Source organism: Hemitrygon akajei, chromosome 17 (genome assembly GCF_048418815.1).
Source record: "Hemitrygon akajei chromosome 17, sHemAka1.3, whole genome shotgun sequence".
In the NCBI taxonomy this organism is placed as follows: domain Eukaryota; kingdom Metazoa; phylum Chordata; class Chondrichthyes; order Myliobatiformes; family Dasyatidae; genus Hemitrygon; species Hemitrygon akajei.
The window spans coordinates 68,820,300-69,108,657 of NC_133140.1; the positions used below are offsets into that span (position 1 = coordinate 68,820,300).

Genomic DNA, 288,358 nt, shown 5'->3' on the forward strand with positions numbered 1-288,358 from the left:
TTTCCAATAGCATTGGAGAGAGACAGGAACAGATAAGATAGAAAACCTTTAATTGGAGCAAGGGGAATTATGAGGCTATCAGGCAGGAAATTGGAAGCTTAAATTGGAAACAGATGTTCTCAGGGAAAAGTATGGAAAAAATATGGCAAATATTCAGGGGATATTTGTGCAAAGTTCTGCATAGGTATGTTCCAATGAGACAGGGAAGTTATGGTAGGGTACAGGAATGGTGGTGTACAAAGGCTGTAATAAGTCTAGTCAAGAAGAAAAGAAAAGCTTACAAACGGTTCAAAGAGCTAGGTAATGTTAGAGATCTAGAAGATTATAAGGCTAATAGGAAGGAGCTTAAGAAGGAAATTAGGAGAACCAGAAGGGACCATGAGAAGGCCTTGGTGGGCAGGATTAAGGAAAACCCCAAAGCATTCTACAAGTATGTGAAGAGCAAGAGAATAAGATGTGAAAGAATAGAACCTATCAAGTGTGACAGTGAAAAAGTGATAATGCAACCAGAGGAAATAGCAGAGGTACTTAATGAATACTTCAGTATTCACTATGGAAAAGGATCTTGGTGACTTGCAGCAGACTGAAAAGCTTGAGCATGTAGATATTAAGAAAGAGGATGTGCTGGAGCTTTTGGAAAGCATCAAGTTGGATAAGTCACTGGGACCGGATGAGATGCACCCCAGGCTACTGTGGGAGGCGAGGGAGGAGATTGCTGAGCCTCTGGCGATGATCTTTGCATCATCAATGAGGGCAGGAGAGGTTCCGGAGGATTGGAGGGTTGCAGATGTTTTTCCTTTATTCAAAAAATGGAGTAGGGATAGCCCAGCAAATTATAGACCAATGAGTCTTCCCTCAGTGGTTGGTAAGTTGATGGAGAAGATCCTGAGAGGCAGGATTTATGAACACTTGGAGAGGAAAAATATGATTAGGAGTAGTCAGCATGGCTTTGTCAAGGGCAGGTTGTGCCTTATGAGCCTGATCAAACTTTTTGAGGATGTGACTAAACACATTGATGAAGGAAGAGCAGTAGATGTAGTGTATATGGATTTCAGCAAGGCATTTGGTAAGGTACCCCATGCAAGGCTTATTGAGAAAGTAAGAAGGCATGGGATCCAAGGGGACATTGCTTTGTGAATCCAGAACTGGCTTGCCCACAGAAGACAAAGAGTGGTTGTAGATGGGTCATATTCTGCATGAAGGTCGGTCACCAATGGTGTGCCTCAGGGTTCTGTTCTGGGACCCTTATTCTTTGTGATTTTTATAAATGACCTGGACGAGGAAGTGGAGGGATGGGTTAGTAAGTTTGCTGATGACACAAAGGTTGGAGGTGTTGTGGATAGTGTGGAGGGCTGTCAAAGGTTACAGCGGGACATTGACAGGATGCAAAACTGGGCTGAGAAGTGGCAGATGGAGTTCAACTCAGATAAGTGTGAGGTGGTTCATTTTGGTAGGTCAAATATGATGGCAGAATATAGTATTAACGTTAAGACTCTTGGCAGTGTGGAGGATCACAGGGATCTTGGGGTCCGAGTCCATTGGACGCTCAAAGCAGCTGCACAGGTTGACTCTGTGGTTAAGAAGGCGTACATTGTATTGGCCTTCATCAATCGTGGGATTGAGTTTAGGAGCCAAGAAGTAATGTTGCAGCTATATAGGACCCTGGTCAGACCCCACTTGGTGTACTGTGCTCAGTTCTGGTTGCCTCACTAGAGGAAGGATGTGGAAGCCATAGAAAGGGTGCAGAGGAGATTTACAAGGATGTTACCTGGATTGGGGAGCATGCCTTATGAGAATAGGTCGAGTGAACTTGGCCTTTTCTCCTTGGAGCGACGAAGGATGAGAGGTGCCCTGTTAGAGGTGTATAAAATGATGAGAAGCATTGATCGTGTGAACAGTCAGATGCTTTTTCCCAGGGCTGAAATGGTTGCCACGAGAGGACACAGGTTTAAGGTGCTGAGGAGTAGGTACAGAGGAGATGTCAGGGATAAGTTTTTTACGCAGAGAGTGGTGAGTGTGTGGAATGGGCTGCCGGAAACGGTGGTGGAGGCGGATATGATAGGGTCTTTTAAGAGACGTTTGGGTAGGTACGTGGAGCTTAGAAAAGTAGAGGGCTATAGGTAAGCCTAGTAATTTCTAATGTAGGGACATGTTCGGCACAACTTTGTGGGTTGAAGGACTAGTATTGTGCTGTAGGTTTTCTATGTTTCTATGCTTCTACCCCAAGGATGGGGCCTGGAAGTTGGGGCTCTGCAGCACTGTGATTGAGCTGATCTCATGCTGGTGTCTCCGAATGAGGCATCATGGGAGAAAATAGAAGATCGCACACAGCGAATCAGCTGTCGGAGTTCTCCATACACGGATTGCTTGCGCTCTCTCTCAATGATGGGGGAGAGTTTGCTGCTGATTCTTGAATCGGAGAACTCAGGGGGGGAAAGGCAATGCGGCAGATTTTAACATTGCCATCAGCAAGTCGCTTTGTTTTTGTTTCATTAGTCGTCCTCGGTGTGTGACACCTCTTTGCTCCTTTTTTATGGCGAGAGAGAGTCTGTGTCGCGTCGAATTTGTCAGGGTGAACGATTAGTTTTTATTGTACTGCAGATCATTTGGTTTTTCCTTTTTCTAGCCATATTTTGGCTTTTTTTCTTTTTCTTGTGGGGGTGGGGGATGGTCTGTTTTCTAATTTTATTTTTCTTTTACCAGTTTGTTTTAGTTTTTGTATTTGGGCTGTTTCTGAACTACAAAAATGTCTACGATGTCGTCACTTCCGGGTCCGCTCTTTATTTTTGTTCCTCTTCCGGGTGCATGAGTTTATAATTTGGTTAGCCTTTTCTATACCAAAGGGTTGACTTTAGAAGCATGGCTCAGACCATTAATTTTGTGTCTTGGAATACTAATGGTTTAAACCATCCGATTAAACGAAAGAAGATTTTCAAAGTATTCCAAAGACTTAATGCTCATATCATTTTTGTGCAAGAAACTCATGTGAGGAAGGAGGACAAATATCGCTTTTTTAGGTCTTGGCGAGGTCAACAGTATCATTCAAATTCGAATGCCAAAGTTAAGGGAGTTTCAATTTTTATTGACTCCTCTATTGCATTTGTTCAACACGATATCCTTTCGGATCCGAATGGTAGATTTTTGTTAATTATGGGTTTACTTTGTAATAAAAAGGTTGCTATGGTTAATGTTTATGCTCCAAATGTGGATTGTCCTGATTTTTTAAAGTCCTTATTTACTTCTTTACCTAATCTAAATGAATATAAGTTAATAATGGGTGGTGACTTTAATTGTTGTTTAAATCCTTTGATTGACAAATCTATATCTATTCAGACCTTACCCAATAAGTCAGCCACTTGTATTAACTCCTTTTTGACTGATAATGGAATTTTTGATATTTGGAGATTTCGGCATCCTAACGACAAAGAGTTTTCTTTTTTCTCACATGTTTATCATTCGTATTCGAGAATTGATTATTTTTTTATTGACTCTTGTTTTATTCCTTCGGTAATTGGTTGTAATTATGATATTATAGCTATCTCTGACCATGCTCCATTAAAACTTTCTATTAAATTTATGGATACAGCTTCTAATGTTAGACAATGGCGATTTGACTCTACCTTATTGCAAGATCCGGACTTTATCAAATTTATGAAGGAGCAAATCGATTTCTTCTTTTCAACTAATTCCACGGATGATATTTCTTGCGGAACACTTTGGGACACTTTTAAAGCGTATAAACGTGGACAGATTATCTCTTACTCTGTTGGTCTGAGAAAACGCATTAAGAAGGAAACTCTTTTATTGGTTGATAAAATTAAAGAGATTGACAAGAAATATTCGATCACTCCTAGTAAGGAGCTTTACAAACAAAGGGTTGAATTTCAAATGGAACATAGTTTATTACTTACATCTCCGATTGAAAATCAATTAATGAAAACCAGATCTGATTTTTATATACATAGTGATAAATCGGGTAAACTGTTAGCTAGTCAGTTGAAGAATGTTTTGGTTAAACGTCAAATCACTAAGATTCGTCAGCAGAATGGGGATTTGACAGTTAACCATGATGAGATAAATAAGTCATTTCAAGACTTTTATACCTCCCTGTATCAATCGAAATTCCCTCAGGATCATAATACCATGTGTGATTTCCTTGGGAAATTGAATTTTCCAAAATTATCATCCGATGATCTTTCAATATTAGATACTTCGATTACGGATGCAGAAATTAAAGGGGTTATTTCCTCAATGAATTCTGGGAAAGCACCAGGTCCAGATGGGTATACAGTAGAATTTTTAAAATGTTTTTCCGCTACTCTTTCTCCTTGGTTATGCAGGGTTTTTGAAGAAGCAATTAGATTGGGGAATTTGCCACAATCTTTTTATAGAGCTTCCATTTCTTTAATACTGAAGAAAGATAAAGACCCTACTGATTGTGCATCCTATAGACCAATATCTTTATTGAATGTGGATTCCAAGATCTTTTCCAAGTTACTGGCTTCCAGGCTGGAGAAGGTATTACCCCAAATTATTTCGGAAGATCAAACCGGTTTTATTAAAAATCGCTATTCTTTTTTCAATGTTAGGAGATTATTGAATATTGTTTATACTCCTTTACATAGCACTTCAGAATGTGTTACTTCATTAGATGCGGAGAAAGCATTTGATAGAGTTGAATGGCCTTACTTATTTTATGTGTTGGAGAAGTTTAATTTTAGTCCGACATTCATTTCTTGGATTAAACTGATTTATCACACTCCAGTAGCCTCGGTGTTTACTAATAATCAAAGATCTCCCTTTTTTCGTTTATTTTGGGGCACTAAACAAGGTTGTCCTCTTAGCCCTTTACTATTTAATATTGCTTTAGAACCTTTGGCAATTGCTATCAGAGAATCACAGGATATTTTGGGTATTAATCATGGGACAGATATTCATAAGGTATCTTTGTATGCAGATGATTTATTATTATTCATTTCTAACCCTGAGCAATCTATTCCAGCAGTTCTATCATTGTTGGCTCAATTTAGTGAGTTCTCTGGGTATAAGTTAAATCTTAATAAGAGTGAATTGTTTCCTTTGAATAGACAGGTCCCAAGTTATGGAAATTTACCTTTTAAATTAGTTAATGACTCTTTTACTTACTTAGGGATTAAAATCACAAAAAACCATAAAGAATTATTTAGGTTTAATTTTTTACCCTTAATTGATCAGATTAAAGGCTTGTTTACTAAGTGGTCACCATTATCTTTATCTCTGATAGGTAGGATTAATGCTATTAAGATGGTTATTTTACCTAAGTTTTTATATATTTTTCAAGCGGTACCAATTTTTATTCCGAAATCTTTTTTTTACTAATGCTGATTCAAAAATTTCCTCATATATATGGCAGAATAAAAATCCCAGGTTAGGTAAAATATACTTACAGAAGACAAAGAAGAAAGGTGGGTTGGCATTACCTAATTTCAGATTTTATTATTGGGCAGTTAATATTAGATATTTGTTATGTTGGTTGAAAGACTGGGATGGTTCTTTTGGCCCTCATTGGGTGAGTTTGGAAATTAAATCAGTACCAGGTTATGCTCTGGGTTCTATTTGAGGGACTTCTCTCCCTTTTGCTCTTTCTAAATTGCCGAAATGAATTGACAACCCGATAGTTAAATATTCCTTACGTATATGGTTTCAATTTCGGAAATTTTTCGGGTTGACTCAATTCGTTTTAAATATTCCTATTGTATCTAATTGTTTTTTCCACCCTTCAATTATAGATCAAGCTTTTTTGGCTTGGAAAACTAAGGGTTTACAAAGATTTTCTGATTTATTTTCGGATAATTGTTTTATGTCTTTTGAGCAATTATCTAATAAATACAATTTGCCTAGATTTCATTTTTTTAGATATTTACAGGTTAGGCATTTTTTAAGTACGGTACTTCTTATGTTTCCAAATTTTGTCTCTTCAGATATTTTGGAGAGTTTGTTTGAATTAAACCCTTTTCAAAAAGGACTTATATCAAAACTTTATAATATAATTATGAAGATACATTCAGAGCCCCTTTATAAAACAAAAAATGATTGGGAAAGAGAGCTTAATCTTATTATTCCTATTGAGAATTGGGATAGAATTCTTCAATTAGTTAATACATCATCTATATATGCCAAACATTCATTAATACAATTTAAGGTCGTACATAGGGCCCATATGTCCAAGGATAAATTAGCTCATTTTTATTCTTATATAAACCCTATTTGTGATAGATGTCAAATTGAAATCGCGTCTTTAACTCATATGTTTTGGTCATGTCTGCTTTTGAAAAATTATTGGAAAGATATTTTTGATATTACCTCTGCGGTATTGAATATCGATTTACAACCCCATCCTATTACCGCAATTTTTGGTTTATCAATGATGGACTCACTTCATTTATCTTCTTCCGCCTGTCGAATGATTGCATTTCTCACTTTGATGGCTAGAAGATCTATTTTGTTGAATTGGAAGGAAATTAATCCTCCCACTGTATTTCATTGGCTTTCGCAAACTATGTTATGTTTAAATTTAGAAAAAATTAGAAGTGGTGTATTCGATACCTCTATTAAATTTGAAGAGATATGGAGACCATTTATTCAATATTTTCATATGATGTAATATGACCCTGTTCCAAGCTTATTGGATTTTCCAGCTTTAATCTTATTTATGTTGAGAGGATCGGAGTTGACGACACTGATGATTATGTATTCTTGTGAGATATTATAAACAGCCCTTTTTTTTCCTTTTTAGTTTTTCTTTTTTTCTTTTTTTTGCTTCTTTTTTCTTCTTTATTAGTTATTAGATTAGTAGTTTAGTCAATTTTGCAATTTTTTTTTTCTTTTTTCTTTTTTTTATATCATATATTATGAAATACCTAGATTTACCTTGTTCATACATATACTGTATGGTCTATGTTTTGGGAAAACTCATTTATACTGTAATCATTGCTTATGTATTCTTTCATGTGTAATGGGAATTTGTATGTTTGTAATCCCTTTGTTAATATATGTATTTTGTTCATAATATTATTAATAATAATAAAGAGATTGAAAAAGAAAGATCATTTGGGGGCTTTGCTATTGCTTGCTTGGTGGGTGGAGGGTGCTGCTGCTTTTTGCTGAGGTAGAGGGGGAGGGTTGATGCTTTGCTGTTGCTCAGGTGTGTGGGGGGGAGAAGCGGGCTTTGAGATTCTAATGTTTTTACTGTCGTTCATTCTTTGGGGTACTCTTCTGCTTTTTGTAGATATCTGTGAATAGACAGAATTTAAGGTTGTATAACGTATACATTCTCCGTTATTAACTGGAACCATTTGAACATTATAGGAAGTAATGGCATGTGAACCTTGCTACAGCTGTCGTGCATCACAACTTTTTGTTCTCTAGATGGCCATCCAGAAGTTGTATCTCGAGTTCGTGTAGGATTATGAATTGGTGGGTTCATGTAATGAATCATGGATACTTCTGCTATGGTCAAAAGCAGCTGCCAGTAAATTAAAAGTGAAAAACAAAGTGTTTGATTAAAATTTAAAGCCTCAGGAGTTAAACTAAGCAGTTTGACTAATAAAAAGGAGCCACTATAAGCCTCCTTTTCAAAACAAAGACAAAATTAAGAAGAGAAACAAGAACTGCTTGCTTAGGCAGCAATCACATCAAAAATGGGAATGAAAAAGCTAGACACAAACAAGAGAAAATCTGCAGCTGCTGGAAATCCAAAGCAACACACACAAAATGATGGAGAAACTTAGCAGGCCAGGCAGTATGTATGGAAAAGAATACAGTCGATGTTTCGGGCCATGACCCTTTGGCAGGACTGGCCTTCCTGTCAACTTGAACCCATCTCACCATTCTCCTCTAACCACGCTCTTGACAAGGTGGTTTTACCCACAGAATTGCTGCTCACTGGATTGTTTTAATGTTCGCATCATTCTCTTTTAACTGTAGAGACTGTTGTATGTGTGTGTGTAAGTCCCAGGAGATCAGTAGTTTCTGAAATACTCAAATCATCCCATCTTGCACCAGCAATTATTCCACAGTCAATGTCACTGAGTTCACATTTCTTCTCCATTCTGATATTTGGCCTGAACGACAACTGAACCTCTTGACCATGTCTGCATGCTTTTATGCACTGAATTGCTGCCACGTCATTGGCTGATCAGATATTTGCATTAATGAGCAGGTGTACCTAATAAAGTGGCTTCTGAGTGTGTTTGTTGCTGTTTTTGTCTGTGAAGATGGATCTAAGCTTGCCTCCTGCCATCTGTTGTGGGCAAGTGGTACAATGCCTCTGGCGGGATGATGGTGCCAGTACCTGCAACAGCCAAACCGTGGACCACACCCATCCCAGTCATTGACAGATACAGTAGCAGATGAGGATCCCAAACTTCTTAGAATTATTCATTGAGCACTGCAGTTTGCCACCTTAACGCACAAGGACAAAAATCTGATGTAAACACGAGATTCTGAAGATGCTGGAAATCTAGAGTAACACACAAAATACTGGAGAAACTCAGCAGGTCAGGCATCATCTATGGAGAAGAATAAACAGGGAAAATCTGAACTGTGACCCATCTGCATGACTGTTTATTCCTCTCCATAGATGCTGCCTGACCTTCTGAGTTCCTTCAGCATTTTGTGTATGTTACTCAAGAATATGGTGTGCTGTCATAGTGAATCCTCAATGGCGAACTCATTGCAATCTGTGGGTGGCACTGTTTCACCAGTTCTCCAAATTCCAACCATAAGCCATTGGCAGGAGTGAACATAGTAGTCTCAAGAGGGAATGTGTGTGGCACAGTAGCATATTATAGTACCAGCGATCAGAAAATCAGAGTTTACTTCCCACCACTGTCTGTAAGGAGTTCTTCCATGACGGTATCGGTTTCCTGCAGGTGCTCCAATCCCAAAAAGACGTACACGTCAGGGTTGGTAAGCTGTAAGCATGCTGTGTTGGTGCTGGATCAATGGTGATGCTCGCTGGCTGCCCCCAGCACATGGCAGACAGTGACATCTCTCTTGAGTGAAGACTGATTCATAAAACAACTGCCACCCAGCATCATCTGTTACTGGGATATTCCGCACCCTGTCTGGAATGTAGCACCAGGATAATCTTCTGGAATTGGTGATCTTGCCCGCCTTTGTTGGATCAGTCTGTGCAAAGACTTCACTTTGTGAGTGATCTGCAGATGGGATGGGGTGGCTGTTCTGCCACGAACAACAGAGGTTAACATTTGTGACTCTCTTTCAGCTTCTTATCAGGAGCAGCAATGTGTAGCAGGTCCATAACATGCCTGCTTTGTTCAGAAGGAGCATCTTTCTGTTAACGCCCAAACAAGAAGGACACGTTTTTCTTTTGTTTAAACAACTTTACTTTCAACGTCTCCTTTCAATGCCTGAGGGTTGCCATCTTTACATCCCGTAATTCCTCTCCCTCCACATGCGGACGCACGTAACAGGGAGAATGTGCAAGCTTACTAAATACTTGCATAGTCCAAATGAACAGAACTCAACAATCTCCCATTCTTTTTATGCATATATTAAAAATTTTAATTTGAGAAAAATTCAAAGACAACTCAAATATCCAAACAATTCAAATGTCCATTAGGATCTGGAAATTAATTTTAACCCTTGAAGTTAATACAATTCTTAAGGTACTAAATGCCTTCACTAAGTGCCTTTAACAACACAAGAGCTGGAGACCCTTCTTTGTGAGACAGTCGGGTAATTGTTCCTTTGTAGTTGACCATAACACATGATGAATTTTTTGTGTTTGGACAAATTATTTAATGCTGCTTATCTTAGGCTGCAGAAGGACTTAGACAGATTAGCAGAATGCGCAAGAGAGTGGCAAATGAAATACAATGTTGGAAAATGCATGGCCGTGCACTTTGGTAGTAGAAATAAATATGCAGACTCTATTCTAAACAGGGAGAAAATCCAAAATTCTGAGGTGCAAAGGGACTTGGAAGTCCTTGAGCAGAACACCTTAAATGTTGACTTGCAGTTTGAGTCAGTGGTGAAGAAGGCAAATGCAATGTTAACATTCATTTCAAGAGGTTTTGAATATAACAGCAGGGATGTGATGCTGTGGTTTAAAAAGGCACTGGTAAGGCTTCCACCTTGAGTATTGTGAACAGATTTTGTCTCCTCATCTAACAAAAAACGTGCTGACATTGGAGGGGGTTCAGAGGAGGTACACAAGGATGATTCTGGAAACGAAAGGGTTATCATGTGAGGAATGTTTGATAGCTCTGGGTCTGTACTCACTGGAATTTAGAAGGATGAGGATGGAATCTCACTGAAACCTTTTGAATGTTGAAAGGCCTAGACAGAGTATATGTGGAAAAGATGGTGGTATCTCCATATTGTTGTCCATTCTTCCTCAGATATAATTATCCATCCTTCCTTCTCCCATTTTGTTTTAATGTATGAAGTTGAATGTGTTTTAAGATTTGACAACCCCTTATATGTGCTTGAAATGATTCTACTACCATTATCTGAATTATATGCTTTTCTAAAGAGCTCTATCAAGCATGTATTTGCCTTGGTTACATTTTTAAGCGCCTTATTAACATATTGTCACATCTGTAAATACCGATAAAAATCTTGTTTTTCTAATAAGTGTTTCTCTTTAAGCATTTCAAAAATGAACAGTGTTCCTTCTTTCATTATGTTGCAAAGAACTGTTATTCTTTTAGCTGTCCAGTCCTTAAATCTAGCATCCAATTTATTTGGTATAAAATCTGAGTCATATGCACACCATTTAAGAATTGCAATATCTCCCTCTAGATTATATTCTTTTATAGTAGTTTTCCATATTTTAAGAGTCAATTTCACCCATGGGTTATCAATAGTATTTATGTACCTTTGCAGGTTGTTATCAGCCAAAATTGCCTGTATGGGGATGGGAAGTACCCGCTCCTCAATGTTTTTCCATTGAGCGTCATATGATGGGTTGCACCAACATATCACAGCTCTCAACTGTGCTGCAAAATAATAATCTCTAAGAGAAGGTAGGCCCCATCCCCCCTTTTCCTTTGCTAATTGCAAAGTTTTGAGATGAACTCTAGGCCTTTTACCCTGCCAAATATACCTTGATAGCATCTTGTTCCATTCATTGAATTGATTTTGATTAATCACTATTGGTAGGGTCTGAAAGAGATATAACAGTCTGGGCAGTATGTTCATTTTAATAGACTCAATCCTTGAACTGAGACTGAAAAAAGGAATCAGGTTCCATCTTGCCACATCTTCCTTAATTTTTTTATATAAAGGCTGATAATTACATTCTGATAATTTTGCCAAATCTTTTGGCATAATGATGCCCAAATATTTGAAAGACTCTGTGCCATGCCCAGGGATATCAACTTTCAATTTCTCTTGGTGGGCTATAGTAATATGAAAGTAATTGGGTTTTATCTATGTTGATCTTGTATCCTGATAATTGACCATATCGTTCAAAGGATTGCATCAAATTAGGCAAAGAATATGTTGGTTGCCCTGTATAGATCAAAATGTCATCCGCATAACAAGCCAATTTATGCTCTGTCCCTTTAATAGTAATTCCCCTGATATCTTCATTTTGTCTGATGTATTGAGCTAATGGTTCCAGATATAATACAAAGAGTAGTGGTGGCCATGCACAACCCTGTCTCGTGCCCCTTTCTAGGGTAAGAATATTTGATAAATATCCATTGATTTTAATCCTAGCAGTAGAATTGCCATATAGTGTCTGTATAGTTTTAATAATTGTGTCTTGGAAACCAAATCTATGTAAAACTCTGTAAAGAAAATTCCAATTAACCGAATCAAATGCTTTTTCAGCATCCACGCTTATCACTATTGATTCGATTTTTTTTTTGTATATGATCCATAATGTGAAGTGTCCTTCGTATATTGTCTTGTGTCTGGCGTTGTCGTATAAAACCTGTCTGATCGTTACGTATCAGTATGGGTAGAAACTCCTCTAATCGTTTGGCCATGATGGAGGTAAATAACCTATAATCTACATTAAGAACGAATATTGGTCTAAATGACCCGTATTCCATTTTATCCTTGCCTTCTTTCGGTATAGCTGAGATTATCGCTTCCTTCCAACTGGGTGGCATTTGTGCCTTTTTTAGAGCCCAGTTCAGTGTGGGGAGTAAAACAGGAATTAATTCATTTTTAAATACATTGTACCACTCTGCCGTATACCCATCTGATCCTGGTGGCTTGCTTAATTTAAGCCTGCTAATTGCAGCTTTTAATTCAACTTCAGTTATGTCAGCAGTCATTGTTCTATTTTGTTCTTCGCTTAATGTGGGTAACTCTAGAGAATTCAAGAAGGTGTCAATTTGGGTTATGCTTCCCCCTGGAACTTTGGAATATAGAGTTTTGTAAAACACTTCAAAAGCTTCTTGAATTTCACTTAGCTTATTTTTATCATTTTCGTTCTTGGGTCCCTAATTCTATGAATTGTATTTTCTGCGATCTGTTTTTTTCAGTTTCCATGCCAGTATTTTCATAGATTTCCATCCACTTTCATAATGTCTCTGTTTCAGAAACATTAAGTTTTTCCTGATTTCTTGCGTAGCCAAATTATTTATTTCATTCCTAATTCTTTTAATTTCCCCTAATGTATCCTGTGCCAAATTCAATTTGTGTTTTTCTCTAGTTCCTTCAGCCTATTTTGTAATTCCTCTAATGTTTTATTCCTTATTTTTTCTTATATGAAGATATCGCTATAATTTTCCCTCTTAAGACTGCCTTCAGAGTATCCCATAAAATGGGAGGTGAAACCTCTCCATTATCATTAAATTCTAAGTAGAGACCAATTTCTATTTTAATTTGTTCCTTAAAGTACGGATCATTGAGTAGACTTGAATTTAGTTTCCAAATAGTATTCTTTGGTTGTAGGTCAAAATCAACAGATAATTAGAGAGGTCACTTACATCTATTGTCCCAAATCCACAGGTGTTTATTTTGTCTTTGTCTTTTCCAAATGTTATGAAATAGTCTATTCTTGTATATACAGAATGGGGAGCAGAATAATGAGTGTAATCCCTTCTGTCAGGGAAAGGGTCCCTCCATATATCAATTAAACCAACATCCTCAAAAAGTGTATTAACTTTCTTATGTAAAGATTTTGTTTCATAGGTTTTTCTATTGGAAGAGTCTAAGTTTGGTTGTAATTGTAAATTTAAGTCTCCCCCACATATCAGGAGACCTTCTGTTTCTGTTACCATAATATCAGTAATTTTCTGAAAGAAACCAATATCACTTCCCGGGGGGTGCGTATATATTCAATAGTGTAACTGAATTGCCGTCTATATTCCCCCTTACCAGAATATATCTGCCCTCTTTATCTCCCATTTTGAATACATTTTCAAAATTTAGCTTACTTGAGATAAGAATAGCAACTCCTCTCCTATGTCCTGATTTATATGAAGGAAATTTATATTTCCTTTACCTAGTACTGGTCGCCCTTTGTGCTCCTGCTGATCTTCATTTAGCAACTGTCTCCCATGTGCTCACTTCCCTCCCCACACATTGTCCCACATTTTTCCTTTTTACCCCTTTTCTTTTTGCCTGCCTTCAACTATTATTTACTTTCCAACTCATACTCCACCCTTGCTCACCTCCCTTACATGATATTACCTGCCTGTCATCACATGCATTTCCTCAGTCCACAAATCTCTTTCAAATCCTTTCTCATCACTCCCATTCCCCGCTTTATAGTGGCCATCTCACCTCTCCACTCGCTGTCCTGATGTAGTCTCAACCTGAAACATTGACAGCTCCTCTCCTCACACAGACATGAATTAACCCATTGAGTTCCAGTTGCAGATTCCTTGTTGCAGCTGATCCAGCAGCTGTACAGTATTTTCTTGTGTCCTTAGCTTATTGACTTGTATGTGGGGAAAAACAAAAGATTAGAAGTATTGGCCTGGGATCAGGACAGGAGTAGGGGGCAGGTAGGTTTTTAAATATGTGTGTGGAGGGGGACTGGACTATTGCTTTGTACTGCAGCAGGATGGGAAAGTGAGCAAGCAGAAGTTCACTTTGCTGAACTCTTGTTCTTTTCCCAATCCCCATTCAAACAGCTGGTACTCTTTGTCAGTGGTGTAGTGAGTGAATAGTTGTGAACAGGGTGCTTATCAAGTGTCATGGTGTCAAGTTTCGTGTGTGTTGTTGAAGCTGAGTATTCATAGTCCTGACTTGAGCCTTGAGATGGTGGACAGGCTTTGCAGAATTGGGAGGTGAGATACTCATTGCGAGATACTCACATCCAAGGAAATGGCTACTCCACATATTAGATATCTTGGCCTAGGCATTTGTGTTTCATGAAAGTTATTAGTCACCTATCAGACCAAGTCTCCATATTGTCCAGATCTTGTCCATTCTGCCGAGTCTGTCCATGGCTCCTGTACTGCCACAATATAGCCACTGTCAGGCTTGAGGAACAACAACTCGTATTCTTTCTTGGGGTGACACCCTCCACTGAATGTAGCCTTGATCTCAAGGGCCCTCACTTACTCTCACTTCAGCTCTCAGTTTAGCAAGGCAGGCAGCATCTACAAAGAGGAATAAACAGTTGACACTTGGGCTGAGACCCTTCATCAGAGTTGGAACAAACTAGAGTTGAAGTATCTAGCCATGAGTTCAATGGGGCAAGATCAGGCATAAACAATGAGCCTCTCTGGACAGTTTTGTTTGTGTATATTGGGTAAGACTAAGAAACAAGCAGTGTGGGGTACATGAACTATGAGGATGGTCGCAGCAAATGGGGGACCTCCAGAGGTGATGAGGTTGGTATTGGTGCAAGACAATGGCCTGATGCTTTAATGTTGGTGGTCTCATTTAAGCGGTAAGTAAGAGAAGGTGTCTAAGAGTTCCTGCCTGGCCTTAGCAATGTAAAGATCAGTCTGCCAGACAGCAACAGCACTATCTTTGTCTGTGGATTTGATGGTGAGGTTAGGATTAGTATAGAGAAAGGAGAAGGTAGGGTGCTTTCAGACGTAATGAGGTTTGAGTAGGTGAGTGGAGTGGTAAAGTCAAGATATCTCAATTTTGTGTGTGTTGCTCAAGATTTCCAGCATCTGGAGAATCCAGGAAAGAAATTGCTGTAAGAAAATTTTCTTTATCCCTGTTACGTACCAGCAGCAATAGATCACAAATTGAGTCAGGTTTTGATGTTAAAACCACTATCTTTATTAGTATCTACTCAAAATATAGAAAATTAAATGAAATAAACAGAAGTTAACAGTGTTATGAGTGTATATGTGTGTGTGGCTCCCAAACAGTCAAGTTTAGGAACAGTTCTTAAAACCTTAAGATTCAGATGGCAAGGTAGAAAGGTTCAGTAGTGCCGTGCTCCCTTTTGCTGCTAATAAAAACCTATCGTTCACCTCCCGTCTCCGAGAGTTATTGATGGTGCATCAATTTTATTAGCAGCAATTTTAAAACATGGAGAGCATTTTACGACCCAGCAGATTGGATCTGGACCCTCAATCCCAGGAAGCCGGCGACGCTTTCGAACTCTGGCTAGCATGCTTCGAATCGTACCTGGAGGAGATTCATGTGACTGATCCTGCCACGATGCGCAGGGTTCTCCACTCCAGAGACAGTGCAAGGGTCTGCTCCATGATCAGAGACCAAACGGACTACCAGGGTGCAATGGATGCCCTCAAAAGACAATACTGGCGGCCGGTGAACACCGTCTATGCAAGACATCGCTTAGTGACACAGCCACAGTGGGCCGGAGAGTCGAGCGCTGAGTTTGTCCGGGCTCTACAGACTCTCGTGCGGGCCTGTGACTGCAGGGGACCGACGGCGGAACAGCATGCAGAGCTGCTAGTAAGAGACGCCTTTGTTACGGGGATCAGGTCAGTGTACATGCGCCAGTGGCTGCTGGAACACGCCGATCTTACCTTACAGTCAGCGATCGAGCTGGCCAACACGCTGGAGGCCGCTCTGCACAACGCTGACGCTGTCCAGGCACGCGATCTCCCACCGGCCTCATGGACGCTGCAGACCCCGCAACCCGCCGGTGAATCGACCTCGGCTGCTGCCAGTTGTGAGTCCATGAAGTCCCCGCAACCCGCTGGCGAATTGACCTCGGCTGCTGCCAGTTGTGAGTCCATGAAGTCCCCGCAACCCGCCGGCGAATTGACCTCGGCTGCTGCCAGTTGCGCGTCCGTGAAGTCCCCGCAACCCAACAGCAAGTCGACCACAGCTGCTGCTAGTCACAATTCCGCGCAGTGTTACTTCTGTGGACTCAAAAAGCAACCCCGGAAACGCTGCCCAGCCCGAGAAGCTACCTGTTCCAGCTGCGGAAAGAAGGGCCACTTCGCCAAGGCTTGTAAGTCCAAACCACGAGCGGGGTCGAGCAGCGCCACGTGCGAGGCATGGGGGTCGCCATCTTGCCTCCCCGCTGTGTGCGAGGCATGGGGGTCGCCATCTTGGTCGCCGCCATCTTGCCTGCCCACCACATGCGAGGCATGGGGGCGGCCATCTTTGTTGGCACCAACTCGCCCCGTCTCCGACCCATGGGTGCTTACCGGGCACCAAGATGGCGATGCAACTCTGGCCTCCGTAACCCTTGACCAAAGCGCTCCACACCAGCTCGCAACGTCAGTGATGGACATCCTGGTGGAGGGGCACAGGACTGGCTGCCTGTTTGACACGGGCAGCACTGAGAGTTTTATTCACCCGGACACAGTGCCACACTGTGGACTCGTGACACAGCCGGTAAGCCAGAGGGTCACCATGGCTTCTGGATCGCATTCCACAGACATCTGGGGGGGTTGTGTAGCAACACTGGTGGTGCAGGGCACAGAACATCAGGACTTTGCGTTACTGGTCATGCCTCAACTGTGTGCCCCTGTGCTATTGGGGTTCGACTTCCAGAGCCACCTGAAAAGTGTGATAATGGAGTATGATGGGCCCCACCCACGAATCACTATCAGAAATCCTCATTTCTGTGGGACTTCATCATATACCCCGCTACTGACCACACACACACACCGACCCGCACATCCCACCCAACACCATGCCAACAGCCGCGCTACTGACACCACTTGCAGCCACTCCACCCTCAAGATCCCTCCCCCACCGCTGTTCGCCAACCTGACTCCCGACTGTAAACCTGTGGCAACTAAAAGCAGGAAGTACAGCGCAGGTGACAGGGCCTTCAGTCAGTCGGAGGTGCAGCGGCTGTTCAGGGAGGGGATCATTGAGCCAAGCACAAGTCCTTGGAGGGCCCAGGTAGTCATTGTTCAGACCGAGCAGAAAAATAGGATGGTGGTGGACTATAGCCAGACCATCAATAGGTTCACACTGCTTGACGCGTACCCACTACCCCGCATCGCGGATATGGTCAACCAGATAGCTCAGTACAAGGTGTACTCGACCATAGACCTGAAATCCGCTTACCATCAGCTCCCCATCCGCCCGGAGGACCGCTCCTACACTGCCTTCGAGACGGGCAGCAGGCTCTATCACTTCCTGCCCGTCCCCTTCGGTGTCATGAATGGTGTCTCTATCTTCCAGAGGGAAATGGACCAGATGGTGGACCAGTGCCAACTGAAGGCCACGTTCCCATATCTGAATAACATCGCCATCTGTGGTCACAACTGGAAGGATCACGACACCAACCTCCAATGATTTTTCCAAGCGGCCAAAGCTCGTATCCTTACCTATAACAGGGAAAAGTGTGTGTTCGGAACCACCCGACTTGCTATCCTTGGGTATGTCATGGAGAACGGGGTCGTTGGCCCTGACCCCGACCGTATGTGCCCCCTGTTGGAACTCCCTCTTCCCACCACCCTCAGAGCCCTCAAACGGTGCCTGGGCTTCTTTTCCTATTACGCCCAATGGGTACCTCACTATGCAGACAAGGCCCTCCCCCTGGTCAAGTCCACCGCATTTCCCCTCTCAGCTTTTCGGTGGAAGACTTGAACAAAGATGACGGTATGAATACACTAATAAATAAACTTGACTCTGTTTTTTTAAAAGGAGGAAAAGGATTGGATTTATGAGGCATCTTCAGACTTGACAATATTTATTGAGACAATTCTAAAAATATGGCTGATTATATTATCGATTTTGAACAAAAATGCACTCTTGTGTAAATACAAAATGGAACTTCCTGATGCTGTATTAGCTTTTAAATTGTTGGCTACTGCATATCTAGACATAAAGGACAGGCAGCTAACATTAACAGCATGCACAGAACTTATATTTGCATCTAGGAAATCAGCACTGAAGAGGATTTTTCAGAAAAGGCCACTAAGACAATAGTCGGAATTAGTTTAAGTCAGGAAACTGCATAGTTCACAAGAGTATAGCAAGCATAGATCCCAGAAGGACCAGACAAGGGTCCCAGTACCTGGCACAAATCCAATAAACAAATACGGAAGGAGATCGAAATGTGAAGCTTGTCAAAGTATTCATCACTGGACAGGAAACTGTCTGCACCGAACCAAACAAGTTTGACTAACTGAAGAAAATAACAAATCTGAAGATATAGAAGAATGCCACCATATTACATTGTTTGCGACGGAATCATTTACTAATACAGAGACGTCTGAGGCAGAGATTTTGATGATAGAGAAAAATGGCTTGAAAGCTATGCAAGTGAACTAAACCAGAATGAAATGCAGAAACTGGTGAGCACAGATACATCAAGTAACAAAGCATTCAAATTTGGAGATGAAAAAAATTGTATATTCCACCAAGAGAGTGAAAATTCCTGCAAAAATAAGGCAGACAAAATGTTACATTGAAACAGAGGTGATGCCAGTGAACATTCCATTACTTGATTAAGTCTTCCCTAAAGAAAGCAAGAGCATAACTAGATATGGAGAATGACTAAGCAATAATGTTGCAACAGCCAGTGTCTCTTGAGCTCACCAGCTCTGGAAGTTACTGTGTGAACATTCTAGATAAAGAGATTACTGAGAAGCAATGTGAGAATGGAGTGCTAACTGTTACACAAAACATACAATAGATGAGAAATGCGAAGGGGGGTTTCCAGTGATGTCATTGTCGAGAATGGCAGCTTAAGTTACTAGCTCCTCCGGAAAAACATGTATTAAGCCCCATTAACCCATCAAATATAATATTTTTCTTTCTTTTTTCTTTTTAAATTTTTTTATTAATTTTAAGAAAAACATTAGTGAAATATGAATACAAAACGTTTGAGAGTACATAATTAATAGTTTAAATAAACAATCAGATATGTAATAATCAATATATAGGCCTCCCAAACTCATAGTATTAATGTAAAAGAATCGAAAAAGAGAAAAAAAACCCCCAACAAAAACTAAAAGAAAACTTAAAAAAAAACTAACCAACATGGGCAATTGCATAATGTTAAATACCGTAGATGTCGGATTATAAGCCGCTACTTTTTTCCCACATTTTGAACAGCTTTGAACACTGCGGCCTTTACTACGGTGCGGCTAATGCATGATTTTTTTTCATGCCGCCAAAAACATTTTGCCTCGTAACAGTAGACCAATAAAATTGATGAGTAGTTCACAGAGGTCCAATGAAATTGTACGATAAATCAAGCGCACTTTCACAATTAAATTATTGTAAATCAGTCATTTGTACTCACCCTCATCAACATGGAAAACACTTGAAGAAAAGCATTGTGCTGCCTTTATGGCAGTTATTTAGTTTATAATATTTTCGCTTAGTAATTCATTTGTTAGTTAAAGTTAGAAGTGTTTTAACTATATTTGTTTTCTGTACTACATCCCGGGATGCTATGACGTCACACCCAGTTTCGCCGCGTCTTGTGGGAAGTACCGGTTTGCGATAAACGGGAAGGCGGGGGGCGAGCGGCGGAGCGGCGGAGCCAAAACGCTGCTTTTAAGTTAAAGGCGATCAATAACTTTTCCTGGTAGGCTGCAGTATATATATTTTTTACCAGTCGTTAGGAGATATTGGAATGTTGTTCAGTAAAAAAGTATACGCAACGTATATTTAAAAGTAGCCGCGTTACAGGCACGGTTCGAAAAAAAGCATTTGCAATATGTATTTGTTTATGTTACCATATGGATTTAATTAAAAGTTAAAAAATCCTCACGTGTAATATCTTTCTGTGTAAATATCTCATATTACAACGTGGGACACCTGCGGCCGAAAATCCGGTGCGGCCGAAAATCCGGTACGGCCTAAAATCCAGTGCGGCCTAAAATCCGGTGCGGCTTGTACAAGTACAAAATTGATTTTATTTCTAAAATTAGAGCCAGCGGCTTTTAATCAGGTGCGCTCTGTAGTGCGAAATCTACGGTACATACAGTAGTGCCGATAACTCCGAACCTCCATCCAAATAATTAAGGATAATAACAGTAAGGTTTAGGATCAGACCATTTAACTCATATGAAAATGTTGAATAAATGGTCTCCAAGTTTCCTCAAATTTAATTGAAGAATCAAAAACCACACTTCTAATTTTTTCTAAACTCAGACAAGAAATAGTTTGAGAAAACCACTGAAATACAGTTGGAGGGTTAATTTCTTTCCAATTCAGTAAAATAGATCTTCTAGCCATTAATGTAACAAATGCAATCATTCGTTGAGATGAAGCGAATAGACGATTATTATCTATCATTGGTAAACCAAAAATTGCAGTAAAAGGATGCGGTTGGAGATCAAACTCTTGAGATAATATTAAAAATATCTTTCCAATAATTTTGTAAACAAGGACAAGACCAAAACATATGAGTCAGTGAAGCAACATCAGAATGACATCTGTCACAGGTTGAATTAACATAAGAATAAAATCGAGCAAGTTTATCTTTAGACATGTGAGCTCTATGTACAACCTTAAATTGTATTAGGGCATGTTTAGCACAAATAGAGGACGAATTTACCAATGATAAAATTTTTTCCCATTCCTCAGTAGATATAGGACAATGCAATTCTTCTTGCCATTCCTTCTTAATTTTTCCTGATACATCTGACTGTACACTCATAATCATATTATAAATGATAGCTACTAAACCCTTTTGACAAGGATTGAGGGCTAAAATTCTTTCTGTAATGTCCAATGGACATTCTTTCGAAAAAGACTTTAATTCATTATACAGAAAATTTCTAACTTGCAAATATCTAAAAAAAGGGTTTTAGGTAAATTATATTTATTAGATAGCTGTTCAAAGGACATAATGTTATCATCCAAAAACAGATCACGAAAACATGTTATACCTTTGGTTTTCCATAAAAGAAAAGCTTGATCTATGGATGAAGGCCGAAAAAAGTAGTTAGATATTATAGGACATGACAGCATAAACTTATTCAAGCCAAAAAATTTACGAAATTGAAACCAAAATATTTTTCAAAAAATATTTGAACTGAAAAGAGGGGCAAGACTGGGGAAAAGGAATGGAAATTTTAAAAAAGCGACACTGTGGAGCCTGCGTCCGAGAGGAGTGCAGCGAGCGGCTCTCCTACCCGATCACGTGCTAGCGAGGCAGCCGCTGGGCCTCATTCAGGTGAAGTGGCGAATATCTTCGAAATCCTGAAAGAAATAATGGAGGTCCAGAAAGATATAAAGCAACAGCTCTGTGATATTAAGTCAGAGCTCGCCAGCGTCAATCAAAAAATAGTGGTGGCAGAGACTCGAATTGAGAAGGTGGAAGATCACGTTCAAAACGTGGAACGGATACTGAGTAAGACAATAAAAATATTAAATCACCAGGAAGGTAAACTGCTGGAGGGAAAATCACAATGGAAAAATATCAGAATCTACAACATTCCCGAAGGAGCGGAGAGCTCTTCTATGATGGAGTTTGTCGGAAAGTTACTGCGGGACGGACGCGCTGGCTCTTCTCCCGGCTATGGAGCTGGAAATCGAAAGAGCCCACCGCGTGCTCATCCCCAGACCTACCCAGGATAGAAAGCCACACTCAATAATAATAAAATTCCTTCGGTACAGCACCAAGGCAGAGATTCTATAAAGGGCCTGGGATAAGAAGAGAGTGTTTTTAGCAGATAAATTAATATATTTCAACCAAGATTACCCCCCCACACGTCCTCCAGAAATGCAAAGAATACTCTGAAGTAAAGCGAGTACTAAAGCAAAATAAGATTAGATTTCAAACTCCGTACCCTGCTAAACTTTGAGTTTTTATGACAACAGGATGCAGTTGTACCAGACAGTGGAAGAGGTGACTACAGACATGAAGGCCAGAGGTTTGCCCATCAGCATGACCAAAACGAGGGAAAGCCTGGCTGAGGAATTGTCCCGCTCCACTTGGGAAACAGTGCGAGAATCAAGAAGGCGGGAGACGGGAGGAGGCCGAGAGAAATATATCAGGAAGAGTCCAGGAGTTTCCCAAAGATAGTCCTCACCCCCTTTAGAAGAGCCATAAGGTTTGGCTAACTTTAAAAATGTTGAGAAGCTAAACAGAAGCAAAAGTACACGGTGATATAACTATCTCAAGAAATACTTATTATAATGTGGATTTTATATTACTTAGTTGTTATTCTTTATTCGCACACTTAGTCCTTTTCCCCCACCAAAATGAGAATATATATATGTGTGCATATATGTGTATGTATGTAATGTGTGTGTGTATACATAGTGTGTGTGTGTATAGATATAGGAGGAGTACACAAGGAAATCTTTTCTGTGTAATGGATTTGTTCACTGACTTTTATGAATACTGCAATGGGGGCCCTCAACTCACAAGTAGGAGGGGTTATCTCCCACAGCTAGACATTTCCTCTAGCTCAACGCAGGGTCATCTACTACAGACCTCGGCCTTGGAATCACACGTTCATTGCCATTTTTGTTATTATTTGCGTTTCTTGGTTCTTATTTGTTCAGGGAGTAGATCGATTAAGTTTTGTTCTAATTTCAATGATACATTGACAGATAAATACAGATGGCTAAGGACAAGGTAAAATTCATTTCTTTTAATGTCAATGGGCTATTAAATCCAATCAAATGTAAGAGAATTTTATCCAAAATGCAAAAAAGAACAAGCCCATGTAGTATATTTACAGGAAACTCTTTTAATTGATAATGAGCATAAAAAACTAAAGAGAATGGGCTTCACTAATCTGTTTTACTCCTCATATAAATCAGGACATAGGAGAGGAATTGCTATTCTTATCTCAAGTAAGCTAAATTTTGAAAAAGTATTCGAAATGGGAGATAAAGAGAGCAGATATATTCTGGTAAGGGGGAATATAGACAGCAATTCAGTAACTCTATTGAATATATATGCACCCCCGGGAAGTGATATTGGTTTCTTTCAGAAAATTACTGATATTATGGTCTCCTGATATGTGGGGGAGACTTAAATTTACAATTACAACCAAACTTAGACTCTTCCAATAGAAAAACCTATGAAACAAAATCTTTACATAAGAAAGTTAATACACTTTTTGAGGATGTTGGTTTAATTGATATATGGAGGGACCTTTCCCCTGACAGAAGGGATTACACTCATTATTCTGCTCCCCATTCTGTATATACAAGAATAGACTATTTCATAACATTTGGAAAATACAAAGACAAAATAAACACCTGTGGATTTGGGACAATAGATGTAAGTGACCATGCACCTATATATTTATCTGTTGATTTTGACCTACAACCAAAGAATACTATTTGGAAACTAAATTCAAGTCTACTCAATGATCTGTACTTTAAGGAACAAATTAAGAAAGAAATTGGTCTCTACTTAGAATTTAATGATAATGGAGAGGTTTCACCTCCCATTTTATGGGATACTCTGAAGGCAGTCTTAAGAGGGAAAATTATAGCGATATCTTCATATAAGAAAAAAAATAAGGAATAAAACATTAGAGGATTTACAAAATAGGCTGAAGGAACTAGAGAAAAAACACAAATTGAATTTGGCACAGGATACATTAGGGGAAATAAAAAGAATTAGGAATGAAATAAATAATTTGGCTACGCAAGAAATCAGGAAAAACTTAATGTTTCTGAAACAGAGACATTATGAAAGTGGATGGAAATCTATGAAAATACTGGCGTGGAAACTGAAAAAACAGATAGCAGAAAATACAATTCATAGAATTAGGGACCCAAGAACGAAAATGATAAAAATAAGCTAAGTGAAATTCAAGAAGCTTTTGAAGTGTTTTACAAAACTCTATATTCCAAAGTTCCAGGAGGAAGCATAACCCAAATTGACACCTTCTTGAATTCTCTAGAGTTACCCACATTAAGCGAAGAACAAAATAGAACAATGACTGCTGACATAACTGAAGTTGAATTAAAAGCTGCAATTAACAGGCTTAAATTAAGCAAGTCACCAGGATCAGATGGGTATACGGCAGAGTGGTACAAAGAATTTATTTCTTTGGGAATCACCACCGGCACTGGTGCAATCACCACCGGTGCTACGTAGATCGCAGCGACAGACTCGACCGCCTGATAGACTTAACCTGTAAACATACTTGTAAGAAATTTTGCCCTGTGGGGACTCTCTTTTAAAACAAAGGGTGGGGTGAATGTGGTAAACTATGTATACCTCTGCTGACTGCTCCTGTGGCTCCTCCCACAGACCCCGGTATAATGGCGATTGGAGGCACTGCTCCTCCCTCAGTCTCCAAGATGCCGTGCCCCCTTTTGCTGCTAATAAAAGCCTATCGTTCACCTTCCATCTTTGAGAGTTATTGATGGTGCATCACTGTTAATGTGAGTTATCATGAAATCATACTCCTGCAAAATCAGACTCCAATTCAGCGACCTTCTATTTTTGTTTTTCACTTCACTCAAGAACACCAATGGATTTTGATCTGTGGTTCCTGAGCTGGGCAAACATAAAAATCAAAATGCTGCAAAGCCAAAATAAGTGATAATAATTCCTTCTCGATGGTGGAATAATTTCTTTGGTGTTCATTGAATTTCTTTGAAATGTAAGCCACAGGATGGTCAACGTCATCATAATCATCCCTTTGTGGTAACACTGCTCCTGCAGCTTCATCACTGGCATCCACAGCTATGGAAAATGACTTTGCAAAGACAGGTGACCTGAGCACAGGTTAGTGACATAAGATGACTTTCAATTTATCAAATGCCTCCTGACAAGGCTCTGTGCAAACAAACTTGTCACCCTTTTTCAGAAGGTTAGTCAATGGGACCGCAACATCAGCAAAGTTCTTACAGAACTTGCGATGATATCCGACCATTCCCAGGAATCTTCTAAGAGCCTTTTTACCGGTTGGAATGGAAACCTCAGAAATTGCCTGAATTTTTGCCTAAACAGGAGCCAACCTGCCCTGACCTACAACATAACCAAGATAGGTCACAGTGGCATGGCCAAATTCACTCTTAGTTAAACTAACTGTAAGATATGCTTTTGAGAGCCTGTTAAACAGCTTTTCCACCGCAGAGACATGGGCTTCCCATGTGTCATTTCCTGTGACCAAATCATCAATATAGGCATCTGTGTGTTTTAACCCTTGAATTACATAATTAATCATTCTCTGGAATGTTCCTGGAGCATTTTTCATTCCAAATGGCAGATCATTGTACTCATACAACCCAGATGGCATTACGAATGCAGAAATTTCTCTACCTCGATCCGTTAATGGAACACACCAATACCCTTTTAACAGAGCGAACTTTGTAAGAAACTTAGCCTTTACAACCTTATCTACACAGTCATCCACTCTGGGGATGGGATAAGCATCTGTTTCTTGTTATAGCATTCACCTTTCTGTAATCAGTGCAAAACTTGATACTACCATCTGGTAACACCAGGTGAGCTCCAATCTGAAGTAGAATGCTTAATAATACCATTTTCTAACATTTACTCAATTTCTTGTTCAGCAAGTCTACATTTTCCAATATTCAGGTGATATGGATGTTGTTTTATCGGTTTGGCATTACCGACATCTACATCATCTGAGGCTACCGTGGTTCTTTTTGGAACATCAGGGAATAAATCCCTAAATTTCATGATTAACTGCGTCATCTGTTGTTGCTGCTGTGGCTGTAAATGAGCCAATTTCACATCAAGATTTTCCAAAGTAGTCAAATTTGTCGATCTGGCTAAAATAATGTTTGATTTAAAATAGGCCTCAGATGGATCAGATAGTACATTCCCAGAGAGGTCAGACTCGTTGTTATTGACAAGAATGGTCACAGCTGCTGTTTGTTTCTCATGGTACAATTTAAGCATGTTTACATGACAAAGCTGCGTTGGCTTTCGTCTATCTGGTATTTTGACTACATAATCCACATCATTGACTCTAGACACAACCTCATAAGGACCATGGAACCGAGCTTGCAAAGGGTTTGTCTGGACAGGGAACAAAACAAGCACTTTGTCTCCCACCTGGAATGACCTCATACTGGCTTGTTTATCATACCAAGTTTTCACTCTTTCCTGGGCTGATTTTAAATTTTCCCTTGCTAAATTGCAAGCCCTTTGCAATCTGTCCTTGAATTTCAAAACATAGTCTAGCAAATTAATATGCAGGTCATTGTTAATGAACAGGATTTGATAAGCGATCTTGAAGTAAAGGAGCCATTAGGAGGTAGTGACCATAATATGATAAATTTTTATCTGCAATTTGAGAAGGATAAGGGCAGATCGGAGGTGTCAGTGTTGCAGTTGAACAAAGGAGACTATGGAGCCATAAGGAAGGAGCTGGCCAAAGTTAAATGGACGGATATCCTAGCAGAAAAGACAGTGGAACAGCAATGGCAGGTATTCTTGGGAATAATGCACAAGGTGCAAAATCAGTTCATCCCCCGGAGAAGGAAGGATTCAAAGGGGGGAAAGGGGCCACAGTGGTTGACAAAGGAAGTCAGAGATTGCTTAGCAATAAAAAAAAAAGAAGTATGACAGAGCTAAGGTGAGTGGGAAGACAGATAATTGGGAATTTTTTAAGGAACAACAGAACTTAACTAAAAAGGCAATACGGGGAGAAAAAATGAGGTACGAACGCAAGCTAGCCAGAAATATAAAGGAGGATAGCAAAAGCTTTTTTAGGTATGTGAAGAGAAAGAAGATAGTTAAGAACAATGTTGGGCTGTTGAAGAATGAATTGGGTGAAATTGTTTTGGGAAACAGAGAAATGGCAGAAGAATTTAATAAGTACTTTAGAACTGTCTTCACTAGGGAAGACACAAGCAATCTCCCAGATGTATAGATGGGCCAAGGACATAGGGTAACAGAGGAAATGAAACAGATTGACATTAGGAAGGAAACGGTGATGAGTAGACTGATGGGACTGAAGGCTGACAAATCTCCAGGTCCAGATGGTCTGCATCCTAGGGTACTAAAGGAGGTGGCCCTGGAAATTGCGGATGCATTGGTAATCATTTTCCAATGTTCCTTAGATTCAGGATCAGTTCCTGAGGATTGGAAAATGGCTAATGTTATCCCACTTTTTAAGAAAGGAGGGAGGGAGAAAACAGAGAACTATTGTCCTGTCAGCCTAACATCAGTAGTGGGGAAGATGCTAGAGTCCATTATTAAAGATGAAATAGTGGCATATCTAGATAGCAGTGATAGGATTGGGCCGAGCCAGCATGGATTTACCAAGGGCAAATCATGCTTGACTAATCTATTGGAGTTTTTCGAGGATGTAATCAGGAAGTTAGACAAGGGAGATCCAGTGGATGTAGTGTACCTTGATTTTCAGAAGGCATTTGATAAGGTCCCACATAGGAGATTGGTGGGTAAAATCAGAGCTCATGGCATTGGGGGGAAGATATTGACATGGATAGAAAACTGGTTGGCAGATAGAAAGCAAAGGGTAATGGTGAATGGGTGTTTCTTGGAATGGCAGGTGGTGACTAGTGGGGTGCCACAGGGCTCGGTATTGGGACCACAGCTGTTTACGATTTACATCAACGATTTGGATGAAGGCATTGAGAATAACATCAGCAAGTTTCCTGATGGTGCTAAACTGGGTGGCAGTGTGACATGTGATGAGAATGTTAGGAGAATTCAGGGTGACTTGGATAGGCTGGGTGAGTGGGCAGATATTTGGCAGATGACGTTTAATGTGAATAAGTGTGAGGTTATCCACTTTGGGAGTAAGAACAGGAAGGCAGATTATTATCTGAATGGTGTAGAGTTAGGTATGGGAGTAATACAAAGAGATCTAGGAGTCCTTGTTCATCAGTCACTGAAGGTGAATGAGCAAGTGCAGCAGGCAGTGAAGAAGGCTAATGGAATGTTGGCCTTTATTACAAAGGGAATTGAGTACAAGAGCAAGGAAATCCTTTTGCATTTGTACAGGGCCCTGGTGAGACCACACCTGGAGTATTGTGTACAGTTTTGGTCCCCAGGGTTAAGGAAGGACATCCTGGCTGTAGAGGAAGTGCAGCGTAGATTCACAAGGTTAATTCCTGGGATGTCCGGACTGTCTTACGCAGAGAGGTTAGAGAGACTGGGCTTGTACACACTGGAATTAAGGAGATTGAGAGGGGATCTGACTGCAACATATAAGATTATTAAGGGATTGGACAAAATAGAGGCAGGAAATATGTTCCAGATGCTGGGAGAGTCCAGTACCAGAGGGCATGGTTTGAGAATAAGGGGTAGGTCATTTAGGACAGTGTTGAGGAAAAACTTCTTCTCCCAGAGAGTTGTGGGGGTCTGGAATGCACTGCCTCAGAAGGCAGTGGAGGCCAATTCTCTGGATGCTTTCAAGAAGGAGCTAGATAGGTATCTTATGGATAGGGGAATCAAGGGATATGGGGACAAGGCAGGAACCGGGTATTGATAGTAGATGATCAGCCATGATCTCAGAATGGCAGTGCAGGCTCGAAGGGCCGAATGGTCTACTTCTGCACCTATTGTCTATTGTCTATAACCCACTGTTCCTTTAATAATGCCAGAGGTTCTCATACTTGGTGTCCAAACATGAGTTCAAAAGGGCTAAAGCCTAGGGACTCTTGCACTAACTCCCTTACTGCAAATAAAAGCAAGTGAACTCCCTCATCCCAATCCTTCTCATTTTCAATACAGAATGTCTTAATCATGGTTTTGAGGGTAGAATGAAATCTTTCTAAGGCCCCTTGTGATTCTGGATGGTATGCAGATGACGTTTAGCTCCCAGTTCTTAAACTACCTGCTGGAATAATGCTGACATAAAATTACTCCCTTGATCAGACCTGATCTCTATAGGCAAACCAAATAGAGTGAAGAACTTTGTGAGAGCCTTCGACACAGTTTTAACTTTCATATTCCTGAGAGGTATTGCTTCTGGAGATTTAGATGCTGTACACATCATGGTTAGCAAATACTGATGGCCAGCTTTAGTCTTGGGCAATGGGCCAACACAATCCACAATAACTTTAGAAAAGGGTTCACCAAATGAAGGAATAGGCTGCAGTGGGGACATTGAGGTGACCTGATTAGGTTTACCCACAACTTGACAAGTATGACAAGTTTGGTAAAATGTTGCAAAATCTTTCCTCAAACCAGGCCAGAAGAATTGTTTCAAAACTTTGTTCACAGTTTTATTCACACCTAGATGGCCACCAAAGGGCCTACTATGGGCCAAAGTTTAAAATCTCATTCCTATATATTTTAGGAACTACAACCTAGTGAACAATTGCCCATTCCTCACTCTCAGGAATATCAGGTGCTCTCCACTTTCTCATTAACACTCAATTCTTGACATAATAACCTACTGGCACTTTCTGAATCTCATCATCTGGGAGAGCTTTTTCCCTCAAGGCAGCAATCTCAGGGTCTCTGGTCAGTTCTGCTATAAACTCTTTCCTGGACAGAGTCAAATCTTTATTGTCAGTCCTAACACAAGGGTCCTGGTCAAACAATGAAGGAAGGAAAGTCACTGACAAGTCATCAAAATCTGAATCCCAATTTAGGCTATCATGGGTAGCAGAACCATTCTGCACAGAACCATCCACATTGGCAAGTTTCTTGGCCATAGCTCGAGTGACTGCACAGAATGGAGACATGTTAGAATCCGTCTTTAGATCATCAGTGATTGGCTTAGTCATCAACTGCGCTGCAGGAACAACTTTGCCACCTGCTAGGTCATTCCCCAACAACAAAGAAACACTTTGCATCAGTAAACTGGGTCATAGTCCTATCTTAACAGGTCCCGAAACTAACTCTGACTTCAAAATCACCTTATGCAGAGGCACAGAAACAATGTCCCCTCCAATGCCTTTAATAAGGTTTACCTCAACAGTGGCAGTCTCATTATTAAACTTTAGAACACTGTCTAACAAGAGTGACTGAGAAGCCCCAGTATCTCAAAGAATTGTCACTGGTACCAGAGGTGACCCCTCATTCACTGACACAAACCCTTCTGACATAAAAGGAATGTATTCTTTTCTAACTAGGTTAGACATCTTAGCCTTTGACAGAGCTTCATCAGACTGTCCGGAACCTTGTGGGTTCACAGGTGTTTCAAAGCGCTGAACACAAGCATCTGGAACTGCCTCCTTTTCCTTCTTCTTCTTCAGGAGGAAACAACCATAACATGACCGGGTTTCTTACAATAGTGACAAGTAGAACCAAAATGTTTCTCCTTTAACTGCTTCCCTTCATCCTTACTTTGTCACTACTCCCAGGTTTAACTTCTGGTTTACCCTGACTATCCACACTACTGTGTAAGAAGGACTTACTTGGGGTAAACTTAAACTTGTGGGTTAGAGCAAACTCATCTGCTAACTTAGCAGATTCTTGCAAAGTTGCAGCATCCTTTTCATCTAAATATGCATTTATATCATTATTGTTGCACCTTTTAAACTCTTCAATCAAAATGAACTCTTTCAGTTTGTTGAAATTATCATCCACATTTTTCGATGTGCACCATCGTTCAAAACACACAAACTTCTCATAAGCAAATTCCACGAGTCTGGTTCACAGATTTCCTCAAATTCCTAAACCTTTGCCTATAGGCTTCTGGAGCCAGTTCATAAGCACAGCCTGTTTCATGGCCTCATAATTAGCTGCCTCATTAACTGTTAAGGCGGAATAAGCCTGCTGAGCCTTACCCTTATATACACTCTGTAACAGGAGAGACCAGTCAACTTTTGGCCACCATTGGCTCTGAGCAACTTTCTCAAAATGTTGGAAGTATTTATCAACCTCAACCTCATCAAATGGAGGGACCAATTTAACTCCCCGACTGGCAACAAACTTATTCCTAGGGCCAGAAATTTCTCTCTCGAGCCTTAACTTCTCTATCTCAAACTACATTTGTCTTTCCTTGTCCTCTAATTTAAGTTTCTTTAACTGTAATTGTTCCCTCTTCAACTGAAGCTCAGGGTTATCTAGTTTACTCTCAGGAAACATTTCCAACACCCCCTCTTCAAACACCCTCGTAGATACATAGTGCTCAGCTATTCTCCTCTGAATCTCTGCCTTTCCCATAGACAACTTTACCGCAGTAAGTTCCAGCTTTTCAGCAATGAGCAACAGGTCTTTCTTTTTGGCTACCCCTAATGTCGCAGAGGTTGGTAAGGCCAGAAATGCACCAATATCCATTGCTGCTGGTTTCTGCACACAGGTCAATCAAATAGGAAGCAACCAATGAGATCGATAATCGATAATCAATCAATAAGCTCCAATTTGGTTCATGTCGCGGATGAGCCCCAAATTTTGTTATGTACCAGCAGCAATAGATCACAAATTGAGTCAGATTTTGATGTCAAAACCACTATCTTTATTAGTATGTACTCAAAATATAGAAAATTAAATTAAATAACAGAAGTTAACAGTGTTATGAGTGTATATGTGTGTGTGGCTCCCAAACAGTCAAGTTTAGGAACAGTTCTTAAAGTCTTAAGATTCAGATGCCAAAGTAGAAAGGTTCAGTAGTCCACGGAATAAATGACTGAGGGGAGAGATTTGCAAATCCTAGTTAAAATGTAGAGAGAAGGTGATTACGAAGAAACTCCACAGGTTCCACACGGGGTAAACAAAGTAATAGTCGTTGAAGATCTTATCCGTCGAATTGTTCCAAAATCCATGTAGAAATATCACCAGATGACAGCCACGGAATATCCTTTTTTCCAAGTGGTTCCCACATAACATCCCCGAATCCAGGTGAAAGTTAACAGAAGTGGTTCCACAGGATACTCCAACAAAAATCCATGTATGGATTATACGAAGTGACAGTCCCACATCCAATGCACGGTGTTCTGTTGAGCAAACCAATCTTTTGGGCATGGGAAAGTATCAGACTTTACACATTGTATAGCAAACTCCTGCTTGTAGTCCAAAGTCCTTCCACTCTCTTTCTCTTCTTCTTCTGAAGGTCCCAGCGGTCCGTCGCAGCTTGTTACACTGATGTCATAGTCTCGCTTCATCCAAGTGTTTTTAAAGTGACACACACAGTACGAAACAGTGGTCACATTGCTTAAGATTTCCAATCTCTGGAGAATCCAGGAAAGAAATTGCTAGGTGACTGGAAGAAAACTTTCTTTATCCCTTTGCCACAGGTGAGGTACTAGAAATCTGGAGGATGGCTAATGTGTCATTATTTAAGAAGAGCTACAAGGACAGACTAGGCTAGTGATTCTCACGTTAGCGGTGCAAAGATTACTGGAGAGGATTCTCAGAGGCAGCATTTGGAAAGACAAGGACTGATTGAGAATAGTCAACAGGACTTTTTGCATGGGCAATTATATCTCATGATTTTAACATATTTGGAAAGGTGGCCAGGAGGATTAACAAAGCCAGGCAGTAGACTTTGTCTCCATGGATTTTAGCAGGGCTTATGAAAGGGTTCAGCATGGTAAACTGGTCTGGGAGGTGAGATCACATGTGGTCCAGAGAGAACTAGCCAACTGGGTCCAACATTTGCTTGAAAGAATCAGGGGATAGTAGTGGAGAGTTGCTTTTGTTTTCCAGATTGGAGACCCAAGTCCAGTGATGTGCCACAATGATTTGCATTGGGTCCACTGTTTGTCATATCTATTAATAATATATATCTATATTAATAGTTTGGATGAGAAAGTAGGTGGCATGACTTGTAAGTTTGCAGATGACACTAAGATTAGCGGTATGGTGGACAGTGAAGGGTACAGCAGGATTTAGATCAACTGGTAAATTGGGCAAGGGAATCACAGCTGAAGTTAGATCATAAGACTGTAAGACATAGATTTAGCCCATTTGTCCCATTGAGTCTGCTCTATGATTTCATCATGGTTGATTTATTATCACTTTCATCCTCACCCTCCTGCTTTCTCCCCATAACCTTCGGTGACCTTACTAGTTAAGTACCTATCAACCTCCACTTTAAATATACCCAATGACTTGGCCTTGACAGACAAACAGATTCACCACCTTCTAGTTAAGGAAAATTCTCTTAATCTCTGTTCTAAAGGAACATCCTTCTATTCTGATGCCATGTCCTCTGGTCCTAGACTCCCCCACTATAGGGAACATCCTCTCCACATCCACTCGATCAAGACCTTTCAATATTCAATAGGTTTCACTGAGATCCCGCCACCTCCACCCCAATTCTTCTAAAATTTAACAGACAAGTATGGAGCGATGTATTTTGGGAAGTTTAACCATGACAGGGCCTTGAGGAGTGTAATAGAACTGACAAAGTTCTAATGCACTCTGAGGAGGGAATATAGGGAGTTAGGTAGAAAGCTGAAAAGTAGAACATCCAGGGCAGTAAGCTATTGATTGCTGCCTGTGCCACACATCAGTGAGGGTGAGAAGAGGATGATTTGGCAGATGAAGGTGTGGCTGAAGAATTGGTGTAGTGGTTAGAGGTTCAGATTTTTGAATGATTGGGTTCTCTCTGTGGATGGTATGACCTGTACAAAAAGCATGGGACACACCTGAACTGGGGGGAGGGGGGGGGGGCGACCAATATCTAGGGTTGCTCGAGCTTTTGGGGAGGGTCTAAACTAATTTGACGAGGGGATGGGAACCAGAGTGAAAGTGGAGCAGTTGGTGTACAACTAGATGAAATGTGTAATGAGACTGTGAGGAAGGAAGGGCAGATAATAGGGAAACAGTTCAGTCAGTGGGATGAGTTAAAGTGTAATGGGGGCCAAAACTGAAAAGGGTGATGAATACAGGACTGTAGGTCTTATATTTGAACGCATGCAGTGTACGGAATAAGGTAGATGATCTTGTAGCAGTTAAAGATCGGCAGGTATGATGTTGTGGCCATCTTTGAGTCATGGATGAAAGAAGATCATAGGCGGGAGCTTAAAACCTAAGGATACACAATGTATCAAAAGGATAAGCAGGTAGGCAGAGGGGTTGGTGTGGATCTGTTGGTAAAAATAAATCAAATCTTTAGAAAAAGGTGACATAAGATTGGAGGTTGTAGAATCCTTCTGGGTAGAGTTAAAAAACTGCAAGGATACAAAGACCCTAATGGGAGTTATATACAGGCCTCCAAATAGTAATTGGAATATATGGTCTACAAGTTACAATGGGAGATAGAAAAAGCATGTAAAAAGGGCAATTTTGTGATAGTAATAGGGGATTTCAATATGCGGGTAGATTGGGAAAATCAGATTGGTGCTGGATCCCAAGAGGGAGAATTTCTAGAACACCTACAAGATGGCTGTTTAGCGCAGCTTGAGGTTGATCCCACTAAGAGAATGACAATTCTGGATTGAATGTTAAGTAATGACCTGGATTTGATTAGGGAGCTTAAGGTAAAGGAATCATTAGCAGGCAGTGATCATAATATAATTGAATTAACCATGTAGCTCATGAATAGGAAAGAGTCAGAGGGATAAGTGCCAAATGCAGGCAAATGGACTAGCTCAGAAAGGTACCTTGGTCAGCATGATGAGTTGAGGTAAAGGGTATCTTACGTCGCATAATTCTATGATTCTTGCTATATCCACAGCCTTGAGCAATTTCTTGATATCACATGGAGTGATTTGAACTGGCTGAAGCCTGACATCCATCATGCTGGGGACCATTGGAGGAGACCAAGTTGGAACAACTATTCAGTATTTCCTGCTGAGGAATCAGCTTTCTCTTTCGCACTGATGTACTGGGCTCTCCAATTAATAAGAATGGGGATATCAATGGAGCCTGCTCCTCTAGCGAGTTGGTTAATCGCCGGCATTCATGGTTGGATATGGCAGGACGTCAGAGCACAGACGAAGCAGGCAGGAAAAATCATTGCAGACACTACCCACCCTGCAAACTGCTCCTTTCTGGAAAACACTATAGGGCTATTAAAACAAAACTTAATGCCATCTTAAAGCTTTCTTCCCCCAGAAAGTTAATCTAATCACCTGTTCTCATTAGTAACCACCCCTTACCATAGTCACTGTTCTGCACTGTAAACACTTTATCCACATTTAATAATGTTGTTTATATTGTAAATGCATGCTGATATTCACACACATTTTATTCCATATAAGTGCTTCTAACTTTATTTGTATATAATTTGTTACTCTTTATAACTGTTGAGTGTTTTTGGTGCATGTCACGCAAATATACCACAGCAAATTCATAATACATGTAAATGTACTTGATGAATAAAGTTTATCCTTGAAGATTTGATCTACTGGTTATGAAATTGCTTACATCTGTCCAGTGCAGGCTGTTTATGTGACAGCAAATGAGATGTTGGAGGAAAGTGGCCAGTTAATGTTTTGGCCAGAGACCCTCCATCTTCCTGCTGTTTCTGTTGTTTGGCATGCTAATAGTCCTGTTTTGTAGTTACACCAGCTTGATCCCTCACACTGAGGTATGCCCGATAATGCACCTGCACTCCTCTTTGAACCAGGATCTAATTTTATTATACTGGTAGAACAGTAGATGCACAGGACCACAAGTTGCAGGTTGCAATTGTGTACAAATCTACTGCTGACATCCTACAACACCTGTTCTGCCCATTCAGTATAGTGGTAGTGACACACAAGATGTAAAGAGTATATTTACCGTGATGACAGGATATTCCCTCCATAAGAACTCTACTGGTTACTCCTATCAAAATGGATGAAGTTGTATAAGACATTGGTGAGGCCTAATTTGGAGTATTGTGTACAGTTTGACCACAAGACCTTGAGATATAGGAGCAGAATTTGGCCGTATGGCCCATAGAGTCTGCTCCACCATTTCATTATGGCTGATCCAATTTTCCTCTTAGCCCCAAACTATCTTCCTGAACTCCCAATGTAGAACCTCATCACTCATCCTACCTATGTTAACCACAACTTCTGGCTACTCACCCTCCCATTTAAGAATGCTGAAGATCTGAGATGTCCCAGACTCTGGCACCTGGGAGGTAACATACCTTTTGGGAATCTCATTCTTGCCAACAAAACCTCCTGTCTGTTCCCTTGACTAGCTAATCCACTAATACTAAAGCATGCCTCTTCTCCCCACTTCCCTGAGTCACAGAGGCAGACTCAGTGCCAGAGATCTGACCACTGTGATTTTCCTCTGTTAGATCATTCCCGCCACAGTATACAAAGTATATGTCATGTCTAGCACACTTCCAGCCTCATGAATGATCCGAAGTTCATCCAGTTCCAGCTCCAATTCCTTAAGCTGCATCTGGATGCTCTTCTCACAGCCATAGTCATCGGGAACACTGGAAATCTCCCTGCCTTCCTGCATCCCGCAAGAGGTGTATTGAACTATCCTGCTTGCCACCCCTACTGTCCTAGCTGAGAAGATATAAAGATGAGAAAAAAAAAACTTGAGTTGATTTTTTTTCCCTTCCTTTGCTTTCTCTGAGTGAAGCCTCGCAGAGCTAATGCCTTAAGATCACCCACTCTGACCATGTCCGCTTAGAGGACGGCCGTTGTGCTTGCACTTGCCTTCCTTTCATTTGCTCTTCCTAATCAATCCCAAACGCCAACTGGCCGCTGGTCAAAAGTCTATTTCGCTGCCATGGCCCACTCCTGCCTTTCATCCTCGGACAGAGGACCTGATTGAAGTCCCCTCCTCGCCAAACTTCTGATGTCCGGGTTGGCTGCCGGACAAGGCTCGCCTTTTGGTTCGCTACCCATAGGACGGATGTAAACAAGGTTGAAAGAATACAGCGAAAATTTACAAAGATGATGCCGGGGCCGGATGCTGTAAGGATAGATTGAATAGGTTAGGACTTTATTCCTTGGAACATAGAAGATTGAGGGGAGATTTTGATAGAGGTATACAAAACTAAGATCGGTTTAGATAGGGTATATGCAAGCAGCCTTTTTCCACTGAGGTTGAGTGGGACAACAACTAGAGGTCACGGGTTAAAAGTGAAAAAATTAAGGACAACATAAGAGAGAACTTCTTCATTCACAGTGTCGTGAGAATATGCCATGAGTTGGTAGTGCAGGTGGAACAAGCGAACTCGATTACAACGTTTAAGAGAAGTTTGGATAGGTATATGGATTGTAGGGGTACGGAGGTTTATAATCCCGGAGGGACAGGTTAAATGGGCCGGCACGGACTAAATGGCCGAAGTGCCTGTTTCTGTGTTTGTTATTTTTCTAGGACTCAATGGTCACGAACCGATGCATCTGCGACAGGATTTTATCTCGCGTTGGTTATCGCACCATCTGCCGGAGACCCAGTTTAACAGCAGTGTCCTGATCAGCAGTGGTGCTGCCGAGCCCTTCTTGGGGTGGGCGTGGAAGTCCCCCACCTAGATGAGAGCTGTGCCCCTTTACCCCTCTCAGTCCTGCCTTCGGGGGTAAAGTTCAACACTGATTCATCAGCCCGGGGATTCCTTTAAGTATATTAAATCTCTAGAATGAGCGTAAGCAATTTCTAGAGAGCAATTCCCTCAAGGGTTGTATCCGCCTGGACCGCCCCCTCCGCTGGTCTCTCCCGCAGTGTGGATATGGAGGGGTTTTTTTAAAGCGTAATATACAAATATTGTACGTAACATTCAACAAATACAATACAAAAACATGCCCAAGAAAGCATGATACGTTGCTGTCGTTTCTACTCTCTCAGAAGGGGAGTGACTAGTTAATGATGCTAAACGAAACTCAGTGCACCTGGAGCAGTTGACAGCGAGGCGCTGGGTGTGCTTGTACTCAAAGAGAGCCCGGCAGCTTCGAAAGCTCTGAGGGAAACTCTCCGAAATGATCTATCTGCTCTCCATCGCCATCGCTTTCCTTTGCATCTGCATAGTGAAGCTAGTGCTTCAAACGGAGCAGGAGACATCGAATGGACGGTATGCCATCTCGAGTCGCTTCTACACGCCGAAAAAAGTGCTGATACTCTGCCTTTACTATTACCGCCGGTTCCGGGAAAGGAAGCATGAGGACTCTGAACGGCAGAGGATGGGTCTGACTAGTTGCCAAAAGGACAGAGTCGGTAATGTTGATGTACTTGGCAAATGTTCTTGGTCGTGTGTGGAAGAAACGGAGTGCATACAAGAATTCGAAAACGATTCCAATGTAAGTAGCCATCTGGCTCGTATACCCTAAATCTCAAACGGCGTCCGGACAAAATCATGTGGATCACTTTACACTTCTCCTGTGGCTATCAGATGTGTGATCGTTTCTTACAGATAGGCAGTCCGGGTTTCGGATCACGTTATTTCTTATTTAACTCTGCCTGTCGCTTTAACGAGCAGGATTGTATTTTTTATCTTTCGCTCCATGGGGTTTGCAAAGTGATGTGTGTTGCATAATGTACGCGCCTTTACATTATGCAAAGGCATTATGGTATGGTTCGAGTGAGGCAGCAGGATCACACGGAGTTAGAATGACTGCCACACCGAACCTCCAGTCACCTTTAAATTCTCCGCAGGGCTCTCGCACTGATCTCCTCGTTTTCCACTTTCAGCGATGCTCACCTTAAGAGTCACCGAGACTGGGGCTCGTTTTCTGTCCGCCTCTCATTTTCTTTCCTCCCTCTTGTTCTGCCTCCAAGCATTAATCACCCGCTACTGTCTCTCAACTCCATGTCCTCACCTCCGTTACCTGGCCCAATCTGCCATCGTCATTCGACCCCTGCCTTGGATTCTTGTCTCACCACCTCCCCTCACCTCCTTATGCTGGCCGTCTTCTCAATCCACTCTCTGCCTCAATTCAGGGTTTCGATCCAAAGCATCGACAATTCGTTATTCCCCCGCAGATGCTGCCCGACGCGTTGGTTTCTATGTTTCTAAAATACTGCGTTGTCCCACATTCCAGCTTCTGCACTCACTCTACTGTGTCTTTCATTTATTACACTAAAACTTGTCCATATTGCTTTTTTTTAAACAGTCGGGTTTAAAAACTTTGAACGGCGCTCGGTAGAGAGGCTTCTTTGTACTCGCCGCTCACCCGTCTGCAGTTAAAATCAATTTGTCTTCTCGGTTTTCCAATTTTGATAAGACAATCTAAAGATATGAAATCAGTTTCTCTCTCCACTGACGCTGTCTGCCCTGCGGAGAGCTTCCACTCTTCTGTTTCTGTTAAGAGGCTTGAGAGTTCCCGGAGTGTCAAAGGGAGTCAAACAGTAATTCGGAATCAGGTTTAATATCATAACATGATATCACTGGTTTATGTCATGAAAGTTTTTTTGTGGCAGCAGTAAATTTAAAAAAAAACAACTTATAAATAATAAATATTTAAAAAATAAATCAGTAGTGCATAAAGAGAGCAAAATAGTGAGGTAGTGTTCACAAATTGGTTCAGTGACCATTTAGAAATCTGATGGGATTAAAGCTGTTCCTAAAAAGTTGAGTGTGTGTCCTCAGGCTCCTGTGTCTTCTCTCTGGTAGTAGTAAGAAGGGAGTGTTTCCTGGGCAATTGGGTGTGGGGTGGGGGGGGGGGTGCGTAATGACGGTTGCCACCTTTTGGAGAAATTTATAACGCTTGTAAATTTTAGAAGGAATTTGAATAATTTCTAAGCTCATTTATTTATTACTCATTTATATAGGGCTCTGTATAGTGCAGTCATAACTGTACAACAGAGTCTCCAATAGAAATTTTGCTGATTAGGATCAGCTGATTTTTGTTTTGATGTTTAAAGTGTTTATTTTTATCTTACTGCAGAGTAACCAGCCATTCCAGCCCAACTTTCCCACAACATTCATTTACACCCATGTTACTGAATAATGTTTCCATAACATACCCTAAAAAAAACTCTTCCTCTGTTGAATTCAGTCTGTGATATTTTAATTGTTTGCAAGTAGGAGTTCTTAGGAAGAACTTTAGCATTAAAAATAATCATTTTATTTGTATTTCCCTCACAGGACGACCTACCCACCCCACCCCCCACCCCGCCAATACAGGCCTTTCCCGCCCAACAAGCTGTGACACCCAGCAACCCACTTTTTTAACACTAGCCTAATCACAGGATAATTTACAAAGACCAAATCACCTATTAACCCATGTGTGTTTGGAATGTGCAAGGATACCAGAGCACTCAGAAGAAACCCACATGGTCACAGGGAAAACATACAAACTCCTTACAGACAACGGCAGGAATTGAACTGAGGTATCTGATGCTGTAGTAGTCTGCTGCCCCATATTTTGGAAACAAAAGAGTCTGGATGTTAGAATCAGGAACACCAATCTCCTAGCAAATCAATTAGTTATGTAACATCGGTGGGGCGGGGGGGGGGGGGGGTGCTTGTTGGGAGGAAAGGAATTGGCTACATTTCGGATCAAAACCTGACATTGGGTCTAGATGCATTACAGGCTCAGGACATCAACTAATCCTTTCCTCTCACAGATGTTGATCAGATGAGTTCTTTCTGTGGTTTATTTGGCTTCTTGGTAAAAGGACGCAGAGGAATGAAGATTACTGCAATTTTATCTGTAAAGACTGAAGTCTCAGGGACTTTATTGGATTAACCTCAAATGTGGTCTGCAACTGGGCATGTTGAATCAAATAATTCATTTCCTCATGCCGCAAAGATGCACTGTCATTTAAAACATAGTAGCATGAAGCACAGAAACAGCCCCTTTAGCCCACAATGTTGTGGCAATTTAAGCTAATGATGCCCAATTATGCTAATCCCTTCTGTTTGCACATGATTCATATCAATCCATTTTCTGCATATTTGTGTGCCACTTTACGAGCCTTTTAACTGCCTCCAGTGCATCTCCATCTTCCACACCAGCACTGGTAGTGCAGTCCATACACTGACCACTTGCTGTGTTTTTTTAAAAAAAAATCCTTGCCCTATGTATCTCCATTGAACTTTCTCCCTCTCACCTTAAATGCATCCACTCCAGTATTGGACTTTTTGACCCTGGGGTAAAGATACTGGTTGTCTGCTTTATCTATGCCTCTCATAATTCTATAAACATAGAAACATAGAAAATAGGTGCAGGAGTAGGCCATTCGGCCCTTCGAGCCTGCACCGCCATTCAGTATGATCATGGCTGATCATCCAACTCAGAACCCTGTACCTGCTTTCTCTCCATACCCCCTGATCCCTTTAGCCACAAGGGCCATATCTAACTTCCTCTTAAATATAGCCAATGAACCAGCCTCAACTGTTTCCTGTGGCAGAGAATTCCACTGATTCACCACTCTCTGTGTGAAGAAGTTTTTCCTCATCTCGGTCCTACAAGGCTTCCCCTTTATCTTTAAACTGTGACCCCTCATTCTGGACTTCCCCAACATTGGAAACAATCTTCCTGCATCTAGCCTGTCCAATCACTTTAGAATTTTATACATTTCAATAAGATCCCCCCTCAATCTTCTAAATTCCAGTGAGTATAAGCCTAGTCGATCCAGTCTTTCTTCATATGAAAGTCCTGCCATCCCAGGAATCAATCTGGTGAACCTTCTCTGTACTCCCTCTATGGCAAGAATGTCTTTCCTCAGATTAGGGGACCAAAACTGCACACAATATTCTAGGTGTGGTCTCACCAAGGCCTTGTACAACTGCAGTAGAACCTCCCTGCTCCTGTACTCAAATCCTTTTGTTATGAATGCCAACATACTATTTGCCTTTTTTGCATACCATTTGCCTTTTTCAGGTCTCCCCTCAGCCTCTGCCTGTCCAAAGAAAATGACCTTACTTTTCCCAACCTCTCCTTATAGTACATAGCCTCTAATCAAGGCAGTATTCTGGTGATTTTTTTTCTGCACTGTTTGAAGTCTCAGCGTGCTTCATGAGGGGACCAGAATTGTCTCTAATACTCGAGCTGTGACCTAACCAGAGTTGTAGAAAGCTGCAACATAACGTGAACTCTTGAACTCAATGCCTCAACTAATAAAGGCAAGTGAGCTGTATGTCCTCTTTACCACCCTATCAACTCGGGTTTGAGAGGTACAAGTCAGCACTGTAATAAAACTCAGATTAAACAACTGAAGAGGAGCAGGAGTAGGGAGCACAGGGAATCCCGTCGGTTACACATTCTCCTCCAAGACACACACCATCCTGATCTTAATATGCATTACTGTTCCTTTATTTGGGTGCTGGAGTGGAGATATGTCTCTACCAAAAGAGGCACAAAGCACTCCTTTCCTCTGCTGGCCTGCAGGTTCACCATTGGGCAAGGTGTAACACCTGCTTATCCTCCCCCAGTCTGGGTCACGTGAAGCCAGGCGAAAAGGTGGTGGATGGTTGTTTGAGCAGCTGCTGCATATCACAAGTTGTGGTTATGTGAGTACTGATGCCAGGCAGACGATCTCTGGATTATTGATAATGCCTAGGGTCACCCAGAAGAAGGCAAACCACTTCTGTGGAAAAATTTGCCAAGAGCGATTATGGACAAGGACCATGATTGCCCACGTCATAAGACACGGCACATGATGATGATCTTCTATTGTTGCTGGGTCTAATTTCTATAAGTCCAGAAGTAGTAACATGGTGGGAAATCTTTGTTGCTGCAGCAGGTCGAGATGGTGGCCTACCATTATGTTTTCAAAGAAGTTTAAGAATGTTAAATTAGTGCTTGCTTGCAAGCAATGGCAATGTACCAGTAACGAAGAAACAAACTAACTGCCTTTATTTGTAGTCCAGGAGTAGGGAGGAATGTGGATGAAAATCAATATGATGTTTCTGTTCCAAATGGGAATATCTGCAGATACTGGAAATTCAAGCAACACACACAGCAGACCAGGCAGGAAGGACTGAAACTTTGACTGTACTCTTTTCCACAAATGCTGCTTAACCTGCTGAACTCGTCCAGCATTTTGTATTTGTTGATGTTTGTTGCACCATTTTTTTCCCTTTTATTAGTTCAAATGACATCCCAGTTTTGTTGTTTAGATAACTGAATATCTAAAAAGGGTGTAACATGATTATGCATTGCAAGAAATATTCAAGCTATTAGATGAAGTTACAGTACTGAAAGAAGCAGTATGAAACAAATGAGCCATGAGGTTATCCATAATTAATTAACACACCAATAATGTTTTCCCTCTTGCCCCTTCTCTTCTCACTTCCTCCTTTCCTTTCTCGCAGGATCCACTCTTCTGTCCCATCAGATTCCCTTTTCTCTTCAGCACTTACCTTTCCACCTATCATGTCCCAGCTTCTCACTTCACTCCCCACTTCCCCCTCACCTGGCTTCACCTATCACCCTCCAGCTTGTGTTCCTTCCCCTCCTCCACTTTCTTATTCTGGTTTATGTGTCCCCTTTCCAGACCCGATGAAGGATTTCAGCCTGAAACAGCAACTGTTTATTCCTATCCATGGATGCTGCCCGAGCTGCTGAATTCCTCCAGCATTTTGTGTATGTTGCTCTGGATTCCTAGAATTGGTAGAATCACCTGTGTTTCCAATCCTTTAATGGTCTGGCACTTGTTTAAGAGAATATTGAATTCCTGAAGCTGCTGGCAACAGTTCACTACTGATTAGCAGGCTGTATTCCAGTACTGATTAGTCCCAGTTTTCATAATGGCAGCAGTAATTCTTGTAATAAAAATTTTGTGCATGAAACAATACTTTGTACATTGAGCCATCAGAAGGGTAAGCTATCTCTACCTCGGTCGCCCAGGCGGACAGTGCTTGGCTGTTTGGCATCACCATTGTTCCCAATTCTGAATTTCTGTGCAACCATTATGCAGTTTTACACTTGTTCATCACACCTATTTACTGATGCAGCCGTTCAGTGTTAGACTTTTATCAGCGACGATCTAGGCAAAGTCATCAATGAATTTCTCGGCTGCTTCATGATTAGCAGATGCTTTATCTTTAAAAAAATAATAATGCTGTGCCTTTTCTTAAATTTTTGTAACCAGGCTGCTGAATATTTACAATTACCTTCAATTTTCAGCTCACCATGACAGATTTTTGCTTGTTTCATGATTACCATACTGTTAATTGGCATTTGCTTCTGACGCTGAAGTATCCATTTTTTCAGTACACGATTGAGATAGTATTTTTTCACTTTATGCAGCATTTTTCTATTTTTCATTAACTTCTGTTCATTACATATGTGAGATCACTTCTCAGATCTGTGGTGCACAGAGACCTTCCCTTTGCCTGGTAGAAATTTCTGTTTGTGACATCACGTTAGTGCTAAAAAAAAATTTGATTTCAGAAGTTTATGGATTTTGGAATTTTAATAAGGAGTGCTCAACATTTTCTTCCCATGACTCTTAGAACTTTTGCTAAATATGTTTTAATTATAAAAAGTCTTATTAAGCAGGCTGTTGATATAAAGATACACCTATTAATCCTCCAAATTCTTTTATGAAACCTCTAATAGATTATCCTTTTTGTGTTGTTCTATAGATTACTTGCAGTTTCAGTATTTATTTTCCATTCATACACAGGCAAACTGGAACAGTGTAAGCAAGCTCTGGGCCTGCCTTGGTGGAGTTTAGGAAAATGAGGGTGGATCTAACTGAAGCTTATCAAATATTGAAAGGCCTAGGTAGAGTGGACATGGAGAGGATGTTTCCAATAGTGTGGGAGTCTAGGACCAGGGAGCCCAGTTTCAGAATATATGGACAAATGGGCTATTTTTATCCTATACCTTAAGATCTTGTGGTCTTATCATGGTCAGTATAGACAAGATGGGATGAAAAGGCCTGTTTTTTGCACTCTGTCTTTTTGTGATTCTAAATGTCCCTTAAGAAGATAGTAACTCTTGACAATAGACAATAGGTGCAGAAGTAGACCATTCGGCCCTTCGAGCCTGCACCGCCATTTTGAGATCATGGCTGATCATCTACTATCAATACCCGGTTCCTGCCTTGTCCCCATATCCCTTGATTCCCCTATCCATAAGATACCTATCTAGCTCCTTCTTGAAAGCATCCAGAGAAATGGCCTCCACTGCCTTCTGAGGCAGTGCATTCCAGACCCCCACAACTCTCCGGGAGAAGAAGTTTTTCCTTAACTCTGTCCTAAATGACCTACCCCTTATTCTCAAACCATGCCCTCTGGTACTGGACTCTCCCAGCATCTGGAACATATTTCCTGCCTCTATCTTGTCCAATCCCTTAATAATCTTATATGTTGCAATCAGATCACCTCTCAATCTCCTTAATTCCAGTGTGTACAAGCCCAGTCTCTCTAACCTCTCTGCGTAAGACAGTCCGGACATCCCAGGAATTAACCTTGAACCCTTGCAGTTAGTCTGGTAAACATACACCTACAGTGCTGCCAAGACTTTTAAGAATGCAAGGGGAGAAGTCACAAAGTTTTATAACAAACTCTTCTACTTGTTGTGTTCTTTCATTGAACAATTTAGATGGAGCTATGAAACAACAAGGTATAGAAATAGTTAGTCAACATATCATAAATCAAGGAAATTGAAGAAGCATGTAACCAGGTGGTATAATAACCCAGCGTGTGGATTAAAGTCAAAGTCCAAGTGATGATGTGGAAGCTAAATAAATGGCATGTATTGAAGGTGGTTCTTAAATCAGTATGTGGAGGAATTAATGAGAGAACAGGCAATTTTGGATGTATAGTGAGACAATGTTAATTGACCTTTACGGACCAATGATCATACAAGTCCACAATCCCTTATCCAAAATCCTTGGGGCCAGTTGCATTTCAGAATTCAGAATTTTTCAGAATTCGGAATCCCTCCTTATTGGTTCCAGGAGCCCCAGTGGATACCAAAAAACACGTATGCTCAAGTCCCTTATTTAACCTGTCTCAGTGCTGGTTGACTTCAGGACCCGGCGGAGCTCCCAACCTACGCACATCCTCCCGTATACTTTAAATCATCTCTAGATTACTTATAATACCTAATGCAATGTAAATAGTTATTATACTGTATTGTTTAGGGAATAATGACAAGAAAACAAATTTATTTCCATCAAAAACATTCAATAAAACATAAAAATATACAGCTTCAAACAAACCGAATCAAGCACATGGTAAATGACTTATTGGAATAAATGTAGAACGTCACTGTCACTATAAAACTTCAGTAACTTGTCTTTCTGTTTCTTTAAATCATATACAGTGGTAGTTCCGACACCATATTCTTCAGTAAGACACCTCACAGACTCACCACTATCAAGCTTCTGCAATAACTCCACTTTTTGTGTTGTTGATAATGATAGATGCTTCCTTCTCTTTTTCTCATTGTTACCCATAGGGGTATCTGCAGGTTTTTTTGACATTTTCACAGTGAAATTAAACACAAAGTCAACAGTGAACACAAAAATATCAGCGAACAGCAAATGCACGTGTAACCAGTACGAGTGCTGAGCCACAACTGATGTCTGGCGGCCTCTGCTAGTGCTGCCATGTAACACCTGAGTGACGTCAGCTGCTGGCGAAAAACTCGGTTTTCAGAGATTTTTGGATTTCAGAATTTCGGATAAGGGATTGTCAAAGAAGATTGCAAATTATTTCAACCTGAAACTAATAGTATGCTAGTAAGGAAATGATGCCTAAAATTTAAATAGTTATGTCATATACCTTGGGGAATGAGGAGCTGCCAATGTAATTTTTTTAATGCTGCACACAAGCAAACATGCAAAGGTGATTTAGTGGAAGAATTCCTTGGGGCAAGGCTGCCTAAGTTTAAAATATATTGGAGTTCTGTATCTGCAATAAAAATGATAAAAGTAGGCAAATAAATACAGTTTGAAGAGTTATATTAATATTGTCTACTTCAATATTTTGGGTGTAAGCAAATGCTTTTATTCAATTACCGGTATATATTTGCAATGGTGAGCACATGTCAACTCGGAATTACCAAAGTAATTCTCATGAGTAGTCAAAAAGCTTCTTGGAACAGAAACCACAACACGCAAAATTAATCACAAACAAGAGGAAATCTTCAGATGCTGGAAATCCAAGCAATACTCACAAAACACTGGAGGAACTCAGCAGGCCAGGCAGTATCTATGGAAAAGAGTACAGTTGATGTTTTGGGCCAAAACTCTTCAGCATTTTCCCTCAAGTTTATTCCCGAAGCCTCCCCTATGAGTGGGTATAGCTACAAGGCAGCGGAGGTTTAAGATCAGAGTTTTCCTTCTCCTAGATGAATTGCCAACCGCAGCTGATGAGCCCCATCTGCCCAAAACCACTGTTGTGATGTGTTGTTATTTGAGTTTCTGTCACCTTCTTGTCTGCTCGAACTAGTCTGACCACTCTCCTCTGAGCTCACTCATTAACAAGATGTTTTCACCCCTAGAACAGGTGCTCATTGGATTTTTAAAAATGTTTGCACAATTCTCTGTAAACTCTAGTGACTGTTAATGAAAATCCCAAAAGATCATCAGTTACAACCCCAAGATACATTTTCTTGTTGGCATACGCAATAAATTTATAGAATAATAACCATAACAGAGTGAAAGAAAGGGCACCCAACTAGGGCTTTTAACCAGTGTGCAAGAGACGACAAATTAAGAAGATATAATAATAAATAAGCAAGAAATAACTGTTGAGAACATGAGATGAAGAGTTCTTGAATGTGAGTCCATTGGTGTTTCTACACCAGCTAGTCAAAATATTCTCCACCACGCATCTATAGAAGTTTGTCAATATTTTTGATGTCATGCCAAACCTCCGCAAACTCCTAAGGAAGTTGAAGTGCTGCTGTGCTTCCTCCATAATTGCACTTGTGTACTGGCCCCAGGGCATGTCATAGGAAATAATAACACCTAAGAATTTAAAGTTGCTAACTCTCTCCAACTCTGGCCCTCCAATGAGGACTGGCTCATGGACTTCTGGTTTTCTTCTCCTCATGTCTATAATTAGCTTCTCGGTCTTGCTGACATTGACTCAGCCAGATTTTCAATCTCCCTCCTGTATGCTGATTTGTCACCACCTTTGATTCAGCCTTCAATAGCGGCGACATCAATAAACTTGAATATTGCACTGGAGCTGTGCTTAGCCACACAGTCATAGGTGTAAAGTGAGTCGAGCAGGAGAGGGCTAAGCATATAGCCTTGTGGTGCACCTATGCTGATGGAGATTGTGGAGGAGATATTGTTGCCGATCTGAATTGATTGGGGCCTACAAGTGAGGAAATCCAAGATCCAATTGTACAAGGTAGTGTTGAAACCAAGGTCTTGGAGCATATTGATGAGTTTTGATGGGATGACAGTATTGAATGTTGAGTTGTAGTCAATAAAAAGCATCCTGATATAGGCATCTCTGCTGCCCAGATGTTCTAGGACTGAGTGGAGAGCTGATGGTATTTGCTGTGGAGCTGTTGCTCCGATAGGCACTGGAGCAGATCTAAGTTGTTTCTCAGGCAAGGGTCAGTATGTTTCATCACCAGCCTCTCAAAACACTTCTTCACTGTGGATGTAAGTGCTATTGGGGGATAGTAATTGAGACAGGTCACCACACTCTTCTTGGGCACTGGTATAATTGAAGCCTGCTTGAAGCACATGGCCAAAACAAATGTTAAAGATCTCAGTGAACACATTAGCCAGGTCTTTGGTACTTGGCCAGGTATCTTATCGGGGCCAGATGCTTTCTGAGGGTTCACCCTCCTGAAGGCTGCTTGCACGTTGGCCTCAGAGACTGAAATCATAGGATCATCAGGGTTGTGGGAGTTTGTGATGGTTCTTCCATGTTTAAAGCAAGCATAGACGGCATTGAGGTCATGTGCAAGTGAAGCCCTGCTGTCTCCTATTTAACTTTATAAGAGGTGATAATATTTAAGCCCCACCACAACTGTCCTTCGTTATTTCAAGTTTGGTCTGGAATTGTTACCTGGCCCGTGAGATGGCTTTCTCGTGATTGTACCTGGACCTCTTGCAACTTTCTTGGTCAGCAGACTTGAACGCCTCTGATTTAATTCCCAGCAGATTTTGTATCTCGTGGTTCATCCATGGGTTCTGACTGGGGAAGACACTGAACGATTCTGTGGGGACACACTTGGTACAGCTGTTTTAATAATGTGTACAGGTACTTAGTAAAGTGGTCACTGAGTATATCTATTTCCCTTGACCTGCTCTCACCCTGTCGCCTTTTGGATGGGAAAGAAGATGGATTACTGCTAGTTCTCTTCATTCGTAAGCCCCACATTCAGTGGAGTATGCCTTGCAATGTCTAGCACCTTTAGTGAAATTCCAACATCATACTAATTTTTCTGCATTTCAAAGAGAACATTCCTTTTTAACTCATGATTTTACACACCTGTCTTCACTTATCCCCTACAGCACTTATCTCACGCACCTTCATTTGATGCAATACCTGATCACTCGCCTCTTTTACGGGCTCCAAGTCTTCGAGGTGAAGCACTGATTCACATTCAGTTTCAGTCTAGACCAAATCATTCAATGTGGCTTTCACTATAGTTAAAACAGAACATACTCAGCAGGGCTAGAAAGGGAAATGGGTCAGGAGTTGTTTATCAGATCCGTACAGATGAATCCTGGCCTGCTGAGTGTTTCCATTTTTGTTTTTATTTTCAATTTCCAGTGTTTGCAGTTCTTTTGTTTTACTTTCACTAATACAGCAGAAACAAAATATTTTGCGGGGGATTTGCATTCAGTTCTATGGGGTTACCCTAAGGTTTGTAGTGACTGTCACTTGAATTCTCCATCCCACTCCTACTCTGATCTAAATCTCTGGTCTTCTGCTTTGCTATGTTGCAGCCTGATGTAACCTTGAGGAACATCTCATGTTGCATCTACACTGGTTGCAGACTTCCAGAATCAGTATTGAATCTGAGGATGTGCAGGTAGTTCATGTTCTCTATCTCTACAGAATTGGGCCTGCTCATTCTGTGATAATGGCTCTGATTTGTTTTCAGCAATAGCAGAGCCTGTTTTGTTGGGTAAATTCCACAGCCCTTTATTTTGCAGATCTCCACCTGTGTTCTTGTTCAAATTACCAACATTTCAGGGCTTTTACCACAAAGGACTATGTTTTCTTTTTCTCTGAATCCATTAACCAGATGACATCATTAAAACCTAGCTTGCCCTATCAGAGCTATCCCCTTTGTCCTAACCATCTCCCCTGGTCTCCCGGCAGTTTAATGCTGATTTTCTGTCCTTCCCAGCTCTAATGTAGAATCTTTTATTTATTTATTTGTAAATGTAGTCGTAAATGCAGTAGCCAAAATTAGATAGATAGATACTTTATTCATCCCCATGGGGAAATTCAACTTTTTTTTCCCAATGTCCCATACACTTGTTGTAGCAAAACTAATTACATACAATATTTAACTCAGTAGAAAATATGATATGCATCTAAATCACTATCTCAAAAAGCATTAATAATAGCTTTTAAAAAGCTATTTTAATTAGCACAGCAATTTCCCATGATAGAGTAATGGCCAGGTAATTATGCCTTACGATGATTTTGAGGGATGAACCTGACAGGATAGAGGGCTATGGGTAACCCGAAGTAATTTCTAATGTAAGAACGTGTTTGGCACAGAGCTGTGGGCTGAAGGGCCTGTATTGTGCTGTAGGTTTTCTATGTTTCTATGTGGGATATTCTGATGATCCAATCAGCAGCAGGATTAGGCCACAGCAACGAGGTTTCTTGCCGGTTGGCGATGCTTGTTTAAAAGTACAGAAGGGCCAAGCAGGGCGGCCATTGTTGGGAGTAGGCCAGTGACGCAAGTAGGAGCGTCTGGCTTTGGCTCAAAGGAGACGTTGATTCGGGGTAAGCTTTGGTTAAGGTTCTCCCTTTCTCTCCCTCTTACTGTATTCTACTGTAGTAAATGCTGCTGTTTGTTCTTCATGCTGGATGTTGGAGCCCTGGGAGCCCAGAGTCTTCCAGGGAACTACATCTGCCTGAAGTGCATCTGGCTGCATTACCTTGAAGACCGTGTTGGGGTTGTGGAGCAGCAGGTGGATGATCTTAGGCTTGTGTGAGATTGAGGAGATAAACAGAGTTACAGGGAAGTAGACACCTTGAAGTTGCAAGAGGCAGGTAGCTGGGCGATTGTCAGGAAAAATGGGAAGTGAACAGGCAGTTAGCACAGGGCACCCCATGGCCATTTCTTCAATAATAAGTGTATTGCTTTGGATATTGTTGTGGGGATGACATCCCAGGGGAATGCCAAGGAGACTGGGCTACTGACACTGAGCATAGGTACATGGTGCAGAAGGAAAAGAGGGAGAAGAGTGGAGCAGTAAAGTCAATATTCAGGGGAAGAGACTGAAGATTCTGTGGATGTGAATGGGACATCTGGATCGTATGTTGCCTCCCAAGTGACAGAGATGGGGACATTTTGGATGGTGTCCACACCATATTGGAGAGAGAAAGAGAGAGGGATAGCAATCAGATGTCTTAGTACATATTGGTACCAAAGATGAAGGAAGGAAAAGCAAAGAGGTCCTGAAAAGTGAATTTAGGGAGCTAGGTGGAAAGATGAGAAACAGGATCTCCAGGGTAGTAAGTTCTGGATTCCTGCCTGTGAGGGTAGAAATAGGGTGATTTGACAGATAACTGCGTGGCTAAGAAACTGGTGCAGGGGGCAAGGCTTCAGGTTCTTGGATCTTTGGGATCTCTTCTGGGGAAGATATGACATGTTCAAAAGTGACGGGTTGCTCCTGAACCCGAGGGGGTCCAGCATTCTGGTGGGCATGTTCATTAGAGCTGTTGGATAGGCTTTAAACTAAGTTGGTAGGGTGGTGGGAACCAGTGTGGAGGGACTCAGAAAAGGATGGATGGTAAGAGTGCAAGATGCCATGCAGTCAGACTGTCCAGAAGGGCAGGCAGATGATAGGACATAATTACAGCCAGCAGAGTGAGTATTAGTGCATTAGGGATGCAGAATCAAATAGGGTAGCAAATACAGCACTCAAAGTGTTATATCTCAATGCATGGAGGATAAGAAATAAGGTGGATGATCTTGTTGCACTATTACAGATCGTCAGGTATGATGTGGCCATCACTGAATTGCGGCTGAAGGATGGCTGTAGTTGGGAGCTAAATGTCCAGGGTTACACATTGTATTGGAGGGATAGGAAGGAAGGCAGAGGGGGTGGTATGGCTCTGCTGGTAAAGAATGGCATCAAATCAGAGGAATGATGTGACATAGGATTGGAAAATGTTGAACCCTTGTGGGTTGAGTTAAGAAACTGCCAGTGTAAATAGATCCTGATGGCTGTTATATACAGGCCTCCCAACAGTAGCTGGGATGTGGACCACAGATTACTACAGGAAATAGAAAAGACATGTCAAAAGGGAAATGTTATGATAATCATGGGAGATTTCAACATGGAGGTCAATTGGGGAAAATCAGGTTGGAAGTTGATCTCAAGAGAGATAATTTGTTGAATGCCTACAAGATGGCTTTTTAGAGCAGTTTGTTGTTGAGCATACTAGGAGATCAGCTATACTGGATTGTGTGTTATGTAATGAACCGGAGGTGATTAGTGAGCTTAAGGTAATAGAATCCTTAACAGAATTTGATAGGGAGAAAATAAAGTCTGCTGTGGCAGTTTTTGAGTGGAGTAAAGAAAATTACAGTGGTATGAGAGAAGTTGGCCAAAGTAAGTTGGAAGGAGATGCTGGCAGGGATGACAGCAGAGCAGCAATGGCAAAAGTTTCTGAGAAAACTGAAAAAGGTCCAGAATAGATATATTCTAAAAATGAAGAAATACTCAAATTGCAAAATAGTACAACTGTGGCTGACAAGGGAAGTCAAAGTTAATGTAAAAGCAAAAGAGAGCACACGACAAAGCTAAAATTAGTTGGAAGACAAAGAATTGGGAAGCTTTTAAAAACCTACAGAGAGCAACTAAAAGAACCATTAGGAGGGAAAGATGAAATATGAAAGCATGCTAGCAAACTATCAAAGTGGATAGGAAAAGATTTTCCAAAAAGTTTTAAAAAATAAATAAATAAGCGATGAAAATGGATATAGGACCACCAGAAAATGAAGCTGGAGAAATAATAACCGTGGCCAAGGAGATGCCAGATGAATTAAATGAGAATGTTGCGTCAGTCTTCAGTATGGAAGACACTAGCAGTGTTCTAAATGTTGAAGGATGTGGGGGAAATTAAGTAGGTGAAGTTACGATTACAAGGGAGAAAGTGTTCAAAAAGCTGAAAGACCTAAGGGTACATAAGTCACCTGGACCAGATGAACTGCACCCTATGGTTCTGAAAGAGGTAACAGTAGAGACTGTGGGGGCATTAGTAATGATCTTTCAAAAATCATTAGATGATACCAGAGGAATAGAAAATTGCAAATGCTACTCCACTCTTTAAGAAAGGAGAAAGGCAGCAGAAAGGAAATTATAGACCAGTTAGCCTGACCTCAGTGTTTGGGAAGATGTTGGAGTCAATTGTTAAGGATGAGGTTCTGAAGTACTTGGTAACAGAGGACAAGATGGGACAAAATCAGCATGGTTCCCTTACGGCATAGTTAGAACATTGGTTGATTGGTAGGAGGCAGTGAGTGGGAATAAAAGGATCCTTTTCTGATTGGCTGCCAGTGACAAGTAGGGTTCCACAGGGGTTGGTATTGGAACTGCTTTTTTGTGCTGTGTATCAGTGACTTAGATAATGGAATAGATGGATTTGTTGCCAAGTTTGCAGCTGATACAGAGATTGATGGAGGGGCAGGTAGTCTTGAGAAAACAGGTAGGCTACAGAAGGTGTTGGGCAGAGTAGGAGAATGGGCAAGAGAGTCACAAATTGAAATACAATGTTGAAATATACTGACTGTTTTCTAAACAGGAGGAAAATCTGAGATGCAAAGGGACTTGGGAGTCTTTATGCAGAATACCTTCCTTGCAGGTAGAGTCGGTGGCAAATAAAATATTAGTGTTAATTTCAAGAGATCCAGAACAGAGGAATACAGATGTGATGCTGAGGCTTTATAAGGCACTGTTGAGGCCTCACTTTGAGTATTATAAATTGTTTTGGGCTCCTCATCTAAAAAAAGTGTGCTGGCATTGGAGAGGGTTCAGAAGAGGTTCACAAGGGTGACATCAGGAATGAAAGTGTTATCATATGAGGAATGCTTAATAGCTCTGGATCAGTACTCACTGGAATTTATATGGATGAGGGAGGAACTCCTTGAATCCTTTCGAATGTTGAAAGGCATAGACAGAGTAGATGTGAAGAAGATATTTCCCATGGTGGAGAAGTCTAGAAGAGTGCACAGACTCAGGATAGAGGGGCATCTATTCAAAACAGAGATGCAGAAACATTTCTTTAGCCAGAGCTTGGTGAATTTGTGGAATTTATTATTACAGGCAGCTGTGGAGGCTAGGTCATTGGGTGTATTTAAGGCAGCACTTGATAGGTTCTTGATTGGACACGGCATCAAAGGTTATGGGGAGAAGGCCAGGGAATGGAGCTGAGGAGTGAGAAAAAGGATCAGCCATGACTGAATGGCGGAGCAGACTTGATGAGCTAAATGGCTCGATTCTGCTCCTATGTCCAATGGTCTCGTGATATTGAGGGTGGCAATCGTATTCATTACTTAAATCTGCCTGAGAGAATCTAGAATTAATATCCCTCATCCAAGACCTCAACAGTCCCAGCATCACTACACAAAGGCAATGCGTTAATGTGATGATCACATTGGTTGGCATAGTAGCATAGTGGTTAGCACGATGCTTTACAATATAGATGATCTGGGTTCAATTCCTGCTGCAAACTGTAAGGAGTTTGTACTTTCTCCCCATGACTATGTGGGTTTCCTCCCACAGTCCAATGATGTACCCATTAGTAGGTTAATTGGTCATGGTAAATTGTCCTGTGATTATGCTCCTAAATCCGGGGACTGCTGGGCGATATACTGTAGCTCAAAGGGCTAGGAGGACCTATTCCACACTGTATCTCGATACAATAAATCTTTGACTTGAAACATTTAATTCTGTTGAATGGCAATATTTATTTAATACACTGCCGAATTTTAATTTTAGCCCGAAATTTATATCATGGATTAAATTAATATATTATAAACATTTGGCTTTGGTTCTTACCAATAATCAAAGATCTTTTTTTTTTGTTGTCCCGTGGTACGAGGCAGGGCTGCCCTTTAAGTTCTCTATTATTTGACATTGCTTTAGAACCTTTAGCCATTGCCATTCGTGACTCACCTAATATTTTTGGTTTTACCCGTAGGGAAAGGACTTATAAGTTATCATTATATGCTGATGATTTGTTACTATACATATCTGACCCTGAGAGATCTATTCCTGTTATTTTATCCTTGCTTGCTCAGTTTAGTAGCTTTTCTGGCTACAAACTAAATTTTGATAAGAGTGAATTATTTCCATTAAATATGCAAATTTCAGTCTATAAACATTTACCATTTAAAGTTATTACAGATAATTTTACTTATTTGGGTATTAAAATTACTAAGCAACATAAGGATTTATTTAAAGTTAACTTTTTACCTTTAATCGACCAAGTCAAGCAACTTATTACCAAATGGTCCCCATTATCTTTGTCATTGGTTGGTCGAATTAATGCTATTAAGATGATAGTTTTACCCAAATTTTTATATATATTTCAAGCATTACCAATTTTTAATTCCTAAATCTCTTTTTGACTTTATTGACTCCAAGATATCCTCATATGTGTGGCAAAACAAAAATCCTAGATTAAGTAAAAAATATTTACAGAAGCCTAAGAAGGAAGATTTTACTACTGGGCAGTTAACATTTAATATTTTGGACACACGAATCGGTCATAGTACCTTGCCCACAGTGGGTAAATTTGGATTGTAAATATGTACAAGACTTTCATTGTTTTCTATTTTGGGATCTTTGCTTCTTTTTGCTTTATCTAAACTGAATAAACAAATAATTAATCCTATAGTTAAGCATACATTACAAATATGGTTTCAATTTCATAAATTCTTTGTCTTGAATAAGCTTATCTTATCAAGCCCTATTATATCTAACTTTTTTTCCCAGCCTTTTATGGACCAAGCCTTTGTGTTATGGAAAACAAAAGATATAACATGTTTCCGTGACCTATTTTTATATAACAGCTTTATGTCCTTTGAACAGCTGTCCAACAAATATAATTTGACTAAAACTCATTTTTTTAGATACTTGCAAGTTAGAAATTTTTTGAATAATATGTTTGGCTTTTCCAAAATTATGTCCAATGGCTACTACGCAAAAAATTCTAGCTCTGAATCCTTGCCAGAAGGGTTGAGTAGCCATCATTTATAATATGATCATGAAAATACAGCCAGAGGTATTCAGAAAAAATTAAGAAGGAATGGGAAAAGGGAAGGAATGTTTTGCTCTTGCCCCTGTTTGCAAAATTATTGGAAAGATATTTTTGGTATTGTTTCAACAGTTCTGAACATCAAATTGCAACCGCATCCTATTACTGCAATTTTCCGTTTACCGATGGTGGATTATAGTTGTTTATCCCCCTCAGCCCGGCAGATGATTGCATTTGTCACATTCATGGCCAGAAGATCTATTCTATTGAACTGGAAAGAAATTAATCCTCCAACTACATTTCAGTGGTTTTCTCAAACTTATTTCTTGTTTGAGTTTAGAAAAAATTAGAAGTGTTGTCTTCGACCCTTCAGTTAAATTTGAAGAAACTTGGAGACCATTTATTCAACATTTTCATATGAGCTGAACTGACTTTTCCTAAACCTTATTCTTATCATCTTTAATTATTTGGATAGAGGTGCAGAGTTATTGATGCTACTGTGTATATTTGATATAATGCAAATATAACCACGTTGGTTAGGTTAGTTTTTTCTTTTTTTTGGGGGGGGGGGTTCTTATTTTTTCCATTTTCTTTAACCACTATGAGTTTGGAAGGTTATTATATATGGATTATTAACTATTTGTATTTATACCTTAACCTATTAATAATGTACTCTTAAGATATTTGTACACAATGTTTCATTTATGTTTGTTTAAAATCAATAAAAAAAATTAAAAAAAGAAACATTTAATTCTGTTTCTCCATCCACAAATGCTGTCCGATGTACTGAGTGTTTCCAGCATTTTTGATTTGTATTTCTGATTTCCAAATCTGCGAGTATTCAGTTTACCCTTTCCATTATTGGATAAAATGCCATATGAAGTTGGCCATGCATAGTTGTCGAAGAGATGCCAGCAGATCACTGCAGAGTAATGAAGAGAGAAGACTGGAGATCTGTTAAATCCAGAAGTGTCAGGGGAATTTGTCTCTGAGCACGTTAATGAAACTCAAAGCCAGAAAAATGACAAAGAATGAAATATCCCTTCTGAGTTGCAAATTCAGAACAGTTGTAAATTAATTAGCCAGCTTACAGCATAAACAAGTAATTAGGAACAATTGAATTGGATCAGTTCATCCTTGTACACCAGGATGGAAAAATCTGCAAATGCTGGAAATCCATGCAACACAGACAAAATGTTGGAGGACCTCTGCAGGCTAAGTAGCATCTATGGAAAAGTCTAAACAGTCGCCGCTTCTGGCCAAGACCGTTCATCAGGACTCTGGCAGTGGGTTTGGTTGAGCACATGGTTGAGAAGTCAGAGGGCAGCAGAGATCACAGAGGGGGAGAAGTGAGAGGGGGTTTTATTGAGCTCTACTTGTAGGAAAGACTTAAACTTCTTCAGAATATGCATCTCTGGAAGGGACTTTGCAAAGTGGTGGTAGCACAGACATGAGAAGAGCTGCAGATGCTGGCAATTCAGTTAACACATAAAATGCTGGAGGAATTTTGGAAAAAGTCATCGTATACATCAGGATACAATCAACACACACAAAATGTTGGAGGAACTCAGCAGGCCAGGCAGCATCTTTGGAAAAGACTAAGCAGTCGATGCTTTGGGCTGAAACCCTTCACCAGGACTGATGAAGGGTCTCAACCCAAAGCGTGGACTGCTTACTCTTTTCCAAAGATGCTGTCTGGCCTGCTGAGTTCCTCAAGCATTTTGTGTGTGTTGATTGTATCCTGATGTATACAATGAGATTCTTTGCTCATGTGAAGCTCACTGTAAACATATACATGTTAATTAAAAAAAAAACAACAAATACACCAGCAATGACCATGAAATGTCATCATGGTGCAAGACATAGTAATGTGTGCAAACTGTAATGCAAAAACAAGTACCATGGAGCACTGTGGAACATATTGTGTAGAGCCTTCTACCTTTGTTGCATTACCATTTGGTACAGAGGGGCCACTGCACAGGATCAGTAAAAGCTGTGAAAGGTTGAAAACACAGCGAGCTCCATCATGGGCACTAGCCTCCCCTTCATCAAAGGCATGTTAGAAAGTTGATGCTTCAATAAGGTGGTGTCCATCATTAAGGACCCCCCTCCCCTGTAAGGACATGCTCTCTTCTCATCAGAGGGGAGATACTGCAGCTTGACCCCCAACACACACACAACATTTTAGGAACAGCTTCAGGAAGCTCCATCAGATTTCAGAATGGACCAATGAGCCTATGAACGCTACATCACTATTTTAACTTTTTTTTTTGCACTATTTATGTGTTGCTCAGTACTGCTGCCACAAAACTGCAAATTTCACATAAACCTGGTTCTGTATCTGATATTAAAATGCTAAAGTGACAAAAAGGGCAGGGGTAGAAGTAAGGATTTGAGCACATGCCTCTTGAGTCTGAGCAATGACTAATGTCCGAAAAAAACCGAGGAATGTGGCATGTAAAAGCACCAGTGCTTGTATCAAATTCAACTAAGTCAAAAGTTTAATTATTATGCAAACATATATGGATACAACCAAACAAGATGGCGTTCCTCTGGGGCAAAGGTACAAAATGGCACATTCAAATATAGTGAGCAAACATTCAAAATAGCAAAGAAATATTCACTCAAAAAATATATAGTCCAAGATCTTGAGTGACAACAATTGATGGTGCAGTCTCTTGGTAGTGTGCATACCTCAGCAATCAGCCTGTCATTCCATTGCTCAAACCTGGGAAGGGAGAGACCAGTCCCCAGCCGAGCATGGACGCCATGCTGCAATACTCTCGCGGCTCGAGGTCTACTCCTCACAACAGCCGAGGCTGCACAGCTACCGTATCGTCTGTTGTGCCACCAGGCAAGGATAACGGGCCTCCTGCAACTTGCATTATCACTGTCCAACAAGAATCGTGCAACAGCAAATGAAACTACCGAGACCATCTCCCATGGTTGTACTGCACGCTGCCTTCACACAGCAACTCCGGTGCCTTCAAGTAGCAGGTAGCAACACAGTCTGCAGCCAGGTCAGCTCCTCCTGACCCAAAATGTCTCCTCTGACGTCCCGGCTGGCTCTGCTGCCGACATCAGTTCAGCGAGTCCGATCAACGAGCAGCTCACTGATGGAGTAGCCCTGCAGCACCCAATGTTCTTGGCGTAGAATTGTCTTTCGATTGTTTAAAAAAACACATTTTACAAAGAGAAGCGCACCTTTGGTTGGCCTCCCAGAGACCGCTATGTTTGAGCACGCTGCTGTCTTACTGGAAGCTTGAAGTAGATCAAGGTCACAACAGCTGGGTCTTGCAATGTAAAGTAAAGGATACTAGCAACAAGCAGTGAGAGTTATAGTTATGAGCGGTGAGTCTATACAAGGTAGCTTTCAACTCCAAGCTTGAGTTGAGTCTCACAGGCCTGAATTTCAGTGCTGAATGTTGAGGTACTAGTGGCTGAATGCTGTGGAATAACTGGAAAAGGAAGAACATGGGGTGTTGTTGAAAAGACCTTCAGTAAGGAGCTCCTCATCCCAGGAACAATCTCGTAGCTTTCCTACTCAGCCTAGTGGGATCTTGTTACGAATTCACCCTGTAATGTTCTCCAATTCAGTTAATGTCCTTAAACTGTACCTTCATATAGCAACAATCAAAAGATCACCTCCTACTTGTGTTATCTTTTGCACAATTATTCTGAATCATTTGCTTCTGCCTTTTAACCCATCAAACCTTCTCCTGCGCCTATGACAATCAAAGCCAGGAATGTACCAGCTAAGTACTGAAGAAGCTCAATTATCAGTCAGACAGAATGATCTGATACACCGATTGTGTAATGTATCTAGTAGGCTAGTTTAGGGATCTATTCCCTACAGTCTAAATCATCCAACTCCACATCGCCCAGTAGCGCTCAGTGATGAAATGTTTTGAGAGGGTGGTCATGACTAGAATGAATTCCTCCCTCAGCAAGGACCTGGATCCATTGCAATTTGCCTATTGCCACAATAGGTCAATGGCAGACACAATCCCAATGGCTCTCCACACTGCTTTAGACCACCTGGACAACACAAACACCTATGTCAGGATGCTGTACATCGACTATGGCTCAGCATTTAATACCATCATTCTCACAATTGTGATTGAGATATTGCAGAACCTGGGCGTCTGTACCTCCCTCTGCAATTAGATTCTCGACTTCCTAACTGGAAAACCACAACTATGCAGATTGATGATAACATATCTTCCTCACTGATGATCAACACTGACACACCTCAGGGGTGTATGCTTAGCACTCTGCTGTACTCTGAATATACACATAACTGTGTGGCTAGGCATAGCTCAAATAATATATATAAATTTGCTGATGATACAACATTTTTGGTAGAATCTCAGGTGGCGACGAAAGGGCATATAGGAGTGGGATATGTCAACTAGTGGAGTGGTGTTGCAGCAACAACCTGGCGGTTAACGTCAGTAAGACAAAAGAGCTGATTGTGGACTTCAGGTAGGGTAAGATGAAGGAACACATACCAATCCTCATAGAGAGATCAGAAGTGGAGAGAGTGAGCAGCTTCAAGTTCTTGGGTGTCAAGATCTCTGAGGACCTAATCTGGCCCCAACATATTGATGCAGTTATAAAGAAGGCAGGACAGCAACTATACTTTATTAGGAATTTGAAGAGATTTGGCATGTCAACAAATGCACTCAAAAACTTCTATAGTTGTACCATGGAGAGCATTCTGACAGGCTGGATCTGGTATGGAGGGGCTATTGCACAGGACCGAAAGAAGCTGCAGGTTATAAATCTAGTCAGCTCCATCTTGGGTACTAGCCTACAAAGTAGCCAGGACATCTTCAGGGAGCAGTGTCTCAGAAAGGCAGCGTCCATTATTAAGGACCCCCAGCACCCAGGGCATGCCCTTTTCTCACTGTTACCATCAGGGAGGAGGTACAGGAGCCTGAAGGCACACACTCAGTGATTCAGGAACAGCTTCTTCCCCTCTGCCATCCGATTCCTACCTCACTACCTCACTTTTTTTTAAACATACAGTATTTCTGTTTTTTTGCATGTTTTTGATCTATTTAATATGTGTATACTGTAATTGATTTAATATTTTAATTTTTCTCTTCTCTATTATGTATTACATTGAACTGCTGCTGCTAAGTTAACAAATTTCACGTCACATGCCGGTGATAATAAACCTGATTCTGATTCATCAAAGTTAATTAGACTGCATGTTCAAGACTAATGTCGCTGCCACTTTAAAGAAAAAGTTAACATAACATGGAATGCCAAGGGCTCCAAATGCTACAATGTAAACTCATAAGTTAAAAGGCAGAATTCATCATTGTATAATTGTAAATCAAATCCTAAGCTTAATGTGATCATATAAAAATGTTTATTAAACAGCTTGCTACAGTTCGGAAAAAGAGAATGTTTATATAAAGGAAAGGGGTCAAACAAGTTCATGGCTGGAAAACAGAGGAGTAATTTGCTCTTTGACACCTATTTGAGTGTGTCCTGTCTCGGTGCTGTATTTGACAAAGTATTTCATGTATTATTTAAAAGGAAATGTGATTGACATTGTAAATAGAGTGTATGTAAGGACAGTAATTGTAGAGAGATGTATTGATGACCTTTCCTGTGTCTTTTGCTATGAATAAGTTATTAAGAAATGGCCTGTTAATAGTGTACAGGCTCTATGCAAAAAAAATCAAGCCTGCTGAGTCTCAATTGATCCTACCCCACCACCACGACTGCTTTACGACAGCCCTGAAGATTCATTCCTTTTAGACACTTAACCAGCTGCATTTGAATGCTACAAATTAAATGTTTCCTGTTTTAAAAAAAATAGTGTGAGTCATTGGGGACGTGCCAAATTTCCTAGGCCTCCTGAAGAAGTAGAGCTGTTGGTGTGCTTTCTTGGCTATAGTGTTACTTAGCTGGACTAGGGCAAATTGTTGGTGATATGTATAACCAGGAACTTGAAGCTCTCAACCAACTCAACCTCATCACTATTGATGCAGACATTGCATCATTATTTGCTACATGGTTAATTCATTAAACCTTAACAGTATCTTCAAATACCACTTCAGGCCTTTTCAGTGCAGGTCCAGAATGAAGGCTGTGATTTGTCCTCTTGCAAACAGATTGCTAAAGTTCAATAGTTTCAGTTCACGTTTGTTGACAAAATTCCAGTGAAGTCTTATCACAATGACAACTTCATTACTTCAGTAATGTTTAAAAAGCACTCAAGCAATGCTTGCTGTTTAATTCCTCTCATTATCTTCCTCAACCAACAGCGTGGTCATGCTTCAGATTATTCATGTGTGCTGGAAATGTTCTAATAAGCAATATTAGTAGGTGTGGCTCTATCTGGCTGAATGTTTTTAGAAATAAACAATCTTCAGTCCAAAGCTGTTAATTAGTTTTTTAATTAAAGAGGTATTTTTGTACAGATACATTTCCCATTCTCCAACGTCCTAAAATAGAAAAGATCTACAAGGCAGAAACATTTGCAATTAGTATATGTAAATAACCCCCCACCCTATGGAACATAAATGGTGAAAGGTTGCCATTATCGAGTTCTTGCTGAATCTTAAATTCCTCCCAAGCCACGTAATAATAATTGAGGTTCCCACACTAATTTGCAAAGGGATAATCCTACTTGGGTATGTTTGCAGATTTGTAATTTTACTTAATCTTCAAGTAGCTGTATTTATGATATTACTTTTGAGAGATGCAGTTTACTTTGCTGAGTTGCTCAAAGCCAGACTGAAAGCACACGTGTTAAAACAACTATGGTCTAACGAACTTCGCTGATTTTACATCTAATTGTTACAGATTAAATGTTCCTCAGGTAATGTGGGATTGCATTATCACTCTGCTCGGATTCATTTAGAGATCAGCAACTGCATTATCTAAGTGTAACTGGAAAACATTTTCAAACTTATCACACTTGGAATGCTAAACCTTGTTACAATGACCTAAACCTAATACAGCATAATTTGTAAAAGGCAAACACTTGAAAATTACAAGTGTAAGAAAGTAGTCAACAATGATAACTTGGGCTTTGCTGATTTCCTCCCTCTGAAAATTTACTGACAAGTTTCATCCATTTTTTTTAATCTCCTCTAACATATTATTTCATACTGTTTATCATCACTTTTTTTATGTGAGGGAGTGAGTTGAGAGTTAAGGGTTTTTGATGTTCCAGCTGCTGTTTTCCATGTTGGTGAGCTGTTAGATTTTTGTGCAAGGAAGTGGGTGGAGGTTTCGGGGTTTGCAAGTTTTGTTTCTTTTTTTGGGGGGGGGGGCAGTCGGGGAAGGTGATTTCTTTCAACAATGCCCATGTTTTTTCTGTATTTTATGGCCAGCTGGACAAGATGAATGTCAGAGTTCTATTGTGCATGCATATCTTGACAATAAAATAAACCTTTGAAAATGCTCTATTTCATAACACAAAAAAAAACAGCAGGATGCCATAATCTGAGGTAAAGTTTCATTTATTGTAATTTGTTTATAATTGCCCCTGAAATACAGAGACAACCTTCGTTTGGCATGCAATCTATACAGATAATTTCAGAACACAAGTACTGTCTTGGATCATGACATCAAAGAAAAAGGACCTTAAGTGCATTTAGTCCATGCAACTGTTATTCTGCTTAATCACATTGATCCTGGATCGAAGGTATGGCTTTCCAAGCCCCTCGTATCCATGTACTTACCTAAACTTCTCTTAAATGTTGAAATCAAAACTGCATTCACCGCTTCCTCAGGCAACTCACAGCATCCTCAGAGTGCAGAAGTTCTCCCTCAGGTTCTGCTTAAATATTTCACCTTACATCCTTTACCTATGTTCCCTAGATCTTGTTTCACCCAACCTCAGTGGAAAGGGCTTGCTTGCATTAAACCTGTCTATATCTCTCATAATTTCTACCCAATCTCCTCTCCTTCTCCTACATTCCAGGGATTAAAGTCCTAACTGATTCAACTTTTCCCTATAACTCGGCAATATTGTTAAGAATTTTTCTGTACACTTTCAATCTTACTGATGTCTTTCCTGTATTTTGCACCTTGAGGTAGTACAAAGGAAAAACAATAACCACATAATATAGTTGTATATAGTTTCACTTAGAAAGTACAGTGCAGGTAATCAATAAGATGCAAAAGGTGATGACAAGGTAGAACGTGAGATTAGTAAACTGAAATACAATGACAACCATTTTACATGCAATCTATACAGATAATTTTGGAACATAAATAGAGTCTTAGACTCTGGATGTGAAATGTGTACATTATTGGGCATGAACTTTAAATTCTGTATGCAGCTATATTCCAATCACAAGAAATATGTAGCCATGAGAATGCAATATTGTTTCAGTAACTGCATATGCATATGAAGTATAAGCTAAAAAGTTTGAGAACATTGTTAATCAAGAGCTTTGAATAAATCCAAATGGAATACTTTGCAGGAGGCCCTGTGAGAAGAACAATTTTTCTGAATGTTCTATCGTTCAGTAATATTCAACTTGTACAGTTGACACCAAAGTGTCATCTTTGTAATCAACGGCATGAGATTAGAAAACCGTGAATGCAATGGACAATTGGCCCCAAGTTCCACTGCCATCTTATTTGGAAAAAAACAGAGCAAACATAAATCACATCAATGATCAATACAATGTTTTGATGTGCATCTCTCCTGATAACGAGAAAAGCAATCTGATCCAGATGGAAAATTATCACAGGGATAAAGATACAAAGAAGGAAAAGCACACTGTTGTCAGCTCTTTATAAGGCTTGGAAGCAGTTCTATACTGTGTGGGGGAAAATGTCTAGGCTTAAGGAGCTTACCTGTCTGCAACATTTTATTGTGTGAAGTATAAATTTATGCAAGTAATTGCATGTTTTAAGTGATTGCATATTAGCAGGGAAAACCGCTATACAGCATCGATGAGTTTTGAAATCGTTATTTTACCATGGTAACAGGTCTTTGCCTCTTTCTATATCTTTGTAGGCTATCGACTCTGTTTATTTCATGGGATTCACACAGACAGATAAAACCTATGTTGTTGTTCGTATTTGCCGGAAACCAAATGGCTTGTGTGAAATGTGGTTACTGCTTCGAGTTGATGGAATCGGATGCTTCCAGGTAGGTTGTGTTGGCTCTGGGGCTTCCACAGCAGCTGATGGAAACTATTTGCATTTTATTTTTAATAAAATCAATGGCACCTGCTTCATTTAAACCAGATAATCAGTGAAGTACAGGGCTGCGGAAACTACCATGTGGCACTGAGGAAAGCTGCGAAATAGGTTGGTGCAATGTACGATACAGCGCTTTTATGTTCATGTAGATCTGATAAGCAAACCAGTGGAATGCTAACAAGCCTGCAATGGGTTTGCTTCATTTTCGTCCCCGACTCCCCCGATCAGTATTGCAAATTCTTTGGCATTTCGGAAGCACTGTAAAGACTAACCTTAGGCTTTTTCAGTATACTGTAAAGTAGAACCCTGAATGAGATTTGGGTAGCACAGTGGTGCAGCACCTAGTCCTACCGCCTCCGCTGACGGGTTTGATGTAGATCTCGGGCTCCCTCTGTTGCACATTCCAATTATATACGTTAAGATAAGAACAACGATCATTTCTCAATAGATAGTTACACAAGGATATCAATAATTACAGCATTCCTCTAACCTCAATACCCTGTGGCCTTTAGAGTTGATTATGTGAAGTTAATGCAGTTAAAAGAAGGGTTGCTATTACCATCTGTAAGGTAATTCAAAAGAAGCTATATTTAAAATGAATAATACATTAATAGGTTTCATGATTTTCAATATCAACTTTTACTATATGTGGGCTGCCAACATTCAGGCTGGTAAGTGAAATCATTTCTCCATGTACTTGTGGTAAACTTCTGTATTTCTGTCAAAATGTATCTTTCAGCATCCCAACCTTCCAGACTCTATCTGTCCTTTGGACAGTAAGGACGCCTGGAGTGCAGGTGGACTAAAACTGGAGTGTTTGGAGCCACATCGGAAATGGCGAATTTTCTTTAATGGACTTCTGAGGTTAGTATTGTGTCTAATGAAGATGTGACATTTCCTACCATTCAGTATCATACCTTTAGTTAATGGCAGGAAGCAGCATTCTTTGGAGTTCAATTCATTTCAATATCTAAACAAATCTTATTGTGTATGAGAAATGTACATATTCTAAATAGTCTTGAAAACTCAGAGGCCAGTAAGAGTCATGAGAAACTTAAATGGCTAATTAATGAGTGTTGTGAAAGCAGAGATGCATTTTAACTGTGAATTATGCTTGAGACTTTTTTCTTTTCTTTCTTTCTTTTTAAATCTTTTTATTAATTTTAAGAAAAACATTAGTGAAATATGAATACAAAACGTTTGAGAGTACATAATTAATAGTTTAAACAGACAATCAGATACGTAATAATCAATATATAAGGCCTCCCAAACTCATAGTATTAATGTAAAAGAATCGAAAAAGAGAAAAAAAAAACCCCAACAAAAACTAAAAGAAAACTTAAAAAAAAAACTAACCAACATGGGCAATTGCATAATGTTAAATACATACAGTAGTGTCGATAACTCCGAACCTCCATCCAAATAATTAAGGATAATAACAGTAAGGTTTAGGATCAGACCATTTAACTCATGAAAATGTTGAATAAATGTTCTCCAAGTTTCCTCAAATTTAACTGAAGAGTCAAAAACCACACTTCTAATTTTTTTTAAACTCAGACAAGAAATAGTTTGAGAAAACCACTGAAATACAGTTGGAGGGTTAATTTCTTTCCAATTCAGTAAAATAGATCTTCTAGCCATTAATGTAACAAATGCAATCATTCGTTGAGATGAAGCGGATAGACGATTATTATCTATCATTGGTAAACCAAAAATTGCAGTAAAAGGATGCGGTTGGAGATTGATATTTAAAACTCTTGAAATAATATTAAAAATATCTTTCCAATAATTTTGTAAACAAGGACAAGACCAAAACATATGAGTCAATGAAGCAACATCAGAATGACATCTGTCACAGGTTGAATTAACATAAGAATAAAATCGAGCAAGTTTATCTTTAGACATGTGAGCTCTATGTACAACCTTAAATTGTATTAGGGCATGTTTAGCACAAATAGAGGACGAATTTACCAATGATAAAAATTTTTCCCATTCCTCAGTAGATATAGGACAATGCAATTCTTCTTGCCATTCCTTCTTAATTTTTCCTGATACATCTGGCTGTACACTCATAATCATATTATAAATGATAGCTACTAAACCCTTTTGACAAGGATTGAGGGCTAAAATTCTTTCTGTAATGTCCAATGGACATTCTTTCGAAAAAGACTTTAATTCATTATACAGAAAATTTCTGACTTGCAAATATCTAAAAAAAAGGGTTTTAGGTAAATTATATTTATTAGATAGCTGTTCAAAGGACATAATGTTATCATCCAAAAACAGATCACAAAAACATGTTATACCTTTTGTTTTCCATAAAAGAAAAGCTTGATCTATAGATGAAGGCCGAAAAAAGTAGTTAGATATTATAGGACATGACAGCATAAACTTATTCAAGCCAAAAAATTTACGAAATTGAAACCAAATTCGTAATGTATACTTGACTATAGGATTAGTTATCTGTTTATTCATTTTGAATAATGAAAAAGGAAGTGAAGATCCTAAGATTGAGATCAGTGAAAAATCTTGCACAGATTTACATTCCAAATTTACCCATTGTGGGCAAGCAGCTGTAGTCAATTCTTGTGTCCAGAATATTAAATACCGTATATTAACTGCCCAATAGTAGAGACTTTTTTTATGTTTAAGTGTACAAATGAGAAATGTCTAGCCTATCCAGCCACTCCTTATAACCCAAGACCTCTACTCCCAGTACCTCCTCGTTTGTCTTTGATGCATCCTCTCCTGATCAATGACATCCTTCCTTTAGCAGGGTGACTAGAAGTGTATGCCCTCACTAATTCCTTGTGTAGCTGAAACATGACGTCCCAACTCCTGCATTCTGATCAATGAAGACAAGACTGCCGAACATCATCTTCTTAAGATTAGATTAAGCTGAGATGAGCTTTATTTGACCTATGTATGTTTAAACATATAGTGAAATATGTTGTTTTGTGTCAGTGGGTTACTCCAAGGTTCGGATTTGAGAACTCATTTTTGGTTTGGAATGTTTTTGTTCGTGTCAGTTGTTAGCATGATTTGTTTTGTTTTCCTTCTCTTGCACATCGAGTGTGGTCTTTTATTTTTACTCTTTTGTTCTTTAATTGGGTTCTTTTGGGTTTCTTGCTTTGTGGTTACCTGTGAGCAAGCAAACCTCAAGGTTGTATAATTTATCCTTTCTTTGATAATAAATAAAGGAGTCTTGAACCTTGACCTGGACAACACAATCAAAGATGTGCTGGGGGCAGCATGCAGGTGTCACCATGTTTCTGGCACATCTTCGGGGTGTGTTATCATTGATGTAAACAATGCATTTCACTGTATGTCTTGATATTTTGATGTATACATGACAAACAAAGCTAATCTTAAAATGTTAGTCTTCATTATGGAGATTCAGTTTATTATGTTATGCGTGGAGAATAGCCTGATTTTATGTCCATAATTTTTTATACAACCAATCAACCCGTTTCTTCTCGTTGCCAGACAACCAGTGTATTGCCTTATCCTTTTAATATTTTCCAGTTGTCTAGTTGCTGGAGATGTCTTTGCCACTCCTATTTTGGTCACTTAGGCAAATACGATTTATTTATAGCTGGGACTTGTGCTGCCTAGATTCTTGTCTCAGGAGTTCTTTGCCTTTTCCAAATCCTTTCCTTAAAACCAGTCCCTTTGTTACAGGTGTCCTAATATCTTACGTGCCTAAATTCCAAAATATTCCTTTTTAGCGACATGGGACTTTGCAGAAGTATAACAACATTTGTTCCAATAACATTTCACAATATGTGCTTGGAGAAATATGACTGTACTTTGCTTTAGGCCATTCCTGTAATGGGGTAATGTATTTGGAAAACCTTCAAAGAAATGGGAAATTCCTCTGATTGCTTCACTTTCTGTTTCTGAACATTCCAAAGTGAGTAAAGTGTCTGGTGCAAATGCAGCACTAATCTGTTAATGCAGATCATATAATGCACTGACTTTCACTGTGCATATTTTTCCAATGAAGGCACACTGATTTCTTATTGCCTGTCTATCTAATTGTATCATAGATCAATCAGAATGCACCTCACTTTACAGCATGCATATGAGAGTAGGTGACAACACGCTTGGCTGTTTTACAAGAGTATCCCTGACATTTTCCTCCTTTTTGATTGCCATTAGTCTCTCATTGAAAACATACTACTTCATACTTATGAAGTAATTAAAAAAAACCCACTAGCATTCTGTGATGTTATTTTTACAAATCTGCTTGTCTGTTTTTTCTTTTATATGTAGAAAAGGACCATACAGGGACACATGTATGGAAGAAGAAGGCGAGCTTGTGCATGTGAAGATGTCTTTTGTGTAAGTTTTTAGTAAATTGGAAGAAAAGGCAAAGTGAAGAATATGTTTTTGAAACAATTCAGAAATATGTAGTGCCTTCTGCACACAGACTGAATCCAATGAAAATGTGTCAAACACCTGCAAATTTTATGCACTGTTTTGACCAGTTAATTATCTCTTAGAATCTTGGCATCAGTATTTTTGAACTGAGGGTTTGGTTTGTTTATTTCATGGTCTACTGCATGACTAGCTGGCTGGTGGTGTAGTGGCATCAGTGCTGGACTTCAGAGCAAAGGCTCCTGAGTTCGAATCCAGCCGGCTCCCTTGCACGCTTTCCATCTGTGCTGGGTTGAGCGTTGAGCTAGCTACTCGACCTCGTGAAAATAAGAAAGCCTGCTAAAAAAAAAAACACCATCACAACAGCATCCCGATGACTCCACTTGGAGTTAGAGGCTTGCTTTCTTCTTCTACTGCACAACCGGGTCAGGAGTTAGTAAACCAGGCCAAAAAGAATAGCAGTGAATGTTTCAGACTTTTACAGTATTTCAGTTGGTTTGTGATCACTTAATGATAAGTTTCAAAATAAAAGCTTGAAGTTATTAATTGAATTTACATTTGCCATGGATTTATTGTCTGGATTGCTAATTTGTTAATGTAACCCATGTGCCAAGGTTGTAACCTATAGATACTCCTGATCCACAAAGTACTGGATTTCATTTTTGATCATTGGCATATGCTGTGTTAACTCAACATGAATGAAGAGAATGCTGTCAGTGGAAATGCACCACCTGCTAGAAGGAAAGAGGCCATTTTCTGCTCCAAATTGTTTGCCAGTAAATGGAATAATTGCACCTGGTCTTTCAGGAAAGGAAATGTTGAGAGTTTACATTTCGAGAGCACATTTTGCAGCCCTGTCAGGAGCTCCTGAACAATTTCCCAGTCTATGCAGTTTTGGAGTGTTTGGCTGCCAAAACAAGTCAGACTTACAATAGGTATTAGCAAACCCATTAATAGCAGCCTCAGTTGAAATACCTAACCATTGGATAAAAAATGTTGCTCCCTACTTCCAGAAGTCATTTCTATTGAAGTTGGTGTAAAATAGCCTGGAAATGGCAGGTTTGGTGAAGGAGAGAGAATGTAGTTTCCCCCTCTTCCCCCCCTCTTCCCCCCCTTCCCCCCCTCTCTTCCATAACATTTGACCAAGCAGTCCAGAGTGCCTTGTGTGCACATCACATTTGCTATACTGTACTGAGAATTAAACAAGTACACTGAATGGCCACTTTATTAGGTACACCGGTACACCTGCTTGTTAATGCAAATATATAATCAACCAATCATGTCGCACCAACTCAATGCATGAAAACAAGAGGATCAGTTGTTGTTTAGACCAAACATCAGAATGAGGGAGAAATGTGATCTAAGTGACTTTGACTGTGGCATGGTTGGTTGTGCAAGGTTTGAGTGTCTCCAAAACTGGGAATCTCCTGGGATTTTTATACACAACAGTCTCCATTAATTTCACAAAGAATGGTGTGAAAACAAGTGGTCAGAGGACAATAGTCAGAATATTTCAGATGGACAGTATCTCAGATAGCCATGTGTTACAACAGTGGTGTCTAGGAGAGCATCTCTGAACTTATAACATCTTGAACCTTGAAGTGGATGGGCTACAGGAGCATGAAACCACAAACATGCATTCAGTGGCCACTTTATTAGGTACAGGGGTACCCAATAAAGTGGTCATTGTGTGGGTTTCTTTATACAGTATATGTACATATTGGGAAATGACTGTCTGTATAGGTACCATAGTTAATTCCTAGGGCCACTTGAATCAAGTGATTTCCTCTGAGAAACAATGTACCTGAAGTTCCAATAGAGAGCAGGGCTTATTTGCATTGTTGCATGCTGTAAATTTCAAGATGGTTACTGCTTCTAAGTTTCAATAGTATGTTTTTGTAGTAAAGTACAGACGTGACGATTCTTATATCAGTGGTTCCTAAAATAACCAGATATTCTGCCTCTGTCTCTCCCCTACCCAGACAGAATATGTCCTCTTCCTTCAAAGAAAATGGGTTCCCTTCCTCCACCATCAATGCTGCCCTCACCCATGTCTTTTCCATTTTGCACACATCTGTCCTCACCCCATCTTACCTCCACCACACTAGGGATGGGGCTTCTCTTGTCCTCACTTATAATTCTCATAATTTCCATCTCTGACAGGATCCCTCCACCAAGCACAACTTCCCCTCTCCCTCCCCGCCACTTTCTGCTATCTGCATGCATTGCACCTGACACAACTTCCTTGTCCAGTCATCTTTCCCCACTTATCCTTGCAAGCAGAACAGGTGCCACACCTGCCCCTACACCTTGTCCCTGACTAGCATTCAGAGCCTCAAACAGTGCTTCCAGGTGAGGCAACGCTTCTCTTGGGAGTCTTTGGGATCATCTACTGTATTCTATGTACGCAGTGTGGTCTCATGCATTTTGACACGACATAGATTGGGAGATCACTTCACCGAGCACCTTCACTCTGTCTGTCACAAAAAGCGGGATCACCTGATGGCCACTCATTTCAATTTTACTTCTCTTTCCCTTTCTGACATGTCAGTCCATGGCTTTCTCTGCTGCCACAATGAGGCCACACTCTGGTTGGAGGAGTAGCACAGGGTAGCCTCCAAGCTAATGGCATGAACATCAATTTATCAAACTTTTGGTAATTGTCCCTCCCCCTTCACCATTCCCCATTCCTATTTCCCCCTTTCACCTTATCTCCTTACCTGCCCATCACCTCCCTCTGGTGTTCCTGAACCTTCCTTTTCTTCCACGGCCTTTTGTCCTCTCCTATCAGATTCCCCCTTCTCCAGACCTTTATCTCTTTCACCAATCAACTTCCCAGCTCTTTACTTCACCCTCTTCCCCCTCTGTTTCACCTGCCACCTAACACCTTGCACTACTTTCTCCCCTCCACCCACCTTCTTACTCTGACCTCTCCTCTTCCTTTCCAATTCTGACAAAGATTATTGGCCTGATACGTCAACTGTTTATTTTTTAAGATAAAAAATTAAGATAAATTATTGAAGGGTTTGTATACAACCATTTGTAGATACAGGTAGTATTGTTGATGCCTGAAAGGAAATATTTAGATTATTCTTGTGCACTAACTCTTTTCCCTTTTTTTTTACGGATAGCTGGACATCCTTTTCCACTGTCTTTAATTTCGACACCGATATTCATCCAAGTGCCTTTGCTCAGAGCATTGCTAAAGAGAAGTGGAGTTTAAAGTTCATGAAAAATCTACAAAAGTGAGTTTTGGGACTTTTCCAGTAATAAACACATTTTTAAAACATTATGCTCTTGTCATAAAGTGAATATTGGCACATTAGCCTTGAGTATTAGAATACATGCCAATGGTTGAGTGAAAAGTGAAAATCTCAGAAAATATTTCATAATTCATTAGATGTTTGTGAAAAGGAGCTCGTTTTTTTTTTAAAAAATGTCTACCACTTATAAGTTTTCCTGCATTCAAAATTCAGTTTGTTCTAACTTAAGGGGCTGTTTGAGACTGCAAAAAAAATCAATCTGTTACAGGTAGACTATAAACATTATATATTTATAAGATTCTTTACACCCGGTATAAAGATAATAGAGTCTATTCTTCCAGACTCTGGTTGTGACTATGGTGTAGACCATAATACATAGGAATCAGGCCATTTGGCTCATGAAGTCAGCTCTGCCATTCAGTCATGGCTGAGTATTTTCCTTTTTTACCTCAATCTCCTGCCTCTTTCACATACCCCCTGACACCTTTACTGATCAAGAAATATCAACCTCCGCATTAAACACCCCTTTTGTGCAGTCTCTTTTCCACCAACTACGTGTGATCTGCTGACTGACGTTTTTAACATCCTGGTTGTGCTTTTTTTTCCCCTCCTCTGGGTTTGTTTTTATTTTTTGCTCTGAACTGTCCCATCCTTTGGCATTTCACATCAATTACCAATCAACCCTGTTTCCTCTCACACTTACACATGTCCTGAGCTATCTCTTATCCGTTATCTTTTTCCTAATTATAGATAATAGACAGTAGGTGCAGGAGTAGGCCATTCAGCCCTTCTAGCCAGCACCGCCATTCACTGTGATCATGGCTGATCATACACAATCAGTACCCCGTTCCTGCCCTCTCCCCATATCCCTTGACTCCGCTATCTATAAGAGCTCTATCTATCTTGAATGCATTCAGAGACTTGGCCTCCACTGCCTTCTGGGGCAGAGCATTCCACATATCCACCACTCTCTGGGTGAAAAAGTTTTTCCGCATCTCTGTTCTAAATGGCCTACCCCTTATTCTTAAACTGTGGCCTCTAGTTCTGGACTCACCCATCAGCAGGAACATGCTTCCTGCCTCCAGTGTGTCCAATCCCTTAATAATCTTATATGTTTCAATCAGATCCCCTCTCATCCTTCTAAATTCTAGTGTATACAAGCCCAGTCGCTCCAATCTTTCAACATATGACAGTCCCGCCATTCCAGGAATTAACCTTGTGAACTCACTCAATAGCAAGAATGTCCTTCCTCAAATTTGGAGACCAAAACTGCACACAATACTCCAGGTGGGGTCTCACCAGGGCCCTGTACAGCTGCAGAAGGACCTCTTTACTCCTATACTCAATTCCTCTTGTTATAAAAGCCAGCATGCCATTAGCTTTCTTCACTGCCTGCTGTACCTGCATGCTTGCTTTCATTGACAGATGTACAAGAACACCTAGATCTTGTTGTACTTCCCCTTTTCTTAACGACTCCATTTAGATAGTATTCTGCCATCCTGTTCTTGCCACCAAAGTGGATAACCTCATATCTATCCACATTAAACTGCATCTGCCATACATTTGCCCATTCTCCCAACCTGTCCAAGTCACCCTGCATTCTCATAACATCCTCCTGACATTTCACACTGCCACCCAGCTTTGTGTCATCGGCAAATTTGCTAACGTTACTTTTAATCCCTTCATCTAAATCATTAATGTATATTGTAAACAGCTGCGGTCCCAGCACCGAACCTTGCGGTACCCCACTGGTCACAGCCTGCCATTCCGAAAGGGACCCGTTAATCGCTACTCTTTGTTTCCTGTCAGCCAGCCAATTTTCAATCCATGTCAGTACTCTGCCCCAGTACCATGTGCCTTAATTTTGCCCACTAATCTCCTATGTGGGACTTTATCAAAAGCTTTCTGGAAGTCCAGGTACACTACATCCACTGGCTCTCCCTTGTCCATTTTCATAGTTACATCCTCAAAAAACTCCAGAAGATTAGTCAAGCATGATTTTCCCTTCATAAATCCATGCTGACTCAGACTGATCGTTCTACTGCTATCCAAATGTGTTGTAATTTCCTCTTTTATAATTGACTCCAGCATCTTTCCCACCACTGACGTCAGGCTAACCGGTCTATAATTCCCTGTTTTCTCTCTCCCTCCTTTCTTGAAAAGTGGGACAACATTAGCCACCCTCCAATCAGCAGGAACTGTTCCTGAATCTATAGAACATTGGAAAATGATTACCAATGCATCCACGATTTCTAGAGCCACCTCTTTAAGTACCCTGGGATGCAGACCATCAGGTCCCGGGGACTTATCAGCCTTCAGACTCAACAGTCTATCCAACACTGTTTCTTGCCTAATATAAATTTCCTTCAGTTCATCCTTTACCCTAGTTCCTTTGGCCACTATTACATCTGGGAGATTGTGTCTTCCCTAGTGAAGACAGATCCAAAGTACCTGTTCAACTCATCTGCCATTTCCTTGTTCCCCATAATAAATTCACCCGTTTCTGTCTTCAATGGCCCAATTTTGGTCTTAACTTTTTTTTTTGCTATTCACATACCTAAAGAAGGTTTTACTATCCTCCTTTATATTCTTGGCTAGTTTACCTTCGTACCTCATTTTTTCTTGGTGTATGCCTTTTTTGTTATCTTCTGTTGCTCTTTAAAAGCTTCCCAGTCCTCCGGTTTCCCGCTCATCTTTGCTATGATATACTTCTCTTTTATTTATTTATTTATTTATTTATTTATTTATTTATTTTTAATTGAGTTTTCAAATGATTACAGAAGAAAAAAAAATTATCTACCCTTCCCCCTCCCCTTAATCCCTCCCCCCTAACATCCCTATAGAAGAAAAGAAAAAGAAAAAAGAAAAAAGAAAGAAAGAAAGAATGCCTGGATATCGGAAGATCCTGACATGCTCCACGAAGTTCATAATAACTTTAGTATATATATTTATTTATTTCCCCAAATAACCAATTATTTTATCTTCGGAGCACCTATATATTTAATCCTGTCTTTTGTAAATAAGAGCGCCAAATTTTCAAAAATGTTTCATATTTATCTCTTAAATTATAAGTAATTTTTTCAAGTGGAATACAGCTGGAAATTTCATTCTTCCAATGATCTATACTTAAGTATGAATCTCTCTTTTATTTTTATACTGCCCTTTACTTTCCTCGTCAGCCACAGCCACCCCTTACTCCCCTTAGGATCTTTCTTCCTCTTTGGAATGAACCAATCCTGCACCTTCTGCATTATTCCCAGAAATACCTGCCATTTTTGTTCCACTGTCTTCCCTGCTAGGGTATTGTTCCATTGAACTTTGGCCAGCTCCTCCCTCATAGCTCCATAGTTCCCTTTGTTCAACTGTAATACTGAAACATCCGATTTTCCCTTCTCCTTCTCAAATTGTAGGCTAAAACATATCATATTATGGTCACTACCTCCTAATGGTTGCTTTACCTCCAGGTCCCTGATCAAATCTGGTTCATTGCACAACACTAAATCTTGAATTGCCTTCTCCCTGGTAGGCTCCAGTACAAGCTGCTCTAAGAATCCATCTCGGAGGCACTCCACAAACTCCCTTTCTTGAGGTCCAGTACCATTCTGATTCTCCCAGTCTACCTGCATGTTGAAATCCCCCATGACAACTGTATCATTACCTTTGCAACATGCCAATTTTAACTCTTCATTCAACTTACACCCTACATCCAGACTGCTGTTTGGGGGCCTGTAGATAACTCCCATTAGGGTCTTTCTACCCTTAGAATTTCTCAGTTCTATCCATACTGACTCTACATCCCCAGATTCTATGTCCCCCCTTGCAAGGGACTGAATATCATTCCTCACCAACAGAGCCACCCCACCCCCTCTGCCAGTCAGTCTGTCCTTTTGATAAGATGTATATCCTTGAATATTCATTTCCCAGGCCCTGTCCGCTTGAAGCCATGTCTCAGTTATTCCCACAACATCGTAATTGCTCTCAAAACTCAATGTTCTATTAAATTCAGTGCCATTTGAAATCTTTCACTGATCCTACTGTTCTCAGTTATTCTGAGCAATCCCTTGTTAGGACAGTTCTTGTTGATTTAATATTCTGTTTTGAGAATCCAGCTGTATTAATGTCTTCCCTGCAGATTTAATTAAATTTTTGTCCTGGATCGTATATGTAATGTTTCACCCATCCTGTCTTTGATTTATAAACTTCCCCTTTGTATATTTCCTGCTGGAGCACATCGTTTGGGATTGTTTTTGTTTCAGTTGCCAATCCTGCATCTCATCTCAAACACATTACCAGAGCGATACTATGATAGAAAATTTCAGGAACACTAACAGGTGTTCTAATGGTCCGGTACCATTCACATTATATGTTAGTAATCTGGTTGTTGGAATTGATGGCTTTGTGGACAAGTTTGTGGATGATACAAAGGTAGGTGGAGGGACAGGTAGTACTTAGGAAGCTGGAAGTCTAAAGAAGGACTTGAACAAATTAGGATAATAGGCAATGAAGTTTCAGATGGAAAGCAGCGTAGGGGAGTGTATGGTAATGTACTTTGATTGAAGGAATAAACACATAGGTTATTTTCCAATCAGGGAGTGTATTCTAACATTGGAGGTGCAAAGGGAGTTGGGAGTCCTGGTGCAAAATTCCCTGCAAGTTAACTTGCAGGTTGAGGAAGGCAAATGGGAGTGTTGGCACTCAGTTCTAGAGAACTAGAATATAAAAGAAGGATGTAACGTTGACACTTTGTAAGGTATTGGGCAAGGTATTGTGAGCAGCTTTAGGCCCCATATCTAAGAAAGAATGTGCTGGCATTGGAGAGGGTCCAGAGCAGGTTTATAAGAATGGTCCTGGGAATGAATCTGTTAATGTATGAGGAGTGTTTGATGGCTGTGGGCCTGTACTCGCTGGAGGGGGGATCTCATTGAAACTTATTGAATATTGAAAAGCCTATATAGAGTGGATGTGGAGGGAATTTTTCCAATAGTGAGTCTAAGACCAGAAGGCACAGCCTCAAAATAGATGAGTATCTTTTTAGAATAAAGATGAATTTTTTTTTAGCTGGGGGTGGGGTTGGGATTGTGGATCTGTGGAATTCATTTCCACAGACAACCGTGCAGTACAAGTTGTTGGGTTTATTTAAAGTGGAAGTTGAAAAGTTATTGATTAGTATGGGCATCAAAGGTTACAGAGAGAAGGCAGAAGAGTGGGGCTGAGAGGGAAAGTAAATCAGATATAATTGAATAGCGGAGCTGACTCAGTGTTGAATGGCCTAATTCAGGTCCTATGTCTTGTAGTCTAAATACACCAGATATCAATGAAAACACTCAGTTGATATTTCAGTCCAATCACTTCATCAGAAGTGGAACAAAGGGAATTCAAATGAATATTAAGTGTGGGTGGAATGGTTAGGATAATGGGCAATATCTCTGATTGGATGGGTGGAGGCGCCCAAATGATCCGAATATTTATCAAAGCCGAACAGAGAGAACACAGATAAAGAGACATGCTAGCCTGTAAAATGTAGGTCAACCAGTTGCTTAAACCAGATACTGAAAGTGAAACCAACTGACAGGCTGTTGAAAGCTCAAGGTGGAATGTTTAAATGTTTTAGAATACTAAGCTATTTGATTAGTGTAAGATACTATGAATAATTTAAGAGTAGGTGACATTACTATGATATTTAGCTTCAATCCAATAGAGAGGAAGGAAAGAGATTATATGGGATGTTACTTGGAAAAAACAGAAGAACCCATTCAACAAATATATACATTTAGTTCCATTAATGTAGTAAACTTGAGCAGTTTCACAGTGTAAGTCAAAATATGACACCAAGTCATGTGGGGAATGAAAATCTTTGTCAATAAGAGGTTTTATCAGGGATATTAAAGGAGGATGGAGGAACTGAAGTATAGAGAGATAAATCTAGGGAATTCTTGAGCATGACAAGCAATAGCAGAATGGTTTAATTCAGGGGGTAGTGGGTGCAGAAGAATTGGAAGTTGGAGGAGGTGACACAGAAGGTCAGGGAAGAGGTAAAGAGGTGAGATCAGGAGCCAATGTTTTCAGTGAAAGCAGGGGACATCTACAGAGGAATAGAAATGCTACAGAGCTCTACTGTCCGCATTAAATTCAGCAAGATGGTGGTGATCAAAGAGGAAGGTAATGGGGAAAGATTTGGTTACTTTTCACACAAGAAGAAATTTTCTTGAGCATTTTATTAAAATGATTGAAGAAATTTCTCATGGAGGTAGGGTGAATTTGCAGTGGCAAGGTAAGAGGAGTCAAATTCTTGGATGGGTGCTCTTATGTGTCCCTTTGGAACACACAATGGAATAGTATACACTGAACCTCATTTCACACTTGTGTATTCTCAGGACTGAATGCATCCATGCAGATGGCGCTAGAAGCATCTGTTATAGAATTATATATAGAAAGAGATTTATTATGGACAGTGCTGTTGTGCTGCAACAATGCATTGCACATGGCTCAGTGTGGAGAAATGCCCTCAAGAACTGGTTTTGAGCAGAGCGAGTTGAACATGAGGGAAATCATCTTTCTTTCTTGTTTACCTGCCCTCCCCAGGGCCGGAGGTTTCTTCTTGGTCGTGATGCTCACAGTGGTCTCCTCCTAATGAACTTGTTACCCACTGAGAAATCCCTGGAGGAGCAGATGGCAGCTTGTGTCATGCCCAATAAGAAGTGATGAGGGAGACGGAGTGGGAGAGGGAGAGAAAGAGGGAGGAAAAAAAAAGAGAAAACAAGATCTGGATGGTCTGTTGAATCTAGATTCACCATGTCACAAACTGAGGATAGCCCCCAGCTATGACACACAGGGACTTTAAGCCACACAGTCTCATGCCATCCCCCAAAGTCTGTTGAAATATACAGCCACAGAGGCATACTTACAAAATCAAGTGCAGCCAATTCATGTTGCAGGAGTGCCAGCAGGGGACAGGGATTTATGTCGCACACCCACACAGCATCACAGAACCTGAATGGGTACAATTATTTGAAACTAAGGAAGAAAAATTGAAGAGTGCAATAGTTCAAATTTATTATCTTAGGCACACAAACCCAGGGTATACTGTAGTTACTATGAAAGTTAGCTTTCTGCAGCAGCTGCATAGGACATTTGAAACATGATACACTTAAATACACACAAACATAATCTAACTTAAATTATACATGCAGCCCCCAGTACTCGGGTCATGCTCTCTTCTCACTGCTGTCATCAGGAAAAGCACTCTATTTTTCTGAGCTCCATGTACCTATCCACGAGTCTCTTAAAAGACCCTATTGTATCCTCCTCCACCACTGTCACCAGCAGCCCATTCCACGTCGTCACCACTCTCTGCGTAATAAAATAAACTTATCCCTGACATCTCCTCTGTACCTACTTCCAAGCACCTTAAAACTGTGCCCTCTCGTGCTAGCCTTTCCAGCCCTGGGAAAAAGCCTCTGACTATCCACACGATCAATGCCTCTCATCATCTTGTACACCTCCATCAGGTCACCTCTCCTCCCCCATCGATCCAAGGGGAAAGTAAGACCGAGTTCACTGAACCTATTCTTATAAAGCATGCTCCCCAATCCAGACAACATCCTTGTAGATAAATTGAGTAACTGGCAAAAAAATTACTCTCAGGGTTGTATATGGTGACCTATGTACTTTGATAATGAATTTTCTTTGAACAATAAAATTAACAGAAATAAAGTTAACAGTATTAGTGCAATTTGAGGGAATATGGGCTGAGTCAGAATTTGGATTTTTTTAAAAATGTTGGATCAAGAAACAGATGGCAATGGGGGAGAAGCTGTTGTTGAACAATGATTAGCATTCTGCTGGTCTGCAGTAAGCAGGATGTCCACATGTTTGGTTATAGCCCACATTTTTGTCTGATCCTGTTTTCTCAGGGTGTGTTACAAAGACAATTCTGCTTGCCATGTATTTAATACTAAAGCATGTACTAATAGGTTGAAAGAACATTGTTTCATATGAATACTATTATGGGTTATAATGCCCCCAAATAATGTTTGTTACAGTCTGTTCTTGGCTGTGATACAGGGAAGCTATTGTGCTTGAATTCTTGTGCAGATTACTTAATTTCTGAGAAAGTTAACCACTTTGTGCTGTCTTAGTGCTTCAGTTGAATGATGAGTTTAACGTTTCAATCGTAATTTTTTTTCTTCATGAAATGTTAATTATTTTTGCAGATAATGCAAAGCAAAAGTTCTAGCTGCAATGCATAAACAAATACAGTTGTATTTGTGTATTCAAGAAACTAATTTTTCTGAAAAAAATGAAACAAAGACAATGTTCTCTTACACATAGTCTGCAATGGAAGTTTGGATGGAAGGAATGAGTGAACAACAGGCCTTTTGTTTAAGTCACACCTCAGCTGAGTGTGTTAGTAGTGGGCAATACCTGGACCTCCTTGTTAAGATGTAGGACCAGCAAGGTTTTCAAATTCAAGTACCCTTTTCATCAATTTGATGCTCTACCTTGGCCAGGAGTTGAACATGGAGTGCTGTATTGTGAAGTTCTGTAGGAATAAAATGGTTAGATCCTCCATACCACTTGCATTCCATGCACAAGTATCAACCCAACTGGAACCTTGGAGTCATCATGCAGTGGTACTGAGAAACTGAGCATTTTGCAAGAACCCATAATCTCCTCATTATATCTGAGGAGATAAACAGCATTATCATTCATTCCTCATGACAATGCTGATTATCTCCCCTGCTGTGGGTCAGTTCCAGCAATTACACTGTCTAATTTGGGGACTGCTTAGTTACATCCAATCTTTCTTCTTTGCTCAGGTTTACAATTCTGACCCACTATATTTTTTGAGCTCAGTAGTGGAAAGAGTTGACCTAAAAAGGAGCCATCCATTATTAAGGACCAGTCCCACCCACCCAGCCCGGACATGCCCTCATTACTACAATCAGAGGACATACTGGAGCCTGAAGACTCATACTCACTATTTTAAGACCAGCTCCTCCCCCTCCACCGTCGGTTTTCTGAATGGATAATCAACACTTGAACATTATTTCACTACTTTTTGCCTCTCTTTTTGAACTACTTATTTACTTCTAAATATATATTGCTCATTGAAGCATATTGTATATTTTGGGTATTGCACTGTACTATTGCTGCAAAGCAGCACATTTTAAACCTATGCAAGTGATGACAAACTTGATTCTGATTCAGGAACACCTCCATTTTGCATAATGAAGTGGGTAAATTCCTGCTGGGATGTCCTCTATGGTCTCGGGCAGTATCCTCAGGGTGGGTGTTGGATGGAGCACTTGGTGTCTGTGTGCTGGAGCTCCATGTGCAGCCATACCGAGCAACCCACAGAGGTTCTGTTCAGAGTGATTGCATTTGTGGCAATGCTCTTCCCCACTTTGTCTGGAATGGTGCACAGAATGTCATTGTGAGCCTATTCTACCTTCACCTTCCTAACACTGAAGCCTGTGTTTTTTTTTAATTGGGAGGACTGAACTTTACAAGGGCACATAGTGCAACATCGTGCATACCTCAGCCCATATTGCAAAATTCCAGCCCTTTCTGGTAATGTAATGTCCCAGTCATTCAACCAGCTTCTGTAGGACCTTGGCAGTCTGCTCTTCCACTGCCCCAAACCAGCTCTTTCAGGTTGTTGGTCACCTATGGGAAAAAAAGTTTTTCTCCTTTTTACTAAGGAATATGACCTGCATTCTGTTCTGATGTGTCATGGCTCCCTGAGTCAATTCAAAACAATCCCAAATGTCTGTGAGCACGCAGTACGAGTTCTAGAGTGAAAAACAGAGACATCATCTATGTACTGGAAGATTATAACTAGAGTGCCTCAATTATTGGATCTTTAGTCTGGCGGACATATCGTTTTTGATGGAAAAGGACTCAACGTGGTAACAGAATAAGAATGGGATGGGAGGGCAGTTCCGCATGACTCCAGATCTAGTGGAATTCCAGCTCTACGTTGACAAGGCTTATAGAGCAAGTCCAATACATTTTTTTTGGATTATCTCCCCAAACCCAAAGGGAAATCTAGCCTTATGTGTGAGATATTCTGTGGAGGGATTCACCTTTTCAAGATGAGTGAAACTAGTGCTCACAGACTGGCTGGCCCGTAGGGATTGTTTTCTTGGAGAGCAGCTGTTGGAGAGATGGGTTACCAGCTGTGAACTTGTAGCAATGACGTAGGAAAGAATATAGTCTTCAAAGTTTAGAATTGGAATGGCTTAAAGTTTAGATTTGCCTATCTATGATCACAGTTAGTACTGGTGATACATTTTTTTCCATTGGCTTTGCCATGCTGCCTGCTGGGAGTGTATTTCTAAGTAATTTTAGAAGATCCAGACATTTTGGGCTGAGACCTTCCACCAACACCTTTCATCCACCAATTTGTGCGTTACTCAAATAATCAATAAATCACCAGGGAACAATTGCTCTGTTTTTGTTTGCATACACATGCACGGAGACGTATGTTGTTCAAATCTGCGCTCACTTTGAATGTGCTTATCATTTCCTTGTATTTTATGTTGGGATTTCCAGTTGCTAGCATTACATTGGCCCTGAAGTCATTTGTGTGAAGCTTAACTTTTTCTTTTATTAAAAGAGTTTGGCTCACATTGAAGTCTGAGCCTTGCAATTAAGACAAATAAAACCTTCTAAATATTCAGCACTGTTGTTGCTGAATGCTTTGCAATCCTGAGTAATTTGTTTTTCTTTCAGATTGGATCGAAAGCAAATCCACTATGAGCAATGGGGTCAGTACATTGGAGAGATTGAAATTGAAGGATATGAAAGAAAGGAACTCCTCCTCCGTGGAGTTAGAGACCATTCTTATGGTAATGAAAATTTCATCTTTTAACACTGTTGATGAACAGAGTTTGGCCAGTTTTGTCAACTGTCCACTTTTGTTTAGAATCGGGTTTATTATCACCAGCATGTGTCGTGAAACTTTTTAACTTAGCAGCAGCAGTTCAATGCAATGCATAATATCGAAAAAGAGGAAAAAATATAAAATAATAATAATAAAATAAATAAGTAAATCAATTTCAGTACATGCATATTGAATAGATTAAAAGTTGTGCATAAAAACAGAAATAAGATGTATTTAGAAAGTGAGGTAGTGTTCACTGGTTCAATGTCCATTTAGGAATCAGATGGCAGAGGGGAAGAAACTGCTCCTGGATCGCTGAGTGTGTGCCTTCAGACTTCTGTACCTCCTACCTGATGGTAGCTGTGAGAAAAGGGCATGCCCTGGGTGCTGGGGGTCCTTAATAATGGATGCTGCCTTTCTGAAACACCGTCCTTTGAGGATGTCCTGGGTACTTTGTAAGCTAGTATCCAAGATGGAGCTGACTAAATTTACAACTGTCTGCTGCTTCTTTTGGTCCTGTGCAGTAGCTCCCCCCCCCCAACCCCCCCATACCAAAGTGTGATGCAGCCTGTCATTATGCTCTCCACGGCACATCTATAGAATTTTTTGAGTATATTTGTTGACATGCCAAATCTCTTCAAACTGTTAATGAAGCATAGTTGCTGTCCTGTCTTCTTTATAACTGCATCAATATATTGGGGCCAGGTTAGGTCCTCAGAGATCTTGACATCCAGGAACTTGAAACAGCTCACTCTGTCCACTTCTGATCCTTCTATGAGGATTGGTATGAGTTCCTTCATCTTATCCTTCCTGAAGTCCACAATCAGCTCTTTTGTCTTACTGACATTGAGTGCAAGGTTGTTGCTGCGACACCACTCCACTAGCTGACATATCTCGCTCCTGTACTTGTGAACTTACAATGAATTTACCATAGCATTATGACAAACTGGTTTAAATCATTCGAGTATCTCCATGCTTATATTAAAATAGAAAATATTGGAAACACTTAACAGTGTTTGCGGAGGAAAAAAAATGAGTTGATCATATTTCACCAGAAATAGGAAAGGAAGGAAAAGGGATGGAGAGAAGAAATGACTGAGATCAGGAGACTGAATGATGCAAGTGCAACTACAAGTTCTGGCACAAGAAAGAGGTGCCCATCATCTGGGATTCCCAGCATCCAGACTATGCTCTCTTCTCACTGCTGCCATTGGCTAGTCCCACATCACCAGGTTCAGGAACATTTATACCCTTCAACCATCAGGCTCCTGAACAGGTGTGGATAACTTCACAAATATGAGAAAATCTGCAGATGCTGGCAATGCAGATTCAGTCCTGATGAAGGGTCTCAGCCTGAAACATCAACTCTTTTCTCTTTTCCATTGGCGCTGCCTGGACTGTTGAGTTCCTCCAGCATTTTTTTTTGTGGATAACTTCACTCACCTCAACTCTGAACTGATTCCACAACCTATGGACTCATTTTCAAAGACTCTACAACTCGTCCTCAGATTGAATGTTAGTTCTTTTTTAGTTCTATTTTTACAGATTAGTTGTTTGTCATGTTGTGTGTAGTTTATCAGTGACTATTGTATTTCTTAGTTACTCTGAATGAATGACTGAGAAAATGAATCTCAGGGTAGTATCTGGTGACACATATGTAGTTTGATAATAAATTTACTTTGACATTTGAACATTAATCTTAGACAGGGTGGTTGAAAGCCTGTTAATCATAAATCTTCCATCATGTGATTCAAAAAGCTTTCACAGATAGTTCCTTTCTTTTTTTTATTTCTCTTCCGTACAGCACAATTTTTGCCTGTTTTCTCATATTTCTAGGTCCTGAGGCATTAATTCTGTTGTCAGCCTTCTACAGATGTTGCCCGACCTACTGTGCTTGTCCGACACTTTATGTTTAGATTTCAGATTTACAAAGTCTATGTTTTTTTTAGCTTTCAAGCTGTTTAACACTGGTTGCCGAAATAAAGTTGTCCTCCATGCGGAGTCTGTTCACGTTGGAAAGCTATCAGGTGGTTTTTCAGGTGCATAATGTAGGTCCACCAGGGTAGAAGGGTAGTCAGGGCAGTAGTGATGTCATTTAATGTGCAATACAAAATCAGTGTCACTGTAAAATTCTGCCATGCAAGGGCAATTTGAATCGATGCTAGTTTCAAATACTGGTCTGGATTCCCCAGGCTTTCTTAAAATGTTTCCCTTTGCCTAGTCAGAAGTCCCTGTCTGGAGCAGCAAACCTCAGAATCACAAACTTGTATGGCACAGATACTTTTTTTTTTGACCCCATCCTTTTCCCCAGGATGGGGGAAAAAAAAGATTGCAGCTAACAGGTCCACTTCTCTGCCAATATCAGAGAACTTCTGTTGTAGGTGAGTGGCGGAAAGTTTAAGGGAGATGTTGGTTAGGTTGTTTTATACAGGAAATGATGGGTGCTTGGAATGCAGTGCCTCGGGTAGGCGTATAGGTGGATACAATATGGCCATTTAAAAGAACCTTAGGTAGGCACATGGATGTAAGAACATTGGAGGGTTATGAGCTGAGTAGGGGTAAGGATTAAATTGATTGTGGAGTAGGTTTGTCTTAGGCACGTATATATAACTGGGGTGCCTAAGATTTTTGCACAGCACTGTAGTAATTTTGTGTATTGCCTTGTAGTGCTAAAAAAAAACAAATTTCACGACATTTGTGAGTGTTGTAATCTCTACTGTGGACTGGAAAAGGATGGCAAGGGGAATCATGGTTGGAAAAGGGGGGAAGGGAGAGGGGAAGGAGCAGGAAGCAGCAGAGAGAAAAGGTATTACTCGGACATGAAGGGAGATCGCTTTTGAAAGTCTTTATTATAACATGATACGCATCATGGAGAGCTCAACATCTTAAAGCAGAGTTCTTGAGACTCTCCCCGAGTACACAGACTTTTCTCATTATATAGACAAAGTGTATCTTATCAAAAGCTCCCAAGCATGTTTGTGGAATACAGCATGCAAGCAGATAATTCCTTTGCTCAATAATCATGTCATGGCACAGTAAAAAAAATATAATCAGGTTACTGTTACCCTTATCTATTCAAAGCTACTTCTGCATACAACCTTGAAACCAGGACAATTACACAGTTCATCTATTAAAAAAAACAGAACATCAGGTGATTATGCTTCGATTACTCCCTCTCAAGCTAGTTAGCCCTTTACAGCAGTCCTGCTGAAGCAGTTTAAGGGTGCTGTGGGAAAAAAAACTCTTTAACCCCTTAGTATCTAGCTAGTAACAAAATTTCTTCCACAGTAATGATTAATAAACCAATTGTTTGAAACCAAATGAACTTATCTATTGTCTCAGGGCTGCGTGTATCTGTAACTGCAGCATGCCCTGACCCTGGAGTTCCTTCTCTGCCACCTGTCCCACACCCCTCCCACGGTGCTGCACCCTCACCATTCTCAACATACTTTGCTCCTCAAACACAAGAGAATCTGCAGCTGATGGAAATGCAAGGCAACACACACAAAATGCTGAAGGAACTCAGCAGGCCAGGCAATGTCTAGAGAAAAGAGTCAACAGTTGACGTTTCAGACCAAGATGAAGGGTTTTGGCCCAAAACTTCGATTGTTTACCCTTTTCCATAGATGCTACTTGAACTGCTGAGTTCCTCCAGCATTTGTGTGTGACACTTTGCTCCAGCCAGAATTACAAAGTTGCTATCTACTCCACGTTGACGAATGTAGTATTGTGTAAAAAAAAACTTAGGCACCCTAGCTATATTACAATATATACCTAAGACCTTTGCACAGTACTGTAGGTGCTTTGTTTTCCTCCCATTTCCCAAAGTTGTTTAATAGGGAGCTTAATTGACCACTATAAATTGCCCCTAGTGTGTAGGTGAGTGGAAGGTGAAGAGCCACACTGTGCTGTACTGTTCTATGAATCTCTTCTGCATTCTTTCTAAAATTGACAATTCTTTCCTGCAGTGACCAGAAATCTTTCCCTCAGTGGCATTATTATTTTTAATCTAATACAAATCTTCAAACAGCTGTGGACAGGGAATTAATCTTTAGTCCTGCCAATTGTGTTATATAGTTGTGAATTCTTATGCTTTAGTAATAACTGCATTGTTATCTCTTTGGAGAGGGAATAAACTAGATCACAAACCTAACTGTTGATGATGCTCTGGGTAGAGTAATCATGTGTATAAGTTACAAAATTATACAATAGATTCTAATTATTTTAATAATTTCATTTCATTGCAGGCATCAGAAATTGGGCTGATCTGTATCGATATATTATAATTTTTGCACATTTTGAGGTAATTCATCTAATTTTTTTCAGTAAATCTTGGAAATATTTAAAGAGTCATGTGATCTATTGAGAATGGAAATCATTCATAGGCTAATTGATGGATTTATTGATATGCGATAATCAGTTTGCAACTCATCACAGCAGCTGAGGATTTTAAATTCAGGTAATGAATTGCATTTGAAACGTTACAAAAATTGACTGCCAGTAGTGGTGACTAGGAAACAAGAGATTCTGCAGATGCTGGAAGTCCAGAGCAACACACACAAAATGCTTGAGGAACTCAGTGACAAAAATTCCACACCTGCTCATTAAGTGACAGAAATGCTGCACCTGCCCATTCACCTCCTCCCTTACCTCCACTCATGGACCCAAACAGTCCTTCAGGTGAGGCAACAACAACTTCACCTGCAGATCTGTTGGGAGTCATCTATTATATCCAGTGCTCCCGATGTGGCATCCTCTGGATTGGTGATCCCTGATGCAAACTGTCGAGTACTTCCACTCCATCTGCCAAAAGCAGAATTTCCAGGCGGCCCACCATTTTATTTCATATACCCCATCCTATTCCAAAATGTCAGTCCATGGCATCATCTTTTGCCACTGTTACGAACCCCGTAACTGGGTCACTTACCAGCAAAAATGGAGAGGTCCATTGAAGTCTGATGATACGATTTTTAACAGTATTTATTAGTAAAAATACACAAAAATAATATCAATGCAAATATACAGATAATATACGTCGTCAATACTAAATTCAAAAGTGCGGGTATAATAATAATCAATAAGAAATAAGCTCTATCATTGTCTAGGGGATAATGTATTGTCCGATGGAAATATGAAGTTCACTCAGTTCATGCAGGCTGCAGCTGTTGGGGACCGCTGAGTTGCAATGGTTGGAGAGAGAGAGGGATTTTTGGAAGAAAAACTTGCCGATTTTCCTTTTATGATTTCGATCCGTCAGGAGTCCCGTTGGTGTGGCCGTTCACTTGTGGCCTCTCCTTTAGCTAAGCCGTTCTTCCGCGGTGAGCCCGCCAACCCTGGCAAGGGAAGGACGCACACGAGCCCCCACCGACTTCGGCTATCAAACGCTGTCACTGGATTTCTAGCGTTTCTCCTGGTGCGTCAAAAGGAGTTGTTCCCCAGACCCTTTTTTATCCTTACTCACGGGGTCTCAGATGTCAAACATGTTGGGATGATGCAATCCCTCAACCAGCCCACTCTGGTCGTCCCCTGAGGGGCTTCAATGAATAGTACAGTACTCAATACACAATTCCGTCTCCAAGAGACAATAGCCATTATCAGGGGTTTTGTTTCGCTGAGGCCAGGACACATTCCAAACCTTGTGGATTCTGCGTGTCTCTCTCTCATTTCCTGGGTCCCAGACACAAATTAATAGTGATCTTGTGATTCTCAAAAAGGAGGGGGCGACTTTGTACCCTTCGGCCCCTCAGAGTTGCTGCACATTCATAACACCACACTGAAACCACTCTTGGGGTGGAGGAGCAACACCTCATATTCCTTGTAGGTAGCCTTCAACTTCATGGCATGAATATCTACTTCTCCTTCTAGAAACTATTCTTCCACCCCCAATCCATCTTCTTCTATTTCCCCCACTCTGGCCTCTTATCTCTTCTCCTCGTCTGCCTATCACCTCCTGGTGCCCCCCCTTCTTCCCTTTCTCCAAAGGTCCACTCTCCTCTCCTATCAGATTCCCTTTTTTCCAACCCTTTAACTTTACCATCCACCTGGCTTCATCTATCACCTTTTAACTGTACCCCTTTCCCTTCCCCAGCCTTTTCTATTCTCCCCCCTTCCTTTTCAGTACTGAAGAAGGTGCTCGTCTGAAACCTTGACTGTTTATTCATTTCCATAGAGGCTGACTGACCTGCTGAGTTCCTTCACTATTTTGTGTGAGTTGTTGATAATCTTAGTTTGTATTGGCAATGTGTTAGGGATGTCGCTGTAGATAATTCTTTCATGGGTTATACATGATAAATTGATAGTGTTTCATATTGTAAGTTAATGCCAAGTGTTATGATCCGGCAACAATGAATATAGAATTGAGACAGGTTTTTTTTATAAATAAAGAAACATTTATTTAAACTCAGCTCAACAACAAATGAAAAGTAAACAAACAACTAATTTAACCGGAAGTTAACTGCTATACAACAACTCGAACAGTTCCTAAAGCGATAAATGTGAACACAGTTTTTAAAGCGATAAATGCGAACACAGTTCTTAAAAGTGGTAAATGCAAAAGTCCAAATGATTTACACAATCAATTAAGAGAGACTTTCCTGAAGTAATGAATTCCTAGCCCTTTCTGCTTTCACAATGCAGGAGCTATCTCGGATGCTATCTCTGATTGAGGATTCAATAAGGTCAATCCTGTATTACTGCTGACGACACCAACTTTATTCAATCCTTTGGGTTCCCGCACTTCGATAAATCTTCACTCTCTGACTGGACCAAAACTGGCAGTGTTGTGGTGAAACTGTCGGCAATACCCTTTTAGACTTACAATAGAAATTAAAACTCCACTTTAAAACAAAAACTGCATCGTGAGATGAATATGCAGCATAGCAGAGTAACTGATGAATTAAACAATGAACTGACCTGCATCACAACAGGGCTTCCTGTTTCATACTTGTGGGAACAGGCCATCACATGACCTCCCGCTGGCAGAAAAATTACATCATATGACCTCACACTGGAGGGAAATTACATCACCCCACCATCACAAGACTATTACATCATGCTCACCAGATGCTCAATTACATCATGGTCATAAGACAGTCACAAGCTACCCATGGGGTATGTAACACAAGCAGTTAAGAATTTAATCAGTAAAGGCATTTCTAAAATATTATTATTTTTGTTATTTCATTAAATCATAAGAAGAAACGTAAATCCATAATGAAAACTATCTTCATGATATCATGGATATCATATCTCTATGACAGCTGAATAAACTATCTCCAGTAAATTTTGCAACACAGAATTAGTTGCATTCAACTAATTGCAACTTAGTTGAATCATTGTGTTGCAAAATTGCAGAAGATTGAGATATCTGTTACCCGAATGATATATCATTTCATCAATTAACTTTGAGTTGCATAGTAAATATTTGGTAATCGCATTTGCTTTCATTTCTAGTTATTTTTGTTGGTAGGCTCCTCCAAATGCTCATTTCTTAGTTCATAGCTGCAGTGAATACATTGGATATTTCTGGGGAAATGGGTTTTGCTGTCAGGTTCACAGTTTATTTTCCATCCCTTGTTGTCCTTGAGAAACAATAGGGACTTGGAACTTTATTCTGAAGCATATATTAGTGTTAATAATGATGGTTGATATAATAGGTTAAGCATCCATTTACTGGCTGGCTGACACCCAAAAAGTAGAGAACATTTATTCTTGCTCAAATAACACATCTGCCATCTACAATGTGTTTATCTCTTGCAGAATGGATTATCGGTGACCTTAATGGCAGTGTCCATTCCTGTAAGCACCACAAAGTAAGTTGGCACTTTCCTGTCAGAGTTGTATCTTCTTCCCTTTGAAAATTTCTTCTTACTCAGAATATATCTGTCTTGCACTTCACTCATTTTTCACAAAAACTCCAGCCATTGCTGCTCTGCTGTCCTTCCTGCAAATGTCCCTTTCCAGTCAACTTCGGCCAGTTCCCCTCTCATGCTATTGTAATTTCCTTTATTCCACTGAAATACTGACTCATCAGAGTTTATTCTTTTTCTCTCAAATTTCAATGTGAACTTGGTCATATTGTGATCACTGTTCCCTAAGGGTTCCTTAACCTAAAGCTCTCTTATCACCTCCAGATCATTGCACAACACCCAATCCACCACAGTCGATCCCCTAGCATCTCAACAACAAGCTGTTCTAAAAAGCCATCCTTTAGACATTCTACAATTCTCTCTCTTTGAGGTCCAGTACTGACCTGGTTTTTCCAATCCACATTCATGTTAAAATCCCCAATGATTATCATGTCATTGCCCTTCTGACATGCCTTTTCTATGCTGTTTGGAGGCCTGTATACAACTGCCTTTAGGATCCTTTTACCCTTGCCATTTCTTAACTCAACCCATAGAGACTCTACATCTTTCAATCCTATGTCATCTCTTTCTAATGATTTAATATTATTTATTATACACAGTGCCACACCACCCCCTCTGTCTACTAACCTATTTTTCCGATACACCATATATCCTTCAGCTCCCAATGGCAGTCATCCTTCAGCCAACTTTTAGAGATGGCCAAAATGTCATACTTGCCAATCTATAGCTGAATTTCAAGATCATCCATTTTATTCCTCATGCTGCATGCTTTCAAATATAGCACTTTCAGTCCAGTATTTGTTGCTTTCTGTTTTAACTGCACCATGCCTCTATTGCCCTGTGACTCATGCCATTGGCTATGATTAAGCCCCATCTCCTTCCTGTTCTTTCTATAATCTCTGTTGCACGATATCTTTGATTTATTTCTGTTTTCCCCTTCCTCAACCCAATCACTCTGGTGCCCATCCCCCTGCCAACTTAGTTTAAACCTCTCTAACAGCTCTACTAAATGTGCCCGCTAGGATACTGGACCCCTTTGGGTTCAGGTGTAACTCATCCTTCTTGTACAGGTCATACCTCCCCCAGAAAAGGCCTCAAAAATCCAGGAACCTGAAGCCCTGCCTCCTACACCAGTCTCTCAACCACACATTAATACACCTGATCATGCTATTCTTGCACTCACTAGTATGTGGAACAGGCAGCAATCCTGAGATTACTACCCCAGGGGTCCTGTGAGAGTGAATTGTGTCAATTCCCCTTACTGTTTGTTGTTGTTCAGTTATTAAGTGGAGTCCAACTCTTCGTGACCTCATGGACTCCTGCACACTTGGCCGTCTTGTTGGAAGCTGCCTCTCTAAGATCCCCAATGTAATATGCATTGTCTGAGTAATGTTATCTATCCATCGTAGCCTATGTTGTCCTCTCCTTTTACCTTCTGTTTTACCGAACATGAGAGTCTTCTCCAAGGAATCCTGTCTTCTCATGATGTGGCCAAAATATTTAAGCTTTTGTTTCATAATCAACTCTCCTAGTGAGTAGTCTGGCTGTATTTCTTCAGATATTGACTTACAGGATCTTCTTGCTGTGCAACGAACTCTTAACACTTTCCTCTAGCATCCAAGTTCAAAGGCATTGATTCTTTCGTATTGAGCCTTACTAATAGTCCAGTTCTCGCAGCCATACATCACAAATAGAAATATCATTGACTTCGCTATATGGATCTTCGTAGACAATGTTATGTCTCTGCTCTTCAGTATTTTATCTAAATTTGCCATTGCTGCCCTCCCCAGAAGTAAGTGCTGTTTAATTTTGTGGCTGCAGTTACCATCTGTAGAAACCTTTGAACAGAGGAAGACAAAATCCGACACTGCCTCCAGTTCCTTTCCATTTATTACCACAGAGTTAATAGGGCTGGTCAATGTAATCTTGATTTTCTTAACATTGAGCAACAATCCAGGGTTTGTGCTTTTTTTTTTCTTTCACTTTGATTAGAAACTTCCTTAGATCCTCCTCACATTAGAGTAGTATTGTCTGCATTCTGAGGTTGTTAATATTTCGTCCGGCAATTTTGTTACCAATATTTGAGTCCTCTAGATCCCCTACTGTACTATCCTCAAATTACAACTACCTATCTCTTCTCTCTCCACCCCTCTTGAACGATAGTGCCACAGTTTGGTTACTCATCATTCCTGTAGCTCCCAGTCTCATCCTCACAGAGAGCAACAACCTCAGGCCTGTTGGGCAAGATCAAGGACTGAGGGTTCTCGCAAGGATCCCCTACCTGTCTCACTCACAGTCACACCCTCTTAGCCCAGGCCATAGACAATTGAAATCAATCCTGACAATGTCCAAAGTAAATTTATTATCAAAGAACACGTATGTCACCATTTACTATGCTGAAATTCAGTTTCTGCAGGCATTCACAGCAAAACTAAGAAATATAATAGAATCAATGAAAAAGTACGCACAAAGGCTGTCACGAAACCAACATGCATTGATGATAATAATTGCATCTCATGTTTTCACGATGTGTTTCTTAGCAAGCCACTACTGCAATGAAGCTTGTCCAAGCCTGCTTGGACAGCAACTCATGAATTAATAGCTCATACTCCAGAAACAATGGTGACTTGTCTGATGGTCCCACTATCTAATCTAGTAAATGGTTAAATGATTGTGAATGAAAAGCAAGACCAATGTTATTGGATAAAATGAACGAACGGGAGAAAATGTGATGTATATGGTATGTGCTATATTGACAATTCAAGTCTGTACCGAGAGATTGTTCCCATGACTAAATAAACCCAGCTAGACATTTCAACTATTCTCATTTTAATTCATTATATTAAAAAGCTATGTGTCCAGTCCTGAAGCATGGATGAATAATCGTTGCAACAAATAAAAAGAGATTTGGACTGCAAGTTGATATGCTCCATTGAAATACTTTGCTACAATGAGTAAAGGCTGAATTTGCAAGTTTTAATGAAGATTACACTGGGCAACAAAGATTTTGCTTCCTGAATACTTTTGGGTATATCTTGTGGATTTTGGGGTGCTGATCATGAAAATTGCCATGTAATTTCGCCATGAAACACCAATATCCAATGCAATATTAAGGAAGACATTTTTATTGGTCCGTAAGTCAAGCAGGGCATCCATGACTGGCAATTCAAAGAACTGCTAGTCAGCTGGAGAAAATTGCATAGAAGACATTCAAGGAATTTGTTGATTTTTTCTTGTCAAATACAGAGCACCAAACTACATGCAGCTGGTTGACAACATGCTTCAAACATACAAAGCCATTGAAATACAACATATCATTAAAGATTGATTTTTCTGCATTTCCATTTGGACTTCTTCCCGGTAAATCTTGGCGCTGTCACTGACAAGCACGGTGAAGAGTTTCACCAGGACATGTGGTCATGGAGAAATGGTGTCAGGGCAATTGGAATCCATCAATGCTGATGATTGTTGAACACTTAAGTGAGAAACCTCAGACAAAGTGTAAATGAATCTATATCAACAAAGCATTTTTAACTTGGTTAAACTATTGCAAAGCATCAGCATTGTTATGCAAATAAGCACATTATATTCAATAAAAGTTCATGTCTTGTTTCTCCAAATTCCTACATGATGCAAGTAGTCTGAAATCATATTTGTGTTCAGCTTCAAGTGGTCTGTTGAAGCCGAAAAATTCTGAAGAAGCAACACTTTCGGAAAAAGCTTGGTGTGCAGTGTTATTAGAATTGTATTGTTGCATATAAACTGTCTGCCTCTACAGTTTGTTTCCTTTTTAACTAAAGCAGAAATCAGTAAAATTTATTTATGTACTGCTTTACACATTGAATAGCTGCCGTAGGGGGTTTAAACTGTGCCCATCAGAAAAAAAATCTTTCTTCTTCCAGTCTGAAAATCGGCTTTGTGATGTTTCCAGATGGGAGGAAGGCAGGGATTGACTGGTCAGATATCTCTTTGGCAGACATGGCTGATGACGGGGTCATTGGTGACCTGTACAGATTCAGTTTTACAGCAGGTGAGAAAAAAACTACCTATCCACTACAGGATTCATGTTAAAATGGGGGCATATATAGTTAACTGTCATTGATTCACTTTAAAGTGATGTACGTTAATTCTATTTCTAATGGAAAAGAATAGGAAGTGTCATATTTCCGATGTACAGGCATCTATCTGCCATGTCTATTAACTATATATGATCCTAGTTATTCTAAGTTAATATAGCTAATTTGTTGCCCAAGAATACAGTTGTCTTACTCACAAGGGAGACAATTAAACAGGACATCCATTATTTTATTATTTGTAGGAAGATTACAGAGTACAAACATAATTTAATGAAGCAGTGATACATCTTGATCTGAAAATCACTTTCATTTTGGTTTTAGGCTGATTGAACCATTATAGTGGAAATTAAGATTACAGATTATGATTTATATGGAATTAGCTTCATATTGTAATCACTAACTAATGGATTCTCATTAGATTTTTAAATTTTTTGGGCTCTTAACAGAACTTTCAATTTCCAGATATATTTACATTTCTTCCCCTCACAGATATCAGCTATCAGAACACTTCCATCAAAATATAGACATCATCACAACATCCTATACAAAAGCCCTTATTAGTATAGCAGACAGGTTTACATCAATATACTTCAGAAAAGGTTGCCATGTTTTATGAAAACTATTTGTTTTTGAGTGTACCATACATGTTAAAAAGTCCAAAGGAATGTATTCCATGATTAAATTACACCAACCAAAAAGTCCAGGGCCTTGCACAAAAAGTCAAGATGTTAAAAAGTTTTTTCTGATGTGCATTAATAATATGACTGCTGGGTACGCCTAAGAGAAAAGACACTGGGTACGCCTAAGAGAAAAGACACTGGGTCCAGTTCAAGCTCCATCTTCAGAATCTTTTCCGTTTCACCCAAAATATCACTCCAGTATGCCTGAAGTTTGGGACAAGTCCAAAAACAGTGGGTGAAAGCTCCAGTATTTACATTTAGAACACATCGGAGAAACCCTGTCTTAAGTTTTGAGAGACAATCTGGAGTTAGATGGGCTCTATGCAGAATTTTGAGTTGCAATGCTTTAGTTCTATTACAAACTGAAATCTTCAGATTCTCAATAGATTTTAAGGTATGCCTATTTTCTTTCATTCATTTTTTCAAATGATAGATGGCCAACTTTTTAACCTACAACTGTCCATTGATAAGAGTGTCATTCCAGTAACCTATGGAGGACTAATGTGGGAAAGTCGAATCAATGAGTGTGCGGCCAACTTTCGCTTGAATTTAACTGTTCGTGGTTGGGGCATAGCTGAATTTCATTACAGGTAGGTCTCCTGTGAAAAGGTAATCAGTACCATTACTCAGCAATATTTAAAACTGAGGTAATTATGTTTGTTCCCTTATTAGAAATGAAAGTGGGCGACAGGCCAGAGACTCAGTGTCATCCAAAAGTTTCCAGGAACCCGTGGTGCCAGCATGCTCCAAGCTGGTACAGTCATTCTCCAGTGAGACGTGCCAATGCACTGAAATAGTGGGTGGTAAAGGAGCTCAGCTGGCACAGTTGACGGAAATGCAGAAATGCTTTGGATTGCAGGTGAGTAAAACAGCAAGGCAGTATGATACAATCAGAATATTGCCAGGAGGGCTCGCTGGTAGAATGACTTCAGACCTGTTGCCTTGACGTCGCACGTGATGAAGACCATGGAGCGGCTGATAATACAGAATCTGAGGCCACAAACCAGGCACGCCCGGGATCCTCTTCAGTTTGCGTATAAGGAGAAGGTGGGAGTGGAGGATGCTATCATGTATTTGCTGCACAAATCCCTCTGTCACCTAGATGGGGTCAGTGGTGCTGTGAGGATTACATTTCTGGACTTCTCTAGTGCCTTTAACACCATCCAGCCCAAGATCTTAAGGCACAAACTAACGGAGATGGGAGTAGACTCTCACATGGTGGATTGGATAGTGGACTACTTGACAGATAGACCTCAGTATGTGCGGTTGGGAGACTGTAGGTCTGACACGGTGGTCAGCAGCACAGGAACGCCGCAGGGGACCGTGCTCTCTCCGGTCCTGTTCACCCTGTACACATCAGACTTCCAATATAACTCAGAGTCCTGCCATGTGCAGAAGTTCGCTGACGACACGGCCATAGTGGGGTGTGTCAGGAATGAACAGGAGGAGGAGTATAGGAAACTGATACAGGACTTTGTGATATGGTGCAACTCAAATTACCTGCGTCTCAATATCACCAAGACCAAGGAGATGGTGGTGGACTTTAGGAGATCTAGGCCTCATATGGAGCCAGTGATCATTAATGGAGAATGTGTGGAGCAGGTCAAGACCTACAAGTATCTGGGAGTACAGTTAGACGAGAAGCTAGACTGGACTGCCAACACAGATGCCTTGTGCAGGAAGGCACAGAGTCGACAGTACTTCCTTAGAAGGTTGGCGTCATTCAATGTCTGTAGTGAGATGCTGAAGATGTTCTATAGGTCAGTTGTGGAGAGCGCCCTCTTCTTTGTGGTGGCGTGTTGGGGAGGCAGCATTAAGAAGAGGGACGCCTCACGTCTTAATAAGCTGGTAAGGAAGGCGGGCTCTGTCGTGGGCAAAGTACTGGAGAGTATAACATCGGTAGCTGAGCGAAGGGCGCTGAGTAGGCTACGGTCAATTATGGAAAACCCTGAACATCCTCTACATAGCACCATCCAGAGACAGAGAAGCAGTTTCAGTGACAGGTTGCTATCGATGCAATGCTCCTCAGACAGGATGAAGAGGTCAATACTCCCCAATGCCATTAGGCTTTACAATTCAACCGCCAGGAGTATGATATGTTAAAGTGCCGGGGTTGATTGTATTTAATGTATTTAAGTAAACTACTTAAGAACTTTTTAAAAGCTATTATTAATGCTTTTTGAGAGAGTGATTTAGATGCATATCATATTTTTACTGAGTTAAGTATTGTATGTAATTAGTTTTGCTACAACAAGTGTATGGGACATTGGAAAAAATGTTGAATTTCCCCATGTGGATGAATAAAGTATCTATCTATCTATCTATCTATCTATCTAGGTGTGAAGACAGGGTAATAGGTTTTGTAACTTTAAAATATTAAGCTAATTCAAAGGAAGACACAGGAGTCCAAAATGCAGGTCAACTTTGAGTTTACATTAAGTGAGGCATGCCCTTATCACGTGGCAATGTATGCAATTAATGTATTTTTGCATAACTCTTAATTATTTAAATGAGTAAGGATGCTTAATAACATGTATATAAATACAAGACTACTCAAATATTCCTTAAATATTAAATACACAACACTCCACCCTGCTTAGCTATAAACTCAACAAAGAATGCATCTCAACTATATACATGGTATACTATAAAACACAACTGCTATCAACAGACATCCACAGATGAGTAAATTTAAATTGAACCATTCAGGCCTTTCCTGACATGGGAATCACTCTGCTTTGTAGGTGAGACATGTTGCTGTGAAAGCAATCTCAGTTTCTGGGGCTTCCTCCGCGGTGGTTGTAGGAGTTGACATGGTGAGACTGCAGGATGTGGTCTTGACGGTTCTGGTCACCTTTCTTCTTCCTTTTTCTTCTTCGGGTTTGTGTACCTTGATATTGGGAAGATGCATTTAGTTCACTGGAGCATTTTCTCATTAATCCTTATCCTGCTTCCTTTGTTCTCTGTTGGGCAATGGTTCATGATGTTCAGCATAGAGACAGTTGTGGGTACATGAGTCATAGAAAAATGGAGGGCTATGTAGGAGGGAAGGGTGTTTGGTCTTAGAGTAAGTTACAAAGTTGGCACTCAAATGGGATTAAAAGCCTGTACTATGCTGTACTGTTCTATCTTCTCTATTCTAGTACAACTTTCAGGGCTTAAATTTGTCCTGTGTAATGGATAGCAAAGGGACAGCAAGAATGAATTTTCAGTAATCTGTGAAAGCTAGTGGGTAGGTAGAAATCTTCAAATAGCACAGAGTTTGACTCTTAAATACGTTACCTGCCCTTGTCCTGTTCCTTTGCTCTGCTCCAGTTGGCTAATGCTCCATCTCAATGTCTTGCTGCTGGCCATACTTGTCCCAATATGGAGTAAACTAGTCACTTGAGTGGTAGCCTGAAAACATTGTCCTGATATCAGTTATGGCTTTATCTTTATGTTGAACTCTAAAACTGGTATTGGTTCTTCAAATGTAACCCCCTCGCATAGCATAGAACTTACTTTCTATATCACTTTTCTGTCACAACCCTCTTTTAAAAAAAGTAAGAAAGAGAAAACACTGGGATTTAACTGATGTTGTCCTAATGCCTTTCATATTTACTCTCATTCAAGTGTAGTTATATATTTTAGGTATTTGGCGTGTTTAATAAAAATGACTCAGCAATGCAGCAATTTATGATGTTTCACAGCGTTGGGGCTAAGGTTTGACTATGAGCTTCAATATTGGGTTCAGGATAGGGAATTAACATTTTTTAAAATTCTGTCGCTGTGTGAGTTTCCTCCTCCATCACATCAGAGGGCAAGTTAATTACAAACACAAGAGATTCTGCAGATGTTAGAAATCCAGAGTAACATATACAAAGTGCAGCAGGAACTCAGTAGGTCTGGCAGCATCTACAGAAGGAATAAAGAGTTAACATTTTGGGCTGAGACCATCTTGGTTCAAAAGGTCGATTCTTCATTCATCTCCATAGATGCTGCCTGACTTGCTGAGGTCTACCTGCACTTTGTTAAGTTAGTTGCCTACTTTAATTACCCATCTGTATAAGTTAATGGCAGTTCCACTGAAATGAGTTGAGCTTGAAATGTTCTCTTTCATTTGATACAAAAATAGATGTATTCTAATATCTTTGAGTGAATGGTTCCAAATTATTTATTTGAAAATATTAGTTAATTCTAACATTGCATAAAGTGATAGATAATGCCATTTCACTCAAAGTAAAGAAATAATTTTTTTTTCTCTGTCTGCCAGTTTAATGTACCTAGGGGTTTCTGTGTCACGAGAGCAGCTCTCGAGCAGCAGATGAAAATGAACAGCAGTCTCCAGCAAGCTGTGGCAGAAATCAGTGATGAACCCTGGTATGTCCTTCCTCAATTAAAATAAAATTTGTTAAATAATTAGATCTTAGATTTTTAAAGCTCTTTCAAGTTTCACTTCAGAAATAAAGTTCAGGGACTGTATTAGCATTCTTGATATGTACCACTCCAATCACTTTCTGATTTTAACTAATTTTTTTTTTTCTGTTTCAGTGGCATTCACAGAAATGGAAACCTTCGTGAACTGTGTGAAAGGTAAAAACAATCACAAAAAAAGTCCTTTTGAAGGCAACTTTTTTTGACATCACCATATTTCTAATGTTTTAATGAGTTAAGACATTCTATATACTGCTGTGTCAACAATTTTTGGAAGGACAATTAACTTATAAACACGGAAACATCTTTAAGTTCAAACAATGAGTAGGAGGAGGACAAGATTCATAGGATCAGAAGTTACAAATATTTAAAGAGACTACAAAGGACGTTAAAACAAGCATGAAAATTTCAGAATGGAGATTGAAGGCCAAATCAAAAACATGATGGATAAGTAAGAAATGTGGAAAAGGGCACAGGCAGCAGGGATTTACATAAGGTGATACCAATTGAGATGAACATTAGGTGACCAATCTTCAGAAAAGTTGTGCCTGCAAGATCATGAATTATTCTGCATGATTTGTTTTGGTAAAAAAAAATCTGGCACTAATTAAACAGCTGAGCAAAGAGTTACAATTAGCTTTGTTTTCTGGAACATCAACTGCCTTTCACTGTTCTCCAGATGCGTTGAGTTGGTCAAAAACACCAAACTGGCTCCAGAGCTAGAAAAAGCCATTCGCGATCAATTGGCTGAGCTGAGGCTGTTGGGAACTGAGGAGCGATTGGCTGTCAGGTCCAGTGCAATTGGGGAGGACACTGAGGATTCATCTGCAGCCGGGCAGCTCAGCACTGAACTGGGATTGAAAGGCTTTGAACAGGTGAGAAAGATACAGAGTGGGTCTATCCCAGTATGATGGGGAAAATAGAGTTAGTGAAAAATTTTGTAATTTATTAAATTTATCTCCATTTAAAAGATCAGAATTTCTAATAATTTGAGTTAAATAATTTATTCAAAGTCTCAATATGGCAATTGAAATCTGTAATCAGCTTTGTGGTCATTCTTGAACTATGTATAGGTAAAATTTATTCTTGACTTGAATATAGTTTTGAATAGATTCACTCTAATGGAAACTCACCTGTGTTCGTCTAAGCACATAGTTGTGAGACTGCTTGACTCCACCACAACTATGGGCTGTGTGTTCCAGATTTTAAGCACCCACTGAGTGAAAATCGCCCTTAATCATATTGTTACCAGTTATGGAGAAAGAGTTTATTTGTTATTTATCACCATCTCTGCTCCTCATAATTCTGTCTACGTAATCAAGAATGCAGCTGTCCCCAATCCAACAAACCTTTTTGAGTTTGTTTTTTATATGTTCATTAGTGTAATTTGTTCATGCATCATGTTTTTAAAGGTCTTAATTATAAATATACTTGGCACTGTAACTGTTTGACACACAAGTTAATCAGATAACATTGCTAATATTATGCAGACGTGGTTCCACTTTGAGGAGAATCTTATTGAGAGGTTGTCTTCTAACATTACATTGAGAAAAATAATTGATGCTTTAGAAATTCAAAACAAGTAAATACTAGTGGATAAGTAAATCGACAATTCTAATTGTGCTTCACGGTAGCGAAGTGGTCAGCGCGATGCTCGGAGTTCAGAGTTGAATTCTGGTATCCTCTGGAACAAGCTTGTATGTCCTACCTGTGAGCGTGTGAGTTTCCTCCAGGTGCTCTGGTTTCCTCCCACATTCCAAACATAACTGGATTGTAGATTAATTGGCCATTGTAAATTGTCCTGTAATTGGGATTAAACGTGTGGGTTGCTGGGCAGAGTGGATCGTTGGGCTGGAAAAGCCTGTTCCATGCAATATCTCTAAATAAATAAATACAATTATTCTAATCCATTATGATTCATGAGAGTATTACTAATAAGGGACTAAAGAAAAGAAATTGCTGCAAGTTCTCAGTAGGTCAGGCAGCATCTGTGAGGATCTGCAAGGACTAACTTTGTCTATGTCAGCCCTGATGCTTATCTACATTAGTCATATCTGCCTGCATTAGGCCTGTACCTTTCAAGGTCTTTTCTTTCTTAAGTACCTGCCCAAGTGCCTTTTAAACAGCATGTATGTATTTGCCTCTACCATCTCCTCTGATGGCTTGTTTAGATAATCACTACCCTCAGTTTTCCTTTAAAGTTTTTCTCCCTCACCTTAAAACTTTGCCTTTTAGTTGTAGACTCTTATTTCCCGACATAAAATGATTCTGCCTGTTTATGCCCCTCATATGTTTAGAAACCACTAAGGTCATCCCTTATTTTCCTATGTTTTATTAATAATAAACCAAGTCTATCCAATCACCTTTTATAAATCAAACCCTTCATTTCAGGCAACATCTCTGTAAAGCTCTTCTACACTCTTTCTATTTCTACCACATCCTGTCCTTAGCATGGTGACCCAATTAATATATAATGCTCTAAAAATGGTCTGAGTGCTTTGGTTCAAGGTCCTTTCGTTGAGGAGAGGAAAACTTCCCTAAGGTGGGCATTTGCTGGTGGAGAAGTGGTCGTGAGTTTAACAGTAGACTAAAGGTAAAATATTGCAGATACTGGAAATGTGAAATAGAGTAAAAATTGCTGGGATTTCTCAGAAATTCAGGCAGTCATTATCTGTGATGGGAAGGAAATAGTTGATACTTCAGATCAAATGTTCTTTTATACTTCTGGTTGTGTTTGGTTGGAACCCTGATCTTAACATAGTGTGGGTGTGTATCTAAGAGTCTGTTTGTTATCCAGGTTTTGTGCATATCTTAGTGTCTTTGCCCTAAACTAGAATGTACAGTAAATACCTGCTTCATTTAGCTAATGCAAATCCATCTGCTTTGAAGTATTATCAACTTTAAAAAAAGGCTTTACAGGTTTCAATGGTCCATTTAATGTCAGAGAAATGTATACAGTATACATCCTGAAATTCTTTCTCTTTGCAACCATCCACGAAAACAGAGGAGTGCCCCAAAAAATGAATAATGATTAAATGTTAGAACCCCAAAGCCCCCCCAGCTCCCCCCACCCATGCATAAGCAGCAGCAAAGCAACGATCCGCCCTCCCCCACCAGCAAAAAAAGCATCGGTGCCCCCCCCACTGAGCATTCAAGTGTGCAGCAAAGCATCTATAAAGATACAGACTTGCAGTACCCCAAAGACTATTCGTTCACCCGGTAATTCAACATACTACAGGTTCTCACGCTCCCTAATAAGGGAAAAAGGTGCATCTCCATTTCTCAGCGAGAGGGGAGACATAACAAACAACTCGCTGATTTACGATGTTAAAAGTCCGTGCGTCGCTTTTTCCGAGCTCTGTGTCCAAAGATCTCGGGTCACATCATGACACACCGATTTCCTGGAGAGGCACCGACCTCGAGTCCCTCCGCCTCCAGAGCCATGAAATCCCGAAACTCCGAAGGAGAGCTAATCTTTCAGGCCACATCCAGTAAGCATTCTGCAGGCACCTTGTTAGTGTTAGCCCTCTGATGGCTTGGGTAAAACTGGTTTCAAAGTCATTGCAATTCTCCACATCTGACATCCAATACTGCAATGAAAACACACCTGCCAACAGCTCTCTGTTAAGTTCAACCTGCCTAACGCTCACTTTTTCAGATATCTCCAAATCCGACACTTTACTGCTCCTTTAATTCCTAACTTTCCTGAAATGCCTGCGAAAAATGCTATGGACCTATTTCTCTCCATTAATCCACTAGGTAAAGGTTTAATTTCAATTATCCAAGATAAACTAGCAGCCTTACGACGGGCCCCTGTGGATAAAATTTAAATGGCCTGGGAGCAGGATTTAAATATCTCCTTATCCGAGGAGAGCTGGGACTCAGTTCTCAAATCGGTTAACTCAACCTCTCTTTGTGCTCGCCATTGTCTCTTACAGTTTAAGATTGTTCATAGAGCCCATATGTCTAAATCTAAACTATCTCAATTCTACCCTGGCATTAGTCCGCTCTGTGATAAATGCAAGAGGGGCGTGGCCTCTCTCATCCATATGTACTGGCTCTGTCCTAGCTTGGAGAAATTCTGGAAAGATGTCTTCACTACACTATCGGGTATTCTGAATCAGCACCTAGAACCTAACCCCTTAATTGCTCTGTTCGGTTTTTGGGGCGAGACAGATTTATGTCTGGGTCCGACCAAATGCCGAATACTATCCTTTGCCTCTCTCCTGGCGAGACGCTTGATCCTCCTTAGATGGAGAGATGTTGCCCCGCCCACTCATGCGCAATGGCTTAACGACATTATGGCCTGCTTGGACCTCGAAAAAATTCATTATTCAGTTCTCAATTCGGATTTAAAGTTCCATAAGATCTGGGGGCCTTTTATCGACTACTTTCATAACCTTCCTCTTGACTAGGGTTTTTTTTTCTTTTCAGTCCCTTGCTTTCAGCTCCCTTTTTTTTTCTGGTAGTAGGCATTATTATCCTCTGTTGCTAAGTGTATTTACAGTCTGGGAGTTTGACTGTCCGGACTTATACTCTCTATATTGTGTGGTGGTTGGTCTGGAATTGTTTTTTTTTTCTTGTGTTGTGGGGTTTGGGGAGGACACTAAGCTCACTTGTCTTTAATTTAGGTGCTTTTTTGTTAAATTCTCTTCCTGTGTAGCATATTGTTATTGTATGCTTAACCTTGCTCTGTATCAATGCTCCTCATTGGGATTTGGGGTTTTTAATTTTGTAAAATGTTTTGAAAAACTAATAAAAAAAATATTTTAAAAAAAAGAAGAAAAAAAAAACACCTCTGCCCACTTGTACCTTGGATTATAGCCGGGTTATTCAGCTGGCTGAATATCAAGCCATGCAATAACATGCTTACTTGCCAGTTCTCAATTCTTGTCATCAGGTGCCAGTTTTTTGATCAGTTAATATTGCTGCGCAATGCTGTTTGAAAGGTTGGAGGGGTCTATTCCCTGCTATATCTCAATAAAAAACAAAATAAATTTATCTGATTATTTATTTGCTATTTCACGTGGGAGCCTGCTTGATGTTTGAAAGGCAGACTTATGAGAGAATTTATACCATTCAAAGTTGGAAGCCATTTATTTTCTAAATGTTTATTGTAATCTATTTCTTCCAATTGTTAACATGATCCAGTCATTGGAAAGCTTATATCTGAAAGCTGTTGATAAAAATCCTACCAAACACTCAAAAACGTAAACCAAACTGAGTATCTGGTACAGGTCTGTAGTACTACCTTCACAGCTCCCTCATACAACAGGGATTTTAAATGGATCTCTGTCAGGTCATGCAACATTGTTTGAGAAAAGACTGACAAAATGGCACAGTGGTGCAGGTAGAAGAGCCACAGCCCCAGTGAATTGTGTTCAATTCTGACCTCGGGTGCTGTTGATGTGAAGTTTGCTCATTTCCCTTATGATTGCGTGAGCTCCCCTACAGTTCCGTGCAGAACTCTTGGGCATATATCTATACCTAGAGTGCTAGGACTTTGCATAGTACTGTGGTAATTTTATGTGCTGTACTATACTGCTGCCATTTATAAAAAAAAACTAATTTCGTAACATGTATGTGCTGCTAAGCGTGATTCTGCTGTGAGTCTCTATTGTCAACTGATAGTGGGAAGGGGGCAGGGACAGGGATATTATGGTTGGAAAGAGGGGAAGGAGTGAAAAGCATCAGAGAGACATTCTGTAATGTTTAATAAACCAGTTGTTTGGAATCAAGTGGCCTTGCCTGGGCTGGGTATGTCTGCACCCGCACCTCTGGCACTTGTCTTCCACCTGTCCCACACCCCTCCTGTGGAGCTCCGCCCTCACCATCCTATATTCCTGCCAGATTTATAAACTCTCTCTCTACTTCACATTGACAAATGTAGTACTGTGCAAAAGTATTTAGCACGGTAGCTATACAAACGTTCCCAAGACTTTTGCATAGTACTGAAGATGCTTTGGTTTCCTTCCACTTCCCAAAGTTGTTCAGGACGGAGCATAGTTGGGGGCTATAAATTGCCCCCAGGGTGTAGGTGAGTGGTGATGGTAGAATGTGTGTGTGTGTGTGTGTGTGTGTGTGTATGTATGTGTGTTGGGGGGGGGTGGGGGGAAGGGAGAAGGTTTGTTAATGAAATGTAGGGACAGTAGATTGGGATTAATAATAATGTGACTGGCATGGGCTTGGTTATCCACAGGGCCTGTTTCTATGCTGTACCTCTCTTTTTATTTGCTTAGTGTTGATAAAGAATATAGAATCATTGCACCTTCCTTGCATTTCCTTAATTTTATAAGGCATCATTCTAGCTGTCTGTCATGCATCTCAAAACTATGGTGAACACGGCTTGGCATTGCTTACAGTTTCATTGTTGACACGACGATTCTTCATTGCCCCAGGTGTGTGATGGTGTGCAGAAATGCTGGGCCTCACTCTACTCTTTCCAGGCTGTGGAATATCGCAGACAGAGGGGACAACCAGTACGCTCAAGCATGGGTGTGATTGTCCAGCAGATGATAACAGCCGAGACTGCAGGTGAGGATCGCTGTTTTGAATTTGAAGCATTCAGCCGAGCAAGGGCTAGTGATCATTGAGTTTGTACCTCTATGGAATGAAGTGGTCTTGGGCTTGAAATCAGAGCTCTAAATTATTGATCTGAAAGTTGGAGCTTAGAATTCCACAGTGATAAGCTGCAATATATAAATTAGTATTCAATAAATCTGTAATAAAATGTTAATTTAAGTATGTTGTTCATTTGCATAAATCTTCTGACCATAACTTTTCTGCAGTATATGTGTATAACTACTCATCTTCCAATAGGGGTTGTTGTCATTCAGGTGATAACTGTGTAATGTGTGGTGGCTTTGCCAGCAATGCTGAACTCCTGCCAATACAGTAAATGTAAAAAACTGCTATAGAGATAAAAAAGAGAAACAAAGTCTACTTATTAACTTTTATGACCTCATTGTATCTCAAGACATAGTTTCAGTGATAACTTCAGAATAATGCTATTGTTGCAGTATTGGGAAACACCAGCTAATTTATGCATTAAAGGACTTGATAAAGTGTAATTAAATATTTGAACAGGATTTCTTTTACCACGTGTAAGCTACTATTGGTTCAGAGATAGGATTTGGAGCGGCACGGTAGCATAGTGATTAGCACAATGCTTTACAGTACAGGCCATTTGGGTTCAATCCCTGTACTGTCTGTAAGGAGTTTGCACATTCTTCCTGTGACCAGATGGGTTTCCTCTGGGTGCTCTGGCTTCCTCCCACAGTCCAAAGGCCTACCGGTTGGTAGATTAATTGGCCATTGTAAATTGTCCCGTGATTAGGTCAACGTTAAATCCATGGAGGACTGGGCGGCGTGGCCAGAAGGGCCAAAAATATTTATTCCGTGCTGTATCTCAATAAATTAAAAAAACTAAGGCAGGACATTGGCAAATCTTCAATTTCTTTCTGTAAATCATGTACTGTATATAGTTTTATCTTACAAAACTGGAACGTTTAGTATCAAATCTAATGGAAGGCACTTGTGTCAATGCCATTCCAGCGCTGTTAACCTTGGAAGTCTCTCAAAGTAAATCTCCTGAACATGTCTATTGGCAATCCAAAAGAATAATCATTGCCTTAACCACCATCAGCTGCTGAATTGGTGACTTTCCTTCCTTTATAAATCAAATTAAAATGATTTGCTGATGATTACGTAATGTTCTGTTCCATACACAAATCCCCAGCAAGTGAAGCAGCCTATGCCTATATTCAGCAAGCCCGGACAAACTGCAGAAAATATAAAGCAATAAATAACATATCATTCACGCCACATTGTGTTTGTAACCTGCAACAATAACTTCAAGCTTCAATGGCATATCTATCGCTGGATGCATTACTATCAACATTTTTGATAATTGACCAGAAATGCAGCTATATCAACCACATAAATATTATGTCCACAAGGACAGATCAGAGGCCAGCTCACTTGTAGTGAATAGCTCACATCCTGACATTGTCAAGCATTTCCGCCACCAACAAAACAAGCCAGGAGAGGGAGGGAATCCTCTAAAGTTTCATAAGCACAAGAAGATTCTGAGAATGCTGGAAATCCAGATCAAGAAACACACAAAATGCTGGAGGAACTCAGCAGGTCAGGCAGCATCTATGGAGAGGAATAAAGAGTCGATGTCTCAGGCCAAGGCCCTCATTGTGACTATCAAGACAGCATGGATGAGGAGAGCTCAAATAGAACTCAAGAGCAAAAAAAGTCAGCTTTCTGTAAACAGCAATTTCCCCGAATGGCAGTACACTGCCAGGTTGCACTGCACCTAGGCAACTCCACAAAAACTCCTAACTTCATGACCTTACCAAAAGAAGGCAAAGTGCAGCAACTGCAGTGGAACCCTCGCACCTGCAGGGCCCACTCCATTTAGATTTTTCATCATCACTGGGTTTGAATCCTGGAACACACAACAGCATTCAGAGTTGTAATTGTACTTTGCAGTCGGTGAGCATATTTAAAAAGAAATAAAATTTCTTGAAGCATATTATAATCATAGAATGTATAGATTTACTCAATATAAATTGCAAAGGAAAAGATTATTCAAGCCAGGCAATCCTTATCATTTCTGCTCATACTCATTCAGACTCCCTCTACAATAACTTTTTCATTAAGCTTATCAAGCCTCTGCAATTATCCATGAACCTTTGTCCTCATCCAATGCACGTAGATGCCTGTTCCTCACTGGGTCTGGAAATTTTTCTTGCAGCTCCTTTGTGACAGACATGTGTTGATTGTCTGAACCGAGGGATCAACACATTGCAGTTACAATGGGCTTACCAGAGAAATCTCTGACGAGCAAAAATTGTCTTTGGGCACAAGCACTAAACCCATGCAACAATATTGATTATTATTAACTCCCACCAAAAATAAACAAATTGTTATCTCTAAGAAATAACAAGCAGGATAGTCAAAGCAGAGTTGGTTGATGTGGGCAGTTGGATTTTCAGAAGGCTTCTGCCAAGGTGCCACACATGAGGCTGTATAACGAGCTACAAGCCCTTGGTATAATAGAAATGATTCTAGCAGTGGCTGATTGACAGGAGGCAAAGAGTGGGGATAAAGTGAGCCTTTTCTGGTTGGCTGCCAGTGACTTGTGATTTTCCACGGGGGTCTATGTTGGGACCAGTTATTTTTAATCAGTGATTTGGATGATGGAATTGATGGCTTTGTTGCAGAGTTTGCAGATGGTATGAAAGTAGGTAGAGGGGCAGGTATTTTTGAGGAAGTAGAGAGACTACAGAAGGACTTGGATTAGGAGAATGAGCAAAGAAATGGCAGATGGAATACAGTGTCGGGAAGTGTATGGTCATGCGCTTTGGCATAAGAAATGAAAAGGCTGACTGTTCTAAATAGTGAGAAAATACAAAAGCTAAGGCACAAAGGGACTTGGGAGTCCTTGTGCAGGATTCCTTAAAGGTTAATTTGCAGGTTGATTCAGTGGTGAGGAAGGCTATAGCGATGTTAACATTCAATTCAAGAGGATTAGAATATAAAATCAAGGATGTAATGTTGAGACTTTATAAAGCACTGGTGAGGCCTTACTTGGAGTGTTGTGAACAGTTATGGGTCACTTGGCTTAGAAAAGATGTGCTGAAACTAGAGTGGGTCCAAAGGACATTCACAAAAGTGATTCCAGGTTTGAATGGCTTGTCTTATGAAGATCGTTTGATGGCTTTGGGCCCTCATTCACTAGAATACAGAAGAATGAGGGGTGACTTCATTGAAACCTATTGAATGGTGAAAGGCCTTGATAGAGTGGATGTGGAGAGGATGTTTCCTATGGTTGGAGAGTCTATGACAAGAGGACACAGCCTCAAAATAGAGGGGTGTCCTTTTAGAATGGAGATGAGGAGGAATTTCTTTAGCCAGAGAGTTGGGGATTTGTGGAATTCTTTGCCACAGACAGCTGTGTAGGCCAAGTCTTTATGTACATTTAAGGCAGATAGATTCTTGATTGGTCAGGGCATGAAACTACATGGGAAGAATGCAAGGGGTTGCAGCTGAGAGGAAAATAGGATCAGGCACGAATGAATGATGGAGCAGACTAGATGGGTCAAATGGCCTAATTCTGCTCCTATATCTTATGATCTTATTTGGATAAATTGGCAACAATGGAGTTAAATGTACAGAGGTTAAAGGTTAATACAACTGTTGCCTGTTTTATGTTGTCTGTATTTACTGTCAGTTGACAAAGGAAAATTATTTCAGTCCATAATAAGCAAGAGTTCCATACTTTTGAAAGTCTTTATGGGAAGTCCCTACAGTGTCTGTTTTATGAGAAAAGAGAGCAAGTCTGTTCATGTCTTGGGTAGATCCTTGCTTTTCTGGTGTTACTGTCAATCTCGTCAGTCCAGACAAAGGGTCTCTGCCTGAAACTTCAACTATTTATTCATTTCCATTGGTTCTACCAGACCTGTTGAGTTCCTGCAACATTTTGTATGCGTTGTTATTGTCAATCTTTCTGTTTTGCTCCTTCTTCAGTGCCTCCATGACCACCATCATTCATGCATGTTGCGTCAAGGTTCAGTACAAGTGTAATGTAACTTCTCTATTTTCTAAGTGCAAACAAAAAAAAATTGTGAAGAAACTATTAGTTCAGGGACAATCTGAGCGAGAAACAATTCAACAAACTTCAGAGAGGAAAAAAATCACCATTTTGAAACTTGAGGGAATGGGAAAGAGAGTGATTACTTACGATAAATTACATTCCATGAAATACAGATTTAAAATTAGTAAGTAAAGCAACAATGAAGAGCAGAACAGAAAGGAATGAGAATCATACTTGCATCTAATGTCGTATCTATTAATAATGTTACAGGTGTGCTGTTTACGTGCCATCCTGTCACAGGACATCCAGGCAGAATGATTATCAATGCAAACTATGGTCTAGGAGAGGTGAGAGTCTGCAACTTTGTTCCTAAAATTTGCACCTTACCTACATTTTGTGGTTTATCTTGTACTCCGCTGACAGTGAAGTGTTTTCCACAAAACAGTTTAGGCATAAATATGTTTAGTTGTACTTATGCACAGCATTACTGAGCAACCTTGGGCAGAAAGTATGCACTAACCTATTTATATTCTGCTCTGCATGCACCCAAGCAAAATGTTAATGTCTTTGTGAGATTACTTGTACATTAATCTTAAATTGTGACAGCAGAACATATCCTTTATTGGTTAGAATTAGCTTGCAGTTTAGGGTTTGAATATGTGTGGTAACTTGCCCTGAGCTATTACTAGGCCAGCAGGGGATCCAGATCATCTAGGCGGTGAGTGAGCAAGGCGAAGGTCAGGGGATGTAAAAAACTACAGCTGCTGGAATCCAGAGAAACAAACAATCTGCTGGAGGAACTCAGTGGTTTCAGGCACCATGCCTCTTAGTGAAACTCAGTGCCAATACCAAGCTAAATACATAACGTATGTGATGAGGAATCTTCAAGTCATCGAATTGTTATGACACAACAGGCTGCCACCTAGCTTTGTTACTCAGTCAGATTAAATAGAGGAAATTAAGTGAATGAGAAATGATTTATTATACAAACATGAGGTAGAAGGAGAATATTTAATAAAATGTATTTCCTTTGTTGAATCTTCAACGGATACTGTAAGGAAAAGGAGCAGAATTAGGTCATCTGACTCATCAAGTATGCTCCACTATTTGATCATGGCTGAATAATTTTCCCTCTCAACCACATTAACAAAGAAAAGAGTATTTGTAAATTTAATTAATGCTTAATGCTAGTGAGGCGTTGGCTAATAATTAGACTTGAACTTAAATTCACTAGAGAACGTTAAGTCCATCTTATAACACACACACAAGATGCTGGAGGAACTCAACAGGCCAGGCAGTATCTAGTCCATGGATGCTGCCTGGCCTGATGAGTTCCTCCAGAATTCTGTGTGTGTTATCTTGATTTCCAGCATCTGCAGTGTTTTTTTTTCCTGTTTGTGAAGTCTCTCTTTTAACCATCTTTCAAATGCAGCAGAGGCTGGCCAGTGCTGTACCAGTGATGACATGGTATTACTTAGGGTATAAACTATTAAAGATTGTCTTTAACTGGTGATTCTGTCTACACTGAAAGCTGCTGCATCTTTTGTGGGTAGGTATTTGTAAATTCTATGAGCATGGTAATTACCTTGATGACAAATAATAGGTGATGATTTTTTCATTGAATCACGAGCCAGGCACATCAAAGACCCACCATCCAGGCCATACTCTCTTCTGGCTGCTACCATCCGACAGGAGGTACAGAAGCCATAGGTCCCACACCAGCAAGTTCAAGAACAGTTATTAACCTACAACCATCAGGGTCCTGAACTAGCGTGCATAACTTCAATCACCACTTCCTTGAAATGATTCTACGACCTACGGACTCACTTTCAAGCACTCTGTACAACTCATAATCTTAGAATTATTTTTTATTTGTACATTTTGTCATCTTTTGCGCATTGGTTATTTGTCAGTCTTTGTCAGTTTATAGTTTTACAAAAATAACCACATAACCATATAACAATTACAACACGGAAACAGGCCATCTCGGCCCTTCTAGAACGTGCTGAATGCTTACTCTCACCTAGTCCCACCGACCTGCACTCAGCCCATAACCCTCCCTTCCTTTCCTGTCCAGATACCTATCCAATTTATTTTTAAATGGCAATATCAAACCTGCCTCTACCACTTCTACCAGAAGCTCATTCCACACAGCTACCACTCTTTGAGTAAAGAAGTTCCCCCTCATGTTACCCCTAAACTTTTGCCCCCTTACTCTCAACTCATGTCCTCTTGTTTGAATCTCCCCTACTCTCAATGGAAAAAGCCTATCCATGTCAACACTATCTATCCCCCTCATAATTTTAAATACCTCTATCAAGTCCCCCCTCAACCTTCTACGCTCCAAAGAATAAAGACCTAACTTGTTCAGCCTTTCTCTATAACTTAGGTGCTGAAACCCAGGTAACACTAGGAAATGATATTGTATTTCCTTTCATTCCTGTAAGTGCCTACAAGAAACTGAATCTCAAGGTAGTATATGATAACATACACTCATTGTGCTGACAAAGACATTTTGAACTCCCACTGTGCCTGGTTGTTCCTCATCCATTTTGATCACATGAAGTAATTAAGTGAGTTGCATTCTTTCATGGAAGCTTTGAGAACATGCCCTCTTCTTTCTCTGCCTCTCTGGTAATCTCTTATCATGACAGAGTTCAGAGCAGAGTTCCATTTTCAGGGGTCTCGTGAGGCATGGGCAGCTTTGGGAGCTGGTTACGTGAGCTTAAAACTTCAAGGCTAGGGATGTTGACCTGGGAAAGGAGGCTAATATTCATTTGCTTATCCTGCCAGTGGATCTGCATGGTTTTTTTTTTTGGGAACAGCGTTAATGGTAAAGGTACTGTTGAGCAAGAAGTTGCAGGAATTAGACTAAGAGAAATGACAATATAATTCCAAGGGGGGATGATATATGATTGTGGAAGAGAGCCTTCAGGTCATGTTGGTTCCATGCATCTCATGCCTTTGTCTTAGTAGAAGTTGTAGAACTGGGAGGTGCTGTCAAAGTGGCTTTGCTGATTAATTGGCATGCATTTAATAGATGCTGCAGTCTGTATTCACATTGTACCAGTAGCAAAAGGAATGAAAGTTCAATTTGAGGAATAAGATGCGAGTTGGATGGTTTGCTGTGACCAAGATGGTATCAAGTACTTGTGTGTTGTGCAAGCTGCACTCACTCAGGTTCGTGAGTTATTCTATCACACTCCTGACTGCCTTGTAGATAATGGGAAGGCATTGGGATGTTAGGAGACTCCAAAATGCCCATCCTCTCACCTGCTCTTGTAACCAAGTACATGTGTAGCTGATTCAGATGTGCTTCTGCAAGATGGTGTCTCTGAGATGCTGATGGTGGGGAATTTGCTGATGGCAGCTCCATCGAATGCCAGGAGTAGGTGGATGCAGACACGATGCTTCCCTTTGTCGTGAATGTCTAGATCTTAAATGTTGTGGTTGTACGATAAAGGATTGGAACTGACATGAGGAGGCAATTGTTTACTTAGAGATCATAAGACATATGAGCATAATAAGGCCATTTGGTCCCTATTCCAGCATTCAAGCAGTTTATTATCTCGTTCAACCTCAATCTTCTGCCTTCTCTCCGTGACCTTTGAAGCCCCAACTAATCAAGAATCTATCAACCTTTGCTTTAAATTTATCCAATGTCTTGGTCTCCTCAGCTATCTGTGGGAATAAATTCTACAGATTCACCAACCTCTGGCTAAAGAAATTCCTCCTCATCTCTGTTCTGAAGGGACGTCCTTTAATTCTGAGGCTGTGCCTTCTAGTCCCAGATTCTTCCAATATTGGAGACATACTCTCCAAGTTCACTCTATCTGGGCCTTTCAGTGGTAAATCAATGGAATTTTCCACCAAGTCTCTGAATATATTTAGGATGGAGAATCTTTTCTAAACAGCAAAGACAGAAGTATGTGTGAGAGAGGGAAAGCATATGGAATCAAGATGTAAGATTAGCAATGATTATGCAGAATAGTGGAGCAGAATGACCCGTTCCATTCCTACTTTACTTTGGTTTTAAGTATCACCAGCCTTTTCTGCTTTTTTTTCCATATTTCTAGCATCTCTGGTGTTTTGATGTTTGTTTATTAAAATAATACATAAGCAGAAACCAGCATTCCCTTCCTGATTTTTACTCTGCGGTTCCCATTCTGCTGCCAAAACTAACTTAAACTCTCTCCAACAAAATTAACAAAACCACCAAGGTAAGGAGGTGATGAAAAACTTTATAAAAATATTAACTATCTCACAATTGTGCACATTTCTGGTTGCCACACAGGAGCAAGGATGTGTATTGCAATGGTACAGGAGGCTCACCGGGGACTCTGCCTGGAATGTGGTGTTTTAATTATGAGGAGAGAGGCTGAGGGGAATCTGATGAACATAAATAAAATTGAGGATCATTGAAAGAGTAGGGAGTGGGAAACCTCCCTCCTTAGCAGATGACTCCAAGACTTGAGGGCATAGTTTAGGTTAAGGATTAAGAGGTTTAAAAGGGACGATGATGCTGTGTTAAATGCTGAATCACTAAAGCAGCCAGCCCAAGTCAGGCCTCGAGCCAACAATTAAATTTAAAATAGAGACACTTGCAAACAGATTTATGCTGTATCTTTCATATTTTCCTCTAGTCTGTGATGAAAGGTCTTGCAGAACCTGACACCATCACCCTCTCGTGCAGTCCAAAAGGACAATGTCACATCCTCAAGAAGGAAGCTGGAGCAAAGCAGAAACAGTTCCGACAAGCAAGTAAGTGGTGGAGGCAAACCAGTGCCTGCTGGCTTTTAGAAGCCCTGAGGAATAAAACTAGTCCCTACAAACAGCTGAGTTCTTGTTGAGGCAGGATTTAAAATGTTAAACATGTCAAACCTCAACCCAAACCCACTTCGAAACTGCACAATTGCACTTTTCCAATTTAATAAAGACATACTGACATGTCATATAAAACAATATAACTTCTTGTACAACACACAAGCTCGATCTGTAAATTTTACCCCGTCCATCTGTATAATCTCTGACAATAAGAAACTGATAAGCATTCAGCATGCCCTGATGGCAATCAGGCAACATTTTTGCAATGAGCTCCTGTGGTGAACTAGATATACCTGTCTGACTGCTCCTGTGGCTCCTCCCACAGACCCTGCTGACTGCTCCTGTGGCTCCTCCCACAGACCCCTGTATAAAGGCGACTGTGGGCTGCTGCTCTCCCTCATTTTCCCCAGGATGTAGTGCTGTTTATTCTTCCAGTCAATAAAAGCCGATATCTCGTTTCCTAAGTCTCAGCGTGAGTTATTGATGGTGCATCAGCTCCCAAACTGTTAGTCTCCCACGACTTCTCCAACTTTCAAAATGAGGTCTCCTTTGTGATCCCATGCAAAACTCTCACTGCATCTTGTCCCTGAGGCACACTAAACCTTCTCTCCCTAATTAGCCACAGAACCTCTCCACAATCAGTCCTTCTCTCTCCCTCCCTAGCCCCAGTTCCCCCACAAGATCACTCCAACCACCTTCCCCTTCCACAATTACTCCCAATTTTAGCCCTTCACCCCAAATTATTAAATAAAGGAAACCAGAGTCTGAATCCAAATTGATTAGAGGAAATGAGGCCTATTCTCCACACTTATCAGAGCCTTTTAACCATTTCAGGTGAAGGCGGAGTTATGGTTGAAAACACTTCAGTTTCAGATGCTTCAGAATGCTGCATGACAGAGGATATGATTCTGAGATTAGGACTAGTGGCCTTTCAGGTTTGTATTATTTCTTGCAGAATATTTAGAATTGGTGAATATAGAAACAGTGCAGCATTGGAACAGGCTGGCGACCTAACTAATCCCATCTGCCTGCATACAATCTGTTTCTCTCCATTCCCTACCTGTTTGTGCATCTGTCTAAATGACTCTTACATTACTGTCATATCTATTTCTGCCACTTCCCCTTCTAGGTACCTGCCACTCTCAGTTATATAAAAAAAACATCCTTTTAGCTATCCCCCTCTAACCTTGAATCTGTGACCTCTTGTATTTCATATTTCCACCTGGGAAGAAAATCGTTGGGTATCTACCCTACTTGCCTTTCATTAATTCTATATAATTAATATTTATCAACTTTGTCTATTTATAAACCGTAATGTTATGTGTATAGACAACCAGTTAATGATGCAATGATGTCCTGTTCATAATTCTATATTGAGTGTGCTTGGGAAAGGATTTGGGAATAACAGGTGCAAGGTAAATACAGAACAAGGCAGTATGGTGAAGCAGAATTTAATGCTGACGCCTCATGGCTCCTGGAATCCAGTTTTATTTTTGACTTTGGGTGTTGTCTGAGTAGAGTTTGCACATCCTTGCTGTGTATTTCCTCCCATACCCCAAACTAGTTGGTTAATCGGTTATAGGACCATATCCCTTAATTTCAGTTGATGGCAGAAAGAAACAAAGGGGATGTGTGAGAGGGCTGTATATGGTTTTATATATATATACTTTGATAAGAAATTTACTTTGAAGAGGGGTACAGTGTAGGAATCAAGGAGAAGGGAATGGAACTGATAGCTTTGCATTCCTAATGATCAGTGTAGACATCTGTATGTAGCTTCCTGATGCACCATCAATAACTCTTGGAGACGTGAGATGAGATATAGGCTTTTATTGGCTGGAAGAAAGAACAAGCAGCAATTGACCACCACACTGCATCCTGGAGACTGAGGCCGGGGCGGTGTCCCTGATCGCCTTTATACCGGGGTCCGTGGGAGGAGCCACGGTCAGTGGGAGGAGCCACAGGAGCAGTCAGCAGTGTCCAGACAGGTATATGTAGTTCACCACACCTCCATGTTAATATGTTAGAAGTGAAATAATACCATTAACACACAGGCTTCATTAACTATTAGTATATGTTTCAAGGAGGTGATTACGAAAGAGAATTTGACAAGTGAGCCAGAAAGGTTTAGGAAGTTCAAAAAATGAGGACTCAACTGGCTGTAGACATGATGACAGTAGAGGCAGACTCTTGATCAGCGACGCAGAGATACTGGTACATTGTCGGAGTGGAGGGATTGCCAGGGATAGAGATGGGGATTGTCAGTCAGAGGTTTTGTATTGGCAAAGTGCTGAACCAGGAGTGAGTACAGGACTGGTGTGTTTAGAGAAACTTGTGCAAGCTGGAATACAGGCAGCAGGGTTTCAAAAGGGCTGAAATTCATGAAAGCTGTATAGTGGAGGCCAGATTGAGATAGCTTTGGAAATATCAAATCTATATTCACAAAGGCATGCACACCAGAATATGAGTAGTGGTAAAGGCATGAACATTTTCTATGTCTTTGTACCCCAGGTGCAAAAAATCTACAGAACTCCAAGGGATCTTGAGTGGGCAATAAAAGATTCTCACATTTACTTACTGCAGGTAAGATTTTTAAAATACTGCAAAACACCAGCACACTTTGCATAATGCTTTACAGTACCACCAACCTTGCGATCACAGTCGGGGTTCAATTCTGAACTACTGTGGTAAAGAGTTTGCCTGTTCACCTTGTCACTGTGTCAGTTTCCTTCGGGTGCTGAGTAATGTCCCACATTCCAAAGATTATTAAATTATGGGCATGCTCTGCTGGCACCGGATGCATGGCAACCCTTGTGGGCAGCCCCGGCATGTCCATGGGCCGTTGATTGTTGAGACAAATGAAGGAGATGTCCTCCTTTTTCAAAGAAAGGGGCTTCCCTTCCTCCACCATCAACGCTGCCCTCAACTGCATCCCTTCCATTTCACGCACGTTTGCTCCTACCCCCATCCCCCTGCCACCCTACCAGGGATAGGGTTCCTCTTGTCCTCACCTACCACCCCACCAGCCTTCGCATCTGGCACATAACTCTCCGGAACCTCCCCAATCTCCAACGGGATCCCTCCACCAAGCACATTTTTACTCTGACTCTCCCCCCACTTTCTGCTTTCCACAGGGCCTCCCTTGTCCATTCGTTCCTCTCCGCTGATCTCCCAGCTGGTACTTACCCTTGCAAGCAGAAGAAATACCCCAACTACCATACACCTCCTCCTTTGCTACCATTCAAGGCCCCAAGCAATCCTTCCAGGTGAGGCAACACTTCACCTGTGAGTCTATTGGGGCCATATGCTGTGTCTGGTGTTCTTGGTGTGGTCTCCTGTACATTGGTGAGACCTGACGTAAATTGGGAGATTGTTTTGCTGAGTACCGACGCTCTGTCCGCCAGAAGAAGCGGGGTCTCCTAGTGGACACCATTTTAATTCTACTTTCCATTCCCATTCCGATATGTCAATTGATGGCCTCCTCTACTGTCACACTGAGGCTATATTCAGTTGGAGTAACAACACTTTATATTCAGTCTGGGTAGCATCCAACCTGATGGCATAAATATCGATTTCTCGAACTTTCGGTAATGGCCCAGGAACCACCCCCCCCCCCCCCCCACCAATCCCCATCCCTTTTCCCTCCTTCACCTTATTTCCTTGCATTCCCATCAACTCCCTCCTTTTCTTTTTTCCATGGCCTTCCATTCTCTCCTGTTGGACTCTCCCTTCTTCAGCCCTGCATCTCTTTTTTTCTCCAGTCCTGCCAAAGGGTCTCTGTCCAAAACGTCAACTCTACTCGTTTCCATAGGGGCTGCCTGGCCTGCTGAGTTCCTCCAGCATTTTGTATGTGTTGCTTGGATTTCCAGCATCTACAGATTTTCACTTGTTTGTGACGCATTTCTTTGTGTGTTTGGATGTTTCGATGTACATGTGACAAATACAGCTAATCTCTCATGCAAACTGAAGGGACTGAACTTCCCACCTCAGCCATCGGTACCTGGAGCACAGAGCAGCAACTTGAGAACACAATGAGTCAGAGTTTCCCATTACATTCCTTGTACTCTTCAACAGGTCAACACTTATAGTATAATGACATTGTACAATCAAAACAACACAAATCTACCTTGATCTTAAGTCTTACTTCATTGACAGTAATCCTTAAAATCACCTGCTGGCAGATGATTTTAAACTACTTCGGATTATATTTGGAAGAGAAATTGCTTGAAGAATTTTGATGGCCAGGCTTGCTGGTATTTTAGTCAGAGGAAGATATTTGTTATTATCCTTGGTACTCCAGGCTTGCATTCATTGGCTGCTCTCTGTTGCACAGCACTGATATAAAATGGTGAATTAGGGTGTATTTTTGAGACTATAAAAAAACTAACAGTAATAGAAGGAGATGTGGGCCAGTGATTCTTGAGCACACGTATTTCATTTGGCAAAAGATTCGTATCAAGTGCCAGGGTAGCGAGGCATTTAGGGCAACACTTTACAGAACCACCTCTGAGAGGACCACAATCTTGTGGTTTGGAGGCTTGTGTGCCTCAGTGACCCGGAGAACCATGCTGGCTGGAGTCAGGGCTTTACGCTTTGGCTCTTGGTAGGGTCACCCATGCCAAGCAGGTCAATGGGTAGAGCCCAGACTAAGAGTGGTCCACCAGTCCTCCAGATTCGGGGGTTAATTCAGGGCTAACAACCCTGAATAGCAAAACAAAATTGTCATGGATACAGCAATGTAGAACCCCCTCCTGCTGAGTACAACGGTATTCCTGGGTCTCCACTCAGGACTTCCATCACTAACAGTAGTGAAAATCGAGAGGAAGCTACTGACACGATGAAGGAAGCCCTGAACACTGCCAGAGATGGAGGGCCTTCACTGCTGCCCTAAATACCAGCGGCGTAACAGGCAGTGAATAAGTTTACAGAAGCAGCGATCACCAGTCGTGTTTAAATTCCTGCGGCTGCCTGTAAGGAGTTTATGCTTTCTCCCCATCACTGTGTGGGTCTCCTCCAGGTGCTCTGGTTTCCTCCCACATTCCGAAGAAATATGGGATAGGGCTATGTTGGTGCCGGAAGCGTACCGACACTTGAGGGCTGCCCACTGCACATCCTCGGATGGTATTGGTTGTCGACACAAAACCACACATTTACTGTGTGCTTTGATGCACATGTGAAAAATAAAACTAATTTTCTATAAATGGACACGGTGAGAAGATTAATATCAAATGTCCCAATTATTTTATTCTGTTTCTACCAAATTTAATCTATTTTGAATTAAGGCTTCAGTACCTTAAGACCACAAGGCATAGTAGCCACTCTGCTCATCATGTTTGATCTGCCATTTGATCATGGCTGATTTATTATCCCTCTCCACTCCATTCTCCTTCCTCCTCCCTGTAACCTTTGGCACCCTGACTAATTAGGAACATGTCAACCTCTGTTTAAATATACTCAATAATCTGGTCTCCACAGCCATCCGTGGCATTGAATTGCATAGGTTCACCACCCTCTGGCTAAAGAAATTCTTTCTCATCTCTGTCTTAAAAGGATGTCTGTATATTCTGAGGCTGTGCTTGCTGGACTTAGACCCACCAACTACAGGAAATATCCACTCCACATCCACTCGGTTTAGGCCTTTCAACATTCCACTGGTTTCACCGAGATGACCTCTCTCCTCCCCCCCCCCACCCCCGCATTCTTCTAAACACCAGCAAGTACAGGTCCAGACCCATAAAATACTCCTCATACATTAACCCTTTCACTCCCAGAAACATTCACGTGAAACTCCTCTGGACCCTCTGCAGTACCATCACAACCTTCCTTAAATAAGGAGCCCCAAACTATTCACAGTACTCCCAGTGTGACCAACATCTTATAATGTCTCAGCATTACATCCCTGCTCTTATATTCTAGCCCTCCGGAAATGAATGCTAACATTGCATTTGCCTTCCTCACCACTGACTCAATCTACAAGTTAACCTTCAGGGAATCCTGCAGAAGAATGCTGAAGTCCCTTTGCACCTCTGATTTTTGAATTTTCTCTATGATTAGAAAATAGTCTACACCTTTATCCCTTCTACATGTACATAAACTTCCCTACTGCCACTTCGATCTGCCACTTCTTTGTCCAATTATCCAATGCGTACAAGATCTTCTGCAGACTCTCTGCTTCCTGAACACTGCTTGCTCCTCCATCATCTTTGTATCATCCGCAAACTTGGCCACAAAGTCATGAATTCTGCCGTTCAAATCATTGACGTGTAGCGTGAAAAGAAGCAGTCCCAATACCATACCCTCTGGAACACTACTTGTCACAGGTAGCTACCCAGAATAGCTTCCCTTTATTCCAAATCTTTGCTTCCTACCAATCAGCCAGTCTTCTATCTGCGTTAGTATTTTTGCTCTTGTATTGTTAAGCAGTCTTATGTTCAGCCTTCTGAAAATCCAAGTAAACAACACCCATTAACTCTCCTATGTCTAACCTACCTGTTACTTCCTCAAAGAATTCCAGTAGATATGTCAGGCAAGATTTCCACTCATAGAAACCATGCTGACTTTGGCCTATTTTATCATGTGCATTCAAGTCAACCAAAACTTCATCCTTATAATGGACTCCCAGCATCTTCAGCATCACTGAAATCAAGTTAATTGGCCTTATAATTTCCTCTCTTCTGCCCCCACTTCTTAAAGAGTGGTATGACATTTGCAGTTTTCGAGACCTCCAGAACCATAAAAGATCAAGTGATTCTTGAAAGATCACTACTAATGCCTCTGCAATTTCTTCAGCTACCTCTTTCTGAGCCCTGGGGTGTAGTCCATTTGGTCCAGGTGAGCTAACTACCTTCAGACCTTTCAGATTTTCAAGCACCTTCTCTTTAGTTATAGTGGCTACACACACTTCTGCCCCCTGTCATACTCAAATTTCTGGTATACTGCTAGTGTCTTCCACAATGAAGACTGGCACAAAATACTTATTGTGCTGATCCACTATATCTTTGATTTCCCCCATTACTACCTCTCCGGTGTAATTTTCTAATGGTTCAATATCAGCTCTTGCTTCTGTTTTACTCTTTATATATCTGGGGGAAAAAAAACTTGCTGTCTTCTTTGATATTATTGACTTTCTTGTCTTCATATTTCATCTTTTCTCTCCTTATGGTTTGTTCAGTTGCATTCTGCTGATTCTTTTTAAAAAGCTTTCCAATCCTCCAACTTCCGACTAATTTTTGCCGACTCTTTTGCTTTTCTGCTGTACTTGACTTCCCTTGTCATGCACGGTTGCCTCATTCTCCCTTTAGATGTATTTAGATGTATTCTTCCTTTAGATTTGTGATGTATCTGTCCTGCACCTTCCTTACTTGAGGAAAGATGTACTGGCTTTGGAGGCGGTGAGGGAGGAGGGTCACGAAGTTGGATCCAGAGATGAAGGGGTTAGCCTATAAGGAAGGATTGAGTTGTCTGGGACAGTACTTGCTGAAATTCAGAAGAAGAAAAGCAATCCTAACAAAACACATAAAATTATGAATGGGGTTGATAAGCTAGAGGCAGGAAAGTTGTTTCCACTGTTAAATGAGAGAACACAGCCTCAGGTTTCAGGGGAATATACTCAGTGACCACTTTATTAGGTACATATGTTGACTTCTGTTGTAGAAACTTATCTTTTGCACACCACCATTACAATGCATTATTATTTTAGTCACCTTCCTGTCAGCACGAACAAATCTGGCTATTCTCCTTTGACTTCCCTCATTAACAAGGCATTTTCACCCACAAAACTGCTGCTCACTGAATTTTTTTTAATGTGTTGTTTGCATCATTCTCTTTTAACTCTGAAGACTCTTTTGATATTCTTAACACACCCTGTCTGACGCCAGCAATCAAAGTCACTTAGATCACATTTTTTCCCTATTCTGATATTTAGTCTGAACAACAACTGAACCTCGGGACCATGTCTGCAAGCTTTTATGCACTGAGTTGTTGCCACATGACTGGCTAATTAGATATTTGCATTAACAAGCTGGTGTGCCCAAAAAAATAGCTTTGGAGTGTAGATTTAGGATGGAAATGAGGAGAGATTTTTCCCCCAGAGAGCAAACATGGAGCCCCCCCCCCCCCCAACTTTCTGCTTTCCGCAGGGATCGCTCCCTACACGACTCCCTTGTCCATTTGTCCCCCCCATCCCTTCCCACCGATCTCCCTCCTGGTGGCATTTATCCTTGTAAGCGGAACAATTGCTACACCTGCCCTTACACTTCCCTCCTCACCATCATTCAGGGCCCCAGACAGTCCTTCCAGGTGTGACGACACTTCACCTGTGAGTCGGCTGGTATGATATACTGCATCCGGTGCTCCCGGTGTGGCCTCTTATATATTGGTGAGACCCAACGCAGACTGGGAGACCGTTTCGCTGAACACCTATGCTCTGTCCGCCAGAGAAAGCAGGATCTCACCGTGGCCACACATTTTAATTCCATGTCCCATTCCCATTCTGATATGTCTATCCATGGCCTCCTCTACTGTCAAGATGAATCCACACTCACGTTGGAGGAACAACACCTTATATACCGGCTGGGTAGCCTCCAACGTGATGGCATGAACATTGACTTCTCTAACTTCCGTTAATGCCCCTCCTCCCCTTCTTACCCCATCCTTGATATATTTAGTTTTTTTCCCCCTCCTCCTTTTTCTCTTTGTCTTTTTGCCCATCACGCTGCCTGCTCTCCATCTCCCTCCAGTGCTCCCCTCCCTCCTTCTTTCTCCCTAGGCCTCCCGTCCCTTTCCCTTCTCCAGCTCTGTATCCCTTTTGCTAATCACCTTTCTGGCTCTCAGCTTCACCCCACCCCCTCTGGTCTTCTCCTATCATTTTGCATTTTCCCCTCCCCCTCCTACTTTCAAATCTCTTACTATCTTTCCTTTCAGTTAGTCCTGACGAAGGGTCTCGGCCCGAAACGTCGACAGTGCTTCTCCTTATAGATGCTGCCTGGCCTGCTGTGTTCCACCAGCATTTTGTGTGTGTTGCTTTCCCCCAGAGAGTAGTGTATCTGTAGATTTCTTCTGCCAGGGAAGCAGTAGAGGCTGCCTCATTTAAATATATTTAAGACCCACTTTGACAGATTTTTCGCAGGGGAATTAATGAGAAAATGCAGGTATGTGGAGCTGAGTCCATAACCAGATCAGCCATGATTTTATTGAGTGCTGGTGTAGGCTTGATGGGCCAGATGGCCTACTCCTCCTCCCATTTCTTATGTCCTCATGAATCCTTGTGTTAAAGGTTTGAATTGAGTTGAAAATAACATTGAGATGGAATAACAGAATAATGGAATAAATTACTTACTCGATTGGATGTAAAAGTTTCCTATTCAGAACTCCAAATTATCACATCTGTGTATCTGTAGCATATAATTTCCACTATGATAGCCAAACTCCTTGAGAATAAAGTACTTAAACTTTACAGAATTTACCGCACCATGAAACATGAGTAATCTGTGGGCTCAAAGATGATGATAGTTCACAAGGCACAGAAAAGATATATCCCACAAGAGAAAAAGTTCTTAACTGGTAGGGGTAGAGAACTGTGGCTGACAAGGGAAGTTAAGGACTGCATAAAAGCCAAGGGAAGGGCATATAAAGTAACAAAAGTGAGTGGGAAGTTGGATGATTGGGAAGCTTTTAAAATCCAACAAAAGGCAAATTTTAAAAAAGCTATACGAAGGGAAAAGATGAAATATGAGGGCAGACTAGCCAGTAATATAAAGCAGGACACCAAAAGTTTGCTTCAGTTATGTAAAGAGTAAAAGGGAGGTGAGAGTGGATATTGGACCACTGGAAAATGATGCTGGAGAGGTAGTAATGGGGGACAAAGAAATGGCAGATGAATTTAATAAGTACTTTGCATCTGTCTTCACTGTGGAAGACACTAGAATCTCAAGAACTAAGTACAGGGACACAAATGAGAGCATCCTGACTGGCTGCATCACTGCCTGGTGTGGGAACTGTATTTCCCTTAATTGCAGGATTCTGCAGAGAGTGGTGCGGACAGCCCAGAGCATCTATAGTTGTGAACTTCCCATGATTCAGGAGATTTACAGAGACAGGTGTGTTTAAAAAAAAAAAGGCCTGTAGGATCACTGGGGACCCGAGTCACCCCAACCACAACCACATAAGCTGCTACCATCTGGGAAAGAGTACCGCAGCATAAAAGTCAGGAGCAACAGACTCCAGACAGCTTCTTCCACCAGGCCATCAGACTGATTAACTCATGCTGATTTGAGTGTATTCGATGTTCCATTCACTGTTCTATTTATTACAAATTACTATGATTGCACATTGTACATTTAGATGGAGACATAACGTAAAGATTTTTACTCCACATGTATGTGAAGGATGTAAGAAATAAAGTCAATTCAATAGCTGTGTGCCAAAGATGCATGAGTGTCAGGGAGCTGGAGTGAGGCCCATCGCTATTATAAAGGAAAAATTGCCAGGCAGACTCTTAAGGCGGTTGAGTCACCTGAACCAGATGGACTACATCCCAGAGTCCCGAGAGAGGTTGCTGAAGAGATAGGCTTGGTCATGATCATTCAAGAAACACTTGATTCTGGCATGGTGCCGGAGGACTGGAAGATTGCAAATGTCACTCTGCTCTTTAAGAAGAGAGGAAGACAAAAGAAATAAAATTATTGGCCAGTTATCCTAACCTCAGTGGTTGGGAAAGTTTTGGAGTCTATTATTAAGAATGCAGTTTCGGGGTACTTGGAGACCCCAAAAGTAAGTCAAAGTCAGCATGGGTTCTGTTAAGGGAAATTTTACCTGACAAATCTGTTGGTGTTCTTGGAGGAAGTAACAAGCAGGGTGGACAGAGGAGAGGCAGTAGATGTCATTTACTTGGGTTTTCAGAGGGCATTTGATAAGGAGCAACACATTAGGCTACTTAAGATAAAATTCTATGATGTTACAGGAGAGTTACTGGCATGGATAGCAGAATGGCTGACAGGCAGGAGGCAGTGAGTGGGAATAAAGGGGGCCTTTTTTGATTGGCTGTCGGTGACTAGTGGTGTTCCTTAGGGGTCAGTATTGGGAATGCTACTTTTCACTTTGTTTGTCATTGATTTTGATAATAGAATTGATGGCTTTGAGGCAAAGTTTGTGGTTGATACAAAGATAGGTGGAGGGTAGGTGGTGCTGAGGAAGCAATGCGATTACAGCAGGAGCAGGACTTGGACAAATTGGAAGAATAGACAAAAAATGGCAGATGGAATACAGTGTTGGGAAATGTATGCTAATACATTTTGGTAAATAGTGTGAATTATTATCTATATGGGGAGGAGGTTCAAACATCAGAGGTGTACAGAGGGACTTCAGAGACCTAATGCAAGACTCCCAGAAGGTTAATTTACAGGTTGAGTCTATGGTAAAGAAAGCAAATGCAAGTTGACATTTATTTCAAGGGGAACAGAATATAAAAAAGCAAGAAGATAATGCTGAGGCTTCATAAGACGTTAGTCAAGCCACACTTGGAGTATTGTCAACAGTCTTGGGCTCCCTATCTCAGAAAGGATGGATGTTGCATTGGAGAGAGTCCAGAGGAGGTTCATTAGGATGATTCTGGGGATGAAGGGGGTAACATATGAGGAGCTTTTTGGCAGCTTTTGGTCTGTGCTCACTGGAATTCAGAAGAATGCGGGTGAGTCTCATTGAAACCTACCAAATGTTGAAAGGACTAGATAGGGTGGCTATGGAGAGGATGTTTCCTTCGGTGGAGGTATCCAGAACTAGAGTCACAATCTCAAAATTGCGGGGTGGGGGGGAGGGTGATCTTTTAGAATAGAGGGAAGGACAATTCTTTAGCAAGTGAGAAGTGAATCTGTGGAACGCTGTTCCACAGACTGCAGTGGAAGCCAAGTCCGTGAGCATATTTAAGGTAGAAGTTGATAGTTTCCTGATTGGTCAGGGCATCAAATGACATGGGGAGAAGGCAGGTGTATGGGATTGAATGGGACCCGGAATCAGTCTTGATGGAATGGCAGAGCAGGCTCAATGAGCTATGTGGCCTAATTCTGCTCCTATGTCTTATGATGCGTATTTTTTATTCATTATTGTGATTTAGATGCTACTGGCAAACAAATCCAAATTGTTTGCCAGACTATATTGGCCTGATGTTGATGATACTAAGTGCTTTTCCAGAGGATACCATCAGCAATAGTAGTGCGAGACTGGAATCCCACTGAGTCATATCACAGTTTTCTTTCTCTTTGATGCACTTGTGAAAGAGTATTTTTGTTAGAGCGAGGTTTGCCAATTGCTTGTGATGATGAATTAACCTGATTCTCTGTGACTGGCCACAGATACAGCTCAGTAGGCTGTGGAAAGCACAGACAAGCCAGATCATCTTGGTGTTCACCTGGCGGAGAGTCCCTCAACACCAGCTCCATAGTAAAGAAAGCCCAGCAGCGTCTCTACTTTCTGTGAAGGAATCTTCAGAGGAAAGATTGTTAGTCAATCTTTCCTCTATCTCTTTTGTTCCTAAGAAAACGGCCCCAATGTTAGATACACTCAGTGGCCACTTTGTTAGGTACGCCTGCTCGATAATGCTAATTTCTAATCAGCCAATCACGTGCAGCAACTCAATGCATAAAGGCATGCAGACATGGTGAAGAGGTTCAGTTGTTGTTCAGACAAAACATCAGAATGGGGAAGAAATATAATCTAAGTGATTTTGGATGTGGAGTGATTGTTGGCGCCAGGGAGGGTGGTTCCTGTAATTCCTATGCTCAGCAGTCTCTGGAGTTTACCAAAAATGTTGCAGAAACAAGCTTTTAAAAATCCAGTGAGTGGCAGAAAATGCCTTGCTAATGATAGAGGTCAGAGGACAACGGCTAGACTGGTTAAAGCTGTCAGAAAGGTGACAGTAACGCAAATAAACACGTGTTGCAACAGTATTGTGTGGAAGAGGTGGATGGGCTACATCAGCGGAAGATCAGAAACAAGCACTCAGTGGCCAATTTGAGGTACAGAAGATACCAAATAAAGTGACCATCGAGTGTATGTGTTAATGCTTTGAATTGTAATTTTTGTTCTAAGGCTGACCCTCTGTTAAGAATTCTGTCATGTGACAGTGAAGGTGGCAACATTATAGATAGTTCTAATGGCAGCCTTGAATAAACTATTCATTAAATGCAGCATTTTGGGTTTGTTGCACTGGATTTCCATTATTTTCAGAATCGCTTGTCTTTGTGGTAATGAACTATACATAATTTGTTTGAACTCTTTGCATGATGTGTACATATGTTTGCACACCCTGAAATGAACTTGAAGGTTGAGAAGCCATCGAGCAGACAAACTTTGCCTCCTACATTGGCAACGAGGAGATAAAGAATCACAGCCATTAAAGATAACAAAATAATCGAGGGCATTGAGTCACATACAAAATGCCGGAGGAATTTAGCAGGACAGGGAGCATCTATGGAGAGGAATAAAGGGTTGGCATTTCAGAGAGAGAGTCTTCATCAAGATCTGCTGATCAGGTCCTTGTCTGTCCGTTTAATGTTGTTCTGATGAGGCATCTAAGCCTGAAAGGTTGACTGTTTCTTTTGCTCTCCATAGATTCCACCTGACTTGGTGAGCTCCTCCAGCATTTTCTGTGTGGTACTCTGTATTCCGAGCATCTGCAGAATCTCTTATGTTGAGGACTTGGAGTCACTGTTCGCTTTCATAGTGTGAATTTGAGAAGTTTGTAGTTAACCATAGCAACAGCTGAGTTGCCGAAGAAGAGAAGACAACACTAGCAGCTTTTTTTTCCTGAGTACAGAAACAACTCTAAAGACAGGAGCCAGTACAGAATGTCAGTTCAGCTCCACACTGTTTACATTGGGATAAGTGTGGAATCTCTTCCCTTTATACAACAAACAAGATGATGAAGCTTCCTGGAATTAACATATTGCTGAGATAGAAGGTTTGGGTGAAAATATTTCAAATAAAGCCATACACAAACTCAAGACAGCAATGTCTGAACATCAAACAAAAAAAACTACAGATGGTGGAAATCTGAAATGAAGCCAGAAAATGCTGGAAACAATGAGCATTTCCAGCAACATCTTGGAAAATAGAAAGAAACAAGATGTTAAGCTGAAGACCCGTCATCAAAAAATGGGAAACAAGTTAGTTTTAGGTAGCAGAAGTGGTGGGGATAAGATAGGTTCAGACTAGATGACAGGTAAGCAGTGGTTAGATTATTAAGTTAAGTCAAGTCACTTTTTATTGTCATTTGGAGCATAACTGCTGGTACAGTACATAGTAAAAACGAGACAATATTTTTCAGAACCTTGGTGCTACATGAAACAGTACAAAAACTAGACTGAACTGCGTAAAAACAACACAGACAAAAAAAAACTACACTGGACTACAGACCTACACAGGACTGCATAAAGTGCACAAAACAGTGCAGGAATGACAATAAATAATAAACAAGACAATAGGCACAGTAGAGGGCAGTAAGTTGGTGTCAGTCCGGACTCTGGGTATTGAGGAGTCTGATAGCTTGGGGGAAGAAACTGTTACATAGTCTGGTCGTGAGAGCCCGAATGCTTCGGTGCCTTTTCCCAGATTGCAGGAGGGAGAAGAGTTTGTATGAGGGGTGTGTGGGGTCCTTCATAATGCTGTTTCCTTTGCGGATGCAGCGTGTGGTGTAAATGTCCATAATGGCGGGAAGAGAGACCCTGTTGATCTTCTCAGCTGACCTCACTATCCGCTGCAGTGTCTTGCGATCCGAGATGGTGCAATTTCCGAACCAGGCAGTGATGCAGCTGCTCAAGATTCTCTCAATACAACCCCTGTAGAATGTGATGAGGATGAGGGGGTGGGAGATAGACTTTCCTCAGCCTTTGCAGGAAGTAGAGATGCTGCTGGGCTTTCTTTGCTATGGAGCTGGTGTTGAGGGACCATGTGAGATTCTCCACTAGGTGAACACCAAGAAATTTGGTGCTCTTAATGATCTCTACTGAGGAGGCATTGATGTTCAGCAGAGAGTGGTCACTCTGTGCCCTCCTGAAGTCAACAACCATCTCTTTTGTTTTGGTCACATTTAGAGTCATGTTGTTGGCTCTGCACCAGTGCATTAGTTGCCGTACCTCCTCTCTGTAAGCTGACTCGTCGTTCTTGCTGATGAGACCCACCACGGCCATGTCATCGGCGAACTTGATGGTTCGAGCTGTGTGTTGCAGCACAGACATGGGTCAGCAGAGTGAACAGCAGTGGACTGAACACAGAGCCCTGGGGGGCCCCCATGCTCAGTGTGATGGTGTTGGAGATGCCGTTCCCAATCCGGACTGACTGAGGTCTCCCAGTCAGGAAGTCTAGGATCCAGTTGCAGAGGGATGTGTTCAGGCCCAGTAGGTTCAGCTTTCCAATCAGTTTCTGAGGGATGATTGTGTTGAATGCTGAACTGAAGTCTATGAACAGCATTCGAATGTACGTGTCTTTTTTGTCCAGGTGGAGGGTGTTGAATGGTTGGGACAGTACGTGAACTGCATATGATAGATGTGAGTGCAACAGGACAGTAGTCATTGAGGCAGGACACTGAAGACTTCTTCGGCACGGGGACGATGGTGGCGGCCTTGAAGCACGTTGGAATGATGGCACTGCTCAGGGAGATGTTGAAGATCTACCGGTGAGAATATCTGCTAACTGGTCTGCACATCCACTAAGCACTCTGCCAGGAATATTGTCTGGTCCAGCAGCCTTCCGTGGGTTGACCCTGCACAGTGTTCTCCTCTCATTGGCTACGGTGAGACACAGCACCTGGTCATTTGTAGGAGGGGTGGACTTCCTCGCTGCCACGTCATGTTCTGCCTCAAAACGAGCGTAGAAGTTGTTCAGTGCATCTGGGAGGGAGGCATCACCCGCACGGTCAGGAGGTGTTGTCCTGTAGTTGGTGATGTCCTGAATGCCTTTCCACATGCGCCGCGTGTCGCTGACATCCTGGAAGTGGCTGTGGATTCGCTGGGCATGTGCACGCTTTGCCCCTCTGATGGCCCGGGACGGTTTGGACCTCGCTGTTGTTAGGGCTGCCTTGTCGCCTGCTGTGAAGGCGCAGTCACGGGTCCTCAGCAATGCACGCACCTCCGCGGTCATCCATGGCTTCTGGTTAGTGCGTGTAGTGATGGTCTTGGACACAGTGACGTCGTCGATGCACTTGATGATGTAGCTAGTCACTGATGCTGTGTACTCCTCTAAGTTGGTGGAGTTGCCATTGGTTGCAGCCTCCCTGAACATGTGCCAGTCAGTGTGCTCAAAGCAGTCTTGAAGAGCAGAGATGGCTCCTGCTGGCCAGGTTTTCGCCTGCTTCTGTACGGTCTGGAGCGCCTGACGAGCAGTCTGTATGCTGGGATAAGCATAACAGAGATGTTACGCAACAGATTATACAAAGTTTATCTAATAGTAAAGCTTTGGAGATAACCAGCAGCTTAGACTATATTAGGGACAACAAAAAAGGCAAAAATGATGGGCATAACTTGCCGCTTCAGATATAGACTAAAATACGTTAGCTGAAGTTGGAAAATTCAGTATTGAATCCTCTAGGTTACAGTGTACACAGATGGAAGATGAGGAACTGTTCCTTTTGCTTGTAGTTGGCTTTGCAATACTATAGGAAGCCACTTCAAGGCTAGACTAGGAGTGGGATAATGAATTAAATACTTGCCACTTCAATTCATTATTCCACCCCAGCCGTTATTAATTCATGGCCAAATACTAGTGAAAGTTTAGCATATTTGTACTGCTCTGTGTGGGATGGTCACAGTCCATTTCACAAGTCAATATTAAAAAAGTCTGCAACACACACAAAGTGTTGGAGGAACTCAAGAAGCTAGCAACACCTGTCTTTAATTATTATGCGCCTTGTCGTATGATGTGGGTGATCTCGGAAACATTTTCTACAGAAGTTGTTTTGGCATTGCTTTCTAGTGGGCAGGGTCTTTACAAGATGGGAGAATCAGAATCAGGTTTATTATCACTGGCATATGTTGTCAAATTTGTTATTTTTTGCAGTGGCAGTATATTGAAATATAATACAAACTGAATTTCAGTAAGTACATGTGTATGATAGTTAAATGAGTAGTGCAAAAAAGTAGTGAGGTTGTGTTCATTGTACATTTAGAAATCTGATGGCAGAGAGGAAGAAGCTAATGCTGAATTGTTGAGTGTGTGCTCACAGGCTCCTGAGTCACCTCATTGATGGATGTCACCTTTTTGAGGCATCACTCCTTGAAGATGTCCTAGATGCTATAGAGGCTAGAGTCTATGATGGAGCTGACTGAGTTCACAACTTTCTGCAGCTTCTTTTGATACTGTGCATTAGCCCTCCCTGCCTACCCCCCCCCCATACCGACAGTGAGCAAGCCAGTCAGAATGCTTTCCATGGGACAGCTGTAGAAATTTGTGAGTGTCTTTGGTGAAGTACCAAATCTACACAAATTCCTCATGAAAATTAGCTGCTGCTCTGCCTTTTTTGTAACTGCATTGATACATTGGGCCCTCAAAGATATTGACACTCGGTAAATTGCTCAGTCTTTCCACCTCTGATCTCCCTATGAGGACTGATGTGTGTTCCCTTATCTTACCCTTCCTGAAGTTCAAAATCAGTTCTTTAGCCTTGCATTGAGTACAAGGTTGATGCTGTGATACCCCTCAACTAGCTGATCTATTTCACTCAAGTACGCTCTTTGGTCAATATCTGAAGTTCTGCCAACAGTAGTTGTGTCATCAGCAAATTTGTAAATGGCATTTGACCTCAGCATTATCAATACTCTTTAATAGTCTGCCTGATGTCAGTGGTCACATAATCAGAACTTACGATATGCACCAGCTGCTCGTGCAGCCAATCACCACCTGCTCCCATGGCTTCACATGACCCGGAGTGGGGGAAAGGCGACTAATTAGGTGCTACATCTTGCCTAAGTGTGGTCTGCAAGCTAGCAGAGGGAAGGAGAGCCTTTCACCTCCTCTGGCAGGGATATATCCCACCCGCCACCCTGAGCAGAATCTATTGAGAGAGATAAACAATGTTTCAGACTAAGATCCTTCATCAGTGTCCTGATAATTTGAAAACTATTAATTAAAATCATGAATTAAAAAAAATAATTTGCTTGGTTTATCCTATCATTTATTTTTCCCAAAGTTCCTTGATTCACCTTATTCTTTTTAGTTCTATTTGTCTTTGTCTACCCATAAATCTAGTCCAGGGCTTTGTCCATGGTGTAAAAAATGTTGGGAACCCTGATCTAGTCTATCTGTGTCTTCACCCAAACTTTAATAGTCCTATAAATAATTTATTATTTACCATATTCCACTTTATCCTAGGTACTCACTACTAACCCATTAACATAAATCAAAGATTGTAGTGGTCCCAGCACATACTCTAGACAACAGTAATGAAAAACAACTGTTAACTAATCATAGAGTAATGCAGCATGGGAGCAGGCCATTCTGCCCATCTCATCCATGTTGACCAAGATAGCCATCTATGCCAGTCCATTAGGACTATAGACCTTTCCTATTTGTGTGCCTGCTTAAATGTTGTTGATGTAAACAGCATTTGCTGCTTTTTGCCTTTTGAGGCGATTTGAAATGGCGCAGTTTTATTAAGTTTATACTGACCTTTGAACGTGAGGACTGATATCCCACAAGTTAAACTGGGAGATTTAAGTGAGAACCTGAACTATGAACGTATTATAAGCAAAAGAAAAATGTGCAGATGCTGGAAATCAAAATAACACCCACAAAATGCTGGAGGAACTGAGCAGGCCAGGCAGCATCAATGGAAAAGAGTAAAGAGTCAATGTTTTGGGCCAAGACCCATCATCAGGACTATATTATTGTATGTATTATTTTCAGTAATAACAATATATTATATTCTGAAACATTACTATACTTGTATTCTTGAAGTGAAATCCTATTACATGCATACTGATGTAACAGACAAATCTTATTTTCTAAGATCATGTATCTAATTCTATTAAGCAACATATTCATGGTCATTGTTTAACTTTTCAGGCCAGACCAATCACGTCATTTAATTTCGTGTCAGAGTTTGAATTGATGCACGAGTTTGATTCTGCCATGACTACTGACTATGAATGGATGACAACTTCAAACATAGGGTAGGCAGCTTATCTCCACTTTTCCTTTCTTGAAAAGTTGTTAAAGTTTTTATGTAGATTACTGTAATTGCTCTATGTGACCAGTTTGGCCTGATGGGTAATCATTTCACATCTATAATCATACTTCAGTATTTATCCTTCAATGGATTTCATGGCCTTCTTCTAAACTGCACCCGTAATTGTGTTGTAAGTCATTTCAGAGATATGAGTTGTCATTTGCCATCAGCTGTTGGGAGTCAATCAAAATTGTACTCAATTTCCAGTTTCCAATTCAATACAAGTCAAATATTTTAACACAAACGAATAACATTTTGTCCACTTTTGATTTTGTTTAAGACATTGCACCTGGCCAGATCTTTCCTCGACATACATTTTTAAAGTTGACTTTGAAATTCACATTAGCATCTCTCAACCCAATTGAGAGCTTCAGATAATTTGCTTCTAGTAGTCTTGATCTCGGTTGGCATTCAATGAATTTGTGAGCATCTCAGATTGAACCGGAGAGACGACAAACCGAGAGCCCTCAGAAAAACGTGTAGAGTTGGATACTACTAACCTCGCAGCTTTCAGGATTCATGCCAGTGAAATAGAAAATTTAACACATGTATTTTGGTGGAAAAAGGTTTATTTTACCTGAAAACTATAATGAATAATAAATAATCCAAAACCTTTTTTGTAGGGCTGTTCACCGAGCCAGGAGGTTAGGTTTCAAAGGTTTCCTCGCCAGTCGAGGGGATATCATCAGTGCACGATTGTGTTTTGTTTCTCCCGAGTGCTCACACTTGTATTGGTTCGACTCTTTGTTCTGATAGGTTGGCGGTCATGCTGGCTGCTAGTCTCCGTTGTGTTCTGTCCACCGATAGCTGAGTAATCCCTGCTGGCCCGTTATCATTCGTATGAGTGTCGTCTCCTCAGGTGTCTGCAGCTCACCACTCAGCCCCCGGTCCTGCAGGCGCAAAGGTTTGTAAATTGTACCCAGTTCAGTTGACACAGGCACCCGAAGAATCAACGCTGACAACACCATGGCCTCTGCTTCTCCATTGTGTTTACAATGAAATGAACTCTTGACCTGACTATCCTTACAAGCCCATGAGAACTGAAATGATTACTGTTACTTCCTTCAATATTGTTGAAGGCTACCAGTAACTCCAAAGATCTGAGCTTTGTGGAAATTCCCTCCTTTGTGTCAATATAATGCATGCAGTGTAAGGAATAAATGCAGAATGGATTTTTAGCATAATCTTAAAAGCGGAACTTCGTGGTGACCAAATATTCTGATATAGAAACATAGAAAACCTCCAGTACAATACAGGCCCTTCAGCCCACAAAATTGTGCCGAATATGTCCCTACCTCAGAAATTACTAGGCTTACCTATAGATCGCTACTTTTCTAAGTTTCATGTACCTATTAAAAAGTCTCTTAAAAGACCCTATCATATCCACCTCCACTACCGTTGCCGGCAGCCAATTCCACTCACTCACCACTCTCTGAGTAAAAAAACTTACCCCTGACATCTCCTCTATACCTACTCCCCAGCACCTTAAACCTGTGTCCTCTTGTGGCAACCATTTCAGCCCTGGGAAAAAGCCTCTGACTATCCACACAATCAATGCCTCTCATCATCTTCTACACCTCTATCAGGTCACCTCTTATTGTCCGTTGCTCCAAGGAGAAAAGGCCAAGTTCACTCAACCTATTCTCATAAGGCATGCTCCCCAAACCAGGTAACGTCCTTGTAAATCTCCTCTGCACCCTTTCTATGGCTTCCACCTCCTTCCTGTAGTGAGGTGACCAGAACTGAGCACAGTACTCCAAGTGGGGTCTGACCAGGGTCCTATATAGCTGCAACATTACCTCTTGGCTCCTAAATTCAGTTCCACGATTGATGAAGGCTAATGCACCATATGCCTTCTTAACCACAGAGTCAACCATGTGGGTCCATAACCTCCTCTTGTGTGATAGAGACTACCCTCAGATTGGAGGAGCAACACCTTATATTCTGTCTGAGCAGCCTCCAACCTGAGGGTATCAATATCAATTTCTCCTTCTGTTTTAAAACAAAAATTAATTTCCCTCCTTTCCCCTCTTCTTCTATTCCCCACACTGGCCTTTTACCTCTCCTCACCTGCACATCACCTCCCCCAGGTCACCTTCCCTTTCTCCTATGGTTCACTCTCCTCTCCTATCAGAATCCTTCCTCCTCAGCCGTTTATCTTTCCAAGTCACCTGGCTTCATCTATCAGCTTCTAGTTATTCTCCTTCCCCTCCCTCCACCACCTTTTTGTTCTGGCATCTTCTCATCTTCCCCCTTCCTTTCCAGCCCTGAAGAAGGGTTTCGGCCCAGAATGTCGACTGTTTATTCATTTCCATAGATGCTGCGTTCCTCCAGCATTTTGTATGTGTTTTGCTTTGGATTTCCAGCATCTGCAGAATTTCTTGTGTTTATCATCTTAACAATTTTGAAACACAAATTAATATAGTAAGCAGGAGTAAACCGTCTACCCCTTTGAGCCTTTCAAGGCGGATCCTCCATCCCTATTCTATATTCCTGCTCTTGCCCCTTAAAGATACTCAGCGACTTGACTTCTACGATCTCTGTGGTTGCGATTTCCACAGGCTCACTACTCCTTGAGGGAAGAGATTTCTTCTCCTCTAGGTCAGTACATGGCTCACAATATGTGTGCCAGACATACGAAAATAACCTGAAACATGTGTTTGCTCAATTTTATATTGTAATGCAGCAGGAGCCTTACTCTGTCAACAGTGCGGAATAAATTTTTGTTGGCCTTTTAGATATCTAAAAAGGCATCATAAAGTAACACATTTTTGAAAATATATTTCCCATTGCAATGTGATCAGCACATTAATGCATTGCCACTGTGTAGTGATGTGGGGACTGTAGAGCTCTTGGACTAGGAACATTAATTCTGGACTCTCTCAGGCAGATTTAAATAATGAATAAAATTGCTACCCACAATATCTTGTCAATGTTCATCTCACAAAAAAGAACATTACAAGGCTTGATTAACTGGCTATTACGTTGTGGGAGCTGTTGTGCTAATTTCCAACCTTTCCAACCTCTGCGAAAAATGAGGGAAGTGCAGGACAGATATATTCCAAATAAGAATAAATTTTCAAATGGAAGAAGGACACTACCGTGGCTGAAAAGTGAAGTCAGAGCCAAAGTAAAAGCAAAAGGAGGGGCAATCAATAAAGCCAAAGCTAGTGACAAGATAGAGGATTGGGAAGCTTTTAAAAACTTGCAGAAGGAAACTAAAAAGGTCATTAGGAAGGAAAAGATGGATTATGAAAGGAAGCTGGTGACTAATAAGCTTTTTTAAGTATATAAAGGGTAAAAGAGAGTTGAGGGTAGTACTGGATGACTGGAAAATTGCAAATGTTTCTCCACTATTTAAGAAGGGTGGGAGGTAGCAGAAAGGAAACTATAGGCTTGTTAGCCTGGCATCAGTGGTTGGAAAGTTGTTGGAATCAATAGCTAGGGATGAGTTTACAAAGTACCTGGAGGCACGTGGCAGGATAGGCCAAAGCCAGCATGGTTTCTTGAAAGGAAAATCCTGCCTGACTAACCTACTGCAATTTTTTGGGGAAATTACAAGCAGGGTAGACAAAGGAGATGTAGTAGATGTGGTGTACTTGGATTTTCAGAAGGCCTTTGACAAGGTGCCACACATGAGGCTGCTTAGCAAGATAAGAGCCCGAGGAATTATAGGGAAGTTACTAGCATGGGTAGAGCATTGGCTGATCAGCAGAAAGCAGAGAGTGGGAATAAAGGGATCCTATTCTGGCTGACTGGTTACCAGTGGAGTTCCACAAAGGCCAGTGTTGGGTCTGCTGCTTTTTACGATATACGTCAATGATTTGGACTTTGGGATAAATGGATTTGTAGTTAAATTTGCTGATGATACAAAGATAGGTGGAGGAGCAGGTAGTTTTGAGGAAACAGTGAGCCTGCAGAGAGACTTAGATAGTTTAGGGAAATGGGCAAAGAAGTGGCAAATGAAATAGAATGGTGGAAAGTGTATGGTCATGCACTTTGGTGGAAGAAATAAATGGGCAGATTATTATTTAGATGGCGAGAGAATTCAAAATGCAGAGATACAAAGGTTCTTGTGCAGGATACCCTAAAGGTTAACCTCCAGGTTGAGTCAGTGGCGAAGAAGGCGAATGCAATGTTGGCATTCATTTCTAGAGGTATAGAATATAAGAGCAGGGATGTGATGTTGAGGCTCTATAAGGCACTTGTGAGACCACACTTGGAGTATTGTGTGCAGTTTTGGGCTCCTTATTTTAGAAGGGATGTACTGATATTGGAGGGGGTTCAGAGAAGATTCACAAGAATGATTCCAGGAATGAAAGGGTTGCCATATAAGGAACGTCTGGCAGCTCTTGGGCTGTATTCCCTGGAGTTCAGGAGAATGAAGGGTATCTCATAGAAACATTCCGAACATTAAAAGGCCTGAACAAATTAGATTTGGCAAAGGGAGTCTAGGACAAGAGGACAAGACATCCATTTAGAACAGAAATGCGGAGAAATTACTTTAGAGGGTGGTAAATCTGAGGAATTTGTTGCCACGAGCAGCCTTGGAGGCCAAGTCATTGGGTGTATTTAAGGCAGAGATAGATAGGTTCTTGATTAGAATCAGAATCAGGTTTATCATCACCAGCATGTGACATGAAATTTGTTAACTTAGCAGCAGCAGTTCAATGCAATACATAATTTAGCAGAGAACAAAACAGTAATAATAATAAATAAAATAAAAATAATACTAAACAAATAAATCAATTACAGTATACATATGTTGAATAGATTTTTAAAAAGTGCAAAAACATAATTACTGTATATTTTTAAAAAATTTGAGGTAGTGTCCAAAGATTCAATGTCCATTTAGGAATCAGATGGCAGAGGGGAAGAATCTGTTCCTGAATCGCTGAGTGTGTGCCTTCAGGCTTCTGTATTTCCTACCTGATGATAGCAGTGAGAAAAGGGCATGCCCTGGATGCTGGAGATCCTTAATAATGGACGCTGCCTTTCTCAGACACTGCTCCCTGAAGATGTCCTGGGTACTTTGTAGGCTAGTACCCAAGATGGAGCTGACTAGATTTACAACCTTCTGCAGCTTCTTTCAGTCCTGTGCAGTAGTCGCTCCATACCAGACAGTGATGCAGCCTGTTAGAATGCTCTGCACAGCATCACAGGGTATGGGGAGAAGACTGGAATGACTGGAAGAATTGAATCGGCCATGATTGAATGGCGGAGCAGACTCAATGGGGGTATAGCCTCTTTTTGCTCCTATACCTTATGGTCTAACTACATATACATTTCAGAATCAGTACATTGGCTCTGAATTTCTTTGTGAAGGCTTAGAAGTATGAACAGTGTGATAGTCGTTTTGATCACAGTTGTACAACTGCCACAATATGTAGATATTATTGCTATCTGCCTTTTATGCCAACTTGTTGAATAAAAAACTAAAATCAAACACCAAAAATATGGCTTTATGAAATTTTTCACTGCATCAAGTTCTGTGCTGCTGGCTCTTAATATTGAGAGCAGAAGTTCCCCTCACGTGGCATGTCAGAGCACAGGCGTACTGTAAACTAAATATTTAGTTCTGACCCCAGACTCAGTTTACTGTCAGAATAAAGTATAACCTCATTCTTGGTTTCAGAAATTACAAATATTTTACTAATAGTTAGGAATCATCATAGCACACTTAATAACTTGGAATAAAACTATTCTAACTGTCTGCTCCCTTTTGAACGTTGTGATTCAATATCCCTCCACTACAATTCCAGTAGTTAATTTCAACCCTCACTGGCATGCGACATAAATAAACTTTCCTTTGTAGCTGGACATATAAGAGACTGCAGGTGCTTGAATATGAAACAAAAAAAAAAGACTGCTGGAGGAACTCAATGGGTCAAGTAGTGTTTTCTCTGATTAACCGCACTCTGACTTGCACCAGTTCCTCAATCACTCTGTTTACTTGGGTGCATGGAGAAAGAGCTTGCCCCTGTCACCAAAACTTTCTGAAGTTTGAACAAAGAAATGCGATGTTTATATAGCTGTTAACTAGTTGGATACAGATATTGATCCAACAGAAACTGTTCTCTTCTGAATCCTATCATTTGCGTATTTAAGACAGTTTGTAATAGACATTTTTGGGTCTTGTTAACCAATAAAATCTTCATGTTAAAGGCCAATAACAGTGGACAACAAAGATATTGCTTCCTGAATACTTTTGAGTGTATCGTATTGATTTTGGACTGCTAATCGTGAAAGTCACAATGGAGTTTCCATAATAATACTTCATGAGCTAATAAAGTGGCTACTGAGTGTATATTAACCAGTGCTCTTAGTACTGAACCCTACATAACTCCATTGTACAATCTCTTCAGTCTGAGAAATAACGACTCCATTCTCTGTCGCTTAGAACTTTGTTATTCCCTGACTTTCAGTTGATCCAATGGATATTTTCTGTTGGGTCTTACCCAGTGTTGTTTGGGAGTCCATATATGTCAATCAATTGCGTTTTCAAATCAATCCTATTAACCCATAAAAGGTTGTATTCTGTTTAACACAATCTGCCTTTTAACAAGTTTTGCGCTGTGGTGGTGTCAAATTTCTGCTTAAGCTCCTAAACTTGGATGGTTAGAGCTAAACTTAGAGCTCCTAGACCTCTGAAATGAAGACTTGGGAATCATCCATCAGTTTCCACATGGGAGAGGATGAGTATTCCATAGAAATTGAATGTTCTGCCATACTCCATTAATTGAATTAACATAACTCACAGAAAAATATCATAAAATTAATTAATTACTATTTTATTTACCGGGGGGGGGGGGGGGAACCGTGTCGTTCACACCTCTTTATTGAAATGTGAATGTTTTCTTGCATTTCCATCTATGTGAATTCATTAATTGCTTGGAAATTCTGTTTTCAATGCAAATGTATGTTACCGTTGTTGTGAGCCAAATTTTAAATAAAAAGAAGATGATATTTGCAGGTCTGACAGAACCAGTAGAGACAGAAATAAAGTAACGGTTTAATGGAAACCGAATATGCTAACCCTGATTCCATCTCCACAGTCTTGATTATTTATCTTAGTATTTTCTGAATTTAGATAATAAGCTAAACATATCCTGAGGCATATCCATGTGTTGACAAAAGATACTCACATCTGAGGTAATCTACTCAGTTTTGAGTAGTTAGTGGTTGTAAAGTGCTCCAGTGTTGGCGCAGCTTGAGTGAAGTCTATATAGCATGTTGGTTTTAAAACAACATATTAAGTCCTATTCTGGTTATTGCAGTGAAATGATGCCTGGAGCTGTTACACCCCTGACAATGAGCACTTTTGTGAGAGCCATTGAATATGCATTACAGGTAAGTCATTTCCTTGTAATAAACTACCATCTCACAATTTTTACAGAACAGTGCAAAAGGGGGTCAGGGATTGTTATTATTGCTGGTCTTTTTTTCTGTGGGGTTTGTTATGGTCACTGTTCTTTCTCCATGGGGAGGGGGTTGGGAATTCTGGGGTCTGCAAGTTCGAAACCAGTTTTATTATTGCCGGCATGTGACGTGAAATTTGTTAACTTAGCAGCAGCAGTTCAGTGCAATACGTAATCTAGCAGAGAAAAAAATAATAAATAAAATGAAAGTAATAATAATAAACAAGTAAATCAATTATGTATGTTGAATAGATTTTAAAAAATGTGCAAGAACAGAAATACTGTATATTTAAAAAAAATGTGAGGTACTGTCCAAAGATTCAATGTCCATTTAGGAATTGGATGGCAGAGGGGAAGAAGCTGTTCCTGAATCACTGAGTGTGTGCCTTCAGGCTTCTGTATCTCCTACCCGATGGTAACAGTGAGAAAAGGGCATGCCCTGGGTGCTGGAGGTCCTTAATAATGGACGCTGCCTTTCTGAAACACTGCTCCCTAATGATTCTTTTTCATGTGTATTTCACAGCTATCAGAGTTGTATTGTACATTCATACTAAGACAATAAAATGAACCTTGAACCTTGAAAAGTCATAGGCGCATATATATAGCTGCAGTGCCTAAAATATTGTATACTGAGATAATTTTATGTATTGCACTGCACTGCTGCTGCAAAAAACATTTCATGACGTGAGTGATGAAAAATCTGATTCTGATTGGGTCGCTATTGTGGACTGAGAGTGGGAAGTGGGGGGGGGGGATCATGGTTGGGAAAATGTGATGGGAGAGGGGAGGGAGCGGGAATTTCCAGAGAGATATTCGGTAATGAACAATATATTAATTGTTTGGAATCAAATGAGCTTTCTTGGTGACTCAAGGCTGGGTGGGTCTGTACATACCTCTGGCACTCTTTCTGAGCCATCTGCCCCTCACTCCCCCCCATGGTGCTCCACCCTCGACATACCCAACATCTGCTGCTGCTGTCAGATTTACAAACTCTCTCTCTGCTCCACGTTGACAAATACATTACTATGCAAAAGTCTTAGACACCTTAGCCATATATAAGTGCCTTAGATTTTTGTAGAGTACTGTATTCCAACCCAAGTAAAAATTGACTATCATCTTTAAAGGCACAGGATCCCTACAAAGATGATCTCAATAACCCAAAGTGTTCCAGTATTTAAAAAATTTGAGTGCACACAACCCTTGTGTTATGGGGGGTTTACGATTCTGAAAATGATTCCAAATCACAATCTTCTGAGACTGCATCAGCTACAACTGCATCAAGAAGTACTAGTTGTGAAAGATCTAGTTTTTTTTCCACATAAATTCTGTAAAAGTGAAGTTTATTTCGTATCTCAAATTTTAGGGCAACGATTTGTGAAATTTGTGCAAGTGAAATTTTTAAATGTCTCAAACAAAATTAAAACAAGAAATACTGAAATGTTTTAAAGTTTGAAAGATTTATGTAAAGTTAAATGTATAAGAAAAGTAAATTGTGGATATATAAAATATAATTATCATGGTCAGTCAGTTTATTATTTTAATTACCATAAGACATAGGAGCAGAATTAGGCCATCTGACTCAATGAGTCTGCTCCACCATTGAGTTATGGCTGATCCTTTTTTTTCCCTCCTCCTCAACCCCTGACTCAGCCTTCTCCCTATAACCTTTGATGCCATGTCCAATCAAGAACCTATCAATCTCTGCCTTAAATACACCCAATGACCTGGCCTCCACAGCTGCATGTGGCAACAAATTCCCACCCTTTGACTAAAGAAATTTCTCTCCATCTCTGTTTTGAAAAGGTGCCCCTCTATCCTAGACTCTCTCACCATGACTCTCTCATCATCCTTTCCACATCTTCTCTGTCTAGGCCTTTCAATATTTGAAAGGTTTCAATGAGATCCCCCCTCATCCTTCTGAATTCCAGCGAGTACAGACCCAGGGCCATCAAATGTTCTTCGTATGATTTGTGCCTTTAAGATGAGAGGCACAAAACTGTTCACATTACTCAAAGTGAGGCCTCACTAGTGCCTTCTAAAGCCTCAGCATCACATCTTGTATTCTAGTCCTCTTGAAATGAATGCTAACATGGCAATTGCCTTCCTGACCACCAACTCAACCTGCAAGTTAACTTAGATTTCTGGATTTTCTCCCCATTTAGAAAATAGTCCACACATTTATTTCCACTACCAAAGAGCATGACCATGCATTTTCCAACATTGTATTTAATTTGCCACTTTCTTGCCCATTCTCCTAATCTGTCTAAGTCTTTTTGCATCTTACCTGTTTCCTCAACACTACCTGCCCCTCCACCAATCTTTGTATCATCTGCAAACTTGACAACAAACCCATCTATTTCATCATCTAAATCATTCATATATAGCATTAAAAGAAGTGGTCCCAACACCGACCCTTGTGGAACACCACTTGTCACTGGCAGCCAACTAGAAAACTATCCTTTTAAATCCCCGTCGCTGCCTCCTACCAATCAGCCAATGCTCTAACCATGTCAGTAACTTTCCTGTAATACCTTGGGCTCTTAACTTGGTAAGCAGCCTCATGTCAAAGGCATGAAAGTCTAAATATTATCAACATCCATTGCATCCCCTTTATCTATCCTACCTGTAATCTCCTCAAAGAATTCCAATAGGTTCGTCATGCAGGATTTTCTCTGAAGGAAACCATGCTGACTTTGTACTACATTGTCCTGTGTCACCAAGCACTCCATCACTTCATCCTTAGCAATTGACCCTGACATCTTCCCAACCACTGAGGTCAGGCTAACTGACTATAATTTCCTTTTTGATGCCTTCCTCCTTTCTTAAAGAGTGGAGTGACATTTGCAATTTTCCCGTCCTCCGGCACTATGCCAGAGTCCAATGATTTTTGAAATATCATTTCTAATGCCACCACAATCTCTAACACTACCTCTTTCAGAACCCTAGGGTGCAGTTCATCTGGTCTGGGTGACTTATGTATCTTTAGGACTTCCAGCTTTTTTACTTTACTTTATTGTCACCAAACAGTTATTGCACCAAAATCAATGCCAGATGTTTCCAGATTTGCTCATCCCATTAAAGCTTTTAAAGCTTTTTCATTTCTATGTAACTCTCATGAGTATTAGTTTGCAAAACATTTGTTATGGAGTTCACTGTAGTTCAAAACAGTAATTGGCTTATCCTCTTGGCTGAACATAACTGCATATCTTGGTTCAAAACTCTCCCATTTGCCTTTTGTCATGGCTCCTCTTTCCAAAAAGAGCACCTGAATGTTCATCATCCAGTTGGCAGGACTTTAATAATCTCTGTTGATATTAGTATTAGTTTATTATTGCCACCTGTACCAAATTACAGTGAAAAGCTTGTCTTTGCAACAACTTATGCAAATGAAATAATGAACCAGTTCATTGATCTAGATTAAGGTAAAAACAATAATAATGCAAAATAAGGAATAAAAGCTACAGAAAATGTGCAGTGCAAGTAAATGATAAAGTGCGAGATCATAATTGAGATAGACTGTATGGCCAAGAGTCCATCTTAATTGTACAAGTGGTCTATTCAAGAGACTGATAGCAGTGAAACAGAAGCTGTCCTAGAGCCTGATATATAGTTTCAAGTTTTTGTATCTTCTGCTTGATGGGGTGGGGGGGGGGGGGGAAGAAAAAAGACCGTCTGAGGTGGGTGGGGTCTTTGATTATGCTGAATGCTTTACTGAGATAGCAAGAAATATAGACTGAGTCCGTGAAGGAGACGCTGGTTCCTGCAATATGCTGAGCTGTATCAACATCTCTCTGTAGTTTCTTCAGATTCAGATTCAGTTTATTGTCATTTATAAACCACAAATACAATGCAGTTAAAAAATGAGACAACTTTCTCCGGAATGATATCACGAAAAAGCACAAAACAGACCACACAAGAAAAACCACATAACGTTTGGTAATCCCCAATCCAGAGTCCGGAGATGCTGCTGCGTATTAATATCGCACTACCGTCTTAGCACGTTCCCCGGAAAGGAACTACAAACCCATCAGACAAAACTAAAGCTACAAGACCAACACAAAACCACATAGTTACATATAGTTATAGTTAGTATATAGTTACAACAGTGCAGACAATACCATAATTGATAAAAGACTGACAAAGACCAATAATTATAACGCAGTTTCAACAGTGCAAAGCAATACCGTAATCTGATAAAGAGCAGTCCATGCACGGTTTAAAAGAAAGTCTCAAAGTCCCGACAGCCCGTCATCTCATGCAAGACGGTAGAAGGAAGAAAAACTCTTCCTGCCATGCTCCAGCGCCGCAGCTTGCCAATACAGCACTCTGGGAGCTCCGACCACAGCCAACTCCGAGTCCGTCCGAAAACTTCGAGCCTCTGACCAGCCCTCCGACACCGAGCACCGAACACCATCTCTGCCGAGCGCTTCGACCCCGGCACCGACCGCCAAGCAACAGGCAAAGCCGAGGATTCGGGGCCTTCCTCCCGGAGATTTTTCTGATCGCACAGTAGCAGCGGCAGCGAAACAGGCGTGGTCACATGCAGAGAGCAATTGTCAAACGAAGCCGCCACGTATCTAGATAGAACACTTTCTATCATGCACGGATAAAAGTTGGTAAGGGTCGATGGGGACGTGCTGAATTTCTTTAGTTTCCTGAAGAAGTAAAGGCATTGGTGATCTTTCTTGGCTATGACATCAATGTGGTTGGATTACTTTGCCGATGTTCACACAGAGGTATCTGAGTTTTTCAACCCTCCCAACCTCAACGCTATTGATGTAGATTAGTGCATGTGCAACAGCCACCCCCCACCCGTTTCCCCACCTTTCCGAAGCCAATGACCAGCTCTTTTCTTTTGTAGACAATGAGGGAAATGCTGTTGTCATGACAGCATATCACTAAGCTCTCTGTCTCCTTCCTGTACTCTGACTTACTGCTTGAAATGTGGCATAGTACAGCGGTATCATCTACATAGTTCCAGTGGGAGTTAGAGCAAAGTCTGGTCATCCAGCTATGAGTGTTCACGGATAGAGTAAGGGCTGAGTTAGCAACCTTATAGAGCACCTATGTGTAGAGTAATCGCAGCGGACAAATTGCGATCTTATTGATTGCGGTCTATTAGTCAGGATTTCAAGGATCCAAGTTGCCTAGTGGGGTGTTAACTCCCAGTGTTCAGTGATGGATTTGCTCTATTTCCTTTTTCTGACTAGTGGGGATGTTTGGCTTGCAGAAAAATGGTGATGCAAATATTGATGGGTTTGACAGACTTCACAATAAGAAAATTAACAAATCAGGAACTGAGGAGCTCAGTGATGACACAACCAAACTGTTTTGTTTCCTGAACAACCTTTTGCATTTATGTGCTCAGAGATGGTTTATACTAATTAAATTGATTCATTTGATCTAATTCATTGGTGGTGAACTGGTAAAATAATGAGATTAAAATTGAAGTTAGTCTGCTATTGGATAGAGAAATTTATCCAAAATTCTCAAGTTTTGTTTGCTCAGCTTCTTCAGTGTAGTCTCTTGTATCTCCACTCAAGACTTTATCATACCTGTCCCCACCTGTGGCATCTTACTATGTGCAAAATGGCTACATTGATTTCTCAAGTTGGCTGTTACTTTAAATTATTTAAGAAGGTATTGTTACTAAATACTCAATTTCACAGACTCTGGAACAGAGCACACACAGCTGAGATAAGTGTTGACTAAATTCAACCCTGTTTCATATTTTCCCTCTATTTTATTCCAGTAGTAAGCAGCTGCTGTTTGGCATATGTCCATTTATCACAGCAGAAAAACAGCACAGTCTGCAGGTCCCCCAGATTAACATTTACACAGCACCCTCCCTGAAAGTCCAAAGTACTTCAGGGGAGGGTTAATGAACACGCTTTGTGATGCACCATCAATAACTCTCTGACGTGAGGCGAGATGTAGGCTTTTATTGACTGGAAGAAAGAACAAGCAGCAATTGACCACCATGCTACATCCTGGAGACTGAGAGGCAGGGCTGAGGCCCCAATCGCCTTTATACTGGGGTCTGTGGGAGGAGCCACAGGAGCAGTCAGCAGGGGGGGCGTGTCCAGACAGGTATATGTAGTTCACCACACTTTGACAGTGAACCACACAAGATAATGTTACAGCTGGCGACTAAAAGCTTATTTAAAAATGTGGTGCTTAAGAAGTGTCTTAATGTGAGAAAGAAGGTTCATAGTAAGAGGTTTGAGGTAGGGATTCCAGAGTTTGGGGGGGGCAAACAGCTATTTGGGAATGAATGGGAATGGCCACGGGCACGAGGACAGAGGAGAATGACATCAGGGAGAGAGGGAAGTTGTGGTGCAGAGGATGGAGGCCAAGCGGACTACTCATTCACTCAGTGCTTCTCTTCCAGAGGAGAACCAAACTCCTTGATGTCACTACTTTGAATTGCACTACATAAACACAAAGCGATTCTACAGATGCTGAAAATCCAGAGTAACGCGTAAAGTGCCAGAAGAACTCAGCGGGTCAGGCAGCATCTATGGAAAGGAATAAACAATCTATGTTTTGAGCTGAGACCCTTCATCAGGACTGGAAAGGAAGGGGGAAGAAGCCAGAATAAGAAGGTGGGAGGGGGGCAGGGGAAGGATAACAAGCTTGCAGGTGAGGGGGAGGTGGGTGGGTGGAGGAGGGGTATGAAGTGAGAAGCTGGGAGGTGATAAAGTGGAAAAGATAAAGGATTAAAGGAGAGGAAGGTGGACCATGGGAGAAAGGGAGGGACGAGGGGAACCAGTAACAGGTGGTGGAGGTGGAGAGAAGGGAAGGTGTAAGAGGGGAGCCAGGATAGGGAATTGAAAAGGAGGGAATGGGGAGGGTGGAGAAATTATTGGAAGTTAGAGAAATTAGTTTTCATGCCATCAGGTTGGAGGCTACCCAAAAGGTAAATGAGGTATTGCTTCTCCATCCTGAGAGTGGCTTCATTGCGGTAGCAGAGGAGACCATGAACTGACATACTGGAATGAGAATAGGGAGTAGAATTGTAATGGGTAGCCATCGAAGTGAAGAGGTGCAGGACAGTATTGCAATGTGTTAACACTTCCAAACCCACAGCTCTCTGCATGCATAATGCTGGAATATAACTTTGTTGAACTATTAGATAAGAGGATAACTGACCGTTCAGTATGTCGTGCTGAAATCCACACCATTGAAGTTCTATTGCTTGAAGCCTAGGTATATCTAGACAAAGGCCAAAGGATGTTAAAAGAACTGGATACATTTAACAGGCTTAATGACAAGCTTTGGCAATGAGCTTCCATTGTTCTACAGGACCCAATCCCCCCCAAACCTTCCTCTATCAAGTCATCCCAGAACACTGTGCAGATATTGGAAGTCTTTCATTCCTCCAGCAAAGATGGTGCGGGAGTCTTTTCCATTTGGAATTCTAGACATGTACTATCAGTGATACATATGGTATGAAGTCTTCTGTCTGTCCCTATTGATTTTTTTTTAGTTTTGAATGTAATTAAGTGTAATGCAATCTAATTTAATTAACCTTTGTATTAAACATATGGACCCAGACAGTTCCATTAAGTAGGGAAGTTCCTGCTTTTTTGATCATCATAGAAAGTACACACTGGACTATCAAAGGTTCTGCAGTGTTTTGGGGTTACAGGGAACCTTTGAAGGAGATGCAGAAGATTTTGGCTGAAAGATATGGAACGGCCTCTAATCTTGAGTTCCTTCCATCTTGAAAGAGCCCTCTTCTGTGCATCGAAAATAATGCAAAAATCATTTCACTAACCTTCTATTCCCAGTGTTTAATGAACTGTTATATTAATATCTTTAATTAAGTAAAACGTAATGCCTCAAAAACCAAGCATCTGTTAGTAGAACAAGTTTGGCATTTACTCTAGTATTGGCATTACACAGTAACTTTCTTAGAAGAGTGTTAGAGTCTTCCGTGATTCCTTTCACTAACTGGTCCAGAGGGTCAACTGCTAATCCGTGCTGGAAGCTGTGTAAAAACATACCAGTTCAATCCACTCTTGGCCCATGCTTCCAGCTCCTATGGTCCATATTTCTGGAATTCCCTTCTGTTGTCACTTTACCTCTCCAGCTCCTTCATCCTTGAAATCCATCTCTCTGTGTAGAGCTCGGCAACCTACCAGTCCCATCTTCCTTGCCCTGATTCGTTCTCACTTGGTTGGTGATAAGCTCTGTGGAGCATTGTAGACAGCATTTCTCCATCACAGAGGCTTTATAGAGGAGTGGCATGCTCTGATTCCATTCTGGGAGCTGAAGCCTGTTGAAGTCTTCCAGCGATTTGCCAGTTGTGTGAGAGAGCAGCCCAGTAACTCAGCTTTGAAGACACCCACTCCCCTGATTCATGCACACTTAGTGACAAGTTGATGGACATCAACTAAGACAGGCTCTTATGATTTGGCCTCGATTTACATTAAGTGATGGCTTTGCTTCTTGGGAATGATCGATGTGAGTTTTAATCAGTACTCCTCAGCTGATTAAACATCTTGTCATTTACCTCCATGAGTTGTTTCCCTCTTTGGCCCTTCTATGTGTATGTAGGGTGTATGTTTCGTCTGTGTATAGTTTTTCATAAATTCGATTGTACTTCTTATGGTCTTGTATTTAAAGTGGAATTTGATAGGATCTTGATTAGTAAGGGCATCAAAGGTTATTGGGAGAAGACAGGAGAATGGGTTGAGAGGGAAAATAAATCATCCTTGATTGAATGCCAGAGCAGACTTGATAGGCTGAATGGTTTAATTCTGCCCCAATGTTTTATGGTTTTATTTTCTTGTAAATGCCTGCAAGAAAATGAATCTCAAAGTATATAGTGAAATATATATATTTTAATAATAAATTTGTTTTGAGTTTGAAGCTTGGAGCATACTGGTGAGTGGTACTCTGTTTCTGAAACTCAGACCTGTTGATGTTAGAGGATATGGTGTATAACCTGTTCCGTATTGTATGCTGAGTGCAGATGCAGTCAGTGTGGGTGAACTTCTACCCCAAGTACTTCTGCCTAGCTTGCACATGACGGTTAAGCTACTGGTGTTGAGATAACGATGTAGTGCTGATGTTAGAGCATCCAGCACCAACCAGCATGACCAAAGTGCCCCGTGTATGTATCCAGAGAGATTATCTTAAATTTAGCAATTCTAACACTGTCACACACGGAACAAAATAATCAATGCTTAGATAGTTAACAGAAGAGTTTGCTCTTGAGGATGTGTGGTGAACTACATATACCTGTCTGGACATGCCCCCCTGCTGACTGCTCCTGTGGCTCCTCCCACAGACCCCTGTATAAAGGTGATGGAGGTCTGAGCCCGGCCTCTCAGTCTCCAGGATGTAGTATAGTGGTCACTCACTGCTTGTTCCTTCTTCCAGTCAATAAAAGCCGATATCTCGCCTTTACGTCTCAGAGTGAGTTATTGATGGTGCATCAGGATTCAACTGTGGTAATGATTGCAGTTATTGTGAAAAATAGAGTGTGTGACCAGTGTTTGGAAAGCAAGACCAAAGATAACAACCCATGAGAACAATCCTGTCCAGAGAAGAGGATAAGGGAGTGAAGCAGAAATTTGAATTTGAATTATTTGCGTAAGTCTGTTTTGCATGGTGAACATTTTAAATATAGACACTCAGCCAGTATTTGCATACTGGTGGATTTACTGGCAGAAGTTGTTAGAGGGATGATCTTGTCTTTGTTGTAGACTCCTATTCTCAAGTTGCTTTATCTCCCTCAGTGTGGGATTTGCATTCTTCATAATCGGTAGCAGAACTCAAAGTGATGTGAAGTTTGCATTCCTGTAGAGCCTCTGTCATGGTGAAATACTCCGAGGAATTTCATAGCAGTATCAGACATCAGGCCACCAAATGATATATCCAATACATAGCCAAATGCTTGACTAAAGAGAGAACTTTTAAGAAGTGTGTGGAGGGTGGAGATGTAGAGAGACTAAGGGGGCATTTCTAGAGTAATCAACAATATGGCAATAAAATCAGGATTGATATGAAGGGTCAGAATTGGAGAAACGAGAGGTCATTGAAGTTTATCGGGCTGAAGTTTATTGCAGTAGTTGGGGAGATTGAAAAGCATTGGGAAATTGGAAAATAAGGATGAGAAGCTTCAGAGCAAGTCCAAATGCAGAACCACTCATTTATGTCATCCCATTCTGGGTGGGTTTGGCCCGTAGTTGTTCTAAAGAGGCCATCCTGACTTTTCTGGCCAGCTGCCTTGTACTTACACCATTTAGGTGATGGGCAAAGAAGTCACCCAGAGCACTGCCTAAACTGTATGTGAGCCACAGGCTTGTTAGTCCTCCCAGGCTGTCCTGGAATCTCCTCTAAGTTTTCCTCTGAGGCTGCGTGACACTAGATGGTGTGTGTTAAGGGTGAAAGGTGAAATGGTTAGGGTGAACATGAGGGGGATCGTCTTCACTGAGAGGGTAGTGTGAGTGTGGAACAACCTACCAGCAGAAGTGATGGATGTGGGTTCGATTTCAACATCTAAGACACTTTTGGATAGGTAATGGATGGAGGAAAATCTGGAAGCTGAATCTTTAGAGTTGTTGTCAGAGCACTACATGCCAAAATATTAAAATACCCAATCCCATTAACCTGCACCCGGATCAGACAGCTCCTGATCCGGGTGCAGGTTAATGGGATTGGGTATTTTAATATTTTGGCATGTAGTGCTCTGACAACAACTCTAAAGATTCAGCTTCCAGATTTTCCTGTGAGTAAGGCAGGTGAAACATGGCCATTAAACAAAGGCCTTGTTGCTTCATTTACTGTGTTGCCTTCATTTAGTATTTATAAAAGCTTTTGGAGATGAAGCGGGTGAGGGAAACAGATTTTGAGGTGGGCAGGACAGATTGGAGGTGTGAAGTTATATTGTGAAACCACCGATTTGGCAAACCAGATGAAGACATTTAAGAGTGTTAACTGGCAATGTCTTTGAGAGGAATACGCTAGATTTGTTTTAGTTCCTGGACAATTATGAGTGTAGCAGTTCTGTGGTTAAATTACTGAACTGGTATCCAGAGACACAGATTATTGAGCAAGATGCTGGAATTCTAACCCCACTCTGACAGCGGTTTAGTTTAAGTGATGGAATACTTTTGAAATAAGCATTGAAACCTGGTGTCAGCAATGGTTATGTGGCACACCAGATTGTTGTAAAATGCCAGCATTGCTTGGAAAGGTAATCCATTTGTCTTTTCTTCTAACCAGTTTAAATAAAGCTAACTTATGAATTGTTGTTTGTATTTTTTAATTATTACTCATAATGCAAAAGATAGTGTACAGACTAGTCAGAATTAAAATCTTTGATTAAAATCTGGTGTAGACAACTGTAAAAGCCAAATCATTGGATATACTTAAAGCAGAGGTTGATAGGTTCTTGATTAGTAAGAGCATATTTGGGGAGAAGGGAATTGAAAGGGATAGTAAATCAACCATGATTGAATGGCTGGTCACACTCAATGGGCCGAATGGCCTAATTCTGCTCTGATGTCTTGTGTCTAAAATGGCAAAAATGACTACACTGATGTTCGATTTTGTTTTTTTGCGAATGCTACTTATATGATGCTATGTACTTGTGATGCTGCTGCAGGTAGGTTTTTCATTGCACCTGCGCATAAGACAATAAATTTGACTTTGATATTAGAGGGTTAAGTGTGAATTTCAAAATTCTCCAAGCACTGCATTTTGCTCCACACTATTTAATTATATCAAGAGATTTGAGCATACATTGTTCTTTCGTGTTTATATTTAAACCATGCATGTATGTTGAAGAATGGTTACATGCTATATATCATTAATGTTTTTTGACTAGGAACTTTCAGTGAAAGCTGGAGGAATTCCCGGCTTCTCCCCCTATAACCACAAGTTCCTGGGCATCTGCTGCTCCCACTTGTTCTTCAATCTAATGGTAAGTTTGATGTTGAAAGGCTTTACTATCTGTTTATACCTTACATATATCAGACAGGATGATAGTCCTATTGAAAATAATTTATGCTGTTACTTGACGGGGGAGGGCACATTGGCATGGGATTGAGAATGGAGCAGACCTGGTCGATTCATCTGGTCTCTATTCCAGTTTTTTTTAAGCCCTTAACTGTGGAATCATCGGGACGCCGTCGTGACGGCATTTTTTTCTTTAGCAGGCTTTCTTATTTTTACGAGGCCGAGTTGCAAGCTCGACACTCAACCCGACACGTGCAAGGGAGCTGGCTGGATTCGAACTCGGGAGCCTTTGCTCCGAAGTCCGGCACTGATGCCACTACGCCACCAGCTGCCCTCTATTCCAGTGGGACTATACTAATATTGTTTGTGTTCAGGAATAGTTTCACTGTGTTAGTCTAATGATAGGGTCAATCTTGCCTCAGTAGTAGCACCTTAGCATTCAAAATAGAATGCGCATGGATTTTATTTTAGGGATACAGTATAGTAACGAGCCCTTCTCGCCCAATGAGCCCGCGCCATCTACGTGATTACTTACCTACTAACCTGTATGTCCTTGGAATGTGGAAGGAGCAAGCTCCTTAAAATCAGTGGTGGCCTGGGTTACACTAATGGCCACGCTAACATGCTGTCCGGAATTCCCACAACAAGAAGCAATAATACAGGATGCAATTGAGGAATGGATCATATTCCAAATTAGCATCTTCTGATGATACTTTAAACTGAGGTCTCAGGTGAATGTATCAGCTGCCTTATGGCAATACAAAAAAATGCAAGCAATTCCAGGTCAAAAGATATTGCCAAGATAGAGGACAACCACAAAGCTGTCTTGTAAGTGGCTCATAAGTCATTTTGTAATTTCACTCAGCTTCACCATAGACATGGCAAGATTTGCTTTGGTTAAAGAACTGGAATTGACAAAAGATTACTCAACTCTCCTGCACTGGTTGCCAGGAAATTGCAAGTCCAAAATAAATATATAACAAATTGATACTGTATTAAGAAGAAAAGCACTCATATAAATAGAGCAGGAGCAAGAGGATGGCTAGGTTAAGTGTGAGTCCCTTTAGGGACCAAAGTTATTGGTATTGGTTTATTATTTTCACATGTATCAAGATATAGTGAAAAACTTGTCTTGTACACTGTTCATATAGACCAAATGTGTGTGGAGCTCAGGGATATGGCAAAGTTCTAAATGAATACTCTCGCTTGTATTCACCAAAGAAAAGGATATGGTTGATAGTTAGGGAAAGTAAGTTGATGGCATGGAGCATGTCATTGTTAAGAAGGGGGCAGTCTCATAGAATGCATATGGGTTGATAAGTCCTCAAGGCCAGATGAGATATATTCTGGGATACTGTGGAAAGCTAGGAAGGAGATAACAGGGATCCTGACTGATATTTTTGCGCAAAATGAGGTACCATAACACTGGAGAGCAAAGCTCTTGTTCCTTCGTTTTAGAAGGGCAGCAAGGATAAATACTCTGGCGAGTCTTATGTAAGGGGAGGAGAAATAACTGGAGAAAGTTCTAAGGGACATTGACTGATGGACAACTGGAAAGGTTGGTGCTGATCAGGGATAGTCAGCATGGCTTGGCATAGTGGATATTCTGTATCATTTCTTTGAGTTTTTTTAGAGGAAGTAGGAAAACTGATAATGGCAGATCAGAAGACATTGACTATATGGACTTGAGATCTTGTCAAATACTCTACTAGAAGATTAAGGGACTCAGGATAAGGCGCCTAATTGGATCCAGAACTGACTTAGTAATATCAGGTAGACAGTAGTAGTGGAAACATACTTTGTTTAGAATATATCTATGATCGGTGATATACCACAGAGATCAATGTTTGGTCTCTTTTATCTTATGTATATCGATAACTTGGATGTGAGCATTGGAGGTATGATTAATAAGTTAGCTGATGACTTGAGAATTGGTGATGTTTTGGATAATGTGGATGCTCATGCAAAGATGCAACAGGATATAGATCCAATAGAAATTTGGATGGAGCAGTGCAGGTGGATTTTAATCCTGACAAGTGTGAGGCAATGTATTTCAGGAAGTCAAATACGAATAAGATATATGCAGTGTCCACTTTATACCTAATAAAGTAGCCACAGAGTGTATTCCTGTATGTTCACAGTCTTCTACTGTAGCCCACGCACTTCAAGCTACTGTTCTGTGTATTCAAAGGCAATCTTCTGTATACCACTATTGTAACACACGGTTATTTGAGTTATTGTCGGTTTCCTGTCAGCGTGAACCAATCTGGCCATTCCTTCTGACCTCTCTCATTAACAAGGCACTTTTGAACTGCTACTTACTGAATGTTTTTTTTCCCCTCTTTGTTTTTCTCACCATTCTCTGTAAATTCTAGAGATCGGTATGTGTGAAAACCTCAGGAGATTAGTATTTTTGAGAAATCCGAACCACCCATCTGGCACCAACAATATTCCACTGTCAAAGTTATTTCAGTCACATTTTTCCCCATTCTGATATTTTGTCTGAACAATTGAACCTCTGGACCATGTCTGCATGTTTTTAAACATTGAGTTGCCCCCATGATTGCTGATTAAATATTTGCATTAACAAGCAGGTGTACCTAAAGAAACAGAAGTGGCCACTGAATTTGTAGAGTAAATGGTAGGACCCTACAGAATGTTGAACAATTCATTGTTCCCTGAAAGTGGCAACACAGGAGTTTAGTGTGGTGAAGAAAACATAGGGCAGCTTGCTTTATACGTCAGGACATAGAGCAGCTCAGATGTCATGTTGTAACTCTACAACATGCTGCTAAAATGGTACTCGCCATATAGTGTGCTATTCTGGTCTCTATAGCATATGAATGATGTGATTCCTCTCCAGACAGAACAGAGGAGATTCACCAAGATGTTGTCTGCATTGGAGGACTTGAGATGTAGGAAGGCATAGGGAGAGAATTAGAAATGCTGGACCTATTTGGTAACTTGATAGAGGTTATATGAAGCTATAAGATGCATGGATCAGGTAAACAGAATTTTTCCCCACAATAGATGCATCAAAACAAGATAGCATAGTTTTAAAGTGAAGGGAAGGAATTTTAAAGGCACTTGAAGGATTTGTTTTACATCATAATCATCACTATGTTGCCCATTACACGACTGGAGTTTATGGCGTTGATGATGGAGTTGGCCTCTCTTCTCATCATGTGCGTAAGCCATCTCCAACATTTTCTCATGATGAGTATGGCCATGTCCTCTTCATGAAGCTGAATGAGGAGAGTGGTTAATATTCTAGAACTTGCAGGCAGGCAGACAAGGTACTGGAATCAAATACAGTGAAAACATTTAAGAAGTACTCAGACAAAACATAGAAATTTATTGATCTAGAGAAGGTAAATGGGATTTGTAAAAGTAGACAAGAAGATTGGTGTGGACATGGTTGACTGGAGGGTCATTTCTGTGCTGAATAACTCAAATGACTTCATAATTTTAAGCTCTACATTCTAGATCTGCTTCATGAGTCATACAATATTTATTCACTGTGAACGATTAGAATGACTTCCTAAGCAGTGAGTACTTAAAAACTGCAGGCGAATTCTGGAATCAATTAAGCTGAAATTCATGGAAAGAGTGGTAATTCAAATGGTGTGGCTTTCTGGATATTTAGAATTTGGAATTTTGTGTCTTAACCAATAAAAACAAAAAATAAAGGTTTCCTTGAGTCTTTTTGAAAGCTTGGGAATTCACAGCTGATTAGGAAAAAGATTTGAGGTCAGTGTTGTGGTGAACTACATATACCGTAGATTCCGGACTACAGAGCGCACCTGATTAAAAGCCGCTGGCTCTAATTTTAGAAATAAAATCAATTTTTTACTTGTAAAGGCCGCACCGGATTTTCGGCCGCAGGTGTCCCACGTTGTAATATGAGATATTTACACAGAAAGATATTACACGTGAGGATTTTTTAACTTTTAATTAAATCCATATGGTAACAAAAACAAATACATATTGTAAATGCTTTTTTTCGAACCGTGCCCGTAACGCGGCTACTTTTAAATATACGTTGCGTATACTTCTTTACTGAACAACATTCCAATATCTCCTAACGACTGGTAAAAAATATATATACTGCAGCCTACCAGGAAAAGTTATTGATCGCCTTTAACTTAAAAGCAGCGTTTTCGCTCCGCCGCTCGACCCCCGCCGTCCCGTTTATCGCAAACGGCATTTAAAAGCAGCGTTTCACTCGGGTCTAATGCCCCCTCCTTCCCGTTTATCGCAAACCGGTATCCCACAAGACGCGGCGAAACCGGGTGTGACGTCATAGCATCCCGCGATGTAGTACAGAAAACAAATATAGTTAAAACTCTTCTAACTTTAACTAGAAAATGAATTACTAAGCAAAAATATTATAAACTAAATAACTGCCATAAAGGCAGCACAATGCTTTTCTTCGAGTGTTTTCCATGTTGATGAGGGTGAGTACAAATGACTGATTTACAATAATTTAATTGTGAAAGTGCGCTTGATTTATCGTACAATTTCATTGGACCTCTGTGAACTACTCATCAATTTTATTGGTCTACTGTTACGAGGCAAAATGTTTACGAGGCGGCATGAAAAAAAACCATGTATTAGCCGCTCTGTATTAAAGGCCGCAGAGTTCAAAGCTGTTCAAAATGTGGGAAAAAAGTAGCGGCTTAAAATCCGGAATGTACGGTATCTGTCTGGACACGCCCCCCCCCCCCCCCCCCGCTGACTGCTCCTATGGCTCCTCCCACAGACCCCGGTATAAAGGTGATTGGTGCCTGAGCCCTGCCCTCAGTCTCCAGGATGTAGTATGGTGGTCAATTGCTGCTTGTTCTTTCTTCCAGCCAATAAAAGCCTATATCTCGCCTCACGTCTCGGAGAGTTATTGATGGTGCATCAAGTGTTGATCATAGAGTCATAGAAAAGCACAGCACAGAAGCAGACCCTTTAACCCATTTAGTTCCTACTGAAACTATTTAAACATCCTAATCCTATCGGCCTGCACCAGGGCCAGAGCCCTCCATACCCCTACCATCCATGTACTTATCCAGACTTCCCTAAACATTGAAATCAAGCTCACATGCACCACTTTTGACACTCTCACAACCCTCTGAGAGAATAAGTTACCCTTTGTATTCCCCTTAAACTTTTTACCTTTCACCCTTAACCCATGACCACTGGTTGTAGTTCCACTCAACCTCAGTGCAGAAAGCCTGCTTGCATTAACCCTATCCATCCCCCCTCATAATTTTGTATACCTCTATCAAATCTCCTGTCAATCTTCTACATTCTATTCAATCTTTCCTTATAACTCAGGTCCTCCTGAACTGACAGCATCCTTGTAAATTTTCTCAATACTCTTTTAACCCTGTTTACATCTTTACTGTACGTGGGTGACCAAAATTAGAAACAGTACTCCAAATTAGGCCTCAACAACATCTTGTAGAACATCAGCATAAAATCCCATCTCTTGTGCTACATACATTGATTTATGAAGGCCAATGTGCCTGCCAAAAGCTTTCTTTATGGCCCTATCTACCTAAAATGCCACTTTCTACAAATTATAGACCTCTATTCCCAGATCCCTTTGTTCTACCACACTCCTCAGTGTTCTACTGTTCATTTTTTTAAGACCTTCCCTGGTTGGACCTACCAAAGTGCAAAACATCACATATATCTGCATTAACTTCCATCTGCAATTTTTTCAGCCCATTTTTCCAGCTGATGCAGATCCTTCTGCAAGCCATGATGGCTTTCCTCATTCTAAACTACACTCCTCAATCTTGGTGTCATTGGCAAACCTGGTGATCCAGTTCACCACATTATCATCCAGATAATTGTTATCGATGACAAACAACAAAGGACCCAGTTCTTATCACTGCAGCACACCACTTATCACAGGTCTCCATTCAGAGAGACAAACAAATACTTCCACTCTCTGGCTTCTCCCTCAAAGCCAATGTCTAATCTAGACTTGCTATCTCATCTAGAATGCCGAGTGACTGAATCTTTTTGACCAACCTCCCATGTGGGACTTTGTCAAGTGCCTTGCTAAATTCTATGTAGAAAACATCTACTGCCTTTCCATCCACTTTCTTGGTAACTTCCTTGAAAATCTCAATAAGATTAGTTATACATGACCTACCATGCATGAAGTCACCTTCAATCAGTCCATGTCCAGCCACATACTTATATATCCAGCCCCTTAGAATACCTACCAATAACTTTCCATAACTGATGTCAGACTCACCGGCCTATAATTTCCTGGTTTATGTTTAGAGCCTTTTTTAAACAGCAGAACAACACTGGCTATACTCCAGTCTTCTGGTACCTCTCCTGTTGTTCAGGATGACTTAAATATCTCTGCTAGAGCCCTGGCAATTTTGGCACTTGTCTCGTGTAGGGTCTGAAGGAACACTTATTCAGGCCCTAGGGATTTATCCACCAGGTTCTGCCTCAGGGTAGCAAACACCTTCTCCTCCATAATCTGTACAGGGTCCATAAAATTGATGCCACTTTATCTCACTTCTATAGACTCTGTGTCCATCTCCTGAGTAAATATAGAGGCAAAAAAATATTTTAAGATATCCCCCATCTGTTTTGGTTCCACACATGGATTACATTCTGATCTTCCAGAAGACCAATTTTGTCCCTTGCACTCCTTTAGCTCTTAAATATCTGCAGAATCCCTTAGGATTCTCCTTCACCTTTTTTGCTAGAGCAACTTCATGCCATCTTTTATCCCTCCGGACTTCTTTATTAAGTCTTGTCTTGCATTTCCTGTACTCCATCAGCACCTCATTAGATCCTACCTGCCTATATCTGTTATGCACCTCCCTACAGTTGTTGTCTTTACCTTTTATTCCAAAGAGGCACATGCAAGATTTGTACTCTCAAAATTTTGCTTTTGAAGGCCTCCCACTTACCAAGCACACCTTTGCCAGAAAGCAGGCTGTCCCAATCTACACTTGGCCAGATCATTTCTGATACCATCAAAATTAGCCTTACTCCAGTTTAGAATATTAACCTGTGGACCAGAACTATCTTTTGCATATTTGCTTTGAAACTAATGGCATTTTGGTCGCTGGATACAAAGTGTTCCCCAACACAAACTCCTGTCACCTGCCCTGTCTCATTCTCCAACAGCATATCCAGTATTGCACATTCTCTCATTGGGACTTCTATATACTGTATGAAGGAAACTTTACAGAACACAATTGAAAAACAATAGTCCATTTAAAGTATGGGATTCCCAGTCAAAATGTAGAAAGTTCAAATCACCTACTATAACAACCTTGTTTTTCTTGCAATAATCTGTGATTCTTTACAAATTTGTTCCTCTAAATCTCTTGGACTGTTGAGTAGTCTGTAGTATAGCCCCCATTAACGTGGTCATACCTTCCTTATTTCTCAGTTCCGCTCATAATACCTCACTAGAGGAGTTGTCCAGTCTATCCTGATGGAGCACTACCATGGCATTTTCCCTGACTCGTAACACCACCCCTCCACCTTTTAATCCCTCCCACTCTTCCTTGTCTAATACAATGGAAACCTGGAATATTGAGCTGCAAGCCATGCCCCTCCTGCAACCAAGTCTCACTAATGGCTACAATATCATAATAATGAGCAGTGAGGCAGGCTTGAGGGATCTAATACCTTACTTCTGTTCTTTTCCTTGGAAAAAAAAATTGTTTTCTTTCTCTGATCAAATGATCTAATTTGTGCCAATATGTGTTAACCATGTCGGACTAGCACTTTTTGCTGTAGAAATGATGCACAAGGCCTCCAAATTCTTTTTTATTTAAAAAATTAACTTTATTCATAATAAGAATATATAAAAAAGCATAAATAGTGCAAAATGTTTTACATTCCTGTTCAATACACTTAGTATTGTTAATTTATTTTTAAACCAAAGCACTGATGCCACTCACATAGTCCCCTGGAATGATGCACCACGTCAGTGTTTGAGGGGGCTTAGCCACATGATCCTTTCCTATAGAGCTTTAGTTTTGGCTGCAGCAAGCTTCAGTGCATCACTCAGTATATACTCTTCCAGCCTGGACCGTGCCAGTCAGCAATATTCCCTGGTAGACATCACCCTATGCTGGAAGATTACTAAGTTTCAGGCAGACCAATTGGCATCTTGCACCGAGTTGGCAATCTTTCAGCAGCACCTGAAATCTGACTTGGCGAGTGTCCCTGGGAACAGCCCATTGATCAGAGAGTCCTCTGTTATGCAGCTGCTTGGGGTGATCAGGACAAGGACCCTCGTACCTTTCTCCACACCCTCTTAGCAAATTCACAGTCTGCAAAGATGTGGGTGACAATCTCTTCCCCGCTGCAGTTTCACTGAGAGCAGTATGTATGGAGGATGAAATTATGTATGCACAGTACAATAGGATCTGACTGTGAGGGCCCTGCTCAGTGGCAACCAGGCAAAGTCTTGATGCTTGTTGGAGAGTCCTAACGATGAGGCTAGATGACGTGGACTGATTGCTCAGGGAACCACTCCATAGAGTCCTTTTCCTGCAGTGTCTGCAGGACATTCAATGCTAACCACTGTCTGATGTACTCGTAGTCAAATGTGCTTGTTTAGAGAACTCATCTACATTTGAGCAACCAGCAATCTCAGGACATACTGGTCAATGGTGTGGTAGAAATAATCTTGTAGTGAGCAGTACATGTTATTATTGGTATGATTCCAAAATGTTCACAATATTATTATCTGTTCCAGCTTAATTGCACTTCCCAAAAGCGAAAACTTGTTCTACTACTTTACTGAAAAACCTGCAACTAGGATGACATTGCTTTTGTTCATCATATGTCTGTCATGCTCAAAATCTATAACCACATGTGCGAACATGATTGTATCTGGAAATTGGGCTGGCAGTTTCCAGTACAGCTGCCCTCATCTTTTATGCACCTAAGTAAACATGACATTCATCTCTACTTTATGGACTAATCTCTGACCTTTATTTTGGCAAAGCAAGCAGCAGACCCCATATTGAGTTGCTTGGGAGATGTGAAAGGGATCCCACCGGAACAGCAAAGTACTGAAAGCGCTCTACTCGACCCACAATTCTCACAGATTTTCCAATGTTTCACTGGCATTATTGCTGTAGCTGTAACATGAGGCTGTGAGAAGCTCCTACTTATCACAGTGGACAATGGCTATTTATAAAAGGCCCTTCCCAATAGAAATATAGAAAACCTACAGCAAAACCTTCGGTCCACAATGCTGTGCCGAACGTGTATGTACTTTAGAAATTATCTAGGGTTACCCATAGCCTTCTTTTTTTCTAAGCTCCATGTACCTATCCAGGAACCTCTTATAAGACCCTATCGTATCCACCCCCACCGCTATCGCTGGCAGCCCATTCCATGCACTGACTGCTCTCTGTGTGAAAAAAAAACAAAAAAAAAACTTACCCCTGACATCTCCTTTGTACCTGCTTCCAAGCACCTTAAAACTGTGCCTTCTCGTGCTAGCCATTCCAACCCTGGGAAAAAGCCTCTGACTTAGACTGACTCAGCTCTGTGACACATCAAAAGGTGGAGTATAAAGACAGATGTGTTCAATTGGACCTCATGTGTTGCAACTTCTGCACTGTAGTACACAGGTGGGGAAGTCTAGAACTTGCTGGAACCTGCATTGCCATGCATTTTCCCACTCATTCTACTTGCCTTAATTGCAATGGAACCTCATTGCACCCTTATCCCAGCTCAAATTCCCTCATGTTATCTGCAAGCATGTAAATCTTACATTTAATTTTTTTTAATTGTACTTGACCAATTGCTGATTGAGAATCCTTCAACTTCTAAAATAATACCATAACGCACTGGAGTCGAACTAGGCCATTTGGCCCATGGCATCTGCTCCGGCTTTTAACCATGGCAGATCCTTTTCTTTCCTTCCTCAGTCCCACTCCCCGCCCTTCTCATGGTAAACTCTAATGCAATGTCCCATCAAGAACCTATCAAACTCTGCCTTAAATACACCCGATCTGGCCTCCTTAGCTGCCTGTAGTAATACATTGCACAATTTCACCACCCTCGGGCTAAAAAAATGTCCCCGCATCTCTGTTTTAAATGGATGTCCTTCTACCCTGAGGCTGTGATCTCTTGTCCTAGACTCCCCCACCATGGGACACATCCTTTGCATATCTACTCTGTCTAGGCTTTTCAACATTTAAAAGGTCTCATTGAGATTCCACCCCCCCCCCCCGTCATCATTCTAAATTCCAGCAAGTACAGACCCAAAACTTTCAAATGTTCCTAATATGATAAGCCTTTCATTCCTGGAAACATCTTTGTGAACTTCCTCTGAACTCTCTCCAATGCCAGCACATCTTTTCTAAGATGGGGGGCCCAAAACTGTTCACAATACTCATGATGAGGCTTCATCAGTACCTTATAAGGCCTCAGCAACACATCCCTGCTCTTATATATTTCAGTAAGGAAATGCAAGTTTTGCACTGTGTTACGTACCCCGTAACTGGGTCACTTACCAGCAAAGATAGAGAGGTCCGTTGAAGTCTGATGGTACTATTTTTAACAGTATTTATTGATAGAAATACACAAAAATAATATCAATGCAAACACACAGATAATATACGTCATCAATACTAAATCTAAAAGCGCGGGTATAATAATAATCAATAAGAAATAAGCTGTATTGTTGTCTAGGGGATAATGAATTGTCCGATGGAAATATATAGTTCGTTCAGTTCATACAGGCTGCAGCCGTTGGGGACCCTGTGTGGCAATTGTTGGAGAGAGAGAGACGGGTTAAAACTTGCCCATTCTGTTTATGATGTCAATCCTTCGAGAGTCGTTGAGAGTTGAGTTCCCCGTTGTTAGCTAAAAACCGTTTTTCCGTGGCAAAGGTCACCGATTCCGGGCAAATGGAAGCGGACACACGTGGCCTTCCACCGGCTTTCGCTATTACAGGATCACTAGCGTTTCTTCTGGTGCGTCTGAGGGGCTGTTCCCACAGACCCTCTTTTTATCCTGACTCACAGGGTCTCAGGTGTCAATCAGGTTGGGGATGATGCAATCCCTCCACCAACCTCCTCCTTGGTTCATTGCCTGGGGCTTTGATTGCATCGTCCGGGATGCAATACACAAGTCCATCTCCAAGAGACAATAGCCAGTATCAGTGGGTCCGCCTTTCGCAGGCCAGGACACATTCTAACCCTTTTGTGGATTCTGCATGTCTTTCTCTCATTTCCTGTGTCTCCTGAATTGACTCAATAGTGATCTTGCGATTCTCACAAAGGAGGGGGCTACCCCCGCACCCTTCAGCCCCTCAGAGCTGTGGTACATTCATAACAACTGAATTATATTTTGGCCACAGAGCTATCCACATGTAGTGACTGTGAACAAACAAACCACAGGCCAATACATTTGGAACAGGGAGAAGGCTTGTTTAGAACAATAATTGTATTGTTCAAATTGAGGGATTACCTCAGAACTTCAGTAACAGTAAACATCTGGGACTGACAAAATAATTACTTTTAGTAATTGGTGGGAAATAAACAAAAATGAAACGCAGTTCAGAATATTCATGGCTGACTTCCAAAATAAAGCTCAATTTGACACTGCAATGACAGTTTTAATCTCAAATTCAAGTAACTTATGACAGAAAATGTAACAAAAGAATCCTGTACATGCTGCATATGGAGTCAGAGTCCAGCTGAGAAACAGACCCTTCAGGCATTCAGATCATTGACAATCAAAAACTGACACAGCAGTGATCCCTGTGGCACTAGCCCCAGGCCTCCAGTCAGAGAGGCAACTATCAGCTACTTCTAGCTTCTCCTGCAAAGCCACTGTCTAATTCAATTTACTGTCTTATCTTGAATGCCGCGTGACTGAACCTTCTTGACCAGCCTCACATGTGGGACCTTGTCAACAGCCTTGCTAAAGTCCATCCTTACCTTTGTCAACTTTCCTGGTAACTGACTATCCTTAATCAGTTCATGTCTATCCAAATACTTGTATGTCTGGTCTCTTAGAACACATTGCAATAACTTTTCCACCACAGATGTTAGGCTTGCCAGCCTATAATTTCCTGTTTTAGTTTTAGAGCATTTCTTAAACAATCTTTTGGTACTTGATCTGTCACTAAGGATTGTTTAACTATCTCTTCTAGGGCTCCTGCAATTCCTGCACTTGTCTCTTATAGGTTCTGATGGAACACCTTGTCAGGTCCTGGGGTTTTACCCAGCCTAATTTGCCTCAAGACAGCAGATGCCTCCTCCTCTCTAATCTGTATGGAGTCTGTGAGGTTGTTGTTGATTTACCTTACCTCTATGGACTCTGTCCATCTCCAGAGTAAATACAGATGCTAGAAATACATTTAAGATCTCCTCCCCTGCCCCCATCTCTTTTGGCTCCTTACCTGGTTTACCATTCTGACCTTCCAGAAGACCAAATTTGTCCCTTGCAGTCCTTTTACTCTTAAAATATTAGTAGAATCCATTGGGATGCTCCTTCACCTTGTCTGCTAAGGCAACCTCATGCCTTCTTTTAGACCTCCTGTTTCCTTTATTAATTGTTCTCTTGCATTTCTTATACTCCATAAGCACCTCATTAGTTCGTACCTGCTTACACCTGCAATGCACCTACTTTTTTTTTCCATAACCAGGGCCTCAATACCTCTTGAAAACTAAGGTTCCCTACACCTGTTATCTTTACCTTTTGATTCTGAGAGGCACATACAAGTTTTGTACTCTCAAAACTTCACATTTGAAAGCCTCCCACTTAGCAAGTACTCCTTTGCCAGAAATCAATCTCTCCCAATCCACACTTGCCAGATCCTTTCTGATACCATCAAAATTGGCCTTTCTCCAATTGAAAATCTCAATCCATTTTTCCTTTTTGCATATTTACTTTGAAACTAATGGCATTGTGGTCACTGGATGCAAAGTGTTCCCTGACACAAACTTCTGTCGCCTACTCTACTGTGTCGAGTACAAACTGTGCCTACTCAGCACAGTTCAGGTGCTCTGAACTGGCTGTTTAATCCCTTTCCCCTTCCTGACTGTCAATTTCCTGTGTCCTGCACCTTGTGTGTAACTGTCTCTCTATACGTCCAATCTTTCACAGCCCCCTAAATGATTCAGAGTTTTTCCCGTTCCGGCTCCAACTCCTTAACACGGATTGTTAGAAGCTGCAGTCAGATGCAATTCTCGCAGGTGTAGCCTTGAGGGACACTGGAGGTCTCCCTGACTTCCCACATCCCGCGAGAGGAGCATTCCACTGTCTAAAATAAAAACAAAAAATATCTAAGATAAAAGCAACAAATACTGGAAATTCTGAGTAGATCAGACGGCACCTGTGGGAAGAGAAAAATAAGTTTGGGTTTTAGGTTGAGGATACAATGATATACCGTGAGTTGAACCTCAGTCTGAATGAATGGAACAGAAAGCATGTACCCCACTGTATAATTAACCCGGTTTACTGAACACCAGCAAATAATCAGAGTAAGGCATTTTTTTAAAGTATTAAAATAGGTGGTGAATGTAGGAAGCATTAAGAATACAATTTGATAGGGTGAAGATATTCTACCATTTCTCATTCAACTCAAACAGTATCTATAATGAAAAAATCCTGATAAATATAATGCTCATCTGTTATCAAAATCTTTAAGCGTAAGTATAAATCTGTATCTGCCCTTTATCTCAATAGTTCAGGAAGTTATTCCTGTTGTGTTACCACAGCCAGTTTTCATTTTGCCCCGAGTTTTGTTAAGCTTTAGCAGTCAACTTAATACAAGCTGTAATACTCAATGCAGTTAACCACCGCTGTACCGTCAGTAAGAATGCCTGCTGCTCCATCGCTCACCTGCACTTCGGTAGACCTGACCACTGGCTAGTCTTCCTATGCCTACATACAAACAGAGGCTGAAGAATGCAGCACTGCTAAAAGAGACTATGAAGAATTGGATGGAAGAGGCAGATGAGCAAATTTGGGATTGCTTTGAGTCGGTTGACTGGACCGTTAAAGCATATGTCAGTGACCCTAAATGAAATGCCAGTCATTATTGACTTTGTTAGGACGTGCGTAACCATAAAAGCATTCTGAGTCTTTCCCCACAAGAAGCCATGGAAGAAAACCAGGTGATTTGTAACTTGCCGAGGGCTAGCTCTGTGGCATTTAAGGCTGGCGGCCCAACGTCATAGAAGAAGTCGACGTACAAACTCCAGAATGCTGTCGTAAGCACAAAGAGCCAATCTTGGACTAAACTGGAATCACAGATGGATGCTCAGCAGCTGTGGCAGGGTTTGGACAATATAAGGCACCTCCTGCAAGGCGAGGTTGGTAGTATGTGGTGATGACTCATCGCTCAGAGTTGACTCAAAAACTTTTATGTAGGTTTTGATAGGGAGAACTATGACACACCCACATGAGCCCCCACATCTCCAGCTGACCCTGTAATCTCAATCTCTGTGAACAATGTTCAATGGTCCTTCAAAAGGGTCAATAGGCAAAAGGTGTCTGATCCAGACAGAGTACCTGACCACCTACTAAAGATGTGTGTGGACCAGCTGACTGGAGTATTTATAGATGTATTCAACCTCTTGCTTCTGCAGCCTGAGGTTCCTGTTTGCTTCGTAAAGGTATCTATTGCATCAGTGCCCAAGAAGAGCGTAGTGACCTACCCAAATGGCAACTGTACAGTGGCACTTTCAGCAACTGTAATGAAGTGTTTTTAAGGTTGCTTGCAGCGCATAGCAACTCTTGCCTCAGAGATGACCTGTATGTGCTCCAGTTTGCCTACCACCACGGTTGGTCAGCAGCAGGCGCAATTTCTCTGGCTCTTCATTCTGCTCTGAACCATCAGGATAAAATGCCAGGCTGCTGTTCATCTTCTTCAGCTTGGTCTTCGACACAAATACAGTCGGGCCTCCTTATCCGCGGGGGATTGGTTCCGGGACACCCCGTGGATACCAAAAATGCGGATGCTCAAGTCCCTTATTTAAGATTATAGCTGCCTGGAAGATAAGGAAGTTTGGTTTGTCACTGATCATTCAGACACCTACCAGTGTACTGTTGCAAGTATCCTGACTATGGTATGGCAATTCAAATATGCAGGAATGTAAAAAGCTGCGAGAGATCAATGAACTCTGCCCTATACTACATCACAGGCACATCCCTCCCTACCACTGGCAGTTGTATCTATAGGAGGTCCCGCCTCAAAAAAGCAACGTCCAACATCAACGATCCCACCATCTGAACCCATGCCTTCTCACAGCTACAACTGGGCAAGCTTACAGAATCCAAAAGTCCCTGAGCACCAGCCTCAAGAACAGCTACCGTACTTCCCTTCAGCCATTTTGTTCTTAAACAAACTGGTAAAATCCTAATAATTACAGTTTAGCAAAACTATGACCACTTTGTACTAAAATAGACTTTGTTTTTTTTTTGTTCTAATTGTGCATAATTTATCCTTAATTTTAAGTTTTTTTTATGATGTTGCTTATACTGTATTTGTGGCCTGTGATGCTGCTGCAAGCAAATTTTTCATTGCACCTGTACATATGACAATAAATTTGACTTTGACTTTGATAATAGCTAACCTTTGAAAAGCAGCCCACAAGCTTTTCAAAGACTATTTTAAAGATTACGGTATATTCAACTCACCTGTAGGGTATTGAAGCGAGTTCTTTCTAGCCATTAATCGAAAGTGGCAAGAGGATACTTACCCTATGATTTGCAGATGAAGTCCTCACTCTATGCCTTTGATAGATAAATTGTAGGCACTTGAAATTATATTACATATTGCACCATTCATTTTACAATAGAAAAGAATCAAACTGAAATCAGGCTGAAGTTTAATGGGCAAGGCTAAGATTCTAACTGTTCTTAGTAAAGAGCCGTTTCCAAGGTTATTTGGAAATCAGACACATAGTTCTAGCTTGGCAGTTGTGAATGTTAATATATTTTGGATAGACTTGCGATGCAATCTCTCCAAAGCCAATTAAGTTTGTGAGAAGATACAATAAAGTTTAAAAGTTATGAGTTGGTGGATTATTTCCAAATGGCCATGCTGCCACAGTTCTAACTCTGAGTTCCTCCAGAAGTTTGTTTGGGTTTTTTTTTGCATTTTTTGTTTTTCATTATAGACAGTAACTGAGCATTTATAATCTTCTGATATTTAGTATTTGAAAATTTCACAATATGACTAAAAAGTTCTTTCTATTTATGGGTAACCTCTTTTTTCCCTCATCTCCAAAAGTATTTAAGGTGATGTAGTGTCCTAGATTTATGCCAACTACCCAGGAATTTGTATTTGAATCCCCCAGATAAGCTTTGATATGGTGTTGAAATATGGTTGTGACAGCTGTCACCTCGCTATCCATTTTGACTTGCCTTCAGCCTTTGATATGCTCAAGTTCTCCTCTAATGCATCCCTCTGTCTTCCAGTTAACTCTATTCTTAACCATTCTGTCACTGATCATCAGAAACATCTTCACTTCTTCTGTTTTTAAACTGTTAAGTCTGGGGTCACCATGAATCTGGCCTTTATGTCTTTTTTTCTGCTCCTCAAAAAAAATCAACATGTTCAGCAGATTTACCTCTCCCCAACTCCTTCTGCCTCCCCTATCCCCTACTCCACCTCTCATTACTAACCTGCGATCCCTGAAGTCAGACTGCTTGTACAGTAGCCAATACAGGTTGCACAGATTCCTCATTCCAAATAATAGGGTACTGAAAGTCATTGTCTTCAATTTTCATCAAAACTTCCAAATATCCAAGTGGATCACCATTCCCTCTGCCTGGCAACTCTGTGAAACAGAACTAAGTTATACCCAATTGATTCCAAGTGAAGTTTCACATTTCATTTTCAAGGCTGCTTATTTCTTCATCCAAAATAACACCAGGCTCCACTGCTGCCTTGGCTCTCTATCTACTGAGATTTTCATTCGTCTGTTTACCTCAGGATGACTATTCCAGTACTGTGCACTCCCCCCACCCCCCGCCCAAGGCCTAAATTACTCAATCACATGTGGCTATCCTTGTCCTTAACTCATGGTTGTGACCCATAACCCCTACGCTTCTAGAATCTAACAGTTTACATTCAAGCAGTGTCTTGGTTCTGAAATTCTCATTCTTTTTTTTTCAAACTCCTCTTTAGTTTCATCCCATTTTATCTCCTGCAGTCCTAACATTCTCCAAGATATCCATTCTGCTAAAGTCAGGCGCCTTGGTCAACCCTAAGTTTGATTGCCTCACCTTTATTGAACTTGCAATGGTTTTAAGCCTCTAACCTCTGTGATTTTCATTTTGTTTCTCTCAGCCTTGTCAACTCCTTTACATCTCTTGAGATAAACCTTTCTCTTTTTGCCCAAGATTTTAATATCAATCCTGATACCTTCTCAAACTGCTGTCAATTTTTCAATTGAAGAGAGCATTGTGAAAACCCTTGGGACATTTTTATTTTTGTTGAAAGCATTTATCAATAGCAACTGCTGTTGATTACAGTGTCTCCTAGTTCTGGATTATCAACTTGAGTGAATGCCTTTCACTATCTACCATCACAAGCAATCTCAGAATGTTATGTTTTAGTGGGATCATCTCTCAGTTTTCTGAATGCCTTGAACTAAGAACTTTGGAACTGTGAGCAGAAATGGGTTGAGCAGAAGGGTCTGTTCTACCATTGATCAACATCAAGAGAGGATCTTGCCCAGGTGGATTGGAGGAGTATTCTGGCAGGGATACGATGACAGAGCAGAGATGGCTGAAGTTTCTGGGAATAGTTCACAATGTGCAGTGTAGATATGTCCCACAGACGAAAAGGTTCTCAAATGGCAGGGACAGGCAACTGTGGCTGACAGAGCAAGTTAGGGACTGCATAACAGCCAAGGAAAGGGCATATAAGGTAGCAAAAGCTGGATGATTGGAAGCTTTTATAATCCAACAAAAAGCAAATTTTAAAGAAGCTATACAAAAGGAAAAGATGAAATATGAGGGCAAACTAGCCTATAATATAAAGTAGGATGCCAAAAGTTTTTTCAGTTATATAGAGTAAAAGGGAGTTGAGGGTTGTTGTTGGATCACTGGAAAATGATGCTCATGAGTTAGTAATGGGAGACAAAGAAATAGCAGATGAACCTAATAGGTACTCTGCATCTGTCCTCACTGTGGAAGACGCTGGTAGTGTGTCAGGGAGTAGGAGTGAGTGTTATTGCTATTACAAAGGAAAAATTGCTAGGCAAACTCAAGAGATCTTAAGGTGGATAAGTCACCTGGACCAGGTGGACTACATCCTAGAGTCCAGAAAGAGGTTGCTGAAGAGGTAATGGATGCTTTAGTTATGATCTTTTAAGAATCACTTGATTCAGGCATAGTCCTAGAGACTGAAAATGTCATTCCACTCTTTAAGAAGGGCGGAAAAAGGAAGGAAATTATAGGCCAGTTAGCCTAACCTCAGTGTTTGGGAAAGCGTTGCAGTCTATTGTTACATACTCACAGTTTGGACACGGGACAGTAGGATAATGTAATGGTCTTGTGAGTAGGATGATGTAAAGGTCTCATGTCCATGGGGTGATGTTATGTCGCGTGATGGCATATTCCAAACGGTATTTAAACCAAGCCCGCAGTCTGTGACACAGTTCTTATTTTTTTTTTCTATATTTTTATTGAAGGAATGATGCAATACAGAATACATAATGGATTACATTTTCCTCCATTTCGCTTTTATATCTTACCCCCTAAACAAACCTTCCCTCATCCTCCCTCCCCGAACATACCATGGCAGCTAATGTACTTATGATACAACAATTCACAAACACAAGTGCGGACATTTCACAGCCATACCCCCACACTACTTCAAGCTGAAGGCCCACACACATCCACAACATGTCAGATGATCCAAAATACACTCATTACAATTCATCAACCACCCTGTGAGGTAAACCATATGCATGTTAAAAGGGGGGCAACTTCCTAAGTACAATCAAATGCCCTCAACTAGTAGGTAATTCCTTAAGACTCCCAAAATATGACAAGAAAGGTCCCCATTTCAAATAGAACTTTTTCACAGACCCCCTCAAAGTGAATTTAATCTCTTCTAATTTCAGAAAAAATATTACGTCCTCTAACCAAGCAGCAGGAGAAGGGAGAGTGGCAGATTTCCAGACCAGCAAGATTCTCTTATGGACCAATAGTGATGCAAATGCAATGATATCCAAATAGCTTTCATTTAAACCCAAAACATCATGCGCCACACCAAATACAGCTATAAGCGGGCAAGGTCTCAGTGTCACCCACAAAACCTCACTGATAACTTTAAAAACCAGTGTCCAATAGCCATCAAGCCGAGGGTAAGGCCAAAATGCATGCACTAAACCAGCCGGAGAGAAGGAACACCTGTCACAGCCAGCGCCTGTTCCGCAATATATGTCAGCAAGCCTGGCTTTACTTAAATGTACCCTGTGTAAAACTTTAAATTGTATGAGCCCCAGTCTAGCACATGATGATGAGGAATGAACCCTATTCAACGCTTTTAGAACATAGAACATAGAAAAATACAGCACAGTACAGGCCCTTTGGCCCACAATGTTGTGCTGACCCTTAAACCCTGCCTCCCACATAACCCCCCCACCTTAAATTCCTCCATATACCCGTCTAGTAGTCTCTTAAATTTCACTAGTGTATCTGCCTCCACCACTGACTCAGGCAGTGCATTCCACGCAACAACCACTCTCTGAGTGAAAAACCTTCCTCTAATATCCCCCTTGAACTTCCCTCCCCTTACCTTAAAGCCATGTCCTCTTGTATTGAGCAGTGGTGCCCTGGGGAAGAGGCGCTGGCTGTCCACTCTATCTATTCCCCTTAATATCTTGTACACCTCTATCATGTCTCCTCTCATCCTCCTTCTCTCCAAAGAATAAAGCCCTAGCTCCCTTAATCTCTGATCATAATCCATACTCTCTAAACCAGGCAGCATCCTGGTAAATCTCCTCTGTACCCTTTCCAATGCTTCCACATCCTTCCTATATTGAGGCAACCAGAACTGGGCACAGTTTTTGCCCAATGTTCCTCAGCCAGATCCATACCAAGGTCATTCTCCCACCTAGTCTTAGTTTTGTTTAGATCTTGAACTCCCAAAGACATCAGCTGAGAGTATAATACAGAGATCAGCCCTTTATTATTAAAGCTATGAGTGAGTTTTTCCTACAACATATCAGGTGGTAGATCAGGAAAAGAGGGAAATTTTTCCTTGACAAAGTGGCAAATCTACAGGTATCTTTTAAAAAATGATTATACGGAAGGTCATATTTACTGCACAGGTTATCAAAACTATCAAGTATGTTGTCAGTGTACAAATCCTTAATGCAGATAAGACCATTCAAACCCCATTGTCTAAAAACTGAATCGAGTGTGGAGGGAAGAAGTAGATGGTTTCTATGAAAGGGACCCAAAACTGAAGCTGATGTGAACTTATAGTGGCAGTGAAATTGATTAAAAATTTTGTGGGTGGAGGGCACGACCGAGTTAGACGTGAATTGAGAGGATTTCAATGGCAAGGAAGAATACACTAAAGCTGGGAGAGACGAGGAGTGGCAAGACCGTGTCTCAAGCAGGCACCAGTTTATATCTGGCCGGTGAAGCCAAAATAATAACTTTTGAATGTTCGATGCCCAGTAATAATGAATAAAGCTAGGAAGGCCCATTCCACCTACGTCACAACCTCTTTGGAGAGTGCGCTTATTAACCCTTGGGACCTTATTTTCCCAAATAAAGGAGGTTATAGCTTGGTTGACTGATTTGAAAAATAACTTAGATAAGAAAACTGGCAAGCACTAGAACAAGTAAAGAAATCTGGGAAGTACAGTCATTTTCACCGATTGAATTCTCCCAGCTATAGTAAGGGGTAAACTGCACCATCTCTCAAAATCAGCCTTCATTTGGCTAACCTGAGGCCTGTAGTTAGCTTCAAACAGAGATGTAAAAGAGCGAGTAATGTGTATACAAAACCATCTTGAGATAAAAGAAAAGGCAAAGATTCCTGTCGGATCTGTAGGGCCAAGTAATTAATGGGAAAACATTTGCTTTTTTGGAAGTTCAGTTTATAGCCAGAGAAGGCTCCAAATTGACCTAATAATGACACAATAGCAGGACTGCTACCTACAGAGTCACTAACATAAAGTAAAAGGTCATCAGGTTATAGGGATACACGGTGTTCCATGTCCCTCTCCTTTTTCAATCTTTTTAAAATTATTATTATTAATATCAACATAATAAGATTGATACATAGATAATGGGATTACAAACATACACATTTCAACTGAACATGAAAGAATACATAAGCAGTAGTTACAATATAAATGAGTCTTCCCAATTCATGGACGATACAAGTAACATATAAACAAGGCAAACCTAGGTATATCATAATATATATTAAAAAAAACAGAAAAGAGAAAAAGAAAAAAAAAATTATGCAAGAAAAACTAATCTAACAATCTAATAACTAATAAAGAAAAAAACAAAAAAAGAAAATGGAAAAAGAATTTTTTTTTAAAAAAGGGCTGTTTATAATATTTAACAAAAATACAAAATCATCAGTGTCGTCAACTCCGATCCTCTCAACATATGTAAAATCAAAACTGGAAAAACAAATAGGCTTGGAACAGGGTCACATTACATCATATGAAAATATTGGATAAATGGTCTCGATATCTTATCAAATTTAATAGAAGTATCAAATACAACACTTCTAATTTTTTCTAAATTTAGACATAACATAGTTTGAGAAAACCAATGAAATATGGTAGGATTAATTTCTTTCCAATTCAACAAAATAGATCTTCTAGCCATTAACGTAAGAAATGCAATCATTCGACAAGCAGAAGAGGAAAAATGGACTGAGTCCATCATTGGTAAACCAAAAATTGCAGTAATAGGATGAGGTTGTAAATCAATGTTCAATACCGTGGAAATAATATCAAATACTGTACTTCCTACCTTTCCAAATCTTGTGTCTTCAGGTATTTTGGAGAATTTGTTTGAACTAAATCCTTCTCAGAAAGGGCTAATATCAAAACTCTACAATATAATTATGAAGATACGTTCAGAGCCCTTCTATAAGATTAAAAATGATTGGGAAAGAGAACTTAACCCTACTATCCCTATTGAGAATTGGGATAAAATTCTTCAATTAGTTAATTCATCATCTATATGTGCTAAACATTCATTAATACAGTTTAAGGTTGTGCATAGGGCTCATATGTCCAAGGATAAATTGGCTCATTTTTATTCCTATATAAATCCTATTTGTGACAGATGTTATTCTGAGATAGCGTCTTTAACTCATATGTTCTGGTCTTGATCGCTTTTGAAAAAATATTGGAAAGACATGTCCCCTCTCCTAACGCCTTGAAATAATGTAGTTGACTTAAGTGCAATAGGAAGAGGCTCAATTGCAATTGCAAAAAGAAGAGGGGACAATGGGCAGCCTTGGCGAGTGCCACGTGTTAATGGGAAATAGTCAGATTGAAAATAATTCATCTGTACACACGCTAAAGGCGAGTGATATAATAGCTTAACCTAGGCTACAGATATTCTCCAAATCCAAATTTCTCCAAAACACTAAAGAAGTATACCCACTCCACTCTATCAAGCGCCTTCTCCGCATCCAAGGAGATAACAACCTCCGGACTCGGAGAATCACCGGGTGAATAAACCACATCAGTCAGTCGACGGATATTAAAAAAGGAATGGTGATTTTTAATAAAACCTGTTTGATCACCTGAGATTATCTTGGGAAGGGGACATTCTAAATGGCACACTAGCACTTTAGCCAAAATTTTCATATCCACATTCAAAAGTGAGATGGGGCGATATGATCCACATTGAGTCGGGTCCTTGTCCTTTTTAAGAAGAAGTGAAATAGATGCCTGTGAAAGAGTAGGGGGTAAGGAACCGTTCCCTAAAGATTCCTGAAACACTTCTAGAATGACCGGTATGAACTTATCCTTAAATTTCTTATAAAATTCTATCGGATAACCTGAGGGCTTACCGCTCTGCATAGCCATAATGGCATTATTACTCTCTTCCTGCCCAAGAGCCCGATCTGAATTCTCCACCCCCTCTGGTTCAAGAGTTGGTATTTCCAAATTATCTAAAAAACGTTCCATATTTGTTATATCTGAGGGAATCTCTGAGGTATACAGAGAGGAATAAGAAGTTGCAAAGATGTTATTAATCTGTTTTGGATTGCTTGTCAAGTTTTGGTGCGTGTCCCGTATCTGGGGAATAAGTCATGATGCAGCTTGACGCTTCAACTGATGAGCCATAAGCTGGCTCGCCTTGTCACCATATTCATTATAGAGGCCATGTGTCTTAAGAATTAATTGTTTTGATAAGTTTGTAGATAGAAGATTAAACTTCGCTTGCAAATCAGCCGGGCTTTTATATAATTCTGCAGTGGGTGCCTTAGAATATTGCCTATCCAAGTCCAAAATAGATTGCAATAACACTTGCATTTCCTTCCTACGCTCTTTATTGGCATGTGAAGTGTAAGATATTATTTGACCCCTCAAGTAAGCTTTTAAAGTTTCCCAAAGTAAAGAGTATGATACTGACTCAGTTTTGTTAGTCTTGAAGAATGTGTCAATGTTAGCCGAAATATGACTACAAAATTTCTCATTGGAAAGCAAAAGGGGGTTAAGTCTCCACAGAGGCTATTTTCTAATGTTTAAAGGAAAACATAGGTCCAGTTTCATGGGCGAGTGATCAGATGTAACTATAGCAGTGTACTCAATTTGTCTAATCATTGGTATCAAGGAGCTATAAAGAAATAGTCTAGCCTGGAATAGCAGTGGTGAACATGAGAAAAGAAAGAGAATTGCCTGACCAATGGATTCAACAATCTCCAAGGATCCATATAACCATTTTGTTGCATAAACATTGAGAAGACCTTTGCCATACCAGAAGATGTTCCCTTAGAGCTAGACCTATCAAGCAGTGGGTCAAGGCACAGTTCAAATCTCCTGAAAAGATTAGCTGGTGTGTATTCAGGTTAAGTATTAATGACAAAACCTTATCTGCAAAGTGGACGTCATCCCAATTAGGGACATAAACATTTACCAAAATGACAGGTATCTGAGAGATCCAGAGACTATAATAAAGCGACCATTAGGGTCACTGATTACATCAGATGGTGTAAACTGCAGTCTTTTGGTGATTAATATTGCCACACCGCTGGACCTACATCTAAACCTGGAATGAAAAACCCGACTAATCTATGCTTTACAGAGTCTATTATGGTCTTCCACTCTTAAATGTGACTCTTGTAGAAATAGTATATCTGCTTTTAATTGTTTCAGATGGGAGAAAACTTTGGCTCTATTAACAGGACCATTGAGCCCCTTTACATTCCAAGAAATAAACCTCACAGGTGGCCTCCATCAGCAGCAGCACTCATAACCATATCAAAAGACACACAGGACCCACAATCCAAAACAGTGCGAGGGCTCTAGTTGCACACAATAACGCACACTGAAAAGAAAGTCTAGCTAATACGTAACATACAAAAGAATAAGCTGCCATGGTGATCCCCCAAAACACTCCCCCACCCCTTTACACAAACAAAAAAAAACAATTAATCCCCAAAAGCTGGATCTACCTCCCCAACTGAGGACAATCGCAGACATTACCAAACAAAAAACTTCCAAAGCGTTCCTCATACAACCAAAACTTACAATCTAGTCTAGGGTGGCTCCCTCCTTAAAATTTATACCATCACTTATTCTACCTTTAATATATATATAGGCTAAAGATAACACAGGTCAAGAAAAGAATTAAAAACAAAAAAAAAACTAGGAAACTAAATGCCAGAGATGCAAATACCAAATATTTACATTTTGCTGGTTGAAAGTTTTTGTTAATCAGATTCCGCAGCATAGCAGATTGACCTGATCACTTTCCACAAATTAAACTGGAAAAAATGAACAAAGAAGTGAATTGCGAAAATTAGCAGTTTGCCTCGGCAGGAGGACCCTTCAATGCTGCATGAATAACCTTAAAAAAAAGTCATTGCTCTTCTTGTTCTTCTTCTCCCCAGCACGAATGGTAAAACTCTTTGGCTGCCTCTGGTGTATCGAAATAAAGCTCTTTATCTTCATGGATGTCCAGGAGCCAGGCAGGATACAAGAGGCTGAACCTGAGCCCTTTCCTGTAAAGCAGGGATTTCACCTCCTTGAACACTGCTCATTTTTTCCCCAGCTTTGCACTAAAATCTTCATGAGAAAACTTGCGATGTCCGCAGAAATACAGCTCCTGCTTCCGTCTATTGATGATGCGTTGCTTATCTTGAAAGAAGTGAAAGAGAACCAGGAACGTTCTTGGTCTCGTTTGCTTGGCTTCAGAGTGACTGGGTGGCTTAGGCCTGACACGGTGAGCACGCGAAAGTATGAGAGACCTTGGGAAGAAATTTGTCCCCAGCACTTTGTCAAAAAACTCGGTCATAAATTTAACAGGGTCCTAACCTTTCAAATTTTCAGGAATCCACTCTCAAATTGGATCTCTGCGACTGATCTTCGAGGTCATCTAGCTTCCCCTTCAGAAATGCGTTTTCGCTCTGCAATGCTGCAATGGCGGCTTCAACGCTCGCCAGTCGGTCACTATAATCACTTAGGCCATCTTCAACCTCACGAATGCGTTCATCGTGCAACTCGTAATAAGATATAATTGGTTCCATGGTAGCATTCACTGGTGACAAGGCATCTTCAAGTTCTCTTTTTAGGGCAGAATGCACCGCTTGCGTCATGTCAGTAAGAAGTACTAAACGAAGCCTCTCCAAGTCATCGGGTAGCGCAGGTCCAGCAGTGTGCAGCAGCGCCGTAACCGTAACATCAACTTTCTTGCTTGAGGCTTCGCGAACTTTTTCCCCAGTTTTACTTCGAAGGTACATTTTATTTGCCTTTTCAGTGTCCAGCAACGTCCCAGGTTGTTCACAATGTTAAATATTCAGTTATCTCGAGCATACGGCAAAGATAAACAGGTAGATTTTCAATAAAAAATCGGGAGCCACACTCTCACGCACCTACTCACTCCATGCTCAACCCGGAAGTCTCTTATTTTTATTTTTGATGCTACATTGTTGTTGCCAGTCGGAGGTGTGGAGGCTCCACCAGTTTTGTTTGTTGCATGTTTATTTTTCCCTTACAATCCAAGTATCGGAGAGTGAAGGCATTACCGGAGTTATCCAAGTTCAAAGGAATGGATAAAGTTAATATCGTTCAGCGTTTTGGGAATGATCGACCTTCATTCGGGAATTGTGGCATGCACATTTGAGTTAAACCCCTGCAAGGTGGGGAAGGTTTGTGCAGTGACCACCCTCTAGCAAAAAGGTCAGTTCCTTTTATTTCCTCATGATTTCTTCGGACAAGGCATCTCTCGGCTGTGGGATCGGCAGATTCGTTGTTACTTTGAAGGAATCGTTGTTTCGGGGAAGTCTCTCCTTAATGACTGTATAAATCACATGGACTTTTGAATTTACCACTTTAAGTCTGTGCTTGGATGAGAACTCGTTAAGAACAGTTTCTATGTTTGACTGTTTGTTAGATATTGCCGCCTGTTAACTTCCAGTTAAGTTAGTCATTCATTTACTTTTCTAAGTTTTGAGCATGATGCACCATCAATAACTCTCTCTGAGACGTAAAGGCGAGATATCGGCTTTTATTGACTGGAAGAAGGAACAAGCAGTGGTTGACCACCATATTATATCCTGGAGACTGAGAGGCTGGGCTCAGGCCTCAATCGCCTTTATACAGGGGTCTGTGGGAGGAGCCACAGGCAGTCAGTGGGGGGTGGGGGGGGGGGTGTCCAGACAGGTATATGTAGTTCACCACAGACCAGAAGTTAATAAATCTTGGGATTTGTTTATAAACCCTGTCTCAGTTTCATATCAATTGCTGCTGCATTCGTAACACTATTATTAAGGATGAGGTTTTGAGGTACTGGGAGACTGGAGAGCACGCTTTGAAGGATAGAGGGGGAAGATTCAAGGGGGTTGTAAGAGATAAGTTTTTTACTCAGTGTCATGGCTGCCTAGTATGGTGTTAGAGGCAAATACATTAGAGACTTCCATGAGACATTTGGATAGGCACATGGGTGCAAGGGAGATGGAGGGATGCAGACATGGTGTAGGTATGAGCGATTAGTGCTTGGGTCTGTTTGATTTCCTTTTAACTGATTCAGCATAACATTGTAGGCTGGATGGCCTAATCCTGTGCTGTACTCTTCTATGTTTTTTTCCTTGTCATTATGCAAGTCCAAGGACGTGCTTTGAACATCATAAATATTTTAAGGCATTTTGTTTATCTGAAGCTACTTTATTTTTTCCATTCCTCCTAACTAATGTGACTAATGAGATATTTTGCCATGCATTTCCTCTGCTACTTTCTTGTCTACTTATTTAAATTGTAATAATTATTTTGCTGGTACATCATACTTGTAGTTATATTATGTATTATGTAATTATATTATTCGGCTCGAAGGGCCGAATGGTCTACTTCTGCACCTATTGTCTATTATATTCTCTGCTACATTTGTGTCATCAGCAATTTGTTTCTATTCTTCTTAATGGAAGCCTATGGGGGGGGGGCATGCATTCCCAACCTGGGGTCCACAGACCTCTTGGTTAATGATAGGGGTCCATTGCATAAAAAAGGCTGGGAAGCCCTGGTTTAGATTGACGTTGGAGTATGTTAAATGGTCAGCACAACATTGTGGGCCCAAGGGCCTGTACTGTGCTGTTCAATGTTAATATTTTCCTTTAAAGATATATATTAATTTTATTTGTCACATGTACATTAAAACATTGAGTGAAGTGTGTTACTTGAGTCAAATCAAATTGTAAAGAATCGTGCTGAACAACCTCACAATTGTCACCACACTTCTGGTTCCAACATAGCAAGCCAAAACTTCACATACATCTAACCATACATCTTTGGAATGTGGGAGGAAACTGGAGCACCTAGAAGGAACCCACACAGTCATGGGAGGAATGTATGAACCCCTTACAGGTGGCGGCAGGAAGCAAACTCTGGTGTTGTAAAATGTTGTGCTAAGTGCTACGCTACCATGCTATCAACTAAGTTGTTAAAGTAAATCACAGAAAATGAATTTGATGACCCATAAACTCCAACCTGTATTCCAAAAACAACTCAACTATTTTCATCTGGCCAATTTTGTCACAAATTGTAATCCCAGCTTCTTGGAATTGGTAAATTGTTTTTCGGAAAGGCTGTTGTATGCATAATTTGCTACTGTTTGATGATTACTTAATTAATGGATGATTGATGAGTTTATGCAGTAACAATAATACATTTTCAAGTCTGCTTATTACTTCAACCAAAATAACACCAGGCTCCACTGCTGCCTTGGCTCTCTAGCTACTGAGATTTTCATCCGTCTGTTTACCTCAGATGAATACATCCAAATTTTAAATGAAAGTGGAGTCAAAAGATTCTAAGATTAAAGGTTTAATTTGTTTTTATCTTCCAGAGCTTGAATAGCAACATGGAACAGAATAACATCATTACCAGTAAGAAGATGAATGACTTTGAGCTGCTGGGAAGGGTACTTTTTTGATTTATTTACACAGTACAGAAAAAAAATGCACTGAGATGCCGACAATGGGAATTTATGGGTACAAGTCCCAGTCTACATTCCACAATAATCATTCCTGATGACGTAGTCTTACCATTAACTAGTCCCTTACAATTGACATCCAGGTGGATATTAACCTGGAGTTAAATTGGACTAACTACATGAACACCATGTCTCCAAGAAGGGGTTAGAGCCAGATAACCTGCACCAAATAACTCACTTCCTTACACAGCAAAGCCTTTCCATCATTTACTTGGCACAAGTCAGCGCTGTCATGGAATGCTTTCCTTTTGCCTGATGAGTGAAGTATCAAAACTTTCACCATCCAGGACATAACAATGATTGGTCCTGTCTTTAACTTGAAATTGTTCGGTCTTCCATCAATCAACGTTGTCATTTCTTTGCCTTACTACCAGTGTATAGTGTTTGCAGTGTGTACCACCTGCAAAATTCACCAGAAGGGTTACCTTAGCCCTTGCACCTGTATCTCCCTAGCCTAATGTTGTCTACCACGAAGAAGGAAAAGGGCAAATGGTACAGGAGAACTGTCTGCACCTCCTCCTCCCAGTCACACATTATTCCTTTTTGTAAATGGATTGGCACCATATCATTGTTGCTGCAACTAAATCCCAGATCTCTTGTGGGAGTACTTTTCCCAGAAAGGCTAAAATAGTTCAAGATGTCAACTCATTACAAACTTCTAAAGAGCAATTAGGGATGCCCAAATCCTGAGAATGAATGTTTTAAAAAAGAATGACATTTAAATGCAGTGTTGAACAAGTGCTATCATGTTGTTTAGCTCTTTCACACACAGTGGTTGCTTAAATTCTGTAATTCCGCCAATTTCCTTACACTTGTAGAGTAACTCAAGCCACCAAGCTTTCTGCTTTACCAATAGACAATCCATATAGCAAGTTCTAAGGTATATTTTAGAAGGTGAAGCACCCTGTTTTGTAGTGCTTCCTTAGAAATGTGGTGTCCTGGGTGAAATTAATGAGACTGCTCTTCCCACCACACACCGTATGGAGCCTGAGTTTCACAGTAAATCCAGGCAAATGGTTGAACTTTAGGGGAGTAGGGTTATGTATATCAGCAAGAAGAGTGGAGATAGGATTGAATTAATAACAGACTAGATTGTCATCTTGCCTATTCTTGTTGTTCTCTTGTATTCTTATGTAGTACTGTTTTATTGATAGGTGCTGAATGAATTATCATTACATGATGTTGCATTAATTTATGGGAAATCACCCTTATGGAAGAGAGTTATCAATGCAATTAAATATCTACAGGTAAACTTATTTATGCTGAGCTTTCTACACATCAGTTAGTTCTATACAGATTTTGAATTGAGATTACTACTGCATACGAGAAACAAGTTGTAGCATCAAAAGTATTGTGTTTTTATAAGAATATGTGTGCTTTCTCCTAATTCGTTTGTCCACGATTTAACTTGAGCGTTAATCCAGGTGACTCATAAAACAAAATAACACAGTTTAAGAGTTTGAACATTAGCACTGAAGAATGGAAAATGTTTTTCTCCATTTTGCATAAGGACATCAGAGTTCTTGGAAACCTTGTTTGCTCCGCCTTTTGGAATTCGGTTATTTATTGGTAGTCATGGTTTAATTCCATGGAATTTCTAAATATGGATCTAAAGTGTTTTGTGTTGGAAGCAGTCAGCTGGAATTTCACAAGTCATACATGATGGACAGGACCCGGTAAAAGCACTTCTTACACACAAACACTGCCTCGTCACTCTGCTGTCATTGCGTTGAGTGGATGCACTTCAATTTTTTCCTCAGTATATTCCCATAATTAGCCCACTGTTTTCCCTCTGCAATTCAGAGTCAGACACCAAAGTTTAGATTAACTTTATTCCTTATTTGTACTTAACTATAAGTATGTAATTTTGTTAAGTGTTCTGCTGTTCCTCTGCTTGGTCCTAAACTGAGCTGATGTTCTCGGGTTGGCTTTATGGGGCCTTTTCTGCCATACACAGCAGAATATTCCATTTCTTTAGTAATGGGGATGTGTAAGTGTGTAAATGTTTTTTGTATACTGTATTAAAGGAAGTTATTGAATTGTGTAAGGTAAGGGAAACAAGTAGGGTGGTTATGGAAACTGATGATTAAAGAAGAGGAAGTACTAGAGCTTTTAAAGAATATAAAAGTGGATAAGTCTCCAGATCCTGACAGGATATTCCCTAGGACCTTGAGGGAAGTTAGTGTAGAAATAGCAGGGGCTCTGACAGAAATATTTCAAATGTCGTTGGAAACCGGGATGGTGCCGGAGGATCGGTGTATTGCTCATGTGGTTCCATTGTTTCAAAAGGGTTCTAAGAGTAAGCCTAGCAATTACCGGCCTGTAAGTTTGACGTCAGTGGTGGGTAAATTAATGGAAAGTATTCTTAGAGATGGTATATATAATTATCTGGATAGACAGGGTCTGATTAGGAGCAGTCAACATGGATTTGTGCGTGGAAGATCATGTTTAACAAATCTTGTTGAATTTTTTGAAGAGGTTACTAGAAAAGTTGATGAGGGTAAAGCAGTGGATGTTGTCTATATGGACTTCAGTAAGGCCTTTGACAAGGTTCCACACAGGAGGTTTGTTGGAAGGTTCAATCATTAGGTATTAATATTGAAGTAGTGAAATAGATTCAACAGTGGCTGGATGAGAGATGCCAGAGAGTAGTGGTGGATAACTGTTTGTCAGGTTGGAGGCCAGTGACTAGCGATGTGCCTCTGGGATCTGTACTGGGTCCAATGTTGTTTGTCATATACATTAATGATCTGGATGATGGGGTGGTAAATTGGATTAGTAAGTATGCAGATGATACTAAGATAGGTGGTGTTGTGGATAATGAAGTAGGTTTTCAAAGCTTGCAGAGAGATTTAGGCCAGTTAGAAGAGTAGGCTGAAAGATGGCAGATGGGGTTTAATGCTGATAAGTGTGAGATGCTACCTTTTGGTAGGACTAATCAAAATAGGACATATATGGTAAATGGTAGGGCATTGAGGAATGCAGTAGAACAGAGTGATCTAAGAATAATGGTGCATAGTTCCCTGAAGGTGGAATCTCATGTGGATAGGGTGTTGAAGAAAGCTTTTGGTATGCTGGCCTTTATAAATCAGAGCACTGAGTATAGGAGTTGGGATGTAATGATAAAATTGTACAAGGCATTGGTGAGGCCAAATTTGGAGTTTTGTGTACAATTCTGGTCACCGAATTATAGGAAAGTTATCAACAAAATAGAGTACAGAAGAGACTTACTAGAATGTTACCTGGGTTTCAGCACCTAAGTTACAGAGAAAGGTTGAACAAGTTAGGTCTTTATTCTTTGGAGCGTAGAAGGTTGAGGGGGGACTTGACAGAGGTATTTAAAATTATGAGGGGGATAGACATGGATAGGCTTTTTCCATGAGAGTAGGGGAGATTCAAACAAGAGGACATGAGTTGAGAGTTAAGGGGCAAAAGTTTAGGGGTAACATGAGGGGGAGCTTCTTTAGTCAGAGAGTGGTAGCTGTGTGGAACGAGCTTCCAGTAGAAGTGGTAGAGGCAGTTTCAATTTTGTCATTTAAAGAAAGATTGGATAGGTATATGGACAGGAAAGGAATGGAGGCTTATGGGCTGAGTGCAGGTAGGTGGGATTTGGTGAGAGTAAGCATTTGGCACGGACTTGAAGGGCCGAGATGGCCTGTTTCCGTGCTGTAATTGTTATATGCTTATATAGATACTTCTGCTTATTTTGTAATATGATTGTAACCACATTGTGGGGTGCATCATATTCGAATTCATGTGTAGTCTTAAGTTAACTTTGTTGGTAATTAAAGAATTAATGATGGTATTTTCTCATGCTTTTTTTAAAAAAAAGGAACTTTTTGCCGTCAGTTAGAGAGGGAGGTGGGGGGCTGCCAGTTGTTCACACTGGACAAGAATTAAGTATGGACCTATTCCTGTGTTCTCTGGTAGATATTATTTTGTAAATATTGATATTTTTCCTCCACTGTTTTCACTGATAACTGTGCTGCTCCAAAGAGCGCTATACGAGGTCATTTTTACCTTTGGCTATTAGGGCCTATTATAAGTTAAACTATAGCTGGGGAAGTGATGACCCCTCCTGTTAGGGTGTTTGAGGTAACTTTTTTAAAAATACTTTCTTATTGCTCTTCTAATATTTGTATATCAGTGCACTTGTTAATGCTACTGTGACACTAATTTCCTTTGAGATCAATAATCTAGCTATCCATCTATCTAATATTTGTTGCACCTAGTAAACACCCTTGCCATTGTTTCTTTGATCATAACCAATTGTTCCTGTTATGACAGGTCTGAAATTTAACCAGTCTTCTAAGATTTTCCCCCCATTTGCTGTGATGCACACAAGATGCTGGAGGAGCTCAGCAGGCCAGGCAGCATCTATGGGGTGGAATAAACCGTCAACATTTTGTGACAAGACTCTTCCTCAGGACTAGAAAGAAAAGGGGAAGAAGCCAGAACAGGGAGGTGGGGAGGAGGGGAAAGGGTTACAAGCTGGCAGGTAATAGGTGAAGCCAGGATAAAGGAGAGGTAGAGAAGTTTGGGAGTGGGGATAAAGTGTGAATCTGGGAGGTGATAGGTGGAAAAGCTAAAAGGCTGACAAAGCAGCAGTTTGCCTTGCATTTGTTCACAAGGATGTGGACACCTCTGGCAGTGAAAGTACTTATCTAAATTTAAGGATGGAAGCTAAATAAACAAACATGGGAGTGAACCCTTCACCAAACTACAGTTGGGAATTGACTCACTGAAAACGTGGAGCTGAAAGTGGCAAGTGAAAGGAGTCAACAAGGTGACAGGGAGTTGGTTAGAGGGCCACACCAGCCATACCATGTACCAAAGCCATCTGCAATCAATAGTTTGTAAGTCTTGGCTGCTGTAGTTAATATTAAAAAAATTCTAAAAACATGCTCTATTGTGCACATTTGGAAGACATTGCTGGTCTAATTTTAAACCAAATGTTTGATGAGTAAATTTGATGAAGTTTTAAATTTAACATCATTAAAGTACTAATTAAACGTATACTTCAATAATTCTTAGGAATGTTCTATAATGTAAATTAAACAATTTCAGCTGACTTTTTTTTCCCCGAGTAATATAGAAAACAAATCTTTATTATAATGAATGTCAGTGATTTATTTTTAACAAGATACACGTTTAAAATAAGTATCCTTTGGAGGTCTGATAATAGACAATTAAGAGTTCATGTTTTACTTTTTAATAGGATGTGGGTGTCAGCAACAATTAATGAGAAAGCAAAGTTGAATATTGAACTTTATTCCAAACAGATTGGAGTGTAGAAACTTGGTACACTATAGAGTGTTGATGGGACCACATCTGGAACATTATATGTGCTTCCACCTATGAGGGAGGGGACATACAATTCAAGTTTAATTCCGTTTTGAAGTTTACCTGTCATTCAATCATACACGAGTACCCAAAATACAGCGTTACTCCAGGGCCAAGGTGCAAAACACAGTACCAATGGTCACACAGCACAAAGCTTACATAGCGCATAGAAGATAATGAAGAGGTATCAGTAAGATACAGCCACGCAATATGATTTGAGTCATCAATGCTGCAGAAGTCTGTGGTGTACCACAGTAGAGTCTGTCTTCTGCTGAGTGAACACTAGGGGCAGCACCGACTCCAGCCTGGACACTTTGCTACGCTGCCCCCGATACAGCGCACCGACTCTGACACCTTCCTCCTGGCAGCTGTAAACAGGGGACACTGCAGCCTGAGGCCTAGTCCATGTGCATACAAGATAGCAAGCACATATAGGATATCAGTAAAACACAACCACACAGTGTATAGAGTCCTGACCCTGATTCCATCAATGCTGCAGAAATCTGCAGGCAACCACAATGGGTCTTGTCTTCTGCCGGGCAAATACTGCGATTCTTACTGGCAATAAGGGATTGCCTATTGAATATGGATGTAAGGTTTCACTGCTAATGTACTGGGTTTTTTTTTTGTATTATTCACTGCTGAAGTAACGGTTTCTCTGTAGCAACGATGTTGGGGTTAAGGCTGGAGATAATAGGACTGTGGTTGCATGTTAGCCAATCAGGATTTTGTTGCCCTGTCTTGTGATTCTGGAAGCAGTTGATTTTACGGGCTTTTGCCAGAGGGAGAGTGAAAGATGAAGAGAGAAAATGCGAATGGAGAGATTTGGTAGACCACCGGATGGGGTGGACTCGGAGCGAGGGTTCGAAGAGCAGCGACGATCAGAGGAGGTCAATGGGGACCGATCAGCCTATGAATGAGCTCCAACGTTGTGCACAGACTGTTTAATAAGATTTGGGCACTTTTTCTTTCATATCTCGTTTCTCAACTAACCATATTGTCAAAGTAAGAGTTATAAAGCAGCTTAATCTTTTAATCACATATTGTGTACTGTTTGTTGTTTCAGGGTACTGATTTAGGACACATCGCATAGCATCCACCCAAACGAGATTTCTTAAGTTTGGCTGCACAAGGGGGTTATCACCCCCCCCCATACTAAGCTGCTAGGCGAAGCGAGGGTTACAGTTGTGGGGGTTATGTTCAGGATTGATTCCGTTAGATGCTGTGTAATTACCCTGAGCAATGAACCAGTGGGGCAGATATTTGTACTCCAGATGAATTGTTAATTCCACTGTTAAGTACTGTAAAGTTGTGATTGTGAGCGGAGGTTTGATAAAATGGCGGGTGCAGCTCTCGTTTTAATGCAGACCAGCGCTGAGGTAGCTGGGGGGTGGAGATTTCAAAAACAGCGTTCAATCATTTCTGAGGAGTGAGGGGAAAGGGTGGTCAGATTTGGAATGTCTAGTTAGTCCACGTCCCCCGGTGAAGAGCAAGAATTCTGAGGTAGTATCCGCCCTTACTTCTCTAGCGAATAAATGGAAAAATCAGATTCAAAGTCCCAGCTCTGGCAGGCTCTACCTAATCTCTGGAATAACGCCCATCCCTAAAGGGGAGGAGGAGTATGAGACTTGGGCAGAGCGGACCTCCCAGTTGTTAGATGAGTGGCAGTGCTCGGATGATGAAAAGCGGCAGAGATTGGTTGAATGTTTGAATGGGCGGGCCGCTGACCTCGTCAGAACTGTCAGGTTAAATTATCCTGTAGCGACACCTGTCAAGTATCTGCAAGCATGTTTGGTCTGACTGTAAGCCCAATGGAGCTCCTGGTGGGGTTTTGCAACGTGTGCCAGGAGAAGGGGGAGAAGCTTCCTGCTTTTATTTTTCAGCTAGAGAGGCAGCTAAATTGCTTGTAGCACAGAGGGGTCATACAGGCGGCTGAGGTGGATCAGTTAAGAACGGACCAGATAGTCAGGGGGGCCCAGTCGCATGACAGGATTGCTTGGGGTCTCTGACAATCTCGTAAGATATGCCCCCTCCATCTTTTGTTGAGCTGATCACAGAGGTATGGGAAGAGGAGAACGCAGCGGAGGTGTGGGAGGACTCCGTCAGCACGGTACAGTTCTCGGTAGTAGGCCCCTGCAGTGAAGTGACCACAGATAGCCTACCCTGGGGAACGGTAGAGGAGATTGTGGCAGAGTTGAGAACGGAGATATTTCAGCTGTTATCAGTGGGTGTGACCCCCCATATACTGGAGCCGATGGGGGGGGGGGGGTTGCAGATTCCCCAAGGGGACGAACAGTGCAGAGGGCTGCTGGCAACAGGATGTCACGCCAGAAGGAGAGGGAGCCCCCGGGTACCTCAGCAGGGGGAGTCATTGTGAAACCTAGAGGAGACCCAGTGAGGGACCGGCCTGGTGTCTTTGGGGAACACGTTCCCAGCAATGTACCAAGGAACCCCCGAAAGCGAAAGGCCCAATTCTTGAAGGCTTAGTGGAACCATGCTCCAGTGTGTCGCCTTGGATAGAGGAAATTTGCGCTAAAGCCATTCTCGATACCAGGTCGTAGGTCAAGTTACTGTACATTTGTTTTACAACCGGTATCTGAAGCATTTACCCTTGACACCATTCAATGCACTGGCAATTTGGGGTATCAGTACTGGTGATTATCCATACGATGGTTATTTGTCAGTGGAACTGGAGTTCTCAGAGGCCGATGTGGAGGTGTCTGAGGTTCTTGATGCAGTGGTGCTGGTTTGCCCGGACCCTGTTGAGATGGGCAGCGTTTCAATTCTGCTGGGGACCAATAGCCCTCTTGTGAGGAGGCTCAGGGGGGCCTGCAAGGAGAAGGCTGGTGAGAGCTTTCTGGGGAAATTGTCTGTGCACCCAGTGTTTTGAGCTGCCTTTGAGGAAGTGGGCGGCAGCATTGGGCCGGATATTGGATTTAACCGAGGGACTGTGTGGTTCACCCAGTCAAAGCCAATGGTGGTACGGCCCAGGGAAGTAGCAAGAGTGATGGGGACCCCCAAATTTCCCGGAGTCCCTGAGGGCAAAGCCCCCTTAGTGGATGCTCTGGAAGACCACTAGGGGGAGTTGGGGTTTCCTGCTGGGGTACTGGTGAGGCCCGAATTGCAGAAGCCCTCGGTTGTACAGGTGAGCAGGATGACGGTGATTGTCAGGAACACTACGAAGAGGGAGGTCACCTTCGAGAGGGGGATGCCCCTGGCGCATTTGTTCTCGGTGACGGTAATGTCTAGTGTTCATGTGAAACAAGCCAGGGAGAAACTATTGGCAAAGGAAGGGAAATTGACCGCTGACTCATTCAACTTTGGGGACTCCCCAGTTCCTGCGGGTTGGAAAAGGAGGCTGGTAGAGAAGATGCTGAAGCTGGAAGGTGTCTTTTTCATTGGTGAGTTTGATGTGGGTTGTTCCAAGAGCACGTGTCACACTATCCGGGTGACCGAGGACACCCCGTTTAGAGAGAGGTCGTGGCGACTGGCCCCTGCAGACGTGGAAGACGTGCGGCAGCATTTGTGTAAGTTGAAGGAAGCTGGGATCATCACTGAGTCCTGAAGCCCCTATACGTCCCCAATAGTAGTAGCCCAGAAGAAGAATGGGAAGGTACACGTGTGTGGACTACAGGACTCAGGCGCACTGTCCCCGACCAGTATACGGTCCCGAGGGTCGAAGACGCGCTGGCCTGTCTGAGTGGTGCGAAGTGGTTCAGTGTGTTGGGTTTGAGGAGTGGATATTACCAGATCCACATGAGTGAGGCTGACAAAGAGAAGATGGTATTTATATGTCCCCTGGGATTCTTCCAGTTTGAAAGGATGCCCCAGGGCATCTCAGGAGCCCCTGCAAACTTCCAGCGGGTCATGGAGAAGACGGTGGGGGATATAAACTTGCCTGAGGTGTTGGTGTATCTGGATGACCTCACAGTGTTTGGATCCACCTTGGAAGAACATGAAGCGAGGCTGCTGAAGGTGCTGGGCCGCCTGAAATCTGAAGGGTTAAAACTCTCCCTAGACGAGTGCCAGTTCTGCAAAACGTCTGTTAGCTATGTCGGACACATAATCTCGTGGAATGGAGTCGCTACAGACCCGGCTAAGATAGAAGCGGTGACCACTTGGCCAAGGCCCCAGACTGTGAGCACTCTGCGCTCGTTCCTTGGGTCTGTGGTTATTACCGGAGATTCGTGAATGGCTACACCAAAGTGAGTCACCCCTTGAATCAGCTTTTGTGTGGTTACCCTCCCTTGGGGAAGAAGGGGAGGGGGGAGAAAAGGACAGGAGAGTGGAGAATATCTAAACCCGTCAGAGCCCTTTGGACAGACATGGGATGTAAAATGTGAGGAGGCTTTTCAGTTGCTGAAGGAGTTGCTGACCCAAACTCTGGTGCTGGCTTTTGCAGACCCCCGATTGCTGTATGTACTGCACACAGATGCCAGCCGAGAGGGTTTAGGGGGCATCCTGTATCAGGATCAGGGCACCGGGTTGAGGCCTGTGGCATTTGTCAGCCGGAGTTTGTCACCTTCCGAGAGAAACTATCCCACGCACAAGTTGGAATTCCTGGCGTTGAAATGGGCGGCGGTGGATAAGCTGAGTGACTATCCCTACGGGGCCAAGTTTGAGGTGAGGACGGACAAAAACCCTTAACTTACAAACGTATATCCTGACCTCAGCGAAACTGGATGCCACAGGCCATTGATAGTTGGCAGCATTGTCTGCCTATAATTTCAGCCTGAGGTATCGGCCGGGGAGCCGGAACACTGATGCGGATGTTTTGTCCCAACGGGTGCATGAGGGACTGGACAGGGACAAGGAGTGGGAGAGCGTTCCTGCCCCTGGGGTGAAGGCCATTTTTCAGTTTGCCATCACCGTGAAGGCAGAGGGAAAGGAGGGGCAGGATCGAGCGGTAGATCAATTGGGGCTTCTGATGATGCCACACCCGTTTACTGTAACCTGACTGTCCCGAAGACAAATCAGTTGCCGGAATTGAGTGTTGGGGAAGTGGCAGCTGCTCAGGGAGATGATCCGGTCATTGGCACTATTTGAACTGCGGTTGAAAAGGGAGACATGGCTCAGGTGGAGAAGACGAAACACGCTCCAGTGCCTCCATTACTGAAAGAATGGCCTTGGTTGGAGTTGTAGAACCAGATCTTATACCGGGTCATGTCACCCCCGGGCCAATCTCAGCATTGCCAGCTGGTTCTGCCGAGGAGTATTGGAGGATTGTGTTGAAGTCACTTCATGATGATTCTGGACATTTGGGGTGGAAAACACCTATGGATTGCTCGGAGACCGGTTTTACTGGCCCCGAATGAGGTCGGAGGTCAAAGAATACTGCAAGCCGTGCATTCGCTGCGTACGGTGGAAGACACTGCCTGCACAGGCAGCTCTTTTGTCCCACTTGCAGAGTGCAGGGTTCCTGGACCTGGTGTGTATGGATTTCCTGTCCATAGAAACCGATGCCAGCAACATGGCGAATGTCTTAGTCATCACCAGATATGCTCAGGCTTTTCCTACCAAGGACCAGAGGGCGACTACGGTGGCAAACGTGTTACGGGAGAAGTATTTCATATATTATGGCCTTCCCAGGCGGATACATAATGACCAGAGACAGGACTTCAAGAGCAGACTCGTCCATGAGTTACTGGGCATGCTTGGAGTTTAGAAGTCGAGGACCACGCTCTATCACCCGGAGGGTGATCCCCAGCCCGAGAGGTTTAATTGGACCTATCAGTTCAAAAGGCAGTTAAGAGTGGGTCACATTATTAAGCATCTGGATTTCCTCCAAGCTAAGGCTAGTAAAAAGAGCAGCTTTCTTCATTAAGAAATGTTAGTGAATCAGACCAATAGTTTAATGGTTATCACTTCCGAGACCAGATGTAACATTTAACATTATGTTTAACTGAATTACACAAATGCCTCCAATTGTCTGGGCCACTGGCCATTAGACCTGTAACTTAATAATAATTCTACTGTGAGCACTGAACACATGACCACTCCTTGTAATTTATCAATTTATTTCCTGACATGGGAAGAAAAATAGGGCTGTTTATTGGTTTTTCAAGCCAAACGTTGATGGAATGATCTAAACCACAATAATTATTGTAAGTGAACCACCATTTCATTTACAAGACTTAGCCTTTTATATGTCCCAGAATGTAAGGAAGTATTTGTGTGCCATTCATTAACTTTATTTGCTACATTTCCAGTATATAGTCACTGCTGGGTCACGGGTAAATGTATTAATGAAGAAGATGACAACGTACCAGATTCAACCTGCAAGCAACGCACGGGACTTATACTTCAACATTGATCAGCAATTATCTGACTACTTTGAGGTGGGTGTCTAGCAACAGTGTTTTGTGACATTGTTTGATGTAGTAATTAAGTATTATTCCATTGTATGACAATAATTGTAAGAATTACAGTACTGTAAAAAAGTCTTAGATATACAAAAAAGACCATAAGACATAGGAACAGAATTAGGCCATTCAGCCCATCAAGTCTATTCTACCACTTCATGGCTGATCCTGGATCCCATTCAGCCCTGTATACCTGCCCATTCACCATATCCCTTGATGCCCCAACCAATCAGGAAGCTATCAACTTTTGCTTTAAATATACCCATGGACCTCAGTCTGTAGCAGAGCATTCCACAGATTCACCACTCTTTAGTTAAAAGAATTCCTCCTTACTTCTGTACTCAAGGGTTGCCCTTCAGTTTTGAGCCTGTGCTCTCTAGTTCTGGATATCCCACCCAGGGAAACATCCTCTCCACATCCACCTTATCTAGTCCTTTCACCATTTGGTAGCTTTCAGGATATCCCCATCCATTCTTCTAAATTCCAGTGAGTACAGGTACAAAGCGGCCAAACACTCCCCAAGTTAACCCCTTCACTCCCGGAATTATCCTCATGAACCTCCTCTGGACTCTCTCCAATGACAATACCAAGTGAAGACTGTCTTGTAAAGCTTCAGCATTATGTCCTTGTTTTAATATTCTATTCCCCGTAAAATAAATGCCAACATTGCATCTGCCTTCCCTCCCACAGACTCAACCTGTGAATTAATCTTCTGGGAGTTTTGCACGAGGGCCCTGAAGTGCAGCTAACCAGAAGAGGCCCCTTTTATTCCCACACACTGTCTCCTGCCTGTCAGCCATTTCTCAATCCATGCCAGTATCTTTGCTGTAATACCTTAGGATATATTAATATATATATATTGTGCTTTATTTGCTATTATATTTGTATGATGTGTCCAGGACAGGTCCTCTGAGATAGTGACATGAAGGAATTTAAAGTTACTGACCCTCTCCACCTCTAATCCTCTGATGATTACTGGCTCATGGACCTCTGGTTTCCCTCTCCTGAAGTCTACAATCAGTACCTTGTTCTTACTGACATTGAGTGAGAGGTTGTTGTTAATACACCACTGAGCCCTCGCCCGCACGCCCTCGACACTCCCCTGCCCACACACCCTTGATACCCCACCTGACCCACACACCTACCCTTTCTCTCCTGCGGGCACGTCCTTGCCCCCGCCCCCCTCTCTCACGCACACTGATTCGTTCTCTCATGCACACATTCTCTGTCACACACACCTGCTCTCTCTCTCTCTCTCATGCAGACATTCTCTCTTCCATGCACACATTCTCCTCTCTCTCTCCCTCTCCCTCTGTGTACACTTCACAGTTTGATCTGCTAGTTCATGATTCAATCCATTTTAGCTCAAAAATAACCTTATTACATGGTTCACTAAGAACCTAAGGAATGTGGGAAGAGGTACTTTGTGATCAAAGAATGTCTATTGTGGATAGCATAGCACACCAGCTTTAATTTTTTTTTCCTCTTTGCTTCCATTTATCATTCATCTGCCACTATTTTCCAACTGTGCCTATGCTTTCCTCCCTTACCTGCAACAACCTGTCTGTCATCTTACATCCCTGCTCAGTAGACCAATCAGCTCGGCCTCCTGTCGCACCACACCCCTTCTTCTTGTACTGGGGCTTTCACTGCTTCCTCCTCATTCCTGATGAAGCATCTCAGCCCAAAACATCAGCAATCCCCTTCCTCCATCAGATGCTGCCCAATCCAGAGTTCTTACAGCAGATTGTTGCTCCAGAGTCCAGAATCTACCGTCTGATGTGTGTCCGAAACACAACATCTATCTGATGATGAAGATTAAACTGTGTGAAAGATGAAAGTGGTTATTAGAATGTGGAAACCAGAGTACGATTATTTGGAATATATTACCAGGAGCTGTAATGTTGTTTGTTTCTTTATTTTCTTTAGGTGTGGGGCACATCATTGTCAAAATCAAATAGCTCTGGAATGTGGAATGCGATTCTTGTGTCGGTCTTGTCAGGAGGGAAAACAGGTATGTATATGACGAGCATTAGCTCAGTGTCTCTTGGTGTCCAGTCCCTTAGTTCAGTATTTACATGGAGATTACAAAATAATTTGAATTGAGCAGCAGGATGTTACTTTTCAGTATTAACCAATCAGGTTGCAAGTTAGTTGCTGAACTGTCCGGTGGAACTTGACAATGAATTTGTAGCAATCACAACCTAGTCATCAAACCTGCACACAAAGGCAGTACCTTTATAGAGTACCATGCAGAGGCTAGATGAAAGCTCTTGGATATCTCCTCATATCAGCCATTGGACCGTGACTCCACCACTAAGCACCAGCCATCCTTTACAAGGATGTTGCCTGGATTGGGGAGCATGCCTTTTGAAAACAGGTTGAGTGAACTTGTTCTTTTCTCCTTGGAGCGATGGAAGATGAGAGGTGACCTGATAGAGGTGTATAAGATGATGAGAGGCATTGATCGTGTGGGTAGTCAGAGGCTTTTTCCCAGGGCTGAAATGAATGCCACAAGAGGACACAGGTTTAAGGTGCTTGGGAGTAGGTACAGAGGAGATGTTGGGGGTAAGTATTTTTACGCAGAGAGTGGTGAGTGTGTGGAATTGGCTGCCGGCAATGGTGGCGGAGGTGGATACGATTGGGTCTTTTAAAAGACTTTTGAATAGGTACATGGAGCTTAGAAAAAAAGAGGGCTATGGGTAACCCTGGTAATTTCTAAGGTAGGGGCATGTTCGGCACAACTTAGTGGGCCAAAAGGCCTGTATTGTGCTGTAGGTTTTCTATATTTCTATGTTTCTATCTCCAGCACTGTCAATGATCTTATATCAGGAGATCTCTCCTCAACAGCTTCTAACCTGGTAGTGACTTAAACCATCACTTCCCACTTCTATCCCTTACCAAAGGTCCCTTAATAGGGCAATCCAGTTAGACCCATTGTTTCTGCCTGATCTTGCTCCATCAAACTGATACCTTGACTCCATCCTGTCCCCTCTGTCCAGTCTCTCTCAACCTACATCCGGAACACCTTATATGACATCTATCACTTGGGCAACTTCTAATTCCCTGGCTGTCAACATCACATCATAACTATGGATATTCAGGCTTTATAGACCCCCATCCCAATCAAGAAGGTCTAGAAGCCCCCCCACTTTTTCCGACATTAAGGAAGTGGAGTTGCTCTCCACTAACACTCCATCTACCTGGCTGAACTTGTTCTTGCCTCAAACAATAGAAATTGTTCTTTTGTCTCTGAATTTCTGCAATAAAAGGTGTAGCCATGGCCCTAGCAGTGTCTGACTTTTTGTTGGCTGACTGGAACAGTCCCTTTTCCAAACCTTCTCTGATACCACTCCAATTTTTTCTGCACCTGTGCAGAATTTATCAATTTTATAACCTTTGCGACAAATTTTCGCCCTTCTCACAATTTCACCTGGACCATTTCTGAATAATCTGTCCATCTCAGGAGACAGACTATTCCACTGATAGTTACTATAAATTCATTACGATTCCCAAAGCTACTTAGACTACACCTCTTCCTATCCTGTTTCTTGTAAAGAAGCCAGTCCTTTCTCCTAGTTTCTATGTCTCTGTAGCCTTTGCCCTCGAGGTGAGACCGTATGGTTTAGGAAGTCTGAAATAGTCCCCTTTATCAGGAAGTGTGACTTCCGTTCTGTTGTGGTTGGCGGAGCCCTATGTCACGACTCCCTGATCCGCTCGTCCTGCCATACTCGTCCTTCCTTACCCCAGACACCTTCCCGTGCCCTTGCAGTAGATATAATACCTGTTGTTGCATCCCCTCCCTTGCTACCATCCAGAGACCTAACCAGCCCTTACGGGTGAGGCAAAGGTTCACGTGCATCCCTTCTAACCTTGTCTACTGCATTTGGCACCGCCAATGTGGCCTCCTCTACATCAGCGAGACTAAGTGCACACTCGGTGACTGTTTCATGGAACACCAACGCTCAGTCCACAGTGGCCATCACAAGCTCCCAGTTACTAACCACTTCACCCCCACCACCTCAATCCCGCCTGTCCATCATCAGCCTTCTCCACAGCCAGGATGAAGACAACGTAAACTGGAGGAGTAACACATTTTATATTCTACAACCCAAAGGCATAAATATTGAGTTTTTCAATTTTATTAACCATCCCACTATTTTTCTTTTACTTTCCTATGCCCCTCTCGCTCCATTCCCCTTCTAAGCCATTTCTGATCTTCCCTTCTGCCTCCTCCATCCACCAACTTCGCACCCTTCTCTTGGTTGGTTCCTGGCTATCTCCCTCCCATTTTCACACTACCCTCCCCCTGCTTTGCTCAGTCTCTTTTTTTAAAAAATTTTCCCCCTCTCTATCTTCCTCCATCTAATCACTCTCTTGTTACTATCTCCTAACTCCACCCCCAATTATCTCCCATACCTGCCTGTTATCTTACACCCCTTCTCGGAACACTAATTACCTCAGGTTCTTTCTTGTCACTCCCCTTCTCTTTTCTATACTGGCCATCTTGCCATTCTTTTCTCTGTCCCAATACAGGGTTTCCACCCAAGTTAAGTGATGATCCCTTTTTGGGCACCAGTACTGCTTGACTCACTGACTTACTCCAGCAGATGTGTTGCTCCAGATTTCAACATCTACAGTCTCTTGTGTCTCCACTAACAATGAATCATTGGCCTGTTTATTAGTATTTGTAAATCGTCTTCTAATACACTTTATAGTTTCAAGACAAGGGAGGCTCTCACTTTTTTCATTCATTCTGGACCCAGTCCACTGCAAAGATTTGTTGTCTGCAATGCTCATCCAGTACTCCTAATATTTTCAGGAGTCCAATGGCAGTGACTAAGCTTGGGGAGTCATATCCAGAGGATAGCCACCCTGAATGTATTGATTGACTTTGCCAGTGGCATCTGTGTCTGTGGTATTCTCAAATGATTTAAAGTTCTTCAAGTAGTTAGAACATTTTTTCCAATGTAAGGAAATAAATGCATTAAAGTATTACTGTAATTAAGTTAAATCAAATGAACTGAGCATTTTAAATGTGTACAATGTTCTTCCATGGGTTCAATCATGTGAATGGGGAGACCTTCATTTCGCAGCTTTCTGTGACACAGAGAAGCTGGAACTGAAGAGCCCATGGAATCTCCTCAGCACCTTCCATCTCTGACGCTGATCTCGATGGTGAGTTCAGTGATGGAAATGTGATTCTGATGTGCTGGCATCTTATTTCCAAAATGGAGAATTCCATATTTCTAAGCATGCATGTAATGTTGAGATGGGTTGAAGCACAAATCTTGGATGGCCAACAGTTTCCTTCAGAACTACAGGCTACACATCAGCACAAACAATGTCCACCTGTCTCAAAAAAGAGAAGATCTGCAGATGCTAGAAATCCAAGCAATACACACAAAATTCTGGAGGAACTCTGCCTAAAACGCCGACTGTGCTTTTCCCCCCACAGTGCTGCTTGGCCTGCTGAGTTCCTTCAACATTTTGTGTGTGTTACTTTAATGTCCACCTGCTTCCTGTGTGGTATCAAAGGAAAGACCCTTTTGTGGTTTAGAAACCTATCATTATTTGGAAAGCTATGGAGAAGTAAGAAGATTTGTAAGATCAAATAATTAAAATTTTTTATGATAAGGCAGAGAAATACTAATTAAAAGCATCAGCATAGTTTACTTTGCTATTTCAGTGAATTCTCTCATTATTTCCTAACATTTATTTGACAGAATGGACTTCAGAACTTCTGGCAGATGTTGCAATATTGTACAGCACATGTTCAGATGTCGTGTCAGCTGATATTCCAGTAGCAATGGAAGTAAGGCAAATCTCAAATTGTTCCTTTTCATAAAAAAGCAATAATAAATCAAATTCCAATATCTCAGTAGGTTTCTTGAGGTTACAATGTAATTGTGAAATATTTTCTTTGCAACTTAATAAAATAGAACATTGAATAAATGACTGTTATTGTTGTAATTTTTATGGTAGTGATGATAAAAGGAGGTTTGAATGAAGGTAGCCCTGTTTTCAGGCAACAAACTAAGATTGTTTGTAACGAAGTTCAAATTAATTTAGCAAAACAGAACAGATTGCACTTCTCTGATTGTTTGGCATGCAAAACTGGGCTGAAATTATGTATCAATGTGCCATTTTATTTAGTCAAGAATTGGTAAGTTTTAGGTTGCCATCTTCTGGGTCACTTTGAGTAGTGCAATGGATGTACATTGGATACCATAAGTATACAAATTAGAGATTTTGCATAATTATAGGGCATCTAAAAAAATTCTAAGCCTCTGCTTTTATTATAGGGAATCACTGAAGCAATTCGAGCCCAAGGAAAGAGTGCTGAGTTTCTCAAGATGAAAGCAGAGGTAAAGAGCTGTTCTGGGTAACAAGTAAAACAAAGCTTATGGATCTATTGTGTTTAACTGGAGCAACCTTGTCACATCAACATCATTTCAAAGACAGATGAGTGGTGCGGTCCCATCTGAACTTACTTTGCAGAGCAATTTTGAAGTTAGTGGAAAATAATAATTGCCTCAACAAATGGGTGATTTACAAATAGACAGTTTTACATTGCCCAGAGTTGAATTGCATTACCATCTCATCCTTTGGCTATAAGATGGATTAGTGTTAACAAAGCAAAGTGTTTCAATAAATAATCTCTCTATACCTTATCCCAAGATGAAGTAACATTCTCCATAAATAGAATTAGGTACAACACGTGAAGAAACAGTAAATAGTAATATTATGTGGACGAGCTGACCATTGGTCCTTAATGAAGGGGAGCACAGTCTGCTGCTCAGGCAACATGACTTGTTTGAATGTATGAATTCTTTACGTAATTTATCATGTTTCCATGTGATAAATTTCGTAACAAATACAGAATTGGTGGCTGCTTGACAGGAAGCAAAGTGTGGGAACAAAGAGAGCTTTTCCTGGTTAGCTGCTGAAGACTATTGGTGCTCCACAGGAGTCTGTGTTGGGACCACATTTTTTGCGTTTATGTCAATGACTTACATGATGGAATTGATGGCATTGTGGCAAAGTTTGCGGATATGAGAATAGGTGGATGAGCAGGTACTTGTGAGGAAGTAAAGAGGCTGCAGGAGGACCTGGACAGATTTGGAGAATGGGTAAAGAAGTGGCAGATGAAATACAGTGTTTGGAAGTGTATGGTCATGTTCTTCAGTAGAAGAAATGATGGGGAAGTCTAAATGGAGAGAAAATTCAAAAATCTTTAGTGTGAAGGGGTTGGGAGTCCTTGTGTAGGATTCCCTAAAGGTTTATTTGCAGGTTGAATCACTGGTGGGGAAGGTATTCATTTCAAGAGGACCAAAATATAAAAGCAAAGATGTAATGTTGAGGCTTTATAAAGCAGTTAGTGAGGCCTCACTGGGAGCATTGTGAGCAGTTTTGGGCCCCTTTTCTACGAAAAGATGTGTTGAACTTAGACAGGGTTCTAGGGAGGCTCACAAAAATTGAAAGGCTTGTCATATGAACAACATTTGATGGATCTGGGACTGTACTCATGGGAATTCAGAAGAATGAGGGGTGACCTCGTTGAAACCTATTGAATGTTGAAAGGCTTCAATAGAGCTTATGTGGGGAGGATGTTTCCTGTGGTTATGGAGTCGTAAGCCAGAGGACACAAACTCAGAATAGAGGGATGTCTTTTTAGAATGGAGATGAGGAATATTTTTAGCTACAGAGTGGTGAATCTGTGGAATTCACTGCCACAGGTGACTGTGGAGGCCAAGTTATTGGGTACATTTAAAGCAGAAGGTGATAGATTCTTGATAAGTCAATGGATAAGTGGATATATGCAGGAGATTGGGTCTGAGAGAGAAAATGAATCAGCCATGATGAAGTGGCGGAGCGGAATCATTGGGCCAAAATGCCTAATTGTGGTCCTATCTTATGGTCTTTAAGAAAGTAAGTATTAGGTCCAGACTTAAATCATCCGGCCCTTATGAGTCTGTTCAAGGAAGCATGAACATCATGGCAGCTCATCTACCTCAGCTCTTTTTTTTCTGCATTACCTCTAAACCTCTTGATTCTCTTAATAGCTGAAAGTCCTTGATCTTCAGCTATCAGTGAAATCAATATCTGAGCCTCCAGGAACTATCTCCAAAATTCACTAGCTGTTCATTGTGGAAACTTCTTCTGATTTCTATGCTAAATAATTTACTTAGACCATGATCACTGTGCTAAATAATTTACTGAGACTGACCAATGGCTTCAGACTCCTCGGCCAAAAAATAACTTATCTTTTATCCACCCAGTTGAAGCTTGTAACAAACTTTGCGGGTTTCACTGAGATATGTTTGTTGAATTTCAGACGTGGATTGTTTAATTTTTTTTTGAGGATTCCTTTTTTTTTGTGAAGGAAATTCCTATGAATTTGTCCTTAATCCAGTTTACATAAGAAATCTCAATTTTCTTAACTTGTTGAATAATGAACAAGGCAAAATAATAGAATTTATGAAACCACTCCTCTTTTCAATCAGGCATAAAGGAAATAGAAATCATTTTGTTTTACAAGTGTAAAATTGATACCAGTGCTGAATATACTAAATTGTAACAATGCCATCTTATTCTGCCTTCTGCAAAGAGCCTTCATAGAAATTTAATTGTTTGCTTTCTTGTCGTCCTCTCAATCTCACCTCAAATGAAATGTTCAACTAGCATATCAGAAACCAGATCAGAAAACCTATATTCTAACATGCCAATGCCTGTACATAACATGCAAATATAAGAATTTAAAATGCTAGAGAGAATTGATTACACGCAACTGAACTGAGGAATGGGATTAACTGGAATTCTCCCATTTACTTCCTTGTAATCTATTCTGCCATAGATTCAATAGGTCCAATGGCCTCTTCCTCAAAAGCATGTAAATATGAGAATAGTTTGATGAAGCTTTAAGTATGTTGCAGAAAAGAAACTGGAACAAATTGTTGCAAACTTTATTTAACCAGACTGCAATATCTTGGCTGCTGTCTCAGGAAAGTGGTGAAGCTGGTCAGATGTTTCAGAATTTCTTACAAAAGCATGGTTTCCGCTGCCTCAGAGAGGTAAGTGTCTTGTTACAATTCAAACCGTGTGGACAACTGCAGTGGATCAGAATCGGATGTGTTATCACTGACATGTGTTGTGAAATTTGTTCTGTAGTAGCAGTATAGTACAAGGCATACAGATTACTGTAAGTTACAAAAATAAGTAAATTGTGCAAAAGACGGATAATGAGATGGTGCTCATGGGTTGGTGAATTGTTCAGAATGGTCCTTGATTAACAGCAGATTGTGACCATTGAGCAAATCCTTTATTATTGCAGGCTGAGTTGCGTGAAAAGTCATGGAGAAATGATCCAGCAAAGCTGCTGCCAGCAATCCAGGCAAATTTACAGGGCACCAGCACTGTTGTCAAAAAAAAAGTGTTGTCTCCGGAGGAAGCTATTGATTCCCTAAAGTCCAACATTACTTGGATTAGAAAGTACGTGAAAATACTTTGGATACCTTACTGATACATACTCATATCGGTCTTGAATTACTGTTCAAAGGTCAAAGTAGACTTATTATCAGAGTATGAATATGTCACCATAGCCTTGAGATTCATTTTTTGTGGGCATTTATGGGAAAATAAAGACATAATAAAAGTAAAATAAGAAAGGGATATACCTTGGGTTTTGGAGTGAAATGGAGAATTACTAGTTGATTACCAGCAATTAAAGAAAATTGTTTATTGTATACCTTCTAGGTTATCATTTTGACCAAGTCATCTCACTATGTGACATGCTGATGCTCCAGTGATGCACCACATAGTATTTCCCATGATTAAGATCTATAGATTCACGTTATTGTTGTCATTACAGAATTGTCCTGCGCTTGTTGTTGCCAAAGGCGAGGAAAGCTGTTGCTGACAGAGAATTACTAAAGGCTGTAGCAATCAGAATGCATGATGTCTTTAAGGTTGCCTATTGGAAGCTGGCCAAACTTATGGTACAGGAGGTGAGGATTCTTACTCACTTATACTCATTGCATGTTCTCCAAAAGGGACTTTCATTTTATATCTGTGCAGGTTAAGAGTAATGTATAACAATACAATTCTAGGGTTGTGTCCATTAGATCCTGTGCCAGCTCCCAAAATGTGATTGAATGATTAACTTCCATGACCCAGATCCACAGATTTAACATTTCAAACACTACCTGATAAATTAAAACCACAAACATTCTCTCAGTGATGGTAAAGGATTCAATGCAATAAAACATAGACTAGCACATCATAGGAACTGGTCCTTCAGTCCATCATATCTGCACCAAACATGACTCCAATCTAAAATAATCCAATCTTCCTGCACTTGGATATCTCTCTCCATTCCCTGCATGTTCATCTGTCTGTCCAAATACCTTTTAAATGTGGCTGGTGTATCTGCTTCTACCACCTTATCTGGTTGAAGGCACCTTCTACTCTTTGCAAAATAAAACTTACTTTGCAACTCTCCTTTAAACTGTAATCCTCTCATCTTAAGTCTAATAGTATTTCAACCCTGGGTAAAGAGACTATTTACCCTATCTATGCTTTTCATAATTTTATGTATTTCTATCAAGGTACCTCTCACACTTGGATGCTTCAGAGAAAGAATCCAAGATCGCCCAACCTCTTCTTATAACTAATACTCTCCAATCTAATACCCTGATGAATCTCTTCCATACCCTTTCCAATAGCCGCCATATTCTTTCTATAGTGAACTGACCAAAAATGCACACACGTGGCTTAACCAAAGTTTAATATAACTGGAACATGACTTTGCAGCCATTACACCCAATGCTTAAAGGCAAGTATGCCATATGTCTTCTTCACAATCTGAACCATTATGTTGCCACTTTCAGTGAGCTATGGATTTGCACCAGAAGATCCTACTATACATCAATGGTCCCAAGGTTCCTAAATTTTACACATTTGTCTCAGCTGTACTATTGTAGTCAACATAAGTGAAAGATCCTGGCAACAAAGATTAGATGATGAATTAACGAGATTTGTCCATGCATACAGAGTTAAGCAGCATTGAATCAGGCCCTTTGCACCAACTGGACCATGTTGACTAAGATGCCCCATCCAAGCTATTCCCATCTGGCACTATTTGGCCCATTCTAAACCTTTTCAATCCATATGCCTGTCCAGCTGTCTTTTAGGAGTTGTTATTGTACGTGCCTCCACTACTCTACATGCAGTGATACAGTATTGACACCACCCATTGGGCGTAAACAAAAAACACCTCTCAAGTTCCTTTTATATTTTTCTCTTCTCATTTTAAACCAATACTCTCTACTTCTTGATATGCAAACTCTGGGAAAAAGACATTCACCCTAACTATGGCCATTAAAATGTTATACACCTCTATAAGATCACCTTTCTGTCTCCTACACTCTAAGGAGTAAAGTCCTAGCTCTTCCAACGTCTCCTTATAAATCAGTACCTTAAGTTGTGGCAACATCCTTGGAAATATATTCTACATTTTTACCAGTTTAATAATATTTTGCTGTTCTACTTTTTACAGAGCAACCAAGACTGAATGCAACACTCCAAGTGCAGACCCATTAGCATTCTACACAACCACATCATGAGCTCCCTACTTTTATGCTCATGCTCTGGCTTATGAAGGCCAGCTTCAAAAGTCATCTTCACTACCCTATCAACCCATGACTCTACTTTGTATGTACTTGTATTCTAAGGCCTCTCTGTTCTGTAACACTCCTAAGGGCTCTACCATTCACTGTGAAAGTCCTAATTCGATTTGACTTTTCAAATGCGACACTTTGTATTAAACTCCACCTGCCGTCTTTGGTCCTTTGACTCAGCTGACCAAGAAGCCCCCACCCCCCACCCCCCATGTAACTTCTGATAATGTTCTTCGTTATCCACTATACCAGAAATGTTGGTGTCATCTGCAAACTTACTAGCCATACCTTGTACATTCTTGTCCAAATCATTGATCTAGATGACAAACAGCAATGACTTCAGCACCAAGTCCTGAGACATCGTCCAAGAAACAACCTTCTAAAATCATCCTGTTTTCCACCACAAATCCAATTGTGTATCTATTTAATTAGCTCTCCCTGGATCCCATGCAATCTAACCTTCCAGAGCATCTTATCATTTATAAGCTAATGTACAATTTCATCTCTTCTATCTCTGGAAGACAAGGAGAAAAAGAGAGAATAAATGTTTTTCATTACGTCTGGACACAACCAAGTGTTTTATAACCCATAACAGATATTCTGAAGTCTAATTACTTGCTATAATTCAGAAATAGTATAAAAGAATAGAATGCAAATTAGTAGTGAAATAAATATCTTCTGTTGAAATAAAAATTGGATTGTATTTCAAATACATTGAGTATGTGCTCCCCCACACCTCGCCACCTCGGTAGGCCAGTGATAAAAGGTTGGTGTCACCTATCTGAGACCCATGCAAATTTTCCTCATTGTGTAGCAGATGATGAATTGTAGCAGCACTCATAACCAACGCATTGTCCCTGAAGTGCGATAATTTGTGTTACTCATTTGCAGGTCTGAACCTGGAGGTTGTATGTAAGTGGTTGAAAAAGATTTATGTGGGTAGGTGGTTCAGTAAAGTGATGAAAAACTGATGATGAGCCAGGTGGAACATTCTTGCTGTTCTGGTTCTGCAAAACTAGGGCATTCAGGTTTCTCTGCAGGAGGCAACTGAAAGGTGACTGAAAACTTCCCATTTCTTGGTAGAATTGGAGAGCAGATAAGTTGTCTATGATCATTCCAAAATGATTAGCATAGAGAATGTTCAAACACATAATGAGCCTTTCAGCCCACCAAAAGCCATGCCAGTCTTTTAGCCTATCCACATTAGGGCCACATCTTCCTAGGCCTTGCCAATTAAAGTGCCTCTCTAAATGCATTTTAAATGCTGTGAATCCAGCACATCATCTGGCAGCAAGCATCAGATATCAGCCACTCTCTATGTCAATGAAAAGAATTCCCAACCAAATTCCTTTTAAAACACCGTCTTCTTTTTGATACTCCCACCATGGGGAAAGAAGGGATTTTAATCATCTACCATATCTATGCCTCTCACAATTTTATATATGCCTTTCACTCCAGGGAAGATGAGCACAGCTATTCCAATCTCTAGCTACAAGCTCTAGTAGTGAATTATTAGAGATAGGAACAGAATTAGGCCATTTGGCCCATCAAATCTACTCCACCATTCCAACATGGCTAATTTATTATCCCTCTCAACCTCATTCTCCTGTCTTCTTTGCATCCTTAATAATCAAGAAACTATCAACTTCCGCATTGCAAACTTTAATATAACCCAGCCATGTGGAAACCAATTATCATAGTCGATATTGCATGTTATAGATGATTATAATTGGTACTGCACATGTAACATTCCAAGAATGAATGTCTCATAATTTTGTAAGTATTTTAGGTTAATTCTCCTACAGAACTCAGCAAAGTGTGCTGTACTCAATTGAAACGCATTTTAGACTTGTCTGAATATGCACCTTTTTAAATTTGTAAACTAATCATTGTGATGTTACAACATGCATTGAAGCTGCCAGTCCACTTATTATTCTTGCCAGAAGAAAGTGGGTAATTTGAAGGATTAAACTTGATCTCCTTAGCACATCGTTCTCTGAAGTCTCCTCCACCTTCTCCACCATTCAATGAAATCATGCCTTATCAGAATTCAACCTAATTTATGAACCTTAGCTCCATATTCCTTTGAACAGGAATCCACAGCCTTTTATCTTTGAGAACTCCACTTCTCTCAGCAGTCATAATCTTGAATTTGAATTGGATAATTATTATTATTACCTCATGAATTGAGATGCACTGAAAAAAGCTTGAATTATTTCAAAACAATTACATTGAAATAATGCAGAGGAAAAGCATAACAGAATGCTCATGATGAGTAACATTGTGAGGTTCAGAGATCATCTTTAAGATACAAGCAGTCTGTTCAGGAGCCCTACAACAGCAGGAAAGAAACTGCACTTTAATATCTTTGGCTCGATGTAAGGAGGAGAAGAGGTTTGGGGCCTTGATTATATAAGCTGCTTTTCTGAGGCAGTCATATGTGTAAAGTTCAAAGCAAATTTATCATCAAAATATATATATGTTGCTATATACTACCCTGAGATTAATTTTCTTGCAGCATTCACAGTCAATATAAATGAAACAGAAGCAATGAAAAACTACCCACAAGATGGCCAGTCAATGTGCAAAAAAACAACAAACCATGCAAATACAAAAAGATAAAAAATAAACAATAAATAAATAAGCAAAATATATTGGAAGTAATTAAAAGTGTGTCTGTAGATTGTGGCAATAGTTTAGTGTGGATAGAATTAACGGTATGAGTGATTGTTATTAAATATTTCCTTGAATTTTCAGGGTCATTTACCAGATGAGGACCTGCTGTTCTTCCTAACACATTCAGAAATTGGACAGATACTTAAGCAGAGGTCAACGTCAATGTTAACCAGGTAGGAAAGATTGAATTATCTCATTTACAAGTTAGTAAAAACATTAGTCATACAACACGGACTTAGACCTTTCTGCTCACTGGAGTCCATGGCGATGATCAAGCACCCATCCATGTACACTAATCACACACCCATCAACAACACACAGCACTCCCCCCCCCCCCCACCCCACATACATGCGAACATAAAAGCATAAGAGATTGAAGCATAATTAGGCCATTCAGCCCATTATGTCTGCTCTGCAACTTCAACATGGCTGATTCATTTGCCCTCTCAAACCCATTGTCCTGCTTTCTCTAAGAAACCTTTCAGGGAAACCATGCTGCCTTTGGTCCATTTCATTGTGTGTGACCATGTACTCCAAAACTTCATCTTTAGTAATAATAATCTTCTTAACCACAGGCTAACTGGCCTATTATTTCCTTCCATCTGCCTCAGCCACTCTTGAAGAATGCAGTGAAATTTGCAATTTTCCAGTCCTCTAGCAGCAGGCCAGAATTTAACGATTCTTGAAAGATCATTGCCAATGCCTTCACAATTTCTCCAGCTACCTCTTTTAGAACCCCTGGTGTATAGTCCATTTGGTCCAAGTGATTTATCCACCATCAGACCTTTCAGCTTGACAAACATCTTTTCTCCTAGTGATAGCAATTGTATTTGCTTCTGTCCCACAACACTTAGACCATAGACCATAAGACATAGGAGCAGAATTACACCATTCAGCCCATCGAGTCTGCTCCACCATTCCATCATGGCCGATTCCAGATCCCACTCAACCCCATAAAACTCTCACCATTTTCTGTCTGATCAGGAAATGATGGACTCGGCCTCCACCACCATCTGTGGCAGAGCATTCCGCAGATTTACTACTCTCTGGCTAAAAAAAATTCCTCCTTACTTCTGTTCTGAAAGGTTGTTCCTCAGTTTTGAGGCTAAACTCTCTAGTTCTGGATACCACAGGAAACATCCTCTCTACATCCACCCTATCTAGTCCTTTCAACATTCGGTAGGTTTCAATACAATACCCCTTCATTCAAATGAATACAGGCCCAAAGCAGCCAAACGTTTCTCCTATATTAACCCCTTCACTCCTGGAATCACCCTCGTGAACCTCCTTTGGACTCTCTCCAATAACACATCCTTGCTGAGATATGGAGCCCAAAACTGTTGACAATACACCAAGTGCAGCCTGACTAATGTCTTATAATGGCTCAGTATTATCTCCTTGCTTTTATATTCTATTCCTCTTGAAATAAATGCCAACATTGCATTTGCTTTCTTTACCATAGACTCAACCTATAAATTGACCTCCAGAGAGTCTTGCATGAGGACCCCCAAGTTCCTCTGCACCTCTGATGTTTGAAACTTCTCCCCATTTAGATAATAGTCTGCACTGTTGTTCATTTTTACCAAAATGCACTATCATACATTTTCCAACAGTGTATTCCATCAGTCACTTTTTTGCCTGTTTTCCAATGTGTCCAAGTCCTGCTGCAATCGCATTGCTTCCTCAGCACTACCTAACCTTCATATCATCCGCGAACTTTGCCACAAAGCCATCAATTCTATTATCCAAATCACTGACAAACAATGTGAAAGGTACCAGTCCCAATACTGACCACTGAGGAACACCAGCAGCCAATCAGAAAACGCCCCTTTTATTCCCACTTGCTCCCTCCCGCCTGTAAGCCATTCCACTATCAAAGGCAGTACCTTTCCTGTAACACCGATTTTATCTTATAAACCAGCTTCATGTCTGGCACCTTATCAAATGCCTCCTGAAAATCCAAGTAAATGACATCCACTGCCTTTCCTTTGACCACCCTGCTTGTTACTTCCTCAAAGAACTTTCCCAACCACTGAAGTTAGGCTAACTGGCCTATAATTTTCTTTCTTTTGCCTTCCTCCCTTCTTAAGGAGTGGAGTGACATTTGCAATCTTCCAGTCCTCTGGGACCATGCCAGAATCAAGTGATCCTTGAAAGATCATGACAAATGCATGTGCTATCTCTTCAGCAACTTCTCTCAGGACTCTGTGATGTACCGGTAGTCCATCTGGTCCAGGTGACATATCCACCTTAAGATCTTTGAATTTGCTTAGCACTTTTTTTCTTTGTGATAGCAATGGCACTCACTCCTGTTCCCTGACACTCATGGATCTCTGGCACACTGCTAGTGTCTTCCACGTGAAGACAGATGCAAAGTACTCATTAAGTTCATCTGTCATTTCTTTGTCCCCCATTTGTCCCATACCTCACCAGCATCATTTTCCAGTGGTCCAATATCAACTCTCACCTTCCTTTTACACTTTATATAACTGAAAAATACTTTTGGTATCCTGCTTTATATTATTGACTAGTCTCCCTTCATATTTCATCTTTTCTCTTCTTGTAGCTTTTTTGGTTGCCTTTTGTTGGATTTCGAAAGCTTTCCAATCATCCAACTTCCCATTCATGTTTACTACCTTACTTCCCTTGGCTTTTATGCAGTCCTTAACTTCTTTTGTCAGCCACGGTTGCCTGTCCCTGCCAGTTGAGAACTTCTTCCTCTGTGGGACATCTCTATCCTGCACATTGTGAACTATTCCTAGAAACTTCAGCCATCTGCTCTGCTGTCATCCTGCCAGAATCCACCTCCAATCCACTTCGGCAAACTTCTCTCATCCCCCTGTAATTCCCTATCTGTATTCCTTGGCAATGCTGATACATGTGAACTTTTGAACTTCCGCCATACTGCTAGTTTGTTCCACAGTGAAGACAGATCCAAAATACTACTTTAGTTCAGGGCCATTTCCTCATCCTCTATTTCTATCTCACCTGTGGGCTGATATCTACTCTAGCCTCTGTTACGGATTCAAACAACAATAAATATATGAGTGAGGCAGGGGTTTTTATAACAAATAACACGTTTATTAAACACTGAAAAACAAACCTCCAAAAGTAAACAAACCACTCACGTAACCGGAAATCAGCTGCTGTACGGCAGCTTAAACAGTTCTTAAAGCAATGTTGCAAAAGCAGTTCTTCAAAGTAGTATTGCAAAAGTTCAAAATGCTTACAGTCCATTTAAGGGAGAGACTTTTTAAGACGATTTAAATTCTCTTTCACGTCGTGTTGCGATTCCCAGTCGAACTACTTTTCCCACGAAGAATTTAGGAAGATGAAGAGTGAAACGGCTTAAAGGCACTGACCTTTCCTTTACAAAACTGTACTCAATCCTTTCTGCTATTCACAGGGATTAACACGAGTACAGTCAATGAATTCCATCCGAATGAGGATCAAACAAGGTCGAACCCGTTTCACTGTCGAAATCGACTTCCCTCGATCTTTTAACTCCCGAACTCCGATCTTCACTCTCCATTGATTCTCAACTAGCAGTATTGTAAAGAAACTGCTGGCAATGACCTTTTAAACTTTAGGCATTAGATAAAACTTCATCTTTCAACTACACTGCGTCATAACATTAAATCACGCAGTGGCATGAAGTCAACATGGCAAATCCAGCCACGAACTGCCCCTCCTCACAGGGAGGGGTCCTCCTTTTATACCCTGTAAAAAAAAAACCTGTCACATGACTTCTACTGGCGGGAAAATGACGTCACTCCACCACACAAGACCATTACTTCAAGTCCAGTATAGCTTCAACACCTGTCACGTGACAAGTACACCACTGTCACGTGTCATGGGTACGTAACACCTCTCTTTTACTCTTTATATATTTGAAAACACTTCATGCCCTCTTTGAAATTATTGACTAGCTTACCTTCATATTTCATTATTTTTTTTCACTTCTTATGGTTTTTTCATTGCCTTCTGTTGGTTTATAAAAGTTTTCCTATCCTCTAACTTCCCACTAATTGTTGCTTTATTTTATTCCCTCTCTTTTGCTTTTACGTTGTTTTTGACTTTCCTTGTCAGCTGTGGTTGCATCATCATCCTGCCTTTGGAATACATCTAACCTGCACCTCCCAGAATTTCTAGCTGTTGTTGCTCTGCCATCACCCCTGCTCATGTACCCTTTCAATCAACTTAGGCCAGCTTCTCTCCCGTGTCTCCATAATTCCCTTTACTTCACTGTAATACGGATGCATCTGACTTTATCTTCTCCCTCTCAAGCTCTCGGGTGAATTCCATCAATTAACTGCCCTCCTAAGGTTTCCTTTACCTTAAGGTCTTTAATCAAATCTGGTTCATTGTATAACACCCAGTTCAGAACAGACTTTCCCGTGGAGGGGTCAACCACAAGTTGTTCTAAAAAAGGCATCTTATAGGCATTGTACAAATTCTCTTAGGAGCCAGTGTCAACATGATTTTCCCAATCTACCTGCTTATTGAAATCCCCCATGGCAATTGTAACATTGCCCTTTTGACATGTGTTTTCTGTCCCCCATTGTAATTTATACCCCACATCCTAGCTACTGTTTTAAGGCCTGTATATAATTCCCAAAAGGGTTGTTTCACTCTTGCAATTTTTTACCTCTACTCAAAAGAATTCTACATTTTCCAATACTACGTCACCTCTAAGGATTTGATTTCATTTTTTAAAATCGATAGAGCACCCCCCCCCACCTACCTGACTGTCCTTTTGATACAATGCGTATCCTTTGATGTTAAGCTCCTAACTATGATATTCTTTCAGCGATACCCACAACATCATACGTACCAATCTGTAACTGTGCTACAAATTTATCTACCTTACTCTGTATACTGCATGCATACAAATATAGCATCTTCAGTCCAATATTTGTCACCCTTTTTAATTTTGCTCTCATGTTACACTGCAACTTACCCTACTGACTGCAATTTTGCCCTGTCATCTGCCTGCCCTGTCACACTGCACGCTGCATCTCGTTGTATTCCAACTGCCCCATCCTCTGGTTCCCATCCCTCTACCAACGTAGTTTAAACAATGCCCCTGCCAATTTTACTCTCGGGCAGGGTTTACAACTTTTTTTATGCCATGGACCATACGATTAAGTAAGGGATTCATGGACTCCAGGTTGGCAACCCCTGATTTAGAGCAGACCAATTAACCTACCAACTTGCATTTATTTAAGATGTGGGAGGAAACCAGTGTAGTGGCAGGGAGAATGTCCACACTCAGCACAAAGGGCATCGGAGATCAGGATTGAACCCAGGTCATTGGAGCAGGAAGTCTGCAGCTCTCCTCGTCGCAATTGTGCGCCGCTCTGTCCCGCAAATTTAGTATCTGATCATTTTATTTTTGGCTGAACACTAATTTTGTAATTTCCATTTTTATGGTCATCTAACACAGGTGTTATCTCATTATTATAGAGCCCAGTGTCGGAGAAAATTACTGGGGAGACAAATGGATCTGCAGTTTACAGAAATTAATATTGGTAAACCTCAGCCAATCGATCAATCTCTAAGTGAGAAGAATGGAACAAAGTTCACATTGAAAGGTAACATTGAACATGGACAGTATGGCACAGGAACTGGCCCTTGGGCCCACAATGTCTGTGCTGATCATGATGCAGATTTTAAAAACCATCTGAGTGCACGTGACAGATCTCCCTCTATCCCCTGTCCATTCATTTGTTTGTCTAAATGCCTCTTAATTGTTGCTACCACTGCCCAGCAGAAAGTTTCAGGCACTTAAATTTATCTTTTACATAAGAAGTGTTGTTTCATAAGATCCTCTTCGAACTTGCCCCACACCTCAAAGCCATGCCATCGAGTATTCCACATTTCCACGCTGGGGATAAAAAGATCATCTCCTCTGACTGTGCCTCTAATAATTTTACACTTTTTTAAAAAAAATCAGGTCACCCCTCAGCCTCCAACATGCCAAAGAAAACACATTTCTCCAATTTCCCCATAACTTCTGCCACCTCCAGCAGGATCCAACTACCAAGCACATTTTTCCCTCTCCCCCCCTTCTGCTTTTCGCAGGGATCGCTCCCTACACGACTCCCTTGTCCACTCGTTCCCCCCCCCCCCCCAAGCCCTTCCCACCGATCTCCCTCCTGGCACTTATCCTTGAAAACGGAACAAGTGCTACACCTGCCCTTACACTTCCTCGCTCACCACCATTCAGGGCCCCAGACAGTCCTTCCAGGTGAGACGACACTTCACCTGTGAGTCGGCTGGTGTGGTATACTGTGTCCGGTGCTCCCGGTGTGGCCTTTTATATATTGGTGAGACCCGACGCAGACTGGGAGACCGTTTCGTGGAACACCTACACTCGGTCCGCCAGAAAAAGCAGGATCCCCCAGTGCCCACACATTTTAATTCCATGTCCCATTCCCATTCTGATATGTCTATCCATGGCCTCCTCTATTGTCAAAATGAATCCAAACTCAGGTTGGAGGAACAACTCCTTATATACCAGCTGGGTAGCCTCCAACCTGACAGCATGAACATTGACTTCTCTAACTTCCGTTAATGCCCCTCCTCCCCTTCTTACCCCATCCCTGACATATTTAGTTGTTTGCCTGTTCTCCATCTCCCTCTGGTGCTCCCCCCCCCCTTTCTTTCTCCTGAGGCCTCCCGTCCCATGATCCTTTCCCTTCTCCAGCTCTGTATCACTTTCGCCAATCACCTTTCCAGCTCTTAGCTTCATCCCACCCCCTCCAGTCTTCTTCTATCATTTCGCATTTCCCCCTCCCCCCATTACTTTCAAATCTCTTACCATCTTTCCTTTTGGTTAGTCCTGACGAAGGGTCTCGGCCCGAAACGTCGACAGCACTTCTCCCTATAGATGCTGCCTGGCCTGCTGTGTTCCACCAGCATTTTGTGTGTGTTTTCTCCAATTTTTATTGCTCTCTATTCATAGTGAACCTCTTCTGCACTTTCACCAAAGCCACCATTTCCTTCCTATAATGCAGTGACCTGAACTGGACACAGTAATTTTAATGTGGCTTAACCAGAGTGTTATACAGCTGCAACATTACTTCCAGACGTTTGTACTCAAACACAGAAACAGCAATGAGGAGCATGCTGTACACTGTCCCTGTGAAGGGTACTGACACAAGACACTGACTATTAACCTCCACGGATAACTCCAGGATTTAGTTTCTACTCCAGTTTTTTAATCTCTAGTGTCTACATTGGGTATGGGGTGGAGATACGTTTCTACCAAAGGTGATTAGGCCGGTTCTTCCCTCCACTAACTTGCAGATCACCCTTGGGCAAGGTGTAGCATCTGTTTAAATCCCTTTCCCCCCCACAGGTCAGAGTCACGTGAAGCCATGGGAAGACGAGGTGGATGATCATAGGAGCAGCTGGTGCATATAATAAGTCCTGTTTATGTGACCACTGACACCAGGCAGACTATTTCCAAAGAGTATTGATAATGGCTGGGGCACCCTCTTGTAAAGACACTGTCAGGAAAAAGGCACTTCTGCAGAATTAGTTACCAGACTAAGATCGCCCACATCATATGACACCGCACATAATGATGAAGATGAGTGTCAACATAATTTAGATCATTCCTTATGAAGCAAATGAAAGAGAGCTCTTCAGTTCTCTTAATTGTCAGGGTTAAACTGTACAAACTTCTCCATTATACATGTAACCTGGGGAAAAGCACACACTCAGGAAAACAAATACTTTCTCGGGTTTTAATTCCTTTACCTGTTTTAGTGCCGGAAGAGGGTCTTAAAACAAATGAATGAACTTACAACCAGTTCTTGCTGTTACAATCTCAGTTTAACCTCCGATTCACACCCTTGTGTAACGACGGATTACGTATGCAGTATAAAAATACATAAAGCAGACCGCACAAAACTAACACAGTACTAATACAGTAGTGGCAATTCTGAAGGAACACAAGACAAACAACATTAGAATCCCCCCAACCCTGTACCTCATACATAGCAGCGAAAATGTAAGCGACTACACCCTTTTTTAGTACCCACGTGCTTAACTTCCAACCCGAGACTAAACATTCACGTTACGCTGTTACATTCACAATCAGTCATGATATAATAAAGTTAGACAAAAGGTACGCTTTGGCACAACTTTTACAAGATATTGCCTGGTAGTTAAATTACAGGAAGACTGACCTACTTGGCCGGTAAGGAACTTTGCAAGCCACGCTATCCAGTGCCGATGCCTTCACTCATGAACATTTAAAATCATCCACATGTAAAACATGTCAAGTTACTGATATTCTCGATTCACCAACAAGCATAAACAAATTCACATGAATGTCGTCAATTAATACTCACTTTTCCTCACCATGCCCAGTATCTCTGGGAGGAACTTGATCCCAAAGCCCCACCAGCTGCTTCTGCAGAAAACAAAATGGTCTCTTGACTATCCCACGCATGCGTAGTGACATCACCGTCGCCACTTAAAGGCACAGACAACTATTCTAGCACTACCCAGCTGGATGCCCAAGTACACATTTAACAAAAATGAATAAGATTCAACGGTCACCCAGTTACATACAAAACAATGGCTAATATCAGGGTTTAATTCCTAATTCATTTCTGAACCAGAGGTGAAGCAGGTCCTTTGTTTTCTTTTTGTCAGCTGAAGGAGCCAATTTCCATCAAATTACATACACAAAATGCTGGTGGAACGCAGTAGGCCAGGCAGCATCTATAGGAAGGAGCACTGTCGACGTTTCGGGCCAAGACCTTATGAAGGGTCTCAGCCCAAAACGTCGACAGTTCTTCCTATACATGCTGCCTGGCCTGATGCATTCCACCAGCATTTTGTGTGTGTTGCTTGAATTTCCAGCATCTGCAGATTTCCTCGTGTTCCCATCATATTATCTTAGTATAGTTGTCAAAATTAGGAAGATCAAATACATATGAAAATCTATATTATATTTTGTTGTAGGTATGACGGTGAGCCAGGGGATTGTGAAGGGAACAGCTCATGTTGTGAGAACTATACAGGAAGCTGGCTGCATCCAACAAGGAGATATCTTAATTACAAGAAGCACAGACATAGGCTGGAGCCCATACTTTCCACTGCTCAGAGGACTGGTCACAGAGATTGGAGGACTGCTATCACATGGTAAGATCTTCGAACAATACCTCTTTTAAACTGACTGTCCCGTACTCCAGCCTCTTGCCCCTTTTCGTCACCTCCTCCTGGTGCTCCTCTCCTTCCAACTCTCCTCCCAGATTCCTTCTACCTTTCCCACCTACACCATTTTACCTGTCACCTTCTAGTTGGTCCTTCTTCCCTTTCCCTCCACACTTTCATTGTGGCATCTACCCTTCCCTTCCAGTCCTGAGGAAGGGTCTCGGCCTGAAATATTAACTGCTTATTCATTTCAGCATTTTCTGTGTGTTGCCCCAAAGGAGCATTTGGAAAGATGTAAAAGAGCTAATGTAATACACTGTGTGTTTTGAGGAACCCTTTTATTGCAGAGATCTGAATTATAATCTCGACGAGATGCAGCACTGGCAATCACGATGCGTCAAGCAATTTTAAAAAAAGGGGTCTTTCAGTCAGCAGCATTTGGTTGTAATGTGATCTTGTAAGTTAGCCTGTTCAAAATAAGATAGATGTTCAATTTTTCCTGATCCAACAGGACGATTAATGCATTGTACTAAAATATGTTCTTACAAATGTGTATTTTATTTGAGTAACGAGATTGTACTCAATGTAGTCCATGTCTTGGATCCACATTGTCCAAAGCCCTTTAACCTCATGGTTCCAGACTTGGTGGCATGGATACAGGAACTGACTGCAATGTTTTCTCTTGTTGGGGAGCACATGGGGCTTTTGGGGATTGCAGGAGGATGATAAAAACAATGCGCAATGTCACTTATCTGAAACCTCTAAGCGTAGCACTGTGCCAGTTAGACCAGGGAGTTGTGCTTAACAGTGGATAATTTCCTGGGGCCTGATGAGACGTAACCCAGGCTGTTAATGGGATACAGGGGAAGAGAACACAGGGACTCTAATTAACATAGTGCCAGCTGACTGGAGTAAATGATATAGTAACTTTGCTCATTAAGGGCAGCAACAATAATGTAGATACTTACAAACGTGACAGTCTAGCTTCATTGTTTAGAAATCATTAGAAACAATCCTGAGGGATAGGATTTATCTGCACAGAAAGGCAAGGAGATTCAGTCTGAGTAACAGAGAATTGGTCCAATCAGAAAGGCCCAAGGGATTAGAGAAATTTGAAAAATTGAATCCCAATTTAGCTTGGTGATAGAAGACATAAGATGATGGTTTAAGAGCAAAGCGGCTGAGCAATGGTAAGCTAATTGCATCAGCCTACACATGGTCTACATTCCCTTTATTCCCTGTCTATCTGTGTGTCTGTAGGTGCAACTTAAACATAGGTGTTGCTGCCACCTCTCCCGGTACTGGGCTCCAAACACCTACCACATTATAAAAAAAATACTTGTCTTGCAAATCTGTTTTGAACTTTCACCCTTTGCCTCCACACTAGGTAGAAGAGCCTGACTCTATCCTATCCATGCCTCTCATAAATGTATACACCTCTCTCAGGCCAGCCTTCAACCTCCAACACTCCGAAGAACACGGTTTTATCCAACCTCTCCTTATATCTAAATACACTCCAATCCAAGCTACCCTGCCCTCAAAAAACATTTCTCCAATATTATCCATATCTCTAATGCACCCTTTCCAATTCCTTCCTGTAATGCAGTGACCAGAACAGCTCATAATACAGCTGCATGATCTGCCAGCTTTATTATTGAATGCTCTGAACAATGAAGTATATGCTGTATATCTTCTTTATCACCCAATTATCTGTGTTGCCACTGTTAGGGAGCTATAGACATAGAACCTAGAAATCTACAGTGCATTACAGCCCCATCAGCCCACAATGTTGTGCTAACCATGAAATCTACTCTAGAAACTGCCTAGAATTTCCCTACTACATAACCCTCTATTTTTCGAAGCTCCGTGTACTTATCTAGGAGTCTCTTAAAAGACCCTGTTGTCTCTGCCTCTACCACTGTCACTACCAGTTCATTCCATGCAGCCACCACTGTGTGTGTGAAGAAACTTACCTCTGACATCCCCCTTGTACCTACTTCCAAGCACCTTAAAACTATGCCCCCTCATGTTAGCCAATTCAGCCCTGGGAAAAAGCCTCTAGCTATCCACATGATCAGTGCCTCTCATCACAAAGAGCCCTCTGTACATCAGTGCTCCTCAAGGCCTTGCCATTGCGATTCAATTTATCACATGCACATCAAAGCAAAGGTTGTGAAATGTATCATTTGCATTAACAAATGACCCAAGGATGCGCTGAATGCAGCCTGTAAGCCACGTATTCTGCCACAAATACAGCATACCACAGTGTTGTAATATGAATATATAAAATGGCAAATTTCATATGTCATTTCTCCAAATATTCAAATGATCCATATCTTGCTGTATCTTTTGAAAACCTTCCTCAGCACCTACAACTTTCATCTGCAAATTTACTGTTCAGACCTGGGACATTTTCATCCACATTGTTTATATACAGGCACCAGCACCAATCCTTAGGAAGCACCAGTGGTTACAGACGTTCAGTGAGAATTACACCCCTCTACCATAACCCCATCTTCTATGACCAAGCCAGATTTACCAACTCATTGATCCCATGATTCTTAATCTAATGGACCTACTTAGCGTAACTGATCTTGTTAAATGCTTCACTGAAGTCCACGTAGACAACATCCACTGCCCTAACTTCGCCAATCCTTGTCACCTCTTCGAAGCCTCAAACACAATTATGAGATGAGATCTTCCGTGCAATAAGTTCATCTTTTCCAAATGCAAGTAAATCTGTAAATCTTGTCCTAAAAAACCTCCTCCAATATGATCTGCAGCACTGATGCAAGGCTCATAATTTCCTGGTTTGTTCCCTTTGCTCCTATACAAAACAACATCGACTATTCTCCACTCTTAGAGCACCTTGTACCTCATTAAAGAGGATACAAATATCTCTGTCAAGGCCCCAGCAATTTCCCACTTTACTTCTGTAACATTTTAATAGTATTTAAAAGAATCATTGAAAAATCAAATATTCCAGCAAAGTGCTTGATAGTAAGGATGCAGTGAAGGGTCTGTTCCTGCACTCTGATGCCATGGTTTCATGTCTCAGAAAAGTCCAAGTTCCCCTGCAGTGCTCCAAGGCAATGTTGCATGGGGAATAATATCATCCCGTTCAGTCCTTAGATTGGATAGCAACGGTGGTGCTAACATTATTTCAGAAAACCTGCTGATCCCACCAATCTATGCCTCTCTCCCAACTCTGCTGAATCACCTAGCAAATCTCTTGGCTCCTTTAAGATCAGTGACAGCAAGATTTTTTTAATCTATTCCTGCTGTCGCATTCCAGTAACATTGAAATCTTTCACCCCAGTTACCCTCACATTGCTGGAGTGCTGCAGTTTTGGCAGTTCCCTGTTCCCTCTCCAAAACCCCAATGTGCACATACTTTCACAGATCACAAATATTTCTACTAAGAGTTCCTGTAGTCTCGAATTCATTGACCTGCTCTGAACCTATAGGACTTGAATTCTGATGCACTGGGACATCAATGTTATTTTCCCCACAGCATCTATATCACTTCAAGCCAGTGAACAACAGGCCTTAGTTATAAGGAGAGGTAGGCCAGGCTAAGTCTTTATTACTGGGAATGCAGGATAATAAAGAGTGACTTTATATAAACTTTTAAGATTATGAGAGACATACTGTAGGTACAGCAATGTGGAGAGTAACACACTTTACCCCAGGGTAGGAGAGTCTAAAACTAGAACCATCAATTTACAGTGAGAGGAATACATTTCTTATTGTAACTTATAATCATTTAAATTGTATTTCATGAAATTTATTGTTTTGTGGCAGCAACCCATAAAATAAAATACTCTTAAGTTTCCCCTCACCCTAAATCTGTCCCTTTTCCCTTCTCTCCCTTTACCATTCCTGTCTTATCTCCTCTTCTCTGCACCTGCCTATCACCTTCTTCTGGTGCCCCTCCTTCCCTCCCTCACGAGGTCCACTCTCCTATCAGAATCCTAACATAAGAAATGGGAGCAGAAGTAGGCAATCTGACCTGTTGAGCCTGCTCCGCCATTCAATGAGATCATGGCTGATCTGGCTAAGGACTCATCTCCACCTACCTGTTTTTTTCCCCATAACCCCTAATTCCCCTCATATGCAGAAATCTATCCAACCTTGTTTTAAATATACTTACTGAGGCAGCCACCATTGCTTCATTGGGCAGAGAATTCCACAGATTCACCACCCTCTGGGAAAAGCAGTTTCACCCCTCCTCTCCCGAATTTTGAGGCTATGTCCCCTAGTCCTGGTCTCACAACTTTCCTGCCTCTATCTTATCTATCCCTTTCATAATTTTATCAGTTTCTATAAGATCTCCTCTCATTCTGAATTCAGCGAGTACTATCCCAGGTGACCCAATCTCTCCTCATATCTAACCCCCTCATCTCTGGAATCAACCTGGTGAACCTCCTCTGCACCACCTCCAAAGTTAGTATATCCTTCCTCAAGTAAGGAAACCAGAACTGCACACGGTACTCCAGGTGCAGCCTCACCAGTACCCTGTACAGTTGCAGCATAACCTCCCTGCTCTTAAATTCAATCCCTCTAGCAATGAAGGCCAACATTCCATTTGCCTTCTTGATAGCCTGCTGCACCTGCAAACCAATCTTTTGTGATTCATGCACAAACACTCCCAAATCCCTCTGCCCAGCAGCACGCTGCAATGTTTTACCATCTAAATAATAATCTGCTCTTTCATTTTTTCTTCCAAAGTGGATGACCTCGCATTTACCAACTTTGTACTCCATCTGCCAGACCCTTGCCCACTCACTTCACCTATCTATATCTCTCAGCAGGCTCTCTGTATCTTCTGCACAATTTGCTTTTCCATTCAATTTAGTATCATCAGCAGACTTAGATACCCTACACTTGGACCCCTCTGTACATGTATATCATGAAAAGTTTTGGGCCCAGCACCCACTCCTGCGACACACCACTCACCACTGATTGCCAACCAGAGTAACACCAGGAATCCTAACTCTCTGCTTTTTATTAGTTAACCAATCCTCTATCCATGCTAATACATTACCACCCATTCTATGCATCCTTATGGATTTGTCTTTTATGAGGCACCTTATTGAACGCCTTCTAGAAATTCAAATAAATAACTTTCATCTGTTCCCCTCACTCCACTGCGCTCATTGTATCCTCAAAGAACTTCAGTAAGTTTGTCAAACTGGACCTGCCTTTGCTGAATCTTTGCTGTGACTGCCCGATGGATCCATTTCTTTCCAGGTGCCTCGCTATATTTTCTTTAATAATAGTTTCAAGCTTTTTCCCAAGTACAGATGTTAAACTAACTGGCCTATACTTACCTGCTTTTTGTCTACATCATTTTTTGAACAGTGGCATGACATTCACCATCTTCCAATCTGCCAGGTCCTGCCCAGAGTCCAGAGAATTTTGGTAAATTATTACCAAAGCCTCTACTATAACTTGTGCTATTTCTTTCAGTACCCCAGGATGCATTCCATCAGGACCAGGGGACTTATCTATCTTCAAGCCCGCAAGTTTGCTCAGCACTACCTCTTTAGTGATAGTTATTGTATCGAGGTCCTCAGCTCTTATCGCATTCATAACATCCCTCTTTGGCATGTTAGATGTGTCCTCCACCATGAAGGCCAATGCAAAACAGTCATTCAAAGCCTCTGCCATTTCCTCATTGCCCAATATCAATTCCCCACTTCTCATACTCCAAGGGACCCATGTTCACTTCTTCTTCAACCCTTTGCCTTTTCCACCTGTCACCTCCCAGTTTCTCACTTCTTCACCCCTCACCTAGCTTCACTTACCATCTTCTAACTTGTACTACTTCCTCTCCCCGCAACTCCTTATGCTGGCTTCTTCCCACTTCCTGTCCAGACCTGATGATGGGTCTCAGTCCGAAACATCAATTACTTATTCCTATCTATGGATGCTGCCTGACCTACTGAGTTCCTCCAGCATTGTGTGTGTTACTCTGCAGAACCTTTAGTGCATAAGAAACATATTCCGGTCAAACTAAATACACCTGATTCTGGTTCAAAAGGGACCTGAGGGGCAACTTTTTCCACACAGCGGTTGATGAGTATATGGAGCGAACTACCTGAGGAAACACGTACAATACTAATCTTTAAGAAGCACTGTATCGATAAATGTGGAGGCAAGGAGATGTACAGGCTGAACACAGGAAACTGGTATTTGCTGTTTGGGCTTTATGGTTAGTGTGGACTTTCTAACCATAAGGCCTGTATTCATGCTGTATTGCTTTAGGACCTCGACACACCCCAGATGTACTAGTATCCCAGGCAAGGTCACTTCTTGCACCATGTTTATGAGGGCCAAATCATGGAAGTCCACACCCAATATCCTGGAGTTCTTTCAGAGGCCAACATCTTCTCAAAGGAAGTTTGTGAAAAGGCAGCAAATGCTGACATTTCTGAAATTAAAATCAACTATAATTACTGAGAAACCCCAGGTCAGACATTAATGTCTTTCAGTGCTTGGCCAGCACGCAAGCACAAACTTGCACAACACAAGACTGACTCTTACGTGATCTGTGAGCATGTGGTGATCATGCCTTTGCCAAACATTTTTTTTTGTAAACTAAGTGACAAAAAGCTTAATCTGTTCCAGGTCAATTGCAATTTGGAATTCAGACATTTTGTTTGGATACAGTAGGAAGTCAAGTTGTTCTAGTTTGGTATGCATAGGTAGTTGAAAGCTGACAGAGTGGAGTTGTGATTTTAACAACGGAATGAAAATACAAAGCATTTAGTCTGAAAATTTTAAATATCATCTTTTTTTCTTATTTTACTTGGACAAATATAATGGTAATTTGGAATTTATGCTAAATTATTTTTATTTTTCACAACTTATTTGCTTTTTTCCCCCTCACTATCTAGGCGCTGTAGTTGCACGAGAATACGGGATTCCCTGCATTGTAAGCTGTAGAAATGCAACAAGTCTTCTCCAGTCAGGTAGGTCAATAAGACACCATTTTAAAGTCCATTTTTGTCCACAGAAGCCCTGTCAAAACTCTCAAACACTTCTCTGCCCAATGAAGCAGTGGAGGCTACCTCAGTAAATATATTTGAGACAAGACGGTATAGGCTTTTGTATAGTAGGGGAATTAAGGTTATGGGGAAAAGGCAGGTAGGTGGAGATGAGTCCATGGCCATGATCTTACTGAATGGTGGAGCAGGCACGACGGGCCAGATGGCCCACTCCTGTTCCTATATTTTATGTTCTTATGTAAGGTGGGAAACTCAGCCATATGAATATTCTCCCTTTTGCTGCTGATGTGTTTGGAGAAAGCTCAGAATCTTCTGCTGCTGTCAGTTTTTACTTTTCTCAAAACTCAATACAGCAATTCTTTTAGGTTCTGTTGAGAAAAGTAATTATTGCAGCAACAGAATAAGTTGTCTTTTCATTCTCCCATGCCCAATAACTTCACTCCAATTCTCCTATCAGCCATCTATTAGGAGTAATTTACAACTGCGAATGAACTCTCCAGCTGGCACATCTTCAGGATGTGAGCAGAAGCCGGAACATTCAGTGTTTGACTGTGCAGCGCATAATACTAAGATAATCCAAATCTTATGCCTTACAGCAGAAGAGACAGGTGCAGGAGAAGGACAAGTGACAATCCAGTCCTGGTCTGCCATTCAATAAGATTTTGTTGCTCCAATATTGTCCTTGACATCATTATCCTGCTCTGCCCATTTTCCTTCAATTAATTCACTTCTCTGCCCTCTGGGTAAAATCATTGCCATCTGAAATAGACAATCCTTTTATTCCTAAGCTCCCTAGTTCTGGATAACTTTCCACCCATAGCACAACTCACTAGAGGAAACATCTCTCAGCATCCATCCCATCAATTCCTCTCAGAATTATCAACAGCTCATTAAGATCACTTCTTTGATACATGAACTGATTCAGTCTGTGTTCTTATGTCAATCACTTGGTCTCAGTAATCACAATTCATAAAGCTTCTCTGCACTGCCTCAAGTGTAAGCACACCCTCTCCTAAGTATGGAGATCAAAATAGTACGTAGTTTTCCAGCAGACTGTACCTGCATGCTAACATTATTTCATGTACATGGACTACCCAAACCCTTTGTACCACAACAGTTCTACAGTCTAGGCTCACAACACTGAATTAATAAATTTCCTGTCATCTGTCCTTTGACAGTGAAGAACCTCAAAATTTGTCCATCTGCCAAATTCTTTCTCACTGAAATAACTTTTCACAGGCTCTTTGTGTCTTCCTTACAACCAACTAAACCACCAACCTACATATGTGTCATCAGAAAATTTGGACAAAGAGAATGAGAGTACTTCAACCATCAAAATGGATCATAAAAAGTTGAGGTTCCGGCATTGTTTCCTGTGCCACACCACTAGTTACTGATTGCCAATCCTAAAATGACCTATTCATCTCAAATCTCAGTTTTATGTTAATTATCTGCTCCATTTTACATGCTAAAATATTATGGCCAATGTTATCTTGTGTGGTATTGCTTCATGTGGCCTTATCAAATACACCTACTGGTAACTACACTGTTCTCTCTTGTCTGTTCTACCACATTCCTCAGTGCCCGCCCATTCACTGTGCAAGTCCAACCTTGATTTGTCCTCCCAAAGTGCAACACTTCACACTTGTCTGCATTAAAGTCCATCCTTTTCTGCCACAATGAGGTGCTCTTAGGTGGAGGAGCAACAGCTCTTATTCTGTCTGGTAGCCTCCAACCTGATGTCATGAATATTAATTTCTACTTCTGGTATTTTTTCCCCACTCCTTCCCTCTTCTTCTATTCCCCACTCTCATCTCTTACCTCTTCTCCTCACCTACCAGTAGCCTTCCCCTGGCGTCCTTCCCCCTTCCCTTTCTCCCATGGTCCACTCTCCTCTCCTGTCAAGAGTCCTTCTTCTCCAGCCCTTTGCCACTTATCACTTCCAAGCTTAACACTTCAGCCCTCATCCCCCACCCACCTGACTTCACCCATCACCTCCTAGCTTGTCCTCCTTGCCCTCCTCCCATCTTTTTGTTCTGCCATCTTCCCCTTTCCTTCCTTTCCATTTCTGATGAAGAGTCTTAGCCCAAAATGTCAACTGGTTATTCATATCCATCACTGCTGCCTGACCTGCAGAGCTCTTCCAGCATTTTGTGTGCATTGTTCTGGATTTCCAGCATCTGCAGAACCTCGTGTTTTAAATCCTATCTGCCATTTTTCAGTCATTTTATTCCAGTTTATCCAGATCCTGCAGTGAGCTCGGATGATGATCATGATAGTAATAATAATAAGTACTTTATCGATCTCAAGTGCCCATTTCAACCTAAATTTTGGTTTCATCTGCAAATTTACTGAGCTGGTTTACCACATTATCATCCAAATAATTAACAAAGATGACAAACAACAGCACCGATCCCTGCAGCACCCCATTACTCAAGCCTCCAGAGTCCCAGAGGCAATCACCTGTCATCTCCCTCTGGCTTCTCCCACTAAGGCAATATCGAATCCAATTTACTACTTCGTTCTGAATGCCGAGTACTTGAACCTGCTGGACCAGCCTCCCATGCGGGACTTTATCAAAGGCTTTGCTAAAGTCTATGTAGACAACATCCACTACATTCCCTTCATCAACTTTTCTCGTAATCTCCTCAAAAAAATTATAAGATTGCTTAGACATGTTGATGATCCCTAATTAGGTCCTGTCTTCCAAATCCTTATATATCCAGTTCCTTAGAATACCTTCCAATAATTTACCCCATACTGATGTCAGGTTCCCGGACATATAATTTCCAGCTTATTCTTAGAGCCTATTTTGAACAACAGAATATCATTAGTTAGTGGAGTCCTCTAGCACCTCAACAGTAACTAAGGATGTTTTAAACACCTTTGTCACTGCCCCTGCAATTTCTTTACTTGCCTCCCAGAAGGTCCAAGGGGACACCTCATCAAGCCCTGGGGACTTATTCACACAAATTTGCGTCAAGACAGCAAACATCTCCTCTTTTGTAATCTAAATAAAATGCAAAAAATCCATTTATTATCAACACAATTTATTTTGGCGACATGCAAAGATGACCACACTGATCTTCAAGTGGAAGAATTTGGTCCCTTGCTCTCCTTTTGTTCTTAATGTATCTGTAAAAATCTTTGTGATTCCCGTTCATCTTGGCTGCCAGAGCAACCTCATGCCTTCTTTTAGAACTCCTGATTTCCCTCAAACTATTTGCTTGCATTTCTTGTACTTAATTTCCTCACTTGTTCCTTGCTGCCTATACCTGCTATGTACCTCCTCCTCCTTTTTAACCAGGGCCCCAATATCCCTCAAAAACCAACATTCCCTAAAGCTGCTCGCCTTGCCTTTTATTCTGACAGGAACATACAACTCTATATTCTCAAAATCTCACTTTAAGGCCTCCCACTTGCCAAGCATCCCTTCACCAGAAAACAAATCCACACCTGCCAGATCCTTTCTGATACCATCTCAGTTCCACCCATATAACAAGTAAACAACTGCAGAAGCCGGAGTTCTTAAATAAAAAGCAATTTTTATTGTGGTGTAAAAATTAAAAAAAACAGAATTAAAGCCTCAGCTAGAAACATTAATGATGGGACTAATGTGTTTTTATAAGCACATTCTGTTCTTATTTCACTTGATCCAAGCTTTCAGCTACTGAAATCTTGAATTCCCATCTAAAATCTCACTACCTCTTTTCTTCTCACTCCTATAAAATGCTGTTTAAAACCTCCCTCAGGCCAAACTTCCTTCTTGTAATTCCACTTCTCTTTTATTAATGCTTCCAGGATATTCTTACTACATCATCACTGGCAGCTGTCGTTATATAAAGGCACACATTTTACTGTGGGTTAATCCTTAATAATTTCAGGATTGAGTAAAATTTTCATTTTGACAGCCAGTACGAAAATAATTTTAAAAATGCACTGAGTACTGCTAAATCAGCTTCACGTTTTAAAACATTGCAAGAATATTATGCATTCTTTCATTAAATAGTCATTTTTACTATTCACAGGTGATATTGTGTGTCTTAATGGAACCAAGGGGACTGTGCAGAAAATTGAAGAGAACTGAAAAGGTTCCATCCACTCTCCAGAAGCGAATGGAAACAGGAAAGTGCAATACCAGAGGAACCTAACATACTCTCTATCCTGACAATATCACTATGCCTGATGGATACAATGCTATTAAATATATAAAAGTAAATGAAGTTCAAAGCATCAGCTCCTCAATAGACAGACAAGTAAATTAACAGTACTTGTACCTGTTGCAGATTTGTAATGACATGACAGCAAAGGCTCTGGCATATCCTGACTGTAGTAATGGCAGTGTCCACTGTTGAATAATTATTCCTCTAGCTTAGCTGTTTCAGTCCATCTACAATACAGATATCGCAAACAATAACGAAAATTGCACATTATTTGCTTAGACCTTCTCATGAACTATTAAGGAGGGTAATTATTTAGTTTGAATTTATTTTCACCTCTTTTTGCACCAACCCAAACTTAACATCAAACCGCAAGACAAAGGAGGTGGTGTTGTGGTGTGGCTGACTGACCTCAACTTTGCTGAGGCTAGGTGACAACCTTCAGAAACTTCTTCATACCTACCTCTTGAAGAGGACCCCACTCTGGACATCAGAAAACTATCTCCCACATCATCACTGATCTCATCAACTCTGGAGAACTCCCATGCTCTGACACCAAACTCATAGTTCCCCTACCCCACTCTGCTCACCTCTTTCTGCCCCCTTTGGTTCAGTTCCTCCCACCTACAGCCATGACAGTTCTCATGTTCTTGATCTCTTCACTAATCCTGGCCCTGACTGCCTCATTTTCACCATGAATGTCTTGTCTCTATACACTTATATCCCATCAAGGAGGCCTTAAAGCTCTCTACTTCTTTCTCAATAAAAGCACCAACCAGTTTCCATCCGCCACCATCCCCCTGCGGCTGGCATAACTGGTCCTCACCACCTTATTTTGGCTCCTCCCACTTTCTGAAAACTTGAGAGGTAGCCATGGCCTGGTAATGCTCCCCAGCTCTTCCTCTGCTACATTGACGACTGCATTGGTGCTGCTCCATGCACCTGTGCTCAGCTCGTCAATTTCTTCAACTTTGCCTCCAGCTTCCACCCTTTCTGACACATTCTTCCACTTTCTTGATCTCTCTGGGTCCATCTCTGGAGCCAAACTGTTGACCAATATCTTTTCTAAAACTAATATTTCCCCCAGTTATCTTGACTATACCTCATCCCACCCTGTCTCCCATAAAAATGCTATTCCCTTTTCTCAGTTCCTTCATCTCCAACGCATCTGTTCCCAGGATATGACTTTCCTTTCCAGGACATCAGAAGTGTTCTGCACTTTCAAAGGATGGGATTACTTTCCCGCAACATTGATACTGTCCTCACCCACATCTCCTCCAATTTCCAAACATTCGCGCTCATCCCATCTTCCTGTCACCTGAACAGTGATAAGAGTTCCTCTTCTCCTTAGCTACCACCCCATGAGCCTCTGCATTCAACACATAATTCTCTGCAATTTCGGTCATCTCCATAGTGATCCTATCACCAAACATATCTTTATCTTCTCTACCCCCCACCCACCACAGGGATCGCTTCCTCCATGATTCTCTTATCCATTCATCTCCTCTCTCACCCCCATTCAGGGCTCCAAGCAGTCCTTCCACATGAGGCAATACTTCACCTGTGAATCTGCTGGGGGTGTTTATTGTCTTGTGCTCCTGCTGTGGCCTCCTCTACATTGGTGAGATCTGTCATAAATTGGGAGACCCCTTTGATGGGCATCTTCACTTCATCTAACAAAAGCGGAATTTTCCAGTGGTCAAACTTTCTAATTCCAATTCCCTTTCCTGTTCTGACATGTCACTCCATGGCCTCCTCCTGTGTCATGTTGAGGCCACCCTCGAGGAAGCAACGCCTTATATTCCATCTGATGTATGAATATTGATTTCTCCTTCCAATTTAAAAAATCCTAACCCCTTCTTCTATTCCCCTCTCTGGCTTCCTACCTCTTCTCACCTGCCTATCACCTCCCCCTTCCCTTTCTCCTAATGGTCCACTCACCTCTCCTATCAGATTCCTTCCTTTCCAGCCCTTTTACCTTTCCTACCCTTCTCCTTTCACTTTCTAACTATCCAATTTTTGGACATCGGAAATATTCTTCAGAAGTTGCTCCATGCAGACTGCTTAAGTTGTTGAATTGCGATGAATGGAATAGAACTTTGTATAATTAGTGAACTTCCAGTTTCCCCAGCGAATCGCACGCCATCCTAGTTTGGTTATTTTTCACTGTATTCAACATCACCAAGTAAAACTCTCACAACAATGCAATTTCAACACTTTGGGAGGGGTAATGGGGTACCTTCACCAGATGTACTACAGGACTTTAAGAAGGAAGCTTATCATCACCTTCTACAGTGCAGATAGGGATGTACAATGAATACTGGTCACATCCAAGTGAAGATAAAAAGGTCTTACAATTATTTATCAATGTCTAAACTAAAATGTAATGGGTTATTGTACTATTATATTCTTTGTCATAACTTATTGTATTTGCCTATGTCTTGTACAATGAAATACTTATTCTTACTAAGATCACACCAAAGTTTACCAATATTTTTTCATTCTATTTGAAAGATAAAGATGAATATATTTGTGATACTACTGCATTAAGTAAAACTGCATACAGAATCCATGTATTGCCTGAGATTATTGGGCAAGTACCAAAACAGTGTAAGATCATCTTCCTATCCATGAATGTAAAGTATCCGTACATTCTTAACAGGAGTTGTAGGGTGCCCAGGCACTTTGTATCATTCAGGACACATGCAGTAATCAAAAAAGTGAATGGTAGGAAGGAGAAATTAATTATGGCCCTATGCAAATGAGAGCATCACTCACTGGATGGGCTCACCTTCCATGATGGACCCAGAATCGAACACAGCTTGTATTCTCCGCAGTGGAATGGAGCTGGAGATTATAGATGGGTCTTCTCTAGGAGGTGGCTAGAATACAAAAATGTGCAAGCTTGCTTCAGTTGTGCAAGGATGCAAGAGCTTCTCTAGAACATGGAATTTAGTCTGGACACTGCAACTGAGGGCAGTACATGGACACATATGACAGAATGGTGCTGAGGCTTAAAAGATTGAATTATGAGGGCAGGTTGCATGAACACAAGTTGTTCTTATGTTTTTAAAATTGTAACCAATTGATGAGCTTAATGCTATAAAGGGATTTCATATCATAACTCAAAGACGTACAAACACTGTCTTGGTAGTACTAGGCAGCTGCATGCATGTACCCGAATTATTGCCACCTCATTTCAGACTGCCCTATAACTGCTAAAGGACTGGTCTTCATGACAAATTAGAGAGGGCTTGGATCAGTGCACAGAACCAACCCTTTCCCTATTCCCACAAAGATATTGCCATTACTAATGGAATGACCTTACAACATTCAATTGCATCTTGATTAACTTGACTTTCCTTTGTGTGCCATGTGGCAAGAGAAAGACACAATAGACTCTTTGGTTTCTCAAGTCCATTAAGTGGCCATTAATCTGCTAGCCCATAGATTCTTGTGCTGTTGGGAGGAAGCCCACGTGATCAAACAGAAACCATGCAAACAAAACACTTGTAGCAATGGAATATTGAACCTGGTTTGCTGGAGTTTAACAGGATTAGCTTAATTTGTCATGGGTATAGTGAAATGGATTGTTTATGTCAAACCAAATCAGCAAGTTGCTTTGTGCCGCCCACAGGTATCATCATGCTTCCAGCGTCAACATAGTCTACCTACAACTCACTAACCCTAACCTGAAACTACCAGAAGAAATAATACAAAACTGGAGGGGCTGACAATTTGCTGGCAATCCCAGGAAAATATCTCACCAAAAGCAAACTATATATTTAGATCAAGCTGGCTCAATTTCATAGGCAAACAATTGTTTCTGAAATTACATGTACGGTCTTCATGGAGATAGCAAGACTACAAAACAAAGCATAACAAGTTGACATTAGCACCCAGAGGTTTTCCTAAATTAAGATCTTTGTATTAGATGCCAACTATTTAATCAAGACAAATGTTTCACACCTTAAAAGACAGATGATAGAGTCTTGTCTTATCTTACATTTTAAGGTAGTTATTTTGTAAAGCTTACCTGTTGGGAGCTGCTAAAACAATGTTGTGCCTGCAATAATGAACTTGCTTAATCTTCCAGCCATGGCATGTGAAGGCTCTTAAGCTTAAGTAATTTTAAACTCATTAAACATTTCACCAGGTGCATTGTAAACTTTATTGCTTACTCTATTTATGGTAGGATTTAAAATAAGGCTAAACGAGACTTCAATTGATCTGAAGTATGTGACTTTTAATTTTACCCTCGTTATATGGTAGCAGCAGAGAAAGCAGATATTTGGTCCTTCAAGTCCATATCCAGTGTCTGAAAGAGAAACAGAATTTGCTCATCCTACCCCTAAAACTTTTCCTATATCTGTGGATCTTATGAAAACCACAGACAATTTTGTCTCATTACCTGTCAATCGATGCATTCCAGATGCTAACCATTGGGAGCATTTTGCTTTCAGCAAACATCACCTTAAATCTGTACCAGATTTATCTGTCATAAAATCATTGATTTATCGGTCCTGCTCTGCTAGAGCTGTTAATCTACCTATGTAAAGTGCCGTTTATTATTCCAGTTTCCAGCATTTGTATCTTCATAAACGTGCTGTCATAAAGGGATCTGCAGCTCCATCTAATGGCAGAAGTTTGTAGTTGTAACCAAGAGTTGACCTTTGTTAACCATTGTTAACCGTTTGTGTACTGTTGCCATCCAAACCAAGAATATGTAGCGGTGTGCTACACGCAGCGCTAAAATAACGACACGGAGTCGGTAAACTGCAATTAAAGAAGATTTTATTCGAACTTCACAGCCTTGCTTTAAAGCCTCCCTCATCCCACCCTCCCCGGGCGCGGATGCTGTAAGGGGCACGTACTCACAAACCCCCGCAGGGTTTTCCCTTTGTTGGTGAAGCAGACCTGGCCTTTGTGCCGGCGCGCTGGCTATTTGTGAGCCGGTTCGAGTGCGCTAGGAAGTGGGTCGCCACAAATAGCAAATTAAATTACTAATAACCAGTCTCCTGAATCATTTTAAGTGGGGCACTGAAGATAAAAGAAGGTATTCAGAAAAAGCAGGATTAGAATAGTGGGTAATCAAGGCCAGAGGACATAACTATAATTCAGATTTCTATCTGTACTTTAAAAATAATCTTTTGGTTTGATATTATTATCGATTAATCCTGTATAAACCTTGGGTAGATCACACCAGGCGTATTTATGTTCAGTTTTGATCAGTTCATTATAGGAAGCACATGGAAGCTTTAGAGAGGCTGCTGAGGAGGTTTACCAGAATGCTGTCTGAATTGGAGACTGGATAGGTTGAGCAAGGTTGGGCTTTTCTTTTTGGAATGAACAAGGATGAGAGGCAACAGAAGTGAATAAGATGATATGAGGAATAGATGGCCTGGATAGACAGAGATTTTTTTCCAAGGGCAGAAATGGCTAATAATGAGAGAGCATAATTTTAAGGTGACCGGAGGAAAGTACAGGGGAAGATGTCAGAGATAGGATTTTTTTAAAAAACACAGAGTGGAAGGTACATGGAACATGCTGCCACTGGTGGTGGTAAAAGTAGATACATTAGGGGCATTCAAGAGACTTTTAAGTAGACAAATGGATGAAAGGAAAATAGAGGGCTAAGAAGGATGAACCATTAGTTTGATCTTAGAGTTGGTTAAAAATTCAGCACAACATTGTGGGCTGAAGAGCTTGTACTGTTCTAGGTCCTATTCCAGATATTTTAATGATTACGACAATTCATCATTGTCACTGCAAAAGGACAGACCCAAAATTTGGACAAGATAGAACTTCCCATATACCAGAACAAATTTATTTAAGACTCAAAAGAAAGTTGAAATATATAGATAGATAGATAGATAGATAGATACTTTATTCATCCCCATGGGGAAATTCAACATTTTTTTCCAATGTCCCATACACTTGTTGTAGCAAAAACTCATTACATACAATACAATACTTAACTCAGTAATAATATGATATGCATCTAAATCACTAGCTCAAAAAGCATTAATAATAGCTTTAAAAAGTTCTTAAGTCCTGGCAGTTGAATTGTAAAGCCTAATGGCATTGGGGAGTATTGACCTCTTCATCCTGTCTGAGGAGCATTGCATCGACAGTAACCTGTCGCTGAAACTGCTTCTCTGTCTCTGGATGGTGCTATGTAGAGGATGTTCAGGGTTTTCCATAATTGACCGTAGCCTACTCAGCGCCCTTCGCTCAGCTACCGATGTTAAACTCTCCAGTACTTTGCCCACGACAGAGCCCGCCTTCCTTATCAGCTTATTAAGACGTGAGGCGTCCTTCTTCTTAATGCTTCCTCCCCAACACGCCACCACAAAGAAGAGGGCGCTCTCAACAACTGACCTATAGAACATCTTCAGCATCTCACTGCAGACGTTGAATGACGCCAACCTTCTAAGGAAGTACAGTCGACTCTGTGCCTTCCTGCACAAGGCATCTGTGTTGGCAGTCCAGTCTAGCTTCTCGTCCAACTGTACTCCCAGATACTTGTAGGTCTTAACCTGCTCCACACATTCTCCATTAATGATCACTGGCTCCCTATGAGTCCTAGATCTCCTAAAGTCCACCACCATCTCCTTGGTCTTGGTGACATTGAGACGCAGGTAGTTTGAGTTGCACCATATCACAAAGTCCTGTATCAGTTTCCTATACTCCTCCTCCTGTCCATTCCTGACACACCCCACTATGGCCGTGTCATCAGCGAACTTCTGCACATGGCAGGACTCCGAGTTATATTGGAAGTCAGATGTGTACAGGGTGAACAGGACCGGAGAGAGTACGGTTCCCTGTGGCGCTCCTGTGCTGCTGACCACTGTGTCAGACCTACAGTCTCCCAACCGCACATACTGAGGTCTATCTGTCAAGTAGTAGAAAGTTGAATGTAAAAAGGCCAACTTCAAAGAAAAGTATTAATAAAATGGACCTGTAGGCAGCTCTTCAGTACAGCTAACATGGACACATAGACCAAATGATCTACTTTACACAATGCTGTGATCAGCAGCTAGATAACATTGCACTGATCGAAATATTTCTCAAGCTGTTCAGGTAATGCAACAAATGGATTCAAATCCTACCATGATAGTTTAAGGATATGAATTTCAAAAAAAAGAGTGATAGGCCCTCCAAGCACTATGGCAAAACCCAGCCATCATGATTTTACCGGTGGACAAAGGAAGTGCAAAGTCCAGATGTCCTCCGAGGAATACCACAGAAAAATCCAACAGATTCCGGATCATCCTGCCTACAGAGTTTTACAGTGGGATCACACGAATTTGATTGTCAGGATGACCTCTGCTTTACTGAGGAAATCCGGACCGTCAGCAGACATATGACACTGGCACTTCTTCTTGGTGCCAGTCTCACCAAGACTTTACGGGATCCCTAAGATAGACAAGGAGGGTTCCCTCTGAGGCCTATCATCAGAGGGATAGTATCTTCGACTTACTGCCTCACTAAGCATTTAACGACCATGCGTCTCCCTTTGTTGGGGGCGGGAAGCATAACTTCACAAATTTGGCAGACTTCATCAAAACATTAACCAACATCCCAGAGGGCATAATGGTCAGTTTTGACGTGGTGTCCCTATTTGTGAGAGTTCCCATTAAGGCCAGCTTGGTGTTCTTGAAGGCAAGGTTTGATAAGGGTACCCATTGACCTTTTTGAACACACCCTTACATCGATGTACCTGCTCTATAAGGGGAGCTGCTATAAGTAAATGGACCGAGTGGCCATGGGATCACCCTTGTCACTGGCTATTGCTAATTTCTACATGGAGGACTTTGAGGAGAGGAGAGGGCTCTGACTTCAATGCTTCCGCAGATACGTCAATGACACATTTGTAGTGTGACCTCATGGGCTCCAGGCACTCCAACAGTTCCACGACCGTCTAAACAGCTTACATCCAAACTTTCAATTTATGATGGAGATGGAGAAGAATGGTTGCCTACCATTTCCTGGACAATTCTAATACAACGGAAAATGAACGGTAGGCTTAGGCATGGCGTCTACTGGAAACCCACTCACACAGACTTATACCTCAACAATAACAGTCACCAACATGCCTCTCAATGTAGTGTGCTTCTTTCTACTTCGAATAACTGTGCAAAAACTATTTCCGACCCAAAGAGTCTCCCTGAGGAAATAATACGATTACACACGGCTACAGGGTGAAGGAAATTGGATTAATACCATCCACAAACCCATAGGAAGCTCAAGTCACCGCTTTTACAAATCAAAGATGACCTGGGGCTCAGGTCAGCTGGTACTTGGAGGATTCCCTGTGAAAGAGAAGCAGCGTATATCAGCCAGACAGGACGGATGGTGGAAATCAGCATCAAGGAGCACAGGAGGTGATCGTTTGGGTTACCCAGAGAAATTGGTGGTAGCAGAACACTGTATTTGCAATGGCCATAGGATTGACTTTGGGGTGGTACTACTACTATGCAGTACCAATGGCTTCTGGGACCACCTGGTGAAGGAAGCCATGAAAGTAAAACTTGAGGAAAAGGATTTTAACAAAGATGTAAGTCTCACTTTTAGTAAGAACTGGAATTCAATTGCAAATAAGGTGGGAGAATGGAAGCCTGATTGGATGAGGACTAACCAATCAGCAGGAATGGACTATGGGGGTATAAATACCACCAAACTAGACATGTCCAGGCATCATCCCTGAAGAAGGTGGAAGAGTTTGTCATTGAAAAGTCGGTTAAGTTGATATACTCTACATGGCTGGAAGCCCGAGAGGAGTTTATTCATCTGAATTTCAATTCATATTAAAAATCTGCAACTTCCCACCGCTACCTGTAAGGAGTTTGTACGTTCTCCCCATGACTGCTTGGGTTTCCTCCAGTGCTCTGGTTTCCTCCCACAGTCCAAAGAAGTAGTAGGGAATTAAAGGTTATGGGGAAGAGGCAGGTAGGTGAAGATGAGTCCATGGCCAAATCAGCCATGATCATATTGAATGGCAGAGCAGGCTCGATGGGCCAGATGGCCTACTCCCACTCCTATTTCTAATTGTTCTTATAGTGGTTGGTAGTGTAATTGGTCATTGTTAATAGTTATGCGATTAGGCTAGTGTTAAATTGGGGGGCCTACTCCATGCTATATCTCAATAAATAAAATAATTTAAAAATCTAACTGGTTTTCTAGAGCCCATCTCCATCCTTAAGGACAGCAAAGTGGTGGAGTTAGAGCCAATACCTCACAGCACCGAAGACAGGATTTCAATCCTGGACTTTTGTTTATGTGGAATTTGTACATATCCCATGTGCTCATGTGTCCTTCAACCTCTCAGAGACTTGCTGCTTGTTTGATTGTAATTTAAATTAGCCCATTGTAAATTAGCCCTGGCATGTAGGTGAGTGGTAGAATCTGGGGGAAGTGGATGAGAATGAAACAGGTTTTAAATAGGATTAATAGAAATGGTAGGTTGGTAGTTAGCTCAGATTTGTTGGGCTAAAGGGCTCATTTCCATGCCATCTCTTGGTGTACGATAGCGGATTCGATAGTGTCTTTTAAGAGACTTTTAGATAGGTACATGGAGCTTAGTAAAATAGAGGGCTATAGGTAAGCCTAGTAATTTCTAAGGTAGAGACATGTTCAGCACAACTTTGTGGGCTGAAGGGCCTGTATTGTGCTGTAGGTTTTCTATGTTTCTGTGTCCTCTATATAGCAACAAGAGTATACAAAACTATGAGGGGTATAGACAGGGTAAATGCAACAGGTTTTATTCACTGAGGATGGGTGGGACTACAACTAGAGGTCATGGGTTAAGGGTGAAAGGTGAAAAGTTTAAAAGGATCATGAGGGGAAATTTCTTCACTCAGAGGGCCCTGAGAGTGTGAAATGAGCTGCCCGCTTGATTTCAATGTTTAAGAGGAGTTTGGATAGGTACATGGATGGGTAGGATATGGGGTGCTATGGTCCGAGTGCAGGTCGATGGGACTAGGCAAGTTAGCATAAACTAGACAGGCTGAAGGGGCTTTTTCTGTGCTGTGCTTTACTATGACTCTAAGCCTAAGAGATGTACTAGCTGAGCGAAGGGCGCTGAGTAGGCTACGGTCAATTATGGATAACTCTGAACATCCTCTACATAGCACCATCCAGAGACAGAGAAGCAGTTTCAGCGACAGGTTACTATCGATGCAATGCTCCTCAGACAGGATGAAGAGGTCAATACTCCCCAATGCCATTAGGCTTTACAATTCTACCGCCAGGACTTAAGAACTTTTTAAAAGCTATTATTAATGCTTTTGAGATAGTGATTTAGATGCATATCATATTTTTTACTGAGTTAAGTATTGTATGTAATTAGTTTTTGCTACAACAAGTGTATGGGACATTGGAAAAAAGTTGGAATTTCCCCATGGGGATGAATAAAGTATCTATCTATCTATCTATCTATCTACAAACTTTGACATCCACATCTAACAAATTAATAAAACTTGTTAATAAAGATAAAATTTGACTTATAGTTTCACAGTGTATCCAAACCGACATTTTGAATAATAAACTAAACAAACTTGTCTCCAATTTATAATTTATGCATCTGTAATCGGACTAGATATGCAAAAATAAGTCCATTATAAGCTTGGTGAAGCAGCTGATTTGAAAAGAAAGGTGCAGCAAATTGAGCCCTCTATTTTGCCTTTACTATCACTTGTAGCTCCAGGGAATTCCTGACGGGGACGCTGCTGATCTACTTGAAAGTTACTGTATGTACTGACTTCTATCTGCCCACACAACTAGCGGCTGGAGGAACTCAGCAAGTCTAGCAGCATCTGTGATGGAAAAGGGATAACTGACATTTTAGGTCTCAACGATCTCCTTCCCTCTACGGATGCAACCCAAACCACTGAATTTATCCGGCTCTGTTTTTTTGCTCTAGATTACAATATCTGCAGTCTCGAGTATCTACATCAGTGCCCATACTCCTAAATGGAAGAATAAAGATTGCTTATTTTCATTGTTCAATACATGACTGTAAGGGAGAATGAAATGGTTATTACTCCAGATCCGTTTCAGCATAGAAGAAGACAATAAGCATAAAAACACACAAAAAAGCATAAAAAACTCCTTTACGCTCGTAAACTGAAGAATTACAATAAACAATTTTGAATCTTCCATTTAGGAATATGGGCATTGATAAAAGCAATCCTATCAAAATTCGAAGTAGATTTATTATCAATGTATACATTATGCAACCTTGAGATTTGCCTCCTAACAGGCAGCCATGAAACAAAGAAACTCAAAAGAACCCATTGAAAAAAGACCGTCATACAGCCCAACGTGCAGAGAAAAAAAACAAATCATGCAAACAATAACTGCAAGCAACTAGCGTTCCAAACTGAAGTCCAAAAAGAGAGTCCGAGACCCATAGTTCAACGCAGAGTAGAGTGAGTGTCATGGAGCAGCAAGCTGAACCAACCTGTCTCTCACCTTGGGGCCCAACACCCTGACCTTTTCAATCTAGCTCAGCACCTAAATCATCATCGAAACATCGGGTTCAGTTGCTTTGATACACCCTGGGACCTGGATTCTGCCGCCTCGGTTAGGTTCTATCCCTTTCTGCTTCGGCCTGGTGGGTAAACTGTCGTCCAAACATTGGGTTCCGTCTCCTCAATACGCTCCTATAAAACACAATGTGCAAGTGACCGTTGAGTATGACTGTATATACACAAGATTAGCTTATATACCTAGACTGATTGTCTGTGCATGAAGTGACTCTAGGTGCAAGAGTAACTGAACACAAGGTGATTCTGACATGAAATCTTAAAGATTTATACAGATCTTCATCTTGCTGAATCTTTGTATGGATTCAGTGAGAGACAGAGATTGAGTGTTGCTTTTCTTAAATCTACAACCACCTATTCTAAAGCTCCATCAGGCAATTGAGTAGCAAGTTGGTACATCACCTTTATGACCATTCACACTATTTCTCTAAAACTTTCAACTACACTGGAACACCAAAGATTTTTTCTTCCTGAATACTTTTGGGTATATCTTATGGATCTTGGGCTGCTGATCACGACAATCACCATTACAGTTTCCATTTCACACACTATATTTTTAATTGCCTACATCTGTGATTTCAATTCATAATTCAAGTTGATGCCAAGATTAAGGTGCCATAAGGTCCACAAATCAAACAGGTCATCAGTGACAGGCAATTGGAAGAACTTCTGGTGGACTGGGAAAAAAAATCACATGGAAGGCATTCAAGGATGCTGTTGAAAAGCCTCTTGGCACTGAGAGTACCAAACTATATGCAACTGGTTGACAATGTACTTCACACGTACAACACCAAGAAGCACAATATGTCATTAAAGATTCATTTTCTGCATTTCCAGTTAAGATTTCCTCCCTGTAAACTTCGGTGCTGTCGATGACGAGCATGGTGAAAGGTTTCTCCAGGACATTGTGGGCAACTGGAATCCATCAATGCCACCTGATTATTGTTGGTCATTTAACCAAGAAGCCTCAGAAAATTGAGTACAAATTAAAATTGTCAAAGAAACATTTTCAGCTTAGTTTAACTATTGCAAAGGGTAATGCAATGCATTATATTCAATAAAAAAATTCTTGTTTCTCCAGATTCCTACGTGATACAAGTGGTCTGGAATTATATTTGTGTTCAGCTTCAAGAAATCTATCATAAACAAAAAAGATTTCTGAAGAAGCAACACTTGAAAAAATTTGTTGTGCAGTGCTAACACCAAATGTAAAAAAAAGTTATCAAGCAAACTCCATGTGAAAATCCACAGCAGACATCTTGTACGGATCTGCATTTTAACCGGACAATTCATAAGAGCAGTTGTGTAATATGTCATTGCATCAAAATGCTCATGTACTTAACCTGGAAAAAGTTATCAGGTCTATTTAGAATCAGTGCCAAAACACAGAAAACAGGATTTTAACCCTTTAAGTCCACGCTGACTATCGAATCATCATCATCATTATGTGCTGTGTCTGAATGACATGGGTGATCAGGGTCTTTCCATGACCATGATTGTTCTTGGCAAATTTTTCTACAAAAATAGTTTACTATTGCATTCTTATGGACAGTGTCTTTACAAATTGGGGGACCACAGCCATTATCTTTGGAGACTGTCTGCCTTGTGTTGGTGGTCACATAACCAAGGATTGCGATATTCACCAGCTGTTTGTATGACCGTCCACCACCTGCTTCACGTGACAATGATCAGGGGGCTAAGCAGGTGCTACATCTTATCCAAAGGTGATTTGCAGATTAATGGAGGGAAGGAGCGCCTAGCACCTCCTTTGGTAGATGCTGTCCAGACTATGAAATAGCTGTTTCTATAAATCCCTTTTAGTAGCGCCGTTTTTCTAGAATCCTGCATGGTGTTGCGATTATGAATCAAGAATGAAAGGGTTAACATACGAGGAACTGTGTGCCTGCACTTATGGAAGTTTAGAAGAATGAAGGGGGGGATTTCATTGAAACCTACTGAATATTGAAAGGCTAGTGAGCACGCAGAGGATATTTCCAATTGTGGGAGAGTTGAGTACCAGAAGGGACAGCGACAGAATAGAAAGGTATTTTATTGGAACAGAGAGGAGGAGGAGTTTCTTCAGCTAAAGTCTGGTGACTGTATGGAATTAATTGCCACAGATGGCTATGGAAGCCAACTCATTGGGTATATTTAAAACACAGGTTGATAGGTACTTAATTAGGAAGGGTGTTAGAGATCACGAGAGAAGGCAGGAGTGGGAAGATGAGTCAGTCAGGATCATATAGTGGAGGAGACCTGATGAGCGAATGTCCTAATTCTGATCCTATGATTTTCTTATTTTCCTTGGATTTCATCATTTCCTTATGCTCATGGCAACTAATGATACTCAATTAACATACTGACCTGAACCTCTTCAAGATGCAAGAGTGAGGCAGCTGACTTGGGAGTAATCCACCTTGACCTCGGAGTCTTAGCAGCTGTGGATGCAAAGCCTACCAAAGAATCTTCACATTGAAGGCTAAAACAAGCAGCAATTTCTTTACTGAGGAAGAAATCTTTAAAGGGTTGTGGATGTTCAGTCAAAATATATCCCAAGACTGAAATGAAAACAGAAAATGAGACTTGAAATAAGCTCTGTTTCTCTGGCTACACACATGACCTGACCAGCTGAGTAGTTCCAGCATTTCTGAATTTTTCTTCAGATTTCTAGCATTTACAGTATAGGTTAATGATTTTCATATTCAAGAGTGCAATAGCCAGATTCCTGTGTACTAAAAGATCTTCTACAGATCAGATTAGCTTTATTTGTCGCACATCCATCAGAACATACAGTGAAATGTATTGTTCGCTGGGGGCATCCCACACGTGTCACCAAACATTCGGCACCACCATAAGCAAGCCCACAACTTACTAGCTGTAACTCATATGTCTTCGGAATGTGGGAGGACACCGGAACACCCAGAGGAAACACACATGGTCACAGGAAGAATGAACAGTCTCCTCACATACAGCAGCATGAATCTGTTACGTATCCCGTAACTGGATCACTTACCAGCAAAGATAGAGAGGTCCGCTGAAGTCTGATGGTACCATTTTTAAACGTTTTTATTTATAAAGGGGCACAAAAGTAAGGTTAATACAAACATTCAGATAACATACGTTGTCAATACTCAATCTAAAGCGCAGGTATAGTAATAATCAATAAGAAATAAGCTCTATCGTTGTCTAGGGGTAATATATATATCGTCCAATGTATATCTAAAAGTCTCTTGCGGTCACTGCAGTTCCACCAGCTGCCGTCTTTTGGGGTGTCGTGGTGGTGCACTTTGTTGGAGAGAGAGAGATAAAGATTGCATGGAACAGTTACCCGGCGGGTTTTTCCAACCTTTATGAGTTCGATCCGTCGGAGTCTCGTTGGGGAATGGCCGCTCACTTGTGGCCTCTCCTGTAGCTAAGCCGTTCTTCCGTGGTGAGGTCGCCAATCCCAGGCAAGGAAAAGACGCACACGAGTTCCCCCACCGGCTGTCGCTATTAAACGCTGTCGCAGGATTTCTAGTGTGTCTTCTGGTGCGTCTGGGGGGCCGTCTTTACAACCCCTCTTTTATCTGAGCTCACGGGGTCTCAGATGTCAATCAGGTTGGGATGATGCAATCTCTCTCCGTCTCTCCACCCACGTTGCCCTGAGGGTATACACGTAGTACAGTTCCCAATTCACAAAGGTGTCTCCACGAGACAATGACCACAGTCGCCAGCTTTTGCCTCGCCATGAAACGAGGGACACCGCACGTATCTTTCTCTTCTCTTGGGTCATTGACCCCCCCTTCACTAGGGCTCTTGCGATTCTCACAAAGGAGGGGGCTGGGGTCATAACAAATCAAACCCCTATCTTACAGCTGGTGTTGTAATGCACTATGCTAAAAGATTTGGAGTTTGGTTTCTAATTCATGAGATAAGTCAGATGTCAGTTCCTACTACTTTTTAACTACTACAAGTATGTAAAAAATGAAAGAGTGGTAGCAGTGGACATAGGATTGTTAGAAAATGAGGAAATAATAACGAGGGCCAAGGAGATGGCAGATGAATTAAATGAGAATTTTGCATCGGTCTTCACTGTGGAAGACATTAGGAGTGTGCCAGATGTTGAAGGCTGTGAAGGAAGAGAAGTGAGTGCAGTTACCATTACAAGGGAGAAGGTGCTTAAAAAGCTGAAAGACCTAAGGGTGCATAAGTCACCCAGACCAGATGAACTGCACCCTATGGGTTCTAAAAGAGGTAGCAGTAGGGATTGTAGAGACATTAGAAATAATCTTCTGCCAAAGTACTGAAAAATTGGAAATGTCACTCCACTCTTTAAGAAAGGAGGAAGGCAGAAGAAAGAAAATTATGGACCAGTTAGCCCGACCTCAGTGGTTGGGAAGATGTTGGAGTCAATTGTTAAGGATGAGGTTATGGAGTACTTAGTGACACAGAACAAGATAGGACAAAATCTGCATGGTTTCCTCAAGTGAAAATCTTGCCTGGTGAACCTATTGGAATTCTTTGAGGAGATTACAAATAGGGTAGATAAAGGGGATGCAGTGGATGTTGTATATTTGGATTTGAAGAAGGCCTTTTACAAGGTGCCACCGTGAGGCTGCTTACCAAGCCAAGAGCCCATAGTATTACAGGTGAGTTAGTGGGATGGTTAGAGTATTGGCTAATAGGAAGCATGTTCCCGCTGATGGGTGAGTCCAGAACTAGAGGCCACAGTTTAAGAATAAGGGATAGGCCATTTAGAACAGAGATGTGGAAACACTTTTTCACCCAGAGAGTGGTGGATATGTGGAATGCTCTGCCCCAGAAGGCAGTGGAAGCCAAGTCTCTGGATGCATTCAAGAGAGAGTTAGATAGAGCTCTTATAGATAGCGGGGTCAAGGGATATGGGGAGAGGGCAGGAACGGGGTACTGATTGCGTATGATCAGCCATGATCACAGTGAATGACGGTGCTGGCTAGCAGGGCCGAATTGCCTACTCCTGCACCTACTGTCTATTGGTAGGAGGCAGTGAGTGGGAATAAACTGACCCTTTTCTAGTTGGCTGCTAGTGACTAGCAGTGCTCTGCAGGGGCTGGTGCTGGGACTGCTTCTTTTTATGCTGTATATCGGTGATTTAGATGATGGAATAGACAGCTCAATTGCCGAGTTTGCAGATGACACGAAGATTGGTGGAGGGGCAGGTAGTGCTGAGGAAACAGGTAGGCCGCAGAAGGACTTAGACAGATTAGGAGAATGGGCAAGAGAGTGGCCAACGAAATATAATGTTGAGAAATGCATGGTCATGCACTTTGGTAGTAGAAATAAATGTGCAGCTATTTTCTAAATGGGGAGAAAATCCAAAAATCTGAGATGCAAAGGGACTAGAGAGTCCTTGTGCAGAACACCCTAAATTTTAATTTGCTGGTTGAGTTGATGGTGAGGAAGGCAAATACAATGTTTGAAATTCATTTCAAGAGTTCTACAATACAAGAGCAGGGATGTGATGCTGAGGCTTTATGAGACACTGGTGAGGCCTCACCTTGACTATTATGAACAGTTTTGAACTCCTCATCTAAGAAAATATGTACTGGCTTTGGAGAGGGTTCTGAGGAGGTTCACAAGGGTAATTCCAGGAATTAAAGGGTTATCATATGAGGAGCATATGATAGTCTGGGTCTGTACTCGCTGGAATTCAGAAGGATGGGGGAGGGATCTCATTGAAACCTTTGGAATGTTGAAAAGCCTAGACAGAGTAGATGCGGAAAGGAGGTTTCCCATAGGACAAGAAGGTACAGCCTCAGGATAGAGGGGCATCCATTTAAAATAGAGATGCAGAGAAATTTCTTTAGCTTGAGGGTGGTGAATTTGAGGGATTTATACCACAGGCAGCTGTGGAGGTGAGGTCATTGGATATACTTAAGGCAGAACTTGAACAGTTCTTGATTTGACATGGTATCAAAGACTATGGGGAGCGGCGGTGAGGGAGGGAAAAAGGATCAGCCATGATTGAATGGTGGAGCAGACTTGATGGGCCAAATGGTCTGATTCTGCTCCTAAGTCTTATGGTCTGATACTTCCACAAGAAAATAGAAAGAGGAATATGCCATCAGGCCTTTCAGGTCAGCCTTGTTGTTCAAAGGGCCCCATCTATCTCCCACAGACCTCAACAACTCTGTTGTGCCTGTTGCTATAAACTAGAATCTAAAGAAGTGATTTCCTCTTTAATTACCTCCAAAGATCAAGCCTTTACCACCCTCCAAGGTAGGGAATCGCAGATATTCACCTACCAGAAGAATATTCTGAGCACTTCAGTTTTAAATAAATATTATTTTCTTATGATTATACCTCCTTGTTCAAGACTTAACTATTCCATGCAATCTTAAACAGAATCATGATATTTTTGCAAACACGAGGAAATCTGCAGATGCTGGAAATTCAAACAACAACACACACAAAATGCTGGTAGAACACAGCAGGCTAGGCAGCATCTATAGGGAGAAGCGATGTCGACAGAAGCTGAACAATACTGTTCAAGATCATTATCTGACATTCCTTTTAACAAATTTAAATATCCAAATAAAAGAGGATTAAAATACAATCATTAGTCTGTGAAACAGTGGAAAATTCAAAGGACTTAAATACCCCAAGTCACTACAATGATTGGCAAGAATCACATGCATGGCAGTCAAAAGAAAACCTCATCCAGCCCTACAGTCTTCAAACACCTGCATACTTCTCCATCTCCAGCCTCCTGAGAACCATTATAATTAACCATCAGCTGCCAATGTTGTAAGTCACAAAACTCCATCTTTTGCCCGTTCACCTCTGAAAACTCTCTCCCCTTCCTTATGGCATTCGCAAAACCTAGCTCTTTGACCAACCTGTCATCTGCCCTAATATTAGCAGTTTTTTAAAAAAAAATGTTCTCCTGGTCTGGTAAAGTCATCCTGTTGCATTTCTGAATCTCACTAACCATTTTGGAAAACTGTTTCAAACGCTTCATCCTTCACTGTTAGTGCTGAAGGTGTCTGATTGTATAATTACACAAAGCACTTCATTGGGTTCTGACAATTCAAAGTAAAACATCCACTTTCAGTTGCCAAAACAGTATTCACTGTAATTCTATTCCTTCTCCAGGAGAAAATGATGAAAGCATCTGTTACCAAAATAAGAAAGTGCTAATTTCAACAACTAAGCTCAAGGCAAAAAAAAAACACTCATGTTGGATATCATCAGGTCCCTGCCAGATCAAAACAGGCTGGCGCAGATTCAAAGCTCTGTCAGTCTTCCACTGCTTCCCCTCTGTAAATCTGGTGAGCTAGGAGAATTGGTTAGGAGCTCAAATTACAGGTTCACTGTGTCTTTACCTTTGTTTGGACCCCAATCTTCAAATGTCTGATAATATCCCCGTTTATCAGACAAGAGACTTGCGGAGGTATCATCCTGGAAAATTAATGAGGCAGCCAACTTGACAGGTGGTAGGAGGAATGCCCAGGCACTATCAAAGTGAGCAGCTTTTGGAATCATTCACTGACGTGCCACTTTTCTTTGGGTGTCTTCAGAACCCATAGTGAGAAATTTGGCAATATTACTTGGATGTGGTGAAGAATTATTTTGCATCTACATAGCATTCATAGGCATTTTCAGACATCCAGCAGATACTCAGGGGGGAATTAGCTTGTGCAATTCTCAATAGACGGAATAATACCGTTGTTAAAATGTGACAGAAGGCCTGCAGATTTCTGAACAAATAGTTTTTCTAAATACAAAAGCAATTTGGTGCATGTCAGGCAGCCCTCTACATTCCTCCTATCACCCACAGGACTCCAGCCCAGCCAATCCTGGGATAATGTTGAAGAAATTCATTGAAGCCTCCTCTAACTAGTTGGATGTCCTCTGCCAAAGGGAGTAATAAGGAAAGAGATTTCTTGAAGTTCCCATAGCTAATAATTTCTGAGATTCTTTCTGGGATTCTTAATGTTCTGGCTTAAAGTTCACAATTAACAGAGGTCAATACAAGGGTAATTCATCAACAGCTTCTGATGAAACTTGCCAAAGATCTTGCAACTGCATGTCCTTTGTCGGAAGAATATTTTCTCTGGCATTGTTCCAAGTTATGTCTTTCACAACACTCAGCTTCAGCTACTAACCCACTGAGATCTCTGAAGTTGGCAAACCTTAGACTGTGGAGCCAGAACAGCCTGACCTTGCCTGGGTGCCAAAGCTTACTAAACCAGTATACTTACATTTCATTTGCCTCCTTACTACTGACTCAACCTGGAGGTTACCCTTTAGGGCATATATGTCAAACTCAAGGCCCGCGGGCCAAATCCGGCCCACGGTGGAATTATCTTTGGCCCGCGAGATAATATCTAATTACTATTAAAGCTGGCCCCAGTAATCGAAGCGCCTATGGCGTATGATATGGCTAATGCTGAGTTTATTCAGGTACCAGGTTTTCAGGGTTTTTAGTGTTTATTCGGCAGTCTTGCTCGGCAGTCTTCTTCATAAGAAAAGGAATTTATAAAGTGAAACACTTTGTAGTTATAGCAGAGACTGAGACACATGAGAGCAGGCTGAAAAAACGGAGGCAACGAAAGCTGCGTTCGCACGCGTCCGACTGATCCGGCCCGCATGAAGCTGCATTTTGCTCAATCCGGCCCGTGACCTAAAATGAGTTTTACACCCCTGCTTTAGGGAATCCTGCATGAGGACTCAAGTCCCTTTGCACCTTTAATTTCTAAGTTTGCTCCCCGTTTTGAAAATAGTCTACATCTGTATTCCATCTACCGAAGTGCATGACCGTACACTTCCCTAAACTATCTTCCATCTTCCACTTCTTTGCCAATTCTCCTAATCTGTCCAAGTCTTATCGTAGACTCCTGTTTCCTCAACCTGTTTCCTGTTTCCTTAACTTTGTATCACTGCAAATTTAGCCATAAAGCTATTAATTCCATCATTAACATATAACTTTAAAGGTATTCACACCTCCCCCCCCCAGAAAAGACTCCTTTATTCCCACTCTTTGGCTTCTGCCAATTAGCCAATCTTCAGTTCATGCTAGTATCTTTCCTGTAATAACATGGGCTCTCACCTAGTTTAACAGCCTCATTTGTGGCATCTTGTCAAAGGCCTTCAGAAAATTTAACGAAAGAACATCCAGAGATTCTCTTTTGTCTGTCCTGCCTGATATTTCTTCAAAGAATTCCAATAGATCTGTCCACTTCAGGAAACCATGTTGACTTCGGCCTAATTTATCAAGCACCACCAAGTACGCTGAAGCATCATCCGTAGTAATGGACTCTAGCATCTTTCAAACCACAGAAGTCAGGCAAGCTGGCTTTTAATTTCCTGTCTTTTGTGTCCCTCCCTTCTTAAAGAGTGAAAGTTGCAATCTCCCACTCCACCATAAACATTCCAGTATCTAGTGATTCTTGAGAGATCACTACTAATGCCTCCACAATGTCTTCAGCCACCTATTCCAGAACTCTCAAATGCAGTCCATCTGGTCTAGGTAACTTATTGACTTGAGACCTTTCAGCTTCCCAAGCACCGTCTCCTCAGTAATAGTAACTACATTCACAGCTGCTCCCCCCCACCCGACACATTCAAACTTCTGGCATGCTGCTGGTGTCTTCCATAGTGAAGACTGATGGGAAACACTGATTTAGTTTGCCCACTATTTCTTTGTCCTCCATTACTACCTCTCCAACGACATTTTCCAATGGTCCAATGTCAACTCTTGCTCCATTTTTAAAAAAGCTCTTTATATATCTGAAAAACCTTTTCATATCCTCTTTTATATTATTGGTCAACTTACCCTCGTATTTTAGCTTTCCTCTCCTTATTGCTTCCTTAGTTGCCTTCTGTTGGTTTTAAAAGTTTCTCAGTCCTCTAGCTTCCCACTGTTTTTGTTTTGCACTATTGGATGCTATCTCTTCTTCGTTGGGATGAACTGATGCTGCAACTTCTGAATTGCACTCAGAATCTCCAGCCACTGCTGCTCCACTGTCATCCCTGCAAGTGTCCCCTTCCAATTGAATTTGCCAACTCCTCGCTCATGCTTCTGTGTTTACCTCTACTCAACTGCAATATTGATACATCCTATTTTAGCTTCTCTCTCTCAAATTGCAGACTGAATTCTGTAACCTTATGATCACTACCTCCCAAGGGTACATTTACCTTAAGGCCCTTAATCAAATCTGCTTTGTTACACAATACCCAATTCAGAATTGCCTTTTTTGCTAGTGGGTTTAAACATAAACTGCTCAAAATGCCACCTCTAGGCATTTTACAAATTCCTTCCCTTGGCATCCAGCACCAACCTTATTTTACTAATCTACATTCATATTGAAATCCTCCATGGCTATTGTAGCATTGCCCTTTTTACATGCCTTCTCTATCCCCCATTGTACTTTGGGCCCCAAGTCCATGTCCCGGCTACTGACTGAAGGCCTGTATATAACTCACATCAGGGTCTTTATACGCTTGTAATTTCTTAACTCCACCTACAAGAATTTTAAATCTTCTAATCCTATGTCACTTACAGTACGGTGTAATAGTCTTAGGCACATATTTGTATATAGCTAGCATTTGTCAATACGGAGTGGAGCTGAGTTTGTGAATCTGGTGGAAGCAAAGGATGTTGGGAATGGTGAGGGTGGGAGTGCCACGGAAGGGGTGTGGGACAGGTGGCAGAGAAGCCATGCCAGAGCGGAGGAGTGGAGAGGTTGCAGGCACATCCAACCCTGAGACACCAGGCAAGATCATTTAATTCTACATAATTGCTTCACTGATCACTACAGAATGTCTCACTGGTGCTTCCCGCTCTCTCCCCTCTCCCTTTCCCTTTTCCCAACCATGATTCCCCTCTCCCTACCCCTTCTCACTCTCAGCCCACAACAAAGGCCCATATCAGAATCAGGACTATCGTCATTCACTTAGGTCAAGGAAATTTGTTTTTTTCTGTACCACAGCAGTACAGCGCAATGCATAACATTACTTCAGTACCATCCAAAAGTCTTAGACACCCTGGCATAAGGTTTTTGCACACTACTGTACTTCTAACTATTTGATTTCATTTTTCTCAATAAAGCCACCCTCTGGCTGCCTGTTCTTTCGATATGACACATACCCTCAGGTGTTAGACTCCCAGCTGTGATCTATTTTCAACCATGTCTTTGTGGTGTCCACTTTCCATTTTCTAACTGCAAGTATCAAAGATCCTCACCACCACCCAGGCCATGCTATTTTTTCCTAGTTACTCCCAGTAGATAGAAGGTACAGGTGCCTCAGGAATCGCACCACCAGGTTCAAGAACAGTTACTACCCCTCAACCATCAGGCCCCTGAACAAAAGAGGAAAACTATATTCACTTAAGAAATCTTTTATCTTGTTATCTCATGCTCGTTATTTACTGTTATTTGCATTTGCACAGTTTGTTGTCCTTTGATCCTGTTTACTGGTCTATAGATTAGCTAAGTAGACCCACAGAAAAATGATCTTGGAGCTGTGTGTGGTGGCATGTATATACTCTGGAAATAAATTTTGCTTTGACATAGATGATAGAAACATAGAAAATAGTTGCAGGAGTAGGCCATTCGGCCCTTCGAGCCTGCACCGCCATTCAGTATGATCATGATGATTTACTTTATTTCTTATACTGCAAGTATTTAAATTGAATACATTCAGTCCTGTATTCACAATTAATCTTTTCAATTTGCTTGCCTGAAGTTAAATTCTTACCTCTTTTTAAGTTTTTCTGTGTCTTATTTTTTTTTTATTTTGGAGGCTTCAGTAACATGATCTGCATGTCCTTCCCCGTTACTTTATCATTTTTTTCCCAAGCTGTTGAACTCACACTGCTGATATTTAATCTGAAGCTCTATCTGCAACTTTAGTTATGTGGTTCACAAGGATCCTGGTCCGAGCCTGATTCAGGTGGTTCCCATCCCATGCCATTGGAACAGCTTTTTCCTTCCCCAAACCTAGTGGCAGTGTCCCAAAAATTCAAACCCACTTCTCTTACACCAGTCAACGAGCTGCATATATGGCTTTCTGATTTTATTATCTCTGTGCCAATTTGCAGGAGGCTCAGGTAACAGTCTAGAGATTGTTACCTTTTCTGGTTCTGCATTTTAATTTAGTCTCTAGCTGCTGAAATTCATTCAGCAGAACCTCTGTCTTTGTTCTTCCTGTGTTGTAGGTACCCACATGGACCACAACCACCGATGCTTCCCTTCAACTCCACAATGTAAACTAATGAGAGGGGGCAGATGAGAATGACCAGGGTTGGTGGGGGGAGAGTGTCTTTGATTATGCGACACACACAAATCTTGTATTTAAAATTTAAAATGTGCTTTTACACACATGTACACAGACTGGCAGATGCCTGGAATGTGCTATCAGGCACGTGATGGAAGCAGATACTCTCGCAAGTTCTGAGGAACATTCAGTCAGACACATGAACAAGCAGGGAATGGAGGGATAACGTGCAGGCTAATGGGATTTGCTCAGATTGGCATTGTGGTCGGCACAGACCAGCAAAGTCTGAATTTTATGTATTACTAACCTTAAATTTATAGACTACTAATCTAAGAATCTGTGTTAATTTTACTGTTCCACAATACCGAACAAAATAAAAGCTGAAGCATTTTATGTTAGGAATTTGATATCCTCCTATTTTATATTGTGATTATACTCAGACTGGGTGTGTTATGGGGAGAAACTCTCTTCCTTTACAAAGGGATTGCTCTCCTAAGAACCAAAGCAGACAATGGATCCGAATGAAGTCATTCTGTGGCTTGACAATGCTACAAATATAACATCAAGAGCCAACACCATTTTCACCCACTGATTTTTTTCTTTCTTCCCTCCATTTCATTACTTACAGTGGAACCTTGGTATAGAGAGAGGCACACCTGCATTACAAGTGAAAGGAATATTTAGCTAATTTCTGTTTTGGGTTCATTATAATTCCATGCTCTATCCAAAACTACAGTTTAACAAAGAGCCTTAGATAAAAGCTGAACCGTATTCCCCTTTTGAATCTTTTTTATTTCCTTATCTTTTCATTTTTTTAATCATCTCCAGTGGCCATCTGAAAGTGAGAGATGCATTGTCCAAAAATATTGGCTACCAGTTGAAAACAGCTTCAATGGCTGGTTGGTTAGTTAAAATGAATCTTAAAGCTCAGACACTTAATTCAGCCACATCCAAGACGTAAACAGGGCTTTTAAGGGCTGAAGTGAAAGTGCTATCACTGAGTGAATTATCTCATCAGCAGGTCCAACAGCTTGATTGCACTCTGACAAAGTAATTTGTTGCTGGCCTCTATGGGTCACTCACTCATAATTACCAGCACTTTTAGTTTATAAACTTGTTGAACCATTCAAACATTACAACTTAAACCTCTAATTTACTAAAAGTAACAAACACTATTATCAATAGGCACTGAATTGAATCTAAGATATAATCAGGATATCTATTATTGGTTTACATTTCACAAAAAGAAAGCACATTATCCAAGTATTTGAACTGAGTGGAAATGTTAACTCTATCCAATACAGATTTAGACAAAATGGGGCAAATTGTCCAATAATTAGAATTATTTTTATATATTTTCTTCATGGCATCAGCTAAACACGACAGAGAGAATTAACCACTATATTTTGAGATATCCTCTCCATTTAGACAAAATCGTACAAATCGTCCAATAATTAGAATTATTTTTAATAGCTTTTCTTCATGGTATCAACTAAACTGCATGACAGAGAGAATTAACTACTATATCTTGAGATATTCTCTCCATTTAGCTCAATGCAATGTATGTCAAAGCTGTTAGGCTGTGATACAGTCCAAGCCAAGAAAAGACAAATTGCACATGGAAGTTCGATATAATCTCTCACTTACAATCAAAGCCAGGAAGTGCCTATGAATTTATTCAATATTAACCAAAACAAAGGGCAGTCCAATTTTCCATTCTGGCATTGTGCAAATATCTGCCTCATTTATCTGCATAGTTTGGGAATCTGTGCTTGGATATTTGCTGGGGTGGAATATTACACAGAGTAGAACAGAAGTACATCAAGGATCACCAAGGTCAAATAGATGCCAGGGTGTGAGCTGCCTGTGGCAAGGTGGCACCAGTGACCAATGGCAACACCCCACAGGCAGCTCAAAAAACCACCAGATACTCTTCTTCTAAATATACTTCACTTATGAACTGCAACTGACTGAAGCCTGTAATTTCCCATTTATAGATGTATTTTTTGAGCCGACTAAATGATCTGGAACTTCTGCGATCTCCTGTGGGATCCAGCGTGGATGAGAGGGGAGAGCGCAGCAACCAGCACCTAATGGCAGAATCCAAGCCTGCGTTGATGAGACTACGTCCGTTACACCATGTCAATTAAAGCGTTGAGCAAGATTAAAGGACGAGAGGGGAAAATGAGCAGGTGTTCAGCTCTGCCTGGCTGCATTTGATTGGTCTCTTCACGCTGCTGCTGGTGGGCAGAAGGACCCACGCTGCCGATTTTGGGAGCAGCTGTTGCCCTGCACCCACCAGGATACTGGATGAGTTTCACTCACCCCAGCACTGAACACGCTCTGTAACTGTGGACTCACTATTGGGGACTCTGCAGTTCATGTTCCTTGTGCTTTTGTTTACTTCTTTTTCCACTACTTGCACAATTTGATCAAGGCACTTCAGCACTGAACTGACAAAAATAAATTATTTTTGTTACAAAAAGAGAACCTATCACTAAAGATTAAACAAGATTGGGAGGGAGAACTTAATATGACCTTTGTTAATGAAGATTGGCTTCGAGTTTTGAAAAACGTAAATTCTTCTTCTGTACATGCTAACCATTGTTTAATTCAATTTAAAATTGTACACCGTTATTACTTAACAAAGGAGAGACTATCTAGAATATTTCCTAGTATAGATAACTATTGCGATAGATGTAAAACTGAAGTAGCTACTTTGTCACATATGTTCTGGTCATGTTCTGCATTAAAATCATTCTGGAAATCTTTACTTTCTACAATCTCTGAAGCTTTGAAAATTAATTTACAACCTAATAGATTGACTGTTCTATTTGGAATAGTTCCGCATCATATTCAGGGTATCTCATTTTCAGATCAACATGTAATCACATGTGTTACACTACTGGCAAGAAGGGCTATCTTATTAAAATGGAAAGATATTTCTTCCCCTACATTAATTGAATGGTTTTCTCAAGTGATGTTATTTCTTAGTTTGGAAATAATTAGAAGTAGAATTTTTGATCCTTGATTTGATTTTGAGAGAAGATGGGGTTCTTTTGCCAAATATTATCATTTAATTTGAATTAAGTTATATGTTATCCTTCCAATTTTATTTTATTTTTTTATAAATATGAAATGGCGGTTGATGACTTTTTTTTTACATATTTAGATGATGGTTAAATGTATTGCTCCGGGGGGGGTTGATTCCTAATGGGGGTTGTTTTGTATAGTTAGTGTGTTTTTTTCCAGTTAGATGGGGTTCTTTTTTTCCCCTTCTTTTCTCTATATATAAAAATGTTTTTTCCATTTTTATATTTTAAGATCAGTTTTTTCTTCAGCTTTATTAATTGTGTACATATTAATCTGTTGAAGTTTTGTATCATTTTATAGCTGTTGAAGATTATATATCAATAAAAAGATTCTAAAAATGAAATGAAACTGAACTAACTGCCTCGCCTCAGTGCCTGTGGTCTCACTTTTGGGAACCCGGTGGTTAATGTTATTTGCTTACTTTTTATTGTTTGTACAATTTGTTCTTTTTTTTGTAAACACACTGAGTGTTTGATTGTCTTGTGTGGAGTTCTTCTTTAAATGGGTTTTATTGTGTTTTTGTTTTGTGGCTGCCTACAAAAAGACAAATCTCAAGGTTGTACATTGTATACATACTTTGATAATAAATGTACTTTGCAAGTGTCCTTCTATGCACACATTTCATTAAAGACATAAGAAAAAACTTCAGCAACTGGATCCTTGACATTCTCTTCGGGAGACCATAGACAGTGCAGATCAGAAATAGCATCATCTACTTGCTGACAATCAGCACGGGCGCAGCTCAGGTACTGTATATCTGCTTTGTCCACTGCTCTACACTCTCCACACTCAGGACTGCGTGGCTAGGCATGGCTCAAGAGCCATCTATAAGTTTGCTGATGACACAATTGTTGTTGACAGAATCTCAGATGGTGATGAGGAGGCACACAGGAGTGAGGTGCCTCAGCTGGTTTGGTGGTGTCACAACAACAACATGCGCTCAACATCAATAAGAACAAGGAATGGATTATGAACTTTAGCAAGGAAATGTTAGGAGAACAAAAAACCAGTCCTCATCGAAGAGTCAGCAGTGGAGTGTTCCTGGGCCTCCGTATTTCAGAGGATCTATCTTGGGTCTGACAAATTGATGCAATCATGAAGAAGGCACACTTCATTCGGGGTTTGAGAAGATTTGGTATGTCATCAAAGACTCTAGCAAATTTCTACAGATGTACCACGGAGAACATTTTAACTGGTTTGCATTACCACCTGGTATGGAGGCTCCATTGTACAGGATTAAAAGAAAGCTGAAGAGGGTTGTAGTTCAGCCAGCTCCATCATAGAAACTAACCTCCCACCATTGAGGACATCTTCAAAAGGTGGAGGCCTAAGAAGGCAGTGTCTATCATAAATGACCCTCACCACATAAGATACTCTTTTCTCATTACTACCATCATGGAGGAGGTATAGGAGCCTGAAGCCATGCACACAATGTTTTATAAAAAGCTACTTCCCCTCTGCCATCTGATTTCTGAACAGTCCATGAACACTACCCAACTCTCTTGCTCTCTTTCTGCACCATTTTTTAATATTTCTTAGAGTAGTGCACTGCACTCTGCCACAAAACAACACAGTTCAGAACATGCGTCAGTTATAATAAACCTGATTCTGATCCATAGGCCCTCCAAGCTGCTCTACCATTCTCCAAGATCATGCAGTCCTAACAGTCAACTCCAGTCCTCGTAATACAAAAATCTATTGCAACACAATGTTCACATCTGAACTAACGTCTCCAATTTCTTCTCCTATAATATGAAGGAAATTGTGAGACAAGAGATTAAATTGGCTATGCTGTGTGACCTTTTAGATAACACAGTGACCTGATCAAATTAAAACTGCTTTCCCATCTTCCCCACAAACCCCCACCCACCCACCCGGCCCAAACAGAGAGGTTGAAAATAACTTCACAACACAAAAATACAACTGCAGATGCTGTGGATCAAAGAATACATACACAATGCTGGAAGAACTCAGCAGGTCAGGCAGCATCCGTTGGAAAACAGTAGCCACTCTTTTGGCTACTCTTTTCTCACGGATGCTGCCTGACCTTCTGAGTTCTTCCAGCGTTCTGTACGTATTCTTTGAAAATAACTTGTTGCTTTTCTATTGGTGTCACTTAGGAGAACTGTTATGCCCGTGAAAGGGCTGGAGCAAATGAAAATCTTAAAGTCAGTCTTTAAGTTTCTGAACATACACTATGATGCCCAGAAATTGAAGCAATATTGCTTTATTCCAAGTTAAGTTGATTTTTAACAGCACAGCACAGCACTGATTATGCTGGAAGACCAGGAGATATTTTTAGCCCATCTGAAGTTAATATCTTACAAGAAGTGTGAAATGTACTCAGTGGCCACTCTGTTAAGTGCCTCCTATAGCTAATAAAGTTGCCAGTCAGTGTGTGTTCGTGGTCTTCTGCTGCTGTAGCTCATCCACTTCAAGGTTTGACATGATCTGCTATCAGAGCTGCTCTTCTGTACACCAATGTTATAACACATAGTCGTTTGAGTTACTGTTGGCTTCCTGTCAGCTTGAACCAGTCTGGCCATTCTCCTCGGACCTCTCCCATTATTAAGGTTTTTTCACTCACATAACTTTGCTCACTGGACGTTCTTTGTGTTTCTCAGTCTCTGTAAACTCTAGAGACTGTTGTGTGTAAAAATCCCAGGAGATCAGCAGTTTCTGAGATTTTCAAACCACCACGTCTGGCACCAACAATTTTTCCACAGGCAAAGCCATTTTTTAATTTTTTTTAAAACTTTTTTTATTGAGTTTTCAGATAATTACAGAAAGAAGAAAAAAAAATACCCTTCCCCCCCTCCCCCCTAACATCCCTATAGAAAAAGAAAGAAAGAAAGAAAGAAAGAAAGAAAGAGTGCCTGGATATCGGAAGATCCCCACATGCTCCACGGAGTTCGTAATAACTTTAGTATATATATTTATTTCTTTCCCCAAATAACCAATTATTTTATCTTCAGAGCACCTATATATTTAATCCTGTCTTTTGTAAATAAGGGTGCCAAATTTTCAAAAATGTTTCATATTTATCTCTTAAATTGTAAGTAATTTTTTCAAGTGGAACACAGCTGGAAATTTCATTCTTCCAACGATCTATACTTAAGTATGCATCCGATTTCCAAGTAACTGCAATAGCCTTTTTGGCTATTGCCAGTGCAATTTTTATAAATTCTTTCTGATATTTATTCAATTTGGGTTTTATCCCTTCAATATCGCCTAATAAAAATAAGGAGGTATTGAAGGAGGTATATTAATGTCATTTGATCAATTAAAGAATAAATATAAAGTATCAAACAACACTCTTTTTTGTTACTTCCAATTAAGGGCTTATTTAAGAGAAAAATTAGGTCAAACAATGTTATTGCCAAAATCTAATGAAATAGAAACTTTAATTCAAAAAGGAAAAACTAAAAAATTTATTTCTTGTATGTATAGCTTGATTCAAAAACAGGCAACTAAACAAGGAGTCCATAAGTCAAGACAAAAATGGGAAAGTGACTTGAATATTAAAATTGAAGAAACAAATTGGTCAAGACTATGTCTTGATAGTATGACAAATACAATAAATGTCCGGTTAAGATTAGTGCAATATAATTTTTTACATCAATTATATATTACAGCACAAAAAAATAAATAAATTAAATCCAAATTTATCTGATCAGTGTTTCCGATGTAACCAAGAAATTGGTACTTTTTTACATTCTACTTGGTCTTGTTCTAAAATTCAACCTTTTTGGACAAATTTAAGAGTTTTATTGGAACAAATTATTGGAACACAACTTCCACATAAGGCAAAGCCACTTTGATCACATTTCTTCCCCATTCTGATTTTTGGTCTGAACAACAACTGAACCTCTTGACCATGTCTGCATGCTTTTGTGCACTAAGTTGCTGTTGTATGATTGGTTGATTAGATATTTGCATTAACAAGCAGGTGTACAGATATACCTAATAAAGTGGCCACTGAGTACAGTTCATCAAGGTCGGTATACCAATAATTGTAATACACTATAGGACTGAGAATCTCCACCTGCTATGGGAACCATGAATACACATGAAGGAAAATGATTTGTGAATCTTTACACTGAAAAAACAGCAGTACTACATCTTGAATTAAACCAATTTGAGTGTGTACTGAGGTAGCATTTCCTCCTCATGGCTTAAAAGCAGAAAACTTTGGAAATGCTCAGTGGATCGGCCAACGTATAAAGAGAAATAAACAAAGTTAATATATCAGGTTGCTGAGCATTTACTTAGCTGGGAAAATAAATAAGGTCTGCAAGGGTGACCTTGACCTTTTAATTTTACATTCCATTCTCACTGTACCTCTTTTGTATTTAATATTTCAATAATATTTGAGTGATCTTGTGAATATATATATTGTTTGATTAAGCATTCTTGTTCATTTAAATAATTCATTACAGGTTATATGTATAAATATGTTAATTGAACATGTCATCATACTACCACATGATTAGTGCATGCCTAGGTTAAAGGAAAAACGAAGATACACCCATATTTCAGACTTCCCACATCTTCCTTTGAATCAATTTAATGTTTTGAAGTTACAAAACATAACAGTGCCTTTGGAACTTTACAGTTTCAATGAAGCCAAATCCGAGTGCCAAGAACAGTGACACAAATTCCACTGAAGCATTTTATATCCTTTTGAACTCAACATTCAATTCAAAATCCTTAATCAGTCGGATAACACATTTCTAGCATTCAAGGTTTCTACCCTCACCCTCCTGACGGCTTGTCTATCCCTGCACTTCCCTTGCAGTTGATGTGACCTGATAGAGGGGTACAAAGTTAATATGGAATGGACAGTGAGAAACTTCCCTCAGTACAGAAAGAAGGGCAAAGATTTAAGGGAAATCTTTAAAGGATTACGGGGGGCCTGAGCATTTTCATCCCCACCAGAGTGTGGGTGCTCTGCCTGAGAAGTGGGGGAGGCAGGTATTCTCTAAACAGTTAATGAATATCTTGAAGACTATTTGAATTGCCAGAGTGCAGAAGGCTACAGAAAAAAACTGTTAAATGGGATTATTGTTGAGGGGTTCTTGCTGATCAGCATGGACAAGGTGAGCCCAAAGGACCTGTTTATGTGCTGAATGACTCTTTCAGTCATTTGAAATTCTATCTTCCTCCTGAGAAATCTCTATTACCCTGTTTTTAGAGCTACAGTGCTGTGCAAAAGTCTTAGGCGCACGCGTGTAGCTTGGGTGCCCAAGATTTTGCACGGTTCTGCAGTAATTTTATGTATTGCACTATACTACAGCCGCAAAACAAAGCAGATTTCATGACGTACGTGAGTGATGATAAACCTGATTCTGATTTGGGTCTCTACTGTGGACTGAGTGGGAAAGGGACTGGGAGCAGGAATCATGGTTGGGCAAAGGGGAAGGGAGAGAGGAGCCTTCCTTGCTGTCCACTACACTCTAATTCTGGTGTCACCCACAAACTTGCTGAATTATCTTCCAAATTATCATCCAGATTGTTGATATAGATGACAAACAATGGACCAATCCCTGTGGCACACCACTAATTACAAGCATCCAGTCAGCAAGGCAACTATCTACTTGCGCTCTCCGGCTTCTCCTGGGAAGCCAATGTCTAAACTCATCCTGAAAGGCAAATGACTGAGCCTTCTTGACCAGCCTCCTTTGTCACAGGCCTGCCTTGCTAAAGTCTTTACATCAGCTAGTGAAAATATTGCAAGATATATCTGCAGCCAAGTGGTTGGCAATCAAATATTGCTTGACAATTTTTCTTAACATTATGTTAAAATGTAAATCTGTCCAGGGGAAAGGTCTGGGTAAATTTCAGCTGACGAGCTCCCACTACAGAGCTGCACTCCATAGGATTGTAGATCACACTGGCGGCCTGCACAAATTTTCCAACCATTAATTTTAATGAACGCTAAAGTATAATGGTCACAGGCTTGCCGAGGGTTCAGCGAACTTCACAGTTCAGTCGTTTCTACATTCCTCACGTAGAAAGACACCATTAGATACGCTAATGCCTAACAACTAGAGGCTCACCTGACCTCCTAACCCTATTCAGTCAGCCTGGCTCCTGTAGGCTAGAGGCCCCAACTCTTGACACTTATATTGCTCAGGTAATTTAAGAGAGTTCTAGAATTTTCATCACAACGACTATTTTCGCTTCACCCAGCCTATCAACTATTGGTATTTTCACACCTCTCCAGAAATGATAATTGCTGTTTTCCTAGCTTCCCTCCCATTTTTTATTGTCTATGAAGTTTAACATCCGTCCTCACGGCTGATATTTTAGCCCGCAATAAGCAGAAATCAGCTAAAGCACTGTTCTCAACGAAGAAACAAATCTGTTTGTGAGAACGTGAAAACTCAACAATGTTTTCAGGTGCCCTTTGTAACAACTCTGGCTGTTTTTAATCTGTGGAAAGATTTACAATTTATCCATCACTTATCACCTTGTCCTCCACTGGAGAACTGCTGAGGGTTAAAAAAGGCATCTCGATTTTCTGAGAAGTATAAGAAAAACAAGTTACTAATGTAGGTCTTTCCTTCCTACGTCTATGACTGAGTTTTTAATCTATAATAATTTTACCTCTGTCAAACCAGATACTTTAAAGCAGTTGCCTGTTCCACATGCCTTAGGAAAATGATCAGAATTAGATTTAATATCACTGGCATATGTTGTGAAATTTGTTGACTTTATGGCAAAAGTACAATACATAATGATAGAGAAAAGTGAATTGCCGTAAATATAATAATTAAATTAAATAAGTAATGCAAAAAATAGAAATAAACAATGTAGTGAGGTAGTGTTCATGGGTTCAATGTCCATTCAGAACTCGGAAAGCAAGGGGAAGAAACTGTTCCTGAATCGTTGAGTGTGTGCCTTCAGGCTCCCTGATGGTAGCAATGAGAAGCGGGCACGTCCTGGGTGATGGAGATCCTTAATGATGGATGCTGCCTTTTTCAGGCATTGCCCCTTGAAGATGTCCTGGTTAGTACGGAGGCTAGTGCTCATGATGGAGCTGACTAAATTTACAAGTCTTTGCAGCTTACTTCGATCCTGTGCAGTAGCAACCCCTCCCCCCATACCAGATGCTGATGTAGCCAGTCAGAATGCTCTTCATCATACAGAAATTTGAAAGTTTTAAGTGACATACCAAATTTCCTCAATCTCCTCAAATTATCAAAAATTATCATTTGAAACATAAAATATACCTTTGACTCAATTTAAATCATGCTGTGATAATTTTGAAAGTATTGTTAGCTTGTAAACCAATGCTTTGAGTGAGGGTTTAATCCACACCAATGACTTGTGCTACAGTGGGTTAACACAATGAACTTTGAAAACGTTATCTATATAAAAATACAGGAGGCATTAATCTTTCATAGCAGTTCTGTTGAAAGATAACACCATTGCACTCTCAGCCCAGAAGGTTAATCATATCAGTTGATTATGTTAAGGCGTCAGATTTCTGACTGCTCGCTATCAAAGAATTACAGCCAAACATAATCTATCTTTAATTCATTCTGGATAATCTAATTGGGCATGCTTTATTTTGCTTCCGAATTTATTTGGCAGCAAACCTGACAGTGAAGTATAAAAAACTGAGCTGCTGTGACCAGCAATCTCTGCAAAACAACTGTCCTACTTAAAATGGGTAAAGGTTTGTAATGTTAATATTTCCAAAACGGACCTTATAGAATGATTATCATCAGATACTAGTGTCACCATGGGCATTTTCCCACTTCGATATGTCAAAGAACAGTAAGCTCAAACATAAGAAGGTGCTTCGAAGAGTCGGACCACAACACAATGTTGGGCCGCAGTGTAGTCTCTGTGATGTGGGGAGGAAACTGCAGCTGTTTTCCCAGGTCTGCTTTTAGATTCCAGTCCTGGGCAGTGAAGAGCAACCCAGTTGCTCTCTGGTGTTCTGTTGGTCTTTCCCCCTCTTTGACAAAGCAGATGGTATTCTTGATCGGACTTGTTTTCCAGCAGATGTTAAGGGTGTTGCAGACTGTCTCAGCAATTGTCCGGAGGACTTGGCCGTGTCGCCACCGGTAATGGCCATCGGCAAGAGCTCTGGGGCAGCAGCTCAGAATATGCTCTAGCGTACCGGTCTTCTCACAGAGGGGGCAAGCTGGTCGTTCTGCAAGGCTCCAGCAGTGCAGGTTGGATGGGCTAGGAAGGACGTCATAAACAGCTTGGATAAGGAACTTGATACGGTGTGGATCCACCTTCCAGAGATCGTTCCATGGGATCTTTCGCTCCATCACATGCCCCCATCTGGTCCAGGCTCCTTGCTGTTTCATTGCCACTGCTCTGCTGGTCCTCTCCTCCTCCACAGCTGTCCTTACTTCATTCTGGACCAGTTCTCGTTGCTCTTTCCCTTGTACTTTGTCAAAATGGGGGACTTCAAGGCTTCCAAGTCCAACTCTTCCCTTGGCGACTGCCTCCACCAGCACTTCGTGGCGCAGTCGTGCCTCAGCTTCTTCCACTGCAGCCTCTGCTCTCCACTTTCTTCCAGTTCTCACTGCCACTCTTGCTCCGGCAACCTCTGGATCTAAAGATTCCCGGAACTGCAGCACCTCTCTTGCTCACAAAACCTTGAACTCCTCCTCGATGGATTTCAGGGGGAGCCTCAGCTTGCAGTTACTCCCGTACAGAGCGATGCTGCTGATGTTCCTTGATAAACCCAGCCATCTTCGCAGGAACCAGCTGACTACCCTCTCTAATTCAGCAGCTGTGGAAATTGGAAACTCATAGAGAAGCAGTGGCCAGAGGATTCTTGGTAGTATACCCTGCTGGTAAATCCATGCCTTAAACCGCCCTGGAAGGCCAGTCCTGTCAACCTCTTGCAGCCATTGTTCAAACTCCCCACAGGTGTTTCCTATTGCCACCTTATCTCTGAGTGTTGCATCAAACATCTTCCCAAGACTTTTAACAGGGTTCTCTGTAGTGGTAGGAATTGCAATGTCCTCAATAGAGAAACGACATTTCTCCTGTACTCTCCCCTTCTTCAGATCTACAGAGCTTGATTTTGCAGGCTTAATGGACATCCTTGCCCACCTCATCAACCTTTCCAGCTCCTTAAGAATCCACCTAGCACCAGGCACCAACTCCGTAGTGATAGTCAGATCACAATGAAGGCTCGTATTGGTGGTTGGCGGATCCCAGATCTTGACTTCGGGCCTCGGCACTCTGGCTCTACAGGTTTTACCAGCATATTCTTTGCCAGGGTGAAAAGGATGACTGAGATGGTGCAGCCTGTGATGATACCAATCTCTAGCCGACACCAGTCTGATGTTGTATGCTTCTTGATGTGTTAGTCTACATTTATCTCACAATCATCATCACCAAAACTGATTATTAATTATTTTCCAATTTTTGTTCATGGAATTAGCTGCTGGACTTCTTACATTACAAAAGTAACTCCACATATAAAATAGCCCATTGTTTGTAAGTTTCTTTGTGAATTCCCAAGGGTGAGACAGGAGCTATATTACTTCAAGCCTGTTTTTGAAGCCACTTCCAACCTCAATTCACTCTGTATTTGGAATGAGCTAACAAAGGAATGAGGCAGGTGTGTTAACAACATTGAAACGGAACTAGGATGTTGCATGGGTTGAATAGGATGAGAAAGATAAAGGCCAAACACATGCAATTTTTAATTTATTTACTTAGCGATACAACACAGAGTAGGCCCTCCCGTCCCTTTGACACACACTGCCCCAGCAACCCCACAACCCCAATTAATCCCAACCTAATCACAGGACAATTTATAATGATCAATAAACTTACCCAGTACTTCCTTGGACTGTGGGTGGAAACCAGGGTACCCAGAGAAAACCCACACATTCCACGGGGAGGACACACAGAGACTCCTTACAGAACGGCGCTAGAATTGAACGCCGAGCTCTGGAATTCCCCAAGCTGCAATAGTGTTGCATTAACCGCTATTGCCACCATGTTGCCCAAATGGGACTAGCGTAATGTGAATCTTTGTCAGCATTGAGCAGTTAAGACAGTAGGGCTCCTGCTGAGCAGCAGATTGGCAACATAATTCCATTCAAGGAGCAATAGCAATACTTAACAAACTCAACACATCCACCTCTAACCAAGGTTACCAGATTTATAATGCCGACAATGACGATCAGAGTTAAATCTGACTTGGATTCCCTGATTCTATAACAGAGCAGCACAGAAGCATAGCGATTAGCATAATATTATTACAGCATCAGTCGGGGTTCAAATCCCACTGCCGCCTGTAAGGTGTTTGTCGTTCTCTCTATGATGGCAGGGTTTCCCTTGTGTTGCAGTTTCCTCCCAAAGATGTACATTTAGGGTTAGTAAGATGTAGGTATGCTACGTCGGAACTGGCCTCAGCTCGACACTCGCCGATTTGGTTTGACACAAACAACATATTTAATTGTATGTTTTGATGTATTGTGACAAATAAAACTAATCTCATTAATTGAATTGAATTGGCTTTACTACTTGCATCATTCATATCCATGAGGAGTGAAAATCTTTTACGTTACGTCTCCGTCTAAACGTGCAATGTGCAATTTATAGTAATTTGTAATAAATAGCATGAACAACAGGACAGTCAATATAACACAGAAATACATTTGTATCAGCGTGAATTAATCAGTCTGATGGCCTGGTGGAAGAAGCTGTTCGGGAGCCTGTTGGTCCCGGCTTTTATGCTGCGGTACCGTTTCCCAGATGGAATCAGCTGGCACAGTTCGTGGTTGGGGTGACTAGGGTCTGCAATGATCCTACGAGCGCTTTTTACACACCTGCCTTTGTAAACGTCCTGAATAGTGGGAAGTTCGCATCTACAGAAGTGCTGGGCTGTCAGTGCCACTCTCTGCAGAGTCCTGCGATTGAGGGAAGTACAGTTATCATTGTTTAAAATCATAGTGGAAACTGGGTTTCCAAAAGGGCAATAGAAAGGGGTTGATAATATTTGGAGAAATGGGCGTCAGATGGGAACTGAATAGAAGTCTCTAAGGAAGCAGCATGAATCTGAGTGACTGAATGGCTATGCTTGTGTTGCAAGAATTCTATGATTAGCAGTTTAAAGCGGTGCTCACCTACTTTAGCACTGTGAGATTTATTCTTCTTCCGATGTTGTAATTTGACACAAGAAGAAAAAGCACATGCAGTCCTTGCAGTTTCTCAAACTTATTCACTATGATCATGGGCACCATTCTGCTATCCTCAGTAGATGAAGTGAGTCATTTTTCCTAGAAACACAAAGCAGACAACGTATAACATCAGCAATTGAATTTTGATTATTAACAGCATCAACTGAATAAGCCGAGTAGATTGCATTGTTCGGGTAGCAGCTAGGTCACCGCTTTACAGTGCCAGCAATCATCATCTAGGGTTCAATACCTGCCGCTGTCTGTAAGGAGTGTGTACGTTCTCCGCATGACAGTGCGGTTTCCTCCAAATGTTCCAGCTTCCTTCCACATCCCAAAGATGTAGGGTGAGCGTGCTTTGGGCAGAGTACATTGGAGCTAGAAGCATGGTGACACTTGCAGGTTGTCCAGCACAATCCTCGCTGATTTGATTTGAAGCAAATGACGCACTTCACTGTATGTGTCAATGCACAAATGACAGATAAAACTAATCTTTTAAAAATCTTTATCTTTTCATTTGAAAAACTTAATAGCTTAAAACAGAAGAACAATCAAAATATTATTAGATGTATGAATTGCATGAATGAAATTGTTTTCAATGCACCCAATATTGCTAGAAGTTGTGTTTCTCATAATGGTTACAGCCAAATCCATGAAAACTTCTCAAAATTTTTGTTTAAAGAGGATGTGGGAAATAGACGGAAGAATGGTACTAGGAGTGCACAATGTCTCCATTTCAGAAATACAGCTCATCACTCTCACTGTTAGACGGGTAAAATCAGTGTTATCGTTTCAGGGGACCTGGGACCAGCACGAAAGTGTGATTACAAAGAGAGAACAACAGTGCCATTACTTTCTATATCATCAAAAACTTCGACAGACTTCTATAGATGAACATGGGGAGAGTAGATTGACTGGTTGCATCACAGCCTGGTATGGAAACACCAATGATCTTGAATGGAAACATCTACAAAAACTAGTGAGTAGATACTAGTCCATCACAGGTAAAATCCTTCCCACTATTGAACACATCTACATGGAGCACTGTCGCAGGAAAGCAGCGTCCAGCATCATGGACTCCCACATCCAGGCCATGCTCTCTTCTCACTACTGCGATCAGAAATAAGGTACAGGAGTCTCAGGACCCACACCACCAGGTTCAGGAACAGTTATAACCCTTCAACCATCAGGCTCTTGAATCAGTGGGGCTAATTTCACTTGGCTGGTGGCGCAGTGACATCAGTGCCGGACTCTGGAGCAAAGGCTCCCGAGTTCAAATCCAGTCGGGCCGCTCCCGGACAGGCTTTCCATCCGTGATGGGTTGAGTGTCGAGCTCGCAACAGCCTCGTTAAAAAAAACACACTGTGCTGTGAGAAGGACATGGGGGACCACTCACAGAATCTTTCCTCCAAGACCACTTGAAAAAAAATAGTGGTTGCCGAGGCTCTGGCAGAGTATGGCACACAAAAAAAAAATCCACTCTCCCCAACACTGAAATATTTATTGTTTATTTACTTACTACTATTATGTTTGTTTCTTTGTATTTACTGTGAATGCCCACAAGAAAATGAATCTCAGGGTTGTTTATGGTGCGATATATGTACCTTCATAATACCATGGTAACCTAGCAGTTAGCGCAAAGCTATTACAGCTTGGGGCGTCAGAGTTCGGAGTTCAGCTTTAGCGTCATCTATAAAGAGTCTATACGTCCTCCCTATAGAATACATGGCTTTTCCCCAAGTGCTCAGATTTCCTTTCACAGTCCAAAGACCTACCGGGTAGGTTAATTGGTTACTATAAATTGTCCCATGATTAGGTTAGGGTTAATCGGGTTTGTCAGGGTTTCTGGGGTGGTGTATCTTGAAGGGCTGGAGGGGACCACTGCATGCTGTATCACTAGATAAATAAATAAAATAAAACAACTTTACTTTGAAAATACCGCCTCCAATGACATTATAATTAGGTATCTGGTTTACACTGAATTACAGTGAAACAGGTATCGAGACATGCATGGAAGATCAAATATACACAATCAACTATAAACTTCAAATCAGTGAAAGAGTAAAGACTTCAAGTCCACTCCTTGACAGTAAGTTTTTACAGGGCCAGGAAAATACCGCACTGAATGTGAAATCTTCTCTTGCTAAGGTATGCCAGTATTCTAAAACACTGCAAATGCCTTCTTTTTCTTCTTCGCAGGCCTGTATTCCCCATTGTTACCATTCTGTCTGCCCTAGTAGGTGGAATGAGTTAGCAGTTAACTGCAATTTGTAATCTTCTCAGTCATTTTCCCAATTTTTCTAACTTCCTCTTAGGAAATATTCGCTACTCAGATGATGAAGGATTCGGAGCCTTCGTTCCAGTAGCAATCACTTTAACAGTCTATGAGCTTCACCCATTTAACTATGCCAATTAATGAAATACTTCACTGATTTTTTGGATGGTGATGGCAAGGGTTCTGAGCTTCACCGAGCCAGGAGATTGTAGGGTCTAGCTCTGAGCTCAAGAAAGTAAGTGCTGAGGGAATGCTGCACTGCTGGAAATGCCATCCTATGAGTGAGAAGTTTAATCGAGGTTGTAGTGTTCTCGCTCAGGTGTAAGGGAACGCTGAACTAAACACCGAGGTAAACCGTCGTCAATGAAAACAGGGTCACAGTCATATTATAAACTAAACGAATGCCATAAAGGCAACACAGAGGTCCTATTCACCCTTTCAAGTAGGTGCAAGAGGTCCAAAGGCAGCATTCTCTCGAATAAAAACCAGCCACACAATAGAGCTGACGAGTACGAAATGGAACTCTGTACCTGCTAAATTCCATGCCTTTCCAACTCCAAGCACTTACCCCAGCCGGGAAATTACAATAATAAAAAGAAATCAAAGCTGCAAATGCTGGAAGCACTCAGCAAGTCATACAGAGAGACTACAACAAACAACGGGCGCCAAGATATATCAGTGGTTGATCCGCACAGTCAATAATGCAAATTTGGTTGATTAAAACAAATTACATTAGCTGGTTTAACAGATGTACCTGAAATGCCTTCAACATGTGGTCAAAGGTGGGACAGACTTTTATTTACTGTTGCTTTGTTTGTTCAAATGGGGGCATTATCTTTATTGAACAGACAAAAACAATATGAGTTGTGCAGAACAAGTTTTTGAACTTTTGACTGAAGTGATTCCAATCCGGACAGACAACAGATACTCTTATACAATTACAGCCAATGTTATTTTTCAAAATAACATCCAGTGTATTGTTATTCCCAAAGCTTTAAAAAAAAGCTAGCTTGGTATAGGTGCCAACTTGACAACCTTTCTCACATCCCCTTATCTACCTCTAACCAAATACCACAGTAGAGTGTAATAAAATTTATCCTACAGGGTATTATAAAATTAAGCTAAATCTTTACTCTCTCTAGTACTAAGAAACTCATTCTGCCAAACACACCTAAGATACTTTAAAATTTAACTGAACACATTTCTAATTTTAAACTTCTGCACCAGGAAGATTGATTGGTAACCTAAGGGTGACAGTCAGTGAGGTAAGTGTTACCCAAAGAAGGGAAGAGTGAACACAAGGAAATCTGCAGATGCTGGAAATTCAAACAACAACACACACAAAATGCCGGTGGAACACAGCAGGCCAGGCAGCATCTATAGGAAGAAGCACTGTCGACGTTTCGGGCCGAGACCCTTTGTCAGGACTAACCGAAAGGAAAGATAGTAAGAGATTTGAAAGTAGTGGGGGGGAGGGGGAAATGCGAAATGATAGGAGAAGACCGGAGGGGGTGGGATGAAGCTAAGAACTGGAAAGGTGATTGGCGAAAGTGATACAGAGCTGGAGAAGGGAAAGGATCATGGGACGGGAGGCCTCAGGAGAAAGAAAGGGGAGGGGAGAGCGCCAGAGGGAGATGGATAACAGGCAAACAACTAAATATGTCAGGGATAGGGTAAGAAGGGGAGGAGGGGCATTAACGGAAGTTAGAGAAGTCAATGTTCATGCCATCAGGTTGGAGACTGGAAGACCGTTTCGTTGAACTCAAACGCATCTCTCCCATTTCCCGCACATCTGCCCTCACCCCATCCACCCGCCACCCCACTCGGGATAGGGTTCCCCTTGTCCTTACCTACCACCCCACCAGCCTCCAGGTCCAACGTATAATTCTCCATAACTTCCGCCACCTCCAACGGGATCCCACTACCAAGCACATCTTTCCCTCCCACCCCCCCCTTCTGCTTTCTGCAGGGATCGCTCCCTACGCGACTCCTTTGTCCACTCGTCCCTCCCATCCCTTCCCACCAATCTCCCTCCTGGCACTTATCCTTGTAAATGGAACAAGTGCTACACCTGCCCTTACACTTCCTCCCTCACCCCCATTCAGGGCCCCAGACAGTCCTTCCAGGTGAGGCGACACTTCACCCGTGAGTCGGATGGTGTGGTATACTGTGTCCGGTGCTCCCGGTGTGGCCTTTTATATATTGGTGAGACCTGACGCAGACCGGGAGACCGTTTCGCTGAACACCTACACTCGGTCCGCCAGAAAAAGCAGGATCTCCCAGTGGCCACACATTTTAATTCCACGTCCCATTCCCATTCTGATATGTCTATCCATGGCTTCCTCTACTGTCAAGATAAAGCCACACTCAGGTTGGAGGAAAAACACCTTATATACCGGCTGGGTAGCCTCCAACCTGATGGCATGAACATTGACTTCTCTAACTTCTGTTAATGCCCCTCCTCCCCTTCTTACCCTATCCCTGACATATTTAGTTGTTGCCTGTTCTCCATCCCCCTCTGGTGCTCCTCCCCGCTCCTTTCTTTCTCCTGAGGCCTCCCTTCCCATGATCCTTTCCCTTCTCCAGCTCTGTATCACTTTCGCCAATCACCTTTCCAGCTCTTAGCTTCATCCCACCCCCTCTGGTCTTCTCCTATCATTTTGCATTTCCCCCTCCCCCCACTACTTTCAAATCTCTTACTATCTTTCCTTTCAGTTAGTCTTGACGAAGGGTCTCGGCCCAAAATGTCGACAGCACTTCTCCCTATAGATGCTGCCTGGCCTGCTGTGTTCCACCAGCATTTTGTGTGTGTTGTTGTTTTAAGGGAAGAGTGATACAAAGTCACTCTAATCTTCAATACAAGCCTCAATTAGTGTTCAAAACAAAAGTTTAACAGTAGTGGTATCTTAAATTCTGGTCTTTATCTTGGAGACTACACTTTAAACTTTTAAGAGTCAGAGAAAAGTACAGCACATTGAGAGAGATAGATAGATAGATAGATAGATAGATAGATACTTTATTCATCCCCATGGGGAAATTCAACTTTTTTTCCAATGTCCCATACACTTGTTGTAGCAAAACTAATTACATACAATACTTAACTCAGTAAAAAATATGATATGCATCTAAATCACTATTCAAAAAGCATTGATGTAGTCATAAAGAAGGCAAGACAGTGGCTATACTTTATTAGGAGTTTGAAGTGATTTGGCATGTCAACAAATACACTCAAAAACTTCTATAGTTGTACTGTGGAGACCATTCTAATGGGCTGCATCACTGTCTGGTATGGAGGGGCTACTGCACAGGACCGAAAGAAGCTGCAGAAGGTTGTAAATCTAGTCAGCTCCATCTTGGGTACTAGCCTACAAAGTACCCAGGACATCTTTAGGGAGCAATGTCTCAGAAAGGCACACACTCAGCGATTCAGCAACAGCTTCTTCCCCTCTGCCATCCGATTCCTGAATGGACTTTGAAACTTTGGTCACTACCTCCCTTTTATAAAATACAGTATTTCTGTTTCTGTACATTTTTAAATAATCTATTCAATATACATAATTGATTAACTTGTTTATTTATTATGTTTTATTTTATTTATTATTATTATTCTCTCTCTGCTAGATTATGTATTGCATTGAACTGCTACTGCTAAGTTAACAATTTTCACGTCACATGCAGGTGATAATAAACCTGATTCTGGGCCATTTGCCCCATCTAGACCATGCCAAACCAATTAAACTGCCTACTCGCATCGACCTGAACCGGACCATAGCCCTCCACACCCCTACCATCCATGTACCTATCCAAACTTCTCTCAAACATTGAAATCGAGCTCACATGCACCACTTGTGCTGGCAGCTCACTCCACACTCTCACAACCCTCTGAGTGAAGAACTTTCACCAGTTCCCCTTAAACCTTTTACCTTTGACTATTAACCTATGACCTCCGGTTGTAGCCCCATCTAACCTCAGTGGGAAAGGCCTGCTTACGTTTACCCTATCTATACCTCTCATAATTTTGTATATCTCTATTAAATCTCCCTTCAATCTTCTACATTCCAAGGAATTTTTTTACTGTTTTGTATGGCATCCACAATTCTAATTGAAGTACTGTCTGAGAAGGGCAGACATGAGTCTGTCTGTTCGGGAGCTGGGGTTGGATCAATCTTCGTCTGGCATCTTGTCCACAGCCGTTCCACCACGGGTGGCCCTGATGAAGTCCTTGTAGCATGCAAGCCTCATCAACATGTCAACATGTTGATCCAAGTCGTGGAGGATTCCAAGGAACAAAGTTCTAACCTATTCAATCTTTCCTTATAGCTCCGGTCCTCCTTGGAATCCTTGTGAATTCTCTTGGTGCTCTTTCAACCTTATTTCTTTTACATATTTCCTGTAGGTAGGTGACCAAAACTGCAGACAATACTCCACATTAGGCTTCACTAATGTCATATCCAGCTTCAACTTGGTCATATTGGCAATTTATTTGAAAAGGGCTAAACTAGTGTGAGTAATAGCAATCACAGGATTCTAGAGAAAATACCATGGTACACAAAGCTAACTTCTACAATCTCTTGCACCAGCTTTAAAAGCATGGCTTAACCTGCCCAAGTCCCCACGAGGAATTAATTTTGAGTTTATTGCACATATACATGCACTTTTGTAAAAACAATGATGCTAAGTAAGATTTTGCAGCCATGAACTGAAGACTTAGTCTCAGGCTCTCCTAATGTGAATCAACACAAACTGTTCTGAAGCAATATTTTCAACATTGCTACTTCAGGTATCATACATCTGACTGAACGCAGAGTGGGACCATCTCAATAACGAGGGGGTGGACATACTCCACTGAACAGCACAGAATTGCTTAAAGAAGCACCTACTTGCAAGTAGTTTGATGCCTTGCTGTGGATCAAGATAACCTGGTTCCCTCTAACCAGGGGATTAGTGGGGTGCCCTATGGGTCAGTGCTGGGACATCCGTTGTTCATTATTTATGTAAATTATTTGGTTATCAATGTACATGGTATGATGAGCAAATTTGCTGATATTACATTCTTGTTGATAGCAAATCAGGATACAATGGATTACAAAGAGATCTTGATCGGTTAGGGCAGGCGTTGCCAACCCGGGGTCCAGAACCCCTTCCTTATTGATACCGGTCCCTGGTATGAACAAGGTTGGGAGCCCTTGATTTAGAGAAATGTTCTGAGAAATGGTAAATGGATTTTAACTTAGATAAATGTAAGGTGGTGAATTTTGGACAGTTGAACGGGGGCACTGACAACTGTCGTGGAACTGAGGTACCTGCATAAACGCACAGTCTGCTGAAAGATCTACTTTTTCCCTGATTATCCTCTTGTTTCTGATATACTTAGAGATTTAGTTGTATTGTCCAAAATGATGAGAGCAAGCGCAGAGGGCCATAACTAAGGGACATAGATTTAAGTTAATTGGTGCAAGTTAGGGCAGATGTGAGAACAGAAAACATAATTTCTTCTAATGAGGGTTGAGGAGCGTGAAATGGGTGGAGGCCAAGTCCTCATCATACCTCAGCAGTACCTGGTTACACATAAGAGATGCAGTCTACAGGGTTGTGGAACAAGAAGGGGGCAGTGGTATTAACCATCTTTGACTAGAAGGGAGTAGGTGGGCTCAATAGCTACCTTTTCTGATGCAAGATTCAATGATTCTGCTTTGTATGATTCCATATGGGAGTCTCCCTTGGCAGGGGAATCTAATGGGGGGGGGGGGGTAGTCAGGAATTTGTTACCTTTTTGAAACCTCAAAGCAGCAAAGGCTAAAACATGAATATATTCCAGATCAGCGTTGAGAGATATTTGGACTATGGGGTATAGGAACAGGCAGGGAAGAGTTAAGGCCAGGGATCAGATCCACCGTGACTCTTTGGAAGGAAAAAACAGGTTCACTGAGTTTAATCGCAACTCTATTTAAAACAGTAGCTGAACTGTCCCTTCAGCCCAGCAATATCTGCACTAAACTTCTTTCAACTTTTTGAATTATGTATTACACCAAATGTTATTTCAATGAAGTTAGCAGTAGCAATTTTCTCAACTAACGTTGCCACTTCTTTTGTCAACCAGTGTGTTGCAATGCACCGGATTGACAGGTTTCTGCCTTTGCAAGGGTGTGTCGTTAACACCCATGAGACAAGTGACAAGGAAACAAAAGGCTTGCCGATGGCTTAGTTTGACAGTCTATTCTTTGTGTTCATTTTCTGGATTATGCAGAAGTAACCACAGAGGCCGCAGATCCACTTTTAGGAATTGTTGAATCTTTCTGTCAACTCAGTGATACTCTCAAAACAGCAACTATTATAAATATTTCTGCTTTCTGTGTGTTGCCTCCCTCCAGTTATTATGGTGGAAGCTGCTGTTGCTGATTTTATTGCGCAAGTGTTAAATGACACTTAAAACACTTCTTGGCTGATTTAATAAATCTTTACCTCAAACTGACAAGGTAAAAAACAAAAAAATCCAGAAAGCTTGTACATTTTGCAAAATCACTGACCTCCATTTCTACACCCTGTCACATCTTAAATGGCTCTAATGAAAAGTTATAAATCTGAAATACAAGATATTCTGCCAATGTTGGAAATCCAGAGCAATATGCACAAAATGCTGAATGAACTCTGCAGGACAGGTAGTATCTATGGAAAATAATAAAGAGGTGACGTTTGGGGCTGAGAACCTTCATCAGAACATTTCAATTTGAAATTTTAACTTTTTCCTCTTCCAAAGTTCAAAGCAAATTTATTATCTAAGTACATATATGTCACTATACGTAACCCTGAAATTCATTTTCTTGTGCGCACATTCAATAAACCCAATAACCATAATAGAAGCAATGAAAGTCCTCACCAACTGGGCATATAGCCAGTGTGCAAAAAACAACAAACTGTGCAAATACAAAAAGAAAGAAAAAATAATGATAAAAATACATGAACAATAAATATCGAGAAAATGAGCTGAAGAGCCCTTTAACGTGAGCCCATAGATTGTGGGAACAGTTCAGTGAAGGTGGGAGTGAAGTTATCCCCTCTGATTCAGAAGCCTGCTAGTTAAGAGCAAACACGTAACTGAATTTTGCTCAGACTTTGCAAAAGCTGGCCAGGAGAGCTGAAGATTGGATCTGTAGATTTGATGGAGTAGGGCTGGGTTTTGGGTGGGATACTTGCTCTTGGAATGGAGCTGGCTGAAAGAACACAGCAATATTTAACCGTTTCTGTAAAGCTACCTGGTGTCCAAATGAGGTAAAAGATTGCCATTGTAGGAAAACATTGATGATACAGTTTAAAGTTTAGACATTTAACTTTACACTGATGGGCTGTGACCAGTGTTAAATTAAACTTATATAATAGAATTAAGCCATTTAGCATAACAGGTCTGACTGAATATTTGACTTCCATAGCAGTAGATTGTTCTCATCCTATTTCCCCACTTTCTTCAGCCACTTCCCTTTCAATCCTTTTTCAATCCAATCATATATATTGTCCTATTTTGGAACTCATTTTAACAGCCTCATAATCCTATGCAAACGGTTGTCTCCTGCACATAGTTTTTTAAAATTTTGCTTTCTGTTAAGTGCTTCTGGGCTTTTTTCACAACATATCGATTAAAGACTAAGACCTTGTTTTACACTATGCCAATTACCTCCATTTGAGTATCCCAAGGTTCCTTGCAACTAAAGAAGTACTTTTAAAAACACAGATTCTTCCTTCTATTTTTCAGAATCTAGAATGCAAGTTGACTGGATTATTAAGGTGTACGGTGTGCAGGCCGTCATTAGTTGGGGAATTGACTTCAAGATCCATGAGGTAATGCTGCAGTTCTAGAAACTCTATTTAGACCACACTTGGGAAATTATGTTCAGTTCTGGCCACCTCATTACAGGAAGAATGTAGAAGTTTTAGAGTGGGTACAGAGGCAATTTATCAGGATGTTACCTGGATTAGAGATTATGTTTTATGAGGAAAGGTTGAATAATCTAAGGCTTTTCTCTTTGGACAGGAGGAGAGTGAAAGACAACTTGAGATGTGTAAGATGATAAGAGGCGTAGATACAGTGGGAAGCCAACATCTTTTTCCCAGGGTCGCAATGGCTAATACAAGATTGAAGGAATGTATAGGGAGATATCAGAGGTAAGTATTTCTTTTTAAAAGAGAGTGGTAAGTGCATGGAATGCACGGTCAGGTGCACGGTAGAGGCAGATACATTAGGGGCATTTAAGAAACTCTTAGATGGATGCATGGATGAAAGAAAAAGGGATAGGTTAAGCTGATCTTAGAGTCAGTTAAAAGGTCAGCACAACATCGTGGGTCAAATGGACTCATTGTACTATGTTCTATAACAGCATTTACTAGCCTGAAATTATTGGCTTGCAAGGTAAACTGTTACAGGCATATCAGAAAAAAGTACTGTGTTGATTCAGATACAATATCTGTAAGAATTCTAAGTGAATATTAGGGAAGTTAAGTCAATTGCAATTCTAAATAAAACAACAAGTGACCGAATTATTGGCTGAACATCCACTTCTTACATCACTACGCAAAAGTAAGACAGATATCACTTGCCAAACGCTCTACTCCTGTCTCAGGTTTTGATTCCAGGGAAAAGCAAAGACCCAGAATGTATAACCACAAGAGATTCTGCAGATGGTGAAAATCCAGAGCAACACACACAAAATGCTGGAGGAACTCAGCAGGACAGGCAGCCTCTATGGAGAGGAATAAGCAGTGGACATTTCGGACTAAGACAAGACCCCATTACTGTTGGTTTATCTTGCAAGCTAACAATTTCAGAATAGTATATGCTGTTGCAGAACATAGAACATTAAAGCACAGTATATTACAGTCCTGATAAAAGGTCTTGGCGCAAAATGTTGATTGTTTTTTTTCTCTCCACAGAGCCTGCCTGACCTGCCGAGTTCCTCCAGCATCTCTGATGCTTTGACCCAGAATGTGCCTGGGAAACAGGTCTTTCTCCAATGTCAAACCACCACATCTTCAGGATAAAAGTAATCCCTGCAACAAAGTGGCATATAAAAAAACACTTATACCCAACTAAAACCATACCTTTGGCCAGCAATCAAGGCTGCCCAAATATAGAAAAATTCTCAGAGCCTCTAATATGCAAATTATTTTAAGACTAGTCAAATTATTAATGTACTTAAAATTAAAACAAAATACATATTTATTTTCTAAAGAGTGTTGTGAATTAAGTAATACTTAGCTAGTACAGTGCAGCCGGATATTCTGTTTAATGGAATGCAGTTGTCAGAGCCACAGGTCCAGTCTGCCTCGAGTTCAGGACGAAGTGCTAATGTTGCCGTTTCCACAGTGGGCGCCAGGAGGCAGCCGGCGACAGGGTATAGTTGTGATACCAGCGGCGAAAAGCTTTCGGCAGCTGTGTCGTCCTGCGAATTTGCAGAATAGTTGCTAGTGCTTTCCGCAGTAAAATCCGGGCCGTTTAAAACCGTAACTTTCATCACATCTGCACTTGACCGCTACACCGTGCTGAATATCACAATGGAATTAGCTTTCTTAAAGATTTTGATTAACCCTCGGTTGCGGAACAATGCAGAAAACAGTGTTTGTCTCGGATTGATTTTTATCACTTTATTGCAGCAGTTCCCACATAACAGTTCTCGTGTTACAAAATAGCAGTGTTAGCAAGATACCCTCTTGAAATAACAGCTACTGTACTGAAGAATGTACTTTACCTACATTTTCCGATGGGATGAAATTAATAAAAGGGATTTCTTTCCCTTTTGGGTGTGACTTTGATCTAATCTCAGAATGCAGCCCATGACGTCAAAGAAACTCGATTTACGCGGATCATCAAACAACTAAAATATCCAACCAAGACGGGGAAAACATAGAATTTTTTTTCTTAAACTCCTCTCGGGATTTAAAGTGTTTTAAAGACGACTAAGTACTTTTGAAGTGAATAGGAGTGACGGCAACGGAAGTACCATCAATCTTACATAAGGATTTCACTGTGGGGTCTTTACGTAGGATTGACATTCAAGCCAATGGCTGAGTTCATCGCCATACTCTTTTTGCATGTACTACTCGCCAGAATATTATTATTTTAATCTGAAGGAATATCTATTGATATATAACAACTTCATCTTTAGGTACATTGATTGTTAATGCTCATATCTATTCAGCCAATAATGTGGCAGCAATAATAAAAGCACACAGACATGTTCAAGAGGTTCCGAATCAGGTTTATTATCGCCGACGTGTGATGTGAAATTTGTTAACTTAGCAGCAGCAGTTCAATGCAATACATAATCTAGCAGAGAGATAAAAATAAATAAATAAATATACAACATAATAAATAAGTAAATCAATTACGTATATTGAATAGATTTTAAATTTGCAAAAACAGAAATACTGTATATTTAAAAAAGTGAGGTACTGTCCAAAGCTTCAATGTCCATTTAGGAATTGGATGGCAGAGGGGAAGAATCTGTTCCTGAATCACTGAGTGTGTGCCTTCAGGCTTCTGTATCTCCTACCTGATGGCAACAGTGAGACGAAGCTGTGTGTTCCTTTGTGCTACCCTTCCTGAAGTCCACAATCAACTCTTTCGTCTTCCTGACGTTGAGAACCATCTGGTCTAAGGTCAAGAAACAAACACAATTGTTGTTTCTTTTCACGCCTTGTGGCACGTCGGGCAGTACTTCCCGCCGTTTCCATAGCATTTTACTATTTATTAGGAGGTTGAGTGCTAGCTCGACGCTCAGTCCAGCACGGATGGAAAGCACGGAGCTGGCTGGGTTCGGTGCTGACGCCACTACACCACCGGCTGGCTAGCAAACCTATTTGTGCTGTTGGGTCAATGGAGGCAAACTGGTCCCATTGGTAGACAGCTCAATGTTAGGATGGAACAGGTCAGCTGGCTCACAATGTTCTGCCAAACTAATTACATTAGTAATGAAATGTCCAACTATACTGATTCCCCTGCCTACACAATATCCATGCTTAAATTCCCTGCCTATTGAAGAGGTTCTTGAATGTTCCGAGAGTATTCAACTCTACCACACGCCAGCCTTAAATTAATCCTATCTACGGGTGCGTGGTCTATATTCCTCCATTCCCGGTTAGGTCATGGCTCTGTCTAAATGCCTCTTACTGTGGGTGCCATGCCAGCCTAGCGGTTGGCATGACACTATTAGAGCTCAGGGCGTTGGAGTTGAGTTCAATCCCGGCATCCTCTGTAAGGAGTCCTTGTATGTCCTTTCCGTGAAATGCATGGATTTTCTCTGAGTCCTCCGGTTTCCCACCTACTGGATAGGTTAATCGGTCATTATAAATTTTCCTGTGATTATGTTAGGGTTAAATTGGGGTTGCCTGGGTTTGTTGGGCAGTTTGGCTCAAAGGGCCAATTCCATGCCTTTTCTCTAAATTAATAAATGTTGCTGTCATATGACCTTTAATACTTGACATTTCCACCCTACGGGAAAAAAAAACTTTGGCTATCTGACTATTCTATGCCTTGCATGATGTTAAATATTTCAGACAGGTTGTTGTACAGTTTCCAATGCTCCAGAGAAAACAATGAGCTTATAGCTAATACCCTCTAATTCAGGCAATATCTTGGAGAACCTCTTCCACATCCTCTCCAAAGCCTCCATTTCCTTCCTGGGTAGTGACCAGAACTGCACACAATGTTCTAAATGTGGACTAACCAAAGCTTTGTAACGCTATAACATGACTTACCAACCTTGATATCTAGTGCACTGACCTATGAAAGCAAGTAGCCATACACCACCTATACCACCTTATCTACTGCTTCCTTCCGGGGACTAAGGACTTGCATCCCAAGCTCCCTCTCTACAGGCAAGTTGTGAAGAGGACATAGGGAAGGTACAAGAAAGATACAAGTGGAATAAGTAAGTGGGTAAAAATTTGGAATTTGGAAGACAGCTTGGAAAAAGGTGAAGTTCCCCATTTTGGCAGGAAATTAAGAACAAGAAGCATCTTATCCAAATGCTGAGAGATTGAAGAGCTGAAACAAGCAGAGGAATCTGGGTGTCCTACCGCATGGTTTGCAGAAAGAAACAGTAAGTAAACAGAAAAGCCAACAGAATGTTACTTATTGAATACAGATCAGGAAGATTATGTTACAAATACAGAGAGCGCTACTGTAACCACACCCTGTGAAAAGTACCGGTCCCCTTATTTAAGGAAGAATATGAATGCAGTGGAAGCTTCTTGAAAAAGATTTACTACGCTAGTCCCTGGAATGGACAAGTTCACTAATGAAGACAGATTGAGTGGGTTTATTAAGTGTGAGTGTATTGACGAGTTTAGAAGGGTATGAGGGCACTTGATTGAAAAGTATAAGATCCAGATATTGACAGATAAATGTGGAGAGGATGCTTCGTTTTATAGGAGAATCTATATAGTTTCAAAATAAGGGTTTTCTCACTTACAAAAGAGGTAAGGTGAAACTTATTCTTTCAGACAGCTGTGAGTCTTTGGAGTTCTTCAACTGTCAGTGGAAGCAACATCAGGCATAAATATATACTTGTTAAAGGTCATGGGTGTTATGTGCTTTTCATCCAGGTTTGAAGAAATGTTATCTCGTTTCTATATACATTATATACATGTATGTAGTTAAATGACAATAAACTTCATTTGACTTGACTTGGGGTTACCATAGGTCACCACTGAGGTGACAAAAAGGTTAGGGCAGCACAGTAATGTTGCAGTTAGTGCAATTGCTTTATAGCCCCACTGATCAGGGTTCGATTCCTGCCGCTGTCTGTATATATTCTCCCCATGACTGTGTTGGTTCCCTCTAAGTTTAGTAAGTTGCGAGTGTGCTACGTTGGCACCAGAATTGTGCCGACATCTGTGGACTCTCCCCAGCATCATCCCTGCTCATTTGGTTTGATGTAATTGACACAGTTCAGTATATGTTTTGGTGTACACGCAACACAAATTAAACTAAAACTTTAATCTTCACCTTTAGATCAGCCATGACCTTTTCCATTGGTAAAGCAGGCTGAAGGAGATGTGTGGGGTTTTTTTTTTGCTCCAATTTCCACACTTTCAGTTCCACACAGGGAAAAGTTGATGGACAGACTGTGACTGCAGTTATTTGCATAAGATTGTGACCTAATGGACAAATCATCAGTTTACTTATTTTATAAGTTGCTTCTAATTATGAAGGAGTTGCCTTATGAGGAAAGGTTGATTCTGTGATCAGAAATAATGGAACTTGGCTTGACAGCTCATGCCACTTTTGGGGAATCTACGGTTTGACATTTAATGTTTTGTGTGTTATTTGTTTGCTTTGTAATGTTTGTGCAATTTGTTCTTTTTTTTTTGCTGGTATGATGGACTTGTTGTGTGGGGGTTTCATTTAAATGGGATCTATGATGTTTCTTTGTTTTGTGGCTGTCTGCAAGTAGAAAAATCTCAAGGTTGTACACTGCATACATACTTTGAAAATAAATACACTTTGAACTTTGAACCTGAACTTTGACAAGGTGAATGCTGGAAGGATGTTTCCTCTTATGAGGGAATGTAGAAGCAGAGGACATATTCTCAGAATTAGGGAGGCCCATTTGATACAGTGATGAGGGAAAATTTCCTATGGAGTCTGAGTCAATCTGCACAGTAGTGCCTACTTACACTATCCTATACCAATCCCATTATACTCAGTAAGAAAATCAAGGATTTGAGCAAAGGGTAGGAAGGTGGATCATCCGAATATCATCACCTTGTTATGGTGGAGATACAGTACTTGTGATTCTGAGAGTGATGTCGTCTGGAGCTTAGCTCCTGGTTGGATCACCCATGTCAAGGGATCGTTATAAGACAAAGAACGATCCAACGAGACCTCAGTGGTGGATTTGGCGGAAGATGATAACACACCACAATGGCAGTGAAGGCGGTAAGGGTGTGGCAGTGAAGGGTCCCCAGTCATCTTGCATTCCATGCCACTGGACCCTGACCCCGATCTGTTAAGTACGGTATGGGGGCTTCCTGTGCATCAGCCTCCCACCTTGTTAAGCAGTCACACATAGGCATTGTCCATGAGGGGAATCTGGGCAAACATTCCAAATTAAGTCCTGTGAGATTCCAGGTCAGCCTTTAGCCACCTGAAGCCCCACCAACAGACGACCCCTTGGGCGAACACCATACTCAGCTTGATTGATCGGACTATGAGGAAGGTGAGCATAGTTACATTGAATAGCGAAACAGGTCTTTATCTGATACAGGTTGGAGCTGTTCACCTGTTTCCTGACCCACTTCAAAATCGTAGTGGGCTAGATAAAAGTGGAAAGCAGTTTAGTTAAAGTACATATTAGTCAGCTTAGCCTCCTGTCTACACCTTACCTGCTGGTAAATCAATTGCTGTGCCCTGCAGTTTTAATCCAAGTGTCCTCATGACCTCTGTCTGTGGCAGAGCACCTGAGTGGAAGTTTTCCATTCCTGTATTGTTGCGTAAAAGTTGCTTTGAAATGCCGGCAGCTTCATCAACCTTGTTTAAAGAACAATTAATGTTTTACATAGTTTGGGTTGTGAGAATGTTGTGTGCAATTAACATGTAAATGTTTGCATGAATTCTATTGCTCACTCAGTTAGGTTGATAAGCAATTTAATCATTTTACTTCCTTCTAAAATGAGGCAATCGAAGTTTCTTTTTGAACGGATTCACTCGTATTTCCCATTAAAATTTTAAAATAATTATATTTCAGTGAGAATTGATACCGTGATCCCAAAAGACTGATGTGAATTAATTCCAGTAAGGATACATGGTTGCGTAGTGGTTAGCGTGATACTGTTGTGGCTCGGGGCATACTGGAATTAGGAGTTTAATTCCGATGCTGCCTATACGGTGTTCGTGTGATCTCCCCATGACCGAAAGTGGGAGCTTCAGTTTCATCCCACAGTTCAAGGACATGCCAGTCAGTAGGTCAATTGGTCATTGTAAATCATATATGTCAAACTCAAGCCCCGCGGGCCAAATCCGGCTCGCGGTGGAATTATCTTTGGCCCGCGAGATAATATCTAATCACTATTAAAGCTGGCCCCAGTAATCGAAGCGCCTATGGCGTATGATATGGCTAATGCTGAGTTTATTCAGGTACCAGGTTTTCAGGGTTTTTAGTGTTTATTCGGCAGTCTTCTTCATAAGAAACGGAATTTGTAAAGTGAAACACTTTGTAGTTATAGCAGAGACTGAGACACATGAGAGCAGGCTGAAAAAATGGAGGCAACGAAAGCTGCGTTCGCACGCGTCCGACTGATCCGGCCCGCATGAAGCTGCATTTTGCTCAATCCGGCCCGTGACCTAAAATGAGTTTGACACCCCTGTTAAATTGTCCTGTGAGCAGGCAAGTGTTAAGTAGGTGGGATGCCAAGCTGTGCAGCTCGTTGGTCCAGAAGGGCCAGTTCCACACTGTATCTTTAAATAAAATATTAAATTTAAAAAAAAGATTGCAAGTCGAGTTTACCAAGCGAGCATTTCTGTAATACAAGTAGAAGCAGTGAAACTATTTTGTTCATGTTGGATCCAGTTATTAGGGAAATCAATCATGAAAAACACCAATGTTACATTTTCAAACAATTGGCTTGAGAGGAGCTGCTGCCTTGTACTATACTAAATGAGTTCCAGTGGTTGAAGTTCCATTCCCAAAGGGCAGAAATCCACAGCACTAAACTGCTCATAAATTTGACACTAATTGATACAAATTCAACTATTTCAATCTGTGGGGCCATCAAGATGAAAAGCCAGGGACAGGCAAATGTCTCGCTACGTCCAGTGGGGCAGAGTGGTGAGTCTTAACTTTCAGATTGAGTCGTATTGTTGGGGGTGTGTGGGGAAGTATTTAGCTTGTCGCTCCCACCTCGAGCTTAGATGGGGAGATATTTGAAAGCATCAACCTGTCGCGATGATGGAAAGTAGAAAGTGTTGCTGCATGGTGGTTCTTGATTCCAAATTGGAAGAATCGGAAGTTTCTCTTCAGAAAAAAAAAATTGCGTTTGATTTTATTGTTTTGTGCTCTTATTATTTCATAATCAGAGTGGTGGTTGTGTGTTAAATCAGAAAAAAGTTTCTTTAACAAAACACTTGAGGAATTAGCAAAAAGAAATCTTTGCTTCTGCACTGCTTTCCTTTACCATCTCCGATGGTCAGCCAGAAAATGACAAGGAGGCAGAAATTCAGCACTTCAGGAGTTAAATATTACCCTGTGTGAACCTAAAGGTTGAAATCATTGTAGAGAACACTGAACATATTGCTGCTTTTATTTAACACACAACCCTTTCCTGTTTAGTCTGCTTCTACCTTGCAATTAATTGATTATTGCGCTGAAAAGCACTTTGGGAATTGTAGTCTTGTTCTACCTGGGTCAATTAAGTTTTGTGGTTGAGAATAATAGTGGTTCTTGGTAAAATGTTGGCTTTTGTTTAGGGTTGTATTTTATAGTCTTCATCAAATAGTTTGGTGACTAATTTAAATTTATATATTTTGTACTACCTAGTTATAGAGTCATAGAGTACTATAGCATACAAACAAGCCATTTGGCCCATTTGTTCTGTGGCGAACTATTATTCTGCCTAGGCCCACCGACGTCCACCAGGATGATAACCCTACAAACCCCTCCAATCCATGTAACTATCCAAAGTTTCCTTACATGGTGTAATGAAGCCCACATCCACCACTTCCACTGGCAGCTCATTTCACACTCTCACTACCCTCTGAGTGAAGACATTCCCCTTCATGTTTCCTTTAAACATTTCATCTTTCACCCTTAACCCATGACCTCTAATTCTAGTCTCACCCAATATCAGTGAAAACAGCCTGCTTGCATTTACCTTTCATATTTTTGTATGTCTCCCCTCATTCTCCTATTCTGTAGGGAATAAAGTCCTAACCTAATCAACCTTTCTCCATAACTCAGATCCTCAAGTCCTGGCAACATCCTTGTCAATTTTCTCTGCATTCCGTCAATCTTACTTACATCTTTCTTGTAGGTAGGTGACCAGGACTGCACACAATACACCAAATTGGGTCTCACCAACATTTTATGCAACTTAATCATAACATCCCAACTCCTGTACTCAATGCTCTGATTTATGAAGACCAATGTGTAAAAAAAAAACTCTCTTTACACCCTATCTGTCTGTGATGCCATTATCGAGAGATTTTGCACCCGTAATCCCGGATCCCTCTGTTCTACCGCATTCATCAGTGTACTATCATTCACTGTTTAAGTTTTACCCTGGTTTGTCCTCCCAAAGTGCAACACCTCACATTTGCCCACATAAAATTCCATCCACCATTTTTCAGCCCCATTTATTCAGCTAGTTACCATCCCAATGTAACTTATTTTTTTTCTGTCTGCCCACTGAATGGTAGATGGAAAACTTGGAAATAATGACTTCAATAGACAGTGAGAGTGGGAACATTGAACCCATAGAAACATAGAAAATGTTTCAGTACAATACAGGCCCTTCGGCCACAAAGCTGTGCTGAATGTGTCATTACCTTAGAACTACCTAGGCTTACCCATAGCCCTCTATTTTTCTAAATTCCATGTACCTATCCAGGAGTCTCTTAAAAGACCCTATTGTTTCTGCCTCCACCACTGCTGCCGGCAGCCCATTCCACACACTCACCGCTCTTTGCGTAAAAAACTTACTCCTGACACCTCCTTGGTACCTACCTCCAAGCACCTTAAAACTACGCCCTCTCGTGCTTGCCATTTCAGCCCTGGGAAAAAAGCTTCTGACTATCCACAAAAT

General features: G+C 41.0%; 1 protein-coding gene across 1 annotated transcript; it reads left to right on the forward strand.

The window, feature by feature from the left end:
- Positions 1 to 37,956: 37,956 nt before the first annotated feature.
- On the forward strand, positions 37,957 to 234,179 carry LOC140740814 (rifampicin phosphotransferase-like). Its single transcript, XM_073070343.1, has 36 exons — positions 37,957 to 38,340; positions 65,371 to 65,505; positions 66,298 to 66,422; positions 69,834 to 69,902; positions 73,070 to 73,183; positions 83,939 to 84,054; positions 88,337 to 88,392; positions 91,848 to 91,900; positions 95,860 to 95,987; positions 97,147 to 97,303; positions 97,386 to 97,572; positions 100,966 to 101,072; positions 101,244 to 101,285; positions 101,806 to 102,001; positions 107,525 to 107,660; positions 112,003 to 112,079; positions 116,376 to 116,493; positions 117,391 to 117,491; positions 119,068 to 119,139; positions 135,607 to 135,713; positions 143,047 to 143,119; positions 155,030 to 155,125; positions 183,691 to 183,765; positions 184,992 to 185,084; positions 195,390 to 195,518; positions 197,472 to 197,556; positions 201,269 to 201,357; positions 201,848 to 201,910; positions 204,521 to 204,616; positions 204,877 to 205,034; positions 205,414 to 205,549; positions 209,978 to 210,069; positions 215,363 to 215,490; positions 218,879 to 219,058; positions 225,973 to 226,047; positions 230,112 to 234,179. Exons 1-36 carry the CDS (start codon positions 38,023 to 38,025, stop codon positions 230,168 to 230,170), a joined length of 4,041 nt encoding a protein of 1,346 aa, XP_072926444.1. The 5' UTR covers positions 37,957 to 38,022; the 3' UTR covers positions 230,171 to 234,179.
- Positions 234,180 to 288,358: the final 54,179 nt, after the last annotated feature.

Bases quoted from the DNA above. Each gene is read 5' to 3' on its own strand.
- LOC140740814 (XM_073070343.1), top strand. From the start codon at position 38,023: ATGATCTATCTGCTCTCCATCGCCATCGCTTTCCTTTGCATCTGCATA. The intron at 195,519-197,471 runs GTGGGTGTCTAG...TATTTTCTTTAG, and splicing joins AATTATCTGACTACTTTGAG to GTGTGGGGCACATCATTGTC. The intron at 201,911-204,520 runs GTAAAGAGCTGT...TTATTTAACCAG, and splicing joins TTCTCAAGATGAAAGCAGAG to ACTGCAATATCTTGGCTGCT.